We start from the raw sequence: 288,358 nt of genomic DNA, 5'->3' as shown, positions 1-288,358 counted from the left end.
CTAAGAACTTACACCAGTTGATGACTAGATGTCCGCCACAAATCTTGTAATCGGACAATATTAGATATAAGTGAAGAAAAGTCTGGAACCGTTTGTCAGACGGAGGTATAAGATGTGGGTTCTCTAGCAAACAAATACTCCAAGCAAATTTCAGTAGAGACATTCAGAACAAACGAACACGAATCCCCGGAAAAGAACCACCGTGGTTTAACAGCTGTCTTAAAAAAAAAACTGCTACGTAAACAAGGAGAGTTTCATCACACGTTCAAAAGAAGTTAAAACTTAGCTGACAAAAGCTGTACGTTGTGAAAATGAGCATTACAGAAGAAATGAGAGAAGCATTCTGTGGCACTGAAAATGAAATTTTGCCAATCGACCTGACTAAAGTCCCTAAGAGGTTTTGGTACTACGTGAAATGAGTAAGCGGATCGAAATAATCCATTCAGTCACTCAGTGATCACGCTGACACCGAAAAGGAAAATGACAGTGAGAAGGTGGAAATAATAAATTCGGTCTTTCGAAAGTGTTTCACCGCGAAAGATCGTAATGTGGTCACTTACTTCACTCATCGTACAAGCATCGGAATGGCACATATTGAAATAAGTAATCGAGGAATAGAAAAACAACTACAATTGCTTAGCAGTGGGAAGGTATGAGAACCAGATGAGATAGTTGTAGGATCCTACAGAGATCATGCGAAAGAACTTTCTCTCCTTCTAGCAGCAGTTTATCGTAAGGTCACTGGAGCATCGAAGGGTACCTAGCGACTGGAGAAAAGCGCACGTCATCCCCGTTTTCAAGAAGGTTCGTAGGACACGTAATTGTAGACTCATATCGCTGACGAGGACGACGGTTCAATCCCGTCTCCGGCCATCCTGATTTAGGTTTTCCGTGATTTCCCTAAATCGTTTCAGGCAAATGCCGGGATGGTTCCTTTGAAAGGGCACGGCCGATTTCCTTCCCAATCCTTCCCTAACCCGAGCTTGCGCTCCGTCTCTAATAACCTCGTTGTCGACGGGACGTTAAACACTAACCACTACACATATCGCTGATGCCAATTTGTTGTAGTATTATGGGATATGTTTTGTGCTCACATATTATTAAGTTTCTGGAGAAGGAAAATCTCATCTATAAAAACCAAAATGTATTGCGCAAACAGAAATATTGTGAAGTTCACCTGTCTTTGCAGAATGAGATTTTCACTCTGCAACGGAGTGTGCGCTGATATGTAGCTTCTTGGCAGATTAAAACTGTGTGCCGGACCGTGACTCGAATTCAGGACCTTTTCCTTTCGCAGGCAAGCGCTCTACCAACTGAGCTACCCAAGCACGACTCACGGCCCCTCCTCACAGCTTTACTTCTACCAGTACCTCGTATCCTACCTTCGAGAATTTACAGAAGCTCTCCTGCGAACCTTGCAGAACTAGCACTCCTGAAAGAAAGGATATTGCGAAGACATGGCTTTGTCACAGCCTGGGGGATATTTCCATTCAGTTGGTAGAGCACTCGCCCGCGAAAGGCAAAGGTCCCGAGTTCGAGTCTCGGTCCGGCACACAGTTTTACTCTGCCAAGAAGTTTCAGCTCTCTTTGTTCGTCCATGACATTCACAATGCCGTAGACATCGCCGCTCAAGTCGGTGACGTGTTCCTTAACTACACGAAGGCATTTGACACTGCCGTTAATTAAGAAAAAAATGGAACTTGCCCTATAACGGACCTGATTTCCGAATGTACTGACTTTTTTGCAGATAGAACTCAACCGTCGCTCTTAAAGCAACAAAATCGACGGATATGAAGTTAATTTGATGAGTAGACCAAGGAAGTATCGTTACTGTTTACAGGTAATAAATGATATAGTAGAAAGCATCAGATGCTCTTTAAGACTGTTCGCAGATGTAGTTGTTTGTAAGAAAGTATCAACATCAGAAGACAGTATCGACTTACAGAACGACCTGCGGAGGATTGATGAATGGTGCAGGCTCTGGCAGTTGGCCCTGAACATAAATAAATGTAACATATTGCGCATACGTAAGAGAAGATATCCACTAATGTATAGCTACACCGCTGATGACAAATTGCTGGAAACACTACCTGCTATAAAATATCCAGGAGTAACCAATTGGCCGGCCGGTGTGGCCGTGCGGTTCTAGGCGTTTCTGTATGCAACCGCGTGACCGCTACAGTCGCAGGTTCGAATCCTGCCTCAGGCATGGATGTGTGTGATGTCCTTAGGTTAGTTACGTTTAAGTAGTTCTAAGTTCTAGGCGACTGATGACCTGAGAAGTTAAGCCGCATAGTGCTCAGAGCCATTTGAACCAACCAAAGTAACCAACTGGTGCCACCTTAAGTGGAATGGCCACACAAAACAAATACAGTAGAGCGTCGATTATTGGAACGTCGATCAACCGAACGACCGCTTAACCGAACTGTGTACTCGCTCGCCCCTGTTACTCTCCCACCCTACCGTCCATCATCCCACTCACTCCCAAACCACGTTTCCCACAGTAGTCGCAGGACTGGGCCACCGCTGGCGGAACATTGCGTCTAATGGGGCCTTCACAAGGCGCTGCTGACGGGCCAAGCCGCCAGTCGCTGTGTTTCAACAATCAGCACACTTCTGTCAGCTTGGCACTGGCAGTAGAAGTAGCGGCAGTATCAAAGCTGTTCACAGCAACAGCAGCGCCAGCTTAGAGTTGAGACGTGCCGCTCCGCGCAGTTTGAAGGATTGCGCACCCCCAAGAAGAGCTTCTCACTGTGCAAACAACCTTCTGTTCTCTGTTACGATCACTTGTGTGTTGCAGCGTGAAGAAGTGAACTTGACGATACAAAATGCTTAAACGTAAACGTGTTCTCCTTTCTATGAGGGACATGTACGAGATTATTAAAAGGTTAGAAGAAGGAGAATCTGCAACCACTTTATCCAATTTTAATTTTGTATACTGTGTGTATTGTTCATGCAAAATGCGTATGTAATGTGTATATATTTTTGTTTAATAAACTGTGCCACATACTATATATTCCTACTGAAGTTGCCTTTGTATGTTACTTCGTAATACTAAAAGAGATGCCAGTTTCTATGAATAAATTTACTGTACAGTACTTCTTTTTGGCAAATAAACATGTACAGTTCGATTATCCGAACAAACCAGTTTTACAAACACCCATGTCCCCCAATTACTTCGGACAATCGACGCTCTACTGTAATAAGAAATGTAGATGCCAGACTGAGATTCATAGGACGAATATTAAGTAAATGTAAGTCACCCAAGGACCACTTGGTCGACTGATTTTTGGGTACTGTCCATGATTCTGGGACCCTTCCCAGATAAGACTAATAGAAGAGACAGAGAGAGAAGAGCATGCGATCGTGTAGATAGCGCGAGAGCATTACAGAGAAGCTGAACAAACTCCAGTAACAGACACTATAATAAAGGCGTTGTGCGTCACGAAGAGGTTTGCTATTGAAATTCCAAGAGTGTACGTTCCCGGAAGAGTCGGACAGCATGTTACTTCATTCACATACATCTCGAGAGAGGACCATGACGAGAAAAATTCGGGAAATTAGATTTAATACAGAGGTTTCTAACAATCATTGTCTCCCTACCATTCGTGAATGGATCAGGGAAAGGAGGGGTGGGTGTCAGTTAGTTGTACCAGAGATACTCTCCGCCACATTCCGTCAGGTGACTCGTGGAGTATTGATATGGTTGTACATCTTTTGAGGTAATTGGTGTATAAACACATCCAATTAGAATATTGACCTGCCTTTGGCCCTTGGCTTCAAATTACTTCACTGTGATAGCATTAGTATAGTCCATACAAGGAAAGAAGAGCTTCGACACTTAAAAATGTGTGCATGACGAGGCTGCTTTATACGTGCAACGAAACCAATCACGTAAAAGGGCGTCCATTAACTACGTAAGCTCAAAATGGGGGGAGGGGACCGGCAAACTATCACCAAAACTCATTTAACGGGAAAAGGCAATGAAAATCTCACGTCAATTTGTTTAATTCGGGGAATATACACTACTGGCCATTAAAATTGCTATACCACGAAGATGACGTGCTACGGACGCGAAATTTAACCGACAGGAAGAAGATGCTGTGATACGCAAATGATTAGCTTTTCAGAGCATTCAAACAAGGTTGGCGCCGGTGGCGACACCTACAACGTGCTGACATGAGGAAAAAGTTTCCAACCGATTTCTCATACACAAACAGCAGTTGACCGTCGTTGCGTGGTGAAATGTTGTTGTGATGCCTCGTGTAAGAAGGAGAAATGCGTACCATCACGTTTCCGACTTTGATAAAGGTCGGTTTGTAGCCTATCGCGATTGCGGTTTATCGTGTCGTGACACTGCTGTGGTCGAGATCCAATGACTGTTAGCAGAATATGGAATCGGTGGGTTCAGGAGGGTAATACGGAACGCGATGCTGGATCCCAACGGCCTTGTATCACTAGCAGTAGAGATGACAGGCATCTTATCCGCATGGCTGTAACGCATCGTGCAGCCAAGTCTCGATCCCTGAGTCAACAGATGGGCACGTTTGCAAGACAACAGTTCGACGACGTTTGCAACAGCATGCAGTATCAGCTCGGAGACCATGGCTGCGGTTACCCTTAACGCTGCATCACAGACAGGAGCGCCCGCGATGGTGTACTCAACGACGAACCTGGGTGCACAAATGGCAGAACGTCATTTTTTCGGATGAATCCAGGTTCTGTTTACAGTATCATGATGGTCGCATCCGTGTTTGGCGACATCGCGGTGAACGCAAATTGGAAGCGTGTATTCGTCATCGCCATACTGGCATATCACCCGGCGTGATGGTATGGGGTGCCATTGGTTACACATCTCGGTCACCTCTTGTTCGCATTGACGGCACTTTGAACAGTGAACGTTACATTTCAGATGTGTTACGACCCGTGACTCTACCCTTCATTCGATCCCTGCGAAACCCTACATTTCAGCAGGATAATGCACTACCGCATGTTTCAGGTCCTGTACGGGCCTTTCTGGATACAGAAAATGTTCGACTGCTGCCCTGGCCAGCACATTCTCCAGATCTCTCACCAATTGAAAATGTCTGGTCAATGGTGGCCGAGTAACTAGCTCGTCACAATACGCCAGTCACTACTGTTGATGAACTGTGGTATCGTGCTGAAGCTGCATGGGCAGTTGTACCTATACACGCCATCCAAGCTATGTTGGACTCAATGCCCAGGCGTATCAAGGCCGTTAATACGGCCAGAGGTGGTTGTTCTGGGTACTGATTTCTCAGGATCTGTGCACCCAAGTTGCATGAAAATGTAATCACATGTCAGTTCTAGTATAACATATTGGCCCAATGAATACCCATTTATCGTCTGCATTTCTTCTTGGTGTAGAAATTTTAATGGCCAGTAGTGTACGTTAATATAACTGACGAAATTAAAGTGCCAGCCAGTCTTTGCAAGCTCTCTGAACTGAACTGAATGCTTTACAGGTGTGCATGCTCGTGATTCCCCGATCTAAAGCAAGTACGGCACACGAGTGAGGTTTCATTCGGAAAGTTCTGTGCCACTCCAGTTGAAATCACTGCGTGTTAGCCAGTGAGACAGTCGTGGTGCTCTGCAACGCATATAAGGCCGGTGTTACTGTATTCAGCACGAACTTGTATGAACAGTTTTACAGTCGTACCGGTATGTTAATCAGCATGCCGACAAGTTGAGCCACACGTACGAGTAACAATTTAATTCCTTGCGGAAGGAAGCTAAGCTGAAGTTCACGGGCGATAAATATAAATCAGGACATTGAAAAGCTACGTAATCTAACGTTTAAAGGAAGGTGCAAACAATGTTACCTTTCAGCTGCACTGTAAGTAAAGCTTCAGTAACATTCGGTGTATACAATGTACCAATAAAAGGTAAATTTTTGTAGGAATTCGTCAAATCAGTTCAGGGTTAGGATGTTTAAAATAGTGTTTCTAATCACGTGATAAAAACATTATTCAATACACTTTCTAAATAAAACGTGGTTTTATTAAAGGGTTTTAATCAATGTTAGATAAGAATATTCATTTTTACGTATTTCTACCCAACTACGAGGTCAACCTCACAGGAAGGGGAAAGGGGATCCTACCATGATTCACCAAATCTCGCCCAGGAGGAAGCGTCCCCTAACACCACGCTCTATAGACGATTATTGCTTTTAGTCACGTAGCTTCAGCACGGCCAGCAGCCTTTCACGCTTCATCATTGAAAGATGGCAACAGCCAACGGCACTTCCAGCTCTCAGAGTCCTCCTTTCGGTGTACGAAGTACAGACATTGTTAAGAATTTTGCGGCCATAAACAACCCGCCACCACTGGCATCCTGCCTATCATTTTAAGGTCAGTTACTTGTGAATCCGCTTTTTCATCTTAAAATGATGCTTAGAATTTTTTGAACAAAATGATAGTCAAAAGAATTAAATTGAACATCGGGAAGTTATTTAAAAGACAACGATCTTTCAGTGTGCGACCACACCCACGTTTTCGCTGTTTTCACACGTCAAATGTTGCCATTAGACACCCATTCGAGAAAGATACACTATATAGCTGTTTCTCGAGTTGGCAGTCCAGTTGGAAGACATGCTTTTCCATCGTCTTATGTTTTCCTTAGTACATCTTTGGATTTCGAGCAATTCTATATTTTTCTACTCTGTCTTTCTGGAAAGTTATTATGCATAAGTGTTTTCGGACTGATGTGAAGTTCTAGAGTTTCCAGGAATATACTCTGGGTTCAGTATGGGGCAATCACTGCTTAAGATGATTCCATGAGAGTAGCCAAGCCCGAAAAGTGGATCCTTGAGGTAACTGAACAACGAGAAAAAAGGAAAGGAAGAGAGAGGATGAGGAACATTGTAATATTCTTTTATAATGAAAAGTTTAAGATTACGTTGAATGAAGGTGTGAAATGTGGAATGAATACTGAACTCGAATTATCATGTAGCGTGTTGTAGTTGCAAGTGCTTACCCTGTGTTGCTTCTAGCAAAATTTTACACGAATTGATTGGGCAATGCATCTCTCAATACCAATAAAGAAATACAATCACTGCAAAATACATTCAGCCCCTTAAGCACTGAATCATCTGGTCATGTTGAAAACAACTTTAATCCCTGTGCACATTAACAAATAAATTAAATTGTCTTACCTCTAGGGCAGCAACAGAGTAATGCGAAATATTCTGGTCTCTCATAAAATAAAATATGAATGCAGTGTGCAGTGCTGGCCACGATACTTAAAATGCACATGAAACTCTATGGCCGATAAATGAGAACATTTAAGAAAACCCAATTTCTTTAAAAAATATGACTTGGACAGGGATGCGGTACTGATTATGGTGAATTATTAACACTGAGTTTTTTTGCGAAATTATATTGCAAGTTAAGTTTGTCTTCTCAAAAAAATCCGACAGTCGAAGTTAAATTACTCACAATTGATTCACAATGAGATTTAGACAGCAAGCACTATCTAACTTCACTAATTCTTCATAAGCGTGCCGGCCCTGGATAGAATCCGCCCGGCGGATTAACGACGAGGACCGGTATTCCGGACAGCCTGGATGCGTTTTTAGGCAGTTTTCCACATCCCGCTAGGTGAATACTGGGCTGGTCCCCACATTCCGCCTCAGTTACATGACTCTCAGACATTTGAAAATGTTCGCACTATTTCATGGCTTCACTAGATGCAGACAGCTAGGGTACACTAATTCCGTCCCAGAGGGTTCGAGGTGGCGACAAGAGGGCATCCGGCCACCCTATGCAACTAACACTGTCAAATCAGTAGTAAAACGGCCCTGTTGAAGCGGGACAAAGGCCGAAAGGAAAGGAAAGGACTAATCCAACATAAATGCAAATCATGAAATTACATATAGCTTTGTTAACAAATCTTAGAAGTGAAATATCTAACTAGCCTTTTTATCAAAATAGTTTACATACATTCTGGGGTTACTCAACAATTCAAATTATCAGCCATCTCATTTATACTAACGTGCTGGCAAAAACAGAAATCATAATTATTTAAAATACTTACCTTGCTTGCATGAAAACTTCTGCTTCAATATACAACAATATTGACATACCTACATTAATCTGACTCTTGGTAGCTTCACACAGCACTTCCCAAAAACTGCCTACTCCATCGTCTTTCCCTCATAGACAGCTACCTACAACTGTGCGCCTAGCACTCTTTTACTGCAACACTATAATGATCTCAGACCAATAGCAGTATCTCTGGGTCTGCCGTCTTGTACAAATGTGCCCAGTATTCTCCTCTCACAACCCTCCAGCGGGGTTTAACAAATTTTACACTTATTTGGAAGTACCTTCTACAACAAATGTGTGGTAAATTTATCTAACGGTATAACATCATTAAACTCGAAAGTACTGATAGTGGTCAGGTGCACTCCTCTGAATCTGGTCATATTATGAGTAAATTGTGTCATGAACAACGTTGCTCACAAATAAATGATGTAAAGGAAAATCAGTATACAATCCTAAACGTCAAGATAATGGTATAGCATTGGGCAAGGGAAAGGGAGAGTTGGTTTGTTGGTTGGTTTGGGGAAGGAGACCAGACAGCGTGGTCATCGGTCTCATCGGATTAGGGAAGGATGGGGAAGGAAGTCGGCCGTGCCCTTTCAGAGGAACCGTCCCGGCATTTGCCTGGAGTGATTTAGGGAAATCACGGAGAACCTAAATCAGGATGGCCGGACGCGGGATTGAACCGTCGTCCTCCCGAATGCGAGTCCAGTGTCTAACCACTGCGCCACCTCGCTCGGTGGAAAAGGGAGAGTCATGGTTGAAGCTTATGAGCTTATTGGTGTGACTGTGTCATACAGTCCGTTTCTTTTTGTTTTATGCAGGTTCATCAACTTAGTAGTGACAAACGTGGATTGCATTCAGTAACCCATACATCTGAACTCCATATAATTTTCCTCAGTCATGTGAAGAGATACAATTGGAAGTTGGTAACAGATTACCAACAACCATAGTTTGAGATTATCAAAATGTCAGTAATATTATGACCAGCATCATCACTTCTCTTCATAGTGGGGATTCGTCTGAGATGCAAAGACATTTATAGTCACCTATGTTGAAGTTTGAATACCAGTAATAAATTGCTCCAATACCATGAACAGAGGTGGAAGACTGGATAATGAAAGGTACAAAAAAGTAGCAAAGGTAAGGTAGTGGAACATGACCATTTCTACCTATGTCAACGTCGGGTAATCTATCTGATCAGAAAACGTTCAGTATCCTAATGAAATTACAGACTGGACGAAGCAGCAATGCTTTACATCAAAATGAATACACAAAAATGAAAGTGAACTCTGAATAAGACAACATCAATAAGTGTAGCATCAGGCTGCCAATTAGACATAGAATAACCAAACATTACACAGAACATCACTGGTACATAACTTTATACTGTGGCTCTCAGACGCGTTGTATATGCAATATTGGAACATAATTGCGTAAGAAAACCTAACAGGAAAGTCAAGAATTGAATGGCACCAATTGGCCTTGTACTCGCAATACACGCAAATCATAACAACTAAAACAACTGTACAGAAAATATCAATCAGAGGCTCCAAGCGGCCTTTTTACATACATAAATGCTGACCTTAATAGCTATAAAATGATTGGAGCTTGAAGTGATCTACTTTTACATGAAGTAAGTACTGACCTGAGTAACTAAAAGGTGACAAAAATCTTCTGTGAGGCTCGCAGTGGAAACGGAAATCATAATTATTTAAAATCTTTACGTTGCTTGCATGAAGACTTCTGCTTCCATATTCAACAATATTGACATACCTGCATTAATGTAATTCTTGGTGGCTTCACACAACACACTCCAAAAACTGCATACTCCATCGTCTTTCCCTCCCAGACAGCTACCTACAATAGTGGGCCCAGAGCTCTCTTACTCCAACACTGTAATAACCTCAGACCAGAAGCAATATTTCAGGGTCTGCGGTCTTATACAAATACGCCCCAATGTACTCCTTTCAACATGTAAACCAAAAAGATTATGCAGGTGGTATTTATTAGGTACACTCGAAGTGTCCCTTAGTTCAAATATGACTTTGAATTGAATTTTTTGAGAATTAAATTTTCTGACAGGTTTATTTTATGCTTAAAAATCTATTTCAGCTAGAAGTTGGTAATTTTTTGAAACTTTTCGGGGTATTGTTCGGAGTGAAACAGATAACAGACACTAATGTACACCAACAGGAAGAATTTGCATAATGATGAGTTATAGAAAAGTAGACATGTTGATGCGTACGTAACGTTTCAAGCATCTAAGTAAGATAGTAAGTGCATAGGTTCCAAGTATTCAAGGGCAAATAGTAATTTACTGATCTACACAAAAAATTGTAATAAAGTCAATATGGGAAGAAATTTGATTAATTGTACATCAAAATGTTCAGCAAGAAGCACTCCTATCGTCCTACAATTTTCTTACTATTAAGAGCTCACGGGTTTTAGTTAGAGCCGCGTAAACTTTATGAAAATTTTTAGTAGTTTTCCAGGCGTTCACAAGCAATTTACCTTAACATATATTCTAATCAGAATTTAATATTTCGTCAATATTCACTTCTGATTGCAGACAAATTTATTTTCCTAGTACTAAGAGTGTATTGTTTCCGTTAATAAGTGAGACTAATTACGGTATCCACATGATGAAATCTACCCTCTGATGCGACAACCAACTATCCTACGGAAAATAAAGAGCAAAAGAATACAATGGGTGGACCATGTAGCCCGTATGCCAGATAGAAGACAGGCGAAGATGGCACTAGCGGGGAAACCAAACACCAAACCCCCATTGGACGACCAAGGCAGCGCTGGATGGACGACCTGGCGAAGGACCTAGCAGACACCTGGAGGAAGGAATGGAGGCAGTTTGTGGAAGCAGCGCGTGGTCTGCACGGCCTGTGATCGCTGAATATCTATCTATCTATATTAACGCTTGGTCGTGCTAATCAAGAACGGATGTTCTCCTTTTCCTTACGTACTTCTGTCTCCGGATATAGCATGTAATTCGTCACCAGACACGTAGAATGGTCCCTTTTACCCAAACGAATAAGAGCACATCTACGCAATCTGATCAGCAGTTTTCTGTGCGCAGTGTCTGCCTGTCCCATGAGTGGGCACTAGAATTTTCCCACCATCAAGAAATCCGTGTCACAGATTGTCGTAGAGCCATCTAAGGATCTGGTTAAGCTCTCCACTCAATTGCAAGCCAGAGGACCACAATGAACAGAGCATTATGGCACTTAACTTCTGGGGTCATAGTCGGCCAGTGTGGGCGAGCGGTTCTAGGCGCTTCAGTCAGGAACCGCGCTGCTGCTACGGTCGCAGGTTCGAATCCTGCCTCTGGTATGGATGTGTGTGATGTCCTTAGGTTAGTTAGGTTTAAGTAGTTCTAAATTCTAGGGGACTAATGACCACAGCAGTTGAGTGCCATAGTGCTCAGAGCCATTTGAACCATTTTTTGTTAAGTCCCATAGTGCTTAGAGCCATTTGAACCATTTTTTTCTGAGGTCATGAGTCCCCTAGAACTTAAAACTACTTAAACCTAACTAACCTAAGGACATCACACACATCCATGCCCGAGGGAGGATTCGAACCTGCGACCGTAGCGGTAGCGCGGTTCCAGACTGAAGCGCCTAGAACCGCTCGGCCACTACAGCCGGCAGCGATGTCTCGTTGTAATCCATAACGACGAATGAGAGAGCCTAGAGAAGGCATCTCACTCCTATGTAAAGCCAAGTATGAAAGTGTTCTACCCCAGTAGGTGACAGCTGAAGCAGTCAACATCAAAGTGTAGGACTAAAGAGTTATCCAAGTCTCAGATGGAAATATACTTTTGTAAATGTTGAACATTGTACTTCGAGAGAAGAGTCGTAATTGTGTGTATCAAAAATTGCTATAAAAGCCTGTGACAGTTGTGAACTATCACTCACTCGTTAGAGAAGAGTCGTAATTGTGTGCATCAAATGATGCTTTAAAAACCAATGACAGTTGTGAACTATCATGCACTCGTGGGGGTAAGGATTGTATCAAGTTAAGTAAATCTTTTTATCATTCATGTTATAAAGTGAACTAATATTTCACTGTTGCAGTCCAGTGATCCATCTCCCAGAACAATCAAAGAACCCAGAGTTATGACCAGACGACTGTAGTTTCGTCTGGTAATAACAGGTTCTATGAACTCTACTGTAAATCTTGAGCCGAGCTTCTACCCTGTCATTGAGTATTAGTTTTTCTCACCAAATGAGTCAGTTTTCTAAAAAGGAACCGAGGATGACCTGTGAACCCAGACAAGAGATATCATTTGTGTCAACAGGCGCTTCGATGTACGACTGCGATCATCCAGTGTATTCGGTAGTTTCGGGTTGATCATCCTCCACAGTTTTACACTAGCACATTGTCTCAGAGCACGTAGTAAAATTTGCATACTAAGCCTTCTTGTGCAGCTTGCTATGGAACACGTCCTAATTTGACACGACTACTTCGAGAATTTAAATAAATCCCCATACGTAGCTTTTCTGGCTGTTCCTAAGCTTGTGGACTCACATTTCGCTGTACCTTGGCTGTAAGGATCAGAGAGAGTTTGAACATCATTTAGAGGCTTGACTCGTCTTTAGATTTACAACTTAAACTCCTCATCCACATTCGGGTATCGGTTTTTCGTAGTTATCCAAAAACCACTCCAGGAATGCTGGGACGATTCGTTAACCAAAGCGTGGTCGCTTCTTCTCATACCTAATAGAGTTTTTGATAAATCTATAATGACGTCGAAGTCAAAGGAAGGTTGAATTCTAAGTTTTGCCTCTTCCTTCTTTTGACTGTAACGTGGATATGACAGTGTTTGTTTACGAAACTATGCATTGTTCTAACAGCTCTCGGCGTAGCTACGTGTCGTGATGAGGCAAGATCTCGCTAATGCCTCCCTTTAGCAGCTTCACTTTAACTCCTCCCAAAAAGGTATACAGGAACGGTCTAATATACCAATGTATGGCCATCGTCCTAGTCTCTACACTAGCGTGATTGTGGCGATCTGTCCATTTGCAACACTGAAAGTACACACCATTCTTATCCCATCACATGCTCTGTGCACTTCGCATCGAATGACGCGCGAACTACTTCATCTCTGGGTCAAGTTAGTATCTTCACCATTTACAATGCTGAATGTCGATATTGACCTGCTAGTGTAAAACATTTATAGCTTTTGTTGTCTGAGTCCCAAATGCTAAGCCTTCTGTGGATAGCGTGGCATCTACCATTCAAATCTTTCCGGCGTGAGCAGGTTCCTGTAACATCTCAGAAAAAACCACAGATTCAATCCCACAAGTACTCTTAAATGTGCTGGTAAGTACAAAGGGCTTTCTGTCTCAAACTATGAATGCGTTATCAACAGTACCAGTTGGACGCTTGATAGTAATGTTTGGAGGAGTTAATAACAATCTTGCTCAAGCTTTGTTATGCAGATAGTAAGGTGTATAGTTAACGATTCCTTTGTTATCTGTGAACGTCCATGAGTTCATGGATTTTGTACAGATGTTGTAAGCGATGAGTTTTAAGTTGGCCAACTGCAGGATTCAGAATCTATGGGGCCTCACCTTTCTTTGGGATGTGGACATAAATTAAAAGTTTCCAACAGTCTTATGTCACTTTGATTTCTTGTTTTGTATGTCGGATGCTTTCCCTCCGTCTTCTGGATTTTTTTTTCCTTTTTTAGCATTGACAAGTACTATACTGACATTTTTTGGGAATTTTGTTTCTCCAAAATTTTTGTGCTTTTTCATGATTTTTCGTTGGCTGTGCCATTGCGTCTGATTGAATTGATATTTTTGCACATTTAAGCTAAAAAAATTCCGTATCCCACTTACGAGATTCCCATCTGAAGCAGTTCCAGTATCTGCGATGTTGTCTTCCGTTAATCTGGTTTATTGTAGTACTGGGATTATCGCGCTCTCTTTCTTTCAAGTTGCAGTTAGTTGCTGTAACTTGCCGTTTTTTGTATGTAACTGAACTTTAATTACTGTAAAAAGGCTTTTCTTTTGGACTCGAGGGCTTCCAAGATCCTCCGATTCACGTGGTTGTGACTCCTGAATCGTTTGTTACGACCAATTACGCTGCTTACGCTAACGGTGATTTTCCTTTACGATTACCACCTAGAACTGCATTTCTTTTTTATTTCCAACATCTCATTGACGAAAACTAACAACTTTTTATGTCTCAAGAAAATCAGATCAGTGAAATACAAAGCAATGCAGGCAACTTTACGAAACAATGTTGGCCGTCAAACAGTGTCACACTGAACTGCAACAATACAGAATAAACGAGAAACTGAGGGGCAGTGAAAGCCACACTGATTTGATTTCTCGAATCATTCCACGCTAATGAAGCTAACAGTAGGACAAAGCCGACACCTACCTATTCCTTGTCCATTGTTACTAATATATGAGCTACGTTACTATTATTATTGTTGCCTGCTATGGACCATATTAATATTTTATGATTTAACTTCTGATTTTATCTGTGGAAATGGGACTTGAAACCCTTCTTCAAGAATTTCGTGGGTCTGCTCAAACCATTTCCATGGCGGAGATTCTTTTCTGACTGAAATCTTCAGAAATTCTCGTGCATAGTCTATTTTCATTCAAGCGAACCAGATGCCAGTGCAATACCATTTTTGGTTCTCTCACTGTTACAAACTGTCGATAACTTCCGCAAATGCACAGTCTCCGGCCAAATTATTAGTCGCATTGTACATTTTTAATGTTATTTGTAATAATTACTTGTTGAGTACTATTATTAATAGGATTAATCGGAAAAATTTATGACAGTTATTCAGGGCACTTTTTACAGTGTTAAATTTTGTGTCTATTGTTGCTACGTGACATTGGATTGTTGACTTATTGTAGGTATGAATGTGCAGAGTACAGCGTACAGGAAAGGACCTGTTCAGTGGCGTGTAACTGGTGTAATACTTTGTTCGATTTGATTATAAATTTCGTAATATCGACATCACAACTGATTATTTAACAGCCAGATATTACTAATTGCGACCTTTAAAAATGGGTAATAGATAGGCCAATTCAGCACGCAAAAGAGCTGAATAGGAAAATGTATTCCAATAGGGAAATTTCACGAAGGTTGGAAATGTCAGAAGCTAGCGTGAGGCGCATAAAGAAGACAGGTTAAGAAGTGAGCCCCAGAAGGAAGAATAAATGTGGAAGAAAACAAATTTGCACCCCAAGTTACAAAGATTTCTCAAAAGAATTTGACTAGAAAACAGTTTTGCAACAACAAAACAGATAAAATGTCAACTGGCAGAGGCTAACGTGAATGCATCTGAACGCAATTTGTAGAAAGTTGAAGGATATTGATTTCAAGACCTGTCGAACCGCTGGAAAACCAAAGTTAACTGCCACAATGAAAGCAAAGCCTCTGAAGTGGGCTAAACAGTGGTGTGATAAGGGTGTGGACATCTGGAGATTGGTAATTTAAGTTTAAAATTATTATTTACGATATGATATAACCTATGTACATTTATTCATAGTATATTAACTATGATTATTGATTTTTACAAGTATGCTTCAGCAATGAAAGTATATTTGAAATTTTAACTAACAAATCTCAGCAAGTGCGCCGTCGAACACGAGAAAAATTTTATTCCGACTGCATTATTCGGACCGTAAAACACGCAACTAAGGTGATGATTTGGTCTGTCATCTTGGCGAGGGTCCGACTTTATATGGTTAATGACCCAACACTGCCGGACGGTGTAGCCGTGCTGTTCTAGACGCTTCAGTCTGGAACCGCGTGACCGCTACGTCGCAGGTTCGAATTCTGCCTCGGGCATGGATATGTGTGATGTCCTTAGCTTAGTTAGGTTTAAATAGTTCTAAGTTCTAGAGGACTGATGACCACAGATGTTAAGTCCCATAGAGCTCAGGGCCATTTGAACCATTTGAGACAACACTAGTGCACGGAAGTCCTGCAAAAACGGTTACTACCACAGCTCAGAGAATGGTTTCCGAATGGGGAACCATTTATTTTTATACAGGATAGAGCTCACACAGCCAGGGCAGTTAAATCCTTTCTGAAGAAACAAAATATATCTGTTACACTGGCCAGGTAAAAGTCCCGATATGAACCTCATAGAAAATGTATGGGAACTAATGAAGAGCAAGATAGCAAAAGAAGTCATCACTATAAAATCACAGCTCTTAGACAAGATCATCTATGTGTGGTATCATCATCCACAAATGCAGGACACAGTACAGTCCTGCATCGACAGCATGCCACATTGTATTAAGGTTCTCATAGCTGCAAAAGGTGGCTCAACAAGATATTAAAGCTAGTATTTTCACTTTCACAATTTTTTAATTTTGTAGAAATTATTGAAAATAACATTTTCAACAAATACCATGTTTTACTTATTTGTTACATGACCTTAGTTATGAAGCAGATTGTACGTAACCATTTTATCACATTTTTGTATTTAAAAAAAATTCGTTAGACATAACTCAAAATTTGCTTAAAAACTGTAGTGCATCTACTAAATTGGCCAGCGATTGGACCATCCATTCGGAGGATGAGTTTGGTACCTCAACGTGAAACATCTCTGTACTGCTATCACCAAGTTTCACTTCGCAACCTCGAGAACACAAAATGATTTCTGCTGCTGAGTGGCCATTTTGCAACACATAACGGTAACCAAGCGAATAGAAGACAACCAACATCTAGCGGCAACGAATATAAGCTAGACGATGTATTCGTTCCTCCAAAAACCGAGCTTTGGCGAGGTGGTTGATATTTTTTACAACATAGTATTTTATAACATGTGTTTAATTTTTAAAACACTATAACGACGCAGGGAATATAAAAAGACGTTTCTTACAAAAGATTGAGAGAAAACAATGTGAAAGCCGGAAGAGCCTATCGACTGTGTTAGCTCCCTCTGAAGGTCGTAAATCCGACGGCTACACCACGTTGAAATCATGGGTCACGAAGACCACATTTGGAAAGCCCATGACACCGCTCTCCATTCACAAGTGGAGCCGGCAGAAAGTCGAGTAAGGCAACACAGAAAGGGACAGACAGAGCAGCTACGGAAAAAGTAACGGAATCACTGACTTCCCTGAACGTAGGTAGAAATAGGTGGAAGAAACAGCATTTCCCCCTGCAGACCCGTGTTCGCAGTCGTACTACAACTGTCGCACTGCTGAGTGAAATACTGATAATGGTGAATCGACACTTGGTTGTTATATCGCGCAAATTGTTCTATCAAAGATATTCATATACATAGATATTCTATCCAAGTCATCATCCTGTACCCTCCTAAAATCGCTCAAAGACGACTCTTTCCCGTGCACTACGGTGTCATCGGCAAGCAGTCACGAAATGCTGCTCATCCTACCCGTAAAATCTTTTACGTATGTAGAGAACAAGAGCGATCCTCCCACAGTTCCAGAAGATATGTTTATCTCGGACGAACATTCGCCGTCTAAGATAACGTGCTTAATTCTATTACTTAAAAAGCCTTCGGGACCTTCATATTATCTGGGAATCTATTCCGTATGCTCTGATCTTCGATAACAGTCTGCAATGTGATACTGTGTCAAACGCTTTCAGGAAATGTGAGAATATGGAAGCTGACTGTCGCCGTTCATCTAAGTTTTGTAGGATATCATGCGAGTAAAGGGCAGTTTGTGTGTCGTACGAGCGTTGATTTCTAAACCCGTGTCGATTTTTGGATAGACGCTTTCTTTCCAGAAAATTTATTGTTTTCGAACTTAGTATACGCTACAGAATTCTGAAAGAAACAGAAGTTAAAAATATTGGTCTCTAATTTTGCGGACCCGTTCTTTTACTCTTCATACGGGAGTCACTTGCGGTTTTTTTAATTCATTTATTTATTTATTTATTTTTTAGTCGCTTGGGACTTCGTGCTAGGAGAGTGATTCGCGATAAAAGCAAGTTAAGTATCAGGCCAGTGCAGAAGGGTACACTCTGTAATACCGAATTTGTAGTCCATCATTTATCCAATATATCGCCCACTATAAGAGATAACCCTGTATCTACATTTATTACTTATTATCTGAACTTTGTGTTTCTCCGTTCGTCGTTTTCCCGACTGCCCGTCGCTCTTGCCTGACTTCAAATCCTGCAACGTCCACCCTATAGCGTATATTTCCGAATGAAGTCATTGTGTCATTGCTGTTACTTTTGTTCGGTTTGGTTGAGATTTGATTTAAATAAGCCAACTGATACAGTGAAAGCTTGGGATGTGGCATAACATAAAACTATGTAGTTTATTTCTTTTAAAAAATTTTAAACTATTAGTGCATCACTAAGTTCATGTGTAATCACCACTATTTGGTTTCTTTGTTATTTTATTTTTATTTTTGGCAAATTGTTTTAGTTTTTCTTCCTTACATCATACAACAAATAATTGAGGGTCAGAAGAATAAATCTCAGTAGTACTGTTTGACACTATTGTTTGATTCGAGTGGTAGAACTGTCATTAATGAAGTTTGTTGAACATGCCGGCAAAACGCTGACTCTTTTCGCCGATTACATGGTTTTTAAGGCTCTCATCAAGAGCGTGTCCAGGATCTGAGCGTCGGGAACCGGGGGCATTTCATATTAGTACATAAACTATGAGTGCCTTGCCAAGCTACTTTAGTAAAAAGGCAAATTTCAGACAAGAGCTGGCTGTTGTGTGAGAGAGCTACATATTGCGGAAAGATTTCCTCTTAGAATTGCGAGAGCAGACGTTCCAGAACCAAACGAGAAAGACAGGGTGTATCAAAAAAAATTATCCGATTTCGATTGTCTATGTTTCCGAAACTAGTAAACATATACATATATGGAATTTTGTCTTTCGATGAATGGGAAACTCAAAAAGTTATTCTCATACTTTTTCGTAGGTGTTCAATACGGTCCCCTTGAGATGCACAACATACGTCAATGCGGTGTTCAAATTGTCCCCACACTGCAACTAGCATGTCTTGAGTTACAGATTCCATAGCTGCTGTTGTGCGATGTCTCAGTTCATTCATTGTTGTTGGTAACGCAGGTACATAAAGAGTCTTTTATAAACCCCACAAGAAATATTCCCATACAGTCGGATCTGATGACATTGAAGGCTAGTAATGTAGGGCTGAATCATTTGGTCCAGTGCGACCGATCCACCGTACAGTAATGATTTGATTTAAAAATTTCCACACCTCCAGATGCCAGTGCGTCGGTGCCCCATCCTGTTGGTAAATCAAGTCGTTCGAATCAGTCTCCATTTGTGGGAAAACCAAGTTCTCAGGCATATCAAGCGTACATCCTGTAGCAGTGTTCTCGGCAAAGAAAAATGGACCATACCCCTTTTTCCCATTAAACTACACAAAACACATTAAATTTGCGAGAATCTCTCATGTTGTACAACTTCATGCGGTTGTTTCATACCCCATATTCTGACGTTATGATGGTTCACCTTTCCATTTAAATTGAATGTTGTCGCGTCACTAAACACTAAGCGTAGAATAAAACTGTCATCTTCCATCTTACCAAGAAGGAAATTACAGAACTCCACATGATGTTGTTTGTCACCTTCCCGCAGAGTTTGCAGTAGCTCAGTTTTATATGGTTTTTTGTGCAAACGTCGACGCAACACACGCCAGAGAATCGGGGGCATGTTGAGCTGTCGAGCTTCACGGCGAACGGATTTCTGCGGACTCCTTGTGAAACTATGGCAGATGCGTTCGACATCTGTGTCAGACACTCGGGGACAGCCCGGCGATTTGCCTTTACACAAACAATCTGTTTCTCGGAATTGTACATGCCATCGTCGAATAGTCTGTCCTGTAGGTCGATCTACAACTTACCTAGTGCGAAACTCATGCTGAACAGTTGTTACTGACCCGCACTGTGCAAAACGTAGAACCCAAAACGCTTTCTGTTGTACCGACACAATTTTGACCAGAAGTGAAGTGGGCGCACACTGCTGCTATCTAGCGGGAACCATGTAAACCTCGAGAGTTTGCTCTTTCCTATAGCGTGTTGTTCACACACGTATCTCAAGTAACATAACAGTTATGCTTTTTTTCGGTTGATTCTTTTTGATACACACACTACATTACTTCGTCCCTGATGAATTTGAGTCACCATGACGGTGAAACAAGGGATAATTTCGTACTTGCCTGGATACGTACTGCTAGTCCTGTCGCCGGCTATTCGAGAATCGGTAGGAAAAGGGAGGGATGCCAATCGTCAATAACTGACGATCATTATTGCCTCTGTCTCATCACACTGTCCGATGGATTGCGAAGGACAGACGTGGATGTATGCACCTGTGCCACCCCTCCTCCTCTCACCCACCTCCCTCCCAGATCTCAAATTCTAGTGTTCTAAATTTTTTCTGTAGGCCTTACAACTTTTCGAGGTGGTTACAACCAGTTTGTAGCGATCCCTGCTGTGATGAATGCCAAGGTCTGCAAAAGACCTGTGACATTTCAGACTAAGTGATCCAGGTAATAGTAATAATTAATGTACATAGGCACTGCTTCTTTTCTATCGCCAAACGATGTACTTATGTTACCTAATATACTATAATCATTTTGTCAGTGCACCAGAAATCATATTAAGCTAGTTTACTGCTGTTTCATTCGCCCTTCATTTACATTGTCGGAACTGTTTTCTGGACGCGATGGGAAATATTCTGTTGGCTATGTCTGTTTAACATTCGACGTCACTCGACTTCCCGCAAGCATCAAGCAAACACAAGGGACTACGATAAGCTGACAAATACGGCCTACAGAAGTCGGGGTGAAAAGTCCAGTGTTATTTGTCCCGCAACACGGCAGCAGTTGTCTCAGCAAGTACAATAATCTATTTTGTCAATGTGAAGCAATATGATGTGGATAGATTTGACAGTGTCTAGCAAGAAAATTAGGATTGTGTCATTATATTCGCATTTTGAAGGGACAGATCAAGATAAGATGGATAGTTTTTATGACGCACTCAGTGATGTAGTTGTTAGAGTAAAGGACAAGGACAGTGTTCTACTCATGGGTGATTTTAATGCCAGGATTGGAAATCGAACAGAAGGGTATGAAAAGGTTATGGGTAAATTTGGAGAGGATATGGAGGCCACTACTGGTGCAAGCCCGCTGTAGACAATAACAACCTTAATAAATTTATGAGTAGCCGTTCGGAGCAGCCGAAAGTGACATGAGGAATTAAATTAATTTTAGGAAAAGTAGATTCTACGATGAGATACATCCGAAGAACCTTAAAGATATGTAATCGATCTACGAAAGAAGTGGCTTACAATGTATTTCTTCGGTCGAATTTTGAGTATTGTTCATCAGTCTGGGAGCCTTACCAAGCAAGATCCACAGAAGAGATAGAGAAGATCCAACGAGGAGCGACACGTTTCATCACGGAATCGATTACACTGTTCAAGTCCTTCGAAGATGCTCAACACACTTTGAAGACAGTTACTACAAGAGACATGTTGTGTATCACGGACAGGGTTCCTGTTACATCCAAGAGCGTACATTCGAAGAGGAATCGGACAACGTATTACTTCCTTCCACATATGTCTTCCACAAAATGACTACGACCAGGAAATCAAAGAAATTACAGCTCAGGCGTAAGTTTCTAGTCATTATTCCCCTGCAACATTCGCAAATGGAACAGAGAAGGGGGAGAATGTTAGTGGTACAAGAGGTACCCACCACCATACACCGTAAGTGAGCTTTAAGATTACACGCGAAGATGTACCAGTAAAATATCTCCCGTGTCTTTTTTGGTCATTACGTACTACAGAATATTCCACACAGTTTGGCATTTCAAAACTGATGTTGCACAGTAGATTACACGATGAAAATTACAACGCAGAAATTTAACAAACGCAAGGATGGCTGACATAGTGGTTAGTGTATCTGGGATTGTAAAACAGTTAAGATCCTTAGAAGCCAGAAGGCTATCTGGGGCAGACGGTATACCCGTAAGATTATATGTTGACTATGCTACAAATATAGCGCCATTCTTATCCACCATCTATCAGAGATCATTGGAACGGTGGAAAGTTCGACGGGACTGGGAGAAGGCCCAGGTCACAGCAGTCTATAAAAGGGGTAGGAAATCGGATGCACATAATTACCGGCCAATTTCACTGACGTCGATTTGTTGTAGAATCATGGAACATATTTTGTGTTCAGACATAATGACCTTTCTAAACTCTGAGACCCTCATCTGCAGAAACCAGCACCGTTTTAGGAAACAGCGGTCATGCGAGACACAGCTGGCCCTCTTTGTGGATGATATTCAACAGGCTCTAGATACTGGCTTCCAGGTTGATGGAATATTTCTCGACTTTCGAAAGGCGTTCGACTCAGTTCCGCACTGTCGCTTGCTCCAAAAAGTGCGAGCTTACGGTCTGTCCGATGACATATGCGGTTGGATAGAAAGTTTTCTAACAGACAGAGAACAGTATGTCGTCCTGAACGGGGTACCTTCAACAGAAACAAGATTAATTTCAGGTGTGCCTCAGGGCAGCGTAACAGGTCCACTGCTTTTTACGATTTACAAAACGATCTGGTCGATGGTTTTGACAGGGGCATTAGACTGTTTACCGATGTTGCTGTAGTCTACAGGTAAGTAGTATCACACGACAGTTGTGAACAAATCAATGAGGATTTGCAGAAAATAAATGCGTGGTGTAATATCTGGCAGTTATCTCTCAATATTAGTAAGTGGAACCTAATGCGTATAACATGGCGAAAATCTCCATTAATGTACGAGTACAAAATAAATGCTCAGTCTTTGGAAGGGGTAACATCCGTCAAGTATCTGGTCGTGACTGTTCGAAATGATATCAAATGGAATGATCAGATTACACAAGTAGCGGGCAAGGCGAACTCTAGATTGCGCTTTATTGGTAGAATCCTGAAGCGATGCAGTCCTTCAACAAAGGAAATTGCTTACAATACGTTAGTTCGCCCAGTCTTACAAGGGAAAGGCCTCAGACACGGCCAACCGATTCGGCTCAAATTTTGCAGGTCGCTTGTGAACAACCTAAAACGAAGGAATCTAAGGTATTCTGGGTCAACACCCCCGCAATTTTGAGAAAATCACCCCTAAAGTTTATGACGAGCAATCGATTCAAAATTGGAGGGATCGATGGATAATTGTAAATAGAGCATTTTTCATCATCAGGTATGGGGTCCGCAAACGCAAACTTTTCCATAAATTGAGGAAAGAAACTTTTACAACTGCCCCTTGTGTATCCACATGGTAAACGCCGACAGCGGCGGTGGCGCAACGGCCAAGGTAAATGCCGGCACGGTAGCTCAGCGTGTTCGGTCAGAGAGCTGATTGGCCTCTGAAATAAAAAAACTGAGTGGGAGGATCAACAAAACGAACTTTAACGGATGTCATGTGACGTCCGCAACGACCAAACCCAACGAACAAAATGAAGAGAAAAAAAAGGTAACAGGCTAGGTATCGGAAAACCCGGGTTCAAATCTCGAAGAAACCTCGCGGATGTTATTCTTTACGTTTGTATTTTTCCATATCTCAATTGATAGGGATAGGAGGGTTAATAAGGTAAGGTAGGCAAACTAATTCCCCAAACGCCGTGTGTTAGTAAAGTATTAAACTTTTAAGCCTTGTCACATGAAAACAACTCCGAATAAGTACGGCGAATTCCTCACGAGGGATCACAGATGACAACCGCGCGACGCTTGTTTACAACGAGGCACGGGACGGAATACACGCGGGGAGATTTATGTTGTCCCAGTTGCCTCTTCGTCATATCATAGTCGTGAACCTGGAAGAGTGAAGGCGTCCAGCACGAGCCTTATAGAATTCAATCGGAAAGAGTTGTTTTCCGTCATTAGGCTGCCGCGAACCTCGTGGATACATGTAGTGATTTTTCCATCGTTAATGCACCGAATGAAATACGTTTTGTGAGTGAATACTGTGTTCTTCCGTAAGTAACATATGACGAGTACTGTATGTAGTTTATAGTAATTAGCTCGTCTCTTTATGCCGTAGTAACTAGTTATTTTTGTTGTGTCATATCTTTCAGGTACATAATCTGAATAATGGAGGATGTACACCCTTCGACTAGCGCTGTAATATATATTTGGGAGTCTGTCGCAGACGTTGGCAAGCGGGAAGTTACCGACGCTGTGTTTTGGTTTGTAAAAGTGTTGCAAGACAGATGCATTATCAGTGCTCTACCGGAAGCAGCCAGTTCTGTTTGTCGGCGCTCCAGATTGATAGGAGCGGCTAACGATTTTTGGAGCTGACGAACGAAATGACTTTTGATGATACTGAAGTACTACTATACCATGAAGACGAAGCAGAAGGTGATTCAGTGAAAGATATCCCGACTAGTAAATCGCAAAGTCGTCATAACACTTTGGAAAGCTCCACGTTACTGGGAATATGTGCTTCATCTGTTCCCGATGAGTATTACGAACCGGTTACTAAACCATTGGACTACGACGCTATACCCATTGAAGTAAAAGTAAAGGCGATAGCGCTAGCCAGGAGTCATTCAAATTGGAACTGCAAAAGAATGGAGCAACAGCAGCCCTGAAAAGGAAGAAGGATTTGAAATTGTGGGAAAGTGATATCGTTAAATGAGGGACAAGATACGACAAATACCAGGCGATAAATAAGTGGACATACGACAGATTTGTCGAATCTCTTTGTCGTAACAAGAATGTAACAACGAGAATACTTCAGGAGTGGGCTGCAAGTGCAGCGCTTCAGTATACGGCCAACAAGGATTTTACGTTTGCTGCATCATTATCTTGGGCTAGAAATTTCAAATCGGAGTATAAAATTCGTCAACGGCTCGTCACTAAATATGTCTCTCATAAGGAGGTACAAAATATAGTAGATATACAGAAAGTGGCAGCTCTTTTCAGCACGCAAACGGCGTCACTTATGACCGGTTTTAATCGTGATTATGTGATCAACATCGATCGAACAGGATGCGAGTACCTGGTGAACATTCGACGCAATTTATCGCATAATGGAGAAAAACGAACGCTTGTCGCAGTTGGTAGTAAAAACAAACTAACACATTCGTCCACGGCGCAATATGCCATCACAGCCTCTGGAAAAGTGTTGCCTAAGGTTTTCCTGTGTTTACAAGAAACGAATGTTACATTTGGTTCAAATGGCTCTGAGCACTATGAGGCTTTACTTCTGAGGTCATCAGTCCCCTAGAACTTAGAACTACTCAATCCTAACTAACCTAAGGACATCACACACATCCATGCCCGAGGCAGGATTCGAACCTGCGAGCGTAGTGGACGCGCAGTTCCAGACTGTAGCGCCTAGAATCGCTCGGCCACCCTGGCCGGCTGTTACATTTGGTCCTCGGGTTATAGAAGAGGTTAATCGTTTAACAGACTCGTTGAAAAATGTTTACATTACCTGCTCCAAATCCGGGAAACTGACGAGTGCGGTTTACAGAACATTTCTTGAGAATGTTTTAAAAGCTTATGTTTCTGATACCAAGTTTTGTCTAATATTGGATTCCTGGAGTGGACAAATTAATACTACTATATATGACACAATTTTTGTAGATGGCGAGGGTCAGCCGACGTGCACAGTAAAAGTAATACCGTCAAACTGCACACCTGTATGCCAACCGCGTGATGTTTATTTCTATCGCCAGGTTAAAAATTTTATTTCCGGGCTTCAGAATTGCAGTGTGCTTCTGGAAACCCAGCGGGAATTGCACAACCGCACGGATGCAATAACTATTCACAGCATAATTCATAACCAACTTTCAGCACCGATTTTTCAGGCAATGGTATCGTATGCGTGGTACGCATAAAAATTAATTCCCGAAAGAGACATATTTTTTAATGTAAATCAAGTTTTTTTGCCGCCGACTCTTCGGAAGGAACAGTATAGCTGTCGAAAGATTGCATTCATTAGATGTTCTTGGTGCCGTGAGTATATTTGTTTCGAATGTTTATATGATAAGTACCATCCATCTAGTCGTTCGAAGAAAAGTGAGGATACGTAACGGTGACTGGAAGAGCTATTGTAAAGTGACCTGGAGTATCATTTTAGTTGTTTACTATCCCAAGAGGTTTGAGAAATTTATTTGCCTACCTTATTATTATCATTCCTTATTGACTTACTTACCTTATTAACCCTCCTACCCCAATCAATTGAGATACGGAAAAATACAAACGAAAAGAAAAACACCCAGTAGGTTTCTTCGAGATTCGAACCCGGGTTCTCTGATTCCTAGGCAGTTACCTAGACCGTTACGCTATTTTTTAGGAGTGTGGGTGTTTGGGCCCTGTTCACACTTCATGATGTGTCCACAATCGCACAGCACCGGCTCGTCTGATAATCCATTTACAATGTTTCTTCCGGTTCTTGCAACTCCGAAATAAAGTGTGTTTAAAGATATCTGCATGTTCCACTTTCCTGTATGTCCTGGTGGGAGTTCTTCCCTTGGTATATATAAATCTGGAGTTTTCTTGTCACATTACTACTGTGTTTTTATACGGTTTATTAATGAGATTTCCTGTTGTGTTGAGCAAAGTCAGCGACGGGTTCGGTGGTATCCAAAAAGGAGTGGAGTGTAATGTAGACGGTTTAGTTTCTTCCTTTTCTCGCTGCCACTTCGCATCTACTCCTAGAATGAGTGACACCAGTTAGGCAGGACAGCGTGTTGGTCTCATACAGCTTGTGATTATGTGACATGATTCACTGACTGTTATGTCCACTTGTTTGGCATTGCTGCAGTTAAACCACACGGGGCACGTATACTCCGCAGCTGAGTAGCACAATGCTAAATCTGAAGTCCTTCCTGTCGTGGGTTACGCACCCCATGCAGTGTATGCTAGTTAATGCGTAATGTTGTTTTTATCAGCTACTTTATGTCTCGTGTTCAAGCAAATGTTTCCTGTAAGAGAGAGCTCTGCCTAATGGCACACGCAAGCATTCTGGGGTTGCGTAATGCTCTAACTGCCGGTACTCTCTTATTTGAAAAATTCATTTATAAAAATTAATTCCTTACTATCACTCTCTGGATAACTTTATTTACTAATGGAAAAGACTGCAAACCGGAAAGTTCTAAGCTTTATCGTCGTAAATTTTGCATGGAGGAGATGGGGAGTGGAAATCGAGCAACGGCGAGGTTTATAATTAAAACTGGATTTACGACCATCTGTATTCAAGTGACAATGAATGAACGACAAAAGACTAAATGCAGATCGGAAGAGAAGCGTCTTCATCCCATGTACTATAAACGAAGCCTGTGTGACACTTCTTCTGAGCAAAGACCGTTCATTTTGCAACACTGGACCGCTCTGCGGTCTCGCTGATGAGACTTTTCACTGAACTTAATGGATGACGTGACATTTCGCGAGCCGGCCTTGTCATTGGTGATGTCATCCAGAGCATATAGCGTGTTCCGACAGCCACCAAAAGCGGAGCCGCCCGGTTGCTTTAGCGGATCTGGGTATTCATACGCGACGAACATTTACCACGCGAGGCGGGTATGAACTGTTATGGGCCATATCATGTTTGAGTTCACAGGCCAGCATTTGTTCTTCAGATTGTTTCCTACTGGCGCCAGTGTATACGGTAACAGTGTTATCCACCGGTCCTAGTGAACTGTTTGTCGATGTAAAGCACAAATATTGGTCTTGGATTTCGAAACTGTAATGTGGTACAGTTCATTCATCTTCTATAAAAGTCCAATAATTTCATTTTCACAGTGATTTCATCAGAGTTAAAATCACTCTGCACCAACTGCTGTAGCTGAAGTAAAATAATTGTGCCTGGTATTAATTAATTGAATATTTACTCAAACATTGTAGCAGCAAATTTGGTTACACTGACTTGCAAGAGGTTTGTTTCCTAGGCAAAGACAGTTTGTAACATAGCGTATTTCAGTTTTTTACAACCCGTGGCCGAGATAGCTAAATCACGCTTGTGCGCTGACACTAGTAGCCAATACGAGCCCACACGGTGGAAGAAATTTTCTTCATCAGCGTTTAGCCAGCAGGGTTGGGGGAAGGGGAGGGGTGGAGTGGATAAGTTTCGCGTAAGGTTCGCGAAAATCAGACTATGCGTTCAATGCTAAACTTCTCCATCGTGTCTAATACAGAGACGAGAGATGGCATCTAACATTATTGGTGATGCGTGCGTCTAATGGGGCCATCACACTCACTGCCCCATAACGCTGTTCGTGAGGCTGTGTACCGATACCAAGTTGCACATATCCTTTCTCTCTCGTCAGTACCATAATGAACATCGTCGCCATCAACAACAACACAAACGTAGCCGGAGATCTATAGACGTTCATCAGAAACTCCCCACTATAAATTATAGCCATACTTACACAAAGGCGACCCAAGAGGACGGCCAGGAATGTTTAGCACAAGGTAATGGACCACAAGAAGAAGAAGAAAGTTGTAAGTTCTTTAAGCACATAAATATGGAAAATAGGGAATTATCATTCGATATCTAACAATGTAAATCGATCGTCATCCAAACGAGTGCAGTCTTGTACTGTCATGATAAAATAACGCTCTGAATCAAGTTCGGACCGTCGCCATTCACAGGCAATTTCATTAGTGAACAAAAAAGCTAATCTGAACAGCGTTTGGTTACACATAATTATACTGGAGGTGGTATGTCTTTGCTTTGCCTCGACATCAGAAACGGTACAAGAAACTACTATTAAATGTGGAATCCTATGAACGAGGAACTTTGATTTTTGGTTGCCATATTCTGTCAGTACTGTCCTATATCGTTCAATTATGGAACGACGGACATGTGATTTTTTATAAGTCTCCGTAAGGGCTCTCATTTCTTTATCCTATTCTTTTGATACTTACGCGAGATACAAGTGGTGGTTGCAAAACTATCGCACAATTTTCTGCGGATACCAGAGTACGACACAGCTTTTCTTCCGAACATTCGCGTTTAGTTCCGTGAACATGTCTGTTACAACTTCATATGTGCTACACTGAAAATTTATCGATCCCAGCAGCGAGTCTGTGAATTTGTTCGATGTCTGTTATCATTATTATTACTTACCCTTCTGTTTTCTGTTTCATCTTATCATTTTTCACTTACAAAATAATTCGAAACTATCCAGTCACACGAGTAGTCTTGCATTGTCCGTATCATGCTACATTAGGGACAGGGAGAAAGATCAGCGTATCAGAGCTAAAGCGGCACTGTGTAGTACGTCGAAATTCATTCCGAAGCACGTTACATGTAATTGTGGGCAAAACCTGACGAAACCTCTTACACAGAAGAACTATATAACATAGCCCGGTCACATAACCGGAAAGATTTTGTTGAAATTCATCGGTGCACTTAATTTTGAGTCGCCTTTCTAAGACGGGTTCCTGAACAATGCTCCCAAAGAAGCATGTAGTGGAGCCTTAACTAAGTAGTTTACGAAAATTAATCGGTGGGCGTACAATTTGAAGGACAGTGTTGTAACCCGACGTGGGTCCAACATACTTACTTAGAAGTCCACGCTGAGATCAGAGATGACGAGATGTCATCCATTTCTCGGTACACGAGCGGCTGTGTACAGGAGTGAAACAGCGACAGAGTCAAGCCGAGATTTTTCAGATCTCTTTGGTTGGAGACAGTACAGACCAACTCGGATGTTAGGCTAAGGCAGTAGATATGATGATGATTGGGAAACGGGACTATGGGTTGGATTATAGGTCCGCTTTTTATTGCTTCTTCTCGTGTTTGCAATGATCATGCAGAAGAGCACAGACAGTATGGTTCAAATGGCTCTGAGCACTATGGGACTCAACTGCTGTGGTCATTAGTCCACTAGAACTTAGAACTACTTAAACCTAACTAACCTAAGGACATCACACACATCCATGCCCGAGGCAGGATTCGAACCTGCGACCGTAGCAGTCGCACGGTTCCGGACTGCGCGCCTAGAACCGCGAGACCACCGCGGCCGGCCACAGACAGTAGTTCATAACTACAGAAAGTGTAAAACATAGATGAAGTTTACTAGATTCTTCTATAAAGTACCAGAAAAAAGGCCACCTCTGCCTATAGCTGTATTGAGATTCGAGCATACACAGTAATGTTTGGTACTACAGAAGTGGAAATGATAGATTCTATTGTTCTAATTCAGTGGCCGTCAAACTTTTTTGCTCAGGAGCCAATACTGATACTGTGGAACGGCATCTCGGGCAGCATTATGTTCTATCTTATTATTAATTGATGACCTACATAAATTATAGTATGTTACGAGCCCACAATAGAACAGACATGGTAAGGGCGCGATAAATTGTCCGCTAGTCACCGAGCACTGATCGGTAAATGTCGGCACCATTCGGAACACTTCGGCTTGTTTTCTGTTACTGATTGCTGCTATCTCAGCGACCCTGACGGAGTGTTCTTGCGTTGTGTGAACACATCGACTCCCTTCTCAACCACTGCTTCCCTTTCACGTCCCTTGACTCTTACAAATGCAGCCTGGTTTCTGTAGAAGTTTTAAATAGTCTTTCGCTCCCAGTATTTTACCCAAGCTGCCAACAGAATTTCAAAGAGAGTATTCCAGTCAACACTGTCAAAAGCATTCTCTAAGCTAGAAACGTAGGCTTGCCTTTCCTTAACCTACCTTCTAAGATAAGAAGTAGGATCAGTATTGCGTCATGTGTTGCAACATTACGGAATCCAAACTGATGCCCCCACCCTGACGTCGGCTTCTACCAGTTTTTCTTTTCCATTCGTCTGTAAAGAATTCGTGTTAGTATTCTGCAACCTTGACTTATTAAACTAAGAGTTCGGGTATTTTAACAGCTGTTAACGCCTGCTTTCTTTGGGATTGGAATTATTATATTCTTCTTGAAGTCTGAGGGTGTTTCGCCTGTCTCATACATCTTGCTCACCCGATGGAATACTTTTGTCATGACTGGTTCCCCCAAGGCTATCAGTAGTTCTAATGGAATGTTGTTTACTCCCGGGGCCTTGTTTCCCTTTGGTCTTTCAGTGCTCTGTCAAATTCTTCACGCAGTATCATATCTCCCGTTTCATCTTCATCTATGTCTTCTTCTATTTCCATAATATTGCCCTCAAGTACATCGCCCTATGTGTAGATCGTCTATATACTCTTTCCACCTTTCTGCTTTCCCTTCTTTGCTTAGGACGGGTTTTCCATCCGAGCTCTTGATATTCATACAGATGGCTCTCTTTTCTCCAACGGTCTCTTTAATTTTCCTGTAGGCAGTATCTATATTACCTCAAGTGATACATGCTTCTACATCCTTGCATTTGTCCCTGCTTAGCCATTTTGCACTTCCCGTCGACCTCATTTTGAGATGTTTGTATTCCTTTTCGACAGCTTCATTTACTGCATGTTTACATTTTCTCCATTCATCAATTAAATTCAATATCTCTTCTATCACCCAAGGATTTCTACTAGCCCTCTTCTTTTTACCTCTTGATCCTCTGCTGCCTTCACTATTTCATCTGTCAAAGCTACCCACTCTTCTTCTACTCCCTATAATCTCTGGTTCTTTCAGTTTATCCAGGTCCCATCTGCTTGAATTCCTGCCTTTTCGCAGTTTCTTCAGTTTCAATCTACAGTTCATAACCAATAGATTGTGATCAGAGTCCACATCTGCCTCTGGAAATGTCTTACAATTTAAAACCTGGTTCCTAAATCTCTATCTTACCATTAAGTAATCTATCAGAAACTTTCCAATGTCTCCAGGCCTGTTCAATGTATACAACCTTCTTTCATAATTCTTATACCAAATGTTAGCTATGATTAAGTTATGCCCTGTGCAAAATTCTACCAGGCGGCTCCCCATTTGATTCCTTATCCCCAGTCAATATTCACCTACTTCTTTTCCTTCTCTTCCTTTTCCTACAATCGCATTACAGTCCCAATGACTACTAAATTTTCGTCTTCCTTAACTATGTCAATAATAACTTTTATCGCATCATACATTTCTTCAATCGCTTCATCATCTGCGGAGCTAGCTGGAATATAAGCTTGTACTACTGTGGTAGTCGTGTAGACGTGGGCTTCGTGTCTATCTTGGCTACAATAATGCATTCACTGTGCTGTTCATAGTAGCTTATCCATATTCCTATTGTTTTATTCATTATTAAACCCACTCCTGCATTACCGTTATTTGATTTTGTATTTATAATGGTGAGCAGAAGTCTTGTTCCTTCTGTCACCTAACTTCACTAATTCCCACTATATCTAACTTTAACCTTTCCATTTCTCTTTTAAATTTTCTAAGCTACCTGCCCGATTAAGACATCTGACATTCCACTCTCCGATCCGCAGAGTGTCAGTTTTGTTTCTCCTGATGAGGACGTCCTCCTGAGTAGTCCCCACCCGGAGATCCGAATGGGGGACTATTTTACCTCCGGAATATTTTACCCAAGAGGACGCCATCACCATTTAATCATACAGTAAAGTTGCATGCCCTAGGGAAAAATTACGGCTGTAGTTTCCTCTAGCTTTCAGCCGTGCGCAGTACCAGCACAGCAAGGCCGTTTTGGTTGATGTTACAGGGATTGATCAGTCAATCATCCAGACTGTTGCCCCTGCAACTACAGAAAAGGCCCCTCTTCAGGAACCACACGTTTGTCTGGCATCTCAACAGAGACCCTCCGCTGTGGTTGCACCTACGGTACGGCTATCTGTATCGCTGAGGCACGCAAGCCTCCCCACCAACGTCAAGGTCCATGGTTCGTGGGGGGCGGGGGAGGAGGGCTGGGGGGGGGGGGGGGGAGAAGGTTCAAGGCTTACAGCTAATATTCGATAAATAAATACCTTGTTCACTGATGTCCTTCAGTACGACGGCATCGTTCTTCGTGATAATGTTGTAATGACTGAGGCATGACGGGTTCCCAAGAAAAAGTAAAATCATCAGGTACGAATATTAGCTGTAATTCTTGTAAAATTTATGTTATTATTTATTTACCAATTTTTTGCTTGGGTTCATTAAACGATAGCGCCAGCAACTTGGAATAAATATAAAGCATAGATTCTAAAAGGTAACCCGCATAAGAACTTACGATTATGTTACAGAATCCACATAGATTAACTTATAGCTAGAGAGCCTTGATATGATGCCGATTGCAGCCGGAACGAGAATTCATCAAATTTTTTTTAACAAACGCCAGAAGACCGAACTGTTGCAGAACTGTGTTTTTTATCATTGACTAGAAGATGAACAGTACCGACGGAGCGTAACATGAGACTTACTATTATGGCCCATCAGCATTAGGGTCATTAGAGGTTGCCAAGCCTTTGACGCTAGCAGAGATATTAATTAATTTTGAATATAATTTAATCCGTTGTTTTGTGTGTGTTGTGAGGGCGACAGAGAGATATCAATTAGACAATACTTAACTGAAGCCTCGGTATAGAGAAGCTGTCCCTAATTCTTGTTGGTCGTAAGTGAAATTAATTCAGAGTTACAGTCTCCTCCAAGATGATGTTTTCGGTCGTAAGGGAGCTAAACTTCAACGGTGCTTCACGCAGGAATACACAAAAGAGGCGCTAAAGGAGCAGTTCTGGCCCTTAGAAGAAGTCAGTGTCTGCCAACCTAACTCGAGTCAGCAACCTACCCAAAACTACTCTAAAGAGCGCAGTTAAGTTGGCTATGGTGAGCGGAGTCCTCTGTAAAGTCGCCCGTTTACTTTGAAACCCGAGGTGTCAAATAACTCCGAAGGCAAGAGCTGTGCTTCACTGGGATCCGGTTTCTTCTGCCGTCAAGACGCGTTTCCGAAGTTGGTACAGTCCGTCTCCAGAACACATAGTCCTGCCGTTAAGGCGCCATGTTGAGTAAGTGTAACTGAGTGCTACAGGCGTCAGACAGACTGGTAACAGATTGCCGGTTAGTAGGAGAAACATTCAATGATCTCAAAATCTTAAACATGGCTGCGGAACAGCAACTGCGTAAATCTGAAGAGGCTGAAAAACCAGCCAACCAGTTGCAAATAGATGTTTATTAGTCCCTGTGGTCTTGCGGTAGCGTTCTCGCTTTTCCGTGCGCGGTGTCCCGGATTCGATTCCCGGCGGGGTCAGGGATTTTCCCTGCCTCGAGATGAGTGGATGTTGTTGTGTCGTCTTCATCATTATCACTTACCCCCATTACGGTAGGAGGAAGGCAATGGTGAACCACCTGCGCTAGGACTGCCTAGTAGGCGTTGCGGGTCTCCCCCATCGTCCCCTACGCTCCTCGAAGTATGGGACCTCATCATAATCATCAGTCCTTGCTATTGTTTGGCTGATTTTTCAACTTATTCAGTCAATGATCTTGTCGCTCGCTAGTTGCGAGATTCTGATCATCAGGAATTATGATGCAGCTCATAATTACGATTGCTTTCCGACCACCGACGACTCATACTGACGCTGACGTAACTGCGACTTTTTACGGTCACGTGCCATCATTAGTGTCTCTCTCTCTCTCGTCCTTTATTTCTTCACTAACTAACCCAGCATTTCCCGGGTATTCTTTTTGCCAATTTTCTATCAGAAACGAAAACAAACAAAAAATGTATTTGTAGTGAAGTACCAAAAAGATTCATTTCCGTGTATTCGTGAAAACACATTTGAAATTATGAAACAGTCGTACAAATAAATATGCGTAAAGTACAGATGTGTAAGTACAATATCCAATTAAGAAACATGATCCTGGGCAGTTTCTGTACGCTTGGCGCAGCTGCTTCGCGTGTCTGCCACGCGATTTTGTAGACGCCTCTTCGTAGTTGTGTAGACGGGTATAGTTTTCCTCTACCGCGGTTTGCGCCTCGCGGTTGAAAGCTGTCAAAAGCGCTGCCAGGTGTCAAGGATTTCCTTAATTTAATTTGACTGTAGGAGTGACTTAGTAGTAAAGAATACATTACTGGCCATTAAAATTGCTACACCTAGAAGAAATACAGATGATAAACGGGTATTCAGTGGACAAATATATTATACTAGAACTGACATGTGATTACATTTTCACGCAATTTGGGTCCATAGATCCTGAGAAATCTGTACTCAGAACAATCACCTCTGGCCGTAATAACGGCCTTGATACGCCTGGACATTGAGCCAAATAGAGCTTGGAAGGCGTGTACAGTTACAGCTGCCCATGCAGCTTCAACACGATACCACAGATCATCAAGAGTAGTGACTGGCGTATTGTGACGAGCCAGTTGGTCGGCCAACATTGACCAGACGTTTTCAATTGGTGAGAGATCTGGAGAATGTGCTGGCCAGGCAGCAGTCGAACATTTTCTGTATCCAGAAAGGCCCGTACAGGACCTGCAACATGCAGTCGTGCATTATCCTGCTGAAATGTAGGGTTTCGCACGGATCGAATGAAGGGTAGAGTCACGGGTCGTAACACATCTGAAATTTAACGTCCACTGTTCAAAGTGCCGTCAATGCGAACAAGAGGTGACCGAGACGTGTAACCAATGGCACCCCATACCATCACGCCGGGTGATACGCCAGTATGGCGATGACGAATACACGCTTACAATGTGCGTTCACCGCGATGTCGCCAAACACGGATGCGACCATAATGATGCTGTAAACAGAACCTGGATTCATCCGAAAAAATGACGTTTTGCCATTTGTGCAACCAGGTTCATCGTTGAGTACACCATCGCAGGTGCTCCTGACTGTAATGCAGCGTCAAGGGCAACCGCAGCCATGGTCTCCGAGCTGATAGTCCACGCTGCTGCAAACGTCGTAGAACTGTTCGTGCAGATGGTTGTCGTCTTGCAGACGTCCCCATCTGCTGACTCAGGGATCGAGACGTGGCTGCGCGATCCGTTGCAGCCATGCAGATAAGATGCTTGTCATCTCGACTGCTAGTGATACAGTGCCGTTGGTATGCAGCACGGCGTTCCGGATTACTCTCCTAAACCCACCGATTCCACATTCTGCTAACAGTCATTGGATCTCGACCAACGCGAGCAGCAACGTCGCATTACGATAAACTGAAATCGCAATAGGCTACAATCCGACCTTTATCAAAGTCGGAAACGTGATGGCACTCATTTCTCCTCCTTACAAGAGACATCAAAACAACGTTTCACCAGGTAACGCCGATCAACTGATGTTTCTGTATGAAAAATCGGTTGGAAACTTTCCTCACGTCTGCATGTTGTAGGTGTCGCCACCGACGCCAACCTTGTGTGAATGCTCTGAAAATCTAATCATTTTCTTCCTGCCAGTTAAATTTGGCGTCAGTAGCACGTCTTCTTCGAGGTGTACCAATTTTAATGGCCAGTTGTTGTTGTTGTAGTCTTCAGTCCTGAGACTGGTTTGATGTAGCTCTCCATGCTACTCTATCCTGTGCAAGCTTCTTCATCTCCCAGAACCCACTGCAACCCACATCCTTCTGAATCTGCTTAGTGTAGTCATCTCTTGGTCTCCCTCTATGATTTTTACCCTCTACGCTGCCCTCCAATACTAAATTGGTGATCCCTTGATGCCTCAGAACATGTCCTACCAACCGATCCCTTCTTCTGGTCAAGTTGTGCCACAAACGTCTCTTCTCCCCGATCCTATTCAATACTTTCTCATTAGTTATGTGATCTACCCATCTAATCTTCAGCATTCTTCTGTACCACCACATTTTCTTCTACAAACTATTTATCGTCCATGTTTCACTTCCATACATGGCTACACTCCATACAAATACTTTCAGAAAAGACTTCCTGACACTTAAATCTATACTCGAAGTTAACTAATTTCTCTTCTTCAGAAACGCTTTCCTTGCCATTGCCAGTCTACATTTTATATCCTCTCTACTTCGACCATCATCAGTTATTTTGCTCCCCAAATAGCAAAATTCCTTTACTACTTTAAGTGTCTCATTTCCTAATCTAATTCCCTCAGCATCACCCGACTTAATTCGACTACATTCCATTATCCTCGTTTTGCTTTTGTTGATGATCATCTTATATCCTGCTTTCAAGACACTATCCATTCCGTTCAACTGCTCTTCCAAGTCCTTTGCTGTCTCTGACAGAATTACGATGTCATCGGCGAACCTCAAAGTTTTTATTTCTTCTCCATTGATTTTAATACCTACTCCAAATTTTTCTTTTGTTTCCTTTACTGCTTGCTCAGTATACAGATTGAATAACATCGGGGAGAGACTACAACCCTGTCTCACTCCCTTCCCAACCACTGCTTCCCTTTCATGTCCCTCGACTCTTATAACTGCCATCTGGTTTCTGTACAAACTGTAAATAGCCTTTCGCTCCCTATATTTGACCCCTGCCACCTTCAGAATTTGAAAGAGAGTATTCCAGTCAACATTGTCAAAAGCTTTCTCTAAGTCTACAAACGCTAGAAACGTAGGTTTGCCCTTCCTTCATCTAGCTTCTAAGATAAGTCGAAGGGCCAGTATTGACTCACGTGTTCCAACATTTCTACGGAATCCAAACTGATCTTCCCCGAGGTCGGCTTCTACTAGTTTTTCCATTCGTATGTAAAGAATTCGCGTTAGTATTTTGCAGCTGTGACTTATTAAACTGATAGTTCGGTAATTTTCACATCTGTCAACACCTGCTTTCTTTGGGATTGGAATTATTATATTCTTCTTGAAGTCTGAGGGTATTTCGCCTGTCTCATACATCTTGCTCACCAGATGGTAGAGTTTTGTCAAGACTGGCTCTCCCAAGGCCGTCAGTAGTTCCAATGGAATGTTGTCTACTTCGAGGGCCTTGTTTCTACTCAGGTCTTTCAGTGCTCTGTCAAACTCTACACGCAGTATCGTATCTCCCATGTTGTCTTCATCTACATCCTCTTCCATTTCCATAATATTGTCCTCAAGTACATCGCCCTTGTATAGACCCAATATATACTCCTTCCACCTTTCTGCTTTCCCTACTTTGCTTAGAACTGGGTTTCCATCTGAGCTCTCGATGTTCATACAAGTCGTTCTCTTATCTCCAAATGTCTCTTTAATTTTCCTGTAGGCAGTATCTATCTTACCCCTGGTGAGATAAACCTCTACATCCTTACATTTGTCCTCTAGTCATCCGTGCTTAGCCATTTTGCACTTCCTGTCGATCACATTTTTGAGACGTCTGTATTCCTTTTTGCCTCCTTCATTTACTGCATTTTTATATTTTCTCCTTTCATCAATTAAATTCAGTATTTCTTCCGTTACCCAAGGATTTCTACTAGCCCTCGTCTTTTTACCTACTTGATTCTCTGCTGCCTTCACTACTTCATCCCTCAAAGCTACCCATTCTTCTTCTATTGTATTTCTTTGCCCAATTCCTGTCAAATGTTCCCTTATGCTCTCCCTGAAACTCTGTACAATCTCTGGTTCTTGCAGTTTATCCAGGTCTCATGTTCTTAAATTCCCACCTTTTTGCAGTTTCTTCAGTTTTAATCTACAGGTCATAACCAATAGATTGTGGTCAGAGTCCACATCTGCCCCTGTAAATGTCTTACGATTTAAAACCTGGTTCCTAAATCTCTGTCTTACCATTATATAATCTATCTGATACCTTTTAGTATCTCCAGGCTTCTTCCATGTATACAGCCTTCTTTTATGATTCTTGAACTAAGTGTTACCTATGATTAAGTTGTGCTCTGTGCAAAATTCTACCAGGAGGCTTCCTCTTTCATTTCTTTGCCCCAGTCCATATTCACCTACTACGTTTCCTTCTCTCCCTTTTCCTACTACCGAATTCCAGTCACCCATGACTATTAAATTTTCATATCCCTTCACTATCTGAATAATTTCTTTTATGTGATCATACATTTCTTCAATTTCTTCATCATCTGCAGAGCTAGTTGGCATATAAACTTGTACTACTGTAGTAGTAGTGTAAATTTATTAAGACATCATGCATGTTGCGGAATTTTTCACACAGCCCAGTGTTTATGACATCATATCTCTCAACTGTGTGTCGTACAATAAACAATGATGTATCTCTGTAGATACTAAAAGAAAAAAAAATACTTTCAGCGGCATATGTGGAAGATGTCTGCGAAAGATATTGTGAATAGAGTTAATAGCAAAGAAGCAACAAATTGAACGTCAAGGACGATACGGCAGTTTTTCACGCATCTCAGTGTTTATGACGACATTCCTCCTGATCTGTGTGGGGCGCCATGATATGCTTCTGTAGTTACATTTAGCGGCGTATGTGTGCACTGCGAAATTTATTGCGAATACAGTTAGTGGCACGAAACTAATACATTTAAACTTCAGGCATGATGGGGCAGTTTTTCGTGCATCTCATTGTCTATGACGTAACATCCTCTGAACAACGTAGGAAGGTGGTTCTTACCCCCACAGCGATCATTGCCTGAAAGTAAAGGATATGTGTACCAAGTTTGGTTGAAATCGGTCCAGTGGTTTAGGAGCAGATGTGGAACATACATACACACACCATCACACACACACACACACACACACACACACACACACACACACACACACACACACACACACACACACGCACACACACACACACATACACATACATTTTTATAATATGTGTGGATTTTGTCTCCTATAATTACTTATGTATCTGGTTTTTCTGACCGATCGAGTGTTATCTACTGGTCCTGTAACAACTTTCTGGTAGCCAGGCACTTTTGCCTTTTTCCAGTGCCTTTTTACCCTATGCAGTCTGTGAGTTTGTTTTTTAACACGTTTGTGAGTCTTTATGAGAATATGCATAATATGCATATGACTCTGTGGTCGACTCCTACTTAAGCAGATCTGTGCTACACTTTCTGTCCTTCGTCTATTCCCTGTTATTGTGATGAGTGTGATGATTCACGCCTGCAGTAGGCGATGTATTTGATGCCCTAAATACGGTCAGGGGTATGACTAGGAAAGTGGGTTCTCGTTTCCAAGCCACACAAGAAGACTGAACAAAGTGTTTCCAGAAAACCACAAATTTTCTTCACGTTCACTGTGACTCTACCATTCATCATCATCTTAGTTTTAAAGTGGAAAATGAATTGTTCCAACACTTTTTGACATAATTACAGCTGATTCACTGAATTACCAGAAATGAATTATTTATGGAGATTGAAAAAATAGTCGCTACACGTCTTGTCGTCGAGTCAACAGGCTTTGAGAGAGTTCCTGAGGAATGAAACGCCTGTTGGTTTCTACCTGACTCCGAAGTTCAGCTATATTGGTTCATGGGTGAGGTAAGTGTCACGAGGGAGACTCCGAACGACTATATCCCAAACATGATCAGTGAGAGATTTGTCAATTCAAATGGTTCAAATGGCTCTGAGCACTATGCGCCCCAACTTCTGAGGTTATTAGTCGCCTAGAACTTAGAACTAATTAAACCTAACTAACCTAAGGACATCACACACATCCATGCCCGAGGCAGGATTCGAACCTGCGACCGTAGCGGTCGCTCGGTTCCAGACTGTAGCGCCCAGAACCGCACGGCCACTCCGGCCGGCTATTTGTCAGTTAAACGCGGAAAGAAAAATGCACCTTCTGCCACCCAGTTACACAATAATTCTTGAACCTCACTTGAAACATGTTGTAGAGCACTGTTTGATTGGAAAACGACTTCGTGAATGCATTGAAGGAACGCATTCCTTGAGACAGCAGTACCGGTTGGCAGTTAACGCAACCCAAGGTTTGCATAGTTAGTTCGCACTCCAGACGTTCGTGAGGTATGGCGCTAGAGAATAATTTCAGGTACATAATATTTTAACTTATTTCAATACACACTCTCGTGAACGCATTTCAGGTTTTAATTTTTATTTTCAGATGACTGGTTTCGATCTTCTAAGAGGTCATCCTACAAGTCTCACATTCCTTGATGACCTTGGGATCCATTGGCGTGGAGCAGTTTCATCATTGCAGGCGCATAGAACACTGCACACAATGTACTTCGGTTACTACGAGGGCTATTCGGAAAGTAAGGAACGATAGGTTGCGAAATGGAAACCATAGTGAATATCAAAACCTTTATTTGCAACAGTTAGCTACAACTTCTAGCTACTTATCTCCATAGTCGCCGATCCGACCAAGGCGTTTGTAGTAGCGTTGTACTAACCTTCCAATACCCTCATTATAGAAGGCAGCCGCCAGTGCTATCCGCCAATTCTCTACGCTAGCCCACAGCCCGTTGTCTGTGCCAAAATGTTGTCTTCATAGCCAACGGTTCATGTGAGCAGAGATGAAACTCAGAGGGAGACAATTATGGGCTGTATTGTGGGTAATCAAACATTTCCAATTGAAAACGATGCAGAAGCATCTTCATTGTCCCTGCAAAATGCGGCTGAAAGTTCTCTTGAAGAAGAAAGCGCACAACAGTTATGTAATGTTGACTGCATAGCTTCAGGCCCTCATACTTGGCGGGAGACACTATTGTTCTAGGTATCGTTATGTGCTCCCTGTGTGATCAGAACTAAAGAGAACGACGTAATGCGATCAACGGGCATACTAGAGACACTGCCCAACACACCTGTGCAAAACTTCAGAGGATTTTCACTGTGGTTTCCATTTCGCGACCGATCGTTTCTTACTTTCCGAATAACCCTCGTAGTTTGAAAATTCCCTGATGCCTCAGGACTTGTTCTATCAATTAATACCTCCTTTTAGCGAAATTGTACCAAAAATTTTCAAGTCATAACCTCCTCATTTTTATTCGATCTACTCGTACACTCCACTCATCTATTCTGCGTTACCCAGGGTTTTCTAACAGATTTTGTCTTTTTTCTCATTTGATCCTCAGCTGTCCTTCCCTATTTCATTACCCAAAGGGCAGAAAGGTCAGCATCGGTCGTAATATCATCTGCGTTTTACTACAGATCTAGATTTCATATAACAGCACAGCTATCATCAGTGCGTTACAGGTAGTCATCTATACTCAGCATAGTTATGACTAGAGTTGGGATAAATGTGTATTAAATATATGTCCATATAATATGGGTTTAAAAATACAAAACATGGAAAAAATATGGAGACAAAAAATTACTATTTTCAAATAAACTACACTTTGTTATACCAAAAACAAACGATTTTATGCTTCTTCAGTCTCACTTTCATTATTAGTTTTGTTATAATACACAGTCACATTCTTTTTAAATTTTCAAAATTAAAATTACTGCTGTTTGAATAGAGCAACGCTTTGTACTGATTGAAAGATTTTTCAACGTCGCAGGACGTGATTGGAGCAAACTTATATTTTCACAGTTCTGGACGTGAGTATGGGACGTCATGTTTGTCATCTATTCTTTCGTACAGCACACAGTTAATTTTTTTCAGTAGTTAAAACCTTTATTTTTCTCAAGTACATAGTTCAATTTTTGTTTTTCCAAGCCAGCAAGGGGTCCTTCTGCTTCGCTATTTTCATTTTTATGCCTTTGATAATCTTTCCATTGTGTTTCAATGATGTTAAAGTATTTTCTAGTGCCTTAATCTGACACGATAAAAAACAATAATTGCTTTTGGTATACATTAATGACTCTGTAAAGCATCATTTTCAAAAAGTTCTTTTGCATTCAAAATACAAGCAGACTCATCTTCAAACTGAAAAATGATTGTTTTAATGTCACGGAAATGCTCAAGATAGTATTCAATTCCTTCTAACCATGTACCCCAACGTGTCAATACTGGTTCTGGTGGAAAAATAATATCGGGATACATCTCTTTAAATTTTGATATCCTAGTGGGAAATTTTTTCACGTTGTATAGTGAACTACCAACATGTTTGTAATTTATCCTTATTCATTCAGCTAATCTATTTATTCCGTGTACCAAGCACGTTACATGGATCATTTTAGGATACAAAACATTCAGGACATGTGCAGCTTTAACAATATAAGGAGCAGCATCGGTAACTAACAAGAAAACTTGGTAGCGTTTTACGGCATTATGTCATAAAACATTCATAGCATCATTAAAGAGCTTTGCTGATATTTGGTATTTACATTTAGGAAGTTCTTCACACGCCAATAGAAAAGGTTTGCTCGATTTATATTCAGTTAGTCGTCCAATTACTACGTTGCCAATGCACCTCCATTAGGCGTCCGTAGCCTCGCCGATTGCGACCCATATAGGACCACACTGAATATCGTCTCGAATCTACGTCAAACAATCCTCGTAAAAGCTGCTGACATTGTTTCTTCTAAGTGTAGATTGGTCAGAAATGTGTTTGCCTGAACACTTCTCAAGAAAGCTTTTAAACACTGGGCTATTTAATTTCCATAAAGGTATATCTGCACAAATCATGGTACAACATAAATCTTTCTACAAGATAGAACTTTGGGAGCCACTGGCTGTCATATCAGAAAAAATGTTGCTGGAATTTTGTCCTTTCTTGTAATATTTATCTTATGTTTTGTGGTTCATATGTGCCGTGATATTAGAAACCGTTGCTCAGTCGACACGTATTTTTCACAAGAATTACGAAACAGTACTTTACCATCTGTACTCAAAGACAGCTTTAGGAAATCTTCAATATATTTTTGCAGTTCGAAACACAACTGTTGCTTATCCTTCGGCATTTTTGTGTATACGTAAAAAACCACACGCGCACAGACTGAGATACGCAACTTCTGTACTTGAAAGAACGTAGACGCGTAACTAACACAATGACGCTTAGCGGCAAACCTCGATGTTATCAACAGTGAATGACACGGATGTCAAGTTATACATATGGCATGTGGAGATGCGCGTCAGACGTTGCGCGCTGAACGAAGTACTCGAGTGCTACAATGAGGAAACTTTTAATGCTGCAGTCTTATCGTTCATATCGCTGGCTTCAACTAGCCCGCTTGATTGTAAGGCCTAATTGTTTTGCGTTCCACGTGAAAGACGATCGAGTGAAGAAACAGAAAACGTGGTGGAAGAGAAATCATGTAACATAACTACGATGAAGACGGTATATAAGGTACCTTCTTGCAGCGGTGTACCGTAGGTCTCTAGAAGAGCGTAGCGTTCCAAAGGATTGGATAAGGGCACAGGCCATCCCCGTTTTCAAGAAGGAACGTCGAACAGATGTGCAGAACTAGAGACCTATATCTCTAACGTCGATCAGTTGTAGAATTTTGGAACACGTATTATGTTCGAGTATAATGACTTTTCTGGAGACTAGAAATCTACTCTGTAGGAATCAGAATGGGTTTCGAAAAAGACAGTCGTGTGAAACCCAGCTCGCGCTATTCGTCCACGAGACTCAGAGGGCCTTAGACACGGGTTCACAGGTAGATGCCGTGTTTCTTGACTTCCGCAAGGCGTTCGATACAGTTCCCCGCAGTCGTTTAATGAACAAAGTAAGAGCATATGGACTATCAGACCAATTGTGTGATTGGATTGAAGAGTTCCTAGATGACAGAACGCAGCATGTCATTCTCAATGGAGAGAAGTCTTCCGAAGTAAGAATGATTTCAGGTGTGCCGCAGGGGAGTGTCATAGGACCGTTGCTATTCACAGTATACATAAATGACCTTGTGGATGACATCGGGAGTTCGCTGAGGCTTTTTGCGGATAATGCTGTGGTGTATCGAGAGGTTGTAACAATGGAAAATTGTACTGAAATGCAGGAGGATCTGCAGCGAATTGACGCATGGTGCAGGGAATGGCAATTGAATCTCAATGTAGACAAGTGTAATGTGCTGCGAATACATAGAAAGATAGATCCCTTACCATTTAGCTACAAATAGCAGGTCAGCAACTGGAAGCAGTTAATTCCATAAATTATCTGGGAGCACGCATTAGGAGTGATTTAAAATGGAATGATCATATAAAGTTGATCGTCGGTAAAGCAGATGCCAGACTGAGATTCATTGGAAGAATCCTAAGGAAGTGCAATCCGAAAACAAAGGATGTTGGTTACAGTACGCTTGTTCGCCCACTGCTTGAATACAGCTCAGCAGTGTGGGATCCGTACCAGATAGGGTTGATAGAAGAGATAGAGAAGATCCAATGGAGAGCAGCGCGCTGCGTTACAGGATCATTTAATAATCGCGAAAGCGTTACGGAGATGATAGATAAACTCCAGTGGAAGACTCTGCAGGAGAGACGCTCAGTAGCTCGGTACGGGCTTTTGTTAAAGTTTCGAGAACATACCTTCACCGAAGAGTCAAGCAGTATATTGCTCCCTCCTACGTATATCTCGCGAAGAGACCATGAGGATAAAATCAGAGAGATTAGAGCCCACACAGAAGCATACCGACAATCCTTCTTTCCACGAACACAATACGAGACTGCAATAGAAGGGAGAACCGATAGAGGTACTCAGGGTACCCTCCGCCACACACCGTCAGGTGGCTTGCGGAGTCTGGATGTAGATGTAGATGTAGATCTGTAAACTTTTCAGTGAGCCCTTGCACCCTAATTTCGACTCGTACATTTCACGGATGTTAAAGGTACCGACAACCGAAAGAAACTGTTTTTTAGCTGCCTAAATTTAATACTATGTTCACTACTACAAACAAGTACCACATTTGATAATAGCGTGTTTATAAATGTGCTTTCACGAAAGCTTATAACTTTGGTGAGACATTTTCACTACAGGGGATGACTGATGGGGTATGTTGGCAACAGTGGACAACATGTAAGAATTGCAGGCTATCTGACAGACTGGGCTGCATCAAATGGTGGGATTTATGTTTTCGGCTCGTCCATTCCGAGGCCAGAAGTCGCGCTTTGAGTTCTCATTTAATGAGATTTTTGATGCTGTTACGCTTTAAAAAGATCAGTTTTATCTTAACGTAGAGTTGAAAATATGTGGATTTGTGCAATTTTGATACAAAAATACGGACTAAACTTTGGAGTATTGAAAAATATGGATAAACTTTGAAATATAGAAAATACGGGAAATGAAAGTTACATTTTCATGTCATGATTTACGTAGAAAACTAGAAAAAGAATGAAAATTACTTAAAACGAAAACATGTATTTACACATTAATCCGGACCCTAGTTACGACACATATTGCAATATAACTTTTGTCTGTACAAGCATCAGTCAAACTCTCAAAGCTGCTCGTTTGTCTTCTGTCGTATTCCTTTCGCCTGTTTCGGTGAATCTTTGCCTAATGCTCCGTCTGAAACTGTCATCGACCTCTGATACTTTCAATTTATCCAGATCCCACCTCCTTAATTTCCTAACCTTTTGCTATTTCTTCGTTTTTATATACAGTATATAACCAATAAATTATGATTACAGTCCACATCTACCCCTGAAAATGTCTTACAGTTCAAAATCCGTTTTTGAAACCCCTTTCTTACCATTACATAATCAGTCTGAAACCTTCCAGTGTCCCCATGTTTCTTCCACGTATACAACCTTCTTTTATGATTCTTACACCAATGATTAAATTATGATTTGTCAAAATTCTACAAGATGGATGCCTCTTTATTCCATTCCCCCAATCCATTTTCTGCTACTGCTCCTCTTACTCTTTTTATTGGTGCTACCAAAATCTAGTCACCTGCCAAAACTAAATTTTGTGTCACGCTTATCTGTGTGAATAATTTCCTTTAAGTCATAGTACTTTTCTTTTAAGCTCTTCATAATTTCCATTGTTTTCTTTCACATAAACGTGAACACTTCGGTGTGTCAATCTGGGCTACAAAATGCGTTCATTATGCCGTTCAGAGTAGCTTACTTGCATTTGTATTTTCTTATTTCTTATTAGCCTTACTCCTGCATTGCCCTCATTTGATTTTCTGTTCAAAACATTGTACTCACTCGACCAGACGTCCTGTTCTTCTTCACACCGCACTTCACTAATTTCCATTATGTGTAAATTCAACTTATTGATTTCCCTTTTAAAATATCCTGCCTACTTAGCCGATTATGGGCTCTAACATTCCACGCTACGACCTGTAGAATTCCGTTATTCTGATGACGATATCCTCCGGAGTAGCCCCACTCAGAGATCCGAAAGGGGGACTAGCATACCTCTTGAATATTTTATGCAAGAGGAGCATTTAACCGTATAATAGAGCTTTATGCCCCCGATAAAATTGACTTTACCTTGACTTCAGCTGTTCGGAGTTCCAGCACAAAAAGGCTATGTTCGCTAATGTCACAAACCCAGATCAGTCAATCATTCTGATCGCTGGCTTTCCAACTATTGGAGAAGCGGGCTCGAGCTGCCCCTCTTCAGTAATCATCAGTTGGTCTGACGTCTCCACGGATCGCCTTCCATTGTGGCTGAGTGTACCTTACGGCTGTCTTTATCCTTGGGCCACCGGGTCCACCCCCAAACCGGCAACGTTCATGGTTTAGAGAGGGACGGAGAGGCACGATGTAATAGTTGCAAATACTTGGTTAAGAAATGTGTAAGAAGTTTCCATACGTAGTAGAGACCTGGAGACCCCAAGATACTTCAGATAGTTCAAAATGGTTCAAACGGCTCTGAGCACTGTGGGACTTAACTGCGGAGGTCATCAGTCCCCTAGAACTTAGAACTACTTAAACCTAACTAACCTAAGGACATCATACACATCCATGCCCGAGGCAGGATTCGAACCTGCGACCGTAGCTGTCGCGCGGTTCCAGACTGAAGCGCCTAGAACCGCTCGGTCACAACGGCCGGCTATAAAGGTAGTACTGAGTTTGGAACTGTAATACGCATAGCTCAGCAGCTGTGAACTTTGGCCATAATTTATTGGCAATAACTGCAAATAAAAACTGAAGAAACTGCGCAACGGTAGGAAACTAAAGAAATGGGTAAGTTGAAGCAACCAGAGACTGTAGAGAGTTTCAAAGAGAGCCGTAGGCAACGACTAAGTCAAGCAGGACAATGGATTACAATAAACGAATAGCAGCTGAATAGATAGCTTTGAGAGATTAAGTGGTGAAAAGAGCAGTTAAAAAACTAGGCAAAAAGACAAGGTCCAGCAGAAATCCTTGGGTAACATTGTATATATTAAAACTGGTCGACGAAAGGAGAAAATATTAAAATAGAGCAAATGAAGAATGCGAAATGGAATAAAAATGGCTTAAAGATGAGATTGACAAGAAGTGTAAGGTGTCTAAGAAAAACAATCCCCAGGTTGGATATGTGTACCCTAAAAGCCTGCGTGGAGTGTTATCTTTGTGTAAATAAGCGAAGTTTTTAGTTTTATTTATGTGTAAATACGCGGAAGTCTTTTAAAACGTTCGCGAATCTTGTAACTGAGACGGGACTTGGGTAGCAGCCGGTATTCACCTGGTGCGATTTGGGAAACCACCTAAAAACCACGCTTAAGCTGGCAGGCACACTGACCTTCATTATTAGTCCGCCGGGTGAATTCGACCGGGGACCAGAGCACTCCCTATCCTGGAGGCGGCACTTTAACGTGAACGGCTATCCAGGTGTGTATATGAAGAACAAAAACATGGTGCCAACGCTAAAAAAATTAAGAGGAAATAAATGAAGATTAGTTTTGTGATACGATATCGAAGGAAAATTTCACAAAGCACTGATATTCAAGAACGTCAAAATGTGTAACTGACGACATTCTTCAGAATTTTTACGATTCTTTGGAAAATGGGAACTGTTCAGAATGATATGCAGGATATACAGTACAGGCTAAATCTCTTCAAATGTCAAAAAGTTACTACCTCCCCCACTCTCTCTCCTCCACTGTCCCTCTTCCCCACCATTCATTTAGGTCAGTGGGGTCATGTATAAACTTCGGGATGAGATGAATTAATTTATTAACTATGGTCTACGACCCAAAAAAAATGACATCATACACTTTGACAGCATAGTGGTTGTGTTAAAAAAGACGGAGCGTTACCTTATCCGTTCAGTTACTATATATAATGACATCATGACTGTGCAATGCCATTTTCTGCAACGTATGACCACCTTCAATTGACTGTTTTTGATCAGTCTGTTACAATTTTAGGGCTATTTGTTACAATGTTCTTTCAGTATTCCAAGTAACCACTTTTCAATATCGTCATCCAAAGACACACGTAAGTAAAGGCCTTTAAATCAATTACTGCAATGAATTATTTCAACAAATTACACCGAAATCCTTCGTTTAAACTGTCGATATCCTACTGTGGTCTGGGGAATTTATACTTAATATCGATACTCACACTATTACTGTGTTACAATACTTCATGGCTCACTCATTAATGTATAAAAATGTATTCACTGCACAGCCTATAATGCAAATACGACACATTGAATACTTAATAATTACCACAGCGTATTACTTAAACAAATACAACTTATAGTGTTTGCCTACCGACTTAAGCGCACGTCATATTTAGGTATACTGCAGAAAACTACTTACACAGCTCAAAATTTCCCAGAGTTTCTGTAATGTGAGGTACGGGATACACATAGTTATGTTACTGTTTTGCTATTTAAGTAGCAATAAGCACAGCAAAATTTATAATTCCTCATTCCATATGATGACTTGTTTCGTACAATGATGACAGCAGTTCTCCGTGCACAATTAACGGTGACTCTATCATACTACCATTCAACTGCAGGGTGATAAATTCCTCCATAAAAGGTTGTAAGTGCTGGGGGACTCTATACTGTTTCGATATGCAAACGTTCCCCTGATAATATCACGCTGACTACATGAGCCTGTGACAAAAAGCGGAGCACTACGTTGGATCGTGCATTCATCCAGCTGACAAGACTATACACTCAAGCGCCAAAGAAACTGGTATAGGCATGCGTATTGATATACAGAGATATGTTAACAGGTAGAATACTGTGCTGCGGTCGGCAATGCCTATAGAAGAGAACAAATGTTTGGCTTAGTTGTTTGATCGGTTACTGCTGCTACAATGGCAGGTTATCAAGATTTAAGTGAGTTTGAACGTGGTGTTGTAGTCGGCGCACGAGCGGTGGGATATAGCATCACCGAGTTGGCGATGAAGTGGGGATTGTCAAGTACGACCATTTCACGAATGTACCGTGAACAACAGGAATCCGGTAAAACACCAAATCTCCGACATCGCTGGAAAACATCATCGATCTGGGCTTTCGGAGCCGAAGGACCACCCGTGTACCCTTGATGACAGCACGACACAAAGCTATCGTCTCGCCTGGGCCTGTCAACACCGACATTGGACTGTTGACGACTGGAAACATGTTGCCTGGTCGGAGAGTCTCGTGTCAAATTGGATCGAGTGGATAGATGTCTACGGGTATGGAGGCAATCTCATGAATCCATGGACCCTGCGTGTCAGTAGGGGACCTTTTCAAGCTGGTGGAGGCTATGTAATGGTGTGGAACGTGTGCAGTTGAAGTGGTGTGGGACCCCTGATACGTCTAGACACTACTCTGACAGGTGTAACACACGTAAGCATCCTGTCTGTTAACTTGCACCATGTCCATTGTGCTTTCCGACGGACTTGGGCAATTCCAGTAGGACAATGTGATACATCACAAGTCCATAATTGCTACAGAGTGGCTCCAGGAGCACTCTTCTGGGCTTAAACACTTCCGCTGACCACCAAACTCGTCAGACATGAACGTTATTGAGCATATCTGAGGTGCCTTGCAACGTGCTGTTCAGAAGAGATCTCCATCCCTATGTCAGTTCCCTCCAGCACTACTTCGGATCCATGCCACGTCGTGTTGTGGAATTTCTGCGTGCTCGCGGGGGCCCTACCCGATATTAGGCGGGTGTACTAGTTTCTTTGGCTCTTCAGTGTATTTCAAACAGTACCGTCTGTACCTCGAGAAACAATTAAAACCGGGAATTGCGGCCGGCGCCTTCAATTTTGCATCACAGTGTAGGAAGCACTTGAGCATGAACATTTCGCCTCCAAGCTGATATTCAGCGAAGAGCCAACATTCGATTTATGTGAAAAGGTTGACCTCCAAAATGTGAGACTGCAGGCACTGAAACTCCTGACATTGTGGCGCATGGACGAGGTTCACCGAAGGTTGTTTTCTATGCAATGTCGCAGACGAAGCTGTAAGTGCCGTTTTTCTTCTGTGATAAGACTGTGACGAGTATCTCTTGCCTTCATATGTTGCAGTTGTCCTTGCTTCTACAACACACTGGCGATTACGGGAATTTCGTCTTCCAACAAGACGAGCCAACCTCTTGTTGAGTAATTGATGTTCGTCGCTATATAAACGCCAAACTTCCGTATATCTGCATTTGGCGTAGTGGTGAAGAACACGTGGCACTCTTCCCTAGAGCCCTAGGTCACCTGACCTTATGCCTTGTGAATTTTTCCTTAGCGGGTACACTATCCCACTGACTTAGACAACAGGCTCACAGCAGGTCGCAGGTTCCATGTCCCTTATTATGTTGCCGCCTGTGAGACGGGTCGAGCAGCTATACTTCAATAAATAGCAACAATAGAAATTATTCAGATAGTGAAGGGAGACGAAAATTTAATAGTCATGGGTGATTGTAATTCGATAGTAGGAAAAGAAAGAGAAGGAAACGTAGTAGGTGAATATGGAATGGGGGTAAGAAATGAAAGAGGAAGCCGCCTGATAGAATTTTTCACAGAGCATAACTTAATCATAGCTAACACTTGGTTCAAGAATCATGAAAGAAGGTTGTGTACATGGAAGAAGCCTGGAGGTACTGGAAGGTGTCAAATAGATTATATAATGGTAAGACAGAGATTTAGGAACCATGATTTAAATAGTAAGACATTTCCAGGGTCAGATATGGACTCTGATCACAATCTATTGATTATAAATTGTAGATTAAAACTGAAAAAACTGAAAAAAGGTGGGAATTTAAGGAGATGGGACCTGGATAAACTGACAGAACCAGATGTTGTAGAGAGTTTCAGGAAGAGCATTAGTGAACGATTGACAGGAATGGGGGAAAGAAATACAGTAGAAGAAGAATGGGTAGCTTTGAGGGATGAATAGTGAAGGCTGCAGAGGATCTAGCAGATAAAAAGACGAGAGCTAGTAGAAATCCTTGGGTAACAGAAGATATATTTAATTTAATTGATGAAAGGAGAAAATATAAAAATGCAGTAAATGAAGCAGTCACAACCGTCTGAGATCGACAGGAAGTGCAAAATTGCTAAGCAGGAATGGCTAGAGGATGGCTAGAGGTCAACTGGTAGGATGTAGAGGCATATCTCACTAGGTGTAAGATAGGTACTGCCTACAGGAAAATTAAAGAGACCTTTGGAGAAAATAGAACCACTTGTATGAATATCAAGAGCTCAGATGGAAACTCAGTTCTAAGCATAGAATGGAAAGCACAAAAGTGGAAGGAGTATATAGAGGGTCCATACAAGGGCGATGTACTTGAGAACAATATTATGGGAATGGAAGAGCATGTAGATGAAGATAAAATGAGAGATATGATACTGCGTGAAGAGTCCGATAGAGCACTGAAACACCTAAGTCGAAACAAGGCTCCGGGAGTAGACGACATTCCATTAGAACTACTGATGCCTTGGGAGAGCCATCCCTGACAAAACTCTACCATCTGGTGAGCAAGATGTATGAGACACGTGAAATACCCTCAGACTTCAAGAAGAATATAATAATTTCAATCCCAAAGAAAGCAGGGGTTAACAGATGTGTAAATCATCGAACTATCAGTTTAATAATTCAGCTGCAAAATACTAACGCGAATTCTTTTCAGACGAATAGAAAAACTGGTAGAAGCCGACCTCGGGGAATATCAATATGGATCCCGTAGAAATGTTGGAACACGTGAAGCAATACTGACCCTACGACTTATCTTGGAAGATAGATTAAGGAAAGGTAAACCTAGTTTCTAGCATTTGTATAATTGCAGAAGGCTTTTGACAATGGTGACTGGAATACTCTCTTTCCAATTCTGAAGGTGGCAGGGGTAAAATACAGGGAGCGAAAGGCTGTTTACAATTTGTACAGAAACCAGATGGCAGTTATAGGAGTCGAGGGACATGAAAGGGAAGCAGTGGTTGGGAAGGGAGTGAGACAGGATTGTAGTCTCTCCCCGATGTTATTCAATATGTATATTGAGCAAGCAGTAAAGGAAACAAAAGAAAAATTCGAAGTAGGTATTAAAATCCATGGAGAAGAAATAAAAACTTTGAGGTTTGCGGATAACATTGTAATTCTGTCAGAGACAGCAAAGGACTTGAAGGGCAGTTGAACGGAATGGACAGTGTCTTGAAAGGAGGATATAAGATGAACATCAACAAAAGCAAAACGAGGATAATGGAATGTAGTCGAATTAAGTCGGATGATGCTGAGGAAATTAGATTAGGAAATGAGACACTTAAAGTAGTAAAGGAATTTTGCTATTTGGGGAGCAAAATAACTGATGATGGTCGGAGTAGAGAGGATATAAAATGTAGACTGGCAATGGCAAGGAAAGCGTTTTTGAAGAAGAGAAATTTGTTAACATCGAGTATAGATTTAAGTGTTAGGAAGTCGTTTCTGAAAGTATTTGTATGGAATGTAGTCATGTATGGAAGTGAAACATGGACGAAAAACAGTTTGGAGAAGAAGAGAATAGAAGCTTTCGAAATGTGGTGCTACAGAAGAGTGCTGAAGATTAGATTGGTAGATCATGTAACTAATGACGCGGTACTAAATAGAATTGGGGAGAAGAGGAGTTTGTGGCACAACTTGACTAGAAGAAGGGATCGGTTGGTAGGACATGTTCTGAGGCATCAAGGGATCACCAATGTAGTATTGGAGGGTAGCGTGGAGGGTAAACATCTTAGAGGGAGACCAAGAGATGAATACACTAAACAGATTCAGAAGGATGTAGGTTGCAGTAGGTACTGGGAAATGAAATAGCTTGCACAGGATGGAGTAGCGCTGGGTACCCGCGTGGTCTAGGGCGTCCTGTCACCGATCACGCTGCTCTCCCAGTCTGAGGTTCGAGACTTTCCTTGGGCATGGGTGTGTGTTGTCATTGGCGTAAGTTAGTTTAAGTTAGATTAAGTAGTATATAAGCCTAGCGACCGATGACCTCAGCAGTTTAGTCCCATAGGACCTTACCACAAAAATTTTCTCGTAAGTTTAAACTGTAGTCTAAATATAATGTAGACTACAGTTGAAAATATTAGTAAGTCAATGGTTTACGGGCAGTGTTTACGTACCAAGAACACTGAAACAGCTCAGAGAACGCATCAACGTTGCCGAGGCGACCACTGACAAGATGTTGCTACATAAGGTACGGAACGAACTAGATAACTACTTGGACGTGTGTCGTGTGATCACAGGGGCACTCGTCGGACTTTTATACAGTGTAAAATACTGGTTTGGTGAGTTTACTGTTCTATTCACTCATCAGTCGTATTTCTATCCAGGTCGGATTAAAGAAGACAGCGAAGCAACTCGGAAGCGTGCTGCTAGATTTGTTACCGATATGTTCGACCAACACGCGAGTATTACGGAAATGCTCCCTGCACTCAAGTGAAAATCTCTGGAGGGAAGACGCTGTTGTGTATAATGATTCGCTTTACCATGATACTTTTGCCTGGTAATATAAGCTCAGTCACTATGTAACCATAGAGGATTTGACGATGGCATAATGGAATGTCGAAACCGGTTGCCTCTGGAATAAATCAGAGATGAAAATACAGTGTTGGTTTATTTATTGCTGGTTATATAACTAAAAATTCTGTCTAAATCATCTTGTGCCCTCCTGCAGCCAGTCAACGAAATCTTCCTGGAGGCTTACCAGCAATCTGCTTCCGGTAAACCACTCGCGACGGAAACAGGAAGAAGGGGAGATGACCGAGGTACACTAAGTACCCTCCGCCAAATACAGTAACGTGGCTAGAGGAGTATCAATAACGATGCCGGTAAAAACCAGTCAAGAAGTCAATCCCGGAAGAGCCAATCAGTTGGCTGCTGCTGGGTTGCTTGCTCCTAGTAATATATCAGTGTTGCGCGTGTTGTGAAGTTAAAAGAGGATTTTGCATTTTGTTGTCAAATTTTTTATCGTTGCACAATTGACACGTAGCTGTCTTTGAACTTCGGTCCAACCGTACAAAATTCATTGGGAACTGATCTTCACAGTTAAGTTTTCGTGCACAAGCTTTTGTACTGTATTCCTAGATACGTCTAAGGAAGCCTCTATTTCACTGTAAGTCAAATCTGTTTAAATCATGTTGCGCACAGAGGCTGAGAGATTTTGAACAAGAACCGGTTTTGGTCGACCTTCACGAAATTCATAGCTCACAAGCACTACCATGGCGGAATTCTGTGAACCAGTTGTAAAGATCCTTTTCCGAAGATGACTGATTACTAAAAGCTGTACCAAGCGATTCGAGGCCTTGATGCTGAGTTAGTGCTTCGAGAAAATCGTAAATAAGCAATGAACGAAAACATTTGCACGAAATAACGATTTTTCAGAACATTTCTTTAAACACTCGCTGTAAATAAACTACTTGGCTTATTTCTAACAATAAATGGAAAACTTTAACAGACAACCTTGTTGGTAGGGAAACCACAGCTATGAGTAATCATCTTGGGTACTAATAAACCTATTCAGCTGCATTTAGTCCTTTATTTTCATGGCACTAAAAGCCAGGTTCAAATGGCTCTTAGCACTATGGGACTTAACTTCTGAGGTCATCAGTCCCCTAGAACTTAGAACTACTTAAACCTAACTAGCCTACGGACATCACACATATCCATGCCCGAGGCAGGATTCGAAACTGCGACCGTAGCGATTGCGCGGTTCCAGACTGAAGCGCCTAGAACCGCTCGGCCACTCCGGCCGGCAAAAGCCAGGTGAACACGTGCGTAACAACAAATCAAGAAGGAATAACCTCCCTAAGGCACCACTAATATGATAATTTTCTAAAATTATTTTAAGATTTTGAAAAATTAAAAAAAAATGGTTAAAACTTTTGCATGTGAATACTAAAATATGTGTACCCACATAACCAAAACATTAGAGCTAAACACCTGGGGATTTTGTACCCAATACTTGTCCGTCAGAACAAAGCAACGCCTAAAAGGCGGGGTGTCACTGAATAAAACATTCGGATTCCAATCAAATATAGTGGATGAGTCGTAAACATATTATACCACAGTGATCCACTGGTAAGATGAAAATATATGAAAAACGACAAAGACTCAGTTTGTGGCTAGCATGAAAAACCGAGAAGTGGTTGCAACAAAATGGAGGGTGTTCTACGTGAACCAAACCCGCAAAGTAAATAGCCATGTAGAACTTGAAAACCGAACTTATTGCTTCCTCACTCTATACGCTGTCGAGAACGAGGGATGCGGCCGCATGCTGTCTCTTACAGTCGGCAGAAAGGTGAACAGATTGCCTATAGATATACCGCATTTTAGCAGTCTTTTGTTCTGACGGGTAACGAATGCTGCGTACAAAGTTAGCGCTAACGTTTTAATTATATCAATACAAATATTTTAATACTCTCAACTAAAACTTTTTTAAAAATATTTCTAAACCTTGAAATAACTTTCGAAAATTGTCGTATCGGTGGATGTTTCAGGGTGATCATTCCTTCTTCATTTATTGTTACGTATATGTTCACCTGAAGATGTGCCTTTTAGTGCCATGAAATCTGTAGTAATCTAAAAAATAAAGGACTGCTTACAGCTGAAACGGTTTATCAGTACGCAAGACGAAAAATTTTAAAACCACCCAAACGTCATCATATCTCGATAGTATCATCTAGCGGTCGTTTGTAAATACTTAAAATGCAATCCCATACCCTCTTTGCGCGATACTTCTCTCCATAGGATCTCCTTACTGATTTACGTGTGTTCGTGCTATCGTAGAACAGTATGTTGAGCTATTAATCGTTATTTTAATCGCTATTGTTTGCTGCATCAACGTCAGGAAAACAATATCTATATTAGGCCTTACTAAAACAACTGCATTGTCCTTATTGCAGGTTGGCTGTGTAATGGATTCCAGGGGCAACAAATTTGGTTCTCAGTATTTTATAAAATTATTGAGCGGATTTCAAATTTTAAAATGCTTTGATGACCTACTCATTGAGCCGTATAATCAATCTTATGTTCAAGTTTAACACAATAAGTACCACAATCAGAAACTGTGTGTGAGTCTTGCAGCAGCATAACTAATGACGCGCTAATTAGCCAGACTGTATTCATCCCGTATTTGAAAAGGATAGCACTTAATGTTTTCCATAAAATTTTGAGTATAATTTCAAACTTTCGCGAATCTTTTTCTCACTTGCATCTACCACTTACTGATAAGAAAAGTTTAATCACTGACTACAGTTTCGCTGTCTACATTATGTTTTATTCAAAAAATTCCGGAATCTAGTCTGCAAATTTTTCTACGCTTGCCGTTTACTTATTGTTTATGGTCTCCTTCGAAACACATTCGTCTTTTATTTCCGTCTTACCCTTTTTAAACCATACTTAATACCTCGAATACGGCTTAAGCACTCACCACCGTAGGCTGGATGCATCATTTGGTGTCTCTCTGTTAACGGTTTTCTTGAGGTTCTTGCATAATTCAATGCAGGTACGTTACTCCTCTTAACTCTGCCATCTCGAAATACGCAAACTGTGCGACACAACGTCCTACTTAATACAGCTCTGAATAATAATTAACAAACAGACAACAATGAAACTCCCGGCTGTTACACATTAAACACGGGCGTACGCAGGGATGCCAACCGTATTTCTCCCACCACACCTTTGACGCGAAATTACGAATGTTCTGGAATTTTTTGAACAGTCAAACTTCAGTATCAGTCAGGACGTTTAAATTTATTACTCCTTTATCACTAACTCTATTCGCAACACATTTTGCAGACGGTACCCACATATACCAATGTACCAAACAGCACCACTGAACGACGCGTAGTGCACTAGATTCGACGTCATAGATATTTATATGCGTGGATTATCTTTTGTTTAAAACGGAGAGCAAATTTTCCAGTATTTGATAATAGAACAATTATCAACTTTAAAAAGGAAATTGTTCAAATGGCTCTGAGCACTATGGGACTTAACTGCTGAGGTCATTAATCTCCCTAGAACTGAGAACTAATTAAACCTAACTAACCTAAGGACAACACACATATCCATGCGCGAGGCAGGCTTCGAACCTGCGACCGTAGCGTCGCGCGGTTCCAGACTGTAGCGCCTAGAACCGCTCGGCCACTTCGACAGGCTATCAACTTCAAACTTCAAACCTATTCTAAAGTTTTTATCGCTAGCACGCTTAGCGTCAAATTTTTAAAACAGCAACTCCTTTGTAAAGCATTCAAATGTTTGAAGCTGGTTTGTACATAGGAGAGCTTTATACATGGGAGTCAAGAGTCTTTAAAGAATCGGGGTTGGGGACTAGCCGGTTGTTGAGGATTGTGAATGACAGACTTACACGGCGCAGTCTCTTGCGGTGGACGAAAGCTCACCCGCAATGTATACACATTTAGCAACTGTTTGTAGTATCTTCGTAGTTGACCTTAATCTGTGGCAGATGCCAACTAGGCGTTGGCTCTACGCCTTAACGCATAGTAAACATGGAAAGCAGAGTCCAGTGCAGGATAGCGTACTACTTATTCTTGGCTATTGATTTCATCATGGGCCAATCGCCACTTCGAAAGAGTTAAGCAACGCTCGACAGGCAGGGACGTGAAAGACAACATCGCATCTTAGCGTTTGCCTATTACCTTTCGCAGAGCAAGACCGCGCCGAATTTTGATGACTGCAGTCTACTCTCCGTACCTCTACTGCTTATTACTTAAAAGTCAACAAAACAATTTTGTGAAGAGACTGCATTTTGATCACGTTATTTTTGCGCACTTTTATTTAGGAACTGAAGATTACATGTTACCTGTTTGCTACTTCGCTCTTTTTTGAATAAGGATTTTCCGTACGAATGTAACCTTTCTTTTCTTTTTGGAATTGGAGACAGGAAATGAATTTGTTATTGTAGCAAAGCTGACGAAGAAGGACCGGTGTGTTATACGGGGTGAAACACCTAAAACTTACACCACAAATGGACTGGAAGTCAGGGTCTTGTTAGCCAATCAGCAGATTGTAATAATACATAGAAAGTGTAGCTTTTGTGCAAACTTTTAATATTTTCCACAATGAAATATTGTCTCAAAATATGGTAGAAAACCCAAAGAGATTTTGGTCGTATGTAAAGTGGCAAAAAAAAGTCAATACCGTCATTGCGCGATAGCGATGGAAATGTTACCGATGATGGTGCCACTAAAACGAAGTTACTAAGTACAGAATGAGATTTTCACTCTGCAGCGGAGTGTGCGCTGATATGAAACTTCCTGGCAGATTAAAACTGTGTGCCCGACCGAGACTCGAACTCGGGACCTTTGCCTTTCGCGGGCAAGTGCTCTACCAACTGAGCTACCGAAGCACGACTCACGTCCGGTACTCACAGCTTTACTTCTGCCAGTATCCGTCTCCTACCTTCCAAACTTTACAGAAGCTCTTCTGCGAACCGGACGTGAGTCGTGCTTCGGTAGCTCAGTTGGTAGAGCACTTGCCCGCGAAAGGCAAAGGTCCCGAGTTCGAGTCTCGGTCGGGCACACAGTTTTAATCTGCCAGGAAGTTTCTTACTAAGTACAGTTTTCCGTAATTCCTTTGCGAAAGAAGACGAAGTAAATATTCCAGAATTCGAAACCAGAACAGCTGTTAGCATGAGTGACATAAAAGTAGATATCTTGGATATTGCGAAACAACTCAAATCACTTAAGAAAGGCAAGTATTCCGGTCCAGACGATATACCAATCAGGTTCTTTTCAGAGTATGCAGACGAAATAGTGCCTTTCTTAGCAATCATATACAACCGCACACTTAGGAAAGATCTGTTCCTAAAGACTGGACAGTAGCACAGGTCACACCAGTATTCAAGAAAGGAAATAGGAGTAACCCATTGAGTTACAGACCCATTTCACTGACCTCAATTTGCAACAGGATTTTGGAGCATATACTCTACTCATCATTATGAATCACCTTGAAGAAAATGACTTATTGATACATAACCAACACGAATTCCGAAAACATCGTTCTTGTGCAACACAGCGACTATTAATCAAATTGCGTGAATATGAAGTATCGTCTCAGTTGCGTGACTGGATTCGTGATTTCGTCTCAGAGAGGTTACAGTTCGTAGTGATAGGCGGTGAATCATCGAGTAGTGATTCAACAAGGTAGCGTCATAGGCCCTCTGCTGTTCCTGATTTACATAAATGATCTAGGTGATAATCTGAGCAGCCCCCTTAGATTGTTTGCAGATGACGCTGTAATTTACCGTCGAGTAAAATCATCAGACGATCAATTCCAATCACAAAATGATCTGGAGAGAATTTCTGTGTGGTGCGAAAAGTGGCAATTGGCATTAAACAAAGAAAAGTGCGAGGTCATCCACATAGGTGCTAAAAGAAATCCGATAAATTTTGGGTATACGATAAATCGCACAAATCTAAAGGCTGTCAATTCGACTAAATACCTAGGAATTACAATTACGAGCAACTTAAATTGGAAAGACCACATAGAACATTTAGAAGATGCGACAAACACACTAAAGAGACAGCCTACATTACATTTGTCCGTCCTCTGCTGGAATACTGCTGCGCGGTGTGGGATCCTTACCAGGTAGGATTGACGGAGGACATCGAAAAAGCGCAAAGAAGGACAGATCGTTTCGTGTTATCGCGTAACAGGGGTGAGAGTGTCACTGATATGATACGCGAGTTGGGGTGGCAGTCACTGAAACCAAGGCGGTTTTCTTTGCGGCGAGATCTATTTACGAAATTTCAATCACCAACTTCCTCTTCCAAATGCGTAAATATTTTGTTGACACCCACCTACGTAGGGAGAAATGATCATCATAATAAAATAGGAGAGATCAGAGCTCGAACGGAAAGATTTAAGTGTTCCTTTTTCCCCACATGCCATTCGAGAGTGGAATGGTAGAGAAGTACAGGGTTATTACAAATGATTGAAGCGATTTCCCAGCTCTACAATAACTTTATTATTTGACATATTTTCACAATGCTTTGCACACACATACAAAAACTAAAAAAGGTTTCTAGGCATTCACAAATGTTTGATATGTGCCCCTTTAGTGATTCGGCAGACATCAAGCCGATAATCAAGTTCCTCCCACACTCGGCGCAGCATGTCCTCATCAATGAGTTTGAAAGCATCGTTGATGCGAGCTCGCAGTTCTGGCACGTATCTTGGTAGAGGAGGTTTAAACACTGAATCTTTCACATAACCCCACAGAAAGAAATTGCATGGGGTTAAGTCAGGAGAGCGTGGAGGCCATGACATGAGTTGCTGATGATGATCTCCACCGACCGATCCATCGATTTTCCAATCTCCTGTTTAAGAAATGCCGAACATCATGATGGAAGTGTGGTGGAACACCATCCTGTTCAAAGATGAAGTCGGCCTCCAGTTGTGTCATGAGCCAATTTTCCAGCATGTCCAGATACACGTGTCCTGTAACGTTTTTTTCGCAGAAGAAAAAGGGGCCGTAAACTTTAAACCGTGAGATTGCACAAAACACTTTCGGTGAATTGCGAATTTGCTGCACGAATCCGTGAGGATTCTCTACCGCCCAGATTCGCACATTGTGTCTGTTCACTTCACCATTAAGAAAAAAATGTTGCTTCATCACTGAAAACAAGTTTTGCACTGAACGCATCCTCTTCCATGAGCTGTTGCAACCGCTCCGAAAATTCAAAGCGTTTGACTTTGCCATCGGGTGTCAGGGCTTGTAGCAATTGTAAACGGTAAGGCTTCTGCTTTAGCCTTTTCCGTAAGATTTTCCAAACCGTCGGCTGTGGTACGTTTGGCTCCCTGCTTGCTTTATTCTTCGACTTCCGCGGGCTACGCGTGAAACTTGCCCGCACGCGTTCAACCGTTTCTTCGCTCACTGTAGGCCGATCCGTTGACTTCCCCTTACAGAGGAATCCAGAAGCTTTAAACTGCGCATACCATCGCCGAATGCAGTTAGCAGTTGGTGGATCTTTGTTGAACTTCGTCCTGAAGTGTTGTTGCACTGTTATGACTGACTGATGTGAGTGCATTTCAAGCACGACATACGCTTTCTCGGCTCCTGTCGCCATTTTGTCTCACTGCACTCTCGAGCGCTCTGGCGGCAGAAACCTGAAGTGCGGCTTCAGCCGAACAAAACTTTATGAGTTTTTCTACGTATCTGTAGTGTGTCGTGACCATATGTCAATGAATGGACCTACAGTGAATTTATGAAATCGCTTCAATCATTTGTAATAGCCCTGTAGTATGAAAATGGTCCGATGAACCCTCTGCCAGGCACTTGTGTGAATTGCAGAGTAACCATGTAGATATTAGATGTAGATGCCTTTAAATGGAACAATGGCTATTGCCATTAACAAACTGAAGTGCGGTAAATTAGAATGTCAGTGGTGTCTGTTGCACGATTCTTGAGCCTGTTGCTTACGACACACTGACGCTTGGACAATACCACTGGCAGCACACAGTAAAGAATAATACAGCTGCGTGTACTATCTACATGGATTCTGACCAGTAACGTGACAATTAACTGTCACAGGCGGTGCTCAAAACGCGCACCGGCAGCGACAATACACTCCTTCTAGTCTGGTATGGAACGAGTACTGCACACGTGCTAGCATATCAGCGAAGATGTCCCAGCAGCCTGCACCAATATGTCGTTAAATATTATCGGGCGTTGCTACCCTTGTAGACAGTGTCTTTTAGATTTCCTCAAAGAAAAAAAAGTCTGCAGGTGTCAAATCCGGGGAACGGGCTGACCAAGGTAAAGATCCTGTGCGCCTAGTCTAACGATTTGAAAACAATTCGTGAAGTATGCTGTAGTGCTTCGTGCACTATGGGGCGGGCAGCCATCATGCTGGTAGCATAGATTCCTCCTAGTCTGCTGAGGAACGTCTTCTAGCGTCCGTGGAAGACGGCCTGTTTTTTTATATATTTTTTATTTTTTGGCATTTTGTTCGTTGTTGATCATTGTGTTTGGTCGTTGCGGACGTCATATGACATCTGTTTAAGTTCGTTTGTTGATCCTTCCACTCAGTTTTTTTTTTTCTTAATACCCATGTACGGAAGTTAACACGGGTCTCATAATCGCTTCCATGGAGATCTTGACGAAGAGAGACGTGATAGGGATGTAACCTATGCCTATGGAAAATGCGTTGGACACTTGTCTGACTCATGCCATTTCCTCATGCGACTGCCCGGCAGCCAGCGTGCGGTTCAACAGCAACAGCACCAAGAACATTGATTTCACTCTCTTTTTTGGTCACTTGTTTCCTTCTCTTACCTTGTCGACGTGTTATACTACCATTTGTCGACGTGTTACACTACAATTTTCACGTAACTGGTTGAAGTGGTTGATAAATAATTGCTGAGGTGGTTGACGTCTATTGGGATATCTTGTCACATACACAAGTACGAACTGCATTTGTTCCTACACTCTCCATAAACCAGAAGCATTTCGGCTTTTTTGCGTTGGTAAATGCCATCGCCCACTCACGAGCTACTGCTTGACTGTCACACACGAACTAACTAGCAAGTCGCATTGCACTCAAGGGACACATAAACACACTGTAAGCAAACATCACAACATCATATCTGGCAACTACGCAGGTTGAATGGCATGAACAAGTGTCCGTGTGGAAGCTTTTCAAAATACGATATCTCGTAAACGATTCGCACTAGAATCCTTCAACAAATGCCACTGACATTCTAATTTACTCTACTTCAAGTTGGTTAATGTCAAAACGCAAAAAATGGTTCAAACGTCTCTGAGCACTATGGGACTTAACATCTGAGGTCATCAGTCCCCTAGAACTTAGAACTACTTAAACCTAACTGACCTAAGGCCATCACACACATCCATGCCCGAGGCAGGATTCGAACCTACGACAGTAACAGTCGCGTGGTTCCAGATTAAAGCGCCTGGAACCGCTCGGCCGCACCAGCCGGCGTCAAAACGCATTATTGCAATTAAAAAGTGTATGTTTTCACAAAAAATAGACTATATGCCATTAAAATCTGTTGATTGGGTAACAATACGAGCTCTTAAACTATCAATCCATTCTGTGAAAACCACACATCAATAGCACTTTCCATTTCCTCAATATTTGCGGTGTAAGTTTTAGGTGATTCACTCTGTACATGAAGGAAAACTTGCATCCGGACCTAAGTTGGCTAACAAGCAAATTGCTGCAACTATCAACAAATTGCTGCACTATCTGAAGACCCAAAGAAACTGGTACACCTGCCTAATATCGTGTAGAGTACCCGCGAGCACGCAGAAGTGCTGCAACACGACGTGGCATTTACTCGACTAATATCTGAAGTTGTGCTGGAGGGAACCGACACCATGAATTCTGCAAAACCGTAAGAGTACGAGGGGATGGAGAGCTCTTCTGAAAAGCACGTTGCAAGGCATCCCAGATATGCTCAATAATGTTCATGTCTGGGGAGTTTGGTGGCCAACGGAAGTGTTTAAACTCAGAAGAGGTTTCCTGGAGTCACTCTGTAGCAATTCTGGACGTGTGGGGTGTCGCATTGTCTTGTGGAATTGCCCATGTCCGTCGGAATCCACGATGGACATGAATGGATGCAGGTGATCAGTCAGGATGCTTACGTATGTTACACCTATCAGAGTCATATCTAGATGTATCATGGGTCCCATATCACTCCACCTGTACACGCCCATTCTGTAATGGGCGTGTTCTCCACCAGCTTGAATAGTCCCCTGGTCAATGGATTCATGCGATTGTCTCCATAGCCGTATACGTCCTTCCACTCGATACAATTTGAAACTATACTCGTCTGACAAGGCATGTTTCCAGTCATCAACACTCCAAAGTCAGGGTTGACGGGCCCAGGCGAGACGTAAAGCTTTGTGTCGTGTCGTCATCAAGAGTACACGAGTTGACATTTAGCTCCGAGAGTCCATATCGATGATCTTTCGTTGAATGGTTCGCACACTGACACTTGTTGACGGTCCGACATTGAAATCTGCAGAAATTTGTGGAAGGGTTGCACTTCCGTCACTGGTCCCGTTCTTGCAGAATCTTCTTTGCAGCCCCAGCGACGTCGGAGATTTGATGTTTTACCGGCTTGCTGATGTTCACGGTACACTCGTGAAATGGTCGTACGGGAAAACCCCCACTTGACCGTTATCTCGGGGATGCTGATTCCCATCGCTCGTGCGTCGAATATAACACCACGTTTAGATTCACTTAAATCTTGATAACCTGCCATTGTTGAAGCAGTAGCCGATCTAACGACTGCGTCAAACACTTGTAGTCTTATACAGGGTTGCTGACCGCAGCACCGTATTCTGCTTGTTTACATGTCTCTGTATCTGAATACGCATGCCAATGCCAGTTTTTTCGACGCTTGAGTGTAGGAAACAAATTCTATTGTCTCTACATTTGCACTTGCCACTGCAATAAGGGATAAATACGCAGTGAATACGGTGGTCCACATCTTTAGCTGAGCGGTCATCGCGTCTAACTGCTAAGCAGATGGCCTGTGTTCGATTTCTGGCCAGTCGGAGACTTTCTCCGTTCGAGGAATGGGCGTGCTGTTGTCCTCATCTCCATTTCATCATCATCGACAACCAAGTCTCCCAGTGTGGCGCCAACTGAAAAGACTTGCGAGTCGGCGGCCGAACTTCCCTGTTGGGAACTACCGCTCATCAGTACCATACGGTCATTTCATTTCATTGCATAGGGAATAGTAACACATGAGGGGACACCGATTAACATTCAAACCATAGAAAATAATTTCTGCCTGATTATGTATTGTTTGCGCCTTCTCTTATAGCAGTGGGCACAACAATGGCTTATGTGAAGTTTCCACAACAGTTTATAAGATGAAAACACATACACTAGCAAGAGTGACATTTAACTGAACACTGCACTATTTGCAAAACGGTAAAAAGTCACTGCCTCACCTAGTCATCGCCTCACATCACTCTCACCGTCACTATCGTTCGCCTCTACACAGAGAGTTTTACTTTCGGTATTTGCTGTCTATACACGTTTTGTAACCCCCACTAAGCAGAGCTCTTTGGAGATCAGTTTTTGCCCGTCACAAATCGGGATAAAAGGGGAGTGATAGACGATGAACACTTCCTTACCAAAAAAAAAAGTATTTTTAGTCCAACTTGCCAGGCTGATGGTATCTTGTAAGAGCCTACTGCCAAAGTTACAGTGAATACTGCCACGGTCTGTGAGGCTCACAGAGCGGGAGCGCAATCCTCTCTGTTAGGAGCTTCATACTGTAAGAAGGCAGCAGTTTCTCCAGTATTTGCAATTGGCAGAAATCAAAGAGACTGGTACAGCAACTGTGATGCCATCTGATCTATATCTACATCTACATTTATACTTCGCAAGCCACCCAACGGTGTGTAGCGGAGGGCACTTTACGTGCCACTGTCATTACCTCCCTTTCCTGTTCCAGTCGCGTATGGTTCGCAGGAAGAACGACTGCGGGAAAGCTTCCGTGCGCTCTCGAATCTTTCTAATTTTACATTCGTGATCTTCTCGGGAGGTATAAGTAGGGAGAAGCAATATATTCGATACCTCTTCCATAAACGAACCCTCTCGAAACCTGGACAGCAAGCTACACCGCGATACAGAGCGCCTCTCTTACAGAGTCTGCCACTTGAATTTGCTAAACATCTCAGTAACGCTATCACGCTTACCAAATAAACCTGTGACGAAACGCACCACTCTTCTTTGGATCTTCTCTATCTCCTCTGTGAATCCGACCTGGTACGGATCCCACACTGATGAGCAATATTCAAGTATAGGTCGAACGAGTGTTTTGTAAGCCACCACCTTTGTCGATGGACTACATTTTCTAAGGACTCTCCCAACGAATCTCAACCTGGTTCCCGCCTTACCAACAATTAATTTTATATGATCATTCCACTTCAAATCGTTCCGTAGGATTACTCCCAGATATTTTACAGAAGTAACTGCTACCAGTGTTTGTTCCGCTGTCATATAATCATGCAATAAAGGATCCTTCTTTCTATGTATTCGCAATACATTACATTTGTCTATGTTAAGGGTGAGTTGCCACTCGCTGCACCAAGTGCCTATCCGCTTCAGATCTTCCTGCATTTCGCTGCAATTTTCTAATGCTGAAACTTCTCTGGATACAACAGCAGCCTGGTGGGAACGACTTTAACGGCCACGATTCTGCAGTGTGGAACGCAACGCAAAAGTACCAAACCTGCTTTACTTAGCACCTTCATGTATCCGCTAAAAATGTCGTGATTGGCTCTTCTTTAGGAAGATGTCGGAAGGGAGAACAGTTCCGAAATTTGTAACTATGGATATTGAATACTAGGAAGTGATATCAGACAAAAGGAAAGTACTAGTTAGGGTGGACATGAGAAACATCAGAATGCTAAGATAGTATGAGAAACTAGAAAATCTGAAGGTAGCAAAACAAAAGATCTGATGGTAGTCAACTAGATGTCGTGGCCAGAAGAGGAGGAATTTTGGAATAGGGACTATAGAATTATTTATACCTGGTCTGACAACAATAGCCGGCCGCGGTGGTCTAGCGGTTCAGGCGCTCAGTCCGGAATTGCGCGACTGCTACGGTCGCAGGTTCGAATCCTGCCTCGCGCATGGATGTGTGTGATGTCCTTAGGTTAGTTAGGTTTAAGCAGTTCTAAGTTCTGGGGGACTGATGACCACAGATGTTAAGTCCCATAGTGCTCAGAGCCATTTGAACCATTTTTGAACTGACAACAATAGAGCAAGCCTAGAAATGACAATAGATAAATTTTAACAATAGAATACTGGATTATCTGTAACAAATAGAATGAATGTTGATCATGAAATTGAATGGTTCTCCGATAGATAACATACGTGCCAAGCACAATTGCTGATGACAGTGAAACTGAACAAATCTGTGATAGTATTAACGAATATACAACGGATTGAAAACAGAAGCCAACCAATTGCAAAACAAATACTTATTAAACCTTGACCACGATTTCACAGTTTTAAAACTGTCCTCTTCAAAAGGTACTGTATGTAGAATCACATTGTCTTTATCCAATGTGGGAGTCGTTGACTCTGTCTAGTATATGTGCGTGTCATCGAGTTAATAGAATGACGATAACTAGTTTAGACAAGAAGAGAATAGAAGCTTTCGAAATGTGGTGCTACAGAAGAATGCTGAAAATTAGGTATTGAATAGAATTGGGGAGAAGAGAAGTTTGTGGCACAACTTGACAAGAAGAAGGGACCGGTTGGTAGGACATGTTCTGAGGCATCAAGGAATTACAAATTTAGCATTGGAGGGCAGCGTGGAGGGTAAAAATCGTAGAAGGAGACCTAGAGGTGAATACACTAAGCAGATTCAGAAGGATGTAGGTTGCAGTAAGTACTGGGAGATGAAGAAGCTTGAACAGGATAGAGTAGCATGGAGAGCTGCATCAAACCAGTCTCAGGACTGAAGACAACAACAACAACATCGACTTAATCGCCATACATGATTTAAAAATAGGTTCAAAATGGTTCAAATGGCTCTGAGCACTGTGGGACTTAATTACTGTGGTCATCAGTCCGCTAGAACTTAGAACTACTTAAACCTAACTAACCTAAGGACATCACACACATCCATGCCCGAGGCAGGATTCGAACCTCCGACCGTAGCAGTCGCGCGGTTCCGGACTGCGCGCCTAGAACCGCTAGACCACCGCGGCCGGCTAAAAATAGGAACTCTCCACTGTAGAGCTTCGTCTTAAAACTTTTTACAATATCGCACACTTGACGAGGGATCCAACAACGCGTGGTGTGCCACTTGACAGATTTGTATGTACCTCCTGTGGAAGACAGTTTTAAAGCTGTCGAAACCAAGTTCAAGGTTTAATAAAGCTGCATTTTGCAACTGGTTGGCTCTTATTTACAATCTACTGTAGCTGTTGCCAGCACAGTTTGCTGAACCGCAGCCATTTTCAAAATACAAGGGTTGGAACTTTAATAGTGGCGACTATTTATTTACGGCTCGTACAAAATAGATACGTGTTTCAACGTTTTACTGACCTTCAAAGCAGTCACCAGAATGGTGTATAACCAGTTGCCAGCGATGTGGAAGTCGTAAGACACTCTTAGCAGTTCTCTTGACAGTTCCAGCACGAATTTGTAGCACTTCTGAAGCGAATGCCGTGAATTCGGTTTAGATATCGAGTTGAACTTACGAGGGCTTAAGTCAGGGGAGTGCAGTAGGTGATATAGCACATAGCAGCCCCATCAGTCAAACAAATCAGTAACAGCTTGCACTGTACGTGCTTGAGCATTGTCCTGCAAATTGATGGTCAGTTCCTGCTGAAAGTGTCGTTTCTTCTATCTCTTTGGAACACAATGCTAAAGCTCGTACAGTGCAAGCTGTTACTTATTTGTTTGACTGATGGGGCTGCTAAGTGCTATACCACATACTGCACTCCCCTAACTTAAGCTCTCGTCAGTTCAACTCGATTTCTAAACTGAAGGAAACATTTCACGGCATTCGCTTCAGAACTGCTACACATTCGTCGGGCAATAGACAGCGCCGCTCGAACTGTCAACACAACTGGCACAGCTAAGAGTGTCCTACGACTTCCATATCGCTGGCAACGGGTTATACACAATGCTGGTGACTACTTTGAAATTACGTCATGTGGGATGACAATTTAATCATACTGGTATACTGGAATACAATTGTTGCTGAAGTTAGGAAACAGAAAATAACAGTTTGACCTAGCCAAGTGAAACAAAAGAGGGGAAGTGGGTTAGATTAATGGAATTCAGAGCTGGAAACGAGATGGTAGTTGACGTGCATGCTTTTCGAACACACCAGGAAACGAAGTATATGTAGAAGAAGCTAGTGGAACAAGAAAGACATCTGACTGACTTTCTATTGCTAAAACAAAAATTCATAAACCAAGCTAAGGCCTACAACAATTATATTATAGGCCCTTTGTTTTTTTTATCTGTATAAACGATTTGGGAGACAATCTGTGCGGCCGTCTTCGGTTGTTTGCAGATGACGCTGTCGATTATCGACTAATAAAGTCATCAGAAGATCAAAACAAACTGCAAAACGATTTAGAAAAAATATCTGAATGGTGCGAAAAGTGGCAGTTGACACTAAATAACGAAAAGTAGGAGGTCATCCACATGAGTGCTAAAAGGAACTCGTTAAACTTCGGCTACACGATAAATCAGTCTAATCTGAAAGCCTTAAATTCAACTAAATACCCAGGTATTGCGATTACGAACAACTTAAATTGGAAGGAACACGTATAAAATGTGTGGAAGGCTAACCAAAGACTGCGGTTTATTGGCAGGACACTTAGAAAATGTAACAGACCTACTAAGGAGACTGCCTACACTACGCTTGTCCGTCCTCTTTTAGAATACTGCTGCGCAGTGTGGGATCCTCAGCGGATATGACTGACGGAGTACATCGAAAAAAGTTCAAAGAAAGGCAGCACGTTTTGTATTATCGCGAAATATGGGAGAGATTGTCACAGAAATGATACGGGATATGGGCTGGAAATCATTAAAAGAAAGGCGTTTTTCGTTGCGAAATTTCAATCACCAACTTTTTCCTCCGAATGTGAAAATATTTTGTTGACACCTACCTACATAGGGAGGAACGGTCACCACGATAAAATAAGGGAAATCAGAGCTCGTACGGAAAGATAGGGGTGTTCATTCTTTTCGCGCGCTATACGACATTGGAATAATAAAGAACTGTTGAGGTGGTTCGATGAACCCTCTGCCAGGCACATACATGTGATTTGCAGAGTACACATATAGATGTAGACGTAGATATCCAGGTGTTGACCAAAGAGGGCAAAATGTGGAAATGCAGTAGTGTATGTGAAAGTGTCGTCGTTGAGGAACTGAAGAAGTGTACAGGATGACTTGGGCAGAATTTCTGTTTGATGTGATCAATAGTAGCTTGTTCCAAGTAAAGGAAAATGCAGACGTCTAGGAAAATCAATCGTTTAATGTTCGAATACAGTACTGGTAGTGTGTTCCTTGACACAGTTACATTAATTAAATATTTAGGCGTAAGGTTGTAAAGCGATATGAAATGGAACGAGCATGTAAGGTAATGGAAAGCTGACTGGTCGACTTCGGTTTATTGCGAGAATTCTAGGAAAGTGTAGCTCATTTTGAATAGTGACCTCGTATTTAGCTCTAGAGTGACCTATTCTTGTGAACCGCTCGAGTGTTTGCGATTCCCACCAAATCTGATTGAAGGAAGACGTCGTAGCAAATCGACAGCGTGCTGCTAGACTTGTTGCCCGTAGGTTTGATCAACAGGCGAGTAGTAACGGAAATACTGCGTCAACTCATCCGAGAATCCATGGAATGAAGATGACGTTCTTTTCACAAGATACTATTGAGAAATTTTATAGAACCGGCATTAGCGGATGAATGCAGAACGATTCTACCACAGTCTAACATAACAGTCACGACACTTCATCTCTATTCTCTTGCTTACCGCGCCAGCGGCGCCTCAAGCTGCCAGTAACTTGAACTGTGAGTTCGGCGCGATCGTTAAAGCGAATAGTGGTTGTTTATTTGGACTTCTACAATGGCTTTTACAAGCGGGAGCGTTTGTAGCGCAATAAATTGCAACAATATGAAGAAGACACCACAGCTGTCTTTTTTTTTTTAGGTTTCCTAAGGGTCCTGAGAGGTATATACCGTCATGATACTGAACTGTATCGTCAGCATTCACTGGGAAACTACATGTGTATTAATGACTAATCTTTCGTTTTAGGAGCAGCCTTCCTCCTCAATGAAACCTTTCTGCACCACCAACACACTGTACACACCTCTTCCTACCTCCTTCAACGCTCCGATAATCCCATCCCGATAGCGCGTGGTGGAGTAGCCATTGGTCACCACCGCCAGATCCCTGTTCGGCTCCAATCTCTCCTTCCTGACCCCACAGAACACCTGATCCTTAGTCTCTTCTTCCCTGGCCTTACCATCACCTGCGCCACCATCTATGTCCCCCCCCCCCAATGCCCCTATTTCTTTTGACTTCCTCTCCCACATTGACCGTACCTTCTCCTCCTACGTGATCGCCCCCGACCTCAACATCCATAGTCGTTCGGCCGCCCAGTTACGGTGGTGGCATTGGTTCCTCTCCTCCCTCCAAGGAGACCTCGTTCCCAGTCCCCAGCACACTTGCCCTGAATCCAACTCCACTCCCGATGTCATCCTCTCCTCCCCTAACCTCCTTGGCCGCATAGCGGTGTATGTGCTGGACCCCATTGGTAGTGACCATCTCCCTGTCCTCCATACCATTTCAGATGGTCGTCGCCCCCGTCCCGACCCTTGTAATGACCTTCCCCCGAAATACGTCCATGATTATTCCTGTGCCGACTGGAATGCCTACCTGGATACCCTCTCTACCCAGGTCGATAGCCACCCCCCTCACCTACCACCACCCTGATGACATTACCCATGCCACCTCCTTTCTCCTTCCCTCCATCTACCCCTCCTACCAACTCCCACTTCCTGCGTTTGTTCCTATGGGCACCATCTCTCGTTTCTCTCCAGCGCCTATCGTATCCATCTCCCCTCCCCCACGCGGATCCTGTACGACCTTATCCCACTCCCCCACCTCCTCCTTTTCCTCGAACGAATACGGATCCTCTGCACCTCCCGTAAACTGGATCCCCCTAACCCACTCGTCTCTCTATTCCTCTCCCCCCCCCCCCCCCGTCCGCTGCTTTGCCTGTATTTCCACGTCCCACCTGCTCTCCATCTCTCCACTCTCTTTACCCTCTCCCAAGGTGGTTTCCGGCAGCTCCCCCTCCCTGATGATACCCTCCTTCCCTCCATATACCCCTCCTACCAACTCCCACTTCCTGCGTTTGTTCCTATGGGCACCATCTCTCGTTTCTCTCCCGCTTTCCTCCCTCCTCCCTATCTCCCCCCGTCCTCCCCCGGCTTCCCCTACCCCCATACCTTCCTTCCTCCCACCATCTCCTCTGCCATTGGCATCTCTGCTCTCCCCTCTCCCTCCTACGCCACCTTCTTCCCCTCCTGGCAGGTCCCCAGACTCGCACACGTTAAGTGGACATTCATGTACCGAAGGTCATTGCCATCAGTTTTTCGTGTGTGTGCCGTCGTGTTTACGATTTAGTGTTTTTCGCCGCCCACACTCCTTCATTCACGAGTACCGTCTAAAGCATCGGTGTTTGTGCACAGTCCCGACAGTTTTTCTTGTTTTTCGTCGAGTGTGAACGGCTTTGTGGTTTTTAATTATTGTATCTACTGTTTTAACCGCCATTTTGTTACTTTTATATCTTCATTGGTTTTCTCTTTTATTGTACTGCTTGTGGTTGAAGAGCGGAGTAACATATTCCGCTGCCAGCCCACCTTGTATGAGGTGCAAAATAACAATAAAGGGAAAAAAATTTAGGAGCAGAAAATTGCTAGTTAATAGCAGACGAGAAGACCTTATGGAAAAAGACACAGTTTATTTGTATAACAGTATTAGGTTCTATTCGCTAGATTTCGAACAAAACCAGTTCATGAATGCAGACAATAATAATCTCGTGTGGAATGCAGTACCTACACTGTTTGACATCCCAAATAAGACACCTCAAGTGACGATGAAGAGGAAACTGCCACAAAGATTCGACCATCCATCTAAAGCTGTAAAACAGTCCTATGACACAGAAGCAACCAGTTCAACTCTGCATGTATCAGTGGTAGATTAGTGTGAATCTTAGACTGTTAGAATGTTAGACTGTGATTCTACTACCGCCTGCGTACATTTCACGTAAGAATTGGGAAGACAAGTGAAATTAGAGATCGTAGGGAAGCAGATGGGCAGTCGCTTTTCCCTCGTTGCATTTGCGAGGGAAACACGAAAATGAACAGAAGTGGTACATCTCTTCGCCACACACCGTGTTGTGGTTGCAGAGTGTTATGTAGATGTAAATGCCAAGAATGGATGGAGGACAAAAGACGTGAGATGGGCACAAAATTCCAACGAGGTAACGTAGATACTACACAGAAACAAACACAAAAAATATTTTGGGAAGCACAGAACAAGGAGCATGGGGATTAGGAACGAAAAACGTGGATAATGAAACCAGAAAAAAAATAGATCAATTGAAAATGAGGTCACTGTGCAGGTTGATGATAGAGAAGACTCATTTTTTTCTCTGAATTCCACTAGGCTTTCACAAGAAATTGAGATAAACAATTGTCCTCAAGTATTAACGAAATGCTAATAGAACTGATAAGAATTTTTAAGATAAATAGAATCAGCTACGAGTCACTTTACCACCGTGGGCAATAACAGAGAGCTGTTTTAGGAAAACAGGAGTTGAAAAAAATTGAAACATCAAAAACACAAGACATTGCCGTGCCTACTTAGGTGAAGGAAACCCGCTGGTATTCAGAGCATGTTCCAGTCATCTCGGAATGGATAAATACTGGTCATGTACGATTTTTAAGGAATCTTATACCATTCTTCCCTCAAGATAGTTCAGGTAACGATAATCGGTGTGGATAGCGATCACGCACCCTTCTCTCCAAGTACATCACAAAGGATCAGCAATATTGGGATGTGGTGACAGGGAGAAGCGACAATTCATCCTACTGCTCTCAAATCACTCCTGCGTGAACAGGGACGCTGTCGTCTTCGAACAGAGCATCCCAACTAGGGAACAAACATTGTGCTTTGGGATGGACCTTATCAGCCAAAATGGTCACATAAACTTTGGTAGCAATACGACTTTACAGTGTAACCATGGGCTCCATGATACAGCTTCCCAAATCATCACAAAATCCCCGCCATATTTCTCTCTTGGAAATTGTCTGAAACAAGACTCATCTGACCAAATGGCTTTCTTCCATTGCACTATGGTCCAGGTTTTATGGCTTCGGCACCACGTTTTCCTGTTGGAACTCCATCTCGGCCTGCAGCTCCCTTTTGATGGAACCGCCTTCGTGTTTATTTGTGCTGACAAGGTTAGCCCGTGCGACATTCAGTTCTGTACTAACGTACCACGACTGAGACTTGCAACAGACTGAGGACATTGCACGAGTACCGTTCGTGGTCACATTCAACAACGCAGCCTGCAGTCTTAGATAGCGTCTACATTTATGTCCAAACACGAATTTCCCGTGGTCTTCCCGTATTTTTGTCCAACCCCCGCAGATGTAAATCTCAGGAAAAATATATAGAGGATAGAAGACATGAGATGGATACAGAATTTCCAGGCAACCTAGATGCTGCACAGAAACAAACAAATAAAATATTTTGAGGAGCACAGAACAAGGATCACTACTACTCCGACCACTACTACTACTACGTGATCAGGCGCAGTGGATCGCACGCATCTATAAGTTTCCTCCTCCACTGTATTCTGTCCATTGCGGCTATCCGCCATTTGTTCACATCTATTGACACTTGGTTTAAATCTTCATTGAGTCCATCCCTCCAACGCTTCTTGGGTTTCCCTGGGGTCTCTTTTCTGTAGATGTGAAATCCAGGAGCTTCCGAGGCCATCTGTGTTCCTCCGTCTGGGCCACATGGCTGGCCCACTGCATTCGTTTGGGTTTGACAGTTCCTGCTATGTTGGGCTGCTGGTATAGTTCCTCAAGCTATTGGTTGTATCTGATCCTCCATTTCCCTGTATCTGCATCCATAACCGGACCGAAGATCTTCCGAAGCACTTTTCTCTCAAAAATGAGGAGCTTATGGAAGTCCTGTTTCCCGATACTCCATGTCTCACAGCCACATAGAACAACAGGCTGGATCAGGGTTTTGTACAGTCGAATCTTTAACTGTTGAAATGTCCCCTTAGAAAAATTTATGAATGACTGTGCTGATAAACCTCTTACATTATTTGATTTTCAAACAGCTAAGCAGAACTGAACGTACTCAGACATTTAACTCTTTACCTATTCTAATCAACACTAAACTGACACACAATATTTTGGGCCCAACGCAATCCCTACAAAAGAATGGCCCTGACTAACAATAACCTTTCATGAATCACTTACCTCACAAAAATCTTCGTTGCTCGAACAACTGCAATACAGCGAGCGCCAATACTGTCAGCTAAATAAAAGATTCTAACTACTGAAGGCACTAACTACTGATGGGCATAGTCAGCAAATGAAAGATTTTGATAGAGAATAAACAATGTATTTACCTTAATAATGTTCAAAAGTCATGACATCCAGTCTTACAAATTTACTCTCTCTGATGGACACACGTCCAGATCATTCCACCACTGCTGGCGTCTCACCTCCAACCGCGCAATGCTACGCACTGTTAACAGCCAACTGCCCAATACTGCAATAACGAATATTCCAACAATGCAAACCAGCCGCAGACTGCACACAGCACAGTCAGTGATTTTCATATAGAGCGCTACATGGCGTTACCAACATAAAAACCTAAACAGCCTACTTACACTGTCTGGAGAGATATCTAGACCGAAGCAATTGTGCTAGTCTGTGGTAAGATCGGTTTCCTGCTTGTATTCTGGCATTGATCTCTGCTTTACATGACGAGTTCTCAATGAAAAGTGCTTGTAGGTATTTGAATTCTTGCACTCTTTTGCAGGACTGGTCCCCAACCTGCAGTGATTGTAGATATCAGCAGTCTGATAATGACCACGTGTCTGTCTTGACTTCTTTTATGTTTCGCCCACATTTGCTGGCAGCCTCCTTTAGTGTTTTGGTCATTTGCTCCAACTCCTCTTCCGACCTAGAGAGTAAACAGATGTCGTCTGCATAAGCTAAGTATGCCAGTCTCTTTCCTTCGATTTAAATCCTTTCATTCTCTTGGAAGGTCTCTCGTACGATCTTCTCGAGGGAAAAGCTGAACAGGATAGGGGACTACCCATCTCCGTGCCTGAGTCCTTTCACAATTTCAAACTCCTCAGTTACGCTATTTCCCATCTTCACCTTTGCACGTGTTTTGTTCAGACAGATGTTTATCAAATCAAGGATCACAGTGATTACAAACGAAAAAAGTGAATGGGTAATGAAAGCAGGGAATTGTGCGAGGAGATGTAGACAGTAATGAGTGCAAATTTATAGTTGTCCATAAAAAACAAGAAATAGGTGAACTGAGAATGGGCTAGCTGTACAGGATGATGATGATGATGGGAGAGATTCAATTCTTTCTCTGAATTCCAAAAGCTTTCACATGAACTCTGTAGGTAAATGTTCAAGTGTTGATGAAATACCAGCGGATTTCTTAAGAGCTTTCAATAGAAATAGGTGCAGTTGAAAAACAATTTTCTCACTGTGGATAATAACAGTAAGCAAATTTGTGAAAACCGAAGAAATATACTTTGTAATCGTAGATTTGGGCACTGCTATTGGTTCTGAGCACTATGGGACTTAACATCTATGATCACCAGTCCCCTAGAACTTAGAACTACTTAAACCTAACTAACCTAAGGACAACACACAACACCGAGCCATCACGAGGCAAAGAAAATCCCTGACCCCGCCGGGAATCGAACACGGGAACCCGGCCTTGGGAAGCGAGAACGTAACCGCACGACCACGAGATGCGGGCGAGACTGCTATTGATCGTGAAGAATGGAATAAAGCTTTTTCCATACTGAATTAGTGTGGTATCACCTATAGCAGTGTTTTTCAACCTTTTTGAATAGGCGACCCCGTTACAATTAAAAATATTCCGGTGACCCCCCAGAACCATAAAAAGTATCTCAGCCATTTCAAAGGCAACATATTTAATTTTCTTTCTATTGATACTACTGCTGATCGAGAAATCAAGAGCAATGTGAAAAGAAGTCGCAGTGCTCTGTGGGCAGAGATATAATTATATTCTTTGCCATAGTAGAGGCGTGAGGGTGAGATGGTTGGTTGGTTTGAGGATTAAAGGGACCAAACTGCATAGGTCATCGGTCCATTCTTTCATAAACACACAGAGCACAGTGAAACCATCCATTTGTCATTCGAAGCACATTATAAAAATTCCAAGGGAAGAAAATCCCCAAGGTCAATAATAAAGAAACATTGAAAACGGAGCACAGCAACAAAAACAACATAGAGAAGAAAGGCAGAAAGAATTAAAACTGTACAGCAGAGGATCGTGGCTGGCTGATCGCGAAAATAATAGGATGAACCAGCCACTCTGCAACACGTTAAAACTCCAGCCTAAAAGATTAGGATGGAGTCGAATTACAACACAAAACTAATTAAAAGATACAGCACAAAAGAGGGTTATGTAAGAAAATTAAATGGACCTATAAAAGCCGCTTGCGCGAATAAAACGTAAAACCCGATCTGCCATAGAGACATTGTCACCTAAAAGAAATGATAAATCACCCTGGAGATTAAAAGCACGCCTGAGAGTGGTTAAAAGAGGACATTCCAACAACAGATGCGCCACCGTCATGGTTGCACCACAGCGACAATGAGGGGGGTCCTCTCAACGCAGCAGATGACCATGCGTCAGCCAAGAGTGACCAATGCGGAGCCTACAGAGAACAACAGAATCCCTGCGAGAGGCCCGCATGGAGGAACCCCACACAGTCGTGGTCTCCTTTACATGCCGCAGCTTATTGCGTGCAGACAGAGTGCGCCTTTCGCCTCCCCACATCCCAAAGACTCGACGGTGCAAAACCTTTCGGAGATCAGTTGCCGGTAGGCCGATCTCCAGCGTCTGTTTGTGGGTAGCTTCTTTGGCTAACTCGTCTGCGAGTTCATTTCCCTCGATTCCAACATGTCCCGGGGTCCATATGAACACCACCGAACGACCACGCTGTTCAAGAGCGTGAATGGACTTCTGGATGGCACCAACAATGGGATGGCGTGGGTAGCACTGGTCAAGAGCCTGCAGACTACTGAGTGAGTCACTGCAAATGACGAAGGACTCTCCAGTGCTGGTACGAATACGCTCAAGGGCACGAAAAATGGCTGTCAGTTCTGCAGTGTAAACACTGCAGCCTTCCGGCAAGGAGCGCTGGTCGACATAGTCCGCATGAGCATAAGTGTACTCGACACGGCCATCAACCATCGAGCCATCGGTATAGATAACCTCCGAGGTATGGTATGCGCCTAGGAGAGCAAGGAATTGGCGGCGCAAGATTGCAGGAGGAACTGAATCCTTTGGCCATCGGGAAAGTTCCAGCCGAAGCTGCGGCCGACAAATACACCAAGGTGGTGTATGTGGGCTGACCTGGTAAGCAGACGGAAGAGGCAAACACTCGAGTTCACGATGGAGCGACTGAACACGGATCCCAATTGTATGGCCTGATCGCGGACGCTGGTGTGGGATATGGACTGCCGCATTAGCGAAAGGGAGACGGTAGTTAGGGTGACGGGGCGAACAACGGACGTGGGCAGCATATTTCGCTAACAGTTGTTGACGCCGAATACGAAGTGGAGGAACCCCAGCCTCAGCAAGGAGGCTATGAACAGGGCTGGTGCGGAATGCTCCTGTCAGCTGTCGAACCCCACAATGGTGAATGGGGTCCAGCAGTTGCAACGCTGAGTGCGACACTGAGCCATACGCCACACTCCCATAATCGAGTCAGGACAGCACGAGGGCTTTGTAGAGCTGCAGCAGCATATTATGATCTGCACCCCAAGTTGTGTTGCTGAGGCAGCGGAGGGCATTCAGTTGCTGCCAGCACTGACACTTGAGCTGACGAATATGTGGAAGCCATATAAGCCGGGCATCAAACAGCAATCCCAGAAAATAGTAAGTGTCAACAACCCTGAGCATGGCATCCTGTAGATAGAGCTCAGGGTGGGGATGGGCAGTTCGACGTCGACAAAAATGCATAACACAAGTCTTTGCAGCAGAAAATTGAAACCCAAGGGCTAGGGCCCATGCCTGCGCCTTGCGTATGGCTCCCTGCAACCAACGTTCTGCAACACCAATGGTGGAGGAGCTGAAAAAGATGCAGAAATCGTCAGCATATAACGTGGGTGAGACAGACGACCCTACTGCTGCTGCAAGGCCAGTAATGGCCACAAGGAAAAGGGGCACGCTCCATACAGGGCCCTGTGGAACACCGTTCTCCAGGATATGAAGTGAACTATGGGATGTGCCAATTAAAACGCGGAATGTCCGAACAGATAAAAAATTCTGAATAAAAATAGGGAAGGAGCCCCGGAGACCCCACCCGTGCAACGTGGCGAGAATATGGTGCCGCCACGTCGTGTCATATGCTCTGGAGAGGTCGAAAAAGACGGAGACGAGGTGTTGGCGCCGGGAAAAAGCAGCGCAGATTGCAGACTCAAGGAAGACCAAAGTACCGGCGGTGGAACGGCCCTGATGGAAACCGCTCTGGCACGGAGCCAGATGACCTTGAGACTCGAGCAGCCAACACAGCCGTCGACTCACCATAGGTTCCAGTAGCTTGCACAGAGTGTTTGTCAAGCTGATGGGCCGATAGCTATCCACATTAAGCGGCTCCTTACCAGGCTTCAGCACCGGAACGATGGTACTCTCTCGCCACTGTGACGGAAAGACACCATCACCCCATACGCGGTTGAAGATGGCAAGAACACCCCGCTGACAGTCCGGGGACAGGTGTTTGAGCATCTGATTGTGGATGCCATCTGGCCCAGGGGCTGTATCGGGGCACTGTGCCAGGGCGCTTTGGAGTTCCAACAAACTAAACGGGGTGTTATACGCCTCAGGGTGGCGAGAAGCAAAAGAAAGCCGTTTGCATTCCTCCCGGCGTTTTAACGCTCGAAACGCGGGCAGGTAATTCCCTGATGCAGAGGCCCGAACATAGTGCTGTGCGAAATGCTCGGCGATTGCATGGGCATCGGTGGATAGCGCCCCGTTGATGGTAAGCCCTGGGACACCTGTAGAGTGCTGCAATCCCAAGATGCGCCAAATCTTCATCGACACCTGGGAGAGTGAAGTACGGGAACCAATGGTGGATACATACCTCTCCCAGCACTCCTGTTTCCGCCTCTTGATGAGCCTCCGTGCCTGAGCATGGAGACGTTTGAAGAAAATGAGGTTCTCGAAAGACGGGAGTCACTTATGTCGCTGAAAAGCCCGCCGACGTTCTTTAATGGCTTCAGCGACGTCCAGAGGCCACCAAGGCACTTACTTTCACCGGCGACGCCCTAACGAAAGAGGAATGGTACATTCCGCAGCGGAAACAATCGCTGCAGTCAGTGTCTCAACCGCCACATTGATGGTACCGTGGGGGATAGAGTCAACAGTGACTTCTCCGGCTGAGTAGCTGGAGAAGGCTGTCGCCTCTCTGGCTGATAGGTGGGGTCTGACGTCCCCGATTGTTCGGGGCGCACTGCTCCCAGACTGGGTGTTTTGGGAGCAGTGGAAGAGAGAGTGGCCCCCATCTGTGGCGGGGCAGGCGTAACGTGACTGTTCGGTGGGCTGACTGTGAAAGGAGTCTTTGCAGCAACTGGTGGCGGCAGTGTTACAGCAGCATAACGCCTCAACATAGGTGAAGGTTGAGCCGTTCTAATTTCTTCCTGGCCTCTTAGTAAGTTAAACGGTCCAGGGTCTTAATTTCTTGTATCTTCCGCTCTCGTTGGTAGCCTGCACAGTCTGGCGAGCAGGGCGAATGATGCTACCCACAGTTAACGCAGGTGGGAGGTGGTGCACACGGAGCATTGGGATGTGAAGGTCGTCCGCAATCTCGACAAGTGGGGCTGTCAGTGCATCTGGAGGACATGTGTCCGAATTTCCAGCACTCGAAGCATCGCATAGGGGGCGGGACATAGGGCTTGACATCGCACCGGTAGATCATGACCACCTTCTCGGGCAAGCAGTCGCCTTCAAAGGCCAGGATGAAAGCACCGGTAGCGATCCTATTATCCTTGGGTCCCCTAAAGACACGACGAATGAAGTGTACAACTCGTCATGCCAGGTTCTCCCGTAGCTTGTCATCAGACTGTAGCAGAAGACCTTTATGAAAGATAATCCCCTGGACAAAATTTAGTGACTTATGGGGAGTGACGTTGATGGGGATGTCACCAAGGTTCTCACAGATGAGTAATGCTCTTGACTGTGCAGCTGAAGCCGCTTGTATCAAAATGGCCCCGCTCCGCATTTTGGAAAGAGACGCCACTTCCCCAAACTTATCTTCAAGATTGGTCACAAAGAACAGAGGCTTAGTCCCCAAAAATGAATCCCCTTCAGTTCTGCTGTATACAAGGTATCGTGGCGAATACGGCTCCTGTCTGTCTGCAGCCCTACATTCCTCCCATGGTCTGGCTAGGGAAGGGAACGATTTGGGGTTATATGCCACAGCATTACAGTCTACTTTACCGCGCTTAGAGACGTTGGTGGTCGTGCGACCACCAGATTGAGACTTTACCCGCTTCATTGCGGGGTATCCGCCCCGATGCCACCCACTCCGACCAGGGGCTCTCCCCACGGGCGCCACCCAGCCACAGCAAAGGCCACCTGGCAGGATGGCCGCTGCCGGGAGTCCTGATGCCCCAGAGAGACGGGCATCTACTCCTTGGCTTACGTGGGGAGGTGTCAGCTCAGGCATCGGCAGTACGATCCCTGTGTTGTCAGGGGGCTACAACCAAGAGGGTACATGACGACCCCACCACAACCGGCTGGCTACCGTGCTGGATTTCGGGTGCCAAGGGAAGTCCATAGATATCGTGGGTGCAGATAGTGACGCACTAATGATGTAACTTACACAATCCAAAATAAGGGATGGAAGGTGTAGTTACGACGCCAAGACGATAAAGAGTGCCAAGGTCTGAGGGCACAGAGGACTGATGGTGCACCACGCAAGGTGTCCTTCCCCAAAAGGCTCGTACTTCTGTTGAATTTGGAAAAATGGAGGTCAGACCCCAATGGGGACCATCACATTAAAGGCCGAAACAGTTGAGACTTCTTTTAGTCGCCTCTTACGACAGGCAGGAATACCGTGGGCCTAGTCTTACCCCCGAACCCGCAGGGGGAGGGGGGGGGGGTGAGAAGGAGTCAGTTGTCTGAGAACGCCAGCAAGTACGGATATGGTTATTGTCTTCGCGCTTCGCTCTGAGCTAGCATAAAACGGACAAGTTTGTAAAGATCTGTGCAGCCCTCCACGTCTGGTACAAGATGTAGTGACGGAAGCGAATCAAAACTGAAGAAATAAATAGACTTTATGACGACAGTTATCTGAAGTATGATTTTACTGTCATGAACAATAAATTTCAATGTGTAATTTGCGGCGAAGTATTTTCACGTGGGAGTATGAAACCATCAACGCTTCTACTCCACCTCTTAACTAAACATTCCACAGAAGCTGATAAACCACTGGATTTCTTCGAAAGAAAACTGAAAACACTTAACCAGCAGCAAATTACTATGATTCAGGTAACAAAACAGTAATGTTATTTGTTGATTTAAAATAGTATTAATGTTTCCGATTTTTTATTCGTTTTTCTGATTTAACAATATTTTTATCTGATTTGAGATATCCAGTGTCAACAAGAAAGCGTTACTATCTAGCTACCGAGTCACTGAAGTGGGGAAGCCACATACAGATGCAGAGAATCTTATTTTGCCAGCAGCCCTGGATATGATTGAAATTATGTCAGCTAAGCAAAAGGGAAACAAGCTAAAAACCATACTACTTTCTGATAATACCACTGAACGCAGAATAAACGATATGGCTGGTGAAATTCGAGAACAGTTAGTCGAAAAATTAAAGAAGAGCCTACATTTGGTTTTTCAGTTTGATGAATCTATTGATGTTTCAGATTGTGATAAATTTATAGCATTTGTGAGGTTTGAGACAGATGAAAGCCTCATGGAAGTCATTTTATTTTGCAAAGCATTCTCATGCGAACACTACTGGCAGTGTTTGTATGACATGTTTTTAGTAAGCACTCACAACTACTAGGTTGATTGGACAAAATGTATCGCCATTTGTAGTGATGGTGCTAAAGCTTTGACTGGCAGCAAAAGTGGGCTCGAAATTAAAATCAATAATGCCTATTTGTTCGTGGACACACTGCTTTCTTCATCGACAAGCTCTGGAAGTCACGATTTTAACTTCTGATTTAAATGACGTGCTTAAAGAGGCAGTCAAAGTTGTAAACTCTATTAAAGGTAAAGCGTTGAAAACTCGACTGTTTAGGATCATTCGTGAAGACATGGGTTAGCTCCATCAAAATCTCTTTTATCACGCAAGAGGCCAGGTCGCCTTCCAAGGGAAAGGTATTAACACGAGATCTGGAAATAAAAGGTGAATTGTTAATGTTCTCACAAGATTCTAAATCTGCATATACGAATTGCTTTTGTGACCCTATTTGGCAATTAGAATTAGCATTCATCACTCATCTTTTGAACTATCTAAATATTTTAAACAGCAGTCTCCAAGGGAAAGAAGAAAACATTATAACAGATAAGGATAAAATCAAAGGATTCCTCCAAAAACTTAGTTTGTGGACAATGTTTTTACAAAAGATGGTGTTTGAGTCTTTCCCTTGTATTCAGACGATTGGGAAATTGCAGTGGACCAGTCGGTGGTCACATTTCTTGTATGATACAGACCTTGCATAATTTGGAAGAGAAATTGCTTAGTTACTTTCCAGAGCTGAACTCTGGCGCTGACAACGGCCATAAATGGATACTAAATCCTTTTTTATGTACTGATGTCAGTACAAATGGCTGATCTGAGTACGATGACGAAAGAAACACTAATAGATTTAGCAGCTGATGGGATGTTAAAAATGGAATTTATTTCGCAAAAGATTGAGGTCTTCTGGATGAAGAGAAAAGAAGAGTATCTGCAGCTAGCAATTAGCGTTGTCTTTAATGGCGAACATAAAAACTAAGAAAAGAAATATACTTCAACTAGAAAATAATTTGTCACTTTGTGTTTCAAAAATAGAACCACCATTTGACAAAATATATTAAACAGGCACAGCCTTCTCATTGAAACCGTTGCATTTTTATTGTAGTCTAGGACCTATAACCCGTATTTACTTTCATCTGGCTGAGTGGCACCTGTGGCAGATATCGCTGGTGTCACCCTACGAATAAAAACTGTTCAAAACAACTAGACTTTAATAAGTGTAAAGTATCCTTCTTAATAACACGAATGAGAGACATTAGTCATCAAGCATCAAATTGCAGTTGTTCTGACAAAGCGCTGTACATCTGCGTATAGTCGCTGGATCATACCATTATTGTTATTGACTTTATTCTTGACGGTATTGATTATGCTGCATGAGAAAGAAATTACAATGAAATAACAGAAAACACGTAGGAAAAAAAGAGTGTAATGTTTTACATTAGTGTTATCCTTATTAGGGTGAACAAAGTACATTAGATGCTCCAACAAAGACAACGCCGCCGACAATGCAGTATTCAGCTGTACTATTAGCGACACTCCTTGCGCTGAAATTATTGTAACCCATACTTCCACTCGGGTCTCCTCAGCTATGTTGCCAAAGTCTCTGCGACAGTGATGCAAGCAAGACTCAAGTTACTTCATGGCATTGAAATACCTCTACATGAATTCCATTTTACACTCCTGGAAATTGAAATAAGAACACCGTGAATTCATTGTCCCAGGAAGGGGAAACTTTATTGACACATTTCTGGGGTCAGATACATCACATGATCACACTGACAGAACCACAGGCATATAGACACAGGCAACAGAGCATGCACAATGTCGGCACTAGTACAGTGTATATCCACCTTTCGCAGCAATGCAGGCTGCTATTCTCCCATGGAGACGATCGTAGAGATGCTGGATGTAGTCCTGTGGAACGGCTTGCCATGCCATTTCCACCTGACGCCTCAGTTGGACCAGCGTTCGTGCTGGACGTGCAGACCGCGTGAGACGACGCTTCATCCAGTCCCAAACATGCTCAATGGGGGACAGATCCGGAGATCTTGCTGGCCAGGGTAGTTGACTTACACCTTCTAGAGCACGTTGGGTGGCACGGGATACATGCGGACGTGCATTGTCCTGTTGGAACAGCAAGTTCCCTTGCTGGTCTAGGAATGGTAGAATGATGGGTTCGATGACGGTTTGGATGTACCGTGCACTATTCAGTGTCTCCTCGACGATCACCAGAGGTGTATGGCCAGTGTAAGAGACCGCTCCCACCACCATGATGCCGGGTGTTGGCCCAGTGTGCCTCAGTTGTATGCAGTCCTGATTGTGGCGGTCACCTGCACGGCGCCAAACACGCATACGACCATCATTGGCACCAAGGCAGAAGCGACTCTCATCGCTGAAGACGACACGTCTCCATTCGTCCCTCCATTCACGCCTGTCGCGACACCACTGGAGGCGGGCAGCACGATGTTGGGGCGTGAGCGGAAGACGGCCTAACGGTGTGCGGGACCGTAGCCCAGCTTCATGGAGACGGTTGCGAATGGTCCTCGCCGATACCCCAGGAGCAACAGTGTCCCTAATTTGCTGGGAAGTGGCGGTGCGGTCCCCTACGGCACTGCGTAGGATCCTACGGTCTTGGCGTGCATCCGTGCGTCGCTGCGGTCTGGTCCCAGGTCGACGGGCACGTGCACCTTCCGCCGACCACTGGCGACAACATCGATGTACTGTGGAGACCTCACGCCCCACGTGTTGAGCAATTCGGCGGTACGTCCACCCGGCCTCCCGCATGCCCACTATACGCCCTCGCTCAAAGTCCGTCAGCTGCACATACGGTTCACGTACACGCTGTCGCGGCATGCTACCAGTGTTAAAGACTGCGATGGAGCTCCGTATGCCACGGCAAACTGGCTGACACTGACGGCGGCGGTGCACAAATTCTGCGCATCTAGCGCCATTCGACGGCCAACACCGCGGTTCCTGGTGTGTCCGCTGTGCCGTGCGTGTGATCATTGCTTGTACAGCCCTCTTGCAGTGTCCGGAGCAAGTATGGTGGGTGTGACACACTGGTGTCAATGTGTTCTTTTTTCCATTTCCAGGAGTGTAGATATGTTGTCATTAACCAACACAAATTCAATAAAGCTGCGCATTAAGCAATACGTAGGGAAATGTTTCATTCAGCTAGCCGTCTTCTGTGTTTATGAATCGTTTTGAGGAGAGGGTAGAAACAAATGTCTTTAGACGACTTATTGTAAAAAAGAATGTACATTTTATAAACTGTTTTAGTATTTGTTGGCAATGGAATACATTATCCTTTATTTACGTGAATTCCAACAGGAAAATATGTTTTGCACAACGTGTGTTTCGCAATGCAGGTAAGACTCAGAAATGAATAATCCTTATTAAGTGATTTCCCACTGTATAGTAAATTTGTAAACAAGATCTTTTTTCGATTTTCTCACAGTTACTTATAGGATCTTCTTCCTCTAGATATTGATCGGTTCCTGAAAACAGTTTTCCAGTTTTGTGTTTATTTATCATTAACATGGTGTATTTATTATAAAACGATCTACATGAAGCTCAATTCAGAATTAATGTTAAATAAGGTTTTACGAAATTTTAATAAAAAATATCCCTCATTTTCCATAGGCCTTTTTTTTGTATTACAGAAGCCCTAGCTTTTAGATTTTCATTTACTTTCATTCAGCTTGAAAATAAGCTTTTTAATTAATTGCAACAAAATGTGGTATATATTATTACAAATGATGATACTAGTTTTTTGTAAGATTTTTCAACTCTTTTATAAAGCACTGTAAAATAAAACAATGATTCACTTCATGGCAATCACCACAATATTTACAGGGTGTTTCAAAAATGACCGGTACATTTGAAACGGCAGTAAAAACTAAACGAGCAGCGATAGAAATAAACCGTTTGTTGCAATATGCTTGGGACAACAGTACATTTTCAGGCGGACAAACTTTCGAAATTACAGTAGTTACAATTTTCAACAACAGAGGGCGCTGCAAGTGATGTGAAAGATATAGGAGACAACGCAGTCTGTGGGTGCACCATTCTGTACGTCATCTTTCTGCTGTAAGCGTGTGCTGTTCACAACGTGCAAGTGTGCTGTGGACAACATGGTTTATTCCTTAGAACAGAGGATTTTTCTGGTATTGGAATTCCACCGCCTAGAACACAGTGTTGTTGCAACAAGACGAAGTTTTCAACAGAGGTTTAATGTAACCAAAGGACCGAAAATCGATACAACAAAGGATCTGTTTGAAAAATTTCAACGGACTGGGAATATGATGGATGAACATGCTGGAAAGGTAGGACGACCGCGTACGGCAACCACAGAGGGCAACGCGCAGCTAGTGCAGCAGATGATCCAACAGCGGCCTTGGGTTTCCGTTCGCCGTGTTGCAGCTGCGGTCCAAATGACGCCAACGTCCACGTATCGTCTCATGTGCCAGAGTTTACACCTCTATCCATACAAAATTCAAACGCGGCAACCCCTCAGCGCCACTACCATTTCTGCACGAGAGACATTCGCTAACGATATAGTGCACAAGGTTGACGACGGCGATATGCATGTGGGCAGCATTTGGTTTACTGACAAAGCTTATTTTTACCTGGACAGCTTCGCCAATAAACAGAACTGGCGCATATGGGGAACCGAAAAGCCCCATGCTGCAGTCTCATCGTCCCTGCATCCTCAAAAAGTACTGGTCTGGGCCGCCATTTCTTCCAAAGGAATCATTGGCCCATTATTCAGATCCGAAACGATTACTGCATCACGCTATCTGTACATTCTTCGTGAATTTGTGGCGGTACAAACTGCCTTAGACGACACTGCGAACACCTCGTGGTTTATGCAAGATGGTGCCTGGCCACATCGCACGGCCGACGTCTTTAATTTCTCGAATGAATATTTCGCTGATCGTGTGATTGCTTTGGGCTATCCGAAACATACAGGAGGCGTCGTGGATTGGCCTCCCTATTCGCCAGACATGAACCCCTTTGACTTCTTTCTGTGGGGACACTTGAAAGACCAGGTGTACCGCCAGAATCCAGAAACAATTGAACAGCTGAAGCAGTACATCTCATCTGCATGTGAAGCCATTCCGCCAGACACATTGTCAAAGGTTTCGGGTAATTTCATTCAGAGACTATGGCATATTATTGCTACTCATGGTGGATATGTGGAAAATATCGTACTATAGAGTTTCCCAGACCGCAGCGCCATCTGTTGTTGACAATTGTAACTACTGTAATTTCGAAAGTTTGTCTGCCTGAAAATATACCTATGTTCCAAGCATATTGCAACAAACGGTGTATTTCTATCACTGCTCGTTTAGTTTGTATTGCCGTTTCAAATATACCGATCATTTTGGAAACACTCTGTATTAACTACTCAAAAGAAATGATATGATAACCATGTGTCCCTCAACGACTATTTTGTGGGAATCCCGATGAAGCCACAGAACTAGGAAAACAGAAACAATGTCAACATGCAGTGCGTGAATTAAAGTCTGAACTGAGCTGAGGCATCCAGATCCCCTTGGTAGAAATTGCTGTACCTCATGCCTTGTTTCTCTGCTGCTTATCCTAGCGATCTATTGTTTGGTTTAAAGCTTGTTACTGAAATGCTTTCTAGTAACTTGGGGCCAAATGTTGCAAGTGAGCTGTGCACGTGCTGTTGCAGCCATTTTGAATCACATTTGAATGTGAGCATCTTTTAAATGCGCTTTCATAAATTGTTCTCATTCTGTGTGATATTTTTATGATACCGGATGATTGGCACGTTAACTAAGTTGTCAGTAATACACAAGACGGTGCCAGTACCCTGCCATTCCAGCCCAGAAGTTGATGTGGTCCTTTCCCTCTCCCTGCAAACCTCTCAGAGGTAAATACTATCTGTACAAGACTTAGTGACCCTCGCCGCCCTAGTTCCATTCTGCAGAAGTGGGAAGAGATCGCTAGATATCGTGTTGCTTCTCACTGCTGCAAGTGTTTGCGTAATTGCAGTGAAAAGAGTTTATTTTCCCTTCCATTTTCTTTTGTTGCTTGGGGTATAATTTATACATAAATAGTTAACAAATGAACAAATACATATTACATTTGTGTTTGTTGTTGTGATTGGCATATATGTGCTTCCAAAGAAAAAATAGTGTTTTGTATGATTCAATAAAATTGTGAATCACACCATTACAACATTTTAATATTCGCTGAATTCCTCTGTAGTTTCACAATAACCTTGGCTTCTCTTCACGATATTATTCTTCCAGACAGCTAAATAATTAATATAATGGAAATAATTAATATAGACACAAACACATTGTAAATGACAATGTACTGATTTTTAAATCTACATCTGCATACATACTCCTCAAGCAATCACGTGGTGTGTAGTGGAGAGTATTTTGTGTATTATTCTCTGCTGTCACTTTTAACTATACTGTTCCAGTCGCGAATATCGTATCAGAAGAACGATTGTTGGTGAGCCTATGTCTCAAACCACATCCCTCTGGCTTTGCCATCATGGTATCTTCGTAAGATATACCCATGGCAAAGCAGTATATCGGTTGACAGATCTAGCAGTTTACGCTCTCGGAATTTTAACAGTAAACTAAACTGTGATGCTCAATGTCTGTCTTGTAGCATGTGCCTCTGTAGTTGGACGTGTGTCTCTGAGACACCTTCACACTTACTTAATGAATCTGTGACGAACCACACAGTTGGTTCTTTGATCTTCTATATTTACTCCTTTAATCGTATCTGGTAGGGGTCCCAAATTGATTAGCAGTACTGGTACTACAATATCGGTTGAATGAGTGGTTTATGTGCCAAATCCTTCATGTGTGGACTAGACCTTCTGAAGATTTTTCAAATGAATCTCTGTCTGGCATCTACCCTTCCTACCATTAGTTTTATGGGGTCCTTCCACATTAAATTACTGTGTACTTTTTCTACACTCAGATATTGATTGAATGTGATTCCATCCAGTGATTGTTCAATTGTTCAGCAACTGTGTTATCATACAGAGAAGGGTCTTTTCACCTTTTTTGCACAATATGCTACAATAGTCCGTGTTGAAGGTTAACTGCCAGTCCCTGTACCAAATGTTGAACCCCTGCAGCAGATTCTATGTTAACCACAAGGTTCTGACTAATGTAGATGGCAAGATAACAATCTTATCCACAATTATCCCTGCATCTAAGGCACAAACGGCAAGAATCTTCAACAAATTCCATTTTGAAGCATTTACAAAAATATTTATGTACCAGAAAGTCGAGTGAAATGTAAGACTGTGCGGAACATTTGGTTCCCTATAATGTTTTTTCGTGTCAAGGAAAGAGAACAGACAAGAAAAGAAATATATTCTTCTTGTGCATGAAATATGTGTTTATATTCTCGTAATTTCAGAGGAGTAAGCTGCAGTTTAACACAGATTCGAACATATTTCTTCATCACGAAGTTGTACCTTATGTCACTGAATCTGGTAGATTCGCCTGTTTTTACATTATTTCATGATCACTCATGTCTTTTGATAATTTATTAATGCTTTGAACGTAAAAATGTAATAACTAATTCACTACATAACTAGAAAAATAATTAAAAATGAACTTTGATTTTATGGCTGCTTTCTCGCCACTTGGGCCACTACTGCAGCAGCAGTAGTCAGATGGTAACAATTTCCACAGCAGTGAGTGTAGCGACTTTATACGTTAGACTGTGGTATGATTTAAATCACGTGTTTAAAATGCATGCTAGGAGTAAACAACTTATAAAATAATGTCTATGTATTTCCTTAGATTTCTAATTATTGTCTAACCCCAGCACTGATAAGAAACTTTCCACATTCGCATGCAAACACCGAAGAATAATACACCATTTCAACTTGAGACAGAGACTTTCAATGCACAAATAAAATGTTAACAATATCTTTAGTCACAGACAAATGTAAGACTGGAGAGCAAGGCCCGATTCCACTTGTCTTTTCCGACTCATGATGTCATATTTCGAGTAAAGAGGAGAGTTTATACGCATTACATAGACAATAACAGATAAGATTTAATAACAGGCCGATTACACTCTTTATTATGGCGACTACACTACAGACCACTATGGTCGAAAATTAATATAAAAAACACACAAAGTATTTTAGTCAGCTAATAAAATTAAATTAACAGGACAACCATAGAAGTGATAAGTTTTGGGTGGAGACAACCTAAAAAAGGTTAATAAAGCCAAAATCATTCCCCAGCAATTAAAAAATGGAAAAATAGCGCAACTTGGATTTCTCTAGAAAAGACCAAATGAAAATATAGAGAAGGCACAAAATTGGAATCATATATTTCGATTAACCTATGAAGATTAAGTAACGAGAGCGATACCAGACACCTCACCTCACACAGGCAAAATAACCAAAAAATCGAAAAATAGCACACACAAGTTCCTCAGAAACGAAAAAACTAACAAAAGTTGCAAAAACACCCACTTGGAAACTAATATTTTTCTTGTGCTCAAACGAAGACAGTGGTACCACATTAACACCCCCCCACCCCCAACCCAACAAAGAAAATAACCACATAACTATAAACTGCACACAGGAAAGCCTCTACAATGAATCGAACATAAAAATTTTCACTTCATTGCTCAAAAAAATTTAGCGATATGATATACATGAACAAAACACGATATAATCAGAAAATAACACATAAAAGTGCCTCCAGAATAAACCGAAAGAAAAAATATTTTGTTTGACCTAAACAGCTGAAACCACATGGATGCTAGATACACATCCACAAAATAAAGACTTTATCGAGAACAACCTACACAAATTCCTCCAGAATAAACGAAAAGAAAAATGTTAAAAGATGGAATCGCACTGAAAGCGAAAATTAACATGTCAAAAATGGAAAACAAAAAGTAACCAACAGTTATCAAAGACTCGAACCCACTTAACTAAACATTACTACATACTAAATCACAGAAACAAACATTCACCACAAGAGAGAGATGACAGTAACAACATTACGACTCTTATAAGCACAATCGATTTCATATATGCAGCACAGCAACAACGTCACATTAGAAAAAAAAAACAGCCAAATGCTTGTAGAAATCAAAATTACAGATAATGTTCCTGCTTGTTTCACTCACAACCACATGAGCTGTGAAGTAAGGTTCCTGGCTAAACTCACACTCAACAAACTTGCCATATTACAAAAGAGCAAATAATTGGAAGAAGCGACATAATAATTACAGTGACTAATCATTTCACTCACAATAATTTAACTCATGGTTTCAGGTTACTACCTAATCTTATTATTGGAAATAATGCTAAATGCAGAGAGAAACAGCAAAATACTTGCGAGGAAAAAAAATATCATTGCTATTAAGTCCTCTATCGACAATTTAATCTGTCTCTCATGTGCCATGGAAACCACATTCTAATGTATCGACATGTTGGGAATAAATGGCATAGTTTATGAACATCATTGATTACACTATTAATTTAAGCAACCACAGATAATATTTAACACCAGGTCGCTTATATTCTCTCCAATGTAAACTAAGGATGTCACAGAGGACATCATGGATCACTTCAGATGAGTGGAATGTATCATGCACTTGATCCAAAGCATATTGTAAATCTTAAAAGTCCATCTTAAAAATACTGTTTATTATGACATCTGAACTAATAAAAATACCCTTTCCTATAAAAACAAGAAGTAAAGGAAAATGAGAAGTGAAAATAAATCTATCTGTCGATAATTAGGAAACAAAATGGCACTCTCAATATTCATACTCACGAATTTATAATAGACTAGAAAACAATTTTGAGTCATTTATTTTGTTAGCAAAATGAGAGATACTTCCACAGCCAACTTTGTTAAAGAAAAATGTATACTGTACTTCTATTAACTGTATGTAATATTAGTTTCAGTCTGTTTTTCAACTAAGTTAATGGCAAAAAGTGAATTGCTGATGTTGTTTAGATAAAATATTATATGCTTGTTTATAGATGAAAATATGTCTCAATAATGTGATTGTTTTTACAGCTTTATACAGCTTGGTAGAAAGGTTATGTGTGTGTGTGTGTGTGTGTGTGTGTGTGTGTGTGTGTGTGTGTGTGTGTGTGTGTGTGTGTGTGTGTGTGTGTTTTGTGTGTTATTTACAGTTTAAAAAAATGTAATTTGACTGTTTCTTGTAGATGCAAATGTGTTTCATCTAAATAAAGCTACTATAAATTATTTGTGTTAAAAAGTTAAGACAAAATAAAAAATTGTCTCAGTAAACCAACATTCTTTGTTTCAGGATTAGCTTAAACTTCTTACACGATTTACAAATATTTTAGCAATATTTAATAAGAATCATGGCAAAATATGGAAGTTGCTGGATTGTGCATTGTGATGATGGTAAGTGAAGTGATACATTTTGGTCCTTGGCCTAAACTGTCTGCTTTATTCAATCAAACTGTATGACTTCTAAGAAACATAGCATTAGCCCGCAGTTTATATCACAGCAACAAATTCTGTAAAATATACTTCTTTTTACTCAAAACATATCATGGTTGTAGATAACATTAATCAAAAATCTATTACAGACTTTAGTTTGTTCTTGTGATACAATGTTTTAGTGTGTAGGTGTATTCAAGATTTGGCAGTGATGATGAAACATGACAGATTATTCTTTAGTTAAGTTGAAAACCGGTCAATGCTACAGAATTGCATTTCCACACAGTCAAGGAACACTTCACACTTTGTTTTTGATTATGATCTTACAACAGTAAAGCACTAGTTGGTATATTATCCATTTCATTACATAGCAGTGACCTGTACACCAACAACAGCTTAACTACTACACATGGCAATGTGAGGAAGCCACATTAGATACATTTGACATCACTTTTCTAATGCAAGTTTCATTGAAATTTAAACGACAAGTAAGGATTCAAAAGCCATATGCTTTTGGGAGTGTACAAGTAAAGCTTGCACTCAATCTCTGACATACAGTTACTAACTCCCATTTTAAAAACGTTGAATAGGTAGTACATTGTTTTACCAAGGAAAGATGTAAAAAAAATACTCAGCTGAGTAGTTTGCTGTCTGAAAATACTATGACTTAATAAAATTCTCTCAAGAAGATACTTTACCAAGTCATGTAAACAGTAAATGGGCTGTGAAAATTCGTAGTTTCATATCTTGTTTCAGTGTTCTCTGTAATCTTTAGTAAAATGTTGACAATACGATTCTTAATATTTCTAATACGAATTTTGTTGACGATTTGATAATAGACTGTTGTTTTCTTTGACTAATTTTTAAAAATTATTGTGTCTTCCGAAATATATCACCAAAGCAGAAATACAGCAAAACTTCAATACCATGGCAAATTATTACAAATAAATTACTTAAAACAAACCACTAGCCTCTGCTGCTAGAAAATGGTGTCATCTTGAAAAGACATGAACAATAACATTGACTGTATTATGCTGCTGCAATGCAGTGACCACATAAACAACTATATGGTGAAAATAATGCTGTTCATCAATGTAGCTCTATTGAATCAAGTGGTCTGCTTCTCAGTTCTAATAGACTGGGAAATTATGCTCTCATTTGAAAATGTATGGTACATTAAGTACAGTTCACACTGTACGTCAGGACACCAACACGTCACAGTACTGTCACGTAAGATGTATTCACACTGTTGGTCACATCACTGCATTTCAAGTCAGTTCAAGTGACGTGATCTTAACTCACATTACTGTCCTCAACTGTTATTTTTGCGGAAACTGCGATCTTTGCAAGATTATTTTCAACTGTTCTTATGCATGAAGTATATATACACAATGCAGTAACTTATTTTATACATGGATGCTGAAGTTCAGATTTGTAAATAAATGTCATTTAGTAGACTGAAATCGTTTGCAGCTTGCAGGGATAGCTTGTCTATTAGAGAAGGGAGACAGAAGTGCAAAACAACACAAATAAAGTGTCTGGATCCGCAAAACTGTCATGACATGGCGCAGAAAGAAAATTTCACATACTATGCAAGGAGGTTGAGGAACAGGAATCTGCACTTTTATTTTGGAAAGTCAAAGTATCAGTTTTATCGTTTATTACATCAAATTACACCCATAATTACTAAAGGGGACACAGTGTTGTGAGCTGCCATTACATCACTTACAAATTTAGTTTCTTTAAGGTTGAATTTAGTTGCTAGTCCACTGCAAATTTCTGTGGAATAATATCTCCCTCAATATGTTTCCTTTCACGATGTAAAAGTTTTCTATATGTGTTGCATTTGTCTCTTAATAGTTCAAGTACCCACTCTGTGCTGGGATTAGTTAGTGAAACCACATAAATAATGACCATTGAGGCTTACAAAACTGATTCACACACAATTCAGAGAGTTACTTAACAATAAAGAGGCCTGCCACAAATACATACTTAAACAATCATATTGCAGTGTCTTAAGGTTTCTTTACATTTCTTGATGTAACACTACAAATGCCTGGCAACATATGAATAACTTCCACTCATTTAGTCATCTGATTCTACCCACAGTAATGTTTTCACTTCAAGTTGTAGTCATGTTGCAATACATTTCATTGTAAAATACTAAATATGGTAGCAGTATCTATGAAATTCGCTTTATAAATGTAGTAGATGCCAGTAATTTAGTACACTCGTGTCGTAAAATCCAGACTGCTTCAATCAGTCTGTCGTTATGTATTATAAATTTTAAGAAGTAACGAAACAAAACAATTTATAGCTGATAACTGATGACAAACAACCCAATTCAAACATGAAAACATCAACAAAACGAAACATGGAAATTTGTGCATGGCTGTCAAAACCTTTCTCCAGAGAAACCGTGATGTGACATGATGTGATGGGATAGTCAGTTTGGATGCCAACATTTGAAATACATTTCAGAATGGTTCAAATGGCTCCAAGCACTATGGGACTTGACAGCTGTGGTCATCAGTCCCCTAGAACTTAGAACTACTTAAACCTAACTAACCTAAGGACATCACACACATCCATGGCAGAGGCAGGATTCGAACCTGCGACCGTAGCAGTCACATGGAACCGGACTGCGCGCCTAGAACCGCGAGACAACCGCTGCCGGCTTTCAGAATGTTTTGAGGGGATGGTACATGATGTGACATGAAGATCAATGTGAATTATTTATTGGGTTTAATATTACTGTTGATATATTCAAAACATTACATACCAACACTGTTAAACTAATTATAGAGGCATATCACGCTGATTCAGCTTGTTCATTTTTGCAGGGTAATAAAACTCTGTTACATATTTTATTCTATAATTAGGAGCCACTGGGACAAACAAATGCCGAGATTTCTACTTCAAAACTCAATGTTTAATAAAAGCAACATGTGAATAGCCTATGTGTGTCGTTAATGTTGTGTTTGGATCACATACTGTCTTCTGCATCTTTTTCTTTCAAGCAAGTATTTGAAACAATTTCGTTTTATAAACTGAACCACCTAATTCTTGCTGCAATCTGAATTTATTCACATTTCCATACACATTTTGTTTTTTACATTCAGGTGTCTTCAGTAGGTTTAATATTGAATAATACAATATTTTCGATTAGAAAATGGTTCATGGCAGTACGTTGACATTTTATTCCTGTAAACATTATGGCATGAACTGTTTTCTAATCTATAAGCATCACATAGGAAAACTAATCTGCATTACTCCATACTGAATCCCATGAATGTACCTTAATGCAAAAGGTGTTGTATGTCTGGAAACAGAAACAAATATATATTTCAGCAAAAAAGAACTTTCGATTTATAAATCGAATATTCATATACATATTGCAGCACATATGACCACTCAAAAAAAATGTTATTAAAGTAATGTGGCAACCACATCAGATTCACATCTTTGATTACTTTGGGGCTTCCTTAAGATTTATATGCAGCCTTATCTTTCCCATTTAGTTTATTTGTCCATATGATAGTTGATATTATTCCATTTGATAGTGGATATGACATCTTACAACAAAGAGATCAACAATTATAAAGTTCATAATTTTTCCTTCAGCATATTATTATGGTTAGTGTGCATGGGTGATTTTTGTCACTGGGACAAAACGTTTTCCATCACTGTCATGTCACATCCTCAGAGTGAAGTGAACTCATGAAGGAAGGCAGTCACTAAATTTTATTTGAAATCCAATGTCATTTGTCGAAATGGATTTTTTCAAACCCATGACACATAAAATAAAATATCATAAAAAAGGAATAGTTGGTATACCCCCCTTAGGAGTGACAGGCTAATAAATAGAAAGTTTTACACGATGTATCATAAACTACGACAACATCCAAAGAACTATTTTTTTGATGAGGGGTGGAAAGTGGCGATGAACTACTTTGCATTTTACCTGTATTAATTTACCAAAATACGAACATGATTTCGTCTGTCCCAGCTGAAAACAAGATGTCCCAAGTACTTGCAAATATTATTCGACTGAGTTCCTCCCACATATTAGGCTTTAATATTTATGCATGTTTAATCTCTCAATTTTTTGTCAAAGTGTGCTGATTTCTTTTCCACTTCTCTTATAAGAATATCGTGATCAATATCGTCTTTGCGCACAGCAGTGTTGCAAAGTAGTTGCTGCCATTTATGTATGTCACTGTGTCGATAATTGGAAAGGAAATGGGCGACAGAGAATGCATGGAGAGTGGCAATTTTGTCACTCATAGGCGTGCAGATGTCAACACCTAGCGCTGCAGTAACAGTTTTGGCAGGCAAGGCTTGTTCACAGGTTGGCTTTCGACCACAGATATTAGTACTACGGTCAGGGTGGGTTCGAGTACATTTTTCCAGACAAGCAACACATCATTCGACACTCTCCACTTTGCAGTCTTACGTTTCAACTAGTGTCAGTTTTTGCTGCTAACTGTGATGCAAATCTTGGCCTTGGGCACCCCTCTAAGCTTGTTGCACCAATTGTTATATGTTGATGTTGTTGTGGTCTTCAGTCCTGAGACTGCTTTGATGCAGCTCTCTATGATACCCTATCCTGTGCAAGTTTCTTCATCTCCCAGTACCTACTGCAACCTACATCCTTCTCAATCTGCTTAGTGTATTCATCTCTTGGTCTCTCTCTACGATTTTTACCCTTCACCTTGCCCACCAATGCTAAATTTGTGATCCCTTGATGCCTCAGAACATACATGTACTACCAACTGGTCCATTCTTCTCATCAAGTTGTGCCACAAACTCCTCTTCTCCCCAATTCTATTCAATACCTCCTCATTAGTTATGTGATCTACCCATCTAATCTTCAGCATTCTTCTGTAGCACCACATTTCGAAAGCTTCTATTCTCTTCCTGTCCTAACCATTTATCGTCCATACTTCACTTCTATACATGGCTACACTCCATACAAATACTTTCAGAAACGACTTCCTGACACTTAAATCTATACTCGATGTTAACAAATTTCTCTTCTTCAGAAACGCTTTCCTTGCCATTGCCAGTCTACATTCTATATCCTCTCTACTTCGACCATCATCAGTTATTTTGCTCCCATTTCCTGTATAGAAATCTTACAGTTGTTTTGCTTCTGGCGACCATTTCAACCACCCCTTACTGATAGGTTTCTGACGAACGATCTGAATGTTATGTACAATATTTTTTTCTATGTGCGTATTTATAGTCAAGAGTTGAAGAATGGACTAAAAAATGCTGTGAAACTATTTGTTCATTTTGATTAAGTACACCCAACACACGCTTAAAAAAAGATTTATTTGTCATCTAGTTGTTGCTTAATCTTTTTACTTAGAATGTTTATTTTAGCTTGTGATTGGCATATGTGTTCGAGTTGAGGTAGATACTTTCTCAGTGACGAGTGAGTTACATAATATTTAATAAATAAATTTTTACTTTGTGTATGATGTTAGTAATTACGCTTTGCTATATCTTAAATGCGACATTTTTAGATTTACAGGCATATTTTTGGATCTTTCTAAGGCGTTTGATATAGCCGTCCAAGGGATACTATTAAATAAATTAGAACCATTAGGAATTCTTATTTTTAATGCCAATGACTGGTTTCGATCATACCTAACAGATAGGGTACAAAGAGTAGAGATAACACATATTTCAAGTAGATCTAAACCTTTAGTAAAACATTTATCAGAAGCAAAATACATTAATATAGGTGTTCCACAAGGTAGCATATTAGGACCAATACTGTACCTGATATACATCAATGACGTTCCCAGTAGTGTTACTCATGGTACAAAAATCCACTTCGCTGATGATAGCAACATTAGAGTCACTGCGAAAAAAAAGAGAAGTCCTTGCCGAGAATTCAAATGAAACTGTCGAGGAAGTTTATGATTGGTTAATAAGCAATAAAGTGGCATTAAACATAAAGAAAATTAATGTCTTTAATTTCAGTTAGAAGAGGAAAAATGACAATGTTAAATTAAATGACGATGGCACCTCTATAGACTGTAACAAATGCAAAATTTCTAGGAGTGAATATTGATTCTCAGTTGAAGTAGTGTGAACACACCAAGGTACTTGCAAACAGAATGTCATCAGCATGTTATGCCCTTAGAATCCTGACATCAGTGTGTAACATGCAGTCTCTTTTAGTTACATGTTATTCATATGCATACTTAATTCTTAGCTATGGCATACTTTTTTAGGGAACAAGTTCACAAAATATGAACGCAAATTTTCAATCTCCAGAAAAGAGCTATAAGAATAACAACCAAAAATACTAGTTATGTTGTTTTCAGAACACTGGGGATTTTAACTGCTCCATGTGAATACATTTACCAGTCACTTGTACACATCAAAAATAACATTGGTAATTATTGCACAAACAGCTCTGACCATGACCATGCAACAAGAGATAGACTCAACTTACATTTACCAAGAAAAAATAAACATAAAACTCAAAACAGCTTTTTCTACCAAGGAATAAAACTGTACAATAAATTACCAAAAGAGATTAAAGAATTTGCAAAATTACAATTATTTAATAAGGCAGCTAAAAACTACATGTTATGCAATACATTTTATACACTGAAGGATACTTAGCTAAAGCAGAGTAGTGGTTTGATAAAAAACGCTATACAAATAAATAATAATAATTAATGGTTATAAAATATTCAACATTCCACACAGCACTTTAACTTTATGTTTTTTTCCCTTCTTTTTTTTCCTTTCTAGAAATACTTACCCCAAGCTATGCACATGTGTGTATGTATAAAAGAAACAAAGTACGTTAACAGCTGCAGGCTTATGGATTTTATATGTTAAAACGGAGGTATAAAACGATAAAATAATAAATTACAAGTTTCCATATTATAAACTATACATTAGCAGGAATCTAATACTGCCAATTGCCTGAACACTAATTCCCATACTGGTGTAAGATGTATTAAGTTACAAAGTGGCAATAACAAATATTACAAGTAAAGTATTACATCTAAGTTACAATGTTACATTAAAGAATTGATTAAGAGAGTGAAAAGCTTTTTCCAGAAGATATTCCTTCAATTTACTCTTAAATTTTGGCATCTAACTGGTAAGATTTTTGATGTCAGATGGTAGTGCATTAAACACCCTTATGCTTTAGTAGTATTCTCCCTTTTGTATGCGACTCAAGTTTTTTCTATCAACATGAGATACATGTTTTGTTCTTGTATCATAGTCATGATAAGATGTATTGGTTTTGTACATGTGTAGGTTCTTAGCTGAAAAGCACATAAGGGATAATATATATGGTGAAGTCATTGTTAATATTTTGTGTGTTTTAAAAAGATTTCTGCATGAATGATTCCTGTTAACTCCACTTATAATTGGAATTGCTCTTTTCTGAGTTACAAATACTTTATTTGCCATTGGTTGGTTACCCCAGAATATTAAGCCATAGGATAACAATGAATGGAAATAGCCAAAATAAGCAGCCTTAACAGGATCACTATTAGCAGTTGTTGCTATTTTACATAGAGCATAAGTTGTTGAACTAAGTCTTTTTCTCAAATCCAAAATATAGCAAGACCAATTTAATTTATTGTCAATGTGGAGGCCTAAAAATGTTGTTAAATAAACTTGATGTATATCTTGATCATTACAGCTTATACTTATGTCATCCTGAACTTTGTGAGACCCATGGAAATGTATGAAATGTTTTTTTAGGTTTAAAGTTAGGTCATTGCATCTGAACCACTTACTGAGGTCATGGAACACCAAGTTGGCAGATGATGCAATATCATTTTCAAATGTATTTTCAATTACAATGGATGTATCATCTGTGAAAAGAGTAAATTTGATGGTAGCCTTAGAACAGTGAGGAAGGTCATTTATAAAAATAAGAAAGAGCAAAGGACCAAGCTCCAAACCTTGTGGCACGCCTACACTAACTGTTCCTCAGCCAGATGAATCTATTGAGCCATCCTCATGATTCAGTAACACCGTCTGCTTTCTGTCAGTCAGGTACGATCTGAGCCACATTCCCACTGTGTCAGTTAAACCATAATAGGCTGCCTTTGAAAGGAGGATTTCACAGCTCACACAGTCAAAGGCTTCGGTAAAGTTGCTAAAATACCAACTGAATCCAATTTATTGTTTAGTGCTTCTAGAACATTATTAGTAAAGGAGAATATGGCATCATCATTTGACAGGACTGATTGGAAACCAAATTGACATTGACTAAGAGCCTTATGGAAATTCAGGTATTCTACAATTCTCCTATGCATCAGTTTCTCGAGGGCTTTAGAGAAGCATGTTAAAAAGGGATATACGGCGGTAGTTAGAAGCATCAGTTTTCTCCCCCTTCTTGAACAGTGGTGAACTTCATTCTATCAGGGAAAATACTTTGTCGAAGGGATTCATTAAATATATGGCAACGTAATACACAAATGGCATTATGACAATGTTTAAATACCTTAGTGGAGATATTATCAAAGCCAGATCACATTTTGGTTTTCATTTTAGTGGTGATTCTTTTCACTTCAATGAGTGTAACTGGAGCTATGAGCATTTAATTTTGCACAGACCAGATCTTTTCAGAAGGTCCATAGCCTCGTTGACTGAACCCCATTTCTCAGAAGCTGTTAGAAAGTGCTCATGTAGGACTGTTGCAACTGCATTCGTTTCTTTAATTAAATTGCCGCACTGTCTTGTTTCTGTGCTGGATACACTCTCCATTTTTTTCGCAGCTCCCTTTTGATGATTTCCCAGATGGTTTTTGTAGTGTGACTGATAGTGAGATATGAGTGAACAATGTGGCATTACATTATTTAATAAGTTATTTGTAAAAAACTGTTTCTTTTGTATACGGGGGTAAATCGAATGATTTTGTCTTACTAGAAGTCTGTAAATATATGTCTATACGAATAAGCTTATTTTAAATTGATCTAAATTTGCAAATACTTTGATATGTCTTATATCCTTGTAAAAAGAGATCTACGGACGAATAAAGCTACTATTACCACTACTACAGTATACCGCTACTCTTAATTTAATAATCGCGCTGTGCCGCGGTATGTGCCCTTATTTCTTTTGATTGTTGAAAAAGTTGCCTGTGTCGCACAATGTGCGAATTACAGAACACCAAAATGTGCACATATCTCTTTAGGTTATTTAAAAAGATTTTACATGCAAATTGATAAATTATTGCAGCGCTCTACCGTTTTCTTTTAAAAGTACGTAATAAGGACAAAGGCATAGATCTGATGGTATCAGTATCAAATATATTAAAGAAACGTTGCCGGTTTTAAATGTTCGCGGTGTTGTGGACAAAGATTTCCCATTAAGGTCGCAGAAGATACAAAGTTTCACGCAGTGCGGTGCGCAAAGTTTAGTAACACAATATGTACTGCATTAGTAGTACAATGGAAACATGCAGTACTAGATGTAATCGATATTAAGCATGCGTCATTAAGGAGTGACATTTTGTGAGCTAAATTTGAAACTGAGAAAAATAGCAAACACGATAGTGAATTCGTATTTGTGAAGCGCCTCCACAAAATCTCGTAATAAACGAGACACAGTATATCTCAAAGATGGCTGCATGTCTTATCATGACTTGAATCTGGAAAATGTATTTACTTTTCAGTCATACACGTATCATGTTGAAAGTGGATGGGTGGTTGCTATCGCAAGATGAAATATTTTTGCGGCTAGTCTAACAAGTGCGATGGCGGACGAGGATGCCGAACGACATGCCTTAGATGTTTGCCAGTCAATGATTGACATTTCTGCTAATCGCTTAGAAGGATTGAGAACACAATGTGCAACGAGTGCAGAACTTACACAGCAAGAAATCAGAACGTTAGAGGTGAGCTAACTGTGATCTGTTGTTTTGTTGCTATGAAAATGCATGTCTGTCGCAAATAGGCTAGAAAATTACGTTCAAAGTTTAGTAGGTGGTAGCTTTCCTTAATTTGTGTTTTCTCTGCATACACTCGAAAATATTTCATTTTTTGTCATTCATAGGGAAAACTGATAAAGCTCTTTTCAAAACAACTGGTCACGAAAGCAAAACTTGGAGATTCACTCCCACCTGAGATAAGACATCTGCCATCTCTAAGACAGTGGTTATTGGTTGTAGGTCTCAGCCCTGAATCCATAAAGGTATGTTCACAAGCTCAATTGTATATTAACTGTGTGTTTATTGACCCAGTATTTTTTGATTAATGGTAAGTGTGTATATTTGTGTTCTCACAAAAAGTTTTGTGCCACCAACTCATATCCGTTTTCATGTTTCCATTTGCGCATTACAAAATACGACCTTTAATGCATACCAGTAACGTTATTCCTACACAATTAACAACCATAAAATGTTTGATCTTACATAGGTTGCCAGCATTAGCATGTCTGTGCTGGTAGTATATAAACAGCTCATGTAGGCATACAGTATATTTTAGTAACCAGCCTAGTGGACTTTATGACTGGAAACTATTGGTTTTGCTTTGGGGAGGCAGATTTATGCTTTAGCTGTCATCCATCTTAGTGAGTTGATACGGGATTAATTACTATTGTGTTGTCTTGGTTGTAGTGTAAATTTACATGGTATGTTCAGAAAGGTTTCTGTTAGTGTTCTGTAACCACAAGGCACCTAAATATTGCTCAGACAGTAGATAGCAACATCACATTGACTGAATCATTAATTACTGCTTTATCAACTCTACTAAATTCTCAACTTTCAGTCTAGACAGGGCTACACTACAGGTCAGTGTGTAAACACATCTAAGATTTGGTTATTGTGTTTGCCAACTCGTGACCAGATTGACAGCTTCCTGCCTGTCCTAGAACTTGATCTATCATCACAACTTATATTTGATAAACTAATGTAGATGCAAAATAAATGCTGACAGTTTTTGTGTCCTGAATGTTTAGGCACATACAGTGTTGCACACCCTATCATCCATGGGTTACGGAATGAATCTCCCATCTGGTATCAAAAGTTTCAGTTGACCCATCACCTATGGATAAAAGATATCACGTAGTGGTTAAGTGACAACCTAATTAATTATTACAAATTCACTGAAGTGACTTCATTATTAAAGTGTGGTATGAAATGCTGTGATACAGCTGATGAATAATGATTTGCTGGTGTGGTATGAAATGCTATGGTATGGCAGATGATGAATGATTTGCTTGTTGGAGGCTTATGCTTTTAGATGTAGCTTATATCCTTCTGAGTTACTTTTTGATGTCTACCTGTCATATTCTGTAAATGAAGTTTCGGATCTATTTTTCATACTCGTGAGTATGTAGAAAGAACTGTACTTGTTAAATGTCATGCATTTTCACAACATACTTCAGGATCAGAGTTTCGACGACATAAATTGCCAAAACATAATGGATTAAGTAATGCCACTTTTTGTGATTGAAAAGAAGTATTGGTGTAGAGAGCTAAACATATACCAAATTATTGATTTAACAGCTTGTGCTCTTTATAATACCGACAGAATCTGTATTGCTATGTAATCAATGCTTGGGGTGCAATTCTTTAACTTACAAGGAGACAGAATGAATGGCCAGTGCTTACATTCATTAGGTGAATTCCAATTACTGCTAATTGTAACAATAAAATGAACGGAAAAATATTCTTCTTTGCTTTTGGACCCGTGATGTTGATTGGTTGGGAAGATCGAAGGGAGGGCCGGGTTACTCAGACCCAAGTTTGAGAGGGACCCACTTGTGAAGACTGGAGGAGGAGACAAACTTGAAGGTGCAGATATTAGAAAGAAAAGCTGATACAACTAATGGGATACAGTAATTGTTTTGCTTTGGAAAGTAAAGTGACAGTACTGTTTTGTCCTCCCCCACCCCCCACCCCCAGCCTCTTCTCCTCTCTCTTATAGTTTAAAGATTTGTGGACGTGTTCACATTTAATAAATTGGATAAATAGTATTTCTATGAAATGTACAAAGAGAGGAGGTGTAGTGGACTAAGGTGTAATAATGGCCTTCGTTCTCCTCTTTTCCTCCAATCCTCCCCCTCCCCCCCCCCCCCCCCCAAATCCTCAAATCTTGGTTGTGGTCTTTAGCATATTTCTAAGTTAGGTTGATATGTGCCGGTTTTGTTGGTTGTTGCTAGTTGGTAGTACTGGAGCCACTGAGTACACGCAGTAGTTCAAATTCCTGCCTCACTTTCCAAGTTTAGCTTTCTGTTGTTTCCCTGTAATTAAGGCAAATGATGGGATGGGCCTTCTTAAGTCAGAGTTTGTGTCCATCTTTAATGACCTTTGCAAAAACTGACATAATGTCTTATGGGATAAACAGCAATCAGTGATTTTATAATGTTAGTTAAAATCCGTCTTGATTGCATTATTATTATTATTATTTTATTTTTTTATTCATATGATCTGTTTCGGTTCATTCAGAACCATCTTCAGATCTGATTTTCTGGATTGGGATGGGTTACTCCTGTAACTGAAAAATCAGATCTGAAGATGATTCTGAATGAACCGAAACCGGTCATATGGATAAAAAAAATTGCAATCAAGATGGATTTTAAGTAACATTATTTAATGACCTTGTTGTCAAAGGAGTATTAAGCCGCAGTCTTCATTTCTTTGTTCTTATGATTTGGGATGCATGATTTTCTTAGGAGTCTCATGTCTTGCAATGATTCAGGAAAATATATTATCATACCCTAAAACTACTATTCTGCTTGACCGCTCTGCTCGCCAGTGTGCTGTTGATATGTTTAAGTGCAACTTTCAAGTTTTCCTTGGGCACTGTTCGTAGATTAACTCAGATCTCCTTGCTGTCCCTTGAGTGCTAATCCAGAGTGTAGTTGAGCTACCTCTTAAATGCCTGTGTGCTGTTGATGAGTTTGTCTGCAGTGGATTTGCCAGCCAGTTTCTCAGTGCTGAGTTGAGTTGTGTTAAGGCACTTTGTCAGTTGTGATCTCATTTTGCTGTTTTTCACTTTCCTTTGTGTTTTGTTCATCATGAGTGGCATCACATTGTTTTTCTCATCAGCTATTTTATGGGTGGTTAGGTATCTACATACATATTCTGCAAGACACTGTATGGTGTGTGGTGGAGAGTACCCTGTACCATTTCTTTTCATTTTCTTTTCAGTTCCACTTGCAAATAGAATGAGTGAAAGAAAGGACCCTGTGTGCCTCCATATGAGCCATAATTTTTCTTATTTTCGTGATCCCTATGCAAAATGCATGTTGGCGGCATTAAAATCATTCTGCAGTCATCTTCAAGTGCCGGATCTCTAAATTGCCTTCCCTCAAGGGATCTCTGTAATACTTGCATGTTGTTCAGATCTACCATTAATGAATCTAGCAGCCTGCCTTGGAACTATTTTGAAGGCTTCCTTTAATCTGACCTGTTGCAGATCCCAAACACTTGGGCAGTGCTCAAAATGGGTCGCACTAGGCTCCTATACATGGTTTCTTTTACAGATGAACTACATTTTCCGAAAATCCTTTCAATAAACCAAAGTGGACCATACTCCTTTCCTACTACCATTCTTTAATACTCATTCCATCTCATATTTCTAAGCAACATTACACCTACAGATTTGATCTGTGTGACTGTGTCATGAGGCACACTAATAATGCTGCAGTCAAAAATTATGGGAATATTTTACCTAGTTAAGTACATTAACTTAAATTCCTCCTTATTTAGAGGTTAATGCCATTCATCACACCAACTGGAACTTTTGTCACAGTAATTAATGGAAATACTCGTGAACAGCAACAGTGAGGGTGACTTGTTTGATGCCAATGTAATAATAACTCCTCCACAGATTCTGAAAGCAACTGTCTTAAGCCATCTATTCCAGCATATGTAACCGTACAGTCTTGTGTTTTAACAAGAGAAGAAATTGGTAGATCATCCAAATCTAAAGAATTAAGAAGTGATACTGAAACACTGAGAAAGCACATTTAGTGTCAGATTTGATTGGAAAATGGTTTTCTTTCACATGATCACACAATTGATCATTTGTCTTCGGGACAAGTGTCAACTAGGGAATGTACAAAGCAGCCTGTCACGCTTCATGTTATTTTTGACAGAAAACACTGTGCTGACAAATACCGAATGGAGGTTTTGAAGTGCTGTGATGTCTATTATGTTAGTGCATTACATGAAAGTAAAATTACAACAAACACTATTTCAGAGAAACAAAAACAATAAATGGAAATCTATTGTCATTGAACTATTCAAAAGTTATATTTAAATGTTCATACAACATGATTTCCAGTGCTTTGAAGATCTGATTTTCAATTTCACATACAGCATTTCCGTAAACTGTTCAGGCCCCCTACACAGCTTGTCCTTTGTGGCTGTCTATGGATAAATTGGTGTACCAGAAAACACACAGGAAAAGATCAAAGGTTTGGATTATGTACACCTGATTTTAGAAATTATATTGCAATTCTGCAATATTACTAACAGCATTACAGAGAGCTAGTTCATGCATTTCTGATTGACAAGAAGGTATTGGAAATTCAGGAAACATATTACCAAGTGAGGGCTGTTCTGTAGATCAGGGTTTCCCTAACTATGTTCCATGATACACTGATGGTCTGCGGGAAGTAAGTGCTCTGTGAAACATTATTAACAACATGGCATCTTTACTGACATTTTTGGTTATGATTTAAAATTGAAGTAATCATTGAATAAGAAAGCTTTTCTCATTTTTTAAAAATTTTATTAGCCTTCAAAACAAGGTGTTCCATCAAAATACCAGGATTCTCAAAGTGCTCTCTGAGAGAGAGAGAGAGAGAGAGGGGGGGGGGGGGGGAAATGGGAACCCCTGCTTTAGATATACTGTATGTGGTGGCAGTCTGTCATGGACCTCCAGCGATTCAGCACTTGATTAGTTTAGTGAAAGATAAGTCTTGAAGCTAACAAAGAAGGCTCTTGGTACAATATGTTGTTGTTGTGGTCTTCAGTCCTGAAACTGGTTTGATGCAGCTCTCCATGCTACTCTATCCTGTGCAAGCTTCTTCATCTCCCAGTACCTACTGCAACCTACATCCTTCTGAATCTGCTTAGTGTACTCATCTCTCGGTCTCCCTCTAAGATTTTTACCCTCCACACTGCCCTCCAATGCTAAATTTGTGATCACTTGATGCCTCAAAACATGTCCTACCAACCGATCCCTTCTTCTAGTCAAGTTGTGCCACAAACTTCTCTTCTCCCCAATCCTATTCAATACCTCCTCATTAGTTACGTGATCTATCCACCTTATCTTCAATATTCTTCTGTAGCACCACATTTCGAAAGCTTCTATTCTCTTCTTGTCCAAACTAGTTATCGTCCATGTTTCACTTCCATACATGGCTACACTCCAAACAAATATTTTCAGAAATGACTTCCTGACACTTAAATCTATATTCGATGTTAACAAATTTCTCTTCTTCAGAAACGCTTTCCTTGCCATTGCCAGTCTACATTTTATATCCTCTCTACTTCGACCATCATCAGTTATTTTACTTCCTAAATAGCAAAACTCCTTTACTACTTTAAGTTTCTCATTTCCTAATCTAATTCCCTCAGCATCACCCGATTTAATTTGACTACATTCCATTATCCTCGTTTTGCTTTTGTTGATGTTCATCTTATATCCTCCTTTCAAGACACTATCCATTCCGTTCAACTGCTCTTCCAAGTCCTTTGCCGTCTCTGACAGAATTACAATGTCATCGGCGAACCTCAAAGTTTTTATTTTTTCTCCATGGATTTTAATGCCTACTCCGAACTTTTCCTTTGTTTCCTATACTGCTTGCTCAATGTACAGACTGAATAGCATCGGGGAAAGGCTACAACCCTGTCTCTCTCCCTTCCCAACCACCGCTTCCCTTTCATGTCCCTCGATTCTTATAACTGCCATCCGGTTCCTGTACAAATTGTAAATAGCCTTTCGCTCCCTGTATTTTACCCCTGCCACCTTTAGAATTTGAAAAAGAGTATTCCAGTCAACATTGTCAAAAGCTTTCTCTAAGTCTACAAATGCTAGAAACGTAGGTTTGCCTTTTCTTAATCTTTCTTCTAAGATAAGTCGTAAGGTCAGTATTGCCTCACGTGTTCCAACATTTCGACGGAATCCAAACTGATCCTCCCCGAGGTCCGCATCTACCAGTTTTTCCATTCGTCTGTAAAGAATTCGCGTTAGTATTTTGCAGCTGTGACTTATTAAACTGATAGTTCGGTAATTTTCACATCTGTCAGCACCTGCTTTCTTTGGGATTGGAATTATTATATTCTTCTTGAAGTCTGAGGGTATTTGGCCTGTCTCATACATCTTGCTCACCAGCTGGTAGAGTTTTGTCATGACTGGCTCTCCCAAGGCCGTCAGTAGTTCTAATGGAATGTTGTCTACTCCGGGGGCCTTGTTCCGACTCAGGTCTTTCAGTGCTCTGTCAAACTCTTCACGCAATATCGTATCACCCATTTCGTCTTCATCTACATCCTCTTCCATTTCCATAATATTGTCCTCAAGTACATCACCCTTGTATAAACCTTCTATATACTCCTTCCACCTTTCTGCCTTCCCTTCTTTGCTTAGAACTGGGTTGCCATCTGAGCTCTTGATATTCATACACGTGGTTCTCTTATCTCCAAAGGTCTCTTTAATTTTCCTGTAGGCAGTATCTATCTTACCCCTAGTGAGATAAGCCTCTACATCCTTACATTTATCCTCTAGCCATCCCTGTTTAGCCATTTTGCACTTCCTCTCGATCTCATTTTTGAGACGTTTGTATTCCTTTTTGCCTGATTCATTTACTGCATTTTTATATTTTCTCCTTTCATCAATTAAATTCAATAATTCTTCTGTTACCCAAGGATTTCTAGCAGCCCTCGTCTTTTTACCTACTTTATCCTCTGCTGCCTTCACTACTTCATCCCTCAGAGCTACCCATTCTTCTTCTACTGTATTTCTTTCCCCTATTCCTGTCAATTGTTCCCTTATGCTCTCCCTGAAACTCTGTACAACCTCTGGTTCTTTCAGTTTATCAAGGTCCCATCTCCTTAATTTCCCACATTTTTGCAGTTTCTTCTGTTTTAATCTACAGGTCATAACCAATAGATTGTGGTCAGAGTCCACATCTGCCCCTGGAAATGTCTTACAACTTAAAACCTGGTTCCTAAATCTCTGTCTTACCATTATATAATCTATCTGATACCTTTTAGTATCTCCAGGGTTCTTCCTCGTATACAACCTTCTTTCATGATTCTTAAACCGAGTGTTACCTATGACTAAGTTGTGCTCTGTACAAAATTCTACTAGGCGGCTTCCTCTTTCATTTCTTAGCCCCAATCCATATAGAGAGATTCAAAAGTTTATAATGTGGTTCACAATGAACACCAATACATGAAAATGTATACCATCTACAGATTTTGTTCACCACACAAAGTGTCAAGATCTTTCTTGACTGTGAAGGTACCATAATGAAAATCTGTATTATTGATGACATCCAACCTTCACACACAACAAAATAGTGCAATCTACACAGCAACAGAAAATAGCTGTGAAGGAACACTGAAACACTGATTTGTATTGAAAGCAACACATGACTATTGGCATGGGTTACCAAAAACGTGTGAGGAACTACTGAAGGAAAAGTAATCTTTAAATCCCTACACATTTGTAACAGCTGTTAATTTGCAGACAGCCCTAAGTCACAAACTTGATTTTTTCAACTATAATAATGATTCAGGGGCGAATCTTTGAGCAGCAAGAGAGAACAATGCAAAAAGCACTCTAGAAATATTCAGGACAGGGTGAGGTAGGCCGCTCAGGTAGTCCCAGCACAGTAGTAGTCAAGGTGTAGGCTACTTAGCACAGCTAGATGCATTAGGCGATAATCATACAGTGCACAGCTCAGCATGTATCGAGCCTGTCTGTAGCAGCCAAAAAGTAAAGGTATGTTTTCCAGTGGGAAAGGTGGCAACAGTTCTTGCTGTGCATACAAGGAGGATGTATCTTGAGGTTTGGATCTCTGGAACTTTGTCGTTTGGTGTCACAAGAAAGATATCAAACCTAGTGGGAAAGTAGGTTAGGATTGCAAGTCAAGAGACACACTGTGAAACAAGATGTGAAACACAAAAGTTAAAAAACTGAAAAATCGCATTAATACAAGAAACAGTTCACATGAAACATGAAAATAGTGTAAAATTGTGGAAATGCACTGAATGAGGAATGGAATTAATGAAAGAAACAACAGAAGCCAAGTATGAGAGGGAATGCAAGAGGAAGACAAAACAGACTATGGTTAACACTGGAAAAAGGTTAAGCTACATGTAGAGGGATAAAAGATTTTAGTAATAAACAGGGAGGAGACAAAACCATAAGCAGTTAGCAACATGGGTAGGTCTAAGCGTATGTTGGGAATTGAAGCAGTGTCATTAGTATCTTAGTGATGATGCGAGCTACTTCATTTGTCGTATGACACGATATATTTCGCTGTTGTTAAGCAGTGAACATCTCGGAAGAATTGCTTGTGTTTATTACACTACTAACTGACAAATCTGGCATTCCTCAGGTATTCATTTTGTCAGTTTCCTATTAGAAACAAAACAAAAAAACTGTTTTTGTAGTGTAATATCCCAGACAGTTTCTGTACACTGGGTGCAGCTGCTTTGCATGTCTACAATGTGATTTTATAAACATTTCATTGCCAATGCCTCTTCATAGCTCTATAGACAATTGTTTTCACCTACAACTGTTTGCACTTCGCAGTTTGAAAGGTGTCAAAAGGGCTACCAGGTGTCAAGAATTTCCTTAAGTTGACTCGACTACAGAAATGTCTCTCTAATAAATAATAAACGTTTTAAGACTTTATGCACAATGTAGTAGTTTTTCACCCATCTCATTGTTTATGATGTCATGTCTCTTGAACTATGATAGGTTGGTGGTTCTTACCCTAACAGTGATTGTTGCACAACAGTAAGGGATATATGTACAAGTTTGGTGGAATTTGGTCCAGAGGCTTAGGATGAGATGTGCAAAAAACACACACACACTCCATTTTTGTAATATGTATGGATTTGTAGAGTTGTTGTTTTTTAAAAGCAAATAAATATTACCCTGCAAGAGGATTGGTTCTCTGTTTATTTTGGCATGGCTTATGACTTCGGAAAGCGCTGTTTGTGTGTTAAGTTTGTAGTGGTAATGCGAATGGAAGACAGCGAAATTGGTGAAGTGACTTTAGAGAAAAGGCAAAGCTTTTCCAGATAATCAGTGTGTGACCATTTGATGTGAGGTCATTACTGTTAAGTGCTAATTGTTACTTTGTTGTTTATTACCCTTGTCTTGACATAAGATTTATAGTACATCATTTCCTCATGTATGATGTTATTTTGTAAGCCTACTTGCATAGGCTTTTGACATGTCAAGGTGCTAATGTAATGATACATAAAAGTATTTTCACAATACTAATGACATTAAGTAGACTTAGTTGGTTTTGGCAACACATTAAATGAAGTACTTCAGTTACATAAATTTTAAATTTATGCAGTGCTTTTATGATGATTGAATTGTCTTGGCAGGCTGTTTGCGAGAAAGTGGTATCCTTAGAAGCATTAAGAGAGAGATCAGAAAGGGAGATAAGGATGTTGGTTCTCGACAGAAATGCATGCAATTTGTCATATGAAGAGAGGACTGCAAGGGAGGAAGAAGTCAGAAGGCTCAATCGTGCTCTGCAGAACCTTAGAAAATACACTGGTATGTATAAATACCCATTATAATACGTACAGCACCTTACAAAGATACATTCTTAGCCTAAAAGAACAAGAACAGATTTTTTTTTGCTCTCTCTCTCTCTCTCTCTCTCTCTCTCTCTCTCTCTCTCTCTCTCTCTCTCTCTGTGTGTGTGTGTGTGTGTGTGTGTGTGTGTGTGTGTGTGTGTGTGTGTAAATTTGTTTACCCTCATTTATACTAATTAGAGCCCATTTGATTCACATTTTAATGTCGGCTAGTTTCTTGCAAGTTGTGTGTTCGACACTGTCATCATTTGATAAAAGCTTGCAATCTGATGAAGGCTTTGTGTCAAAACATGTAATGTAATTGCCTTTGAGCAAGTTAAAGGCGTGGTCTATAAAGAAACTGGAATTAAGAATAGACAAACAGTAGTGGAATTGTGTATACGTTTGTACCCATTATTGTTTGTTGTCAATCATTGTACTAGTTCTCATATTGCTCTGTTCTGCTTGTACATATTGTTTCTGTTCTTTGATCAGATTATTGCCTTTCTACTGACTAATTTTTACTTAGATTTTTTTTTTTTTTTTTTTTGTATTACGAGAATTGTGCTTATAAATATTTACATGTATTTTAATGCAGAGGCACTAATGTGTGGCAAAGGAGTGGTGGGAGAAGAGATGACCTTGTACTGGGATTCATGGGACAGACACCAGGTACTAAAAGGCAGCAGTAACTCATCACCAAGACCTCCCAGAACTAGAGCATCACGTTCTTCAGTTCCTTCTGAGGATTTCTTGCAACAGAGTGGGTCAGGTGGCAGCAGTACACTCACTGGTTCAGGATCTGTGTCATCGCTGCCTCGCTATACACCACCCAGCACTCCGCCTGTAAGCAAGAGTCGCTGTGAGTAACAATAACATCTGTCGTTTAATCTTGGAATATATAGTTTTTGTATGTTTTAGATATTTAATTTTCAAAGTACTATAGACATTGGCTGTATAATGGCTCACCTGAAAAGAAAAATGATTACTTCTGGTAGCACTTAAGCATAGCCAGTAGAACAAATAGTAAGATTACTTGCCTAACTCAGAGCTTCTGCCACAAGATGTTGGTTGCTATGCACTATACACTATAAAACACATTTACCAATCACAGCAAATGTACAGAATGAAATGTAAAATGTTTGCCTTTAATGAGCTTAACTTATTATGCATGCAGTTGTCAGCTAGCATTAGTAGTTTCTGGACCAATTTTGATATTTTTTTTAGAATATTAGCACAGTTTTGATTCATATCTTGCAGGTTAAAAACTGGCATTTCATGTAATGAACACTCAGTGTAGGAAAGTTATCCCTTACAGGGACCGATGACCTCAGCAGTTTGGTCCTATAAGAACTTACCACAAAAAGTTATCACTTACATTGTGGATCTACATGCTATTATATTTAAAAAGTCAATTTTCGTAGGTCAAATGTCCAAACATTGATAAAATATCACCTGATCAGCTACTGAAGTAGTTTTTTCATGCAACAACGCTTTAGATGTGGATAAGCATAGTGTGGATGATAAATAGTTTAGACAAGAAGAGAATGGAAACTTTCAAAATGTGGTGTTACAGAAGATTGCTGAAGATTAGATGGGTAGATCACATAACTAATGAGGAGGTACTGAATAGAACTGAGGAGAAAAGAAATTTGTGGCACAACTTGACTAGAAGAAGGGATCGGTAGGTAGGACATGTCTTCAGGCATCAGGGGATTACAAATTTAGCATTGGAGGGCAGTGTGGAGGATAAAAATCGTAGAGGGAGACCAAGAGATGGATACACGAAACAGATTCAGAAGGATGTTGGTTGGTGTAGGTACTGGGAGATGAAGCAGCTTGCACAGGATAATGGCATGGAGAGCATCAAACCAGTCTCTGGACTGAAGAAGAAGAAGAAGATGACCGCAACAACAACAACAACAACAACAGGCTCATTGCATATGCATTCTGATTTATATGTGAGCCATTTGTTTCTAGAAGCAGAGCCAGGATCTGTAATAGATGTAAGTTATCAGAGTAGAATGTCAAATGAAGTTTCACTTAATGAGCGCAAAAGATTGGAAAATTTGATAAATCCTCTTGCTTGAGGAACTGAATAAAATAAACATTCCTTTGTTGGGTTGTTTGTAAAAGCTCTTTGGCCTATTATTTTCTGAGTTTGATTCAACATTTGTGGGAATATTTTGAGTATATGACGTAGTTTGTCTGCTAATTCTTCTAGAGAAATTTTTTCCTTGGAGACTGGCCTTGGTTATTATCAACAAATCTTTTTTGATATTATACTCTGAAAGAAAAAGGTGTTTTAGCAACAGAATTGCTCTCATCATTTTAAAAATTTCCTTGTTTTTAGGATTTCTAAAGAAATGTTAAACAGTGTTTTCTCCGTAGCCAGATCTGTGTGTCTATTTATTTTCTTGTTGTGTTCCAGTACACATCTTCCACTTTAAAAAACTGTCTTTCCTCTCTAAATCTTCAATTTCTTTCAGTTGCTACATAGACGTATGGTGTAATTAATTATCTTTTTGAAATGTTGCTGGATTATGAGGATAGTGCAAACAATGTTCTGCAGCAACATTTTGATGATTTTCCTACTCATCCCCTTTGCCTTGAGATGAGTTGGAAACTTATTGAAATGAGACTTCAAGATTACAAAGTAACATGACTGTTAACCCAGGATAATTTCATTTGTGGGACTCCCTGAGAAACCCTACATTTTCATGCACTTCATTTCTGTTGTGAAGGCGATTGCCTTCTTTGTGTATCTGTTTTGTATCAATTTGTATATTATTTTCATCTTCATCACACTTACTTTGACTTATTACAGAGCCCACTATGTTGCATCCACCCTCCAAAGGTATTTAAATTCTCTCTGTGTCACTTTTAAACTGTTTACCAAATTCATTTAATTATTGTGCTGGTATTCTGAGAGAATCTCTGTTTTCTTTCTTTTTTTCCTTCAGTCACGTCACCTTTCTCCCTAGTCATATGCTAAAATATCTTTTTAAGTTATTAAATTTAGTCCTCAATCTATGTTTTGAAATGTTGTATCCACCTTCAAACATAGTCTATTGTGTGTGGTGCACACGGGGCCCCAAACTATTGCAGCCCATTCTTCCTTCCCAGGTTGCATTCCTTTCTCGTGCTTATTCTCTTCTGTCCCCTCCTTCCTCTCTCTCGGTGTTCTTACTTATGTCAACCTGGCTATCTATCTGGCTTCTTGTATTCCTTCCAGTTTTCTTCCAGTTGCCTTTCTTTTTTCACCTTTCCTTTTTGGCATTTTTAGTCCCCCTTTGGGATTTGATCTCTGCTCCTAAATTTTCTTTCTGTGGCATGAGCCATTTGGGGAAGAACTCCCTAACATCTATGCAGGGATTCCTCTCTCCCCTTCTCCCTCTCTTCCTTCCCTGCTGCAGTGCCCCCCTCCTTGCGCTGCTAGGTCACCAGTATGTGCAGCCAGTCTTTGGGGCTGTTGTATACTCATATGGCTGAGCCCTGTAACAACGCAGGGATCACACTTCCAGCATCTGAGCTATTGCCTCGCAGTGCGTGCCTAGGAGTGGCTTGTCATTCTGGAGCATTGGAACTCCTGGCAAAGGCCACTATGCCCAGAAGCTCCTTGCTGCTCACAGGGAGAGCCCTTGATGGGTGGCATCAGGGTGATGCTTTGAGTATGTAATGCATTAAGCTTCAAAAAAACTTGCAGTCTCCGTGGTTGTCAATGGGTCATTTAATGTTGCTTATGGTCCTGTGGCCTACCCTTCCCTGGCTACAACCTGTGAGGAGGTTCTTGCTCACTGGCTTAGAGTGAAGCACTTTCCCTCCTGCCTGTTTGCTCTAGAACTGATGGGGACACTTTCACCACCATCGCCAGGCCATTATTTTTTGTGGAAAATGTTGATAAGTTTGGCGAAGTGGAGTCTCTCAGTAAGATGCGGACAGGGTCGCTGTTGATCAAAACTACTTCTGCCTCTGAATCTGGAGCCGTTCATGCTTGTGACCGTGCATCATGGTGTCTGTTACTGCTCACCAGTCTTTCAATATGATTCAGGGAGTCATTTTTCGTAGGAACCTCACCTGTCAAACTGATGATGAACTCTGGGGCCAGTCTTGAAAGACGGGGTATTAAGTTTGTTTGGCATGTTCAGAAAGGTTGTAAGGACAATCGTATTGATACCAGCCCCTTGATTCTGGCACTTGAGGGGGGGGGGGGGGAGGTGTTGTTACCTTCTTGGAGAAAGTCAAGGTTATATGTTATCAGTGTAACGTGAAGCCTAACATCCCACGAGGCATGGGGTGTTTTGCTGTTTGCATTTTGGGCACATTTTCCTGCTGTACGGAGGGCCCTCTACATGGTGAATGTAGGCACCCACACCATGAGGCTCATCAGAAATATGATCTCCTTCATCCTTTGTCGATGATGTATGACTTTGTCTTTATGTCCTTCACCACTTTTCCCTCCTCCTTAACTCATCCTTGCCCTCTCTCTTCTCTCACTCTCTTGTGGTCCCCACACCCTACCATCTGGGTGCCCAATCTCCAACAGAAAAAGTGAAAAGTGTCCCCCTTGTTCAGCAGCACCCACTGGTGATGGGATTCCCTCCCAGAGACCCCACTCCCCTCTTCCTCCAGGCATCTCCCAGAATGGAGGCGTGCTGCCGCAACTCGGCCACAGGGCACACAGCACACAGTCAATGCACCTCAAGGATCCCTGCTCTCTTTCAGTTCTATATCGTATGGAATATCTCTCTCTCTCTCTCTCTCTCTCTCTCTCTCTCTCTCTCTCTCTCTCTCTCTCTCTCTCTGTGTGTGTGTGTGTGTGTGTGTGTGTGTGTGTGTGTGTGTGTGTGTGTGTGTGTGTGAAAGGGGGGGGGTTTGCCCTGCACTCCTTGACCTGTTAAAGAGAACAAGAAGAAATGTAAGTTCCAGGACAAAGCTAATCTGGTGGCCCCAGAGGTGGCATCTCTCTGCAACCTGAGTGACCTCTTATTTATGGGTGTCACTACGTTCTCATTTATGGCGGATGTTGACTTAGCAGCACGATTGGCTCCAGCTTATTTGGATCCCCGCTCCATGCTTCTTCAGTAGAACTGTAAAGGATGCTACTGTCACTTACCAGACCTGCAGTCCCTTATTTTCTTTTACTTGTCCAGCTTGTCATTCTCCAAGAATCTCAACTTACTGATAGTCACTCTCTAACTCTTCGATGGTTCTGTGCTTTGTGTCTGAACCATGTGGGTCCTTTAAGAGCTTCCAGTGATGTTTGCATGCTGGTACTTGCGGACATTGTTAGTACATGGAACCCCCTTAATACCACATTGGAAGCAGTTGCCAACCAGGTCCACTTTGACTTTGCGGTGATGGTTTGCTGTCTCTACCTCCTGCCTTACAGGCTACCTACACCCGCTGCTCTGACTCCCACTGTGAGCAACTCCCCCGTCCATTCCTCCTCCTTGGGTATTTTAATGCGTGTCACCATTTATGGGGCAGTGCTTTCCTCATGGACCAATTGTTTTGTGGACCACAACCTGTGCTTTCTTAAGGGGGGTAGGATGTCAAACGGGCCAACTTTGAGGAGGAGAGGCACCACAGGACATTTTAATTTGCACTGTCTATACTATTACAAATAAATTCATAAAACTTTGTCAGCATGACCAGGAAGGATTCAGGATTCACACTCATAGCAGTGGAAGTTCAAAAACACGAAACATAATATTTTTTTAATGTGAAATTTCATGATTTTTTTCACTTACTGTTGGCTGCATTAGTTGCTATAGGTACACTTTTCTTCATAAGTAAGAGAGATTGTTCAATGAATTTTGCACAGCTTACAAACCATACTTACAGGTGTATGAAACTGTAGAATTTATGTAATCTATCGAAAAATGAATGGGCTGTTATGTTTTAAACTTCGTGTTTAGAGAAAACTCGAATTTTATAGTTAATTATCTCAATTTTTACCACAGTTTTTAACAGATTTGGGAAATTCCAGAGTCTCATACACCTGTAAGTATGGTTTGCATGCTGTGCAAAATTCACCGAAGAATCTTACTTATGAAGAAAAGTATACCTACAGCAACAAAGGCAGCCAATACCAAGTGGAAAAATGATGAAATTTCACATGTGAAAAGAATTTGTTTTGTTATGTTTTTGAACTTTCTCTGCTATGAGTGTGAATCCTGAATCCTTCCTGGTCATACTGACAGTTTAATAAATTTATTTGTAAAAGTATAGACAGTGAAAATTAAAAGGTCCTGTGGTGCCTCTCCTGCTCCAGGTTGGCTTGTTTCACATCCTACCGTCCTTAATGATGGCTCCGCTACTCATTTTTGTGCTTCCTGTGGCACTTTATCTGCCATTAATTTTTCACTCACTTCCCCTCCCCATCTTCCTTCATTACACTAGTCGCTGCACAATGACTTCTGCAATAGTGACCACTTCCCATTAATTCTCTTGTTCATGATCTGTCCGAAAATATAATTTGTGCCGTTGGCATTGCCATTCTCCTCTTGACAGTCCCTGTTCACCGCCAACCAGTTCCTTGGTGGAGCATGGCCATTGCGACTGTCGTCTATAATTGCCTTCACTCCTTGCAACTACTGAAGCAGCACTCTTCCTCTGCTGGCTTTAATACTTTTAAACGTCTTTGTGCCAAAACCCGTTACTTGATCTGTTGGGAACACTTTATCTCCTCTCCAGGTTCTTATGTCCCTTCATCACAGGTGGGGGCTACATTGTGCACCCTCCAAGATTATCAGTGGCAGTGTTCTGTTTAAACATTAATGTGACTGTGTATTATATTTCATGTTGTTTGCTTACACTGAAGTGTAAGACTTAGATGCTGCACTTGCTTTTCATCCAGATATAGCAGTGACGCTGTTAGTCATCTGTGACAGGTAGTTAGCATAGCATGCTCTCATACATCAGAGGGATTGGGAGGGGGCGTGACTTTTGATTTCAGGAAGATTCTGGTATGCACAATGTTGTTGGCTATAAAACTGCTTGGGCACTCAGACTTAGTATTCAGAGCTCCCCTACGTACTTCTGTGCATTCCTGTTATGGGAATGTATTTTTTATATACTTCAGTTTTCAATGTTTGTTTACCCTGATTATTCTGGATGTTAATGTAAGAAATGTATCAGCAATTTTTATAACACGTCATCTACAATAACTGTCTTGGTTTGTTGTTATGACAAGATTTAACAATTGAACACTGCTGAGAGCTGTGTGTTCTAGTCTTAGGGGCCTTTTGAGTTTATATATTCAGTGTGATGCGTACAGCCAGAATATGCACTACATGTCCAGCTTGTTATTGACATAAAAGCTTCTGTAGGCCTGATCCTGTTAGGTTTGCATTGGAATGCAGTATGTGCCATAATGAAGTAATCTGCTGTTTCGTTCTTATTTCTAGTGTGGTTTGTCAATTTCGGGACTAAGCAAATTAAATGTTTTTTAAAAATACCTTTCGGTCATCCTCTATTTTATTCTATGTTCGGGTTTTTAAAGTTCTGACAAGTGACATTTACATGGTGGTATATGTTTATGCTTGGTTGCGCCATGTACCCATCGCTACCAAATATCAGTAAGTTCCTTTATATTTTCCTAGCAATCAAAGGATGCTGTTTCGAAATTTTGTATTTCTTCTGTAGGCCAATCAGACGATGCCCAAATAATGATGAAGCATATCCTTGGCAAATAATCAAAAAAATTAAAACTGCAATGAAGACAGCATGTTTCTTTGTACCTGACTTTCTTTTTGGGTCTGGAAAGCCTTTGTTAGCATTGGTGCTGGTTTTGGAGGCCTCGACATGCTTTACACGAACCATGTTCTCCCTCCTCCCCCACTTTTTCGGGTTTTTTGTTTAGTCTTTTGTCCCATTTTTTTCCCCATTTTCTTGTGTGTTCTTCCTGTGATGTTGTCCCTCTTATGTTGTGATTGTGGTATGATGTGAGGACTTGGAAGGGTCGGTGGCAGTGCTAGTGTCCTGACATGTGTAGCATCTGTGGAAAGTTCCTGCTCGTCTCCCCCCTCCCCCCCCCCCCCTCCCCCAAATCATGTTATTTACTCTTCCTGCTGCCTTGATGTTCCTTTGACCTCCCTGTTTAGTCCTCTCTTCTAACCAACTAACCATCCATCCATCCATCCATCAAACCTGGTCTGTTAGAGCATAGGCACAGGTACTTTCAAGTCCCTTTCCATTTATTCCTGTCTTTCATGTTCTCATTATTTTTTGTTAGGTGAACGACCATTGTCTGATGTGTGTCTAAATCCTTAGTGGCTCAAAAATTTCCCCAGTTTATTTCTGTTATCATCTTATTTATGATTATTTTGTACTCTTATGTACTCCAAAGAATTTCTAAATTTTGAGAAGTGCACATTTCCCGATTCATGCAGTGTCTTCAAATTGACAACCACAACTATTGTGATTCTGTTTCAGGTTTTTCTTACTCCCAGAACGTGCAAGGGGAGAGGGCGGGGGCACACTGCATGAGTCTTCCCGCTTTTCAATCTGTTCTTTACAGTTAAATAAATAACTTGCTAAGACATAGGTAGTAGTGAAAGCCCACAGTACTTATTTAGGTCAGTTCTGTTTCCTGTCTTTCGGAGTGTGTTTATTAGCATGCATTACTAGTTTCCGTGTCTTGTAGACTATCTGTCACATTGAGATCGTATCACATATCTTCTTTAGTCACCTATAATTACTTCCTCAAAATTGAGTCTCTTTTTGTAATGATTCTTTGATTTCTTCCCAGCACTTTACCAATCTCTTTTGTGAGTTTTCTTGGCGACTGTTCTCACTTTTTATGAGAAGTTTGTCAATTTTTATTTCTTTTCAGATTTGTATTGGTGTGGTTGAGAACCAGTACTTTATTTGATATAATATTCATAGAACATTCATAAGAAGAGACTGTTCTATTGGTAGTTCCTATTTATGTTGCAATGGAATGTAAGTAATATAAGAAGTAAAGGTAACAGTTTATGAGGTGCTTTTTATTTAAGTAGATGTGATGCCCAGGTGGCATGACAATTGATGGAGCGGTAGATAAGTCCCTGAAGTCTGTCATGGAATCCTCAGGCATCTTTAACGGCACATGTTGTGCCTTAGCTTGTTTGCTGGAACCGGTATCGGAGGTGTAGAAAGTTGGTTTAAACTAACTCTGATGGAAATCGTATTCGAGCTGCCATTGATGACAACCATAATGCCTTGTGTTTTGTACTAAGATGGTATGTTTACATATCCAAAGGTCAGCAAAATGAAAGAGCAACGAGCATGATGATGCCCTCTGTATGACCAACTGAAGTTGACAAATGGTGCCTATAATTGTTGAATGATGCCCCCGTAAGGTCATGAGTCACACCTTGGGTTGTGTCAGGGAATAGGGTAGGACTAGGAGTGGATAGGGAAGATGGGACGTTGTCGGACACTCTGTCTGATCCATCGGCTGAGGCCTTTCCGGCAGTAGGTCCTCTACCTTCGGCATAGCCTTCAGCTTCCCACGGACATGCAAGCATCTCCACTCGCACGGACAGTGCTTCGCCAAGGTGGTGTCCCCCAAGAGAGGTGCAAACTGCATGCTCTAATTGATAGTGATACAGAGAACTAATCAAGAATAAGTGATCCATCTGTGAAGAAAGGTAGAGCTGCAGTGTAGACGAAGGACAAACTTCAGATTGCCAGGTGAAGCAGTTGATGATTGATAGTAGATGGTGGTAAAGGTCCAACAGTGTCTGTGTGCGCATATTAAAATAAGGGGTTATGCTGATTGGAAGTGACGCAGTGCAGTGACATGGTGTTTGATTTTATTACATTGAGAGGCCACACTCTCATGCACAAAGTGTGGGACAAATCATGTAGCAATGAAATTGCTTGTTAATGAAGGTTCACTCTCACAAATGGGCGTGCACTTAAAGTTTCTACATCAGAATATAGTTTTATGCCGAATGAGGTCACTAGATATGATGTGGCTGTGATTGAGATGGATGTGCCATGGAGTCTTGCACTTCCCAATCTTGTTGCTGAAGCAAGGCAAGTGCTTTGTTGTCAAGTTCCATTGTAATTGTGCAGGGAACAGCATCTGTCAATACATTGCCTTTTATATAAGTGCTCAACTGTCGCAGTTGTTTTGGTGGTGCCTTATCTGACCTTCCTGACATTGAGGAAGGACGAAGAAAGAAGATTGGAGGCACTAGAGATGTGGATATGGAGAAGAATGGAAAAAGTGAAATGGGAAGATTGAGTAAGGAACGAAGAAGTATCAAGAAGAGTTAGAGAAGAAAGAAACATGCTGAAAGTCATTAGAAAGAGAAAACGTAACTGGATTGGACATTGTTTTAGGAGGGACTGTTTATTGAAGCAAGGAATAGAAGGGATGGTGTAGGGAGAAAGGGGAAGAGGAAAAAGAAGACATCATATGCTGGACAGTATCAAAGGAGACAAATATTCAGAAATGAAAAAACTGGCTATGGACAGACAAAAGTGGTAGAGGCTTAACCCATGACAAGACCTGCCATAAAGCAGAATACCATACTACTACTATTTGACCTCTGACTAAAAGCCTAGATCAATAATTATTGATCTGTTATCAGGGTAAGCTATCACCTTTCCAAAGAAATATCTGGTTCTTAGCATAGGGTTAGGCTTGTTTTCTCATTTGTCTCTGTCCGAACACTTCGGCTGAGATGAGCAATTTTGTGGAAGGAGGCCAGGTGAATAAAGCAGATTTGTTCTTCTGTGCAAACTGTTGGTGCACTATTACCAGTGCTTAGTGCTAATGAACTGAGAAGTCTCGTACAGCCTCAAACATGAATGCCAGGAGCCAAACAGAAATCCACCAGCTTGTACATCTGCGCTGTGTCTTCATTCTTTTTGGATATTTATATTCTCAAACATATCTCTCTGGAAACAAGAGTCCATGATTTATTGTCAGGGAGACTTCTTGATTGCTGCACATTTATGGTATTCCACTCTTTCATAGTGAGCACGTGATCATTTATGTGGGTTTGGGAAATGTGGCAGTTTTCCACTGCAGAACATTTAAGAATGGGATTTTTGTGGAACATTCACTAGTTCATTTTCTTTTTCTACTGTATTGTAGTTTGGCATTCCAGGTACCACAAAACTTTGTAAAGAAATGCCATACTGTTTCCATTGTCATTTACTTTCCTTATTTGTGAAGAGCAATGACATCATCATGACTATCCCTTTGATGACCCATCGATCTGTGGAGTGTAGAAGGCACTTGGTAGGGTGATGGATGGATTGACAGGCCATTGCACTGGTGGTTTAGAGAAATATTTCATTCACTGTAAATACACATCACATTGTTAGCATTGTCGGCCAAACACACCTTACTCTAGCAAACCTGGCCAGCATCACTTCAAAGGCAGCTGGTTTCCGCCCCAGTGAAGAGATGCGTGCACAGGGCCCCTGTGATGCTGGTATCAGGCCCAGCAGCAGCCAGCGGCCTGTGAGTAGCCTGTGGCCTTGAGGTCACGGCATCCTCCTACTGTTGCTGTGATGGTGTTCCATTGTGGAATGCTGCACCCAGTGACTCTGACTCTTCATGTGTCCACTGCAGTGGTGGGCAGTACGTGATTGGCTCGACCGGGTCGCAAACTCGTGGCTGCAGCTGGCTGTGCTCAGTTGTCTCAGGGTCTAGAGTGGACCTGCTGCTCTGGTGGAGGTGCTGCTGGAGTCAAGATGAATCTACCTCAAAATTCACACCTATTTGTACAGCTCTGAGGTGCATTATTACCCGACTCCCAGTCACATAACTCACAATATGGGCATTGACCTGTCACGATGATATCATCTCGCCTACTCTGGCTTTTACTACTGTGTGGTGCAAATTTCAGCAAGCGTGGCTGGTCTGTCTTGCAAACATTTTGAGTATGTGTTATTCTAACTAACATGCTGCCTAATTATGCATACCAGCATGCTGTTGCTCCTGCAATAGTCGTGATGGGTCGCGATTGCTTCACTACAGGTTCCTGCAAGTTGCACTAAAAACTAGGTATCGAAAGGAAATAAATTACCTCATTCCACGGGGAACCCTGGCCGTTCAAGTCTTGGTCAGAATCAGACTTGTACTATGACTATTTGCAACCTTGATCTGTAGTATAAATGCAAACTTTCAAGATTATACTTGACTGGCAATTTTAAACACTTTACACTTATGACATTACATTTTGTGGCTGTTTCCCATCCTCCTTCAACACTCTATTGTCATTCTCAGAGAATCCAGTCCACAGAAACTGGACTACCTGTGGATTGGTTTTCTAAATGGCTTGTCATCCCAGATAAAAGCTGTGCAGAGCAGACTGTCACTATTCCACTGGGAATTGACACTCAGGGTCATTGTTGCCCAGCATCGACTATCCTAATAACAGTTCAGCCTTTTGAATTAGTTACTCTACAGTGGTTCACTCTCCTATGTGGCTATCATTTGACTTAGTTAATGAACTGGGTTTAGTTCCCATTTATCATTCAAGAAGGTAGGGTATTGTTTAGGCAACATCTCTTAAGGGAACGTCCGGCCATTACAGCTTTGGATGTGTGTTGTTGAAAGAGTAGCTCCCATCATTACAGCTGATAAATGAAACACTGGCCTATTGTCACACATGGTTCCATTAACGACCCACTGCCTCTTAACTTGTGAGCTTATCTTGTTCGTACTAGCTTACCATGCTATTATGTCCTCATACACAGAGTACACGCAAAGTAGACCCACTCGCTGGAAGTACGTCTGTAGTTCCATCAGCTCCTTTTGCCATGAGTGACCCATTGCCTTGCACCCTGATCAAATACATGGCACAGGTGCTTCCTCCTATCTGGTTGTAGTGAATGGGACATATAGTGACCATCCTGCTTTGGCATTGCTGGCAGATTGCCATACCAGCCTCTTTTACTTGCACAAACTTCCCCACTGTTTCTAGCCTTACTGGATAGGTGTGCACTATGTTACATTTAAACAATGTCTACTTCGTAGCCACTGGTATATTCACTGACACATACAACCTTGCAATGCCGTTTTTCACATCCACGGTTGCTCATGGCAGTAGGAAGGCAGGTTCTGGCTGCTGGGCTCTTCTACCACCTGTAGCTCAGGCAGTAAATCTCTCAGCACCTTGTTCCGATGATAAGACTAGACTCAATTGCCCGTAAGGTACCTGATGAACAGCTTCCAACAAGTTCGCCATGACCCCTCTTGATTCCCACATAATATCTCCTAGTGACTGCAACAGTCTCATCAGTGTTATTCTTGCATCTAATACTTGTATCAATGCTTTCACCTCCTCTAAATCCTGGTTTAGCGTGCTAGCTGATGCTCTGGCGCAATCCATTATCTCTCTAGTTAGTTAACTGTTGAAATGTGTGTTGTTCAACATGGCTCTCCACACACAATCCTTGTGGATTGCTTTATACAGTCGCCCTCTTCCCTTGTGCCACTTCTCTTGTGGCTTACGCTGTCCTATTCAGCTTGCTAATGTTGGTTTCATCCTCTGTCCCAAATATTGTCTTTAGCATTGTCTTCAGGATTGTCCTACAGGATCTGTCTGTCCCCAATTTACCCTTCGTAACTCATGTGGCACTGCTTGTATCCTATTCATATCCTACTACTTCTTGCATCTGCTCTATCACTCACACTTATGCTGCGGGCAACTTCTTGTGTTCTGATGCCTCCCTGAGTGCAATCTTCCTTATCTAGTTCAACAGTTTCCACACAGCAAATACCAACTTAAGTATCATCCCCTCCCCGCCTTCCCCCCCTTCCCCTCCCAGGCAGAGCAGTACAGTGCCGTCAAAACTAGCATTCTTCTATCCTTAGCTTCTCCGAGTGGCAACCTAAGGACAGGAACCATCACCACCACCACCACGCCCCCTCCCTCCACTGCCTCCCCCCTCTGGAACCAGCTGACTCTGAACAGCACTTTTCACCAAATAAAGATAATCCATACCCCAACATACACACATGATCCTACCCAAAATTATTTTAATAATCTACGCAACACACTAAATAAAATAATCAAAATCACAAGAATTTTACTCCCTGTCCGGGTCCAGAGGTTAGAATAGGCCTAAGGTATTCCTGTCTGTCATTAGGAGTCTTACACTTTTTGGCACTATAAGTTCTGGTCCCATTTTATGGTTTGACCTGCTACTTTCCACATTCTACAAAAGTGTGGACCATATGAGGAAGGACACCTTACGTAGTGCACGAGTTACCCATAGTGCTCTTAGATTTGATCTGCTGGACCTCTTGTCGCACAGCTTTGCATCTCCACCTGCAATTCAACTATTTGGGCAAGGACACTTTCTGTGGCATGTCATCTTCTTCCATTCTCTCCTGTCCTCTTTCACCCCAATGACAATATTGGATTTCTCTGTGCTCATATCCAGCACAGTAGCCAGTCTGTTGTGGTGGGGCCGTCGTGTACCCATTTGGTGGTGGCCCCCTGACAACACTGCTGATCCCTGACCTGTAAACTTCCCACATATGCCAAGGACTCCTTGCAACAGCCATCATGCCAGGTGGCCTTTGCTGTGGCTGGTTGGGGCCCGTGGGGAGAGCACCTGATTGGAGTGGATGGCATCAGGGTGGATGACCTGCAATGAAGTGGACTCTCATCTTTAGCTGGAGACTGAACGGCCCCACCAGTCTCTAAGAAAGGAAAGGTTGATTTCAATGCTGACTGGTATGACCCTAAATCCCCTCTTTAGCAGCACCTTGGGAGGACTGTAGGGCCTCAGAGCGACGGGATTCATATTCGGCACGTTATTTAGTGTGCAGCAGAACTGATGGGCACTCCTTTCTGGTAACAAAGCTTCTGTTTTTTGTTGATCACCTGAAAGCCAAGTCGGGGGATGTGACAGTGCTGCCCAAAATGTGCAATGGGTTGGTTTTGATTCAGGTGGCATCCCCAACCCAGTCCCAGGTGTTAACGCCTGTGACAAGTTGGGTGATATTCCTCTTTCGGTCACTCCCCACAAAAGCCTCACTACGGTCCAGGGAATTATTTTTCATCATGACCTCCTGTTACAGTCCGATGATCAGCTACGTGCTAGTTTAAAACGGTGGGGTGTTCATTTCATCCGGCACATTAACAGGGGACCCAAAGACAATAGAGTTGTCACTGGTGCCTTCATCTTGGCCTTTAAGGGTGATTCATTACCTGGAAAGGTCTAGGTGATAGTGTAACGATGTGGTGTCAAACCCTATGTCCCTCCCCTGAAAGACTGAACCCTGTTCCCATACTCCCTTCTTATGCTGCCGCCATGATGGCGTTGCCATTGATGACGTGCACCATCTAAGGTGACTCCAGTGGCCCCTTGGGGCTGCCAGTCTTCCTCCTCCCTCCAGTTGGCTGAGGGCACATCTTCTTCTGTTGCTCCCAAAGCTTCTACTTTGGGTGCGTCGGTCCTCTCCCCGTGCCAGACAAGCAAATGGCCTCCTTTGGCTCCTCTTATGCGGAAGGGGACTCTACCTTCCATGGTTTCTCCCTCAGTGGTCCAGTGGACATCAGCCAGTAGTTGAAAGAGCCATTGGCTGCTGGTCGGAAGGTTTCAAGGTTCTCCTCTGTCCCTGAAACTACTTTCGAGAAGACCTCCCAGCCAGCACCTAAGGAGCAGTGAGAGGGCAAAACTTCCAAATAGTAATTCACTACGAAACTGGATCCACAGTCAGATTATTAAACATCTCTCATCCGACTACAAGTGACATCTCCTCATCTTCTTCAACCAGATCTGGTGCGATGACGTTTTTCCATTACAATGGCGGGAGAGCACCATCGTTCCGGTGCTCAAACCCGGTGGAAACCTGCTTGATGTGGATAGCTATTGGCCCATCAGCCTCACAAATGTTCTTTGTAAGCTGCGTCGGTGGTTGGGTTGGGTCCTGGCGTCACATGCATTATTGGCTCCATGCCAGGGTGCTTACCCCTAGGGTCGCTCTACCACTGATAATCTTGTGTCCCTCGAGTCTGCCATCTGAAGAGATTTTTCCAGATGCCAACACCTGGTTGCCGTCTTTTTTGATTTATGAAAAGCTTATAACACGACCTGGCAACATCACATCCTTGTCACATTATATGAGTGGGGCCCGCTCCCAATTTTTATCCAAAATTTCTGGTTGCTCCACACTTTCCGTGTCCAAGTTGGTGCCTCCCCATAGTCCCCCCCCCCCCCCCCCCCCCCCCATATGCAGGAGAATGGGGTTCTGCAGGGCTCTGTATTGAGTGTATCTCTATTTTTAATGGCCATTACGGTCTAGCAGCAGCTGTAGGGCCATCGGCTTCTTCTTCTCTATATGCAGACGACTTCTGCAATTTGTATTGCTCCTCCAGTAATCGTGTTTCTGAGCGGCACCTACAGGGAGCCATTCGCAAGGTGCAGTCATGGGCTCTAGCCTATGGCTTCCAGTTTTCAGTCGCAAAGTCGTTTGTCATGCACTTCTGTCAGTGTTGTACTGTTCACCCAGAACCAGAACTTTACCTTAATGACGATCCACTGTGGCGTTCAGCTAGCGATGGGTGTGTTTAGGACGAGTCCGGTGACCAGTGCCCTTTTGGAAGCTGGAGTCCCTCCTTTGAAGATTTGGCATGCACAACTCCTTGCCAGTTACGTTGCACACATTTGTGTTCTCCTGAGCATCCGAATTACCGTCTCCTTTTCTGAACCCATGGTGGTTAATCTGCATTGGCAGCCCAGGTCAGGGCTTACATTCACAGTTCATATCTGACCCCTCCTGTGTGAACTGGAGGCCTTTCCTTTACCACCTCCCTTTCGGCTCCATCCGCGTATGCCTCCATGGTGTATAGCTAGGCCGCGGCTACATCTGGACCTTTCGCACAGCCCTAGGAACTCGGTTCCTCCTGCTGCTTTTCGCTTCTGTAACTTCCTCTCAATTCTTGCCATGTCCTGGGGCTCTGAATTGGTTTATACAGACAGCTCATTGGCTGATGGTCATCTTGGCTTCGCCTACGTTCTCAGGGGGCATGTCGAACAGCATTCCTTGCCAGACGGCTGCAGTGTTTTCACTGTAGAGCTGGTGGCCATATCTCGTGCTCTTGAGCACATCTGCTCTTGCCCTGATGACTCGTTTCTTGCCTGTACTGACTTCTTGAATAGCCTCCAAGCTATTGACCAGCACTACCCTTGCCATCCCTTGGTAGTGACCATCCAGGAGTGCATCTATGCCCTGGTATGGTCAGTTGTTCAGTGGTGTTTGTCTGTACCCCAGGATACGTCAGAATCCCAGGCAATGAACTTGCAGACAGGCTGGCAAAGCAGGATACACGGAAACCGCTTCTGGAGATGGGCATGTCTGAACCTGACCTGTGTTCCGTATTATGCCGCAAGGTTTTTCGGCTTTTTGAGATGGAATTGCATAACGGTACGCATAACAAACTGCATATTATTAAGGAGACTATGAATGTGTGGAAGTCTTCCATGTGGGCCTCTTGCAGGGACACTGTGGTTCTCTGCCGGCTCTGCATTGGCCATACGTGGCTCACACATGGTTACTTCCTCCGTTACGAGGACCCACCTCGGTGTCGCTGTGGCTGCCCTATGACAGTTGTTCACATGGTCCTGAACTGCCCACTTTTAGTGGTGGACTTTTAACCTTTCCAGCACCCTACCTTCAGTGTTGGTTGATAATGGCTCAACAGCAGATTTAGTTTTATGTCTTATTCGTGTGGAGGGGGGTTTCATCATACCTTCTAAGGGTGGATGTTTGGCCTTCTCTGGGGCCTCCACCCTCCCTCCAGTTTAACTCTGTCACCCTTTCTTTACATTTGCTTGTTGTGATGTTAGTCTTTTGCCTTCATGTGTTGCCTTGCCTTTTGGGGTGGAAACTTTGTCTTGCAGTGTGGCTGGCTCATCCTCTTTTATTATTGTGGTGTAAGTTTCCCTGTTGTTTTGTTTGTTCCATTCATTTTCTTTTAGGTGTGGTTTTATCCTGGGCCTTGTTCGCGCCAGGAGAAAGGGACTGATGACCCTGTAGTTCGGTCCCTTTACATCTCAAACAAACCAATCCACCAACCAACTTGTCCCTTTTCAAGTACACAAGCTCGTTGTAAGTAGTGTTCCAAAAATGAGCAGCATAGAGACAGAAGTGCTGACACTTTCTGCAGGACCTGACCATCATTTTGCAGGACAGTGCTCAAGCATTCACAGTGCAAGCTGTTACTGATTCGTGTGACTGATGGGGCTGCTAAGTGCTATACCACCTACTGCACTCCCCTGACTTAAGTTCTCTTAAGTTCAACTCGATTTCTAAACTGAAGGAAACACTTCACGGCATTCGCTTCAGAACTGCTACAAATTTGTTGGGCAATAGACCGCGCCGCTCGAACTGTCAACACAACTGGCACTGTTAAGAGTATCCTGTAACTTCCACATAGCTGAAAACAGGTTATACGCAATGCTGATGACTACTTCGAGGGTCAGTAAAACTTTGAAACACAGATCTATTTTGTATGAGCTGTAAATAAATAGTTGCCACTATTAAAGTTCCAACCCTCATGTATGCACTTATCACAAAAGACGAGTTTGTGCCCCAACCCATATGGCGGGAATTAACATAATAGCTAAGCATCTTTCCGATCATCCAATGAACCTGCTATGATCTTTCATTTGAATGAGGATGACATGGACTAGTTCTTAATTTTTTTACTCTCAATAACCAGCACAATTCCTTCATCAGGTTTGGTATGAAGTGTACCCTTGGATCCATAATTATTCTCTCTGGCACTCCAAACTTCAGCAACCATATTTTAACCAATCTTGTTCGACGGTGCCCGCTGGTCAAGCATTGTCACCATCTTAATGTAACAAAAAAATAGTCTATTATAGTCAGAATAAAATCATTCCCTGCTGGAGTTTAGTTGAATGACCCTAACAAATCCACCCCAATAAAATGATAATTTGTGAGGCCCAGGAAACACTGTTAACTCTTTGCTTAATCCTGGTATTGGAAAGCACCGCACTGCCTGTATCAGTTTCATATTAGTCTTAAAGCCATCCTTACTAATTCTATGACCACAGTAATTTACTTCTTCCAACACAAAATGACGTTTTCAGTACTCAGTTTTAAATGAGCTGCCCATAACCTCCTGAATACTTAGTCGGTGCTTGCGTTCCTGAAAATTTCTTGGGAAGGGGGTGGGGGACAGTTGTTATCCACATGCACCAAACACTGATGAGATTTGAATCCTTTGAGCACTCTATCCAACAAATACTGAAATATCGCTGGTGCATACTTTAAACCAAACAGCTGTCTTCTATATTGATGATGTCTCCAAGGTACTGAAAGTAGGGACTTCACTCCATCCTCTGGAGCCACCTCTAATTGAAGGTACATGCCCCTCAAGACCATCTTTATAAATAAATAAAAACGCCACTGTCCAAGATTATAGTTTCTCTGAAGTTTGGAATGGGGTAAGCTTCTATCATAGTCTTACTGTCCAAATGGTGGTAGCTGTAGCAGTCAGTAGTTCCTCAAACTGCCGAGACTACTTCGGTTCAGTTAAAATCTCCCCCCAAGAGCTACTATTCTCTTCTATTGTGCTGTCTGCCAACAGTGGATTGATGGTAAACTTTTCCAAAATTAGCTACAGAGACCATGGTATTCAGTATGGCCCTCAGTTCTCTGGCACTTCGTTTCTCATCGGAATTCTGTGTTGCATTGAAAAAGGCACAGGCAACTGTCCTCATAGAAGACACGAGTCTTGAAGTACTGGCAACAGTTCTTACATCTGTACCTACTCTGTCCCCCTCAAATGCTTCATCTCCTCATGCAGTGCGGTCTTGGTGGCGTCTTCTGCCCTTTTGTAGCCTACGTCTTCTGTGCAACAGTCTTCATCTTCCAGAATTTCTGGTGTTCCCATCAATATTCCCACCAACAGCTTAACCTCCTTGGTGCCAAAATTTTGCACACTGATGGGTAATACCTTGCCTCTGTCCCTTTCCTGTACATGTAAAAGTTTCCTGTACCCAAACAATACCTAGTCTTACTCAACAACATACTACACCCGATACCTCACTATCCTCAAACACTTCCACTGTACACAATGTATCAACTGTTAAGTCAGGCTCCACATTCATCCACAGTGACTTCTGGTGCCATTCGACACACAATCACGTGATTTAAGTCTTTGCGTCACTGTTCTTGGTTTAACTGGATTGGCTTACATAACAGATGGTCCTAGCAACAGATCAACATTGATGACCGCTTTTCTAGTCTGAATCCCCTGTCACTAAGTTCCACCATGCATCATCGAAGGTCAGTTGCGGCATGATGCTGTTGCAGCAAGACTAAACCTAGGATCATGCTTGAGCCCTCACTTATGCGAGGCACAGCTTCCACACTCTGCCTAAACTTAGTTGCCTCTAATTGAAATTTTACAGTTATCAACCACAGAGACCATGTATTATTATCTCCCACCTCACGCAAATTATAATGTAGTGGGCCTCATTGCCTGTTACCCATTAAATCCTTTGAGCCCAATGACACATGCCCTTGTGCCAACTGTTACCCTCACTGACATATTCTGCCTCTGCATTCATACTCACTGCATTTGCTTTTACCGGGAACATCCTTTGGCATGTCTGGGGTTCGCTTTTTAGTTTAATGGTTGCTTCTTATCACAGGTCATCCTTACTATTATTCCTATAATACTGCTGCTGATACAAGCCACCTCTGCTGTTATTCCTGCAAAACTGTTGATAATTCATACCACCAACACTACTACTCCATGGCTGGCGGCACTGCCTCTGCACATGCTCCGTCTGCTCACAACTAAAACGTCTTATATTTACTTCTTACATGTTTCTCCGATCTCTTTCCCATGGTATGCCATCAGGCTCCTCGAATTCTATTGCTAGCCTAAATGCAGCATGGGGGAACTTCAGGCACCCAGTGCACACTCTCGTAGACATTACTGCTGCTAAACTCCTCAAGAAAACATCTCGTGTGTGCACATTAAGTTTACTTATTTACTTCATTAGGCCTTACAGAAATTACACTTGACTACTTATGGTAAAACCATGCACTCTCCTATTTCCTTTATCTCTGTACCAAACCTTACCTGGTGTAGTGACATCGTTCTGCCACTATGGCCACTACTGCTGCACACTGGAAGTTTCACCAAGCACGGCTTGTCCATCTCACAATCCCTTTTTCGTATATGTTGTTGTAAAATTATGTAGCAGCACTATAGGTAATTAATGTCAAACTATGATGCTACCGGTAGTTCGTCTTGTTTAATCTGTTGCCATTAACATACAACAAAGGATGCCTGGTAAGGACTTAACAGCAGAAAGTTCAGAGTGCAACAAAATCGAACAAGGAAGCTACATTTTTGATAAAAGTATTTAGCGGAGATGATGATATATTATGAATGTGAAGTGTGTGATCTCTCTCATCGTATGTCCACGTAAATCTGAGCACAGAAGTGCCAGATGAGTTGACATGCTGAGCATCTTCTACATCGTAAGATATAGAATGACAAGGTCGCTGTATGGCAGAGCAATGGGCAGCTGTAATTCTGTTACCAATAGCAGTATTTATTTTACATGTCACACGTTAAATATACTTTCGTGCATTGCTATTTTCATTCCATTGAGAAGTCACTATTTCATAGCTTTTTGGATAAAAGTAGTGGTATTTTAAATTGTCAATTTAATATGATAGTGACAAAGGATTAAATTTTGCAGATCAGTTCTATTGCCGATGGAGTTTACCTTGTGTCCATGTTCTTCAGCCAGAAGTATTCACCATAATTTGTCCCACTCTGATTATAGCCAGAATCTTGTTGTCTGTAGCAGGTGAACGTGTGAAGTTTCCAACAACACCACCACCACGCAAAAAGCACCAGACTGGACTCCTGCCTGAAGCGTATCCTCTAACCAAGTCAAAGAGCCATGAGTCTCAGCTGGCAAATCGGGTGGATGGAGGAGACAGCAGTGGTGCAAGGTAACTTGCATTATTACCTACAGAAATTGCCTGATTATGTTGTTAGTTCAGGAATGGTGAATGGTATACTTATAAAATGAACTGTCACTCTCCAGATGGTTGTATAGTAGTAATACTTATTACTGTGCATAGTCACATATTTTTATTCAGGTTTAAATACCGCACTGGTTACCAAAGTGAAATAAGTGTTGTAACACTGACTCTTATTTCCAAATATGAAAAAGGATCTGTAACTGCAGGGTACCTGTATTATTATGACTCAAAATAACTGGAAATTTATCATTAAAATGACCTGAAAATATTAATAAAATGATGTAAAAATGATACAAACTATGTGCAAAGTTAGTTATAAAATGAATGAGTAATGAAAACTTTATAGGAGGCTGGAACTGTAATTATTATAATTATTTGAAAATCACATATTTTTTAAGGGAAGTCATTATTTAAAGTGGAACAAAATTATATAATTGTCTTACACCTTTTGCAGTGTGTGACATTATTGTGTTATGGGTAACACATTGATACTATGTTTATGGGCAATATGTTAATCAAAATTTAATTTGTAATAGTGGAAACAAAGTGGTATATGAGTGATAAAGTGTTATTGATTTGCATAAGTAAATTGCTATTTGCCTTTTTTTGAACTCACAAAATTGCCAGACCTGTTGTTTCTACATGTTACATCATTTGATGAGATAAAAATATTGACATTTAACTGTGGTGATGTCATGTGGAATTTTCATATTCTTTACAGCAATGAGCATATTCCAGGAACAGGTGGTAGGCTTATGCGCCGGGGTCGGTTGCCAACAGAGCCAGGACCCAACTGCAGTAGTGATCTAATTGGCCAAGAAAACACCTCGCCCCAGCTTGGCAGCCCCTCAAGAGCTCCGCCTAGTCCAGCATTGCCTGATGACCCCTCCAATAAGGGTATTTTTCATCATTTTAATATCATACACTAAATTTCAGGTTGCAAAATAAACAAATAATTGCTGTGCGTAGAAGATAATTGTTCACTAAGTGTTTAGTTTATGATTTATGACCGTACTGATAACTTTACTCATTTTATAGAATTATGAGAGTAGAAAACAGAATAGACAGACAATATTCATTAACTGCTTATAACAGAGGCTTTATTATCCCATGGCTTTCTCACCTTGAATTGATAATTATCATAACTGTTGAGAGTTATAAGCATATTGTGTTCCACAACCAGTTTTTGTAATAGGTTATGTTTTACTTTTGTAAATATCATAATTTCACATTTGTGAAACATTTGAGTTACAGATGGGATACCAAACAGTGCAAAATGTCCTGCCTACAAGCATCTAAGTTAGCCAATTTGCCATAAACACCAGTTTTTCTTGTCATTGCCATTACAGTGCTTGTTAAATCTTCTTGATCTGGACAGACATCAAGCGTGCGTGTGATAATGAGTACACTTATTTTTTTTTTTTTTTTCGTTCAACTCATTACCCATTATCTTCTTTTCATTCTTCTTGCCCCCATGCTTCAAATTTTTGTTTTTACTTTTTGTTTCATCGATCTGCAACACTACTGTTGTATCGGGAACTGAAGAGTGGATTGTTTTTTAATTGCTTTTTTACAGTTTATCTGAATTATTGTCTTTTTGTAAATTTCTTGTAGTTTTGTATTTGTTGTGTGTAGATCATTTTAATGTTTTGACTTGGTTTGTCAACTTTCCTTTGTCTCCATTGTTGAGTTTCCTTTTATTATTTACAGCTTATCAGCTGTTCTGTTCTGTTCCATTCATGAAGATACAACATAATGTTCCAAGAGCTGAAAGAAATAAGTTGTAGGTTATCAACATTTTTGTATTGGAGTTTTTGGGGTACTGTCTTGTTGTTGGCTCCTATTCATGTTTCATACAAAACTACACACCTCCACTTTCAATCATACACCTTTGTTGGCAGCTTTATATGCGTCATGTTTTTGTATCATATTTTATTATATCAAATGATTGAAAATCCAGGATGAAATAATGACAGTATTCTAAAAGTATATTGCTACTCACCATGTAAAGGAGATGTTGAGCTGCAGACAGGCACAAGAAAAAGACTGTCGAGCAAGTAAGACTTAGACAACACATGCACACACACAAACGCAAACTCAACTTGCACACACAGCTGCAGTCTCTGGCTGCTGAGGCCAGACTGTGAGCAGCTGTGCTTGATGGGAGAAGCAATCTAGGACGTGGGGTAAGGAGAAGGCTGTGGCAGGGTGGGGGAGGGATAGCAGGGTAGGGGACGCGTGAGGGCTGAGATAGAGGGAGGGTAGAGCAGTTAACTACAGTTAGGAGGTTAGACAGAGAATGGGGGCAATGGAAAAGAAGTAAAATGACTGTGGGTGTGTTGGTGGAATAGAGGGCTGTGGAGTACTGGAATGGGGTTAGGTGGGTGTAGGATGATGACTAACAAAGGATGAGGCTTGGAAGATTACAGGAACGTGGGATATCCTGCGTAGAGTTCCCATGTGCGCAATTCAAAAAAGCTGGTGTTGGTAGGAAGGATCGAGATGGCACAGGTTGTGAAGAATTCATTAAAATGAGAAATGTTGTGTTGGGCAGCATGCTCAGCTATTAGGTGGTACAGCTGTTTGTTGGCCACAGCTCGTTGGTTGTCATGCCCATGTAGAATGCAGTACAGTGGTTGCAGTTTAGCTCGTAGATAACATGATTGGTTTCACAGTTAGCCCTACCTCTGAGGGATAGGTGATGCTTGTGACCAGACTGGTGGTGGTGGTGGTGGTGGTAGGATGTATGGAACAGGTCTTGTGTGTAGATCTGTTGCATGGATATGACCCATGAGGCAAGAGGTTGGGAGCAGGGGTTGTGTAGGGATGGATGAGGATATTGCGTAGGTTTGGTGGATGGCAGAATACCACTGTAGAAGGGTTGGGAAGGATAGTGGGTAGGACATTCCTCATTCCAAGGCACAACAAGGGGTAGCCAAAAGTCTGACTGAGAATGTGATTTATTTGATCCAGTCCTAGGTGGTACTGTGCCACAAAGGTAATGTTCCCACAAGCAGTACTTAACTGTCCCCTAACCCTACCCTGCAATCCCCCCCCCCCCCCCCCCCCTCCCGCTGCTCCTAAGCTTCCTCCTTACCGCCACCATCCGAATTGCTTCTCCCATCATGTGCTGCTGCTCGCAGTCTGGCCTTGGCAACCAGAGACTGTGGCCATGTGCCTGGAAGTTTCGTTAGAGCGAGCACATGCACACACGTTTGTTTGTTTGTGTGTGCGTGCGTGCGTGCGTGCGTACGCACGTGTGATATAATTCTGACAAACCCCATTTGGCCAAAAGCTTACTTCTTTGATAATCCTTTCATTGTGCCTGTTTGCGACTCAGCATCTCTGCTATATGGTGAGTAGCAGTCTGTCCTTTCTGTAATATTGTCATACTTTATTGAATTTTTTCATAGATGCTTATCAGTAGCAGAACCCACATTTTAATTACTCTCCTCAGACTGTGTTTTATTAGTTGATTGTTTGACTTGTTTTTCTTTCTCCCCTCAGCAACACTTCAAGTTCCAAAGTCTCCAAGGACACCCACAGTTTCACGTGGAATGGGTCACATGATTGCACATCGCTTCACAAAAGCATTTAAAGTGATGACAACTTGTGATTACTGTGACAAGCAGATGTTCTTAGGCACAGGTAAGTAGTTACGCCTCTCGGGCAAAAAAATTTATAAATTTGTGGGAAACGGGGTAAGAGAAGAGTTAAAAAATTTTATTTTTATTCTGTCGTAAGTGAACTGCAGTTTAGGAGCATTAAGTTTTACAATCGTGAAGTGCAAAGAAAGAATCAAAAGAAAGAGTGGGTGCATAAAAAGGTGTTAGGGGTGAGAATGAAACCAAGTTTTTTGCTACAACCAGTACACACGACAATGGAATAATGTCTCTGCTTCAGAGTATGTAAAAGATGTAATAGACATGGATCACAGCTCATAAAGTTGTGCCAATAAAAATGAATAGTTCTGGTGTAATATTTTCTTACACAGCAGTACACTTAAGATCAGGAAAAAACCAAATAATTTTTTTGTCATTATTAGCAATTTGTTAATTTTGTCCCCTTGTGTATTGGCAACCCACATAACACCAGAAATTACATTATGATTACAGCATCTATGATCCACACAGTAGTATAGGGGAAAAAGCAATGTGTGATGGGATACCTAATAAAAGTTCACCATATCGAAAGTTACTACAAGCACTTTCTTATAGATGTGGCATTTATGTATCAAATAAGAAAAGTGCAATAACACATAAACAGGTTTCTTTAACTTACCAGCATATGTAATGCATTAAAATACTCAATGTTACTCTTGAACTGGAAACAGTGCGGTAGAGTGGTAGATGTTTTAAAATAATATTCGATTCATTTCTGTTGAGTACAACTAATTTTGAACTTTGTCACCCATACCACTGTTCTTTCTGTACCACATTATTGGATGAACCTAGACAGAGGCAATTTCAGAGGGATTTCAGCTAAGCATAATAATAAAATATCAAAATGGGATAGTAACAGCAACAGAAAAAATTTATAGATCATGAAATAGGGTCGGACATTGCAGAATAGGCAAAAATTAGCATTTCAAGAGTACTGTAAAGTGCAACGATGTTAAACAGTAGTTTCTGTACGCAGTCTTGAAAATGGCTTCCTAAAAATATTGCGCTGAAGGAAATTAAAATGAGAAAATTATAAAAAAAAATTGTGAAGCAATAATATGGAAAGCATATGTAGCTGCTCACCACGGACAGTCAGGCCTCCTCTCTCCCTCTCTCCCTCTCTCCCTCTCTCCCTCTCTCCCTCTCTCCCTCTCTCCCTCTCTCCCTCTCTCCCTCTCTCCCTCTCTCCCTCTCTCCCTCTCTCCCTCTCTCCCTCTCTCCCTCTCTCCCTCTCTCCCTCTCTCCCTCTCTCCCTCTCTCCCTCTCTCCCTCTCTCCCTCTCTCCCTCTCTCCCTCTCTCCCTCTCTCCCTCTCTCCCTCTCTCCCTCTCTCCCTCTCTCCCTCTCTCCCTCTCTCCCTCTCTCCCTCTCTCCCTCTCTCCCTCTCTCCCTCTCTCCCTCTCTCCCTCTCTCCCTCTCTCCCTCTCTCCCTCTCTCCCTCTCTCCCTCTCTCCCTCTCTCCCTCTCTCCCTCTCTCCCTCTCTCCCTCTCTCCCTCTCTCCCTCTCTCCCTCTCTCCCTCTCTCCCTCTCTCCCTCTCTCCCTCTCTCCCTCTCTCCCTCTCTCCCTCTCTCCCTCTCTCCCTCTCTCCCTCTCTCCCTCTCTCCCTCTCTCCCTCTCTCCCTCTCTCCCTCTCACACTAGATCGCGTGTTTGAAAATTTAATACTCATGGGTGACGAATTCGGTAGTAGGAAAAGGGAGAGAAGGAAACTTAGTAGGTGGATATGGACTGGGGCAAAGATATGAAAGAGGAAGCCTTACAATAGGTAACACTTCGTTCAAGAGTCATAAAAGAAGGCTGTATACATGGAAGAAGACTGGAGATATTGACAGGTTTCAGATAGATTATATAATGGTAAGACAGATTTAGGAACCAGGTTTTAAATTGTAAGACATTTCCGGGGGCAGATATGGACTCTGACCACAATCTATCGGTTTTTGACATGTAGATTAAAACTGAAGAAACTGCAAAAAGGTGGGAATTTAAGGAGATGGGACCTGGATAAACTGAAAGAACCAGAGGTTGTACAGAGTTTCAGGGAGAGCATAAGGGAGCAATTGACAGGAATGGGGGAAAGAAATACAGTAGAAGAATAATGGGTAGCTCTGAGGGATGAAGTAGTGAAGGCAGCAGAGGATCAAGTAGGTAAAAAGACGAGGGCTGCTAGAAATCCTTGGGTAACAGAAGATACATTGAATTTAAATGATGAAAGGAGAAAATATAAAAATGCAGTAAATGAAGCAGGCAAAGAGGAATACAGACGTCTCAAAAATGAGATCGACTGGAAGTGCAAAATGGCTAAGAAGGGATGGCTAGAGGACAAGTGTAAGGATGTAGAGGCTTACCTCACTAGGGGTAAGAAAGATACTGCCTACAGGAAAATTAAAGAGACCTTTGGAGAAAAGAGAACCACTTGTATGAATATCAAGAGCTCAGATGGAAACCCAGTTCTAAGCGAAGAAGGGAAAGCAGAAAGGTGGATAGAGTATATAGAAGGTCTATACAAGGGTGATGTACTTCAGAACAATATTATGGAAATGGAAAAGGACGTAGATGAAGACGAAATGGGAGATACGATACTGCGTTTAGAGTTTGACAGAGCACTGAAAGACCTGAGTCGAAACAAGGCCCCCGGAGTAGACAACATTCCATTGGAACTACTGATGGCCGTGGGAGAGCCAGTCCTCACAAAATTCTACCATCTGGTGAGCAAGATGTATGAGACAGGCGAAATACCCTCAGACTTCAAGAAGAATATAATAATTCCAATGCCAAAGAAAGAAGGTGTTGACAGATGTGAAAATTACCGAACTAACAGTTTAATAAGTCACAGCTGCAAAATACTAACACGAATTCTTTACAGACGAATGGAAAAACTAGTAGAAGCCGACATCAGGGAAGATCAGTTTGGATTCTGTAGAAATGTTGGAACACGTTAGTCAATACTGACCCTACGACTTATCTTAGAAGCTAGATTAAGGAAAGGCAAACCTATGTTTCTAGCATTTGTAGACTTAGAGAAAGCTTTTGACAAAGTTGACTGGAATACTCTCAAATTCTAAAGGTGGCAGGGGTAAAATACAGGGAGCGAAAGGCTATTTACAATTTCTACAGAAACCAGATGGCAGTTATAGGAGTCGAGGGACATGAAAGGGAAGCAGTGGTTGGGAAGGGAGTGAGACAGGGCTGTGGTCTCTCCCCAATGTTATTCAATCTGTATATTGAGCAAGCAGTAAAGGAAACAAAAGAAAAATTCGGAATAGGTATTAAAATCCATGGAGGTAAGTCTTGGAATCTTTGTTTTTAATATATTTTTCCCATGTGGAAGTTTCTTTCTGTTATATTAAAGTGTAACACGCGCAAAAAAGATAAACAGTATATGTGAAAGCTTAGCTTCTCTTGCAGCTTGAGACCAATATTATATGTGAAAGCTTTGCTTTTTTTTGTAACAGCACTTGTTGTTGTTGTTGTTGTTGTGGTCTTCAGTTCTGAGACTGGTTTGATGCAGCTCTCCATGCTACTCAATCCTGTGCCAGCTTCTTCATCTCCCAGAACCCACTGCAACCCACATCCTTCTGAATCTGCTTAGTGTAGTCATCTCTTGGTCTCCCTCTACGATTTTTACCCTCCACGCTGCCCTCCAATACTAAATTGGTGATCCCTTGATGCCTCAGAACATGTCCTACCAACCGATCCCTTCTTCTGGTCAAGTTGTGCTACAAACTCCTCTTCTCCCCAATCCTATTCAATACTTCCTCATTAGTTATGTGATCTACCCATCTAATCTTCAGCATTCTTCTGTAGCACCACATTTCGAAAGCTTCTATTCTCTTCTTTTTTAAACTATTTATCATCCATGTTTCACTTCCATACATGGCTACATTCCATACAAATACTTTCAGAAATGACTTCCTGACACTTAAATCTATACTAGATGTTTACAAATTTCTCTTCTTCAGAAACGCTTTCCTTGCCATTGCCAGTCTACGTTTTATATCCTCTCTACTTCGACCATCATCAGTTACTTTACTTTCTAAATAGCAAAACTCCTTTACTACTTTAAGTGTCTAATTCCCTAATCTAATTCCCTCAGCATCACCCAACTTAATTCGACTACATTCCATTATCCTCGTTTTGCTTTTGTTGATGTTCATCTTATATCCTCCTTTCAAGACACTATCCATTCCATTCAACTGCTCTTCCAAGTCCTTTGCTGTCTCTGACAGAATTACGATGTCATCGGCGAACCTCAAAGTTTTTATTTCTTCTCCATGGATTTTAATACCTATTCCGAATTTTTCTTTTGTTTCCTTTACTGCTTGCTCAATATACAGATTGAATAACATTGGGGAGAGACCACAGCCCTGTCTCACTCCCTTCCCAACCACTGCTTCCCTTTCATGTCCCTCGACTCCTATAACTGCCATCTGGTTTCTGTAGAAATTGTAAATAGCCTTTCGCTCCCTGTATTTTACCCCTGCCACCTTTAGAATTTGAGAGTATTCCAGTCAACTTTGTCAAAAGCTTTCTCTAAGTCTACAAATGCTAGAAACATAGGTTTGCCTTTCCTTAATCTAGCTTCTAAGATAAGTCGTAGGGTCAGTATTGACTAACGTGTTCCAACATTTCTACAGAATCCAAACTGATCTTCCCTGATGTCGGCTTCTACTAGTTTTTCCATTCGTCTGTAAAGAATTCGTGTTAGTATTTTGCAGCTGTGACTTATTAAACTGTTAGTTCGGTAATTTTCACATCTGTCAACACCTTCTTTCTTTGGCATTGGAATTATTATATTCTTCTTGAAGTCTGAGGGTATTTCGCCTGTCTCATACATCTTGCTCACCAGATGGTAGAATTTTGTGAGGACTGGCTCTCCCACGGCCATCAGTAGTTCCAATGGAATGTTGTCTACTCCGGGGGCCTTGTTTCGACTCAGGTCTTTCAGTGCTCTGTCAAACTCTAAACGCAGTATCGTATCTCCCATTTCGTCTTCATCTACGTCCTTTTCCATTTCCATAATATTGTTCTGAAGTACATCACCCTTGTATAGACCTTCTATATACTCTATCCACCTTTCTGCTTTCCCTTCTTCGCTTAGAACTGGGTTTCCATCTGAGCTCTTGATATTCATACAAGTGGTTCTCTTTTCTCCAAAGGTCTCTTTAATTTTCCTGTAGGCAGTATCTTTCTTACCCCTAGTGAGGTAAGCCTCTACATCCTTACACTTGTCCTCTAGCCATCCCTTCTTAGCCATTTTGCACTTCCAGTCGATCTCATTTTTGAGACGTCTGTATTCCTCTTTGCCTGCTTCATTTACTGCATTTTTATATTTTCTCCTTTCATCATTTAAATTCAATGTATCTTCTGTTACCCAAGGATTTCTAGCAGCCCTCGTCTTTTTACCTACTTGATCCTCTGCTGCCTTCACTACTTCATCCCTCAGAGCTACCCATTATTCTTCTACTGTATTTCTTTCCCCCATTCCTGTCAATTGCTCCCTTATGCTCTCCCTGAAACTCTGTACAACCTCTGGTTCTTTCAGTTTATCCAGGTCCCATCTCCTTAAATTCCCACCTTTTTGCAGTTTCTTCAGTTTTAATCTACATGTCAAAAACCGATAGATTGTGGTCAGAGTCCATATCTGCCCCCGGAAATGTCTTACAATTTAAAACCTGGTTCCTAAATCTGTCTTACCATTATATAATCTATCTGAAACCTGTCAATATCTCCAGTCTTCTTCCATGTATACAGCCTTCTTTTATGACTCTTGAACGAAGTGTTACCTATTGTAAGGCTTCCTCTTTCATATCTTTGCCCCAGTCCATATCCACCTACTAAGTTTCCTTCTCTCCCTTTTCCTACTACCGAATTCGTCACCCATGAGTATTAAATTTTCATCTCCCTTCACTATCTGAGTAATTTCTTTTATATGATCATACATTTCTTCAATTTCTTCATCATCTGCAGAGCTAGTTGACATATAAACGTGTACTACTGTAATAGGTGTGGGCTTCGTATCTATCTTTGCCACAATAATGCGTTCACTATGCTGTTTGTAGTAGCTTACCCGCATTCCTATTTTCCTATTCATTATTAAACCTAATCCTGCATTACCCCTATTTGATTTTGTGTTTATAACCCTGTAGTCACCTGACCAGAAGTCTTGTTCCTCCTGCCACCGGACCGAGCGAGGTGGCGCAGTGGTTAGTGCACTGGACTCGCATTCGGGAGGACGATGGTTCAATCCCATCTCCGGCCATCCTGATTTAGGTTTTCCGTGATTTCCCTAAATCGCATCAGACAAATGCCGGGATGGTTCCTTTGAAAGGGCACGGCCGATTTCCTTGCCCATCCTTCCCTCACCCGAGCTTGCGCTCCGTCTCTGATGACCTAGTTGTCGACGGGACATTAAACACTAACCTCCTCCTCCTCTCTCCTGCCACCGAACTTCACTAATTCCCACTATATCTAACTTTAACCTATCCATTTCCCTTTTTAAATTTTCTAACCTACCTGCCCAATTAAGGGATCTGACATTCCACGCTCCGATCCGTAGAACGCCAGTTTTCTTTCTCCTGATAACGGCATCCTCTTGAGTAGTCCCCGCTCGGAGATCCGAATGGGGTACTGTTTTACCTCCAGAATATTTTACCCAAGAGGACGCCATCATCATTTAATCATACAGTAAAGCTGCTTGCCTTCGGGAAAAATTACAGCCGTAGTTTCCCCTTGCTTTCAGCTGTTCGCAGTACCAGCAACACTATGAATATTAATTTAAACTATTAACTTTCCCTGTTTGTGTGTTCGTGCTACTTAACAGTGATGTTGCTGTTGGCGTCCTATGCTCTGAATATCCGATGTCTTCGGCTGGCGAGATCACATGACATAAGCTACGAACGGCTTACAAAAGCCCATCGAAATCTCGATTTCATTGATTCGTAAAGTAACATGCGGTGTTTGGTGGAATTCCAATGTATACTTTCGTAATACGAATATTTGCAGCGTACTTCTGGCTGCACTTGAAAGATATTTCCAAAACTTGTCTTTTTCCCCCGAGTTACTTTTTCTAAAGTGCCGGAAAATTGTACATCCTTATATAAAACCATAACCATTCAAAGGATTGATAAGGGAAAATATACTGTCACCTGGGAGAAAGTGTGTTTTTAGCTGGGAAATCCGCGAATTTTTTTTCCTTGTCCACGTATACACCCTGAATGTACACTCCAAATAAAAAATATTTGGTTCTTCATTTTTGTCTTAAAAAATTAAATTGTTATGCTTTCTTAATTGAAGCAATCTTTATTAACGATCTTTCATAAAGTATCAATAATCAAGAATTTATATTTGAAATTAAAACTTATTTCGCATGCAATATGTAATTGGAAACAAAATGATGTGCATTATTCATAAAAAATGATGAATTTTACCATTACTAAATGTAGGTATTTCAAGTTGAAGGGGGGAAAAAAGAAAGAAAATGACAAGGCGAGACTTGAACCAGCAACCCATGAACTGCACAAGATTATCAATCAGCTGTACTATTGATTACGCTATACATCCAGTGCATGTTTGTATCTCAACTGTATCAAATACAGTCCCTCAGAAAACTTCAAAGCCATTTTTTTTCTTTTTTTTCCTGTAAATTTATGAAAAACATTGAAAACAACTTATTTGTCAGTACTTTTAACTGTGAACCACATGTTTCACCACAGAGCAGGAAGCAGCTTCAGCCATTTTCATACTGTGTATTAACAGCGTGACAGAGCACAGCTGTACAGAGACTGCGATTGTTCATGGTTTTTGAAATAAAAGCTATATAACTAAATCGTGATTAAGAAACACATTGATGGCTGTTAATATAACAGAATATCTTAGTTTCATTTACTGTGACATAGTAATAAGATACGTAATACATAAGTGGAACTTACTTCCAAGATTGTAACACCAGTGTACGTGTACTGTGGCTTCTGATTAGTTCTTGCTTTTGTGGTTGTTTACATCATGTTTATTCCTATTATGATGACCAGAGTATAACAACAAAATGTAACAATACATAATCATGTGAGAACATTTACACAAGTTACTGCAAGACATAACTGCATAGCTCATTGCTTGAAACTACTTTATCAACCATAAGCCTCATCACTGATGTTACTTATCCAAATGAGTCACTTTTAGTGATCATAAAAATCCATAATTAACAAGAGGTATGTAATCTAAAAGTGACAGGACATCAGCGACTTTCTTCTTTTCAAAGAGTCCATGTCCATCATATGTTCAAAAGGTAAGAACTGGGCATTGCCTCCCATACTTCCTGAAAATTACTTTGTTCCAGATGTCATTACAGAATGTCTCTCTAAGGAATCCAGGTGATTAGTATTCAGAAGTTATTTTCCACTTGCATGCCTTCCTTAGGTTGACAGCCAGACAATCAGCAGTCTTTTTTTCTGAAGACAATAGCTTCTTTCAACTGTCTTATTGAAATAAATGCTCCTTTTCATGCTACAGACAGGAAATGGATTGTTTTTGGCAGATTTCTGGATGATATTAGACCACTCTTCTGGACTGTACACTTCTTGTACTTGTCAGTACATGTAATTTTAGACTGTTGCTTAATCTCCATTAGACGGCAACATTGTGAGACTGCTAATGAGAAAGTTATGCTCAGTGACTAGAAATTGTCCAAACTATACCGGGAGTATCAAAAAGAATCATCAGATTTAAAGAAATCGTAACTAATATGTTGTTTGAGATATGTGTGTGAACAACATAATTTTGGAAAGAGCAAACTCCTGAGTTTTCCATGGTACCTGCTAGATAGCGGCAGTGTGCGCCCACTTCAGTTCTAGTAAAAATAGTGTCGGGACAACAAAGTGTTTTTGTTCTATATTTTGCACAGTTTGGGTCAGTAAAAACTGTTAAACAAGATTTTTGTACTTGGTATGGTGTGGATCCTCCTACAGTACAGAGCATTTGATGATGGCATGAACAATCCAAGACACATGTTGTTTGTGTAAAGGCAAATCACTGGGCTGTCCCCGAGTGTCTGACACAGACGTTGAACCCATCCGCCATAGTTTCACAAGGAGTCCGTGGAAATCAGTTTGTCGTGGAGCTCAAGAGCTCAACATGCCCCGACGCTGTGGCGTGTGTTGCGTCGACGTTTACACATGAAACCATATAAAATTGAGCTGCTGCAAGCTCTTCGGGAAGGTGACAAACAACATTATGTGGAGTTCTGTAATTTCGTTCTTTGCAAGATGGAGGATGACTGTTTTCTTCCTCACTTAGTGTTTAGTGACGAGGCAACATTCCATTTAAATGGGAAGATGAACTGTCATAATGTGAGAATATGGAGTGCGGAACAACCACATGAAGTTTTACAACATGAGAGGGACTCTCCAAAATGTAATGTGTTTTATACAGTTTCCCGGAAAAAGGTGTATGATCCATTTTTATTTGCTGAGAATTCTGTTCCAGGAAGCACATCTCTCTATAGGCTTGAGAACTTTGTTTTCCCACAGTTGGAGACTGATTTGAACGACTTCATTTTTGAACAGGATGGGGCACTGCCACACTGGCATATGGAATTTTTAAACCAAAGGATTACTGAACGGTGGATCTTTCTCTCTGGACAATCTTTCAGCCTGACATTACTGGCCTCAAAGGTCACCTAACCTTACTGTGTGTGATTATTTCTTGTGGGGATTTATAAAAGACTCTATTTTTGTGCCTCCATTACTAACAACAATGAATGAATTGAGACAGCGTGTAACAGCAGCTATGGAAGCCGTAACTCGGGACATGCTTGCTGCAATGTTGAAACAATTTGAATACTACATTGATATAAGCATTACATCTCGAGGGAGCACCATATTGAACACCTATGAAAAGGAACTTTGAGTTTCCCATTCATCAAAAAACAAAATTCATTGTATATGTTTATTAGTTTCAGAAAAAAGAAAAATAGACATTCCAGATTGGATGATTCTTTTTTATACACTCTTTATTATATACTGTCAGTGTCTGTTGACCAGTGGTGCAGCTGAAATGTATACTCTGGAACTAACCCTTCCAGTCTTAACACACTGAGTTCACTCAGTGAGTCTACTCAAACCCACCTGATACCAGGTACAATCACCATGGAACATTTTGATAATCGCAGTATTACCCCAGGTGGTTAATACACTTCCAGGATTACTGGGGCAACTGATCTTTCAGATTCTGGGGTGGCCGGGTTAAAATGCATTGTGATTCAACAAAGGAAGTCAGATTCCTCTGGCAAACTTAAAACTAAAACAAATACATTTTTTGTAACAAAGTAAACTTCATAAATAGGATGATATATTAAAAGAACAAAAAATTCAAATTTTGGCAATTCAAGAAACACGAATGACAGACAATAACCCCATGGATTTCGGTAATTATTGTCTTTTTAAAAGTAAAACTGAAAAAAGAATACTTACTAATACACCACATCTGGGAGTAGCTTTTGCAGAGTCACAAAATATTTTAAATTCAATAATGGAGGTAAAACCCATTAATAATAGATTGACACTTTCTCTTAAATCTGCAGATAAAACATATACTTTAATTAATGCCCATATGCCAGTCAGCGAGCATAACCATAAAAAACCTGAAGTTAATGAAGCTTGGAAAACGTTAGAAAGCATTGTCTCGAAAATTGTCTCAAACCATGTTTAAATTTTAATGGTTGATTTTAATGCTCATTTAGGTAAGGGAAAACATATAAGAAATCAGTGCGTGGATTTCCTGCACAGAAATAGACAAACTAAAATGGCCAAAGACTTCTTGAAAAGTGCAAAAATTGTAACTTTGAAATCGTGTCAACATATTTTAATAAGAACCTCTCTCACCAATAAACTTGGTAGGTTCCCAATACATTTGTTGGGGAATTTCAAATCAATCATGTAGCAATTTTATACTCTAACTCCAAAGATAGGAAAGGGCCTAATATTGATTCTGACCATTATTTAATGCAAATAAAAATCAAACTTCAGCGCCAAAAACTCTTAAAAATAAAAATAAAATGTTATAGCAAAATTTGACATTCCTAAAATAACCCCTCTCCCGTAGGGCTCGACACCCTTTCGCGGGTTCATGCTTGTCTACCATGGGGCCCCAGCCTTTGTAGCATCTTTTCCCTTCAGTGCTGCATGTCTGTCCTCATGCTGTTCGTCTTCCCCTCCTTTGGGGAATAGGTCTAGTGTGTTATTGGGTATGTTCCGCATTGTCTGTTGCTGACATAAGAACAGTCTCAACACTGTTTTTCATTCCCTTTTCCTTCCTTTGTTTCCTTTCTCCTATCCTTCCTCCACTTTGGCTCCTCTTTCTCGTCTTCCTTGGTGCGCGCTCCTGAAGGCTGGCCCACGCGTCTGCCCTGTAGCGAGTGACCAGTTAATGCATAATTCCCAGCCCCGGGTCGACAGGTAGGGTTTGCATGTACCCCCTGGTACAGGCCAGGCCCAGGGAGGGGTGATTGCCTGAGATGCTACCTTCCCAAATCGCCGATTAATCCCTCTGGTCAGGTGTTTGGGAGGTGTGACCAATCACTTAAGCCGGGTGCGACCCTTGTGGATGGGGCCCCCAGCTGGAAAGAGTGCACCACCGGAGACACTGGCAATCGGGGAGAATTTTCTTTCAATGAGCCAATCATTTCCACAATCAGTATCTACAAAACGTAATTGGAATGAGGCTAACTAATTCAAAGACCTTTCCAGCTGTTCCATGGTTCCTCGTGGTTTCATGTACTGAAGATGGTCAGTCCTTCTAAACGGTAAATCCGTTTATTGTTCAGAAAGGGGTTTTGCAATTGCTAGCCCTGCGAAATCCTGCTCTCGCTTGCAGAATGGCAGTTTGCTTTTGGAGACTACTTTCGATTCTCAAGCACAACAACTGCTTGCCGCCTCACTTCTCCACGGTTATCCTGTTTGTGACGAGGTCAATAGAACTCTGATTTCTTCCCTTGGTGTTATTTGCACTAGGCTGGTCAGTGGTTTGACAGAGGCCAAAATCCGATGCTACCCCTCTGATCAGTGTGTCATTGCCATCCATCAGGTAATGAAACATGTCGATTCCTCCTTAGCGCCCACACACCCTCTTTTTCTCACCTTTGATAGAGTGCTACTTCTGTCAGAGATCAAAACAGGCTATGAAATTATCTCCGTTCGCCCATACATTCTGAACCTGATGCATTGCTACCATTGTCACACTAGAATGTCTTATCAACAGCGAGCCAAATGTGTAACCTGTAGCAGGGATGCACATGAGGGCAATTGCCTGCCTCCTTCTCCCTGCTGTATCAACCGCAATGGCAGCATGGCCTCCTTCAGAGATTGTCTCGTGTATCTTGATGAGTGGGCTGTCCAGGTGATCCGGATGAAGGAAAAAGTGCCATATCTGGTTGCTCGTAAGTTATTGGCTAGCCGCAAACCCTGCTTTCTACTATCTTGGCACTTAATAGTTCTATTCTTGCTATATCTCACTCCATGAAGGACATGGCCACTCATACATGTGACCCCAAATTCAGCTCTGAGCTTGTGAAATCTCCCAGTGTCAAGGTAGTATGTTGCCATCCCCTCATCCGGCTGTGCAACAAGCCATCAAACTCTCACCTCAATGGGCGAAGCCAATGTCTAGAAAACCAGCAGGCTGGAAAGGCCAGGAGTAGTACTCCCGTGAAGGCTTCCTATGTCTCTCCAGCCAACAAACATCAGAGTCTTCCTCTGCTAACTGGAAAGGCTTGCAGAAGTCCACCAAAGGCAAAAAGTCACTGTTTTTCTATGTTGGACTCCACAGATCAACAGCACAAGAAAGCCGATGCTTCTGTGGACCTCATGGAGCAGGATCCTCTGTGCCCTGTAGCTGCGAGTTTTCACAGGCTGGCCCCCGGCAGCCGCTGAGGTGACACCCCTTCGTTTTTTCATCATCATCTCTCTCCTGCGATGGAAAGTTGGCAGCCTTTGATATCACAAAGAGGATTTACAGCTGCTTTTATCATTTCAGCATCCTCTTGTACTCCGCCTTCAGGAAACAAAATTGTGTCCTCATGACCACTTTGAATTTTCACATTTCTTCCTAATCTGTTTTGACCTTTTCCCTGCGGTTGGCATTCCATCTCATTGGGTAGTCATGCTGCTCATATGGGATGATGATCATAGTGGCCCTATTTCCCCGATTACCTGTTTTCAAGCCATTGCAGTTTACCTTCTCCTTCCTCACATGACCTTTGTCCTTTGTACCACTTATAACTTTCTGTAATTCAATGTCGCCAGGGCAGACTTCCTCCAGCTTATTGGGCAGCTACCTCACCCATTTCTGATGCTCAGTGCACCACCCTCTTAGGGGTTCTCCCATAACCTGTTGGACAGGTGCCCTCTTGGCTGGCCTTCTTAATTAACTTAACCTCTTCTGCCTTAACACAGGAGCACCCACATTCCTTTCAGACTCCTCTCACACTTATTCCCATTTGGACCTATCCTTCTGCACTGCCCAGCTTGCCCATCATCTCGAGTGATCTGGTCTTTCTGACACCCACTCGAGCGACCATTTCCTATGTGCTATCTATTTGCTGGCTCGTACCCCACCTGCATGCACACCCAAATGGCAGCTTACTAAGGCTGACTGGTGGAGGCATGCCGCAATGCAATTTGTGCTCGGAGATGTGCTCTCCGCATTTTTAACCATCATCCTATTGCATTTATTATAAACAGATGCATGCACTGTGTTGTTGTGTTCTTCGGGATTGCAGAAAAGCTAGCTGGGACATTCACTAGTTCTTATAACAGTTCCACCCCTTCCTTCCTGTTTCGTGTGGGCCAACCTCCAACAGCTCTCTGGGACCACGATCCATTCCCCAATTTCCAGCATGACAGTAGCAGATGATGTCATCATGGACGCTATTGCTATTTCCAACACCTTGGGCACCATTTTGCAGAAATTTTGAGCTCTTCCCACTATCACCCTGCATTCTTCCATCAGAAAAGAGCAGCAGAGTGCTAAAATGCCGCCTTTATAATGAGGGAGCTAGATCATGCTCTCAGTTCACCCCGATCCTCTGCCTCAGGGCCAGTCACTGTCCACATTCAGTGTGAAGTCACAGTCATACCCATACCCATATCTAAGCCTGGTAAGGATAAATACCTTCCTTCTAGCTAATGCCACATCTCTCTCACCAGGTGTGTTTGCAAGGTGGTGGAATATATGATTCATGCCTGTCTAGTATGGGGGCTCGAATCTCACATTTTACTAACCACTGCACAGTGTGGATTTGAAGGACGCCATTCTGCAGTTGACAATCTTGTCACTTTGTCGGCCCATGTCATGCATGGTTTTCTGCAGAAATCCCAGACTGTGGCCATGTATTTTGATTTGGAAAGGCCTACTACACATGCTGGAGAATTGGTGCCGCCTGCCCCATTCCCTTGAGGAATTTTTAAAAGCCAGTTTTCAAGGTGCATGAGGGTTCTGCCTTGTCAGACACCTTTATCCAGGGAAATTGTGTGCCTAAGGATTACGTCCTGAGCATCATTGTCTTTGCTATCACCATTAACCCTATAATGTACTGTCTTCTGCTGGCCATTACCAGCTTCCTTTTCGTTGACAATTTTGCCATTTATTGCAGTTCTTCATGGACCTGTCCCATTGTGCAGCAGCCTCAGCGATGTCTCGATTGTCTTCACTCACGGAGCATCGATAATGGCTTTCGTTTTTCCACTGACAAAACTGTTTCTATGATTTTCTGGCGGTGCAGTTGGTTTCTCCCATTATCTTGGGCTTGATGCTCCTCCGTTTGTTTAAACTATGAAATTCATATGGCGCATGTTCAGTAGGAAACTCGATTGGTCCTCCCATGTGTCGTACCTAGTAGCCCACTGTACGTGGTCCCTCAGTGTCCTACCTGCCCTCAGTGGTGCTTCCTGGGATGCATATTGAACCATCCTCCTCCATTTGTACTGGTTTCTTGTCCGTTCAAAACTAGACTATGGGTGCTTTGTTTATGCGTCTGCACGTCCCTCTTAAACCGTCTCAACACTATCCACCATCGTGGCATCCGTTTGGCCACTGGCCTTTTTTTACACTAGTCTGACTGAGAGTTCTGTATGTTGAAGCTGCTGAACTAAGATTGTCCTACCGCTGCGACTTTATCCTCAGCAGGTATGCATGCCGTTTGTCTGCCATGCATGGCCACCCTTCCTATGCCTCCTTCTTTGATGACTACTTTGGTCAACAGTTTGGGGCATATCTCTCTTCTTCGTTACCTTCTGGACTCCTCTTTCCGCACCTGCTCCAGCAGCTTAACTTCATATCGCCTGAAACTTTCCCGGTGGGTGTGAACCCTTCAGCACCTTGACTTTGTGCAGCAGCTTGTGTTCACCTTGGCCTTCATTCACTTCCTAAGGGCACTACTCCACCCTTGCTCTGTTGCTCTGTTTCATTAACTTTTGCCTTGATCTTCGCAATAGTTATTGTTCTTGAGGAAAAAGCCTTGTTTCACAAAGTGCCTAGCATCAGGTGCACGTTGGCTTATCGATTATTCATATGACTTTGAAACGTGTCGCTGTCGGTTTTTGAATATTGTTGAAAACATTCTAAGTTGATTAGTGAATGCGTGCATAGTGTACGTGTTGTCTCTGGCAGCGGAATCCTCGTCACATCTAGAAATAAACTTTCCTGCAGACAAAAGGGGCTATACGAGCTGAGCAGAGTATAGCCGGATGAAAGAAAGCCAACCACGGCCTGATTATGTGGTTGATTGGGTTTGCGAATGATGAGCGTTGTTGTGATTACCAGTGAAATCCATAGATTCAGACTACCAGAGTGCGAATAAACGATTAACAAGAATAATAGGTAAGAAAAATTACATATTATCTTCACAGTGTATCCAAGATAATGAAATTTTGACGGAAAATGTTTGGGCAGATGGCTGTACTAGTAAGGGACAGTTTTAGTCTCCGGCTAGCAGCCGATTTAAGGTCTATTCTGGAAGTAGCGCGAAAAACGCGTTGTACGAACATGTAAAAATGTCTAACCGGTGAATAATCACAGGATAACTAAACTGGTGATTCTGGCAAATTTAGTGAAGTTAACTGGTGAATAAGCTTTGACATTAGCAGGAATAAATACAGAATTAGTGATGACAAGACTGTTAGAACTAGGAAGGAGAAGAAACGGGGACAGCACTTAAATTATGGAAGAATATGACGATTCCAAATTCATATAAAAATTTCGCACTGCTACTTTTCGATCTCGTGCTTGAGAAACTGGAGCGTATGAATGAAGTGTAAAACTATTTCCTAATGTAAAGCTTTTTGCTTGTAGTAGACCTAATAGGCATTTGATATTGGTACTTTGTGAATTATATTCTGCTGTGTTATAAAATGACCATTTGTGATCAGGAACAGTCTCATTTATTTGGCTTGTGTTACAATTGCTACAGTATTACAAAAAATCAGCTCTCTGATGATGAGCCATTTGGAAGAATTCAGAGCCCAGAAGATCACACATTTATGTCATTGTTAAAAAATTTACTGGCACATTTGTGTGATCTATCTTAGAATGTAATACCCACATAAAAGACCAACATTATATGTGAAAGCTAAGCTTCTCTTGCAGCATATTGGCCTTAGAGACCAATATTATATGTGAAAGCTTTGCTTTACTTGTAGCAACATTATATATATTAATTTAAACCATTACTTTTCCTATTTGTGTGTTCGCACTACTTAACAGTGATGTTGCTATTGGATGACTACACCATTGTTTTTGTTAAACGTACTAAGTACAATAGATCTGCAAATTTACACACATCTGAGTCATGGGGAATGTACCAGGATCACTAAGAACATCTTGATTTTCCTGTAACTTGTCAAATGTGACTATAATCTTGGAAGGAGAACATGGGTAATTCTTATGGGCAGTCATTTTATCTGTCATTTCTGGTTAGGTTTCTGTGACAGGCAGCCACTGGCATTTGCCCCGAAGCATTATCCTGACATCTGTTGAGTGAATGAGAATGTTTCCTGGTGTATTATATTCTGCCACTCACAGGTAGCACTTACCATTGTGTTCCCATGAGTCACTCACTTACGAAAAAGTACTACTACCCAGTACTCAATTTCATGAGATGGAATGTTTAGTGCTGCCAGTGGCACAGGTAAAAGTAAAAGAGAAGATACTATCCCAGCTTTCAGAACTGTTAATTCCATTCTTGGGGGAGGAGAGAGGTATAAGTTGGGGAAGTCTGAAAAGGAGGGGCAAGATGAGAGGGATCTGTTTGAGCATTATAATTGAAATAGATAGATATAGACGACGACGATGACGATGATGATGGCAATAAATACAAAGACACATTTTGAAAGAAGGCTTTAGAGTCCCGTTTCCAGAGAACCAAAACAGAAAACCAGAACGAAGTGGATAGAATTTTGGAAACAGCAGCATTCTGATGGAGTGAAAAATTATTGGACAAACAAGTTTTTAAATCAGAAGTACTTGTTTATATGGTCCATAGGATGCTCAAATTGAGCATGCAAGAATAATAATATTGCTGTAGATAAAACAAAGTGCTAAACAAGGATCTATTTGCATGGCTAAGCAAAGGAAAAGACTACGAGCCAGATTGATTTCTTCCAGTTAAATGAAGTCGCTGTTGAAACATAGGCCAACAATAGCAAATTTCATTTCACAGAAAGCACACTAGCAATCTCACTTACAGTAATGAAATCTGTCGTGAACCCAAAGCACTTGCTCTTACACTATGAAGGTAGATATGTCATTTTTGAATTAATACATAAAATTTTATGAAATTTCTGAAACAGTTGAAGTAGGAAACACTTGCTCAATTTTCGTGGTTTTCTGAGGGATTTCTTGAATAGATTTTATGAATAATTTATTTTGGGTCAGGTCTTGGTCCAGAAAAATAAGTTATCGTCCTAGCAAAATGAATACTATGAACATGGCTTAGAGGGATGTTAATGTATTCTGTTACTACACAGCTCTAAGTAAAGCAACTAGCCGTGTGAAGGGGATGAAGGTTTCTCGTTTTATCAGGTGAAATGTTCATTGGTTATGGTGCTGATTTCCCATTCAGGTGGTGAGGAGTTCAAATTCATGTAGCCTTCTAAATTTAGGTTTGCCATAGTTTCTCTTAATTGCTCAAGGTGAGTGACAGAATGCTGGTTTCAAAATCCATGATCAGTCCTGTCTCAGCCTTATTCAGTCAGGAGATCCTTCTGTCACCTAAGATGCAAAAGGCTAATGTTAATTGAGAATGTGGACTGTATTTCATAATTGGTTTTGATTCGTGCAATTCATCATTAAAATGCAGTCAAGTTCTCATTTTCGTCAGAATTTAAAGCAAAGTACAGTAGTCAATGCAGAATTTGGGGTGTGTTTAAACTTTTCACAATATGTAGTTGATGACATTGCTTTTTAGAGCTTGCTGAAATTTTAGAAACTATTTGTATTGTAAATAAAACACATCTTTTCTTGCTGCACTGTATTTTATTTCTCCCAGACCCGCTCTGTCTCCCCCCCCCCCCCCCCCCCCCTCTCTCTCTCTTTACAAAAGTGGTTACTTACAGTTCTTCACGTTTTTTGTTGGCATCTGCGTTTCCTCTCATATGGTCACATACTGGAGATCACATTACAGCTTTGTTTACGAAATGTTAGCATGAACTGATGATGCCTTAAAGTGAAAAACGCAAAACACACCTGGGAGAAATAAAATACTGTTCAGCAGGAAAAGGCTGTTTTTACTTACAAAACAAATATTTCTGATCTCGCTGTCGAGGATGGCCTCGCAAACAAACTCATTTAAAGAGTAGTTTGACAGGACATTGAAACAAAATACCATTTAGTCTGATTTCTGTTGCTTTCATTGTTACATGAAAATTCATTTTGTTACAGGTCTGAAATGCAAGGAGTGCAAATATAAATGTCACAGGGAATGTGAAAGCAAAGTGCCCCCAAGTTGTGGCTTACCTAGGGAATTCCTTGATGAATTTCGTCGGCAGTTGCAGCCAGATGCAGGTAGGCACTAAATGCTTAGCTTCTTGTGTAGACATGTTCTTTTGTTTGCAAGAACTGACACTGTGGTAAATTTGGTAAGAAGGGAATCTGTTGAACATTGAATTGTGGTTGGGTTTGTTTTCATTTGATCTACGAAAGTAAAGTGGTTTGATAAACCTGGTAAATTTCCATGAAAGAATGGAACACTTTAGTTGTGCCTTGACAGTTAGTAAGCTTGATTATTCCAAGGATTGTATAAAGGATTTCAACAATGTACAGGGTACAGTTCATTGTTGACAGCCTTCTGAATTGGTCAGCATGTCATCTAAGATTGAAAATGAGGAAAACACTTTTATTTGAAGGGATCCTACTGCACACATCAAAACAGAATTGGATTAAGTTCACACGGGTGCTGGGTCATCCCTGAAGACAATTTACTTTTGGATTAAAGGGGTTAAATGTGGTTGGACAAGCACGTAACATTGGGTGGACAAGGACCTAAGATGAAACACACTCTGGCCATCCTATTGAGGTCACCACAAATGAAACCATTGACAAGATCTGGTAATACAAGACTTCAGAATGAAAATTAATGAGATTGCTTGCACTGTAGGTGTCTTCAACTGGGCAAGTGCATAATGCCCTGCACAGAGAATTGGTCAGGAAGAAGCTTTGTGCGAGGTAGGTGCCGTGATAGCTCACAGGCGACCGAAAGCGCATCTGGCACAACATTTCAGCACAATGTCTGGTGTTGTTTAGTCGCTGTCTGCGAGACTTTTTTGCCAATTTGTGACTGTTGATGAAACCTTGACCCATCATTACACGCTAGAGTGAGAATGGGATGGACAGAGGCTGGTGAAAGTGCACTGAAAAAGAGGGAGACCATTTTTTCAGCTGATGAGGTGGTGGCCACTGTTTTTCAGGATTCCCAAGGAATAATTCTCACAGATTACTTGGAAAAGGTGGATCCATAACTGGAACCTTTCACGCTTCGTTGTTGGATCGTTTGAAACTTCTGTTTGCTGAAGAAGACCAAGGTTGCCATGCAAAAAGCTATTCTTTCACTAGGATTATGAACCATCCCACACAACAGTAATAACAGTGGCAAAAGTGCACGAATTGGACTTTGTATTGGTTCCTCATCCATCGTATTCACCAGACTTAGCCACAAGTGACTTTCTCCTGTTTCCAAAATTGAAACTTCAGCTTGCTGAGAAGAAATATATTCATCAAATGAGGAATTGGCAGTTGCTGTCAGCGAGTATTTTGCAGTATGTGACAGAATCTATTTTCCCAAGGGGATGAAAAAGCTGGAGGATCATTGGACCCAGTGTATATCTCTCAAAGGAGACTGTGTCAAGAAGTAAGGCGAGTTGTTTACGAAACAGTCGTTCTTTGAGGCATTTTTCACCTGACTTATCAAATCACTCATATAGTGTATCAAGAAGACAAATCGTGTGAAAAGGAATAATTTACTAAACTAATGTTTCACAAAAGAAATTAGGCTGTTCTCATAGAAAATGTTTGCATGAGATTTGAGTGTGATCTTTTTCCCACCTTTGACCTTTATCTTCAGCAAAATGTAAAATTTCAAGAAAATCAGTCAACTGAGCTGCACTGAACAAGTAATTTTCTGCATCTGTGTTCTTGTGTTCTGTCACAAAACATCATTTACGAGATGTGAGACACAAGAATTGAAGCTGATGCTGCAAATATGCTTACTAAATGTATCTCTTTATTGGCGGTCAGCTTAAAGTAGGGGCCCATTTGAGTCTCTACACATTGTAACGACACTGTTACGTGGGGAAGACAGTGAAATTTTGCTGGGGCTAAACTTTTCAACATCGAAAAGAGATTATTTGATTTAAACAAAACAAAAAAAAATCAAAAAATTGTTGTTATTCTTGTGTTTCATAGGCATCAAGAAACGTGTGATCATGGGGGTGTTTCTTACTGATCACATTGGCCTCCATCACTCAAATAATTACTTTGAGACAAATGCAAATGTTTACTGCTAGAACAGTTTCAAAAACATTACACTTTAGTAATTAGTTCTGCAGTGACACACATATAGTTAAGTTGATTTCTTATACATATCTAGTTCGGTGTAACTCAGAGTAATCTGCTTCCTGCTGCTGCTGTAGTCGTTGACTCGGTCCATTTCATCTGCTAACTGGATCCAGTTACGTGAATTCCATGAAATAATTCAGGTACCAAGTTATTTTATAGTGGTTTATTTATGACAAGCTGTACTGTTTCTTCTTAGTGGGAACCCATTCGACATAACAGGCTACATAGTCACAACAGTGTACTAAAACAATTAGATTATTGCACAGATGTGCGGCACAGTGGTTGTGCCTCAAAACTGTTTGCAGCTGTCCATTCTTGAGCCTTGTGCTCCTCCTATTTATGTGTTTAACAATCAAGTCAACAAAACTACAGTGCAAATTTATCAAATTAATGATTAAAAGTTTGACATTTTTATGAGTAACTATACACAAAACCTTGGTTATTTCATGCTGAAACTGGTGTATACAATAAAAAAAGACTTTTACATAGGATATACATCGTATTATATAAAGTACTGAAAGATAACAATGCTATCATAAATTTTCTTAATTGTGGCATTCATTTGTGAATGCAAAATATTGTGAATATATATTGGACAAGTGTGACCTCCTAGTAACCAAATGGAATAATACATTTTATGAGATTTAATGTATGAATCAAAATCTCGTATTAGATACCATTGGAATTACGGAACTTTCAAAAAAGGAATGTAAAACAAGAGTTCTTTTATTTCAACATGATAGTGTTGTTTCCTTCCTCTGCTGAATATGTTTTACATGTTGTTTACCAAGCATATGTGACAAAGTGCAGGGAAAAAGTCTGTAGAAAAGTGCTCATCCAGTGCCACGAAATTGACTGATTCATCTGAAACAGATCACTACACGTGGACACAGTTAATGGTTGATCAACAGTCCTCTTATTAATGCAAACAGTCCAATTTTTTTTGTCAGGACAATATAAACTGATAGCTGTGAGGTTCTAACTGTTGAAATTTGTATGTTGTCATACAGTATTCACATCTAACCAGTCTCCAAGCTCCGGGCGACCAAGTCAGTCTTCTCCAAGTCATCACCCATCGGTGCTGTTGACGTCGTTTGGATGGAGAGACCGTAAACGTTCACATCCACAGCCTTCTGTTAATGTTCAAGCATTTCCGGTGAGCAGCAATTAGCTCATATTTTGTATTGCATCTTCTACCTACTTTATTTCTGTGAAAAATACTGTAACTGAAATTCTGGTCATAATAATACAGAAAACCTGGCTAAAAATGGCAACAATAGAAAATACCTTTTGGCATATGCACCAAACATTTAAAAGAATAGTTGTTGCCGTAATATTAAGATATTTACTCATAATAATACAGCAAAATCGGGAAAACAAATTTGTGTACACATATATTATAAAATTTTAAGAAGGCTGAAAGAAGTGTGCTGCTGTTACAGGGTCCTGACTCAAGTTCAAACACATCTTCTTGTAACAGCTCGACGCCATCAAGTCCGGCACTTGTCATGACAGCCCATACCCCTCATGCTGCTTCTAAACAACAATTTCATTTTCCAGGTGAGTGTTAAAGGTGAATCACAATTATTTGTTTGTATATTGCATTTAAAATTAGTTGGAACTTGCAGTTCTGTACAGAGTGATTGGAGGGAAACATAGTTGCCAGCATGTGCTGAACATATCAGCAGGTGACTATAATACCAAGCCTACTCGGCACTGAACGTGGCAGCCTCACTTGACTGTGGGAACAGAAAGTCACACAAGCTGGCTGAGCTGCAGTGTTTCTCAAATGATTTTAAAGAAACTATTCAATAATAAACTCTTGATTCTCACACATCTTACAGCATAATTTGTCAGCTTCACAATGAACTTCCTGTGATTTCGTTAATGATGTCAGTTTTGTGATCTTTCAATATTAGTTAAACTACTGTGAGAAATACTAAGTTTGCATTGAAACAAAGGAGTTGCTGTGAATTTGCGTTTCGTGCATGTTAGACCATACCGTCTACCTTCTTCCTAAAATTCACAACCCCAATCATCCCAGCCGCCCTATTGTAGCTGGTTACCAAGCCCCCACAGAACGTATCTCTGCCTATGTAGATCAACACCTTCAACCCATTACATGCAGTCTCCCATCCTTCATCAAAAACACCAACCACTTTCTCGAACGCCTGGAATCCTTACCCAATCTGTTACCCCCAGAAACCATCCTTGTTACCATTGATGCCACTTCCTTATACACAAATATCCCGCACGTCCAGGGCCTCGCTGCGATGGAGCGCTTCCTTTCACGCCAATCACCTGCCTACCTACCTAAAACATCTTTCCTCATTCCTCATCCCTATGAAATCCTCAAACCACCTTCCATACCCTCTGGCACCTACCCTTGTAACCGCCCCCGGTGTAAAACCTATCCCATGCACCCTCCCACCACCACCTACTCCAGTCCTGTAACCCGGAAGGTGTACACGATCAAAGGCAGAGCCACGTGTGAAAGCACCCACGCGATTTACCAACTGACCTGCCTACACTGTGATGCTTTCTATGTGGGAATGACCAGCAACAAACTGTCGATTCGCATGAATGGACACAGGCAGACAGTGTTTCTTGGTAATGAGGATCATCCTGTGGCTAAACATGCCTTGGTGCACGGCCAGCACATCTTGGCACAGTGTTACACCGTCAGAGTTACCTGGATACTTACCACTAACACCAACCTGTCAGAACTCCGGAGATGGGAACTTGCCCTTCAGTATATCCTCTCTTCTCGATGTCCGCCAGGCCTCAACCTCCGCTGATTTCAAGTAGCTGCTCATACCTCAACTGTCTTTCAACAACTTCTTTGCCTCTGTACTTCCGCCTCGACTGACGTCCTTACCCTCTCCCTTAAAACCCACATCCTTTCATCTTTCCCTCTCCTTCCCTCTTTCCTGATGAAGCAACCACCGGTTGCGAAAGCTTGGATTTTGTGTGTATGTTTGTGTTCGTTTGTTTGTCTATTGACCTGCCAGTGCTTTTGTTTGGTAAGTCACATCATCTTTGTTTTTAGATATATTTTTCCCATGTGGAGTGTTTTCCCTCTGTTATATTTAGACCATATTTTGCTGCATGTAAAATGTAGATAACATATTGAACAATTTTTTTAAACTTGGAAGGACATTACCCTATGCGCCCAGTGTCCAATCTCAAGAAAATGAAATACCTATAATCCTCTGTCACGGAATTGCACACCAGCAAAAATGCCAGAATGAAATATTCACAAATCGCTCACATCTCATAAACAGCTTGAGATATTAAAACAAGATTTTGGGAATTGATAGCACACAAAAAGGAGAATATTTTTCCATATGATTAATATGCAAAACTTTCCATATATATCATGACATTCAAGCAACTACAATTTTTTGTTTTGGTGAAATAATGTAATTTTTAAGGTCCATCAATAGCCGGCAAATGAGCTTGAGGGTCTTGTAAAAACTAAAACTGAAGCATTCATGGGCTTTTGCGTAAACTTTTAACCTGTCTTGCCCTTAGTTGCCAGTTTAATAATATACTGTCACAGCAGTGTTTTGTAATTTCAACTGCATTGGAATATTAGTGATATGAATGTTTGTAAACTCTGTTGTGTTTTGGCAAAAGTAGCATATTTTAACAAGGCAATGAGAACTCGTTGTGGTCCTTCAGGATTCCATGTTTCCTCAACTACGTTCCTGATATGGCTGACAACTCGAATCCTGTCCTGTGGTGTATCATTTTGCAGTTGCTGCTTTTGTCTGCCTTTCAACATCACTGAGTGCAAACTTATTGTTTCTTGCCACATTACTTTCACCTAGGCCCATTTATTCTGTAAGATTTAATTTAGCTTGATGCAGAAGAATCCTGATTAAACTATGTCCTTTAGCATCAGTCAGTTTGTCAACCTTTTAGTTTGGAGTTTTGGGCTTGTACAGCACTAAAAGTTCCATTAACTTTGCCTTATGCAAGGTAGGTTCAGCTATATCCAGTGGAACTTTTTTTTTTGTAGCCAGAGTGAAATATCTACTTTCCTCCACTGCATTGTTGTTGCTTTAAAAGTCATATAGAGTGGTAAGGCACATTGTCCATTATTATTGTCAAATTTGGAGGGATATTTGGCAGCAGAATATTATCTTCAGTCAGTGAATGTGTTGCTGAATGATCTCATTTATGGTGAATTTGTGTTCAGACATGCTGCACTGTTGTTATTAATGCAACAAAACATTTGTTTACAATACCTGATGACTGCAGAACTCTTTAATGCCAGAAAATACCAGTTTACAGCAAGAGCTGACAAATGTAGATGCATCTGGTGTGTGATACCACTTGGTACTCTTTATCCACAGTATGGCAACTGGGTAGCTTTACAAACCGAAGTGCTGATGGTATGGCAGAGAAAGCTGGCTCGCCATTGGTTTTTACCTGGGCAATGGCATCACGTGCCCTCCGGTAACCAAACGTCAAAAGTCGCAACTAATTTTAAATCCACCATAAGAATAATCCTCTTAAATTTTGGAAAATACATGAAGAATAACAACAGTAGAATGAAAGGATGGATTGCTGCTTGTAGCACATTGAGGAGGCATTGAGTTGCAGACAGGCACAATGAAAAGACTGCTAAACACTTAAGCTTTTGGGCACTCATTCATTCACACACACACACACACACACACACACACACACACACACACACACACACATCGTATACACATGGCCACTGTTGCTGGCAATGAAGAAAACTGTAATCTGCAACCCAAAAACTGATACCTGCCAAAAAATGCACCAGCACTTTGGCTTTGAACTGCAGAGATTACCTGGTGGAGGGACTCTGCCAGCTTTCAGGTACATACACCTATGAACACGGCTACAGTGACCACATTCCAGAAATCCAGCTCAATTTAGAGTACCACATGGCACTAACCTATCCACAAGCCATCTAGAGGAATCCCAAAACACTCATCTGGTTCAGATTCATTGGTAACACCTTCCAGAACCTCCATTCCAGCAGAACCTCAACACCTTCTCCATCTCAAACCAGCAAGCCTCAGTGTTTACCTCTACCTCAGGGATGGTTACAGCAGTACCACCATCCTCATGAGCCCACTAACCATTAACAATAACTCCACTTTGACAGTTGCCACCCATTCAATACCAAGAAGTTTCTTCATACAACCTAGGCATTAGGTACCTGTGATTGTCACATTGTAATGACAAACAGCCCCCCCAAATATGCCAAAGGTCTCGCTGAGATCTTCACAGTTGAAAATTACCCTCCCAATCTCGTTCAGAAACAATCTCCCTTACTTCGGCTCACCAGTCATCTACCACACCCCACATAACCACTATCTGGCCACAAGTTAATTCCTCTCATGACTCAGAACCACCAAGAATTGGGAGCAACTGAATGGCATTCTCTGCCAGGATTTCGAATACCTCTTGTTATGCCCTGGAGTAGTGAGTATCATACTCACTATCCTCCACACCACTCCCATAGTAGCATTTCGCCAACTGTCCAACCTATGCAATATCCTTGTCTGTTTAGTCTGCACCATGCTCCAATCCCTTTGCTTCTTGGCTCATGTCCGTGCAATAGACCTAGATGCATGACATGTCATATACACCCTCTGGCTACCACCTGCTCCAGTCTTGCCAAAGGCATTTTCTGTCCATCGAAGGGAGGGCTACCATTGAAAGCAGGCATGTGATCCACAAACCAAGGTGCAACAATTGTGCTGCTTTGTACATGGGCATGGTAACTAACTGTCCGTCCGCATGAATGGCTGCCGCCAGACCAGGCAGCAGGACCACTCTGATGCTGAACACAGTGCCCAACACAGTTTACTTCACTTCACCGACTGCTTCACAGCCTGCACCATCTGGATCCTTGCTACCAACACCATCTTTTCTGAATTGTGCAGCTGTGAACTCTTCCTGTGTCATATCCTTCATTCTCTTAACCCCACTGGCCTCAACTTTCGTTACGCCATGTTCGTTGCCTACTCATTACCACTTTCCCTGCTCCATCTCCAGTACTGCACTCACTTACTATTCAACGAACGGACCTACAATCTTCACCCCTTCTCTACCTCTCTTGTCCCCTTTCTCTCTTTTCTACTCCCCAGCACAGCCTCCTGACCCTGCACATAGCAGCACAGTCCTGTTGCCAACACATCATTATATGCTCTCTGAAGCAGGAGATCATATTCTCCAGTCCCCACCCCCATCCAGCATTCCTTTCCCCTGCTCACCCCCTGCTGCCTCTAACCTCCCGCCATAGGTTGCAGAATGTATTGATGTCAGACATGGATGCAGTCAGAAGTCATCCACTGTAGACAGAGATAGAGGTCCCAGGCGCGTGTGTATGTGCTCGCACATATTTTTGGAGGAGTTTGTTTAGCAGTCTTTTCATTGTTGCTGTCTGCGACTCAATGCCAACTCTATGTGGTGAATAAGAATCTAAACTTCTCATAATATTGTTTAAGGAAAACTTGGGTTAAATCTGCATTCCCTATTTCAATCTCCCCTCCTCTTCCCTCCCCCTCCCCATTATTCTTCTCTCCTCTTCCCTCTCTCCAAATTACTCTCCTCTCTCTCCGCCTCCAGTTACTCTTCTCTCATCCTCTCCCCCTCCGATTGCTATCCTCCCCTCTCCCCTCTCCCCTCCCCTCTCCCCAGACCCCACCTGTCTGCTCCTTCCCCACTCCCTCTTCTCACCACCACCACCACCACCACCACCACCACCACCACCACCTTCCTCCTGCCCACTCCCCCACTGCCTCTTTTTTTATATGAGAGGAGTCGTACATTCAGAGTTTGTTCCAGAGGGTTAGACAGCTAACCATGCTTTCTGCATAGATGTTTTGAAAAGATTATGCATCAATTTATGGTAGAAGACGCATGATTTTTGGCAGTCGGGTGAATGGGTTTTCCACGTTGATAAAGCCCTGGCTCACAGGGCCCGGAGTGCGCTCCGGTTTTTGACCTTGCCCCCTTATGACTTTTATTTCTCCAAACAAAAAGAATCACTATCCATGACTAGTTCTTAATTTCTAATAAGTGTATTCCTGATTGTACAGTCTTTCTGTCTAATATAACTTACACTTCATTCAATTATTTGACCTTGTGTTGTCAGCTAAATTTTTTATCTTTCAATATGGGTGTCAGTTTCTCTATCCCTGGCTATCTTCGTATTCATGAAATGGGTTGTTTCAATAAAAAAATAAATTGTGGTTGAAGGTTTATTTATGGATATTGTGGTGCATTGCATGTTTCTGTTACTGTATAAATGTTCTTGTTAGTGATATCAACTAAACACTGTGAACATCGTTAAGCAACGGTCCTGCTGTGTAACTCTTAACTGACCACTCGTATAACATTTCCAGATTAATTTTGGAAAGTAGAGAATTAGTCAGCTGATCATTTGACTGATAACTTTTGAGCTATCTCTTCTTTAATATGTACAGCATGCTGAGATTCCAAATTAAATACTTGAGTGTGCACATCCAATAAGACATCAAGAATTGTGTGTGTGTGTGTGTGTGTGTGTGTGTGTGTGTGTGTGTGTGTGTGTGTGTGTGTGTGGGTGCGCGCGCTGCCATCCAGTAACAGAATTCAAGTTAATTTGCACTTGCTGTATTTCGCATGATTATTTTTATGCGAGATCCTTGTAATGCATACAATAAAATACTACTGTCAAAAGACACTATTCTTCACAAGTCTTATTTGATTTCTGCATTTCAACATAATTTAAACTATGTTTACAATACGAGAAGGAAAGTTGCTACTCACCATATAGCGGAGATGCTGAGCTGCAATTGGCACAATAAAAAGATTCACACAATCATAGCTTTTGGCCATTAAGGCCTTTGTCAGCAGTACACACACACACACACACACACACACACACACACACACACACACACACACAAAGTGCAACTTGCACACACATCAACAGTCTCAGATAGCTGAAACTACCATCCTTTATTTTCCATTGTTTGATTAAACTATTTTTATACATTTTACATATGTGAACTTCAATTTGTGTAATTCTGCCACGTAAAATCCCCAACACCTTTCTTCAAAATCATCTATGGGATGTTTTGATAGCTTCAGGAAATAACTGTCCATCTCCTGCAACAGGGTGGTCAAGCAATTTATTTCCTCTTCGTGAGATGTTAAGAATGTCAGAACACTGCCCATTTGTAAAGTTCAATTATGTTGCAGTTTCGTGAAAAATTGAGCTCACAATATTCAGATATGATAGACAGGCAATTATCCTAAGTATTGTTCACCGATGTTGTTTATCCTTCTGTCTATGAACAAATTCTATTGACTCACACTTGAACTCATTCCATTGGAGGTGTATATCATATAATTGATAATGTATGTCCACTGATGCTAAATTTTTGCTGGCTGAAACAAAATTTCTGGCCATATTCTGCAGTTACCAAACAGTTTAGCTTTCTGGAACTTATTCTGTAACACAATATTTAAAACGGTGTTGAAAAACAGGTCATACTTAAAATGCAGCTGTCATCATTTGCATATCAATGTGTTTATTTCTCAGATATATTTTGTTTTGTTTTGGTGTATCATTCATGGTGTTGTTGTTTTCTAAAGCCTGAGACCAGGTGCAGTTTATAAGGATTTCAGTGTGGATCGTTTGTTCTAAAAATTGTTTACAGGTTAATGGATGCCCTTGTATAAATTAATGAATTCTTATGCTGTCCAACTAGCCTGTAACTGTCTACAGTTTCACAGGTTTTCTTGATTTTTTTGTGTGCTATTTAGTATCCCCCTTTTCTCCTGTTAAAAGTTGAAATATTTTTAATTGCTGTGAATATGAGCAAAGCCTTCTTTTCAAATTTTTAACTTGAATTGATGAATAATGTTTCCATTTCTTTCTGTTGTGAGCTGTTACGTATTCATATCCAGGAAGTTACTAATTTGCCCTTCCACATTTGATTCAATGTTTTTGTGCACGCAGATGTGAATTCGCAGCCTGAGAAGGGTGTCACCTTAGAGACACATCCATTGGCTCCTTCTGCATCAACTCCAGTTAGTAGTAGTTCTGTCATTACAAATACTTCAGTAAAGACAACAGAGACTGTGGAGAGTGATGACCTTGCAGACACATCAAAGTCAAATGACAGTGAGCGTACTGTGTCTGGTAGTGACAGTGAACGTACACCTGTGCGGGTTGACTCTCAGGATAGTCAAGTGTCTGATGGGGAAGCAGTTGAACGAACCTGGCCCAGACAAAACAGTGTAAGTAACATTTATTATGACTTTCTGCTATACTAAAAATTAAAAATATAAAAGTTCTAAATTACATTTAGTATTATTAAAACAGTTCACTAATAAGTTTAAGTAAATAAATTTTTTTCAAGGTTCGGTAATAAATTATTGAGGAAACAATGAAGATTAAGGTGTTTGACACACAAAATGACACAAACAGTGATATAGCCACCACTACATTGAAAATCACACCTGAATCTTCTAATAGAACTACTACTTACTTCCAAAGTGTTTTTGAGGAAGCTATGTGATTAAGAAAGGTGATAATTTGTCATATTAATTCTTAATTACACTGGAGTGAATGTAAGCAGACAGAATAAACTTGTGTAGCTGCGTACAAGCATTTACATGGAAGAGACCACGAGATAATGAGCATAGCATGCCTACTGTATCAACACTGTGTTATTTTTTCTGTAACATTTTTTTTTTCCCCCCGCTACATTGGTTTTACTTGACACAACACTATTCATAGCTGAAAAGCAAAACTTTGGTATCCAGATAGGATAAGTTTGCATGACAAGCTTGTTGATTATGATGAAGCAAGCAAAATAGTATTACACAAGAAGAATGTAGGCCTAAATGTATGAAACACAAGGAGGTAGTGCACTGAACTGCTTACCATTATTGCGAAGCTTAGTGCGTGTCACCGATTGAGGTGGCACAGTGGTTAGCACACTGGACTCGCATTCAGGATGACGGTTCAATCCCTTCTCTGGCCATCCTGATTTAGGTTTTCCGTAATTTCCCTAAATTGCTTCAGGGAAATGCCGGGATGGTTCCTTTGAAAGGGCATGGCTGATTTCCTTCCCCATCCTTCCCTCACCCGAGCTTGCGCTCCGTCTCTAATGACCTCGTTGTCAACGGGACGTTAAGCACTAATCTCCTCCTCATCAGTGCATGTCATTTTACAGTTTTTGCTGATTTCTTGTTACAATTGAGGAGGAAATTTAAATGCAGAACACTTGGAGCAACATAACCTGAATAAATGTTTGCATTTACTCTCAGGCTGTTAGCAGCTGGGGACATTTACATTTAAATTGTTTCCCATTTGAATGCTTGCTGTATCTCGGATAGTTCGTGATGCCTACAGTGGAGTATGCAAAGCACTTCTAGGATTTTATTAAAGTGCAAACAGTAAAAGCCTGAAATAACAAATGCACTTATAACGAAAATTTACATTGCTTCCTGCAAAACTCCCATAAGAACAATGTTATGCTCTTAACGAACCCTGCATTAAGAAAGAGTCCACCTGTAAGGAAAACACTAGAAACATTTTGCAAATTTAAATCTAGTTTTCATGTAATTCTTAAAATGTTACAGTGGGTTTCTGATTTCTTTCCATTTCACTTCACAAGGGTCAAATTTTTTGTTATGTGATACAGTAAATTGTGATTAATTCAACCGGTCAACATGTACCTAGATCTTATTCAATAACACGACTTCCCTTCTAGTAATACAAGCATATGCCTTGAAAGAACCCCAGATCAATTTCCATGCAACTAAGGTCACCTGACGTGAGGTCACAGTAACTGAGTCCACGAAGTGCAAAAACAAAATTTAAAAGCTTACAGTCCAGCAAAAAGTGACGACCATCGCTGATGTTGATGACTATCTTAACTTTAATATTCAAACCTGGGGAAGAAATTAGATTTAGAGCCGTCTACATATGCAGCATATTCAAAAATACGGAAGTGTTCTCAAATGCCAAAGATAATGGTTCCTGTGGATTCAAAATGGAGGAACATTCATGTGTCTACAGTCAGCGATGTGGAAAATATTCTACTAATATAGTTTCAAGGACAGAGAAGTGGAAGCATTCTCATAAGCGAAAAAACGGTGCTAGACAAGGTCTGTGAAATAGCTTTGTAGATTGACATAGAAAATTTCAGTGCATTGAACTGCTGGTTGAATCATTTTAAAAAACGTAACAATCTGTTTATACAGAGTGTAAATGGAGTGAGTGAAGCTCTGGCCATAAAAATCATAAACTATTACAAGAACGTTATACTGCCACAATTCATAGAGGGCATATAATTGACTTCTGCAAAATCATATTCTGTGGAGGGAGGAAAGTACCACAGAGGGTGGGGGGGGGGGGGGGGGAGGTAAAGAATGGTTGATTATGCCTTAGTGTGTAAATAGTGATTGAAGTGAAAAGTTGCCTTCACTTTTAATTCCCAGGTGCTTATGAGTACAACTGCACACCCTGGAGATGTCAGAAATCTTATGTCTTCTTCAGATATTCAGATGAGAAGCTGTATTTCCACCTACAGTGAACATAGGCCAGAAGAATGATAGTCCTTCACATATGTTTAATCAGCATAATGGACTTTGTTTACTTTCAAGGAAAAATTATTGTGCTGCCACATTTTAATAAAAATAAATATGAAACCTGTGCTTATTCACTATGTTACTGCCTGATGCAAGCATCTATGAATTTATTGTCTTTCTCACATCCCCAGTTGAACCTTTCAGTGTTTCAGCAATATTCCATCATTATTATTATTTCTTTCTGTTTGGCATTTGTGGTGTGGATCTCTTGGATCTAAGAACCATGTTTGTGTCTATATTCTACTGTCAGAAACATTACATTCTCTTCAGACCACTCCATTACTCACGTAACTTGTGCCAATAATAAAAGTTCACTCACAGAACCACAGACTATGCTGTCTATGCTGCTGGTGCCAAAGTGATGAAGGTGTGAACTTACTCTGGTGGTTCATTGAAAAACTGACAACCAGTGGAACACAAGTGAGCTCATGTGAACTGAACCAAACTGAATGATGTTCTCTTGTATTTGGCTACTGTTTATATGAGAGGGAATTCTCATTCGCTGATGTTTGTTCACTCTGGTGTAAAGCAGTCATTACAGTTTCATGTCACAAGTTGACAAGGAATGAGACACATTTTCATTATTACAGTTTTTATGATTTTGGAATCCAACCAACCCATTCATAAAGTTTGCGTTGACAGATGTAGTTGCTGTTTACTTGGTGTCTGTTGCTCTTTATGTTGTGCATTGCTATATAGGAAATGTGGCTAATGTATCAAAATTACTGTAAGTTGAAAGCAAACTTATCTATTTCAAAATCTAGACTAAATAAATTTTAAATAAAGGTGGCATGCCACGTCCTGTTAAACTCAAGGTTGCTGAAACAACTATCATTTATTTAGTGTGTGTGTGTGTGTGTGTGTGTGTGTTTGTGTGTGTGTGTGTGTGTGTGTGTGTGTGTGTGTGTAAGACAGGTATTCCATCTTGTTGTCAGTCAGTTCAAGCATTGTTTAATATGAAAGGAAAAACTGATGTTAACAAATAGGAGTAAGTGTAACTGTCAGTATCTTTTATTGAAGTCATTTATGTAGGATCAATTCAGCTTGTGATCAAGTGATGGAAAGAAATTTCAAGTGTCGTAAGATATCATTTTGAAGTAAAAATAAAACTTTCTCATATAGATAACCTACAGCATGAAATAACAATTTAGTACTAGTATTTCTCTAAATTTGTTGTGCCACCACAAACTTGTTTTTCTGTGAAGGTCATCAGTGTTAAATGTACATGTTTATTACTCCAGTATTAAGTCTGAGGATGCAACTTCTCCTCCATAAGCAAGTCTATCCATCTCCCTTTCTTCATTATTTGTTGTAGTTACTAATATTAATTTTTCTGTGCTGGCAGTAACTTAGCTTGTTTTTCTCCACAGTTGTGCCTATGGACATCAGAGGTGGTGTTGGGTTACCATGCATAGAGCCCTCTCTCATTATTTATGTTTTTGTCATTGTATTCTTCTTCACTCAATGTCACAGTCGCAGATGTTCTCTGTAATGAACAGGCCTTACAGCAGAAAGAAAACTGGGAATTTACAATTTAGTGTCCCCCTTATTTTATTTTTGCAGTCATTCCAACTGTTTTTGTAAGTTGGAAATATCCAGTGTAGTCCATTGATTCCCTGCAAGAGGATAAGTTTGTTTTTTCAATATCTGAATTAACTATCTGCAAACATTACAAAAGAACAAGTGTGATCCATTTCTTCTGAATTAAGAGACAACAAGAACCTTCATCAGCTTGGAACAAGAACTAACTTAACATAATGCACATCTGTGTATTGGAGCAGGTTACTCAACAGTGTTGCTAAACTTCCACCAGGACCTGAAGGTGAATTTCTGAACCGAGTATGATGTATGTAGTTCAATTGGTTTTTAGCTGGTACAGTTGTGGAATAACTATATTTAGTTAAAACAAAACTACTAAAGGGCAGGTTTTTTTATATAGGATTTCAATAGATATGCACTGACATAGAAATGGAGCCTGATTGGTATGGATAAGGAATGGTTATATGAAGAGAGTTTCAAAATGAAAGAGCAGAGCAAACCAAATTTTGGTTGTTCTGAATATTTGTTACATAAGGGCTCATTAATGCAGGATTGGAGGATGTCCACAAATCTAGATGGTGTCCATGTGAGTTAACTTGATGGTTGAGAAGAACAGAGTTGGTCAGATGCGATGCGCTGAGCTATCTGCTCAGTTTGAAGGCACGAGTGAGAAAAAGAGAGAGAGAGAGAGAGAGAGAGAGAGAGAGAGAGAGAGAGAGAGAGGCTGTTGTCTGCTCGGTTGCTGAAGTCCAAGAGTGTGTCCAGATTTGACTCCAAATTCCTTGAATGGCCAGCAACCACCCGTGACTTGTTTCTCACGCAACCCATTGGTTAACCTACAGATGCATTGTCTCCTGACACTACGCTTCTTCACATACATCGGCTTTGCGAAAACTTGCGCTTAACTCTTAGTTAAACAGCATACAAAGAAAATTCAGAACAAAATTTTGTACCAAATTACTAAAATTTATCTGTCTCTAGCCATCCTGTATAATCCTTTCCCCTTCCTTGAAGTACAAGGTACACGTTCAGTGGGGCATTGACCCTTGTTGGGCCTCAGACTTGAGAGGGGTATGTTGTTATTGTATTTCTTTATTGTTGCCAGGATGGGACATCGTTATATTTATGTATACCAAACACCCAAACTGTAAGAAAATACTAAACATTCACATTAATCTTCTTTAAGTGAGGCACTTCAAATTGAAACTTTTTTCTTCAGTTTTTTTTTTTTTGTATAAGTTTACTGGCAGACTTAATAATGATGTAGAATTCAGATTACTAACTAGTGGGTTTCCACCACGAAAACAGACTAGTTGTAAGTGACCTCAGAGACATTGATAAAATAAGCGTCTATGCATACTAATAATTCCTTAATTTAAAAAAAAAATGTACACATTATTCCTACTAACAAAATTCCTGTCTGTTAGATATTATGGTTTTCATTAAGAGAAAATGTGCAACTTCCTATAAACACTACTATCCACACTGCACTAATCATCCTCAAGGTAAGTCACTTCATAGCGGATTTCTCGGAGATCTAAAATAAGCACAGTTATGCAGAATTGTGGAAATGGAAGAAACTGTTGTTTGTATCAGTAGAATTTCAAGGAGTTAGTCTGTAGCAACACCAGTCCATATTTAGGTAGGTAAGTGCTTTGCACACAACTGATACGTTAAGATATTAACATTAATTACAATAATACTTGTTGTGTAACACTGGAACTGTTTTATATAAACCTTCAAACTTAGATTTTCTATAACCACATTAACAGTAAAAGTGTCAAAAAAAGTAGCAGTAAACACAATGAGCCTTGTCATATCCCCTTACTATGAAATTTTAACTAGTTCATGAATAAATGAAGTTTATGCCTGTGGCTACATTTCAAGGGGTTATTGATTGACAATGTCTATTGACCTTGCTGTCTACTGGCTGCACCTTCTAAGTTCATCAAGACCTACTTTTATCTAACCCATTAACAGAATTTCCTTGGCAGCATAGTATTCACATCATTATGAATTGCTGATTAATTACAGAAATGCTCCTTACTAATTAATAGAGGCGCCTCTTTGTGTTATAAATTTTTGCCAGGTTTGGTCACTTTTAAAAAAGCTGTTTTGGTATGTTTTCACTATTCTTATATCTTTTATCAATAATTTTGCTAAATTTTATTTTCAGCAATAAAAGCGAAAGCAAAAATTGAACGCAAATTCACAATGAATCATATTTTATTTTTACGTAAATTCAAAAAGCGTGAAAATTATGCATCTGGTGAAAACGGCATATATCGAAGCATGAGTGTTTGTAAACATTTATCTTACCACTTTAATAAGTAGGGCCTAGCCTATGTACAGAATCTGCAAATCAATCTGAGAAAGACAGGGAAACCATGACCTCCATTTACTGGGAGTTGGAGCTTTTCTGCTGCCAGACATTATATTACAGGATGTTGAAAATGTTTATCAACTTTACTGACTGGAATCGACAAAGCATGCACTGCAGCTTCCACAAAATGCCCATACTCTTATTTCAGAGAAAGTAGGATAGTTCTCTGCAAGAACTAGCAATTAAATCCCTAAACACTGTGTATGGTTCAAAATGTTCCTTTAAAATCTCTCGTAGAATAGGAATTTACTCAATTAGTTGAGAGATTTCAACAATGAGTCACCTTTCAGTATGTTTCTTGGATCAAACAATTTACTGACCCTGTATGAAGTGGTTCAGTTTTATCAGGCTTCTCTACCTCCAGTTTAGAACAGAGATGGTAAATGTACTTTGATTTGCTTCGGCAGTGTATTAACTTATCTTAGGCTGTCTTGGGAGGGGAAGGGGGCAGGGTGAGGGAAGGGATGCATCCTGTAGTAATTTAAAGCTCTTTCAAAGCTCACTAAACTTCAATCGTAGAACACAAATTCTCTCTAATGGCGGTAGCAAACTGTAATATTTTGAGCAATGCTCAATAAGAAAAATAGCAATGTACTGATTTTTGTACTATATTAGGGGTCAACTTTTTAAAATAGTCCACACTCTTCTCTTAAACAGTTTCAACAAATTCTACTGTTTCATCCAGACATTCTACAAGGTACTTGATGATTTTAAACTGAAGTTCCACCTAGTGATGACGGGACTTGTGAAAAGTGTAGCTTTTGTGGGTTCACCTTCATATTTCAGATTTAAGAATTGAATGTATGCATGCTATTTATTTCGGATATTAAAGATAGATGGCTTTTGCGTGCTCAACACAATGGTTCAAATCATTGACTCCTGTGGTTCTCACACTGCCTGCCAAATTTAATTTATGGACCCAGCACTGCATGTGTTCTAACGGTGCTGGAACCAAAAGGACCAAACCGCTTAGGTCATTTGTCCCTAGACTTACATACTACTTAAACTAACTTATTCTAAGAAACACACACACACACACACACACACACACACACACACACACACACAATGGAGGACTCCAACTTCCGATGGGAGGGGCTGTGCAGTCCGTGACATGGTGCCTCAAACTGCGAGGCTAGCAGGAGAGTAATAGGAGGTAGAATAGATTGCAGCATGAAAACTAAACTGAAAGAATGCTATGACTGCCTCAGACTCTGTGGTCACTAATCCACAACTCGTAAGCCAGGAGTTCCTGGAGGAGCAGTTAAACCTCTATGAAACTACAACCATTTTGTTAGAGAAACAATGTGGCTGTTGCAGTAAAGTCTTGGAAGTACAAAATAAATGTCACATCTGTCAAATTACAACTGTTTAACAGGTCAGTAATGAAACTTTTCGTAAAGACAGTGTCGCAGAATAATCACTGTAATCTTGAAGTACTCATACAAAGATCTCTCTACCCAAGATATGAAATAAATTAACCATCTATCTTAACCTTACCGCATTTATATTCCTGTCCACACATTTACCATCTCTAAAAATTATAATTAAGATCAGTTGCAGAAAATTCCCTTGAATATTTTTCATTTAAAATTATTATCATAACTTGGAAATTAACTTACCACATTTGACTATTGGCTCAAGTAATGCACAACAACAATGCACACTACATGACACTAGATTGTATGACGACTCCCTAGCAGGAGACTCACTATTAGCCCTCACAGGTCTCTAAATGATTCACTACCAGTCACCTCTGCAGCTCCTCCTATTTATGGCCTTGTAGCAGGAATTTTGTGCCCTTGAAATGAATAGACAAAAGGTTCAAATGGACTTACCAGACAGACACATGGAAGGCAGCAGTAGCAGTGGATGTGGGTGGCTGTGGGGCTGCTGGCACAGGACACTCGCATGGAGGCAACACTGATCTGGTGATGGCTGGCGGCTTTGCAGTGTTAGACCCAAGAATTGAAACCAGGACCCTTGTGCAGGACAGTACAACTACAAGGGTATTATGGGCCAGATATCACAAAACTATCACAGAGAAAAGTGCAAATGCGGACGCAGTCCAGGCTACACAGTCATCACGCTGCATCACCCACGGTGCAGTAACAGTGGCAACATGGCACTCAAACTCCTCACTGACCTCAAGGCATTAAATGTGAAACAAATTTATAATTGCTTCCCTTCAGACTGAAAAGTCGAGTTTGATAGAAGTCTGGCCTTCGATAATTTAAGATTACAACTGGCTGAAGAGGATATTTCTGTGTCTTAAAGCTCTGATGCTGTTGTTGTGGTCTTCAGTCCTGAGACTGGTTTGAAGCAGCTCTACATGCTACTCTATCCTGTGCAAGCTTCTTCATCTCCCAGTACCTACTGCAACCTACATCCTTCTGAATCTGCGCAGTGAATTATTTCTTGGGCTCCCTGTACGATTTTTACCCTCCACGCTGCCCTCCAATACTAAATTGGTGATCCCTTGATGCCTCAGAACATGTCCTACCAACTGATCCCTTCTTCTGGTCAAGTTGTGCCACAAACTTCTCCACAATTCTATTCAATACTTTCTCATTAGTTATGTGATCTACCCATCTAATCTTCAGCAGTCTTCTGTAGCACCACATTTCGAAAGCTTCTATTCTCTTCTTGTCCAAACTATTTATCGTTCACGTTTCACTTCCATACAAATACTTTCAGAAACGACTTCCTGACACTTAAATCTATATTTGATGTTAACAAATTTCTCTTCTTCAGAAACACTTGCCTTGCCACTGCCAGTCTACATTTTATATCCTCTCTACTTTGACCATCATCAGTTATTTTGCTCCCCAAACAGCAAAACTGATTTACTACTTTAAGTGTCTCATTTCCTAATCTAATACCCTCAGCATCACCAGACTTAATCTGACTACATTTCATTATCATCATTTTGCTTTTGTTGATGATCATCTTATATACTACTCTCAAGACACTGTCCATTCCATTCAACTGCTCTTCCAAGTCCTTTGCTGTCTGACAGAATTACGATGTCATCGGCGAACCTCGAAGTTTTTATTTCTTCTCTATGGATTTTAATACCTACTCCGAATTTTTCTTTTGTTTCCTTTACTGCTTGCTCAATATACAGATTGAATAACATTGGGGAGAGACCACAGCCCTGTCTCACTCCCTTCCCAACCACTGCTTCCCTTTCATGTCCCTCGACTCCTATAACTGCCATCTGGTTTCTGTACAAATTGTAAATAGCCTTTCGCTCCCTGTGTTTTACTCCTGCCACCTTTAGAATTTGAAAGAGATTATTCCAGTCAACATTGTCAAAAGCTTTCTCTAAGTCTACAAATGCTAGAAACATAGGTTTGCCTTTCCTTAATCTAGCTTCTAAGATAAGTCGTAGGGTCAGTATTGACTAACGTGTTCCAACATTTCTACAGAATCCAAACTGATCTTCCCCGAGGTCAGCTTCTACCAGTTTTTCCAGTTGTCTGTAAAGTATTCGCGTTAGTATTTTGCAGCTGTGACTTATTAAACTGATAGTTCAGTAATTTTCACATCTGTCAACACCTGCTTTCTTTGGCATTGGAATTATTATATTCTTCTTGAAGTCTGAGGGTATTTCGCCTGTCTCATTCATCTTGCTCACCAGATGGTAGAGTTTTGTCAGGACTGGCTCACCCAGTGCCGTCAGTAGTTCCAAAGGAATGTTGTCTACTCCCGGGGCCTTGTATCGACTCAGGTCTTTCAGTGCTCTGTCAAGCTCTTCACGCAGTATAGTATCTCCCATTTCATCTTCATCTACATCCTCTTCCATTTCCATAATATTGTCCTGAAGTACATCGCCCTTGTATAGACCTTCTATGTACTCCATCCACCTTTCTGCTTTCTCTTCTTCGCTTAGAACTGGGTTTCCATCTGAGCTCTTGATATTCATACAAGTGGTTCTCTTTTCTCCAAAGGTCTCTTTAATTTTCCTGTAGGCAGTATCTTTCTTACCCCTAGTGAGATAAGCCTCTACATCCTTACACTTGTCCTCTAGCCATCCCTGCTTAGCCATTTTGCACCTCCTGTTGATCTCGTTTTTGAGACGTTTGTATTCCTTTTTGCCTGCTTTATTTACTGCATTTTTATATTTTCTCCTTTCATCAATTAAATTCAATGTTTCTTCTGTTACCCAAGGATTTTCATTAGCCCTCGTCTTTTTACCTACTTGATCCTCTGCAGCCTTCACTACTACATCCCTCAAAGCTACCCGTTCTTCTTCTACTCTATTTTTTTCCCCCATTCCTGTCAATTGTTCCCTTATGCTCTCCCTGAAACTCTGTACAACCTCTGGTTCTTTCAGTTTATCCAGGTCCCATCTCCTTAAATTCCCACCATTTTGCAGTTGCTTCCGTTTTAATCTACAGGTCATAACCAATAGATTGTGGTCAGAGTCCACATCTGCCCCTGAAAATGTCTTACAATTTAAAACCTGGTTCCTAAATCTCTGTCTAACCATTATATAATCTATCTGATACCTTTTAGTATCTCCAGGGTTCTTCCATGTATACAGCCTTCTTTTATAATTCTTGTACCAAGTGTTAGCTATGATTAAGTTGTGCTCTGTGCAAAATTCTACCAGGCGGCTTCCTCTTTCATTTCTTAGCCCCAATCCATATTCACGTACTACATTTCCTTCTCTCCCTTTTCGTACTACTGAATTCCAGTGTTTCTGTTCACTTCTATTGGAGTGGTTTTATTTCTGTCACTTGACTTCAGATTTTCCATAAGTCAACTCAAAAAGCTCTCTGGGTGAATGCTGTAAGAAGGAACGATTATAAATGGGCAAGATATAGCCAAATATGTTCTCAGCCTTTTGGAGAAGAGTACAGAGATCGAACATTAGTTTTGTGAGCCTGTATAAGGCAAAATGCATGGTTATGAATAAGCATTTAACACCAGAAAAATATCTAAAAAGTCTTTCCTCGCACTGTTATTCATGATTGGATTGTAATATTTTCTATTTAAAATGACTGTTGCACCCACATGACAAATTATGAATGTGGATAGTAGTCTGGTAATGTTTTAGGGCATTTAATGTGGCAGCAGCAGCTTCAAAGCAACATACAGCCTAAGTCTGTAGTGTCATCTCCTCTTATCAAAATACAAGGTTGCCCATTTACTTACAAAGATGAAAGCTGAAACAGAGACTTGTTCCCAATATTTTAAAGAAAATAATAGTGGAAAGTTGTAATCAACTGGTTGTTGTTAATGAAGAAAATTCCACAAATACCACATTGTGGTTGAGTTGCATATGCACCCCTAGTGTGGCCAAATATGCCTGGAAGATAGCCAAGAAAGTTCAACTATTTGATTGACATTATTTCACTAGGCTACGTTTTCAATTATTTTATTGGCTCTACTTGTTTTGTCATTCTAAAGTGCATCCATAGAAATACACACACACACACACACACACACACACACACACACACACACACACACACACACGTGTACATGCGTTTTGTTTGAATGGTTGTAGCAATTTTGCAGTCTCATTATGGAGACATGGAAACCTGAAGAAAAGAGGAAAGTAATGTAGACATTCTGGACAGTCTTAGCATTAAAGGAATTGTCTTTAAAATGGGAATTGCTTTGCAGGTCAGCCAGTTAAACAATTAAAATGAGAGTGTGTAATGTTACCACCTAGCAAATACATACATAGGAAAAAATGAGATTTTATTATGCTAAGTGTAATAAAAATAACTCTGCTATGATGATTTTCTCCAGATAATTATGCATCGTAAAACTTATTTGAATGCTTATGTTCTTGAACATCTTTGTTACTTCATCTAATATTGTCCCTATATATGGTATCACTGCATATCTAGACTGCTCATTTAAATGTTCTTTATCTGTTGTGGTGTGGAACTGTGAGGTTTTGCTTGTGTTTCCATATGTGTAATTTCCTAACCACTTTAAGTATTGTCCAACTGTTTCAAGAAGAAACTGAGAACTGTCACACAGGGGAATCTCTGGTGCTGAACCATTACATTTCTGTTCAAACAATGTTGGAAAAAAAGGTGTGCAATGTTCACTGGCTAATCATAAACATAATTCACAAACTTTCAGAGATATCAAAGGTTTCAGCCTAGTTGGCTATGAAATTGTTCATAGTGGAACAAAAATAGTGCCAAGAGGAAGAAGCAGGCAAAAAGTTCAAACTTTGCCAACTAGATCTTGATGAAGTGTTGCAACATGTAACCACTGTGGTTGAATGTTTAGCCTGGTATTATGTCAGGATGTCATTCAAATGCTTTGTGGAATACATCCAAGGGAGTTTGTTTGGTATATGACTAAGCATCAGCATAGTCTTCACAACAGACAGCTATTTTGTGATATCAGATTGTGTCTCATCCTTTGTATATTCATCCAACTTGCCATAAACGGGAACAGTTCTTCAATAGCCAAGGTGGGGAGTTCTTCCATCTAGTCATCCATCAGTAGAGGTAATATCTCTTTGTAGCATAATAGTGGATAATGATCAAATCTGAAACACACTCTTGGCTTTAAGAATATTCTTTCATGCTAATAACAAGATTGTTGTGATCACTTCTTCACTAACTGAAAGCAGTTGATTTACATCAATATGTTCAAAATAGGGGATGAACATTCATAATTTCATAAAGAAAAAGAAGGAAAAAACAGGTGAAACTTCTTCTATAAAAAATTACATAGGTATAGAATGTTCATTAGTTATTGTGTGCAGGCTGCCTGTGATGATGATGTTTTTCTCACTGTGTACTAATATACACAGTACAAATGTTATGAACTATTTAAGTCTCAAAAGTATCCTCTATGGTACGAATCAACACACCAGGAGGAAGAACCCAGAGGATAAAACAAATTTGTTAGGAATGCTACTTTTACGAGACCTGGAAATATATAATGCATACAAACTACTGTTTGTTCTCACCACATTAAAAATGGAAGATCTGGTTCCAGACCTCCCATTATTCTCGATCAAGTGGTACCTAGATGGTACAGAACAAAGGAGGAGGATAGTATTTTGTCATCAGCTGTATATTTAGAAACTTTGTTTTGTGATTTCCATCTAACATAATACAGTATCATAAAAGAAACTTTTTTTTCCATTTCAGCTTTCAATGAGGGAGTGGGATATCCCATTTGATGAATTGAAGATGGGTGAGCCAATTGGTACTGGAAGGTTTGGAACTGTGTACCGTGGGAACTGGCATGGTGACGTGGCCATTAAGGTTCTCAACACACACCACCTGGATGATGAGAAGACACTTGAGGCCTTCAAGCTTGAGGTGATCTTCTTCTCTGGCCTCCATGGACTGTTCATCCAGCTAGAGCAGGGAGCATTATGACGCTAAAAGGCTCGTGCAAATTACTGCTTCACCAGGTTAGCCGTTCACTGAGAAACTGTCCACAAAACTGAAAGCTGCATTACAGCTGATGTAACTGTCTTTAAGATTAAGTATCATTGTGACAGATGTATGAAAAAGGAAATTTTATAACTAGTTGAGACAGAATTTGAAGTTTCCATTCTAACATCTGATTGCACACAAAATGAACAGAACATAAGTGCAAAACATTATCACAAATCTGCATGTCATGGGCTCAGGTGTGGAACTTACCACGAATTACTTTTCCAGTTACCTATATATCGCTGGTTGCTGTTTTGAAATATCTTGTTGTATTGGCTGCTCATGAGATAAAAGCAAAACATTTAGTTGCACATTTGATATTGTGAATCCTTAAGGTTTGATTCATGGAGATGGTAATAAAGAAGATACATTTATCATGATGGCTTTTTGGATCCAAGTAGTAGTTTCATAATCTTCTGGAAGACCGTTGGCAAAATGCATTGGATTGTAATGTAATTGAACTTTTTTATAAATTTCAGGTAGGTAAAATGAGATTTCAGTCACTTGCTGTTAGAAACACTTGAAAGAAGAAAAAACTGTTAAACACTTATGTGTGTATCTTTGCACATTTAGTCTGAATAACACTTCCTGAGGGTGAAGTGTTGACCAACCATTCTGTCTCCTTGTAGGTTTACAATTTTGTGTGTTAAAATTTCCTTTCAGAAATTCAGCAGATAACATTATAATATTAAGTTACTTTTTCATCAAAACTTAGTTTATGCAGAAACTGTACTCTCTCTTTTCTAACGTTGTAGATCTTAGTTTTGTCGCTGTTTACGGGCTTAAATTTTAGCAGTCCAAAGCAGCAGCAAGCCACTAAAACAGCAAGCCACAGAAACTCATTAGACCAACATACTTTTTGTAGCTAGCAACTATATGTGATGTAATACTGATCTGTGTCACAGTGTTGTATATACGAGGTATATTCGAAACAAATTCCAGAACTTTGTCCACAAAATTTTTCTGTGTACATCTTTTACTTATTGTGCATGGTCTCCTTCGAAATACTCTCCTCCACAATTGATACACCGATCCAACTCCATTTCTACTTCCGAAAGAAGTCATGGTACTCCTTTTACTTGATTGCACGAACCACTGTCTGCAATTTTTCTTTTATCTTGTCTATTGTTGCGTGTCTTCATCATTTTAATGGGGGTGTAAAAAGTCCAATGGTCCAGGTATGGAGAATGCAGAGGATGAGACAGCATAGTGATTCTGTTTTTTGTGCAATAGTCACACACCAACAGGGATGAATGTGCATATGCATTATCGTGATGCAAGAGTCATGTATTACCTCACCACATTTCAGGCCATCTCCTCCTAACATTTTCACGCAGATGTCGCAACATGTTCCAATAGTACCTTTGATTAACAGTTTGTCTCTGTGGCACGAATTCAGGATGAAATAATCCTTTAAAGTCAAAGAAAACTGTCTGCATGGCTTTGACATTTGACCTGACCAGACGAGCCCCCTTTTTTTTTTTTCTTGGAGAACCTTTCCAGACCCATTGTGGAGAGTGAACATTGGCCTCAACAACATAACCATAGACCCACATCTCATCACCAGTTATGATTCTCTTAGGGAACATTTCATTCTCATTTATGTGATTCAGAAGCTCTTCACATATTCCAAGATGAAGGTCCTTGTGATCTTGACTCGTGAGCCATGGGACAAACTTCCAAAATTAAAAAGGAAAGCAGAAGAAACTATTAGATTCTTCTGAAAAAGGAATGAAATATCACAAACTTCTAATACAATTTTACATATGTACACTATGTGATCAAAAGAATTCGGACACCTGGCTGAAAATACTTAAAAGTTTGTTGTGCCTTCCATCAGTAATGACGGAATTCATTATGGTGTTGGCCCACCCATAGCCTTGATGACAGCTTCCACTCTCGTAGGCATACATTCAAGTCAGGTGCTGGGAGGTTTCTTGCAAAAATAGCAGCTCATTCTTCATGGAGTGCTTCACTGAGGAGAGGTATCAAAATAGGTCAGTGAGGCCTGGCACAAAGGCAGTGTTCCAAAACATCCCAAAAGTTTTCTATAGGATTCGGGTCAGAACTCTGTGCGTGCCAGTCCATTACAGGGATGTTATTGTCATGTCATGTCAGTACAGGCCGTGTATTATGAACAGGTACTCGATTGAGTTGAAAGGTGCAGTCGCCATCCTCGAATTGCTCTTCAACAGTGGGAAGCAAGAAGGTGCTTAAAACATCAATGAAGGCCTGTGCTATGATAGTGCCATGCAGAACAAGCCCCTACTTGAAAAACACGACTGCACCATAACACCACCACCTCCGAATTTTACTGTTGCCTCTACACACACTGGCAGATGTTCATCAAGCATTTGCCATACTCACACCCTGGCATCAGATTGCCATATTGTGTACCATGATTTACCATTCCACACAATATTTTTCCACTGTTTAATCATCCAATGTGTACACTTCTTACACCAAGTGAGGCGTCATTTGGCATTTACCAGCATTATGTGTCGCTTATGAGCAACTGCTCGACCATGAAATCCAAGTTTTCTCACCTTCCACCTGTCATAGTACTTGCAGTGGATCCTGATGCGGTTTGGAATTCCTGTGTGATGGTTTGTATAGATGTCTGCTGTTACACATTACGACCCTCTTCAACTGTCAGTGCTCTCTGTCAGTCAACAGATGAGGTCAGCCTGTATGCTTTTGTGTGAGTGAATAAGCATCAGCAAAATGCTAGTTGCTAAAGTGTTCATCTTCACAATAATCTGATCCCAAATTGACTCTTAAAATGTTAAGAAAGTACTGAGCTAAGATTTTCTCTTAAGTTTTTGGTCCTAGATAAGAATTTTCTTGTGGAGACACACTTTTTGCTTCAGTGCTTTAGTTTTTTTATCTATTGCATCAAAGAATCCACATTTGTTTCCATTTGTTCTTCCTAGTGGTGTGTGTGTGTGTGTGTGTGTGTGTGTGTGTGTGTGTGCGCGTGCGCGCTTGCTCACAAATTCACAGACTGCTATCAGTTTTGGTTTAGATCAATATTCAGTACTTATTATTGTGCTTTGCACTTTCTTCTTCGTTTTGAGTAATTCAGAGTTGCTATAGTTAATGTTATCTTCACTACCTATTGTGGCTACAGCCCTTGTGAAAACTTACTGTGTTATCTTCCACCCCCCTCTTCCAATGTGACATTAACAATTACCAAGATATTTACGATGAGTGTCACCTGTGAAATTATATTTTCAATCAGATAATGTGCAAGTATTTAGTTTTGTGTGTATATTTATGAAATCAAACCTGAAGCTTTCAATTAGAGAGAAAAAAAAAGTCAGAAAGAGACTGCCTGCTATTTGAACATAGTGTGGTTAATGTGAAAGTTAAATTGAGAAGTGCAAGTCATTGTACGTAATTATCTACTTTCCTGGGTCGGGGGAATCCAAAGAATAGTAATGTGCAGTGGATTAAAGTGGAACAAAAAATTGCCCTCGCAGTGTTTCTGCAGCATTAATTTCGATGAGTGTGTTTTTTTAAGTCTGATAAATGTTGTGACAATCAAGTTAATCTGTCATTCACCTATTCTGTTTTAAGAATTCGGATCTTTAGTACAATATTCTGTGATGTTAGAGATGGTTGGTGTACAGTCACAGAACCCCCAGGTAATGGTAGGTTAATTGTGGTTAGAGCAGCATTTGTTATGAGCTTGACAACAGTGTATTCATTCTGTACTGATTTTCACTTTGAGCAACTTTTTATGCACTTTCTAAGCAAATTTTGGAAGTAAACCCATTTAAAGAGTCATAATTAAGTACAGGTCAGAAATAAATCTGAATAATCTGGCACAAAATAGGATAAAAATCACCATAGACACAATTTCCATTGATCTCTAACTTACTTGACCAGAGACTTATGGTTGTGACTTGTATATTATATTTTTCTCTTCAAGCCAGATAACTGTAAATACTACAGCAATTTGTTTCTTTATTTTTATGTTACCATGACATTAACATTCTAATAAAACACCTAAGGAGTGTAATATTAAAGAGGCTGTATACTGTTGCAGATGTATGAATGTAAATGGGCTGTTTACCAACAACAGCAACACTCCCATATTTTAGCTCATGAAGAAGTTTATTTTAAAATTTAACTTTTCTCAAATCATTGACTATTCAGTCTTACTGCTTTTGTTTTCTCCATTTGTATTCCACTAGTGAATCTTTTCCACAACTATAAAATGTTAGTCAGCGGTACCAAATTTACATCTCCCTTCTAAAAGGTGCCATTTTTAAGCATGGGTTCTTGGGAGATACTTAAGAACATGCATGATGCCATATAATGTTAAGCATGTTATGTGTAAAAACTAATTGATGTTTTAAAGCTGTATTTTATACCTAGATGTGTTAAATATATCAACTTGTATAGTGTTTAAAAGTAGTACCATGCTCATTGCTTACCATCTTTTGTTATTTTTTAGAAAACAAAAATAATATTGTATAGTTTTGTGGACATTTTAAAACCAGTTGTATTTAGCTGCAGTGTCAGAATCTTGTATAATTCTTTGTTTATTTAAGTACAGAAATTGGGTGTATTGTGCAATTTGGTTGTTATGCATTGCTTGTGTGATTACATGGATGGGTGGTCATGCATGCAACACACACACACACACACACACACACACACACACACACACACACACACACACACACTGAGCCTTTGTGTTCTTTCATTTTGTGTGCTTTACTGTTGCTTAAATGATTATTCGTTCCCTTATTATGTTGTTTCTAGCAACATTCTGTGGACATATTATGAAAATAAACGAAAAACTAATTACGTAAAAATTATGTGCCACTATTAAGTGGAAAAATAACCATGTGCATTAATTATTTGTAAGAAGGGCTCAATGAAAGACATGCCATTCTATTTCATAAAAAATGTGTGTTGATGTTACTGAACAGTCAGCTATCAGAATACATTTTTAGTGGCTAACCTGAGAGTAGCAGTTAGATTCGCTTCACTAACTGAACATGTAGTATTTATATATAGTCAGTTTACATATTGTGATGCAGCACAGAATTTATGCTTGTCTCATCTTTGTAAGAGAGCATGCTTTAAAAGTCTTTTGCTATAGCTTTACTACTCACCGGGTGAAAAGTAAGTATAGCATTTCTGTGTAACAGCTTGCAAATTTCATTGCAGTTGGTGTCTCTGTATTAGGATTAGACATAGTTAAATAGACTTCATGTAGAAAGAATAACATGGCATGTTGTCCTCACATTGGTGGAGCACTGCCGTCTTCACACTTCTTTTTATTTTGATGAGTTTCTTCCTTGGTAATTATAATTGATGGAAATGAGTGAGACATTTAGTTGGAAGGGTAAAGTAAACATGTTTGGAAGTATCTGGAATGCATAATGATTTTTGGTATCAAATGGGATGCTTGTTCTCGCTTTGAGAAATGGGGATATGCAGGGGATATTAAACAGCATGAGCAACTAACCTCTGGTGACCCCTTTATTTAATTTTTTATTTGATCATTAAGAAAAAAATGTAACTCTGTCTACCATTATGATTAACCCGTAAAGAAATAAAACTGAGTACACCAAGGAACCTGAAGCACATGGATATTCATATTAGATGCTGATGAGTGGCCTAATTCCCCATCAAATAAATATTCTCCACTACCACCTTTCAAGCAGTGGTATCAGACAGTAATACTTTATCGTCATTATCCTACTGTTCTGTCATTAAATAGAAGTTCTTAATTAAACCTATAAATGAATTGTTAAACTGTGTAAATAGCTAGTTGCAAACACAAATGTACAAGGGAGTACCCGAAAGGAACTGAACTTACTTTTTGTCGTGCAGAGCTTTTGTAGTAATGTTTTTTGCTGCTAGGAGGCTATAGAATAAACATTCCAGAGTCAGAAAACTGATTGGCATTGCTGAACCAGCCCAGTAGTGGTTTCCGCATAGTTTATAGTGTGATTGTCATTTTTGTAATGGCTGATTTTCATGAACAGCAAGTGGCAATGAAATACTGCTTTCTGTTTGGGACAAGTGTAACATAAACTCTTGAAATGTTAAAAACGGCATACAAGGATGATGCTGTGTGGAAAACTAAAGTGTTTGAATGGTTTTTGCATTTCAAAAATGATGAAAAATCAGTTGATGACAAATCTCATTCTGGTTGTCCATCCACAGCCCGAACATACGAAAATGTTGAAAATATTTGTGCAATGATCCATTGAAGAAATTGTGGAGCTGTTGGGATTGACTTGGAGTTCAATGCAATGAGTTGTCCATTCAGAGTTTGTTTTCAGGATCAGACAGTTAACTAGGCTTTCTTCTTAAAAATGTCGAAAACAGTGTGCAGCAGAATTGGCCTGATTTGTGGCAGTCAGGTGACAATACTGTCTGTGAGACCATACTTGACCAAAAATGGTATGATCCCAAATTCTCATCCCTGATACTCACCCATCCTTCCCATAGGTATTTTTTTTTTTTTTTTTAGACTGAAAGATGTGAAAAGCAAGTTTTTGCTGATGTTGCTGAGGTGAGAAAGAAAATGATAGAGGCTGTCAGGCATCACAAAAGATGAAGTTAAACAATGTTTTACAAAATGGAATAAAATATTACACGTATTAGTGCAAGCTCAGGAGGTTGAAGGTGTGTGCTGAAAATGTGAACAAATCAATTAAAAGGCTTGATATCTTTTGGGTACCCACTCGTATATGATGGCATGAATTAGGCATTTATTTATGTTATAGGCTAAATACAAAATGATTCAGCATCGTCTTCTAAATTGCATTGTTTTCTCTCACCATTTTTTACAAAAAAGCCCTGACCTCAGTCTTTCTGGTTTTGCTTTAGTGTTTCTTCACTTGTGTTTTTGGTTCTGACTACTTTTGATAGCACATTTTTTCAAGTTTTTCTCAGTGTTTGTCACATCTACATTCACTCATATTTCAGGAAGCCACTGACTATTCTGCGGCAAAATCTAATTCTAATTGCACTAGAATTCTCATTCAGTATTCTCTCTCTCTCTCTCTCTCTCTCTCTCTCTCTCTCTCTCTCTCTCTAAGCCTAGGTGAAAAATATCTTGAATGATTCATTTTGTTCTATAGTGAAATCTCATTATAATGGTATTAGCACACATTTGTTTGGATATAACAACAACTTGGTGCTTGCCAATGATGAATTAAGTGAGGTAGGCAAAAGAGCACAAAAATATGGAAATGTACAGTAAACTGGTATCGCAGCATATGTGTAGCTAGCATGTACAATTTTCCTTCCTAGTAGGGTTCAATGCTTCTGAAGTCCATGACATTCAGTCATGCCCACTAGTGAGCACCTCTAGGAGCTCCATCATTGTAAGGTGAATACATGTTTGGCATACCTAGGATTCCTGAAGTTGGGATATATGAGTGCCGACTTTTGCAACCACTGTACAGAATGGCAGTGAAACATTGTATGTCACAGGGAATGGGGATCTTTGCTTTACCATCCAGATCATCATCTATTAAAATAAAAATCAGTCTCGTAGTATGCTGTGCGCAAATTGGATGGATGACTGTTGAGGCAAAACAGTTGTTACCAGGCAGCCTCAATTGTATTAGGTCAATCCAGGTAATGTGTAGCTTTATGTGGATTGACCTATATTTCTTTAACTATTTGAGGGACAGCATCACTATAGTATGGGTGATCCATTGATCAACATTTACTCAACCAACCAAAAGATTTTTGGCGGATAGTCCTGTCTGAACTAAGAGTCTTAAGAAAGCAGTGGATAGTAAGAACATTAACTTTTTCACAGAATCCTTTGTGAAAAAAAAGACAGAGAGGAGCTTTAACATTTAAATCCATAGAAAGACTTAGAAATTGTCCATCAATCAAAGAAACATTTACTTTTGTGCAAGGTATGCAAGATACAAGATGCAAAAATGGTGTTAACTGCCCTATTTAACTGAGCTTCATAAGGTAACTTCAGTCTAGATGGTTGCTGTTTGTGGAAATCTCATGAGATAGGCTTTCAGGAACTGAAGGTGAATGAGAACGTGGAGTAAAAAGTCCAGGAATTTCAATTATTGTTGTAAATATTTAAAATATTAAGAAGAGAGTAAATGGTGATGTTGATAAAGCAGCTGTATTTGTAATGATGTGTAATTCACAAATGTTGCCAGAACACTTTAAGACTAGTTTTCTAGTGGAACAATGGCTATGTGCCCACCCCACTGTTCATGTAAACTGCTCTGGAAATCAGTCTTGTTATACTGAAATGTATCAGGTTATTAAGTCACTAGTATTTGCACCATGTTTTGTTGCAGTGACCTTACCACAGACTAATAATGAAAGCTGGAACAAACATTTGTTGCTGGAAGTTCTGCAAATATTCACTTGCCCCAAAGTGTGTCAAAAAAGACAAATAATGTAAAATTAGCAAATTGCATCAGACCAACACAGAGAGCGAGAGAGAGCGAGAGAGAATTTTACACCAAAAATAAGGCGTAAACTGTCAGACCAAACAAAATACATTATCTGATTCATCAGAAGAGGAGACCTCCTGCCCCTTCTCAGCAATGTAATAGGTGGATTTAGGTCACATATGGAGGAACTGAGACTTTTTAACACACAAGAAATATTTTGCATTTGTCTTTTCTGTTAATGTTTGTCCTCGACCGAAAGCAGGTCCTCAGTGAACAGAGTAAGTGGGAGAATGGTTCATCTTCATTCAGGATTTATGTCATCCCTTCTCTTCATCACTAACTTGCAAAAAGTTGCTGTCATAGTGCATTTGCCAAATAGGATTATTATATGTGTCCTCAGTTTGCCATCACACAATGCCTTTCATTGAAGAAGCATTGTCTGATACTTTAAACCATTCCAAACCTGTTCATCTTGTACAAAGACTTAAGTTCACCAACTTGATGTGGCACTCTGCAAACAGTCTGCCCTAGTGATCATCTGTCTTATTATCATAGAATGTTTTTGAACGTAAGGTAGAGGACGCCACTCAACACTGCTGTGGGTTTGATAACCTCCTTTGATCTCGTGACATGCTCTCTATATCTTGCATACAATTGCTAGTGGAAAGTGGGTGAAGATCTGCACTTCTTTATCAATTCTTGCACTTCTTTCTCAATTCTTGATCCCAGTAAAACTGCAAAACGAAGCAAAATGCATGAGATAGTTGCCTAGGGTTGTGCTCAAGAGGAAAAAATGATCATCTACAACAAATTTGCTTCATTGCAGAATTGCAGTGGTGTCAGGGAATGGGTAGATCACATTATCTATTCACCACCCTCTTAAAGCAGCCATCTAATAATTGTCAGGTCAACCATAAAGGCACTGTGTTCTCTGGTGTTGGGATGAGTGGGGCTCTGCATTGACTCAAGAACTTACCTGTGAGAACTTCGCAGCTTTTTAGGAGCCAAGGGTTAAATGTCAAAGAGCTATAAAGGAGAGCAAGAAGAAATTGTGACAACAGTTCCTGAATTTATTAACATTTCTTCTAAACCCTCTCAAGTATGGAAGGTCATCATGTGGTTATCGGGGAGAGGTGCTACAAGAGAAGTTAATTCTTTAATGAGGAGTGGGATTTTCATGAGCAGCATTGAAGAGATTGCCCAGATCTTAGGGAAGCACTCTGCTCAAATTACTGCCAGCTAGTTTCTTGCTTTTCAGTTTTACTATGGGAATTTGTTTCACAGTTATAAAGTTTGACTTTTTTTTTTTTTTTTTTTTTTTTTTTTTTTTTTTTTTTTTTTTTTTGCCATGTGTGAACCATATTTGTGCTTGTCTGCAGGATTTGACACAATGTTAGGTCACAACAATATCCATTACAGCATATGCCAGCACCTCTGAAAATTCTAAGGATATCTTACTGTTAAGTTTAGTAAGGGTGGCAGTATTGGAGACATTACAATTTCCCTGCTATGGGAGGAAGCTATTTTAATTCTCATCGTCAGGCTTGGGAAGGACAAAACATGCCACATGACAAATCATATGCTGCCCTCATTAACTGTGCCTGAAAGATGCCGTCATGATTGATCAACTGCTACCTGGTCTGGAACTTCAGTCCAGACAGCTTCTTAATTAATTTCATTGTGGGTTCATATCACTCAGCTGCTGAAAACCCTAATCTGCTTTAGGTGGTTACATAACTGTTATTCTTATGCAGGCATTATCGAATAGGTGAAGGAGGTAAAGTGCACTGCCCTTGTCACCACTGTCTCTTCTGTTAATTGTGTGTGGTAAGGCGTGTAGACTGAACAACAGTGCTTAATAATAGGTTAATACTAATATTGTAGAAGCTGAGTAATATACGTCCGTTTCAGAGCTTTATTGCTCCATACAGGAATTTCAATTATTGCTTTGCATTGCATTTGCTTATATGGATAGTGAGCATTACATATGACTCTGATTATACGCCCCAGAGTTCATTCCATATGCAATATCATACTGATACCAGGTCTGTGTAAAACAGAGTAGTCTGCAGTCTCTGAGAGCTCAGATGTTTTCTCGTCAGTACACCTGATACTATTGTTTGATCTGACAATGTGTCTAGGTTGAGGATGCGAGGAAGTTCACAATTCATTGCAATATCTTTTCATATATTGACTAAGATGTTTAAAAAAATATATCAATTAATAGCTATATTACAACAACATAGGAAAAGATAGATTGCTACTCCCATCTGCACAGTTAAGAAAAGATGGTGATGGAGAGGAGGATTGAGATGTTCCGGGTAGTGAAGCAGCCATTGAAATCAAGCATATTATGTTCCGGTGGACAGCTGGTTGGTAGTCCTACCAATATAAAAAGCTATGCAATGATAGTGGCAGAACTGGTAAATGATACGGCTGTTTTCACAAGCAGCCTGGCCTCTGATGCCCTGTCACAGGTTTGTCCTACATCATCATGTTTGAAAGCAGTCGTATGATATACCAGCTCTGCTGCTACCATTGTACAGCTTTTTGTATTGGGTTTACCTCCAACTAGCTGTCCACTAGGATGAACGGCTACTGCCAAACTATTGCCAAGAGCAAACTAGACCACCATGTGGCACAATATGCAGCTGAACATAATCTGCTTGATTTCAATGGCTGCTTCACTACTTGAGCCATCTCCACCAGCTTTTCTGAAGTGTGTAGATGGGAGTTATCCTTACAACACATTCTCCACTCCCACAATTATCCTGTCATCACCCTATGGTAATAAGGTAACATATTGTTCTCACACCCTCTATCCAACAGTTTCCACCCCTTATGTCCTATAAGCTCCTCACTATTCTAGTCTCCCACCCTGTTGACTTGCAGCTTTCTGCCAATGCATCCACCCATCTTTCCCAACTCTTCTCCTTTTTTGCTCCTTTTTTTCTGCCACCTCCCTGCCCCAAACTTCCTGACACTGTGCCTTTTGGAGCCTAGTCTGTGCACACTCCACTCTCCCCACCCATAAACTACTGTCCCTGGCCGTGTTGATATTCGTACCTGAAGTTTCCATTGTTTGAACCATATTATGTATATTTCAGAACAAGAAATGGATGGGATGAGATGATCAATGGAAGGTCCTCCTCCTGTGGTTGGTTTTCTTTTTTTAATAGTGCTTTCAGCAAACAAGTGAGCAGTTATGTCAACAGTATGGTGATGTTAGACTTAATCAAAAAGGTTAATTTTCAGTTTTAATAACATAAATGTAAGGCCATTTTTTATTATGTGGTGGAACAGTAGTGTAAAAAATTTTTCGTTTATTCATAAAGATTAACTCCAGTGCCATTATAATACCCAGTTCTCACTGCAGCTGCCTGTCTACCACTCCAGTTGTTGATACTTACTGGGAATATAATAAACTAACAGTAGGATCAATTGAACACCAATATCTTTACTCTATGACAACTCTAGCGAAGGGATTGTACAGGGAAAAAACATATCCTACGCTGTGAATAAAGCTTTAATTTCGCAAGAAGGAAACTTGAACATGTGTGCAGTAGGGAAAGTGGACTTCAGTCTCTTGACCGTTGTGAACTTGCAATTACTCTTTAAGTTTTTTGCTGTCTCGACAGCCAGAGACAGTGATTGTGTGTGTGTGTGTGTGTGTGTGTGTGTGTGTGTGTGTGTAATTAAGGAGGAGGCCATTTGGCCAAAAGCTTACGGGATCTTGCCAAGAAGTGTCTTCCAATAGCCTGTCACATAACTACCTTTTTAAAAAATTTTGTATATCAAAAATCACCTCACTGTCTTCATTATCAGACTGGTCATCCACAAAGCACAGTCACCGAACTTTTTTTTTTTTTTTTTTTTTAATTGCCTTTTTCATCTAAGTCTGTCATTAAATTTTGAACCTACTGCCTGCCGCAACTTTTATCACTTCTGGAAGGGGTTCCTGAGTTCTGGATCAGCTGATTCCAATAAAAGTCTGTCAGCTTCGAGCCACAAGTGTTTCGTGTCTGGTCAGTGCCAACATAATCTAACAATACAATGTGTGTGTGCACTGTAGCCATTACAAAGCTATAGTTATGGTACTCTGTGCCAATGTAGTAATCACATGTATACAACTGAAACTGCTTGGGGGAGGTACAGCATGTTCCATTCTGCCACTTGCCCCACAGCTGTCAGTGTAGTGGGCTTTGGTAGGCACTGCTTGCTCCTCACATCCCCATGAAAATTTGTTCAGGTTGCCATGAACAAATTATGGTTGCAAAACTCAGTTCCCTTTGACTGTAAGTTGACTGTCTCTTTATGTCATGTTATTTACAGGGTGTTCCATTTATCTTGACCACTCTAAATAACTGTTTGTCCTGATGCAAATTACAAAATGTTTCAAGCAAATGTCCTTTAGCCATTAGTGGGACATCAGTCAGCAGGATTGCCTTCATTGTAGCTTTGTTTTTTACAAAAATATGAACAGCAGTATGACTTTCTTTAAATCACACACTGTATTTTTTATTTGGTAATTCATTTCCTCTCCTGAAGACCTGTTCAAAAATGTATCACATTGTACCGTTCACTAAAACACAACATTATTAATTACGTAATGCAACATTGACTTTGAGCCCAGGATCACAAACTCATCCACGTGCTGGAGTTGTCAGGAAACAAATGACAACCGAGTAAAAACATAACACAAAATTGACTTTGACCCTCTTGTACCATTGCCCAGGAGTAGAACACTCGAAGTGGTGACCCTGGACAATGATGCACAGGTGCACTCGTTGAATGAAAGAATTATTTACTGCTTCCAGTGTTGCCTGCTGAAGAGAATTACAAGCAAGCACAATGTGTTCCTGCATGTCCTCTGGAGCCGTTGGACTATAGCTATAGACAGTCTTTAATGCATCTCCAAAGAAAAAAGTCCAGAGAATTTAAATCAGGAGACCTAGCAGGCCAAGTAACTTCCACATTGACCAATCCACCTGGCAGGATACCTTAGATTGAGAACATACCACGAGGCATTATGTGCTGGACATCCATCATGTTGATACCACATAAGCATTCTGGTTCTTATCAGCACTTCAGAGGAGGAGGAATTCATGTGAGGAAGTTGACATATACTATGCTATTTAGACTACCTTTGTTGAAATAAGGGCCAATAATTGTAGTACCAAGCAACCCACACCAGACGTTAACTCTCCATTGGCGCGAGTGTTCCACTTGCCTGAGCAATTGTGTGTTGTCGCTGGACCAATAATGCATGTTCCTTGTATTTACCTGTCCTGTGTGTGAGGAGGAACATTCATCAGTAAATAGAACACTGGTGAAGTAGTTTGGGTTTGTGAGAATATGCTGCTGTACCCACTGACGGAACTGTACACGATTCTGGAAATCATTCCAATGCAATTCTTGATGTAGGTGTACATGGTAAGGATGGAACCGGTGATGTGTAGGAATATTACACTCCTGGAAATTGAAATAAGAACACCGTGAATTCATTGTCCCAGGAAGGGGAAACTTTGACACTTTCCTGGGGTCAGATACATCACATGATCACACTGACAGAACCACAGGCACATAGACACAGGCAACAGAGCATGCACAATGTCGGCACTAGTACAGTGTATATCCACCTTTCGCAGCAATGCAGGCTGCTATTCTCCCATGGAGACGATAGTAGAGATGCTGGATGTAGTCCTGTGGAACGGCTTGCCATGCCATTTCCACCTGGCGCCTCAGTTGGACCAGCGTTCGTGCTGGACGTGCAGACCGCGTGAGACGATGCTTCATCCAGTCCCAAACATGCTCAATGGGGGACAGATCTGGAGATCTTGCTGGCCAGGGTAGTTGACTTACACCTTCTAGAGCACGTTGGGTGGCACGGGATACATGCGGACGTGCATTGTCCTGTTGGAACAGCAAGTTCCCTTGCCGGTCTAGGAATGGTAGAACGATGGGTTCGATGACGGTTTGGATGTATCGTGCACTATTCAGTGTCCCCTCGACGATCACCAGAGGTCTACGGCCAGTGTAGGAGATCGCTCCCCACACCATGATGCCGGGTGTTGGCCCTGTGTGCCTCGGTCGTATGCAGTCCTGATTGTGGCGCTCACGTGCACGGCGCCAAACACGCATACGACCATCATTGGCACCAAGGCAGAAGCAACTCTCATCGCTGAAGACGACACGTCTCCATTCGTCCCTCCATTCACTCCTGTCGCGACACCACTGGAGGCGGGCTGCACGATGTTGGGGCGTGAGCGGAAGACGGCCTAACGGTGTGCGGGACCGTAGCCCAGCTTCATGGAGACTGTTGCGAATGGTCCTCGCCGATACCCCAGGAGCAACAGTGTCCCTAATTTGCTGGGAAGTGGCGGTGCGGTCCCCTACGGCACTGCGTAGGATCCTATGGTCTTGGCGTGCGTCGCTGCGGTCCGGTCCCAGGTCGACGGGCACGTGCACCTTCCGCCGACCACTGGCGACAACATTGATGTGCTGTGGAGACCTCACGCCCCACGTGTTGAGCAATTCGGCGGTACGTCCACCCGGCCTCCCGCATGCCCACTACACGCCCTCGCTCAAAGTCGGTCAGCTGCACATACGGTTCACGTCCACGCTGTCGCGGCATGCTACCAGTGTTAAAGACTGCGATGGAGCTCCGTATGCCACGGCAAACTGGCTGACACTGACGGCGGCGGTGCACAAATGCTGCGCAGCTAGCGCCATTCAAGGGCCAACACCGCGGTTCCTGGTGAGTCCGCTGTGCCGTGCATGTGATCATTGCTTGTACAGCCCTCTCGCAGTGTCCGGAGCAAGTATGGTGGGTCTAACACACCGGTGTCAATGTGTTCTTTTTTCCATTTCCAGGAGTGTATATACAGTGGTTTTAGGAATTCCAATCTCGTGTCAAACTCGTGTGTGCTCAGATGTGGATTCATAGCAATGGAAGTGATAACAGTAACTTCAGCAGCTTCATCTGTGTGAATGCTAAGACGAGTGCGTTGTCGTGGGTTGAAACTTCCCGTTTCCTGAAGCATCACAACGAGACGAGAAAACATCCATCGAGAAGGTTGCTTCTTGTCAGGATATCGCTCTCTGTATAGTTTTGCTGCCTGTGTAGCATTCCACCTACCTTCAACAACAACAAAAGAAACGCTATGTCGAAGCAGTTTGGAGGAAGGACAGCCTTTACTGTATGCCTCCTCTACACAACAGTATTTAAAAGGACTAAGCTACTGTGCTAAATGTACCCGTACATAAGAAAGTAGTTTTGCAATTACTTTTCTGCTAACTTACATTCCCCACAGATGAGTAGCAATTCTACCTTCTCTTCATTGGTGTACATTCGACTCGCACAACTCTTCAGCTGACTTATGTCAGCATCAGCACCTGCATGTGTTCCATTACCCCGAGTACCTGCATTAAGTGCCGGGAGCGTCAACATCAGTGTTGTGTTATGTAATTAATAATGTTGTGTTTCAGTGAATAGTACACTGTGATATATTTTTAATAGCTCTTTAGCAGAGGAAATGAATTACCGAATAAAAAATAAAGGGTGCCATTTAAAAAAGTCATGCCGTTGTTGATATCTTTGTAGAAAACAAATCTACAACGAAGGCAATCATGCTGATTGATGTCTCCCTGAGGGCTAAAAAACATTTGCTTGATACATTTTGTAATTTGCACCTGGACAAACAGTTATTTAGGGTGGTCAAGACAAATGGGACACCCTTTATATCTCCTATTTTGTGTATTACTAACACCAGTGGTTTCTTTATTTCAGCAATTTCTTGCATTACCAAGATGTATTTTAGCTTCTTTGAGAAGTTTTTTCATTGCTAGATTTTCATAGGCTCTTCCCCCTTTTCTCATGTTTTACATTTTAGTTCCGAAGGAAACATATTAAAATTTTTCACATTTTCATTGTGATACAGTAAATGAGATTCATGATTTGCCTTATGTTAAGACTGAATCATCGCCTTCTATCCAGTGTATTATTGTGAAATAAATAAATAAAAATGTAAACAGATCTATGTTTCATAAATTGAAATCTTGATGAGACATAAATCGTTCGTAGACCTCGATGTTTTCGGACTTCACAGTCCATACTCAAGAAAAGTATGTTGGGAAAAGGTGTAAATAATTGATATAAGTTGGAAGAGAAGAGAATTATGGAGACTGCTGTGTTAGGAGATAGAGGCAGGACAAATCTCTCTGTGAATACTGTTAATTCTCTTCCTCTCTTGCATCTTGGGTGGCTGCCAGACCTTTGTGTGTTATCCTTTCTGGTGAAACATTTACCCCCTTTCATTAAATCTGCAGTTGTTAGGACTTTTGATTGAAATTTGATTCTTTTCAGGACAACAGTTGTATTAGCTAGAAACATTAAATTCTGGGTTGGCAATTCTGTGTAAGGTTGGAAGGAAAGTCCCCCCCCCTCTCTCTCTCTCTCTCTCTCTCTCTCTCTCTCTCTCTCTCTCTCTCTCTATTTTAAATGCAATTCTACAGGGTGATTCAGGAGAAATGTCTCTCAATTTTTTGGGGTAATTCTACATGTGACAATAAACCAAAAAAGTCCTATGAACATATGTCCGATTTTCGATCATTCTGGATGTGGAGTGGGTTGAAGACTACACACATCCATGAATGATTATTAAGACAAGTGTGAATATTATTTACTGAAATACTATGTAGATTCTGTGGTTGACAGAATATTAATGGGACAAAAGATTGATCCCTAGTACAAGAGGTGTTCAAAAAGTCCCCCAACTGTCTCAGTGCACATATAATTTGTTGGAGGATGTGTTGTGTTACATAGCCATCATCATTTTCGAGGGCTTCAATGCAGGCAGCAGCATCGGTGATGTAAGCATACCCCTTTACCCACCACCATAAACAGAAGTCTGATAGGATGTGGTCGGGTGATCAGGTAGGTCAGTTAATGGGCACACCACAGCCACTCCAGCATTGAGGAAATGTTATTCAGATGGTGCTGGGGTACAGTGAATCAGTGTTCCATCAAGTTGCAGGTACATTTGCTACTTTTGCTCTAATGTCACATCATCCAAAAGTACAGGTAGGTTTTCTGTCAGGAAATGTGCATGTGCTGCAGCGGTCTTGTGATTTGGCAGGAACACGGGCCCAATCAACAGGTCATCAATTACACCACACTGGACATCGCCAAGAACCTATCTTGGAATCTTGTTTCCCTAATAGTGTCATGTGAGTTCTCCATCACCCTTGTATGAGAATTGTTGGCATTCATAATACCATGCATGTAAATGTGGCCTTATCTGCAAATAAAGTGTATTTGCATGATGTGTCTGTGTACATTCAACCATTCACAAAATTGTTGTCTGCTTAGTGAGTTACCTGGATGCAGATGTTGCACGGACTTCACATGGAATGGGTACAAGCCCTCGGAATGTAATGTATGCTACACATGCATTTGTGGAATATTGAGCTGATGGCTGATGTGCCGTATACTGTTGGCGAGACTGTGTTGTACCATTGCAATAATATCATCAATTTCCTCAGATGACTGGACAGCCCCAGTTTCTGATGTTACATGTACACTGATTAGTGTTTTTTCACAGCCTCAGGGGCACTGCCATTACAGGTACCCATTCACAAACAACACGTTTGTATATTCTGCGTAGACGAATGAGTGCTGCATAGAGGAATGAGTGAGGCATGTTTGTATTCACAGATACAATGGGCTTGCTCAATTAAACAACACTCAAGCATGTCATGCGCACAGCCTCAAGACTGCACACTGATCTAACCCACCATTGCATACTGGGTACGTTTGTAGCTGTTGCATCGGTGCAACATAACAGTGCTGCCATATGTTGGAGAACCCCCACACCTCTTGTAGAATGGATCAGCCCCATCTGTCCCACCACTATTCCGTTCATCACAGCGACTATACAGCATTTTGGTAAGTAATATTCACGTGTGTCTTCATATCCATTCATGGACATGCGTATTTTTCAACCCACTCCATAATGATTGAAAATTGGACATGCTTTCATAGGACTATTTTGGTTTTCTTTCAAATATAGAATAACCACACAAATTACATGACATTAGTCCTGACTCACATGATGTAAGTTCATTTCTACTTGTTAATATAAATAATTTAAACAATTTTTTAACTTTTGTCTTTCCAAAGACGTCATTCTTCTCGCAAAGATAGATGACCCAAGACAGCTCACTCTCATTTGCAATATTCCCCTCCTAGGTTGTAGCCAAAGCAGATTCTTCTGTCTCATATGTAGTATGTTCCTGCTGACAAAGAAAGAGGCTGTGGAGACAGTTGGTTATATTCTCTGATGTTTTATTGTTTATTTGTTACTGTGTATTCTCCATTTTTGCATAATCATTTTAACATCGTCAAAGATTGTAGAGATTATGAATGAATTTATGCTGGTAACGTGTTTAATTTGAGCAGTGTGTGCGTGCGTACGCGTGCGTGCGTGCGTGCGTGCGTGCGTGTGCATGCGCCAGCTATGTAAAAACATTTCACAGCCTTTGATGTTCTAGAAATATAGAATTCGAGATATAGTTCATACAAATCTGTTCTCTGGTAGTGGTTTAATTTTAATATTTCTTGTGTTTGCTGTTATATATTCATGTTAATACTGGTGTCTGTACTTCAGATTGAATATTTATAACCAGTTAATATTCTGAGCAAGCCAAGTTGGGGTGTGATGTGTGTATAGCAGTACTCTTAGGGTTGGAATGAGAGATAAGAATTGTATGAGGAAAAATTTCTCTCTCGAAAATTCTCATAGTAAAATATGTCTTCTTCATCTCCTCCTCCTCCTCCTCTTCCATCGTCATTTCCTTCTTCTTCTTCTTCTTCTTCTTCTTCTTCTTCTTCTTCAAGATATGACCCAGAAACTACTGTGAAAGTTAAAATGAGTACAGGGTGTACATAAAGTCTGGAACACTTTCAATTGTTTAGTGCACAAGTACCAAACATTGTACAAACATCATACATATATAATTTTGAAGAGAAACTCTGAAATTGTTTTTCATGTATACCGCCACAGCGTAGTTTGGTAATTGGCCGATTGTCAGTGCTACTCGCAAACATCTCTTCTGTGCTACAGAAGGTGACAGCATGTTTCATGAAATGGCCTTCCCGATCACTAGATCTCACTCCGTGAGTTTTTTTTTTTTGTGGGAACACATTAAAGATCTGGTGTATGTACTGCCTCTACCACGTGATGTAGCAGAGGTCCAGGAAGAGAACATGGGAAGTGACTGCCACTGTTGATGATGCCATGCTGGGGCGGGTATGGCAAAGAATTCGATTACAGTATTGATGTCTGCTGGGTCACTCATGTTTCGCATATCGAATGTTGGTAAAAAAAACTTGGAATTTCTCTTCTTAATGCAATATATATGACATCTGTACAGTGTTCAGTTCTTGTGCAATAAATAATTGAAAGTGTTCCCAGACTTTATGTACACCCTGTATTTTTGAATCGTAACTGCATTTGTACGGTTGGCGAACTGATGAACCCACGACCAGCAAACTGGGTATAGTTAACGTACTGGATTTAACATATTTCTGCATCTACATCTATAGGACTACTCTGGCAGGGAATCCATTGAACCACCTTCAAGCTCTATGTCCACCGTTCCACTCTTGAACAACACACATGGAAAACAAAACACTTAAATCTTTCCTTAGGTCTGAGATTTCTCTTTTTTTTTATGATAGTAATCATTTATCCTTATGTATGTGGATGGCAACAAAGTGTTTTCGCATTTAAAGGAAAAAGAAGGTGATCGAAATTTTACGAGAAGATTCTGCTACAATGAAAAATACCTTTGTTTTTGTGATTGCCACCAGCAGTCACATATGGTATCTTTGGCATTCTCTCTTCTATTGCATGATAATACAAAACGAGCTGCCCCTCTTGGAACTGTTTCTGTGCCCTTCTTCAATTGTGTCTGATGTGGATCCCCCACTGTGCAGCAAAGTTAAGAATGGTCAAAGGAATACCAGGGCCATAACTGGAGGTCTTCTTTGATACATGTTTGATGTGCAGCAGTTTCCTACTAAGGGGATGGTATATAATGGTGGTCATGTAAGATGTAACACATCTTTTATTTCATGAACTGTTCCAGATATCAAAACGAGGTTTTCTGCAATTGATCGTATGCTGAGGAGCACATAACGTTTTGTGTGGATAATGCTCTGAACTCTAGTATGTTTTTTTTTATTGAACCATATACTTTTCATAACTGCGTTCAGTAGCTCCTATAAAGACAATTACAGGTACATAGCTCTTGTTAATATTGACGTTGAAAATTTCATAAGTGTGTCAGAGGTATATACTAAAACTGAAAGGCAACACAACCAGACTTGGTTGTTGCAGTGTAAACACCACAAAGCAGAGTTCTCGTGCCAGGCTTTGTCATTATATGAAGCAAGACAGGCCCACTCCATTCAGAGAAAATGTCATTTCCTATATGACGACATATGATTCTTGTGTGTGGAACTACAGCGGTTGCTAGCTCCTGGTGGATCAAATGGGGCTTGGGAAAATTATTTCTAGTGTGTGGTTGTTTCCAGGGTTTTGTGGAATCTTAAATTTGGAGTAAAAAGAAAATACTTGATCCTTTTTGCCTGGAGATTCTTGAATTCTTCTTAAAAGTAAAATCCCTTGTGTCAGACATATTTCTAAAAGTACTACTCGAAATTGTAGTTGTACAGAATACACTGTAAATGAGCTGAAAATTTTTTATTCAGAATGACTTGCAACATGTTACCTGCAAAAATAAATACATTTGTTAATGAAATGTGCTACAATTGTTTACTATTGACTGCCAGGCACATTTGCAATTACCATTTGAGAGGTACATGAACAGATCAAAATACATTGCGTGACATGCCATTGCATGTTGTGATTCAGTGGCACATTTGTCTCGCGTAGTTGAGACTTCATGACAGATTGCATCTCTCAGAGCTCCCAATAGAAATCAAGAGAAGTCAAATCATGGGATCTGGCTAGCTATTGTACTGCAGCATTCCATCCTGTACAATGGTCAGGAAATTTTAGCTTTCAGTATTTGTGTTGCTACATGGGAAGAGAGAGCTGGGCTGCTATCATGTTAGAACCATATGCATTGTTGCATATCCAGTGGTAACTCTTCTAGAACAACAGGTAGAATGTTTGTAAGCAATTGTGCATATGTATTTCCGTTTAACACCTGTGGAATGAAAGCAGGTCCTACAATGGAATTTTCTATGACCCCACACCATACATTTATGCTTCATGGTAGTTAGTGATGTACCTGATGAAGTCAGTGTGGATTTTCAGATGCCAAGTAGTGCAAGTCCCATAAATTTACATTGCAGTGTTTTCTAAACATTGCTTCATCAGTAAAGAGCACTCATTGGATAAGCATAGTGTTGGCTGCCAGGCACTGCAGGGGACCAACAACTTCTATATGACATTCAAAATCACATCCTCTGAGTGAGTGCTGATGTGACACATGATACAGTTGGAATTCATGTCAGTGCAAGATACGAATGACATTCACCTGGCTGATTGTACATTCCTTGGCAATACATCTCTTGCCACTATGGGGACTGATAAGCATCGTAGCCAGAACAACTTCTTCATGTGATCTGCCAGTTGCAGTGTTTGTCATTGACGTATGATGTTGAAACTGCCTGTCTGCAGTAATAACCTAATAAGAATTAGTGGAAGTGCTGGTACAATGGACAGTGACAGTCAAGATAGACATCATTATTCTGCAGTACCATTTTGACAGCATTTCTGTGACATTGACCTTATAAAAACAGCATGTCAGTTTCTCCTCATTGGTGTACACGTCTGCATGCAAAGAATATTGAAGCAAAATGATCTATTGATATGACACAATTCCTGCTAGTTTTGCAGCAAACAGTCTAAGGACTCGATATAATGGCGTAGCTTGGCACGAGCATGTTTACAATGGAATAGCATATTCCAGCTGACTTGCCCCTCAATTTTAGAATATTTCATGGATTGTTTTACAGATACTTTCAACCTCAAAATTACCAAATATTATGTCACTGGAAATTTAGTGAATTTATTGTTAGGAAATTGTAACACCAAAAGGAATGGAAAGATCAGTGTTGGGCCACACAAAGAAAGATGGAAAGAAAGCAGCTGATATCAGACAGACAACAAAGGTCATTGACGTAATGGAAAGAGTTAACTCTTTGGAAAGGCAGCAAGCTGGTCACCTTGAGCCCAATTTACCAAAAAAGACCAAGGGGAAGATCAGCAGACAGATGAGACAGAGACTTGAAAAAGACGCACGGATTGAATTGGCAATGGGAAACTCAAGATCGACAGAAATGAACAAACTTGTAGGGATCCTATGTAGCACACAGACTCGGAGAGGCCATATCACCAAGTGGTCGAATTGAAACTGAAACTCTCATTCTGGATTATCATCATCTTCGTCATCATCACCACTGTACTTATCTTTTCAAGAAATTCAGCTTCCGTAAAAAAAAGTGTTTTCTTCTGTTTAAAAAACTTTGCTTCATTCAGTATTTCGATCAATACAGGAGTTAAGACTCCTTATCTTGTAACAAATGTAAGTGGCCTTGTCATTTGCCAGAAACCTAACTTTGATATCTGGAACTGTTCACAAAGTAAAAGGGATGTTACATATTAAGTGACTCTGTAATTCCAAACTGTATACCAAACCAGACTTCCAATTTGGCTATAAACAGTGCTTGATTCCTGCATCTTTTGTCTCAAACTGTGACTGCCTGCATCCACCCTCCCACATTCCTGTAGAGGCTTCCTCAATGCTCCAGACACTTGTCTAAGCTGTAGAGTATACGCCAGAAACTGCCGTGTGATCATTTGGTTAAATCCTGAATGAATAGCAGTGAAGTGCATGCTGGAATGTTTTATCAGTAACAGTGGATATGCAGAACTGAGTATAAACTGAGATCTTACTGTACTGAATGGATTTTAAATTATAAAATAGTGGGCAAGATGACTACAAGGATTATGATGTGGTACAAACAAATTTGAGTTTGTACTGAAACTGTCATTTACAGTTTCATTCTTTTTGGTGATAGTTGTTCATGCTGTGCTATCAGAGGAGAGCCTTCGCAAGGTTAATAGTCATGACTGATTGATGGAAACTAGTGTGTTTCCTAGTGAGGTGGCACAGTGTAAACCACTGGGCTCTCATTTGGAAGAGCTGGGTTTGAATTTAGTCTGATCATACATATATAAATTGTGCGTGGTTTCTCTAAATAATTTAAGGCAAATCTCGGGCTAAATCCTGTGAAAAGGACACTGCTAATTTTCTTCTAAGGCCAAGCATGCACTCTGTATTTAATGAGTTCATTGTTCATATGATATTAATCCATAATCTTCCTTGCATCCTTTTTTATCTTCGTAAAAAGAGGAGCTATGATTGATTTAACTTTGTTGTTTGAATCCAGTGGGGAATTTAAAAGATTACAATAACTGTTAATTTTAAGAGTTCACAGTAGTATTGTGTGTAAGAAATTTGTTTTAAGTAATACGCTTCAAGTGACAGAAATTTCTCATGAAAAAACAAATGTCTTTGATAGGTTGCAACATTCCGGAAGACAAGGCATGAAAACCTGGTTCTTTTTATGGGTGCTTGTATGAAGCCACCACGACTTGCTATAGTGACAAGTATGTGTAAAGGAATGACGCTGTATACACACATACATTTGCGTAAAGACAAGTTTAATATGAACAAAACCACTATTGTTGCTCAGCAGATATCTCAGGTAATTAAAATTATTGTTTCATTAGGTTAAGATACGTGTTCTGAATGTGTGTCATCTGTGAGGAATAAAATTCCCTGTTTTTATATGCTGCTTCATGCTTATAATTATTTGAATGCTGAAAACCATTTTGACTCTTTAATAAATATTGACAAAAAGGGTGTAGAGGAAGACTGTTAACTGAGACTACCAAGAAAGATTTGATGAATGAGAGTAGACGTAAACATAAATAGCACTAAGTGGTTATCATGGAATGTACTATATGCTGCTGTTACTTGTTGTTTAAGATGTTCATAAAACTATTTGTGTTGGGTTATGAATTCAACTTAGTGTTGAGGTTCATTGTAGCAATGTTCAAATATACTACTACTAGTTGTACATATTTCAGCGTGAATGATTCATGCTACAGAAGACACTATAAATGCAAAAGTTATTTAAATATACTTCTCTTCTACAAGGTCATGATCTCGACCTCATGTAATTGATCAACTACAGTCCGATTCATGAACCATGGCATTTCCCATAGGTTGAGGCACATACGGGAATTGCATTATTGCTGGTTCTAAGTGACAGGTGCAGCACACACGTACACATACTTTGCACTGAAGAAAGCATGTATCGTGCCAAGTATGTCTCTTGGTTGTGTATGTAACATTTATTGCTTACCACTAGAATGAGCAGTGACAATTTGCAACAGATTGAATGAAAATTCACTAAATAGCTTGCTGCAGTCACGTTTAATGTTCACATTGACTAAGACATTCGCAGTAGAGCTCACAGAACACTACTGAAAACTTAATGGCAGTCGGAGAATGTGAGACATAAGTGCACAGAACATAAACTCAATGGCCATTGTTAGTGTCACCAACTATAGGCGTGTGGTAACAACTTTTGGTTCTTCTTCTTTCCAGTTTTTCCAGTACTCCTTTATCTTCTTGCCATGTTCTATTTTCCTTTCTTCTGCCTATGTGCAGATTAAGTTCTTCCACCTAGTGATAGCCTTCTAAATTTAGTATTTTATTCTTGAAAAGGTTTCTTTCTGTTACTTCTTATTCTTTATTGTTTCTTTTTAGTTCTTTCATCATTTCTGTAATCCATTTTGTAGTGTGTGTATTTTTTCTAGAAATACCAGAACATTAGTTTCTGTAGTCTGCTATAGTTCACTTGGTAGAGGTGTCCATAGAAGGTTAATCTTAATCTTTGCTTTGCCACAGCATCTAATATTTTCCCTGTATTTCTGTATTTCTGCAGCGAGCTACCTTAATTTAAGTATTATCTGTATTTTTCTTACTTGTCACTTCTTCTTCTGCGTGTTTTTGCTTTTAGGAAGCTTTAATAGTCGAGTGCTATTAAGTGTTCCATAGATCTCGTGTTTGTTTTGAATACAGTCAGAGAGAGTCCCTTTAGTCAGCCATAGTGCCAGTAGTGTCAGTGTCGTCCTAACCGCCGTCTGCTTCACGTCTGCTGTGCAGCGAGCTACCTTAATTTAAGTATTATCTGTATTTTTCTTACTTGTCACTTCTTCTTCTGCGTGTTTTTGCTTTTAGGAAGCTTTAATAGTAGAGTGCTATTAAGTGTTCCATAGATCTCGTGTGTGTTTCGAATACAGTCAGAGAGTCCCTTTAGTCAGTCATAGTGCTCGTAGTGCTAGTGTTTGTTTTCAATACCGTCCAGAGACAGGTAGTGCTATTTTCCTTGTTTCTACAAGAAGTGGTTAGCAATCACAGTTTAGTCAATAATCAACCGCCTTTAGTGAATTAGCAGTCTAGTTAAAAGCTGATTAACACTCTATAGTAAATTGATTTCTTAGGATGGCTAGGATGTGTGGCTGCTGTGTACGGACGCAGGAGGAGCTGGCCACTCTTCGCGAACAGCTGAGCGTGTTGATGGCCGCGGTCAGCCGTCTTCAGGCTGCTGCCTCGGAGTGTAGCGGCAGTGGGGAGTCTGGTGCGTCGCATGGTGCACCCCAGGTGTTAGATGCTTCACCCACTGTCCCTGCTGTCGAGACATCTTCGCGGGTACCGGGCGCGGTTGGGCCACCCTCTCCCCAAGGGGAGTGGCGGGTTCAGCGGCGTTCGCGGCGCACGAGGCGGACGGTCAATGTGGAGGCTGGCCGTGTGGCATCGCCCGCTCTGCCTGTGAGTGGACATGTGGCTGCTCCTTCAGCAAGGTCCGAGCAGGCACACGGGGGGAGGGGTTTATTAGTTATTGGGAGCTCCAACGTTAGGCGGGTGATGGAGCCCCTTAGGGAAATAGCGGAAAGGTCGGGGAAGAAGGCCAGTGTTCACTCTCTCTGCTTGCCGGGGGGTCTCATCCGAGATGTGGAGGAGGCCCTACCGGCGGCGATAGAGAGCACTGGGTGCACCCGACTGCAAATTGTTGCTCATGTCGGCACCAATGACTCTTGCCGTCTGGGTTCAGAGGTCATCCTCAGTTCGTACAGGCGGTTGGCGGAGTTGGTGAAGGTGGAAAGCCTCGCTCGCGGGGTGGAATCAGAGCTAACTATTTGTAGTATCGTTCCGAGAACCGATCGCGGTCCTCTGGTTTGGAGCCGAGTGGAAGGCTTAAACCAGAGGCTCAGACGATTCTGCGGAGAGCTGGGGTGCAAATTTCTCGACCTCCGCTATCGGGTGGAGAAATGTAGGGTCCCCCTGAATAGGTCAGGCGTGCACTACACGCCGGAAGCGGCTACGAGGGTAGCGGAGTACGTGTGGAGTGCACATGGGGTTTTTTTAGGTTAGAGAATTCCCTCCCTAGGCCCGACAAGACGCCTCCTGAGACGCGGCAAGGCAGGAGTAGGCAAAATGCAACAAGGAATAACAATATTAATGTGCTAATAGTAAACTGCAGAAGCGTCTATAGAAAGGTCCCAGAACTGCTCTCATTAATAAACGGTCACAACGCCCATATAGTACTAGGAACAGAAAGTTGGCTGAAACCAGACGTAAACAGTAATGAAATCCTAAACTCTGATTGGAATGTATACCGCAGAGATAGGCTGGACAGTGAAGGGGGAGGCGTGTTTATAGCGATAAGAAGTGCAATAGTATCGAAGGAAATTGACGGAGATTCGAATTGTGAAATGATTTGGGTGAAGGTCACGGTTAAAGCAGGCTCAGACATGGTAATTGGATGTCTCTATAGGCCCCCGGGCTCAGCAGCTGTTGTGGCTCAGCACCTGAAGAATAATTTGGAAAATATTTCGAGTAGATTTCCCCACCATGTTATAGTTCTGGGTGGAGGTTTTAATTTGCCGGATATAGACTGGGAGACTCAAACGTTCATAACGGGTGGCAGGGACAAAGAATCCAGTGAAATATTTTTAAGTGCTTTATCTGAAAACTACCTTGAGCAGTTAAACAGAAAACCGACTCGTGGCGATAATATATTAGACCTTCTGGTGACAAACAGACCCGAACTATTTGAATCAGTTAATGCAGAACAGGGAATCAGCGATCATAAAGCGGTTACTGCGTCGATGATTTCAGCCGTAAATAGAAATATTAAAAAAGGTAGGAAGATTTTTCTGTTTAGCAAAAGTGACAAAAAGCAGATTACAGAGTACCTGACGGCTCAACACAAAAGTTTTGTCTCAAGTGCAGATAGTGTTGAGGATCAGTGGACAAAGTTCAAAACCATGGTACAATATGCGTTAGATGAGTATGTGCCAAGCAAGATCGTAAGAGATGGAAAAGAGCCACCGTGGTACAACAACCGAGTTAGAAAACTGCTGCGGAAGCAAAGGGAACTTCACAGCAAACATAAACATAGCCAAAGCCTTGCAGACAAACAAAAATTACGCGAAGCGAAATGTAGTGTGAGGAGGGCTATGCGAGAGGCTTTCAATGAATTCGAAAGTAACGTTCTATGTACTGACTTGGCAGAAAATCCTAAGAAATTTTGGTCCTATGTCAAAGCGGTAGGTGGATCAAAACAAAATGTCCAGACACTCTGTGACCAAAATGGTACTGAAACAGAGGATGACAGACTAAAGGCCGAATTACTAAATGTCTTCTTCCAAAGCTGTTTCACAGAGGAAGACTGCACTGTGCTTCCTTCTCTAGATTGTCGCACAGTTGACAAAATGGTAGATATCGAAGTAGACGACAGAGGGATAGAGAAACAATTAAAATCGCTCAAAAGAGGAAAGGCCGCTGGTCCTGATGGGATACCAGTTCGATTTTACAGAGTACGCGAAGGAACTTGCCCCCCCTTCTTGCAGCGGTGTACCGTAGGTCTCTAGAAGAGCGAAGCATTCCAAAGGATTGGAAAAGGGCACAGGTCATCCCCGTTCTCAAGAAGGGACGTCGAACAGATGTGCAGAACTATAGACCTATATCTCTAACGTCTATCAGTTGTAGAATTTTGGAACACGTATTATGTTCGAGTATAATGTCTTTTCTGGAGACTAGAAATCTACTCTGTAGGAATCAGCATGGGTTTCGAAAAAGACGATCGTGTGAAACCCAGCTCACGCTATTCGTCCACGAGACTCAGAGGGCCTTAGACACGGGTTCACAGGTAGATGCCGTGTTTCTTGACTTCCGCAAGGCGTTTGACACAGTTCCCCATAGTCGTTTAATGAACAAAGTAAGAGCATACGGACTATCAGATCAATTGTGTGATTGGATTGAGGAGTTCCTAGATAACAGAACGCAGCACGTCATTCTCAATGGAGAGAAGTCTTCCGAAGTAAGAGTGATTTCAGGTGTGCCGCAGGGGAGTGTCATAGGACTGTTGCTATTCACAATATACATAAATGACCTGGTGGATGACATCGGAAGTTCACTGAGGCTTTTTGCAGATGATGCTGTGGTGTATCGAGAGGTTGCAACAATGGAAAATTGTACTGAAATGCAGGAGGATCTGCAGCGAATTGACGCATGGTGCATGGAATGGCAATTGAATCTCAATGTAGCGAAGTGTAATGTGATGCGAATACATAGAAAGATAGGTCCCTTATCATTTAGCTACAAAATAGCAGGTCAGCAACTGGAAGCAGTTAATTCCATAAATTATCTGGGAGTACGCATTAGGAGTGATTTAAAATGGAATGATCATATAAAGTTGATCGTCGGTAAAGCAGATGCCAGACTGAGATTCATTGGAAGAATCCTAAGGAAATGCAATCCGACAACAAAGGAAGTAGGTTACAGTACGCTTGTTCGCCCAATGCTTGAATACTGCTCAGCAGTGTGGGATCCGCACCAGGTAGGGTTGATAGAAGAGATAGAGAAGATCCAACGGAGAGCAGCTCGCTTCGTTACAGGATCATTTAGTAATTGCGAAAGCGTTACGGAGATGATAGATAAACTCCAGTGGAAGACTCTGCAGGAGAGACGCTCAGTAGCTCGGTACGGGCTTTTGTTGAAGTTTCGAGAACATACCTTCACCGAAGAGTCAAGCAGTATGTTGCTCCCTCCTACGTATATCTCGCGAAGAGACCATGAGGATAAAATCAGAGAGATTAGAGCCCACACAGAAGCATACCGACAATCCTTCTTTCCACGTACAATACGAGACTGGAATAGAAGGGAGAACCGATAGAGGTACTCAGGGTACCCTCCGCCACACACCGTCAGGTGGCTTGCGGAGTACGGATGTAGATGTAGATGTAGATGTAGATGTATATGTGCTTGTTTCCTCTCATTTTCCAACCATCTTTATTTTGTATTGTACCGATTATTTTGATGATAATCTGTTTTTGTAGTACCTCTATTCTGTCGAATTTATAGTTAATTGTTAATCATTCACATATATATCAACACCACTGTGGTAAACTGTTTAGTTTTGTTTTCTAGATATGTATTTCTTGTTATCAGTATTTTTTGTCAGACCAAATGCCCTTTCCATTTTATTAACTCTTACATCTACTGCAAATTTTTGTAGTCCTTTCTGCCACATAATTCCTCAAAGATATCTGTATTTGTCATTAATTTGTTTGTTCAGCTGAAATTTTACTAGTTCTGTTCACTGTTTCTTTTCCAGAAGATTTATTTGAATGACTACTTAAATCAGTGTGTCTTACATTATTGTAAAATTGTGTGCAAAAGCCAGTCAGTTTGCTTTAATTAAATTTGTTTGCATCCCAAAATTATTGATTTAGTTTTGTGATATTTTTGGCATGCAGTTGCTGTTCTTTCCTACTGCTACTACTACTACTACTACTACTACTGCTACTACTGCTACTACTTGTATCGCCACTCCATTAAGGCAGTACTTCCCTATGAGTGTCTTGTTTCACCATTATCAATGACAAATACTTATTCTACATTTGCTTCTACATTTGCTTCTACAACAGTTATCACTTTATACGTTCATTAGCATATTATGCCACATATATTGTCTATTTCCTATTATCCTCTATCGTACTAGGATAAGAATTTTATAGGAAGTCCTCATTTTTCCTGTAATGCAGCAAACAAAATTTTTTGTTTATAGTTCAGTATGTTGCAAGAGCTGAAAACATGGGGCTTCTGTTCTAGCAATGAATGCTTGTGTGCAGTATAATGACAGTTACTCTGTTCCTCATGAAATGTCACTTCTTCCAGATTTGTCTTTTGGAAGTCCTTCTGATAGTAGCCTCAAAGCCATCCTGCCCCTCACAGTCTATTGCTTACCATAAACTCATCACAGACCATTGCTTAAATATCTTGAACATTCAGTATATTCACCAACAAAAGCATACCAGAACATTGAGTCAAGAAGATAGCAAAAACATTAAACCTAAGACATTGCATGCGACAAAGCTAAAAATGTGAAATTATGAAATATGTACCCATAACCCCTCTGCCACACAACACAAAAACAAAATACAAAAAAAGACCAAAGTCAAAGGTGAATACTTTGGGACCAAAGGTATTGATCTTGGAGTTGTTAACTGCTTTCAACCATGCTTGAATATCCTGTTTTCAGAATGTAGGTGGCAGACAGCATGCTGAAGTCAAAGACAGTGTCAATGCCTGTCTGACACAGAAAGTATTATGACAGTAGGATGTGCATGTTTAGGTGGCTGTTGAGGATAGTTTGTAGGCACTCAACTGCTACCATGGATGCACTAGCTGTTGTGGTGCAGATTCCACCTGAATTTTGTTTGATGTTGTGTGAATATGTTACTGTATGGACATCACTTTGTCTGACATGCAGTCTGTCATGCCTAACTCAGATCACAATTACAATTTGGGTAACTGCACGGTCACATATACTTTGCAGTATGTTGGCCAAAATATCTGTGGTACCAGTGTACCCTGAGGGCATTGTTCCTGTTGGCCATTGTCTCATGGCTGTGACATCAGATTGAACTGGGTCTGGGGTTGACTATCAGTGCCCCGTCATTACTGCTACATACACAGCTATGTTGCCACCACGTAGGATTTCCTCGGGAGCACTTGACAAGTGTTGTTGCGTAGTGGCTACTCAATCTGAAGGTGTCACCTTGGGGGAACTTGGCAGGAATCAGACAGGTTCAGCTGGCAGTGTGTCAATGCTGCTATGGCAACTGTTTGGGAGATTTGTACTTAAAATAGAAATTGAATTGTTGGTGACCTGAAGCAGTTTGTTGGGCAATTTATCGCTGTATACTGTGAATACTGTTTGTACTTAATGTCAGTAGTTCTTGCTGCCATATGAGTAGCAACAAATCATCAGACACTGTGGAGGTGTATACTAAATTAAGTAGATAGCTCCAGAACTCTGATGGGATTTTCTCGTCACATTTTTTATGGTATATAACTTGTCTGATCCTGAGATTGGTGGATTTTGTACAGTGAGAAATCAACTCGTTTTTTATTCTGTTGTAATGTTTGAAACTAATGCTGTTGTTTGGTGGTCCAAATTACTGATCACTGAAGAAAATTATTTGGGATTATCAGTAACTTGTAGATGGAATACATTTTCCATTACTGTGAGCCGAGTTTGCAGTTGGGTGGGCCTAAACAGCGATGTTCGTAATTGCAAAGGCAGTGCAGATAAGCTACTGTGTCCGGCGGGCGAGTATGGCTAAACTGTTCGCCGGTACTGCTAAAGTTTCTTAGCCCGATATAATCACACTTTCAGTTTATCTCGGAAATTCATTACATATTGCTGTGGCATGCAAGAATTTCCATGAACGACAGAGTTTTCAATTTGATGTTAAAATCATCTTCCACTTTTGTAAGCATGTTTATTGCACTGTGGTGTGGAGCTGACCATGTGGCCTGCTTCTGTGGAGTTGTTGCAGAATTAGTGCTGCCTTTGTTTAGCTGCTCTTGGTTCAATTCAAAGTTGACAAAAGGGCCAGTTCCAAAACCTATATTTTGTCGTGGAATTTGTCGATGTTGTCGATGATGGTGTGGTATAGCTTGTCATTCTTATTCATTGTCTCAGTATGTATTTAACTGTTTGTGAAGGATACTGAACAGAATAAAAGTTCTTAATCAGGGTTGGATAGGTAAACCGTATAAATTAAGATTGTATCCTGAAAGAATTCAGATACAGGTGAGGTATGAGTGGCGGCAACTTGAAATTAGCGGAGATTGAGGCCTGGTGGATAACGAGAAGAGAGGATATATTGAAGGGCAAGTTCCCATCTCCGGAGTTCGGATAGGTTGGTGTTGGTGGGAAGTATCCAGATAACCGGACGGTGTAACACTATGCCATGATGAGCTGGCCGTGCACCAAGGCATGTTTAGCCACAGGGTGATCCTCATTACCAACAAATACTGTCTGCCTGTGTCCATTCGTGTGAATGGACAGTTTGTTACTGATCATTCCCACATAGAAAGCGTCACAGTGTCTGCTAGTGTCTGTAGATGGATGGATGGATGGATGGATGGATGGTGTGTGTGTGTGGGGTGGTGTGTGTGTGTGTGTGTGTGTGTGTGTGTGGGGTGGTGTGTGTGTGTGTGTGTGTGTGTGTGTGTGTGTGTGTGGGGTGGTGTGTGTGTGTGTGTGTGTGTGTGGGGTGGTGTGTGTGTGTGTGTGTGTGTGTGGGGTGGTGTGTGTGTGTGTGTGTGTGTGTGTGTGTGTGTGTGTGTGTGTGTGTGTGCGCGCGAGTATATGCCTATCCTTTTTTCCCCCTAAGGTAAGTCTTTCCACTCCCGGGATTGGAATGACTCTTTACCCTCTCCCTTAAAACCCACATCCTTTCATCTTTCCCTCTCCTTCCCTCTTTCCTGACGAAGCAACCGCCGGTTGCGAAAGCTCGAATCTTGTGTGTATGTTTGTGTTTGTTTGTGTGTGTTTGTGTGTGTATCGACCTGCCAGCGCTTTTGTTTGGTAAGTCACATCATCTTTGTTATATATATACACTCCTGGAAATTGAAATAAGAACACCGTGAATTCATTGTCCCAGGAAGGGGAAACTTTATTGACACTTTCCTGGGGTCAGATACATCACATGATCACACTGACAGAACCACAGGCACATAGACACAGGCAACAGACCATGCACAATGTCGGCACTAGTACAGTGTATATCCACCTTTCGCAGCAATGCAGGCTGCTATTCTCCCATGGAGACGATCGTAGAGATGCTGGATGTAGTCCTGTGGAACGGCTTGCCATGCCATTTCCACCTGGCGCCTCAGTTGGACCAGCGTTCGTGCTGGACGTGCAGACCGCGTGAGACGACGCTTCATCCAGTCCCAAACATGCTCAATGGGGGACAGATTCGGAGATCTTGCTGGCCAGGGTAGTTGACTTACACCTTCTAGAGCACGTTGGGTGGCACGGGATACATGCAGACGTGCATTGTCCTGTTGGAACAGCAAGTTCCCTTGCCGGTCTACGAATGGTAGAACGATGGGTTCGATGACGGTTTGGATGTACCGTGCACTATTCAGTGTCCCCTCGACGATCACCAGAGGTGTACGGCCAGTGTAGGAGATCTCTCACCACACCATGATGCCGTGTGTTGGCCCTGTGTGCCTCGGTCGTATACAGTCCTGATTGTGGCGCTCACCTGCTCGGCGCCAAACACGCATACGACCATCATTGGTACCAAGGCAGAAGCGACTCTCATCGCTGAAGACGACACGTCTCCATTCGTCCCTCCATTCACGCCTGTCGCGACACCACTGGAGGCGGGCTGCACGATGTTGGGGCATGAGCGGAAGACGGCCTAATGGTGTGCGGGACCGTAGCCCAGCTTCATGGAGACGGTTGCGAATGGTCCTTGCCGATACCCGAGGAGCAACAGTGTCCCTAATTTGCTGGGAAGTGGCGGTGCGGTCCCCTACGGCACTGCGTAGGATCCTACGGTCTTGGCGTGCATCCGTGCGTCGCTGCGGTCTGGTCCCAGGTCGACGGGCACGTGCACCTTCCGCCGACCACTGGCGACAACATCGATGTACTGTGGAGACCTCGCGCCCCACGTGTTGAGCAATTCGGCGGTACGTCCACCCGGCCTCCCGCATGCCCACTATACGCCCTCGCTCAAAGTCCGTCAACTGCACATACGGTTCACGTCCACGCTGTCGCGGCATGCTACCAGTGTTAAAGACTGCGATGGAGCTCCGTATGCCACGGCAAACTGGCTGACACTGACGGCGGCGGTGCACAAATGCTGCGCATCTAGCGCCATTCGACGGCCAACACCGCAGTTCCTGGTGAGTCCGCTGTGCCGTGCGTGTGATCATTGCTTGTACAGCCCTCTCGCAGTGTCCGGAGCAAGTATGGTGGGTCTGACACACCGGTGTCAATGTGTTCTTTTTTCCATTTCCAGGAGTGCATATATCTCCCATTTTTTAAAGTTCCTGATTGCTGCCTATTTTTGTATTCTCTAATGTTGCCCTAGTCTGAACATACCTATATTATATTTTCACTTTAATTATTTCCATTCCCTTGCCTGAATGAACTGTTCAGTAAGTGCCATAAATGTGTTGCTATTCTGATGTATTAAATGTTATCTGTATTTTTTGTCTTTATCATCATCCTCATAACTAAAGAGTCTTAAATTTGTAGAGAATGTGATTGTAAAATTTATCATTTAGTTGATGCAATACTTTGTGTTCAGCTAATTTAAGGGGGAAGTTTTGTTACATATAAGAGTGAAAGTCATAGCACTAACATACCTTGGAAATAAATGTATTGAATAAATAAATAATTTAGTGTGTATCCAAATTAACAATAGTATTGAGAGAACTGCTGTGAATAAGAGTATAAATTTCTGCAGTGTATTTAAGATAGAATATTGAAATTTCATGGTTGAAAGTTCTCGGAGCATTTATTTATCTGCTTATTTCTCTCAGGGAATGGGATACCTTCATGCAAGAGGCATCATTCACAAAGATCTGAAGAGCAAGAATATATTCTTAGAAAATGGGAAGGTTGTGATCACTGACTTTGGCTTGTTCAGTGTTACAAAGCTGTGCTATGGAAATAGGTAATGTACTCACTATTTTGTTACCTTACGTTATTATGCAGTTCTGTTGTTGTGTTTTCCAAATAATGTAATGACCAGTGAAGTATCTGGTACCAGTAACATAAGAGGCAATGTCTTAAACCCTCTAGCTGGGATTCCGAATGGCTGTTCGTGGGCGGTGAATGTCTCCACTGAAGGCAATGAGACCATGTAATCATCTGTTGCAGTCTGAGTGTGTTTCTCTTCTGTCTGTTGATTATGGGCAACATTACCATCTCAGTTAAGCATGTAAATATCTCAGACGACATGCCAGTTTGTTACTGGTTGGGAAGTGAGCAGGTGGGAAGAAATCGCTAACTACTTTCTCCTAGTGGAAAGAAAAGTGTTAAGTGTAAAGTGTTAAATGAAAATATATTAAAAACAAAGATTCCAAGAGTTACCAAGCGGGAAAGCGCCGGGAGAGAGGCACAATAAATAAAACACACACACACACACACACACACACACACACACACACACACACATAACCATCCGCACATACACAGACACAAGCAGACATTTGTAAAGGCAAAGAGTTCGGGCAGAGATGTCAGTCTAGGCGGAAGTACAGCTCCACTCCCCTCAACACCTCAAAATCCTAGTCAACACAATCTGGAACCACAACACCCCAATTCAGTAGTTAACCTTTCCTCCAAACCTCCCTCCCAATCCGAAACCTCTGTCCTATCCAAAGGCCTCACCTTCAGCCCACTCCCAGGTTCAACCAAACTGCCCTTGTCAAAGATTTACTGTCCTACACTCGTAGTCTCTGCTGTAAATATCACTTTGCCACGAAGAAAAATAATCCTGATCCCTCTCCTAATGATCCAACTCCCCAAGACACTATCCAAATTGAACCCTGCCTGGAACAGTTCCGTCCTCCATCACAGCAGGACCCACCTCCTCTTCCTCAAAATCACCCTCTCCAAACCTTCCAGGAATTTCTCACTTCCAGCCTTGCCTCTCAATCTTTCTTGTAAAACCTTAATCCTACTCCCAACATCACCACAGCCGAAGCCCAGGCTATCCGTGATCTGAAGGCTGACCGATCCATCATCATTCTTCCGGCTGACAAGGGTTCCATGACCGTGGTACTTGATTGTCAGGAGTATGTGGCTGTGGGACTGCGTCAGCTTTCAGACAACTCTACATACAAAGTTTGCCAAAGTAATCCCATTCCTGATGTCCAGGCGGAGCTTCAAGGAATCCTCAGAACCTTAGGCCCCCTATAAAACCTTTCACCTGACTCCATCAAACTCCTGACCCCACCAACACCTCGCACTCCTACCTTCTACCTACTTCCTAAATTCACAAACCCAAACATCCCGGCCGCCCCATTGTAGCTGGTTACCAAGCCCCCCACAGAATGTATCTCTGCCTACTTAGATCAACACCTTCAACCCATTACATGCAGTCTCCCATCCTTCATCAAAGACACCAACCACATTCTCGAACGCCTAGAATCCTCACCCAATCTGTTACCCCCTGAAACCATCCTCGTAACCATTGATGCCACTTTCTTTCACGACGATCACCTGCCACCCTACCTAAAACCTCTTTCCTCATTACCTTAGCCAGCTTCATCCTAACTCAAAACTTCTTCACTTTCAAAGGCCAGACATACCAATAAAGGGAACAGCCATGGGTACCAGGATGGCCCCCTCATACACCAACCTATTTATGGGTCACTTGGAGGAAGCCTTCTTGGTTACTCAGGCCTGCCAACCCAAAGTTTGGTACAGATTTATTGATGACATCTTCATGATCTGGACTCACAGTGAAGAACAACTCCAGAATTTCCTCTCCAACCTCAACTCCTTTGGTTCCATCAGATTCACTTGGTCCTACTCCAAATCCCATGCCACTTTCCTCGACGTTGACCTCCATCTGTCCAATGGCCAGCTTCACACATCCGTCCACATCAAACCCACCAACAAGCAACAGTACCTCCATTATGACAGCTGCCACCCATTCCATATCAAACGGTCCCTTCCCTACAGCCTAGGCCTTTGTGGCAAACGAATCTGCTACAGTCCTGAATCCCTGAACGATTACACCAACAACCTGAAAACAGCTTTCGCATCCCGCGACTACCCTCCCGACCTGGTACAGAAGCAAATAACTAGAGCCACTTCCTCATCCCCTCAAACCCAGAACCTCTCACAGAAGAACCCTAAAAGTGCCCCACTTGTGACAGGATACTTCCCGGGACTGGATCAGACTCTGAATGTGGCTCTCCAGCAGGGATACGACTACCTAAAATCCTGCCCCAAAATGAGATCCATCCTTCATGAAATCCTCCCCACTCCACAAAGAGTGTCTTTACGCCGTCCACCTAACCTTCGTAACCTCTTGGTTCATCCCTATGAAATCCCCAAACCACCTTCCCTACCCTCTGGCCCCTACCCTTGTAACCGCCACCGGTGTAAAACCTGTCCTATGCACCCTCCCACCACCACCTACTCCAGTACTGTAACCCAGAAGGTGTACACGATCAAAGGCAGAGCCACGTGTGAAAGCACCCACGTGATTTACCAACTGACCTGCCTACACTGTGACGCTTTCTATGTGGGAATAACCAGCAACAAACTGTCCATTCGCATGAATGGACACAGGCAGACAGTGTTTGTTGGTAATGAGGATCACCCTGTGGCTAAACATGCCTTGGTGCACGGCCAGCACATCTTGGCACAGTGTTACACCGTCCGGGTTATCTGGATACTTCCCTCCAACACCAACCTATCCAAACTCCGGAGATGGGAACTCGCCCTTCAGTATATCCTCTCTTCTCGATATCCGCCAGGCCTCAACCTCCGCTAATTTCAAGTTGCCACCGCTCATACCTCACCTGTCTTTCAACAACTTCTTTGCCTCTGTACTTCAGCCTCGACTGACATATCTGCCCAAACTCTTTGCCTTTACAAATGTCTGCTTGTGTCTGTGTATGTGCGGATGGATATGTGTGTGTGTGCGAGTGTACACCTTTCCTTTTTTCCCCCTAAGGTAAGTCTTTCCACTCCCGGGATTGGAATGACTCCTTACCCTCTCCCTTAAAACCCACATACTTTAGTCTTTCCCTCTCCTTCCCTCTTTCCTGAAGAAGCAACCGTCGGCTGCGAAAGCTAGAAATTCTGTGTGTGTGTTTGTGTGTGTGTGTGTTTTTTTAATTGTGCCTGTCTGCCGGCACTTTCCCACTTGGTAAGTCTTGGAATCTTTGTTTTTAATATATTTTTCCCATTTGGAAGTTTCTTTCTATTTTATTTACATCAGTGTTAAGTGAAAATGTATAGAAGGCTACTAAATACTTTAGAATATAATGCATTTCTTCTTTATCAAGCCACTGAGAAGGCAATGGAAGATGTTCTTATTTATTCAAGGCTGTGTCTCATAATAAAACTGCTGGAATGTAAAGGGAATAAACTGGACTGCAGGACTTTGTTTTGAAGATTGCATTAAACTATGTCACATTGAAAGCTCATTTTAAGAGATCATGTGTGTTTTACACATGGTATGGATCTACTGTTATTTATCTCTGAAAATGTCTTCATAAATAGTTCTAGTGGTAGAGCAGTTTAAATAAAATGCTACACCCTATAACTAGTTTGTCTTCAGAGAAAAAAAAAGGTACTGAGAGAAATTACTTTTTCATCTTCTGTGCATTTTTATTCTGCTGTGTAATTACTTTCAAGTGATGATTTTATTAATTCTCTTAACATTTAAATTATTGTTTATAGCTGGAATCTTGGCAAGCAATGTCTGTGATAATGTAGACAGATGGTATATTTTTGCTTACATATGTCTAAAATGTCAGTGACATGTTAGTATAACTTAGTGCATGTCATGCTAGCTTATGAGACAATGAAGTGAGCCAGAATTCAAACGTTTGATTAGCGATCATCGGTCTAGTACACTGGCGAGCATTGAGGTTTTTAGGTGATGTTCATTGCTCCTGCAGGCAAATGTCGGGCTGTTTTACCATTTCTGCCTCACAGTTTACGCAAACATTGAAAATACAATAACACAAATAATGAAGTGTACACAATTCGGATGCCGTGTCATCCTCAGAGGAGTATGCGGATAGAGGGTGTGTGGGGTCAGCATACTGCTCTCCCGGTCATTATGATGGTATTCTTGCCTGAAGCCGATACTATTGTCGAGAAGCTTCTCAATTGGCATCACGAGGCTGAGTGCACCCTGAAAAATGGCAACAGCGCATGGCGGCCTGGATGGTCGCCCATCCAAGTGCCGACCACACCTGACAGCGCTTAACTTCAGTGATCTCTCGGGAACCGGTGTATCCACTGCGGCGAGCCGTTGCCCACTCTTATTCCTGGTAATGAAATATCCATTCAACTCCTATGACTACAGGAAAACTGCTACAAAGAAGGAAAAGATAGTCATGTCTGAAATAGAAGGAAAAGGTAGTAATATCTGAAATATCAAACTATTTTCCAGTCCATACAATAAAAAGTATGTCACCTCATTATTGATGTATTTGTGCTGTGAAAACTACTACTTTGCTTTTGGAGCAAATAATTTTAAGAACTAAAATCTTGTATAAAATGTTGTAAGTAAAGGGTTAAGTTAAATAATAGACATGGAGAAAGATGCCTTCATCATGCACAACCAAAATTGTCATTAACTATATAAAGTGAACTTTGTAGGAGAGGCTGCTCCAGCTCATGAGCACTGTGCTGAGGCGTGGAGTGCTCCTTCCTCCACAGATTGTCGCTCACTGTGAACAGTCAGGTGGGCTGGTGGCATGGCAACCCTCTTGATCTGCCTTATGCAGCTTGCACGATCACCAACATAGTGCTCTTAGCAGCTGCAGCATAGCGACATGCTACCTCGGGGAAATAGGAAGTTAAGAAAATAAAAAAGAAGCATCTGTTTTTAAAAGAAATTGCACACACTTACTGGGTGTCTAAAATTAATTTACTCTTTTTTCCATCGCAACAATGGATTTGCCAGGTGCTAGTGTTCAGTGTTAATGTGGAGGGATGGCCTTCATTGTTGCAACCTGAAGAAAAAATTTTTCTTTGATTTTTATTCTTTCATTGCCGAAAAAATTGCTCTCAGTAATACATAGATCCAAATGTGCACAGATCTGTGCAGTGTTTCTGTGGAGCTTGGGAAATGTTTTTTGCTGCAATGAATGAAACCATTGTGATAATTTCAGAATTTTGTAGTGTATACCTTTCATGATAGTTGAATTTTGCAAACTGATAATTTCCATGTAGTGGAGTGATAATGACAACTCATTCAGTTAAATCGAGAAAGCAGTGCTGAACAATTTAATTTCCATTTCAGAGATGATGATCTCTCAGATTATTAGCTGCAGGTAAACCTTTCGGAATGTGAGGTCGTGGTCCATGAAACTCTGTCGTTTCGGACGAGCACCTCTGAGTATGTCCTGCATGAAACGTCAGGAACAGAAGAGTTTCTTGGACCATGACCTCACATCCCAAAAGGTTTACCAGCAGCTATGTCATCCGATTGGGAAAGCCTTCATTCTGTCTCAGATTCTTGTTTTAAAGACATGATGAGCTGCTTTATCTTGGCTTGATAATCACTGAAACTGATACCTTCAGCCAGATGTGAAGAGTGTTAGAATTCCGTATCCCATTTCCATGAACACTGTGATTTGGTCATGCACGTCAAGTATTAGTTGCTCTTTGCTGTGCAGTGACAGATTTAAATTATTCTGTTGTATAGTTGTGTTGGCTAAGAACACTAGATATGTTGTCCATTATAAATCTTTCAGACAACACATTTCTTCCCCTTTCATTTTGAGAGAGATATTTGCTCACAAATGGCAAAGAAAACATCAAGAACTCTGTGCCCAGCTAAATCGACAACCTGTGCTGTGGTAAGGTATGATCCCATACTCCACTTGCATGTCTTTCAAGAATCCTTTGAATTGGCAGTTATTTGAACCATGATGCCACACACAATTTACACACTTGACCATAATTTTCATTACACCACCTAGCTCCACTTTTTCAGCACACAATGCCTCTTGGCGAATGAAACAGTGAACAGTCAATGTGTCTTTCCCAAATTCGTTCTTGAGGTTAGTTTTCAAACAAGAAACAATACCTTGATGACAGTTGATCATTTGTGGTGCACCGTGTATGGCTACAGAACGAAGCTTTTACTAAGGCAAATTCATATGGTCCACTGATTCACAAACAGCTTCAGAAATGTCACGTCCTGTTGGATGTAATCAGGCAGTACCACATCCAAGAGTTTCTCCGTTACTTGCAGTTCCGTATCTACACAATGCACAAATACTTAAAGTACAGCACAGTTACGTATATCTGTGTTGTCATCAAGTGCTTGCAAAAATACAACAAAGTTCTTGGCTTTTTTCCTGAGCTGTGTTTCTGACTTCGTTATGACATCCAGGATTGGACAAGACACTCTTTGCTTCAGTTGGCTGCAGCTCCATTGGAAACAAACATTGTATTACTGCTTCCAGACATCATTTTGGAGAGATCTTATAGAAAACAGCTTGCCACTTATTGCTATCACGTGAACAACTTCGTAGGTTTCTCGACCTGCTACCTCAGTTCCGTTTTCTACCATGTCATTCACCTGAATAGTATGAATGCTTTACATCATATGTTAAGTATTTCTGTAACATCTGTCTTGAGAATTCTTTTTTAGACTTAGGTCTCCTGGTATGTTGTTCTTAAGCTTGGCTGCTAGTTCTCTGCGTGCTTCACCTTCTGTCTGCTCATAATGCACTGTGTAAAGACATGTAAAATGATGCTGTATGTTGTATTTCTTCTTCTTTTCTTTTAGTGTTCAACCATGAGATTGATTTGCAGCAGAGCTCTATTCCTTTCTGTCTGCCTTCCTCTTCATTTCCACGTATCTCTTACATCCAACATCATTCATAATCTGTTACATGTATATCTTTGGTCGCCCCCGCCGATTCCTTTCCTCAATAGCTTCTTCTGCTATTGTTCCAATGATGTTGTTTGTGTCGTAGGATGTGCCCTACAAGTTTCTCTCTTCTTGTTTGGATGTGCCTCCACAGAGATCTGGTTTCCTACTCTTCTAAGCACCTCATTTCATATCAGCGCACACTGTGCTGCAGAGAGAAAATCTCATTCTGGAAACATTCCCCAGGCTGTGGCTAAGCCATGTCTCCGCAATATCCTTTCTTTCAGGAGTGCTAGTTCAGCTAGGTTCGCAGGAGAGCTTCTTTAAAGTTTGGAAGGTAGGAGAGGAGGTACTGGCGGAATTGAAGCTGTGAGGATGGGGCGTGGGTTGTGCTTGGGTAGCTCAGTTGGTAGAGCACTTGTCCGTGAAAGGCAAAGGTCCCGAGTTGGAGTCTCGGTCCGGCACACAGTTTTAATCTGCCAGAAGGTTTCGTATCAGCACACACTCCGCTGCAGAGTGAAAATCTCATTCTGGAATCTCTTCATTTGTTACTTTGTCTCTCCAGCTGATCTCTTTTTAGCAGAATTACAAATGTATCCTCCAATTGAGGGACTGGACTTCTGTGGCTGACCATAGCTGCCATTGAACACTGATTGTTGCATCAGCTGCGGCTTAATGCAGTCAGGGATCAGAGTATTTCCTTTCCCTCACCATGTGGGCTCCAAGTCACAGCAGTGATTGCTCCAGTGGGGCTGCTCCTCTCCGGGACGCTGTTGAAGCAACCTTTTGGAAGAGGTAGCATAAATATACACGGTGTACAACTTTGCTTCCGCTGTTTGCCGATAGGTGGCGGCACCGGTAAGTAGCGGTCAAAAGAAACAGATCACAAATGTCAGGCAATTAGCTCGGGCCTCGGTCAACGTAACCTCATTCAAACATTAGTCGATTTGTTTCTGCATCATAAAGCTGTTCTTGATTGAAAATGTCAGTTTACGAGTCTAATTCTCGTCATTTGCAGGAGGTGTTACTGTTTTGTTTTAGTATGAAGGAAACAGCGGCTGAGTCTCATTGAATGCCCTCAAGTATGTTTGGTAAGGATGCTATTAGTGAAAAAACGAGTTGTGAGTGGTTTCAACACTTCAAGAACGGTGATTTTAATGTCATAGACCGGCATAGTGGTGGAAGAGAGAATGTTTTTCAATATGCAGAATTGGAGACATTGCTGAGTGAAGACTTGCATCAAACTCGGGAAGAATTGGCATGATTAGTGGGAATAACACAGCAAGCCATTTCAAAACTTCTCAAGGCTATGGGCATGATTCAGAAAGAAGGAACTTGGGTCCCATGTGTGCTGAAACCAAGAGACGTTGAACGGCATGTATGTTTTGTGAACAGTTGCTTCAGAGGCAAAAGCAGAAGGGATATCTACATCGCATCGTGACCGAGGATGAAAAATGAGTTCATTATGATAACCCTAAACACAAAAAATCATGGGGATATCCTAGCCATGCATCCACGTTGATGGCCAAACCGAATATTCACGGCTCCAAGATCACGTTCTGCATTTGGTGAGACCAGCTCGGCGTCATGTACTATGAGATGTTAAAACCAAGTGAAACAAACACAGGTGCTCGTTATCGAATGCAATTAATGCATATGAGCAAAGCATTAAAAGATAAACGGCCGCAATACATCAAGAGGCACAATAAAGTGATTTTTCAGTACGATAATGCTTGACCCCATGTTGCAAAAGAGGTCAAAACATACTTGGAAATGTTAAAATGGGAAGTCCTACCCCACCAGCCGTATTCTCCAGACATTGCTCCCTCTGACTATCACCTGTTTAGGTCAATGGGGCTTGGCCTGGCTGACTGACACTCCCAATCTCGTGAAGAAATCACAAATTGCATCGATTCGTGGATCACTTGAAAAGATGAACCATTTTTTCGATGCAGGCTTCATACACTACCCAAAAGATGGGAGAAGGTAGTGGCCAGTGATGGAAAATACTTTGAATGATATATGTGTAACCAATTTGTTTAATTAAAGCCTCAAATATTGGGGTAAAATGATGGAAGCAAAGGTGTACACCTCTTACGTACCCATTGAGAGTCATGGGGTCGAAGGAAGACAAAAGGAGAAAATAATTACTGATCGAGAAGGAAGGGAAGAAGAAGCCAAATATGGGACATGAGAAAGAGAAAGGAGAGAAACAGACAGTGGGTGTGATTTTGCAAGTGGAAAATTAAATAGAAAGGAATAGAGTTCAATGGTGGCAGGCAATATTGATATATTGTGCTTAGATTTGGATATAAGGGTGTAGGATTAAGTAGTTCAAGTAGGATGTGTTGAGTATATGGCAAAATGGAAGCTAACACACAAAGAATTTGAGTAAATAAGGAGGATATTTAGACAAGAACAGAAGTCTTAAATTATATAAGAGTTGTCAAGCTATGGATTACCTTCTTAGCACCTATTAAATACTTGCTAATAAAATGGAGACTGCAACATGCGGGACTTTGTTTGCATTTTGTAAGTGTAGGTGGAACATTTCATTGTGTGTGTATTTACAGAGCATGATTTTTGCTGCCAGCTCTTGCAAAAAGAGGTGTGTTGGGGGGGGGAATGAGAGTATACTGTATGGTAAGACTATTGAAAACTTCAATATTGACAGTGTAGCTGGCATCGTATTGAATAAACAGGATTATTGATGAACTAAACATCATTTTAATGCATCACATCACTTAATCATAATTGTGGAAGTAAAGGCAATTGAACAAAAGTGTGTCAAATGAAGAGTAGCTCTTTTGGCAGCCCCACTATAAAGTGTAGTCAACTCTTAAAAATGAAAATAATAATAATAATAATAATAATAATAATAATAATAATAATAATAATAATAATAATAATGTGTTTGAAGAATGTGAAGATACCTGCAAGATTATAATCTGCTTTGTAACGATCAATTTTTTTCTCCTCACATGACATTAAAGTTTCATCAACAGTAGTGTAGATAAGTCTTACCACTGCTTGAATGTGTAGGCAATCCTGTGTAAAGTTTTCTTATGCCTAAAGCATATTATTGTAATTGAAGGAAATTTGTGAAAACTACAGCTTTTAGTTAAAATTTAAAAGAAGTCTGCATTGATACTGTGTGTTTTTTGAGCAGAACAGATTTGTCCTACGCCCTAGAAACTACTCAGATATAAAGCATGTATGGTTGTATGAGAACTAAGTGTATTTTTTATCTACAGAACTTGTTTTATCCTGTTTTACTGTTTTGTTCTTGTATTGTTGTATCTCTCTCATCAACTCTTTTGTTCTGCCGTTGGTGTGAGCCATTTCCTTGCTGCTGTCTTGAAAGCTTTGGGGTACAGCTTAAAACCGCAAGGATGCTGTAGATTAGAGCCGGGTGGAGAGTCTCAACCCCTCACTCACAAATTCATTTTCTTCTGTGATCAACATCATTAAATTACAAAGGAAGATACTCTTGCCTCCCCTTTCTATAGTTTTCAATAAATTAGTGATATTACTGCCAACTCAAGTGAGATTTGTTTGGTTGAGTAACATTGTTCCCCTGAGGGAAATTTTAATTCTTAATTATTTTGTGCCAAAATTTTTTAGAAATTTTTGATCGTGTGAAAACAAGTATTTGAATTTCAGAAATATACTACTTCAGGCAGAAATATGTTTGATGCAAGAAAAGTGTAGTGGACCACTCGACGTTAACATGGAAACAGGACAACTGGCATAGCATTACTGTTGACAGCTGTGGCGCCACTGCTCAGATGGCACTGATGCTCACACTTGCCCTCTGGCATACAAGCTGGCACTGGGTCCATTTGAAGCTCTTCCTGAAGTGTGTGGGTGTGATCAATAGTGTGTCACCTTTTACAAAAGTTGTGATTAGTAAGGGATCTGTGGACTTTATTAGGTGAGAGCCTGGGTTTTCAACTATAGAACATTTATAACATGCTCCTAAGGCAAAACAAACAGGATTATTAGTAGCTAATGACAGATAAATGACTGGCAGTGCAAACGTTAGCAAATGCAGGATGAATGTCTCCTGCACCACCAATGTTTGCAGCCTTTCCACCATTGAATGAACAGCATGAAGATCGGGGTGCTCACCATCAACAGTTGCACTTATAGTTCTTTGCTTGTCAAGCTGCTGATACAAAAAAGACAAAAGACCATATTCTTATCATGGAATTCTGAACTTTATCACCTAATACAAAAACCACAGCCATTAACAAATCTGACAGGATTTGAGTTGCCTAAAATTTTTTCTTGATTGCAAGAACATATCTTGATGAAGAGAAACATTATTGCAGCCAGGTTAGAATTTTGCCAACAAGGAAAGGTCCCCAATCAATCGTATGCATACAAGGCTGTTAACCTACATGGTTTAAGTAGGAAATGCAATTTTAAATATTTGTGCATGCAGAATCGTGCACTCTCTGTAAGCAGAAATGTCGTACTGCATCTTACACCTGACACTGAACTGAGAAGCCACACATGGTAGAAACCAGACCTGTCGGTAATGAAAATAATGTGGATAGTTCAATCCCTTGAGTCTGCCTATGGTTTGTTTATGATGCAAGATGATGTCACAATAGTCAGCTCTTCAGTACCGGTTATCCAGTACAGTAGAGCCACTACCTGCTTATAAACAGTTATGCCAACATGTGTGGCTGTGTCAGCAGCAGAGCCATTCTCCATGTGTAAAAATTGTGTCAGTTGACACATACACAACATGTGCTGACATTGGCGCACAACATGCCGTGGATTGGAATAAAAGGGCACTTTTAAGAGATTTGTTTTAGCAGTTGTAATGCAGATATGTCCCAATCTGTTGAAGTGCACCAAGTGTGTAATAAAGACTACAGAAGTGCCGACTTCTGAGGATGAAATGTAGCAAATGTACTTAGATGTGTTCACAGGCAGGTACTCTGTGACATTACATCTGGACACTGTTGCTTCTGCATCCTTGCTATATCAATCTTCTAAACGTTATTTTAGGGGTGCCTCCTTTGCAGGCAGACAAGACAAACCTGTGGTCCTGTGGACATCATTAGATACCCTTGCTAGGAGACCTTCCAGTTTTACTTACAAAAAGTTACTTTTCCAGTAAATTTTCTGATGGTGGCTGATGCCAAAGTGGACAATATTTTGGAGTCGGACCTTTTTCATGCTTTTAGAATCAATATTCACGAAACAGCAAAAGGAATAAAATGCACCCTGTGCAAGTGTTCTATCAGGTAGACTTGGCTCAATGGACTAGATTGGAGCAAGTGGTAGATTTTGTTGTGGCCAATGCTCACATGGAAATGATGCCTGACACTGCATATAACATGCACGGGGTCTTCTAATAATTGGCAGGGCTATCCAGACTGAAGTCTGCAACATGTCAGAGTGACTTCATGGCTGCCCATCACCTCACTCTCTTGCATGTTTTTAATCCATTACCAATGCATTTCTTCACTGAGGCCAGTGTCTTCAAGGTGGGCACACTGCTGTGGGCACAGAAATTCTAGCACCACCCAACCTGGATTCGCAGGGTCATCACAGGCATCTAGAGCTAACATTGTATAAGAGAGCCCTCAACTACCCGGCAAACAGATGTTGCTGCGGTCACACTGCCGTGAGCTCTTATCAGTTAATTAAAGAACCAGCTTAAGAAAACAGTTTAGGCCATTCAAATTTCCAAAATTTATTTGCATTATTTTCTGTAGAATATGTATGCATACAGTTTGAAAATTCATTTGAAAAGCTCACAGTTCTAAATGAATGCCATCGCTGAAACGAAGGTGGAATGTCATTCATGTGAAATTAGGTTTCACAATTTAAATGAAACTGTGGTGAAGGAAAAGGGGCTAGCTTGTATTGGACCCCGTACTGAAGTTTTGGTTGTAGTGACAGACTAATGTGTGGCCTAGCACTAATTATAGGGTAGGTTGGGAGGTGATACTTTAGGTTGCGAGTTGTTGAAGCCAACGAATGTAAATGCTAAATAAAGGTTGTGATAACAGATCGACTTGTTGCATTACTTAATGTTTATGTTTGTGCCATATGTAATGCAGTTTGCCATCTTATGAACCTTTCATCATCAAAATTAAAATTGGAAGATTAGTTCAGAGAACATATATTAGATCATGAACATAATTTAGGTATTTTCATGCATATTAAGTAAACTACTTAAAATGCAAGGAATTGTGTGTACAGTGTGGCTTTTACCTTAAAAGGAAATGTTAAAGTGCAATGTAGAAGAAAATATTCATGTATTTTGCAGTTTGTTTTGAGAAGGTAGCTTTGTTTCAAAACCTGTATTTGGGTATTTGTAAAGTAATTCAGATTCTTCTAATCCAAACATCTCTATTACATTCTCTGTGCCTGCAGTATACTGTATTGTTGAATATTCTACCTCCTGAGAAATTTGTTTTGTTTGCAGTCTTGTATTCTGTATTGATGCCTTGTACATGCAGAGCTTGTATACTTATGTCACTGTAATTTTCAAATATTAAATGCTAATCGTTTCACGATGTTAATTTAAGCATTCGATACCACCATCATCAAAATAGTGGACATAAATGACTCTTCGACTGCAACATGCATGCATGTTGTTGTTGTTGTCATTGTTGTTGTGGTCTTCAGTCCTGAGACTGGTTTGAAGCAGCTCTCTGTGCTACTCTATCCTGTGCAAGCTTCATCATCTCCCAGTACGTACTGCAACCTACATCTTTTATAATGTGCTTAGTGTATTCATCTCTTGGTCTCCCTCTACGATTTTTACCTCCACACTGCCCTCCAAAACTAAACTGGTGAGCCCTTGATGCCTCAGAACATGCCCTACCAACCGATCCCTTCTTCTAGTCAAGTTGTGCCACAAATGTCTCTTCTCCCCAATTGTATTCAGTACCTCCTCATTAGTTATGTGATCGACCTGTCTAATCTTCAGCATTCTTCTGTAGCACCACATTTCAAAAGCTTCTATTCTCTTCGTGTCCAAACTATTCATCATCCATGTTTCACTTCCACACATGGCTACACTCCATACAAATACTTTCAGAAACGACTTCCTGACACTTACATCAATACTTGATGTTAACAAATTTCTCTTCTTCAGAAATGCTTTCCTTGCCACTGTCAGTCTACATTTTATATCCTCTCTACTTCGACCATCATCAGTTATTTTGATCCCTAAATATCGAAACTCCTTGACTACTTCAAGTGTCTTATTTCGTAATCTACTTCTCTTCGCATCACCCACTCAATTCCATATCCCACTCATTCCATATCCTCATTTTGCTTTTGTTGATGTTCATCTTATATCCTCCTCTCAAGACACTGTCCATTCCGTTCAACTGTTCTTCAAAGTCCGTTGCTGTCTCTGACAGAATTACAATGTCGTCGGCGAACCTCAAAGTTTTTATTTCTTCTCAATGGCTTTTAATACCTACTCCGTATTTTTCTTTGATCCTTTACTGCTTGCTCAATATATAGATTGAATATCATTGGGCAGAGGCTACAACCCTGTCTCACCCTTCCCAACCACTGCTTCCCTTTCATGTTCCTCAACTCTTATAACTGCCATCTGGTTTCTGTAGAAATTGTAAATAGCCTTTCGCTCCCTGTATTTTACCCCTGCCACCTTCAGAATTTGAAAGAGAGTATTCCAGTCAACATTGTCAAAAGCTTTCTCTAAGTCTACAAATGCTAGAAATGTAGCTTTGTCTTTCCTTAATTTATCTTCTAAGATAAGTCATAGGGTCAGTATTGCCTCACGTGTTCAACCTTTCTACGTAATCCAAACTGATCTTCCCCGAGGTCGGCTTCTACCAGATTTTCCATTCATCTGTAAAGAATTTGCGTTAGTATTTTGCAGCTGTGACTTATTAAACTGATAGTTTGGTAATTTTCACTTCTATCAGCACCTGCTTTCTTTGGGATTGAAATTATTATATTCTTCTTGAAGTGTGAGGGTATTTCGCCTGTCTCGTACACAGGGTGTATACGGCCCGGGAGGTCCGGGAAAAACCCGGGAATTTTTTCATCTGGGAAAAACTCTGAAATTTTTTAGTATTCCGGGATTTTTAATTGTTTTATATTACAGTTAAATTTTTTTAGGTTTGACGTGTAAGATCTTATACGCTGACAAAGAACTTTAGCCCACTACTACTGAATAATACTGCAGCGATGAAACATAAATCAGAGAATAACACCAAAATAAAAGTTTAATTGCATAGAAAATGGGTAATGTACACAATGGACAGACCAGTTTGCCGACACCAAAAAGTGTCAAAAGCTTTAGGTCGAAGATTATGCAGTACGTCCGTAACAACTAACGTGCATTCAATGTGCATGACGTCACAATTGTTTACATTTCAAACAAAAAAATGTCCAAATGTGTGTGAAATCTAATGGGACTTAACTGTTAAGGCCATCAGTCCCCAAGCTTACACACTACTTAACCTAAATTATCCTAAGGACAGACTCATACACCCATGCTTGAGGGAAGACTCGAACCTCCTCCGGGACCAGCCGCACAGTCCATGACTGTAGCGCCTTACACCGCTTGGCTAATCCCACGCGGCTTACATTTCTAACAGATCACTGAAAAATATTCCGAATAGTGCCTTGTGAAGTGTTACTTTCAAAGTAAATTCCCATGCAAGATGATTTATGTTACGTTTGAGAATGTGCAGTGGATTTCTTAAATCACAGGGCATTATAATTCTCATTCAAATTGTAACACTTGAGGATCAGCCATTTGAAAAATTTCGGGCCCAGATGATGTCGTGTATGCCACAATTTAAAATTTTACCGGCATCTTTGTACTTGATATGACTTAATGTGTAACACGCGTTAAAAAAGACTGAACTTCATGTTAGTTTTAATATTGAATGTTGTTGTTTCATAGATAAAAAAATTATGCAATTGATGGCAAAAAGTATAATTGACCTTCAAAAAAAGTGCATAATGTGTTACTGAGCAATGTCACATGTCTCTTCATGCCAGAACACTTGGACTTTTCTATAGTATAGAAAAGACGAAGTGTTCTGGCATGCAGAGCAATACCAGTTTGCTTCTTTCCTACTTTTTTTTTTGCCGGTGAATTCTCTCTTCGTCTCGGAACAGCTCTAACCTCTGCTACTACTTCTTTCTAACTAATCCTATAAATGGACAACAGAAGGCAGCATCAATCAAGCGACAGGTAGCGGGACATCCGTGCCTTGCTGTCGTACGATATTAGCCATTTTAGAGCGCAGCTACTATATTCCCCTTTCTAAAATTTGCTATCAGTAAGGACAAGTATGTGTTTTACCTCTACCATTCCTCAATTTTTCTGATTTTATTATTGTTTTTATTTAAGTACAAAAGCTTGTGGCTTAATTGTTATTAAAGAACTTTAACAACTTGCTTTAGTTTTAGAATAAGAGATTTTTTTCCGTAAAATATTTTGCGCATTTTTACAGTCTTCTCTTTTCGGATTTTCATGTTGCTAAATTTTACACCTGTTCTTTATTTTAATACTTAATTTCTTAAATTAGGTTAATTTTTCAAATGTTTCTTAATCACAAAAGTTATTGTTTGAAATGTATATTTAAACATCTATGGGAGATAGCAGTTTAAAATTAATAACGCTATCATATTCATTTGTTTTAAAAACATTTTATTAAAGAAACATCTTAATTATTATTATGCAATACAACCAATAATTTAGAAGGAAGTGCCATGTTTAACAACAAATACTGTAATTTAGGAATTGACTTTGGAGAATAGTTCGCTTGGAGCCGTGTGCGAGAGCATTAATTCGTTCTGTAATAGATTCTCACTCTGTCTGAGCGTTTTCAATGGTTCCCCCTACTTTTGCCTTCTTCTCTTTAAGCTGTCTTTATTTCTGCTTCAGCAATCTTCCTTTTAGTCAGATGATCCTTTATCCTGGATGACTCGTCGTTTCGATTTTTGAGGTCTTCAGCATATCAATCTCGTGAGTTTCTTACAGAGTGTATTAGAGTCTTTGTTATAGGCACTCCTTGGACTCCGCTGTGTGTCTTGACTGTGTCATACACCGGTCCTCTGCTCACTACACATTGTTCCCTCATATCCTCGAAGAGGCACTCTTTGTTACCGAGATTCCTCACTCTGCAGCTGCTTGACCGTGTGACAAAGTGAGCGCGATTTCCATTGGCTTTTGCAGCTCATGGCACGTTGCACCCTGGTTCTTGAGACATTTCATCCAGGACTCATCAAGCTGTTGCTGCTTTTTATTGAATGTTTCGAATTTTGTTTCGCAGTTCTTCTTAACAACAGAAGCGTATTGCACTTCTGCTTTATTGGCACATCCACCGTCCATCCAATTGCTCTCCACCAAAATCTGTTGAAAACAATGAAATCCTTTGGGAGCAGCTTCCCTCCTGCATGCTATTGTGGGATCAAAGCAGCTTACAGCTTTTGTCAAGCTTAAGTGTAGGGGAGATTTCTCCATCAACTTTGACACGAGCTTGATCATTCCTCTTCTACATTTGTTCTGGAACTTAGTGATTTCAAAGGCTGTGAGAGACCTCACTTTCTGAACTCATTCTTGACGGTGGACCCAATCTTGGCATGGTTCACACCCAAAAGATTGGGTTCTTTGTCCAAAATAACTGACGGCGAGATCTTTGTAGGCTGGACAAATCGTTTCATCGTTGTCTCCATTATCTCTGTCAAAGCAGAGTGGAGGAACAGTGCTAGCAGCCAGTCGAATTGGAAATCCGTTAGGATTGCAAAAGGCAATTTTCGGACTGAGTCGCATGTCCTTGAGGTGATCCTCCACTACTTTATAGCTGGCACATTTTGGTTTGTTTTTTTTTCTTCCAGTTTTCCAACAAATACTCACAGAAATGGAAGCGTTACTAGAGCTCGCTCAGCAACTTCCACATTCTCCAGCCATCGGATAGCGCAAAACTTTAAGGGAAACAGTTCTGATTCTGTTGTCGAACTATACAGAGCTCTTCTGGCAGGGACATCTTTAAAAAGATTGTACAAGGCACATAAAAACTGAATTATCATCTACTGTGTTTCCTAATTTGTGGACTTGAAGGCGCCGTGAACAACATGAAGCCCACACGTTGCTGTTTCCAGTAAAACGGTGTCTACTCCTTCAGATTCTTTAAAAAAAAAAAATTTTAAGTTCCCTTAAAAGCATGAAGTTGACGTTCGGGCCGTCCATCGACACTTGTAAAAGTTTTTTCATTGTTTCGCCCGGAATTTTTTTCTTGAAGGACTCGAGTAGTTTAGCTGTCGTCGAACTGCCTAGAAAAGCGGATGCGTAGTAACGGGTGCACACTAAATTTTTTTAATGTCCCAATAATGCACTACAATGTCCATCTGGATTGTTTTGCACACCTTGTTAAAGGATTCGTGAAAACAAACAACAATCCTTGATGCGTTTATGTGGTCAGATTTAATTTCAGGCTCAAAGGAGTGAGCTAGTCCATATTGCGCGATATAACCAATTTTGTCCTTTTGTAAACGCATGTTCTTGGACACTTCACTGTCAGGGGAACATTGCGGGGAAAAGCACCACGTTGTTCACAGAACTACGCAGTGACTTGCGTGAAACGATGCACTCCAACCACCACAGTATTTCCGCCTTTGTTACTTCATACTTCATTCTTCAATTCCTCTTAGTTTATCCCTGGGTTTTAACATTGCAGTGACATCCTTCTGCGGGTACACAGCAATTCCAGTGGCCAACGCCACTGTTGTTGACCCAGCTGAATCTGCAGATGTGGTATTGGAAGTAGAATCTGTCTGCTGGGTTGAAGTGGTCGCTGCCGGTCGGATGTAGACATACAAACTTGGTGTGCTCCTCATGGCAGCTGCTTTCGCAACGTGCTTCTTGGATTTTGTCATGTGACTTGTAAGAGCCAATCTTCCCATAGTACGGATGGTAATGAGGATCCCTGGACAAAATCCACATTTAGCACTGTAAAGGTCTGTGGGTACTTCCACCAACCAATCCTTGAATGCTCGATCTGAAAGCCAGCTATCTTGAAAACCAATCGACATGGCGCAGTTGTAGTGATTGTTGGTGGGCAGCCTTTATTGGAGAAAGAGGAACGATGGATGTAAATAAGGCTGCGCCTCATTATTACGCATAATGAAATGACACAATGAGTGTTACCTACCTTGTCAGTTTATAAAACTTTGCCCCGCACGTGTGCAGAACTGAATTCAGCAGGTGAGCCGAGCACACTGACTATTGACAGACTGTGTGATTTGAAAAGCGAGAGAGGCAAGTGTGACAACACTGTCTCTGTCAAGTGACAATCAGCATTAATTATGATATTATTAGTAGTGCTGCGTTTGCTGACCCTTTAAGAAACTATGAATGACAAGACTTATCAACCAGTCTTACTCCAATAATCTGTTGCAAGTTTCTAGCTAATTTTACATGTACAGTACAGCACCTCAATTATAAAGACGAAAGATAATAAGGCCAGTGCACTCATCGACCAAAGTTCTGAAGGCTTCGCCACCTTTTCGTTCTAGCTTATTCGTTATCATGAGGCTCCTCTCTCTCTCTCTCTCTCTCTCTCTCTCTCTCTCTCTCTCTCTCTCTCTCTCTCTCTCTCTCTCTCTCTCTCTCGGCTGCTATTGGTTACTTACTCTCGTCTTCCATCTACGATTTCTAAGTTATGAAGTCTGCCAGTTACGAACGACTTGGCCTCCCAGTTACTTTACAGCTGAGGCGCTCTACTGTATGTAAAATTTCCGAAGTGCTTTAGCACTTGGTAGACCTTCTGTTGTACATATACCAATTTTAATTGAAAGTCTAGATTCTGTACCAGCATACATGTAGAGTAATGATTTACCCGCTTAATTTTAAAATATGGTTTTACTTGACATATTGATAATGTCGCTTTTTATGTATCCCTCCATACCTAGAAACGTAATAAACACTGTTCAGTTGTTATTGTTTTCTTCACGTTATGTTTTCTTGCTGTTTTTTGACGTATTTGCAAGCCCCCCTCTCCACATTTTTCTGCTAATCCAAGTCTGCAGTAAACACTCTGGATGATAGTTCAGTTTTTACATGCCTTGTAAAACCTATTTAAGGATTTTCATTCCAAAGTAGCTCTGTATATTTGGACCATGGAATCGAAACGGTTACCCTTGACAATTTGCGTGATTCGATGGCTGGAGAACTTAGATGTTGCGGAGTGCGCTCTAGTAACTGCTTCTGTATTTGTGAATGTTTTTTGCAAAGATAGAGCACAAAAACAACCCAAAACATGCTAGCTACACAGTAGTCTATGATCATCTGAAGAACATGCTACTCGGCTCAATAAACTCGTATTTCAAGACTCATGCTCCAGACTACTTCTTTAATTATTGACCAACTTCGCAATGTTTTTGTTTACCACTCATCTGCCAGCTAGTATTTTCCTGTAATACTCTCTCGATGTTCCCCCCCCCCCCCCCCCTTATATATACCAAGCTATATTTTTTGGCATTGGATGTATAAATGGCAATTGTTTTATTTGTATTTAATCACGGTAACAGCGGGCTGTATTATTATGGTGTTTCATGGTATTGGGATTTTGTGCAGGCATGTAACGATGTTAGCTGCTGACAGTGATGGCTTGTCTTTTGTGTGATCGATTGCTGGCTTGGTCACCTCTCCTCACCTCACCTCACCATACCATCTCAGCTTGCAGCGATGTCTCTTCCCACTCCATCCAGTCACTGGATTGCTTTGCATTGACCAGCTGATGCCATGGTGACTGCTCCTATTCTGTCCATCCTTCATTGCCACTCCAGTCCCAGTCAGGCAGAACACAGAATGCTCTCAAAGATCCCTAGACCTTGCTGTGAGTGCTCGCAGCCTTACATCAGTGGGTGTTTAAATGTTGTACAGTGTATTCGGAGTTTCGAATAAAAACAGTGTCAAAGTTGTTGCATCACTCTGCTGTAAAACATGACACCGACTACAGCTAAGTATAAACTTCACTTTGTAAAGGTTCTCCTAAATTGCTGCAGCCATGATCATGACATAAAAACTAAATGAATTGTGTTATTGGAAAACGGCTTATGGAAAGGTTAGGGGTTTTATACTTGCGAGCACTTAAGGAAATGAAATCCAGCAAAAAAACAACGCATTTTGGAAAGATCTTTGATTCTCATTGGCATTTGAACTGCATGTTTGCATAAAAGTATATGTGTGAAATACATCAAATACAGCAGTTTAGTTTCTGAAGCATTCTTAGGTTCCTGCCTAATTATGCCCTCAGAGAAAAAAGAGCAAAACATTGTTAATGCCCAATATTATATGTGAAAGTTCAGCTTTTCGTGAAGATATAGTGTACTTACATTACTTTAACCCATTAACCTTTCGTCTTTGTATGGTCGTGCTACTTAACAATGATGCTGCTAGTGGTTGAGTACATAACATGTCTTATGCACTGAATGAGGCCCATGAGAAAGGTAGGCTGCGGCGCGTACATCACGAAGAACAGCCTGAGCTCGCTCATTCCCTTAGCTCAGCGAGCAAAATGCATTTATAAATCTGTTAACTCACGACCGGGTGCATGCATACTAATAATAATTGCATCTTGTACTGGAGTCCGTTATTATGAAGTCTTACTAATTACTATTCGATCTACAAAATTTAAAAATCAATGCTCGATAGAAATGGTATAACCGCTCGTTTATAGTATTTAGTCTCTTCTCTGTAACAGTTCTCCTTTCATAGATGATGTGGTGCCTTACGCAACTGATAATCATTTTGGCATGATTTTAATTGCCAAACTAGAGCCTGTTAGTAGGCCTACGGACTTCCTATCATTGTAGGACTAATAACAGTGTATTCCAATAGACGGTGCAATTCTCGTTTGTACATACACATTTAATTAAGAGTTAACCGGTGTGGAAACGCACTTTGCTGAGTTGTGCGAGCCCTGTTGAGCGAGCCCGGCCTACCTTTGTAACGTACGTGCCGCGGCCTGTCTTTCTTGTAGGCCCCGTGCTCTGAATAACTGCCGTCATTCGCTAGCGAGATAACGTGACATGAGCTATGACTGGCTGACAAAAGTGCATCGCTCAATGCAATCTCTATTTTAGAGCTTCGGAAGGTACCATGCTGTAACTCGTGGAATTTGTGTATATACTTTCGCAATACGAAAATAAACTCTGTCCATATTGTCTCACATGAAACACCTTTCCAAACTCACATGTCCCCCCCCCCACCCCCCCCCCCACCCCCCTCCCCTCCCTGTAGACGCCCTGCATACATTTTGCTCACCAGATGGTAGAGTATTGTCAGGACTGATTCTCCCAAGGCTGTCAGTAGTTCTAATGGAACATTGTCTACTCCCGGGGCCTTGGTTCGACTCAGGTCTTTCAGTGCTCTGTCAAACTTCACGCAGTATCATATCTGCCATTGCGTCTTCATCTACTTCTACTTCTACTTCTACTTCCTCTTCCATTTCCATAATATTGTCCTCAAGTACATCACCCTTGTATAGACCCTCTATATACCCCTTCCACCTCTCTGCTTTCCCTTCTTTGCTTAGAACTGTGTTTCCATCTGAGCTCTTGATATTCATACATGCATAACCGTAACAATAAGTAGTTATTCTCATTACAAGACATACGTTGACTTCATGAACTTAACATCAAGCTGTCACCTTTTACACTGGAGGTATGAACTAGAAAACACTGTCACAACTTTTGGTGTTTTATTAAGAACATGATGCATTTATGCTTTTTTTTTTCTCTCTTGAATGAGGTGAAATGCATATTCCACACAATCCAAGAAAACCATTTTCAATGTTTTAGCACCAGCATACATTCTTTTTTCCATCGTTTTCATACATATCACTTCATTTAAGAGGCACATTTGCATATGCATGTTTGGAAACACAAACATGCATTTCAGCTCGTTCAAGAGAAAAAATAAACCCTGTATTAAGACAAATTATACCTGATGAGCCACAGGATCTGAAATGCATCATGTACTTAATAAAACACGAAAATTTGTGACTTAAGGCGTTTAGTTCATACCTCAACGTGTATTGAATACAGTCACGTTTAAAGCTGCAAAATATGGATAAAATTAAAGTGTCATCTTTTAGCCTAGCCTAGACTTTCTACTATTCTACATATCTGTCTGTCAAAACCTGTAACCAAAAAATAGTATTGACTCAAAACTCAAGTCCGTATTTGCACACACGACACATACCAGAGACTAATTACTTCAGAGTAAGTATTCAAGATGCAAATACAATAATATGATGAGACTGTCTTAATCCACAATCTTGATAAAACAGTTGTGTAAGTAAGTCCGTGGTTGAATTGTTATTGAGAAATAAAACAATTTAATCTGCTACAGTTGTGTTGTGGAATAGTACATCTTGATTGTATGTAACTACCACTACTGCTACGAAACATCACCGAATACTGAGCATGAGTAACTGACCACTGTGGACTTGCAAAAGATCACAGTATAGCATGACAATGGTTACATCTATCGAACTGCTCAATAGGTAAAGGTCCCATATATGATATTGGCCCCTTGTGAGGTCATCTATGTCCACCAATGGCGTCAACTTCACCTCTTCCAGCCTGGTCAGCAGATGCCAGTTACTCAAACCCCCATTGGACACTCTGGTCCTGGTATTATTAGTGCACCTCCCACTGAGCGTCATATTGCTGTAGCTTTTCACACACACGCGTATGGACTTCGGTTTGCCACATTCCCGGGTGACGTCTTCTGTGGACCATGCACCAACTATGTTCTTCCCTCCAATGATCACTTGAGGAAGGTAAGGGGGGTGTAACATCATCACATGTTGATGCCGTGGAAACAGAATAACTGGCACAATATTTCTTTCAATGTATGTGGTGCCATCACTCAGATGCCGTGTATCCTCAGGCTTGCCCTCTGATAGGATCACACCAGCCATCGGCATAAAAGTCGGCACAGGTCTTGCCATTTGTATATGGCAGGCATAATTGCCTTGGTGATGGGTTTATTCTAGTGCACTCCAGTTGTAATAGATGAAACTCTGATATGGCATATATATCTTTTTGTGAATACACTGAGCTGTTTAGCTGTTTTCTGTATGCAGATAAAAGCTTCTGAACACACATAAGCTATGAATAATTTAACATCTATGCCATAGAGGACAGCCACTACGGGAGGAACGTAAATATGTTGAAGGAGTTAATATTATTGGCAAGCAAACAATAAGGAGCTGAGTGGGCATGTGGGGGCAGAGTATTATTGTTGATGATCTGATGTTTGAGTTTGAGGAACGTGACTGGCCATCCAAAGAAAACTGTAGTCTTATCTGATAATAATAGTTCATCTAAACACAAAGAAATGTAATTGAGGTCTGAGTACCTGAGTGAGAATCTCAGCTATGTTGTAAGTGAGAAATTCACTCATAAATCATTTTGTCTGGCATTATGCTGGAAGAAAAAGTTTATTGAACTTTTGAATGTTTGTTGCTATTCAGATGAGAATACAGAGATTGTTCAGAAACCCCCTGTTGATGACAAGAAAGGATCTACTTGTAACTATATGGAAGACTTTGAGAGAAGCTGGAAATGGCCTTGCAAAGAAGAGCCTTTGGGTAATGAATGGGATATAATCATTAAAATAGAACTTTCTACAGTTTGGAGTAACAGGTGATTCTTCAATGTACCAGAATTAAATTATTTTCCTTAAGTCAGATGTTAATAACTGGTTGAAAGGAATTACCTTGGTCTGTGTAATAATTATTCCATTTCTTATTAGAACTCTTTGTTATTGTACCAAATTTTGAAAAGTGACAACAGTTGTTCTTTCTGTGCTTGATATTTGCAATTCTTCATGTTGATTTCTATTTCTTACTCTGAAAAAAAAATTTTTGTTACACTGTTGCACAGTATTTCCTTTGAATATTTATTCAGCAGTACTTGGGCTTTGGATTTCCACATTAGAACTTTTAACACACAAACACAGTATTCACAATGTGGATTATAATTACCCTAAGTTTGAGTGAAATTATTCCACAAATTTAAGATTGGATGTATCAAAATGTAGAAACGTTTACAATTTGTAAATGTAGCAGGCCATTTATCCATTCTTTAGAAACATGTATGTTACCATTTCTCAATTAACTCACATTTAAATAACCAACACAAAAATGAAATATGAAGGGTTTATTGGGTATGTATTGATTATATCTGATGAAACCTTGCCTTTGATACTGCAAAATTTTGAATTTCATTTGTGTCTGGGTGCAACATCTGATTAAGTTCACTTGAGAAGACAATGTGATGGTGTATTTCACATTATGGTGATAAGTACCAAAGTCAAGAAGAATTACTAACAAGTGTTGAAACTAACCTTGTTTGGAATTCCAAGAATTGGTGACGGCAAAAAATAGGTATGTGAAGGTAAATTATTTTTGTTTCAGGAAAGGTGATGGCTTGAGCATCCCTCCAGGATGGTTGTGCTATTTGGCTCCTGAAATTGTCCGGAGTCTGCGGGCAAGACAAAAGCCTGATGAAGAAGAACTGCCTTTCACCAAGGCTTCAGATGTCTATGCTTTTGGGTACAGTATTTTATTGTAAAATGTTGCCACACACAACAAAAATGGAGAAATATATAGTTATAATACTGACGCTGAAGTTGGTGTGCGTGTGCGTGTGTGTGCGTGCGTGTGTGTGCGTGTGTGTGTGTGTGTATGTGTGTGTGTGTGTTTTTACCTCTGGTAAAGGACTTATTCCAAATGCTTAACATTCTCTGGCATATTTTTATGTGGCTGTGTACTACTCAACATCTCTCCAGTGACTACTTATTTTCTGTCTTATAGTTCTCATTCTTGTAATTAAATGGATCTGAATGGATTACATCAAAATATCATTTTTCTAATTCCTTATTTCTGGTAATTAATTATTAGTGAAAGGAACGTAGATGCAGCATCGCAATACATGAAATCCTGAGAATGAAACAAAGGCGAACGTTTGAGAAACAGTTCAGTATCATGTGAAATTCCAAAACCAGGTTAGAAGCCTCTGGAAGAATAATGCTTCGTATGTGGTCAAATCTCAATAAGCAAGATCCAGTTTGTGTAACCACAAATTGATTTTGTAGAGGAAGAAATTTGATGTAGAAGGGAGCAAAAACAATTAATATATAAAACATTATCGGACTTCTTGCCATGTCAGTTCAGGTTTTAACCTGCAGTGATGCAGTAGAAAGTCCAAGAATGTTTTATACAACAGTGCTGTCATAAAAGACTTCACTCTTAAGAACATTTAATGTTTAACATCTTGTTAGTGATGGTCTTCAGAGGGAGAATAATTGAAGGATACGTTAGAAATAACTGAGAGGGGGATTACTTATCCACTGCTTGTTCTCCAACTCATTTTAATGCTTCACCATTTATTACAACCATCCTACTTTTTCCCTTCGTTTCCCCAGTCTTCTTATGTCTGGCTCCATGTTCTGTTCTCATCACTGCCTCAAATTTTTGTGTGCTCCTCTCCTAAACCATCATCCAGGTGGCTTGTTTCTGCTTACGCTTTTCTCTTATGTTACATCATATCCATTGTGTCATTATACAAATGTCAGAGGGTTTTGAATTTTGGTGCTTGGATACGATTATCTCTCTTCATTTCCAAATTTTCCTGTCCTGAAAACTTGATATATCATTACACATTAGATTTCGCCCATCACCTAAAAAAAAGCAGTTCTTTGGTTTAAAACATTGAGTCTTCAGATTTTATTACACCTGTGATTGTTCTACAACCTCTTGTTGTCTTCACAAATTTTCTGCTTTCTGTCTTCTTCTGCAATGTTGACAAAATGTTAATGTATAGCATGCCACAATTTTACACTTTGATTTTCGACACCTTGGGTTGATGTAATTGAGAAACGTTATATATATTAGAAGTTGCATTGTATTACTGTTTCTTTCCTTTATTCTTAGGAGATGTTTGAGAGAAGTAATGAGACTGACAACACTGCAAGTGTTCTGGCAATGCTGTGTTCTTCTGCTTGTGTAGACTGGTGTGTTAATCCCTTCCAGATGATCAGAGTTTCAGTTCCATATAGGCATCATGTGCATGTGCCTTCAGGAGTTCAGCATTCGCTTGCTGAGTTAGGCTTGGCAGCTCTGGCATTCCTGAACTGGGACTGGCAAGTGCAGTCAGTCCTCTGTCACATTGAGCTATGGGCATGCTTCAGCGACCACCATGTGGCGTGGCGGTGGAATGTCGTGTGTCTCAGGGAATGGGGATCTTGGCTTGACTGCCTTGATCACAAGGATGGAATAAAGCTCTATAAAAAAACCTCATCCTCAAGGTATGATATGCTCTGTTGAGATACATTGCTGTAGAGGTGGAACAGCTGTTAGCAGGCAACCACTGGGGAACCTGTCGCACTTCAGTTGTATATGACTTACCTAGGTAAGCGGAGCTCAGTCTAGGTGGACTTCTATTTCCCTAGCTGCTCGTGGAACCGAGATGAATCCTTCGAAGTTTGCTCTTCCACTTCCCAAAGAAATGAGTGGGCTGTTGGTAGGTACTAACACCCAATCAAATAAGAGAGCTTGTGTAGCCATACCTCCAGACTCAGGAGTCACACAGAACTTTTCCATGCATAGTAACAGAATGCATGCTGCCACTCAGAATGTTTTCAATTGTGAAATGGTAAGAGGGCAGTGCAGGTTCACTTAAATCCATCAAATGTCTGCGTAATGCCGTGCTATTGGTCGAAACTGCTAGTTCCCAACAAGCAACAAATCTTCAGAAAGCTGAATGTCTTGGAGAATATGCCGTAGAAACAGAGCTCCACAACACCTTGAACTATAGCAAAGGTGTTGTGACATGTGGAGATCTTGGCAACATCTCAAGGAGAAATTGATGGTTGACTGGGCTCAGGAGGGGATTGTTGATGTGCATTTTTTGGATCACATAAAATCTGACTTCTTTATCCTAATCTTCTATAGCACAGAACTCTGAGCCCATCAAGGCTCGTCGTCTCAGCATACAACCGTATGTCCTTAACCGAGTGCGCTATTTTAAGTGCCAGTGTTTTGGGCATGCCACCTTAGGATGTGAATGAAGCCACTTGTGACAAATGTGACAAGGCCATCTATGATGGAATTGACTGCTCCTCCCCTCCAAAGTGTGTTAATTGCTGTGGGGATCACTCTGTCTGGAGTAGGGATTGCACTGCCTTCCTTGAAGAGCGGAAGATACACAAGATTAAAAATTTGAAACACATCCCATATTGAGTGGTCAAGATGATCTACAAGGCCATGCAGCCTCCAACATTCTCTACCTCTTTTGCTTCCGCCCTTAAAAAGCATATTTCTATGGCCAACGCTTTTACACAAATGTAATTGCTAGTGTCGGCATTAGTACCTGCATTTGTCAGTGTACTTATCAAACTGCAATTGTTTCTGAGCCCCTAGCCCTTCCAAAAACTTCAGAGAAAGCCACTGTTACTACTATTACGGAACTCACAGTAACTCCAAAGGAAGTGTCCAGTAATAAATCCAGTGCTGCCTCTACCGCTGTTGTGGTAGTTCCTGCAAAGTCGTCCTAGGCCAAGACAGCAAATGGGAAGCCTCCGCCATGGGCAAAAACAGACAGTAGCCCATCAGACCATGTTGAGGTCTTTCTACTGGGTGGCCCTGTTGCTTCTGCTTCAGAGCCAATGGACTGTGAAGTCTTCCTGGGGCAACTTTCTTGCCCCAAAGTTAAAACGCCAACTGTTGTGAGCTCCTCACCCCTGCGGAAAGACAGCGTGAAAGTTCAACTGCCTTGATAAATGGCTCCCATACTACTGTGGAATATGAATGGGTTCAGGATTCATGTGGAGAAACTAAAACTCCTAGTGCACACATACACAACCCCTCTGCTCATGTTTACAGGAAACACATTTCAAAGCTTCTGATGCCTCTGTGCTAGAGGGCTATACCCTCCATCATAAGGATGACCTGACGGGGTAACAAGCCAAGAGAGGTGTTGCTGTGTTTTCAATAACTCGTGCCACTCATATGCTCTCCCATTAGTTACTGACCTACAAGCAGTAGCCATCGCAGTTCATGGGAATCCAACTATCACTATCTGCTTCCTGTACTAACCTCTGCAGGATGCAATAGACTCTGAGGCTCTCACGGGCCTAATTGAACAACTCCCATGCCCGTTTCTCCTACTGGGTGATTTCAATGCCCATAATGTCTTATGGGGTCACACTATACTTGCCCCGGGGTCGAGTGTTGGAAAACCTCACAATGTCTTGGGAGCTGTACATTCTTAACACACGCAGTCCCACACATTTCTCAGCTACTACTAGGTCATCATCTTCCATCGACCTCTCTTTCAGCTCTCCAACTGTTGTAGACTCAGCAGAGGGGGAAGCAACTAATGACCTTCATTCATTCCAGTGACCACTTCCCACTGTGGATCCACCTAATGGGTAGAGGACTGCTGGAACAGATGCCACTACAATGGATGATCAGCAGGGCTAATGGTCACTGTTCGGCCAATTGACTGTGTTAGAACTCTGTGACAGTGCCCAGGAATGGGTGGCCCACATCACGCATGTGATCTGTCATGCAGCTGACCTATCGGCACCAGTCTTTCGGTTCTCTTAGGAGGCGACATGTACCTTGGAGGAATGGCTCTTTGATGGTTAAAATGTTGCCCGATAGCAGATAACCTCGTGCTCTTTCAAGTCACGACAGCCAAAGCTCGATGCGTCATTAAGGAGAGCAAAAAACAGTCATGGCATGTGTTCATGGACTCCATCGATCATTCCACTTCTTCTACAAAAGCTTGGGAGGCCATCCAGAGGATTTCTGGTAAACACAGTTGTTTATCGATAGCAGCAGTGCTGAAACAGGGTGACTCCAAACAACACCCAGAGACATTGGCCAGAGCTTTTTGCGCAAACTACTGCCAGTGCAAGCCAGGATGTGGCACTTCATTGCTACCGTGTGTCCGTAGAGAAGAAAAAGTTGGACTTCTGGCCCAACAGTTCTCAGGCTTACAACTCCCTTTTCTCCATGTGGGAGCTTGAATTGGCACTGACTGAAACTCGTGACACTGCACTCGGACACGACCAAATCCGTTACTGCATGTTTCGACATTTGCCCGTGGCATCAAAGGAAATTCTCCACAAATGTTTTAATCTAATATGCCTCATGGAGGGACGCAGTTCTCATACCTATACTCAAACCAGGAAAGGAGCACACATGTTCCAGTAGTTATTGGAATATTGCCTTAATGGTCTGTGTAGGAAAGACCATGGAGCAAATGATTAACCGTCGTCTGGTCTGGCTGTTAGAGACCAGGCAACTCCTTATCCGCTCTGTGTGGATTCTGAAGATTTGGGTCCACTGTCGACAACCTGACATTGCTAGAGGCGGCTACTCAGCAGGCTTTCCTACATAAGCATCACTGTATCGCTATATTCTTCAATATAGCTGATGCATACGATACTACTTGGAGACACCATATTCTCACACAGCTGCTTCAGTGAGGCTTTCATGGCTATCTCCTCATCTTTATATAGTCTTTCCTGTCTTGGCAGTTTTTTAGGACCCAAGTTGGTGCCTCACTATCAGATTGTTTTGAGCAGGAGAATGGTGTCCCACAGATCAGTGTTTTAAGTGTTACCCACTTTGCCACAAGCATAAAAAGTATCACATCTATGGTAAGGAGTCCTGTACAGTGCTCCTTATTTGTGGACAATTTTTCTGTTTTCTGTTCCTCCTCCAATGTTGCAACAGTGAGCAGTCAGTTGCAACTTACAGTGCGGAGGTTAGAGGAGTGGGCTGCAGAGATGAGTTTTCAGTTTTCTGCAGGTAAGAGTGTGTGTGTGTGTGTGTGTGTGTGTGTGTGTTTCATTTTAATTGTTCTTGTTATATTTTGAATTTGCTTGTCATGCATATGGGGGTATGTATGTATTGAACATGGGACCTAGAAAGACGGAGAGGCTTCATTCCCGCTGTGGCCCTCAGTGGTGCACAACCACACAACAGGCTACAGCAATCAACTCACCTCACCGCTGCCCCACACCGAACCCAGTGTTATTGTGCAGTTTGGCCCCTAATGTGTAGTGCCTGTGGCCTACAGGTCGTTGTGCATTACATTTTATTGGATTGCGTTTTATTTTCCAATCAGCCGACTGCAGCAAATTTGCTGATGAATCTGCCCTCTATTTTAAGTGATAATCAAATAAGCATGGTTAAAGTTTTACAGTTTTATGAATTGTCCAACATTTTTAATAAGATTTTAGGACGGTGTTTTTAATTTGTCAAATAGGTGACTGGCTCGCCCAAGTTTTTCTGGTAAGTGATTAGCTAGTCACATTTCTCTCTGCTTTTCTTTTAGCTCTTCTGTATTTTGTTTTCTCTGTGTTTTCCTTTCATGTTTAGTTACTTTCCCTCCTAATTCATTTGGGTGCATGTGAGATAGTGGTCATTTCAAATTTATGAGTGAAGTTATGTTTTTGTTGTGTGTTATGAAAATGGAACAGTGGAATTCAGAGCAATGTTATGCCATCAGGTTTTATGTTAAACTTGGGGAATCTGCAAGAGTAACCTTTTGAAAAGTTGAAATAGGCCTATAGGGAATGGTCCTTATCAAGACCAAAACTTTTTCACTGGCATAAATCATTTTTGGAAGGCTGAGAAGTTGTTGAAGATAAACCTCACTCAGTGAGACCTTTAACTTCAAAAACCAACAAAAAATTTGTTTATCCAGGGCACACTTTCAACCATGTTACAAAAATGTCCTTGAAAAGCTCAGAAAAAGGGTGACTCAAGTAAGACCAGACATTGCAGACAAATGGGTGTTGCATCATGACAATGCCCCATGTCAAATAGCCACTTCCATCATGTTGTTCCATAACACCCCTATTGACTTGATATTAGTCATTGTGACTTTTTTCCTTCTTCTGAGACTGAAAAAGTCTTAAATAGGCATCATTTTGAGAACTTGGAAAACATTTGAAAGAACGTGACTTATATGTTAAAGACACTACCAGTTGACTAGTTGAGAAGCCTTTCAGCACTACTGCCAAGACTGGGAATGGCTACTTTGCCAGTGTATTATCTACTGAAGCCAACTACTCTGAAGGTGACAATACTATTACTGACACAAATCACAGCTGGTCCTTGGGCTCACTCAGTCCAGCCTTCCACACTTTTGTCATCTGATCTTCATCTCCCAGACCAGTATCTGCATGTCTCCTATGGTATTATCCTTCCATCTCATTCTCGGCCATCACAGTGGTCTCTTTCCTTCAGCTTCTCAATCCTTTACAGCCTTTATTACTGTGTTCTCCCCTCTCCTCCTCACATGTCCGTACCATCTCAGTCTATTAATTTTCACACTCACTACGGCACCAGGCAGTGTGTATAATTGTCTGAGTTCTGTTTTTCCTTAATCTCCACTGTTCATTGCTTTTTCACTGGGCCGCATATTTTTCTCAGTATTTTATTTTCAAAATTGATGAGTTTTTTCCTCTGTTTCCTTTGTCAGGGTCTGTGTCTAACTTGCATAGCACACTATTGGCTTGCTGATGGTCTGATATATTCTTTGTTTTGCTTGTTTAGATAGTAACTTTGATCTTATGATGTTGTGCATAGCTCCTAGACATCTTCCCCCAGCTTGAGTTCTTGTTACTATCTCTTGTTCTATAAGGTTTTGTTGATTGATGCTGACACCGATGTATGTGAATCTCTGTCTTCTGTATTGTTAGATTTCCGATTTTTAGATGGTTTGGTCCTAAATGAGCTCTTCTTATTACTACCATGAACTTTGATTTACTTTCATGTACACTTAGACTTACTTTCTTTGCTTTTTCCATTTGCACAGTCCCCATTTGCTCCAGGGTTTCCATGTTCGTTCCTAATAGGACAATATCATCAGCAAAAGCCAGGACATTTATCTTTTTTCCTATGTTGACTCCTGCACTCTCACATGTTACTCTCCTCAGGGTGTTGTTGAGGGCCAAATTGAACAGGGTTGGTGATATATAATCTCCTTGTCTCACTCCTGTTTTTCCTTCAAATGCTTCAGAGAACCCACCACCACCCCGCCCCCTCTTGTACTTTCACTCTACACTTTTGATTCCATCCCATGCTTTTTAGTTAGCTTTATCAGTCAGGTATCCCATACTCTGCCATTATCATCCACATTTCCTCTCTTACTATGCTGTCATATGCTGCGTAAACCTGTAAACAGGCAAAAGGTATCATAATTGTGCTCCCAGTTCTTACTTAATATTTTTCTTAGTGTGAATATTTGGTCGATTGTTGATTTACCTTTCCTGAGCCCTGCTTGTGCTGTGTCTAATATGTCCTCACTGTATGGGTTGAGCCTGTTGAGTATAAGTCTTCATATTACTTTATAGTATGTGCGTTGGAGAGATATCCTCTGTAGTTTTGTGTCAGCGTTTTGTCTCCTTTCTTGTATATGGAACATACAGCAACAATTTTCCATTCCTCTGGCATTACTTCTTTTCTACACACCTGTTTTATCAGTTCGGCTAACCATTTGTGTATCTTCTCAATCCCTTCTTTGATAAGCTCTGCTGAATGCCAGGGGCTTTCCCATTTTTTAGTCTTTTTATTGCTCCCATCACCTCCATCAGACTAATGGTTGTACATTCTGGTTGTTTTCTGCCTTTTTTCATTGTTGTAGGTATCTACCGGGTTGTTCAGCAGTCCTTTGAACTATTTCCTCCAGTTCTCTAAATTTCCTTCATTTGTAGTGATCAAGTTTTCCATTCTTGTCCTTCATTATCACAGACTTAGATCTGTACTCTTTTCTATAGTTATTTATTGTTCTGTAAAACTATTTACTATTGTTCTGGTTATAGTCCTCCTCGGCCTTCTGTGTCTGTTTATATGTGAATGCTCTTTTCTCTTGCCTTATTATACTTTTCATTTCTCTCATGGCTTTCCTGTATGTTGTTTGGTTTTATGGTTGTTATTGTTCATCATTGCCTGCCTGGCTCTCTTCCTATCCTGTACTGCTTTTCTACACGTTTCATTGAACCGTGATTTGCACTTTTTATTGCTGTTACTACTACTACTACTACTACTACTATTATTATTATTATTATTATTATTATTATTATTATTATTATCATCATCCATCATCATCACCTAGTAGTTCATGTGCTGTCTCCCTTATAACTGTTGTCATATTCTTCCATTTTGTGTTGATATATTCACCTTCTTTTCTATTGTTGTCATTCTCTAATTCAGTAAATCTATTTTTAAGCTTAATTTTAAACTGTTTATTCACCACCTCCTCTTTTACCCTACTCACTTCTACTCTTTGGGTTCTTTTATCACTGTTGTTCTTACTTGGTGGTGTTGGTAGTAATTGTTTCATCTTTATTAGCACAAGAGAATGGTCTGACCCTATCTCAGCCCCTCCCATTGTCCTTACATTTGTTATTGCCTTTTTATTTTTTTCTGTATCGAAACATGTCCTTTCTAAAAAACTGACAGTCAGTATTATTATTTGAAAAAAATAAAAATTTTGTTAACAAAAAAATCACTCTCATTACTTTTCTTGCACATTTTCATTGGATCTTCCATTTTATTATCCTACATTCTGTGCTCCCTCCCTGTACATCCTAGTGTGCAAAACTTAAGGATGAATGTAACTTTTGTATTATGTGTGACTGCCAAATAACATAGCTCAATGCAACTTGGACCATACATAGAAAGAACTGCTTCACACAAGCACAGAAGGTAACTGAAAGACAATAATTGAACTGAGGCCACCACGACTTTGATGGATGGTCCTCTGGACATTACAAAAGGTGAGACAAAGTTCTTAGTAGGATGTGTGATCACCATTGATGGCAATGCATGCTCCGAAACGTTCTGTCATACTGGCTACAAGGATGGTTAGGAGTTAATGGGGTACGGCATTCTATTCCTCCATCAGCATGGTTGACAAATACTGGATAGTCTTTGCAGTGCCTCTCCCCAACGCATCCCACATTTACTCGATGACATTGAAGTCGGAGGAATGGGCTGGCCAGCCAGTCCATTTGCCGAATATCCTCTCTTTCCAAGAGCTGCTCCACTGGTGCTGTTTTATGCCGTCCCCCATTGTCATCCATAAAAATGAAGTCAGGGGCAAATGCACTCTTGAAAAGGTGCACGTGGGGAAGGAGTACAGTGTCACAATGACGTTGACTGATGAGAGTACTGTGTTCAAAGAATTGCAGCTCACTACGCCCATGCAGCATTACACCTCGCCACACCGTAACACATGGAGTGTTAGACATTGCTGGATAAACCCTCATATGGCGAGAGGTGGGAACATGCAATGCACTCAAGAAAATTGTCAAACATAATGGTTTTGGTGGTGCAGTTGCAATCGTTTGGAAAGGCATAATGTTGCATGGGCATACAGAAGTTTTGGATACAGTGCTCTCACCAATGAACTTCATTGTGACACTGTACTCCTTCTCAGTGTGCATGTTAATCAGGGGTGCATTTGACCCTGATGGATGGCAGTGCACGACTGCTTCAAACAGTGCAAGTAGAGCAGCTCTTGGAATAGGAGGATATTTAGCGAATAATTCATCAAGCACATGTGGGATGTGTTGGGAAGATGTATTGCAGTATGCCCACATGCACCATGTATCATCTAGCAGTGTTAACTGCACTGGTGGAGATACGGAACACATAGCAGAGCCTACATTGCTGTCTATGGTGATATAATAAGAACCATGTCCAGCCTTTTTTATAGTCCAGGGGACTATCATAATTCGGGGACTTCAGTCTAATTATTGTCTTTGAATAAAAGTATCATGTCTGTGCAACTTGTGTATTTTTCTGAAATTAATTTCTCTGCTATACTGAAGTAGCTCTTTGTATGTGTGGTCTAAGTTTAATCGAGTTACGGTACTTGGCAGGTTTGCAAACCAGTATATACATGGAAAAGACGCATCGTGGAGTTGCAGATTGAAACATAAAAATCTTTTATTAGTACTCTGTCCACTTCATATGGTCAAAGCACACTACTTCCTACAAATTATCATAATACTGGAACCTTATGGAAGACGACAACAGAATATGTCGTAACGGTTCTTCTTCTTCAATTCCCTTGTGTTTGAAGCATCAAGATAACCTTGCTTCATCATAATATAATGAAAATAAACTCAAAATATGCACACACCCAAAAAATATCACAATATATAAGCGTTTGTGAGGATAGGACCATCTTCAGATTATTGGTCATTAATGTTTGATTCACTGCAAAATGGATGTGCACAATTCATGATTGTTGCATGTTAAGGAGTTTTGAGTACAGAGTCGTCATTTGCTATACTTGATTATTAGCAATGATGGGGCCGGGTAAGGGCATCATTTTCTCTTGTGTAAAATGAGTTGTATTTAAAGAGATTAGGAAGGTCAGTAATATTGATTTGCACATTTCAAACATGAAGGGAAAGTTGTTTCAGTTCACCACGGAGTTGTAGTAGCAGCAGGACCAACAAAAGACTATGAAAACTGAATCAATTGTGCAGCACCATCGCATTGTTTGAAGTGTACTTAGAAACTGTTTCTTTTACCACAGTCTGCCGTACATAAGACTTATGTGGTGTAGAAAATAGTGAGTTTGACTCGTGGGACTATATTATTCATCAACAAATCGGGCAATGCTTTGCAGGTGCTAGATATGTGTGGCAATTGGATATACATCCTAAACTCTTCCCTGCTTCTCTCTGTCTATCTCCTCTTCCCTTCTCTGTCCATCTCCCCCACCCCCTCTCTATGTCAATTTCTTCCCCCACCCCAACATTCAAGCAAAACCTTGATTAGTAATTGAAATCATTCAAATTCAATGAGTAAATCGGTTGGGTTCACTAATATGTGGTGTATGAGAGACCTCTCCAGCTGCTGCAGTTAGTAGCTGTGAGGATAGAGCTTAATTAACAATATTTCACTTACAAGGGAGTTGTACAAATTTCATCTTACTGATTTGATTCATATTGACAGGGTGTGTAGGGCACAACTAGCATTTTAACATATGCAAACAGGAAAATGCAACACTCAACTGTTTTTTAGAAAAATTTAGTTCGAAAATTTTAGGTATGTTTGTAGATTGTGTGATAAATCATGTAATTGTGTGATGAGCAAAAACCATTTGTGAATGTAAACCAAGTTTGTTTTGCATTAGACATGTTGAAAGAACAACACACATGCAAAAATTAGGTGTTTATTACATGTGTTGTACATCACAGTAATAGTTGTTTTCCAAGTTTATAAATCAATATTATCCTGATCTGTTCAGTGCTCCATAGTTTCAACACTATACATGTCACAAATGTACATACAGTAATATGAGCCGGCCGGAGTGGCCGAGCGGTCCTAGACGCTACAGTCTAGAACCACGCGGCCGCTACAGTCGCAGGTTCGAATCCTGACTTGGGCATGGAAGTGTATGGTGTCCTTAGGTTAGTTAGGTTTAAGTAGTTCTAAGTTCTATGGGACTGATGACTTCAGATGTTAAGTCCCATAGTGCTCATAGCCATTTGAATGAGCCAGTAATATGAATAAAATGAGTGTATTGATTTGATTGAAAATTTTTGTGTGTCATCTATTTATTTCCAGGTTTCCTAAAAAAGATATCTAAGATAAAATCACCCTTCTTTTCAGGAAAAACATTATGAAAGTAATAAATCTGTTGTTAGAATTAAATGTGAATGAAGGGGAGGAAAAAGAAACAGAAGTACTGGCAGCACGATTTAATCCAGAGACCTTGCACTTACGAAAAAAGTGCTTACTCACTTGGTTGTGGACTGCTAGGATGTTACTGACCATAGAAAGTAGACAAGCATGTCAAAATTTTTTGAAGACTGTTTTCTTGAAAATGATTGAGATTTGTGTGTTCTTGTTTACCTGTGTCCAAGTCTTAGTTGTGCCCTACACACCCTGTCATATGGATCTAACCACAGGTGAGGGGGTGGATTTGGGGGGGCGGCGGGGGCAGCTGAGTTCGTAGGTTTCTCTTCTCAGTTTTAATCTGTGAATGGGTGGACTTACGAAGATTTTGACAATTCAGATTCCACATTAGAATTCTAATTATAAGCTGACATTCCTGTTTTCTGTAATACTGACAGCAAGGAAGAAAGCAAAACAGCACATTGTTCTATATTAAATTTTTGTTTAAAATTATATATAATGGGAAAGAATATATGTGGATGAAACAATTTGTCTAATGGTTTACATGCCTTCCTGTCAAAATTATGAGGTATTAGTTACTATTATTGTGACTCAAATTGTGTGTGCCATTATTTTTGAGTTTGCTGATTGCATCATACCTAACACACACATTTTTCAATACAACTGCTCAGAAGAAGAAATATTGAATGGTCACTTCCAATACATCTTACAAGCAGTTGTTTGTTGGGAGGAAAATAATTTCATATTACAAGTTATTTATTAGTATTTGGTCTTCAGATGACTGCCGCTATTTCAGCTAGCCATAATTAAAATTTGTGCATTATATTGATGTACAAAAAATAGTAATTTCTCCTCTTAAGTACTTGTAAAGTAATTTAGTAGAGAATTCAGCTGTAAGTATTTGATTTGCAGCTAGGGTGGTATTTTTTGTTGTTCTGTTATGTGAATAATTACACATTACTTGTTTCTGTTCACAGGACGGTATGGTATGAACTGCTATGTGGTGAATGGCCGTTCAAGGCACAGCCTCCTGAAGCCATTATTTGGCAAGTGGGAAAAGGAATGAAGCAGTCACTAGCAAATTTGCAGGCCTCCAGAGATGTCAAAGTATGTGCAGAGGAAAGTCTTCATCATTTGAGTGAAATGATGTAAATAGGTTACATAGATTATAACTTAAGTCATGGAAGATCAGATGTAACGAAGAGGGAAATGTTAAATGGGATAGCATGGTTGCATTGTGAAATGCAAAATTCCTTTCTTAATTGGTATTCACACTCTTGCTGTAGCAAATGTGTCCATATTAATATCATGTCTTCACCGACAGTTGGCTACCACGTGGAGGCTGTACTCTTGTCAGAATCACACAAAGATTTGTAGACAGTGTGTAAATGGAAAAAAGTTGCAGAATTGGTTGCAGGAGAACATTATAATATTGATTTATTCCTGGTTATTCTTCAGTAAATAAAGAAACTGATAGTTCCACAACTGCAAAGCAGAAATCTGTAAGAAAAACAGTAACTGATTATTACTGTTAATCAGTATTTGAAAGATATACTATGGATGTATAAAAAAGGTCTACACACTGAGCGACGGCAGGAGGAAACATGAGCTTTCGAAGCCAGTGGCTCCTTCTCGCAGAAGGGTTGAAGGGAAGGGAAGAGGGATCCTGGAAAATGACTGGTGAGGTTCAGGAAATTGGAAGATTAGAGAAAAATTTCCCATAACCTCAAATTAAGGGAGACTAATTGGACAGGATACTTCTGATCCTGTCCGAGAAAAATCTCCACTTACCCAGGCTCCTGAGCAACTTCTCCCCAACTCTTCATATTTCTTAAATCTCACCAGTCTGTTTCCTCATACCTTTCCCTTTCCTTTCAGCCCTTTTGTGAGAGGGGGCCATTTACACTGTAAACTCATTTTTCCACATCTTGAAAGCATTTTCTCCTGCTGTCGCTTAGCGAGAGGATTTTTTATCAATCCACGTTACTCAGTAACTAATGAGTTATTAGTACTCAAAAAACTAGTTAATTATCCAATTTTAAACTACGAATTTTTCAGAAAAGAAATGATACCAGTGTTTCACTGATGCTATATGGTGTAACTAGAAACAAACAACTCGGACCAGAATTCTTAAAGTTGAGTTTATGCTAAATAAAAATTACTGTGTTGAAAAGGTATCTTGCAAATCAGCCTGGAGAAAAGACATCCAACAAAGAAAGAGAAAAAGGGAAAATAATGAATTGAGTTCGCAGTTTCTTTTTCTGAATGGCACTTGTGGACTCAACAAGTGTTGAAAGGCAGTTATTGCCTTCTTATTCAAAGTGACATTTCTGTGTTTTCAAAAATCATACTCTTTTTATTTTGGACGTTCTACTTTATGAACAATGGTGCTGGAAGGACACAACAAACATAAAAACATACTAGCATTTAAATTGTGTGTGTATTCCTTCATACACAGAAAAATTTTGTTAGAACATTATTATAAAGCTTCAAGAATTTGAGTTTCATAAAAATTCAGAACAGCATAGAGGGCAAATTACACTTCAGAATTTCATATTTGAATTCCTTTTTTATAATCCACATTGTGTCTGCTTGTGTCCTTTCATCATAGAGAGTCCTCAATTATTATCTATTACATCTTGCATGGTCCTCTTTTCAGTAGATCTGACAATTTGCAAGAGGTCTTCCAATAAAACTTTCTTGATAATACACTCATATTTATATCAAAGTTATTAGTCACAGAATGCAAGGTGGTCAAGAGTTTCTTCCATAATAGACAAATCAAAAAAAGTTTTGTGTCACCTCAGTTCCTAGAGTTCCAGAACCTGTAGAGAAAATTGGAATAGAGATGAACGTAAAAGTCATTTCCTCTATTTTTATTGCTCATTAAAACTACACATTTCATGTTGTACCACCATACAGTGAGACCTTCAGAGGTGGTGGTCCAGATTGCTGTACACACCAGTACAGCTGATACCCAGTAGCACATCCTCTTGCATTTATGCATGCCTGTATTCATTGTGGCATACTATCCACAAGTTTATCGAGGCACTGTTGTTCCAGATTGTCCCACTCATCAACGGTGATACTGCGTATATCCCTCAGAGTGGGTGGTGGGTCACGTCATCCATAAACATCCCATTTCAGTCTGTCCCAGGGATGTTCAATAGGGTTCATGTCTGGAGAACATGCTGGCAACTCTAGTCGAGTGATGTCGTTATCCTGAAGGAAGTCGTTCACAAGATGTGCACGATGGGGGCGCGAGTTGTCGTCCGTGAAGGTGAATGCCTTGCCAATATGCTGCCAGTTTGATTGCACTATCAGTCGGAGCAAGGCATTCACGTATCGTACAGCCATTACGGCGCTTTCCATGACCACCAGCGGCGTACATCGGCCCCACATAATGCCACCCCAAAACAGCAGGGAACCTCCACTTTGCTACACTTGCTGGACAGTGTGTCTAAGGCGTTCAGCGTGACTGCGTTGCCTCCAAACTTGTCTCTGAGGATTGTCTGGTTGAAGGCGTATGCGAAACTCATCAGTGGAGAGAACGTGATGTGAATCCTGAGCGATCCATTTGTCATGTTGTTGGGCCCATCTGAACTGCGCTGTATGGTGTCATGGTTGCATAGATGGACCTCAGCGTGGACATTGGGAGTGAAGTTGCACATCGTGCAGCCTATTGCGTACAGTTTGAGTCATAACACGACATCCTTTGGGTGCACGAAAAGCATTATTCAAAATGGTGGCATTTCTGTCAGGGTTCCTCCGAGCCCTAATCCGTAGGTAGTGATTACCCACTGCAGTAGTAGCCCTTGGGTGGCCCGAGTGAGGCATGTCATAGGCAGCTCCTGTCTCTCTGAATCTCCTCCATGTCCAAACAACATTGCTTTGGTTCACTCTGAGATGCCTGAACACTTCCATTGTTCAGAACCCTCCTTGGAACAAAGTAACAATGTGGACGCAATCAAACAGCGGTATTGACCGTCTAGGCATGGTTGAACTACTGACAATATAAGCTGTGTACCTCGTTTCTGGTGGAATGACTGGAACTGATTGGCTGTTGGACCCCCTCCATCTAACAGGTCTGCTCATGCATGGTTGTTTACATCTTTTTGCGAGTTTATTGACATCTCTGAACAGTCAAAGGGATTGTGTCTGTGATAGAATATACACACTCAACTTCTATCTTATAGAGTTCTGGGAACGAGGGTGATGCAAAACTTTTTTGTGATGTGTGTATCTATGTTTTCTTTAATAGCTACTAAGCTGTTGTTATAGACACATTTAATGTAATTCCGTTTTCTATATCTAACTTGTATCCCATATTTGGCAACACGCTCGTCCAGGTAATCTATTCACCAATATATTCATTGTAGTTTGTGTCACTGGCACCAGCTTCATTGTAAGGTGGCTCCATTTTGTGAACGTATTATAAAAACACCTTATTTCCTCAAGAGAGGACTTTTGTGAAATTGTACTTGGCTGATGTGAAGTGTACCTAAAATAAATAAAAATAAGGCGCCCACTTGAGACAACCGAAAAATACTGCTCTGTTGTAAATCTGTGACAAGTCTAAAGGTATTAAGATTAATATACTTTAAGCAGAAGAATGTTCTCATGTTGTTCATGAAACAACACACAGGTGTGTTTTTTAAGTAAGGTCTGTTTTGTTGTAGACACTAGTAGTTCGCACACATACTGCAACAAGCATCTGTGTCGTGTACCAGTATGCCTTGGGAACAACTGTGCTCAGTTTCAGCTCAGTAGTTTATACGGTTCTGTTCTGTGCATTCAAAATGTTTAAGACTGTAAACTCACCCGCCACGTACGAAGTTTGCTCAGTGATACAGTTTGTGTCAGCAAGTAACCTGTCTGCTGCAGAAATTCATAGACAGATTTGTGAAGTGTACAGTGATACTGTTATGAGTGAAAGCAAAGTGCGTGAGTGAGTACAAGAATTGAAAGATGACCGTGACAATGTCCACAATGTGAACTGCTCCGGTCCCTTCTCTTTGATTACAGACGATTTGGTGGCTTCAGTTGAAGCAACGATTTGGGAGAACAAGCACTTCACAATAACAGATGTCTCAAACGAATTTCCTGACGTGTCGAGATAAGTGATTTACAACATTGTTTCTGAACACCTAAAGTTTAGGAAACTGTGCTCCCGTTGGGTCCTGAAACTCCTAACAGAGGACCACAAAAACCAAAGATTTGAGTGTGCGATGAAGCTCTTAAACCGTTAACATGAAGGAGGTGACAGCTTCTTGAGTCAGATCCTAACTCGAGACGAAACATGGGTTTCGCATATCACGTCCAAATCAAAGCAGCAAAATGTGGAATGGAGACACACACACACACACACACACCCTTTCCTGTAAAGTTGATGGCCAAACAGACTCTGTCCCGGTGCAAAATCATGGTATCTGTGTTTTGGGATAGGCATAGTGTTTCTTTAGTCAACTTCATGCAACGAGGAACCACTAACCATGCAGAAGCCTACTGTCCAACCCTGAGAAAGCTACACAGAGCATTTTAAAATAAAAGACACGGCATGCTGACAAAGGGAATTGCCCTTCTTCATGACAATGCAAGACCTCACACTGCAGGTCAGACCTGCGATTTATTGGACAGTTTTGGCTGGGAAGTTTTAAACCACCCACCCTACAGTCCTGATCTTGCACCAAACGATTACCATCTGTTTAACCACCTCAAACAACACCTCAGTGGCAACCGTTACAATAATTGGTTGTGAGGTATGATATTTGTTTGAACAAATTTGGTAACTATGTTGAAAAATAGAGAAGTATGTACTTTCTGAAAATAAATCTACTTTTTTTAAATAACCTTTCGTTGTGTACTATGTTTAAAACAGACCTTACTTAAAAAATACACCTTGTATATTGACAATTAGAAAAACAAGCAGATATTTACTCGTATCGTTAAGGAAAATATATACCGTAACGAGGCTCAACAAAAATCTGCTTAGACCCATCTGATGAAGCACGACAGTGGAACAACTGCAGAATTTTCTTAATCAGGGATATCACTACAATACAAACACACTAAAAGGTCCCTCTTCCTTGCTACTGCCACCTCCCCCCACCCTTACCCATTAATATATTGTTTTACTAAAATGTATGAAACATTAGGTTACAAAAATCTTCATAAGTTTCATACATGTTAAGTTTCACGACTTCAGTGTGCGCACATGCATGCTTTCTCATTGTGAATAAGTCACATCATTTGCTAATTTCGTACTTAAGTTTTTACACTTAATTCTGAGGCAGACATGAGCTGTCATGTTAAATTTTCCTTCCTGTAAGCATTTAACCTCCACGGGAAAAACTGAACTTTCAGGCTGACATTTTTGTACAACTAATCTTTAAAAACAATTCTTATATAGGAATGTCATTTCGAAAGTTCAGTTTTTAGATACAAAACTTTGTAATTTACTGACATCCATAACACACCACTACCACCTAAGAAAAATATTAACAGTATTCATACAGATTGTTGTAGTTAATTGTAGCAGTAGTGTTGGGCAATCTCATGCTAATTGTGTTATTACACTGCAGTCATTTGTTTCATTTTATTTACATGCCCCCATTACTCTGTGTACTATAGTTGTGAGAACTGCAGCTGACAGGTAAAGACTAGAAAAAACAACATGAGTTCCCTTTCAGATTAAAACCAGGTACCACAGGCTCAAAAAAACTTGGATCCTTGCCTTTTCCAGTCAGACTCTTGCCAAATGAACCTACAAGGCATGTCTCATAATCGAACAAAAAGCTTTACTCTGTCGGTACCACACTTCTACTTTGCAAATTCAGTTGGTTTCACTACAGCATACACTCTGCTGCAGAGTGAAACATTTGTTGGAAACTAGAGATTTCGTTAACATTATTATGGCTGAACAATTTTATTAGTGTTTTTACTAATAAAGTAATTACAAAATAAGCTATTTAATGTTAACAATAAAATAAAAGCTGCTTTAATAGAAACAGTCACATAAACTTGGTAGTGAAAAAAACTGGAGAAAAATTTAAGTAAATAGAAGATGCCTTTGCATGAGGAAAGGAGATAAAAATCGTTCAGAAATAAACAAGGAAGTTATAACTTGGAAAGGAAATGGAAGAGAGAACCAGTAATACACACACACACACACACACACACACACACACACACACACACACACACACACACACACACACACACAATTAATTTCCAATAAAGAAAACCTATTTTGTTGGCGTCAGTGTTGCAAGAATACACTTCATATCTTATAACTGGAATCACGACAGATATACAGCCTGACTATATGCATTATACCTGATGTCTAGGGTCTTTTGCATAGGTATCAATTGTCTCTAATTTGTGAAGTTTTTGTGCTGAGGATCTTTTGTAATCTTACTATATTTTTACAATTTTTTGTAGATGGGATAATAATATTTAAAATTGTTTTTGATAATTGTGCAGGACATCCTGATGCTTTGTTGGTCCTTCCGACCTTCGGACAGACCAGATTTCACTTTGCTCCTCAAGACACTGGAAAAGCTGCCAAAGAAGCGCCTAGCACGCAGTCCGTCACATCCTATCCACCTGTCACGCTCCGCGGAATCTGTGTTCTGATGCTATCTATTTATTGCAGTAGCCCTGTATTAGCTTTTCTGCATACAAGATTATCATCACAGCAGACTGAATGCATGTGCTCAGAAAGTTACCGTATCATCGTGTGTACAGTACTTCTCTCTTTGTTAATATTATTAGGAATGTGGGACGGGTTGTTATAATTGTGTTGATTATTAAAATATTAACTTGTTTTTTACTTCATAATACAAAAAGCCATTGATAACGGAGACTATATACTCAATAATTTGTCTTTTTCAGCAGCCTTGCCATAATGTTATCTGTTTGTAAATTCTCACGGTGAAACCTCATTTTTACATTTCCTTTGTAATGCGGGTCTAGTTGTGTATTTTTAACTTAAAAAGTCAAGTAGCTACCATGTAAGAATGAGATTGTTTACAAAGGAATGCAAGTAACTGTAATGAATGCTTGGCGCTTATGACTTTAATCTGAAAGTTCTTTCTTCAGTCGTTTTAATTACAGACCTACTATTAAAGGTTTTTCTGATCAGCTTACTTAGATCCACCAACAAAAGTCTCTCTTCTCTTTCCATTCAGTAGATCACTTTCTGGCTTCATCTATATTTCACATCACATTTAGCATTAGTATAGACTTGTCAATACATAAAACTAAATTCAGGATTGCTGGAATACAGATTATGTGCTGTAAACAAAATATTGAGTTATTCCCCATAAAGTGGTATAATTAGTTACATAAAAGCCATCTGGTATGTCAACCATCCCAGATTTTGTTAAAATTTTGTGTACATGTTTGCTAAATGTCCATAGAAAGATAAATATATGTCAATTCCACAGATTCCGATACTTCATAAAAATGAGTATCAAAATGTCATGGCGACATTTCAGAAATTTTGACTAAGTTTGGAGTTCTGTAAATCACTGAATAATTCTAATGATAAGTTTTGTTATTTGATTCTATATTTTTACTCCAATTAGTCAAGAAATTTTGTTAATACAAAATTTCTCCTAATTAGCTTCATCTTTTCATATGATTGGTGTCTGAATCTCCCCTTTTACAGCAATGTTGTGTGTTCCTAAAACATGCAAATTTCATCACCATTAGATTTTTAGTTTTTGAGACTTTAGGGGCCGAAATTGATCAAAAAAAGTTATTTTCATATCTTCGTGTCTCATAAAGAAGCACTTTGTAAACTAGCTGTTAGGCTACATAACATGGAAAATTTTTTGCAGAAAACGTAGGACTCCTATTGGTACTTGAAGCAATGACAGAGAATCAAATGACACAAAACTTACAGTATGTGCACAATGCAAACTGTTGAACCTTTTGGACACGTTTTTCAGCTTTACAACAATCGTTCTTTGAAACACAGCACATCAAACCAGGCTGAAATATTTGAAATGTCATGACATTGTCTTCCTTCACTTAAATGATCACTACTCAGACTATTAAAATTTGTGAATTAGATAAGCACTTATTTTACTTTGGTAATTTAGCATACCTGCACACACAATTTGAGTAGTATCTGAGATACTTAGTGGGGATCCCTATTCCACTTGATATGGAATCAATGCCATGTAAAATGTGAAAATCATGTTGTACATTCAACTCGCATACCAAGCATTTCACTCTCATGCACAGCTGGTTCAAGCAATTTACCCCTTTAATGAGAATAAGACTTGTTTGTGAAAGTGAGAACAACTAAATTGGTACTTGTAAACACACCGGGTTCTTTTAGTTGTCATTATTTTGGAATTGTCTCACTACATAGACGAAAAACAAATTCACTTACATACGCAGTCACGCAAAGACAGATACTTCCAGCACTCTGCTCTTCATAAATCCTACATAGCCTCTTCAACCTTTTAATGTAATTAAAATGACTTATTTGTTGACCTCCATTATGTGCCATTATTGTGTTGCCACAGCGGCTGCCACCTACTACTTAGCTAACGCTCAGTGAGCTACCTACATAGACAGTATTCAGTCAGCAATATTTAAACAGCCTGTGGGCAGAGCTTAGTGATCTGGTTGATAAGTGGTGATTGTTCTGAACATTAGCTGTAAGTGAAATATTTTGGTCTGCCATATTGGCAACAGCAAAAAATTTGTGCATTGTATTCTGAGGTCCGATTGGAGGAACTCTGTTCTAAAGTGTAAAAGTCAACAACAAAAATAATTTTTATCAGACTATAGCATATGAGCTTGATATTGTAATATAGGGTTTGACTTAGAATGTTTTTGTTAGCCTTTATCGATGGTGTATGTAATATGTATTTTTCAAGAAAGCAGAGATATGTTTTGCTCGTTGGCATAATATACTACTTTGTGTTCTCTGTTAAAAAAATAACAATGCCGGGGCACCTCAGTACTTTCTCTTCTGTTTCTGAGAGAACTAAATATGAAACAAAAAGTGGAAAAGTGAGGTTTCACTTGTAGGCTAGATATGAAATTTTAACTTTTGTCATTATTTGTGTATGCCGGAGTTAATTATTTAGAGAAATGTAACTTAGTTATTGTTGGAAGATGGGTGCATCATTTCTTTTGTTGTGGTAATTTGTAACAGCTGATACTCAACGCCATTTAATTCTGAACATAATACGTAGTTCTGATTGTTTCGTTGCTACAGTTTGAATTGTATCTGGTAAGATGCAGATCACCTAGTATATAATATTATTAGTGTGCCATCTCAGTGGCTCAGACATTTTGTGAACATACAAAACCACATCTCCTTTCTCTTTGCAAATAGTTTCTTTTCTGATTGACTTAAATAATAACAAAAAGTTCACTGGGTATGTAAAATGTTTTTCATGAAGTGTGTGTGTGTGTGTGTGTGTGTGTGTGTGTGTGTGTGTGTGTGTGTGTGTGTGAGAGAGAGAGAGAGAGAGAGAGAGAGAGAGAGAGAGAGAGAGAGAGATATTCAATATCTGTCAGTCTGATTAAGAAAATGGAACAACAATGGCATTAGTTATTAGAACTAACTTACAATAATTTTGTCTTTACGTGTCCATAGGTGAGTTATTTGAAAATTTTAAGAGTCATTTAAGTGACATACAAGACATATTGGTGTCAACCTACGACATAAAATTTGGATTTTTTTCCCTTCAGTACCTCTACAAAACTTTTCATTAAATCTCCCAGTTGGGATTGTTTGGTTTGATATATTGTCAGTTCACCTCTGAATGCTAGATGTGTTCCATATCATGTTTGCAATTGTTGTTAGTGAATATAATTTGTTATTTTCTGTAACCACAGATTACTGTTCGTTGTTGTGGAACAAATTCTGTGGTATGAACATTTTATTATGAAAAGAGATACAAGGTATTAAAGCACCTAAAAGTTTTTTTATTTTTAAACGGTATTTGATTGGTGTAAAGTATCACCTATGGAATTAATCTCATTGAGTGTCTATTGCACTATTATCAGTAGCATTTGAGAAAATAGGACCAACCCAAATACAGCAGCAATTTTTTTAATAATTTAGTAACTGTTTGTGTAACAGGCTCCAGCTATGAAAAATACTCATTTACAGTTCGGGAGGTGCCCTGTTACCGGTTAGGAGCTAAAGCTAATTTCTTACTTTGGTTTGTCAGTCATGTGCTATCTGAGCCTGAGATTCCACAATTTTAATGTCTTCCTCTGTGTACTAAATGTGAATTCTTTTTTGATTATTCTGCAAATTTTTGTGTCAGTGCCTTCAAAATTTTGTAACTTTTTCCATTATTTTTGTCTTATAATAGCATGAACTTATTGTTCTTTGCTAATAGAGGTAATTTTGCTGGTTGTTTAATTTCATGACATATTGATATTGGTAATTGTAAGTTGCAACAAACTGAAATGATGCACCTTTCTTTAAAATATGAAGATTGTTGTAACTGTTATAGTGCAAGTGATTTTGTTCAGTCAGTAAGAGATAAGTTGCCACAGAGTTGTAAAGATAGTTTCAGACTGTCATCATTATTTAGTTATCAGCTGCTTGCTTGCAATTTTACTCAATGCTCAAGTAAAGACGATGGGAATAGCTTCCCTTTAATAATATAAATAATAATAATAATAATAAAATTATAATAATAAAAATAATAAAAATGATCTGCATACTTCTCCTTCACACAAAGATATGTTTAGACTAACTTTCTTAATTCTTCAGCATCAGTGATAGATCGTCAAACATACATGAAATGGCCATTTTTCTCTAATCAGTATTATAACTATGAGCAACTTATGTAAAAAGGATGCACTTATTATTATTGTTATTAGTGATCTTCAGTCTTTTATTGATGGTCTGTGGAAAGACTTTGCATATGATAAAAATAAGACTGAACTGCAGAGCTGCACGTATACATAGGACAAAGATGCCTTTGATCATCACTCTTAAACATGATGGTTACCGTTATATTTGTTGTTAATTGATTTTAATGTTGCTGCAGAACTTATAAAAATGTTCTGTTACTAGTGACATTGTTTATAAACTAATAATGGTAATTCATTTGTAGAAATGTAATCGCCATTAGCATGGTGCTAATTCCCCCGTGGGGAAATAAAAGCTGGAGGTAATTTTCTTGTTTACATTAATAAAATGAAGCTGTAACAAGAGCCTACTAATTGAAAATTGTGTGATAAACTATTTGAAAACTAATGTGGAATTTTATAGATTAATTGCCGATTTTCTAATATCATTTGGTACATTGCCTGAAATTTGCATGCTAACCCAAAGGCATCTTTGTTCTTTCAATATTACAAGTGGAATTATGTTTAATATTAATTTGGTTTACACTCTTGCTGATGCTTCTGTATACTTTTCCAAACATTCCAAAAACTTGAGCATTACCTGATGTAAACAAGTGTGTTTGTTTTTACATTTCTGAGTGCTGTTTCAAGGTATATATATAATATATGTACCTTGAATAGGAATAGAAAATAGTTTTGACATATACAGTGGTAAAAGTTATCCCTTTTGTATACAGACTGAGACTTAGTAAATAGTCAGCTGCTGATATGATATTTTATTCTCCTTTGTCTGTGATTTATTTGTGTTTTTGTTAATATTTTAGTTGGATCAGTGATATTAATGACGTGTTTGTCATGTTGTATTAATGGTCTCTGTACACTCTATTTATTGATACATTGTACATATGAACTCTTGTTGCTGATAATACAGACAAGTTGGCCGTATTAAAGTGTGCCTTTATTCTGAAAGTGTGGTTATTGGAATGAGTGGTTTATGTTAAAAGTAATGATATCTTATAAAAAACAAAATCTTACCCTTTCTTCCTCCTGCCATGCAAAATTCTGAAATCCTTTCAGGCTGTAGCACCCTGAGATTGTCATCATATCTGCACGAGTTGTGCTTGCGTGAGTGTGTGTCTCTTTGTGCCTTTTCTACTGCAGGGCTTTGTCTGAAATCTTTACTATTTTAGCAGTGTTTTCATTGTGCCTGTCTGCTACTCAATGCCTCCAATAAATGGTGAGTAGTCCTCTATCCTTTCTGTATTGTTGTTGTTCAGTCCTGGACTTTCTAATTTTTAATATAGTCATTTGTAACATGATCATCACTATTTTCATTTATATGTTGTTATTTTATTTTATTCGTGCACTCCTTTTGCTGCATCTATGCATGTTACAATGTTTTGTAATATTTCTCCATTATTCTCTGAGATTGGATTCATTTTCTGCACCGTCGGAAATTATTTGCCATATGTTTGTCGTAATATAAATTTCACATCAAATTTCAGTGATATCATTTGCGTAAGAACAGAAGAAAATTCAAAATTTGTAACCTGTGTGGTATTTTGTTGTAAACACGGTAACATTATGTAAACAATTTAAAGCTATAGTTAACTTTTATGAAAAGAGTCACTCTCACACTCTAATTTGATTCTGAAAGATTCATTTTTTTCTGTATGGTTACCTTAAATTGTGACTGTAATGTTGTGTTAAGCCATGATATGTAATGAATAATGTTTAGTTATTTATATTAAACATCATTACTTAGCATTTCTGGGGATGTTACCTTGGTATTGTTTTCCTTGTGAAGTATAAAAAATTATTTTAAACTTAACTTTCTTGGTGTCCAGTATGTCATTCTTGAGCATTATGCTTCTTTGATACTAATTTGAATCATAGTTTGCAGTTTACTTTATTTGTGATAATTAGCAGTTGTGAATCCTTTGGAATTGCTGTTGTGCTTTGTTATAGCTGACCATCATTTATGACCCACAAGGCAACAGTGGTGTCTTATCTCTTGATTGACTAGCTTGGGTGTATTGCTTGTCTAGCTTGTGTGTATCACTATGACCTTTGACATTGATATAGGCATTGCAGGTTTGATCAATGATGTTGAGTGCACTGCTTTGCTTCAAATAGAATACCTTTTTTCCTGATAAAGTGTTGAGGTCTGAATTATTTTGCTAGAAAATATTTTTCATTCTGAAAAAGTTCCCGTTCATAGAGCAATGGTATACATTTATATTAATGTAAAACAGATTTGAAGTGAAATGGGGTTTTCAGATTGCATGACTTCTCTGTGAAATGTGAGGCCAAAAGTCTCTGGGACACCCCATCGACTGTATCCTGCGTGGTGTCAGAGTAGTGTAGACGCATTGCATCATCATATAGACATTTATTTTTCTCAAACTATGTTTTAACATAGAAATAGGTAAAGTGACATTGTATGGTTATTGCCAGAATTTAATGGAAATTGTATGTATCCAAGGGAAGCATTAAATTCAATCATTTTGCTAATAAGAGCACAAATAAAGAAAATACGAACTGCCAAACTCATGAAACGTGCAGTATAAATCAGTTAAAAAATCTTTGCATCACATGTATGGAAGATAGTGACACAATTACCAGAGAGCTGACATTATTTGAGTTTCAAGACTGTGCTTATGCTCTTCCCCTGTGGTGTAAATCCTTATTTTTTTATAATTACAAGAAATAACATGCCATATATATATATATATATATATATATATATATATATATATATATATATATATATATATATATATATATATATATATATATATATAAGCATTACTTTATTAACAGTTTTCTCAATCCAGTGTGACTGAGTACAGTGTGCTGATAAAATCAATCATTAACCATGTTTCATTTTTGAAGTATTTGTTTATGGAATACAGTGTTACAAAGTACATTTCTTAAATGATTCAATAAGGACTTTCTGGATACTATCCACCACCAGCCTAAAACCAAGGTGCATTCCCCCATTGTTACTTGCCTCAATTGGTTTGCTCAATAGTATCTCCAAGTCTAGGAGCCTCTGAAATATATCACTTTCAAGTATAGCTGCAGGTTAGGAGGAGAGCAGCCTCACAATTTTTCAGAGAATTTCATTCAATAAAAACTAACTACATGTTGATTTAAACTGGAATGGACTTGCCGCATACCGCAGTAGATAACAGGTTATAATGCGTAGGGTAGCCGCGCGGTCTAAGGTGCCTTGCCGCGGTTTGCGCTGCTTCCCTCGTCGGAGGTTCAAGTCCTCTCTGACAGGTGTGCGTGTTGTCCTTAGCTTAAGTTAGGTTAATTAGAGTATAAGCTTAGGGATCAATGACCTCAGCAGTTTGGTCCCATAAGATCTTACCTCAAATTTCCAAATAACATGTGATAATAGCAATAACAATAATGTATTATTGCCAGCGAGTGCAACAGTAGGCAGCAGCTTCTGATACAAATGTGTTGTGATCATCTTCCTGTACAATTTCAAACAAATAGAAATGATTTACAGGTATTAGAAGTACAGAGTAATGGCCACACAGTGAATAAACCCCCTTGTGAAAATCCAGTGACTCAAGATAGATAACAAGCTGAGTTATTAGCACACGGGTAAGTTAGCAATAAAGCACAGTCCTCTGTTTTGCACTTAATCTGTCTCTCATGTTAACATGCAGATAGGATTGCTAGTATATTCTGTCTCCTTCATTCAATATTTGTAATTTTCTGGCCTTCCTGCTGTCCGAGCAAAATAAAGCACCGACTGGTTCTGTTTTGGAGACGAGTTGTGACGGATGCATTTCTCTAAACATCTCAACATTAATTCACAAGCCTTTTAGGTATCATTGCCGTCTGTGTTATAACTTCAAGTTGAACAAATATATTTCAAGGATGACACAATACACGAAAGTCGCCGATCAAGTAAACAGAGTAAGACTTGTCACTTTAACAGTCAAATCATAACTGAGCCCGAGCCTAGCGGCCGTTGGCTGGCTGGCCGCTTATGTGGCGCTGCTGCTGCTGCTGCTGCATGGCTGGCAGACAGCGCCGCATATAGAGGACGCGCGTAACTGCGCGGCGGCACTTTTGAAAGATTGGCGAGTCACAACACTGTGCATAGTTACCAATTTCTGTGTGATTTGATCTAAAGTATGAAGACTTGGACAATCTTTTCCTCTCTTCACAACAAACTTGCCAAACACTTCGCCTCTGTTCAGCAGCACTGTATAGTCAGCAATGATCATATTTCTACAAATCATTGTGTCTAATGACACCCACAGAAATTGAACATTACAATTTCACCTGGCTATACTGAAAATTATAAATGTTCAGGAATTTTTTTTCAGTAAGAATTTCTTAACCACACTCACACCACCACAGGTGTTGTTTAACTGTTATTCTTCTCCTTAGCTCAACACCCAGTGTCTACTAGTCCTTGAGGAATTCCTTCAGTACTTTTTCACACTGCAGTCCATACTCACAATTACATGCAAAATGACTTGCATTAGCAGTCATGTTACAAATTTACTACATACCACAAAAAAATTTAAGTCCTTACAATAAACAACCAAGGTTCACTACATTTTTCAATTCAACATTATAAATTTTAATTTAAGAGTGTGGAAACTGTAGGCCTACTGGATATCCAAATGCTCTCAGAACCAAATCAAATTAAGTGATTTCCAAAATCCAATTATGTTTAATGTCATTGAAATGTATTATTAAATTTTATCAGGTTTCTCTATATTTTTCTATTTAATAAAGTTATATGTACACAGACATTTCCATACTACACTATTATCAGAAATCATTAGTACAAAATGTACATTACATAGGTGAACACATCAGCATTCTGAAAAATTGCTTATAAACTTCTAAATGATTAACACTGTGTTTAGAATTTTCAAATAATGTTGTTGGACTCTTCCTATATTAAGGCAACCCTGATGCCATGGCTTATCATTTTTACTAGTATTTTGAAATATAATGACTCGAAAACTGTAATAGATAATGGAATGAAACTAGATCATTAGTATACTGCAACCTCTATGTGAAAAAAATTTAAAAACCGTGGCATGTGTAGTGAAGAGAATATTATTTTTTTTTTTTTACATACTGAATTATGTGTAATTTTCATTTTAACAATAATGTCATGTAGAAGAATGTGTAATCAGATGAATGATGAACACCAACTTCACTTATTCATCACTTGCACACGCAAAAGCACAGAGTGAACTGCCACTGGCCAGAACACATACAGTATATATGCAGCTACAGAACATTCCAGTACAATGATTCTTGACATTTGTGGATGCTTCTGAAATGTACTCAAACTGAATATAGAAATTAAAGTTGTACAATCCAGATGAGTTTTGAACTCACAACCCTTTATGCAGCAGTTTAGTATCATAACCACTACACCATGGTGCTACTTGCCTCCTTCTGCGACATTGCTCCCTCTTTAAGAGAGCAGCATCTCGGTGTTACGTCGTCCGAGTCCAGGAACGAGTCATCGGTCCTGCTTACTCTGACCCCCAATGACTGATGCTCGCCCTGGCGGTGATATTCTTAGAACTTCTTTTGCCGCTACACTCTTCATCACCTTTCCACAAGTTGCCTGTCACTGGAGCTTCAAATTTACCCTGGGTGGCAGGTTCCTTGTAGGACTTCATTCGAAGGACGTGGACCGTATCTCTGATCTTTCAGCGTCTTGCATCGGGGTCGAAATCACCAATTTCATAAGTAACATCAGACAATTGTCTTACAACCTTATAAGGTCCAAAGTAGTGTCTGAGGAGCTTCTCAGAGAGGCCAACCTTCCGAACAGGAGTGAAGACCCAGACGAGGTCATCAGGCTGGTAGACAACAGGGCGATGACTTGCGTCATTATCCTTCAGCGATCGTTTTCTTGAGCCTGCAGCGTATGGAGTCGAGCTAACTGCCGAGCTTCCTCAGTTCTGGTTAATACCTGGCCAATGTAGTAGTCATCCACGTCATCAGGAAGTGACAGAAACATATTGTCGTTGTCTCCTCACACCCATCTACCAGGAAAAATAGTGTAAATCCTGTGGTGTCTTATTTGGCGGTGTTGTAGGCAAACATTACAAAAGGTAGCACCTCATCCCAGTTGCTCTGCTCAACATTGACGAACATTGAGAGCATGTCTGCCAAGGTCAAATTAAGGCGTTCAGTAAGCCCGTTAGTTTGCGGATGGTAGGCAGTCACCACATGATGAGTAATGTTGCACCAACAGTTTCTCTGTCACAAGATTCGATTGAAAAACTTTCCCTTGATCCGTAATTAATTACCTCGGTGCACTGTGTTTTAATCCAATGTCTTCCACGATGAATTTGGCTACCTAAGATGCATCAGGTGTTTTCGCGGATTTTGTAATGGCTTAGCATGTCAGATAATCAGTGCAAACAATAATCCATCTATTGCAACTAGCAGACGGAAACTGTCAGAGGAGGTCACTCTCAACACAACATGTTGCAAAGGCGTTTCAGCTGGTGGAATTGGTATGAGTCGGCCAGGTGGTTTCTGAGGAACTACCTTTCTCCTCTGGCACTCTCAACAGTGCGACACATAGTGACACATTCCTAAATAAACCTGGACAGAAAAATCTCTTGCAGATTCTATCACATGTCTTAATAAATCCTAAATGTCCAGCCTCAGGTGTGTCATGGAATTTCTGTAGAACATCTAAGTGCATGTGTTTAGGAATCACTGGTAGCCACCTCTTTCCAAACGGAACAATTTTTTTCTTGCAAATTAATCCATCAACCTTAAATTGTCCTTTCACATCCTCTGACCGATTTAAGGCAAGCATAATTTGAGATCTTGGTGTCCTCCTCCTGCTCAGCATAGAGATCCTGAAGTGCAGTGAGACAGTCACTATCTTCATTGAAATCTTGATGGTCTTGCACAGGGTATCTTGAGAGACAGTTGGCATCTTGGTGTTTTCTTCCACTTTTTTTACACTATGGTGAAGTAATAATCTTGAAGACATAGTGCCCACCTGGTGAGTGGTCCTGTTGGATCCTTAAGACCTGTCAGCTAACAAAATGAATGATGGTCTGTAACAACTGTGAATGGCCTTCCACAGAGATGCTGCCGAACTTTGCACATGACCCAGATCACAGCAAGACATTATCTTTCTGTAGTTCAGTAGTTTCTCTCGGCCAGAAGCATAGGCTATAACCTTCTCTTTTCCATCCGAAATTTGCACCAGACTAGCACCAGTACCATCCCCAATGGAATGTGTGTGTAGTTCTGTAGGTGCTGTCTCATCATATGGACCAAGCACAGGATCAGTCGTCGGGGCTTTTTTCAGCACATCAAAAAATCTTGTTGAGCACCACCACAGATAAATTTAGCATCAGCTTTTAACAACTTTTGGTGTGGCCTGGCATTGATACAAAAGTATTTGATAAAACAATGGTTATAAGGACATAATCTGAGGAAGCTTTTCACATTTCTAAAACTTTTAGGAATAGGAAATTCTGTCATAGATGTCACTTTTTTTGGGTCTGGCTGCACACCTTCCTTGGAAACAAGGTGTCCAACTATTCCTTTTTTTTTTGTTTTGTTTTTTTCTCCAAAGACATACTTTCTTGGATTAAGCTTCAGTCCACCTTGCTGGGGACACTTGAGAACGGCTCTCAGTCTTTTTATATGTTCATCAAATGTCCCTGAGAACACTATAATGTCATCTAAATAACAAATACACATGGTACACTTCAGGTAAGGCAGAAGATTATCTATCATCTGTTCCAAAGTTGCTGCTGCATTATACAAACCAAATGGCATTACCTTAAACTCATACAGGCCCTCAGGGGTGATGAATGCAGTTTTCTCATGATCAGCCTCATCTACGTCTATTTGCCAGTATCCCGGGTACATATCCATTGCTGAGAAAAACTTAGCCACCTGCGGACAATCTAATGTATCGTCAATTCGTGGAAAAGGGTAGATGTCCACTTTAGTTACCTTATTAAGCTTCCTGTAATCAACACAAAAGTGCCAGCTGCCATCCTTCATCATGATGAGGACCGCTGGTGACCACTATGGGCTCTGCAATGGCTGAATGATGTCATTCATCATCATTTTTCTCTACCTCGTTGTCAATTATTCGACATTCCATTGCTGACAAACGGTATGCTCTCTGGCTTATTGGTTGATGGTATCCAGTGCTAATCTGGTGCTTTACTGTTGATTTGTCTAATTTGCTCTTCACCTGTGGATTGAAGCATTCAGAGAACTCTTGAAGAATGGCAAGTTGCTTCTTCTGTTGTTCCTTAGTGAGATCTGGTGATAGTCACGCAAGATGATCTTGTCTCATAGCGGTAGAGCTAATTTCGCCCACAGACTTGGCATGGGAGCTTTCTATGACTCTCAGCTGTTCTTCAATTAATGGTTCAGCATTTGCTATGCACATGCATCTTGGAAGAATCTGCAGTTCTCAGCGACAGTTAACTATCCACAATTCACCAAATCCATTCTTAAACGAGATGACATAGGCTGGGATGACCAAGTTATTCTTCAGTAGTATAATTCTCTTTCATTCCACTACAAGATCCATGGGTTGATGCATGGCATGACACATGACAGTTACCTTTCTAGCACTGACTGCAGCAATGGACACTACATCCAGCACACAGTCTCCACACACTCGGATGTGCATCTTCCTGTCCACAGTATCTCATCTAGCATAATCTTCTAGTGACCACAATCTATAATTGCCTGAGAAGCTTTCAAAATGTCCTATCCGAGAATTACGTCACAACTACACTCTTGTAAGACAATGAATTCTATGGACTGTGTATGGCCACTTATACCCACATGAATGACACATCTTCCTGTAAGTTTTACATATTTCCCATTAGCCACCTTCAGCAGATATGCTTTATTGTCTACGAATACGGTTTTCTGCAACTGGCGACTGTACTTCTCCTAAATGACTGAATATGATGCTCCAGAGTCCACAAGAGCTTGGGCTGGTCGGCCATCCGTGAGGATATCGGCGTAGTTTTGTAGTGATCAACGGTGGAGGATTTTTCTCTTTGGCGGCCTCATCTCATAGGAAGGTCGCACCCTTTAGTTTTCCAGGTTGCGGTGGCTAGGTGATTGGCTGGAGCTTCTAAACAGTGATGGAGACCTCGGTCGGTGTGTTGGGGTGTGACCTCTCCAGCAGCTAGCTTGTGGCGATGGTGGTCTACGTCGTGCTGCACCCACATCTTCTTGTTCATCTTCGTCGTCCTGGAGTTACGTCGACTAAGATCAATCTGCTGTCTTCTGACGCCGTGGGCCTCATCAAATATCCGCCACCTATCTCAACAATAGTGCACCACATGTCATGGTCGTACATAGTGGAATCATACTGGTTGGTCATCCTGGGTCCTCCAGATGTCAGTCTTCCTTGGTGCCAAAACATATTCTGCATGCAGTACTGTAGGAACGTAACACTGCCTTGCTCTTTCTCACTGTTTTAAAGGGAAATGAAGGACGAGAGATTGGGTCAATGCCTGTTCCACTTCGTCCCTTGTGACCTCTTGAAACGTCTCAGTTTTTTGCTCGCCGTGCAATCCAAGTGCCTTCTGAACGTACTCCCTCACTATCTGACAAAGAACACTTGTGAAATCAATTGCTTCCTCCATCACAGACATCGAAACAACGTTTGGAAGCCATTCAAACTTCTTGCATATAATTCTTTTTTGATGCATTGTCTCCACATACTGACACCATTTTATGAAGTTGTTGCTGTCGATACCTCTTTCAGGAATAGAGCTTGATATATGTCCTCAGCAACACCCTTAATGAGATGTGCAACCTTATCTTTCTCCTTCATTCTAAGATCCACTATTTTACACAGCTCCAAGAGATCTTGAATGTAGGATGCTGTAGTTTCTCCTGGATGCTCTGCCCTGCACTTTAGTTTATCTTCAGCCTTGCACTTCTGTTGTGTGTCGCCGAAACACTTGCACAGTTCCACCTGGAATACTTCCCAGCTTGTGAACTTAGCCTCGTTGTTCTCATACCATTGCTTGTCAGTGTCCTCCGAGTAGAAAAATACGTTAGCCAAATATACAGTGTCATCCCATCTGTTAAATTTCGCTATATGCTCAAATACCTTCAGCCACTTGTTTGGATCTTGGCCATCGTCACCAGAGAACCTGGAAGGATGCCTCATGTGGTGGCACACAGTTGCTGTTATCGTAACTTCCTCTTCCACTTCTGTCTCCGATAGATTGCGATCTGTTGAATATGGCTTGAACTCGCATTTCTCGCCACATAAACAGCGGCTCTGATGTGGTCTGATGGGAGCCACTGTGTCATAGATAATCTGCCTTACCACAAGCTCCAATACCCAGCGTCTCCACTAGAATAATGTCACGTAGAAGCAGATGTAATTAGACGAATGACGAACACCAATTTCATTTACGAAGGTTTATGCAGCACGTGCACACAAAGAATTGGGGAAATTTCAGAACCAGCCATGGCAATGAAAGTAAGGAGGTGCCAGACTGGTCTGAGGTAATAAATTTAATCAAAGCCCAGAGTGCAGATTCAGCGGCTTTAAGAAAGGAACTAAGTGCGATTTTAGATACCAAACTAGAAGCTCAGAGTTTACAGTTAAATTATAAAATAAATGACCAGGGTTCTTCTTTGAGAAATAAGACGTGCAAAAACTTGATGCACAGAATGCTAATTTAAGTAGAGAAATAGTCACAGTGAATACTCGATTAAATAATAAATTCGATGTTCAGAATAAAATTGTAGGATTGTTAAGTGCTAAGGTAGATTCAGAAAGTATAGACTTTAGTAATTTATGTGAAGTTATGGAAAATTTGAAGACTGAATTTGACGCTTTAACTTCTAAAGTAGAAAATCTTAAAATATATGTAAAAGGTGAATTAACTAATTCCTTAAGTAGTCACGTAAATCAACTGTTCACTGACTTTAATCAGAGACAGAATGGTCAATTCCAAAATTGGACAAAACACTTAGACTCCGATACTGAAAATAAATGTAATAGTGTAGAAACTGAACTGAGTGAAAAACTAGGATCATTTCAAATGTGTATAACGTTACATTCGTAGCTGTAAAGCAGAGGTTACGTACCTTGGAAAAGAAAATGTTGAAACGCAGGACAAGTTAATACTGCAGATCTACGTAGCTGGAAATCGAGGGAAGAAGATTGGCTGTACATAACAAGTAAGTCAACCGATGTGAGAAAGGTGTGAATTTTGCAATCCAACTTCACATCACTTCTTATTGTCACACATCGTTAGACATGTCATCTTTGCAGTGAGTAGCAATCTGTCCTTTTCCTAATATTGTTGACATTCTAACCTGGACTTTCCATTGTTTAATTTTTATTTAAGACACACTTTATACACTTCTGTACTATTCACAATAATATAAAAAGCTGAGGTGCTAACAAAAATAGTATTTGGTCAAGCATTCCAAAATGCCACTATAGAAGCTTGCATTCGGATTTTTTGTTTTGTCATGTAAACATTTCTCCATGGGTTTAGAATCTGAAAACACTCTTTATACTGGATTTTGTACTATCATAACTGTTTCTGACCACCGTGAAGTGTTTTCTTTTGGGCAGAGGCCATGCTGTAGTTGTTCGACATTGGACATTCTGTGTAACAAAGTTGTCCAAATTGCTTTTCTCATCTCACTTGACATTTTCGCTGTTTTCCTGATAAATAGGCCATAATATTTTGTGAGGTTTTCTATTTCTGATCTGGTGAGTCTGCCTTGTCCACCAATTTTTCCATGTCATGTCCTTGTGGAGTTTCTTGGCCCCATTCTCTTCTGAACATGTCGTATACATTCCATTTTTTAAAAAATCTTTACTAGTGAGTGTATTGCCACACCATGTCTAGAAATTGACTTACTACAAAATAGAGGCTTCCCCCTTGCTTTTCATACCATCATTGAAACGTTCAAAGTTTTTGTCACATTTGTGTTCGTTTACCCTATTGGCACAATCTTGGTAGTGTTTTGTCCAACATTCATTGCACAACACCTTGCTTTTGTCTACAGACGTAACTGTGAGAACTCCATTCGATGATGTATGGTCTCTCTTCTACCAGGCACCATCCAATTCTGCAACACCACTAAACTGACAAGCATCTACAATTCCTTTTGCTGCCATTTTCATAGATGCTTCACTGACTTCTGTTAGGGGATTACGCAAGTGTTGATAAAATCTCTCAAATTCGACAAGTGGCAGTGAGAGATCGCTTACAGCACAGAATATCTCGGCTGCTTTTCTTCTCTTCCCAATACACCTCAAGACATAAGCATTGCAAATTTTCACATCACAATATTTTGTGCATGTTACGGATGCCATTGTACATTTTGTTACTTTACACACTTGACATTCCACTATAATTTTGCTGGATGGGCCTCGTTTCTTACTTATGCCCCACTAACCATTAGGGATTTTTCGTTAATACAGTATTTACATTTAGAAACAGACAAAAGCAATTCCGAAAGCTTGCACAAACTAATTAAAATGTAAATGTTTCATTTGTGGCAAAAATTTAGGCCAAACTTCAATTCGCTGTGGCGTAACAACTTCGTTTTCATAATTTCCAAGAATATGTGTTTAGCAGGCACGGCTCGTAATTAAAAGCTCCGAGGCGGAGCCGCCTCAAAATATACACTCCTGGAAATTGAAATAAGAACACAGTGAATTCATTGTCCCAGGAAGGGGAAACTTTATTGACACATTCCTGGGTTCAGATACATCACATGATCACACTGACAGAACCACAGGCACATAGACACAGGCAACAGAGCATGCACAATGTCGGCACTAGTACAGTGTATATCCACCTTTCGCAGCAATGCAGGCTGCTATTCTCCCATGGAGACCATCGTAGAGATGCTGGATGTAGTCCTGTGGAACGGCTTGCCATGCCATTTCCACCTGGCGCCTCAGTTGGACCAGTGTTCGTGCTGGACGTGCAGACCGCGTGAGACGACGCTTCATCCAGTCCCAAACATGCTCAATGGGGGACAGATCCGGAGATCTTGCTGGCCAGGGTAGTTGACTTACACCTTCTAGAGCACGTTGGGTGGCACGGGATACATGCGGACGTGCATTGTCCTGTTGGAACAGCAAGTTCCCTTGCCGGTCTACGAATGGTAGAACGATGGGTTCGATGACGGTTTGGATGTACCGTGCACTTTTCAATGTCCCCTTGACGATCACCAGAGGTGTACAGCCAGTGTAGGAGATCGCTCCCCACACCATGATGCCGGGTGTTGGCCCTGTGTGCCTCGGTCGTATGCAGTCCTGATTGTGGCACTCACCTGCACGGCGCCAAACACGCATACGACCATCATTGGCACCAAGGCAGAAGCGACTCTCATCGCTGAAGACGACACGTCTCCATTCGTCCCTCCATTCACGCCTATCGCGACACCACTGGAGGCGGGCTGCATGATGTTGGGGCGTGAGCGGAAGACGGCCTAACGGTGTGCGGGACCGTAGCCCACCTTCAAGGAGACGGTTGCGAATGGTCCTCGCCGATACCCCAGGAGCAACAGTGTCCTTAATTTGCTGGGAAGTGGTGGTGCGGTCCCCTACGGCACTGCGTAGGATCCTACAGTCTTGGCGTGCATCCGTGCGTCGCTGCGGTCTGGTCCCAGGTCGACGGGCACGTGCACCTTCCGCCGACCACTGGCGACAACATCGATGTACTGTGGAGACCTCACGCCCCACGTGTTGAGCAATTCGGCGGTACGTCCACCCGGCCTCCCGCATGCCCACTATACGCCCTCGCTCAAAGTCCGTCAACTGCACGTACGGTTCACGTCCACGCTGTCGCGGCATGCTACCAGTGTTAAAGACTGCGATGGAGCTCCGTATGCCACGGAAAACTGGCTGGCACTGACGGCGGCGGTGCACAAATGCTGCGCAGCTAGCGCTATTCGACGGCCAACACCGCGGTTCCTGGTGTGTCCGCTGTGCCGTGCGTGTGATCATTGCTTGTACAGCCCTCTCGCAGTGTCCGGAGCAAGTATGGTGGGTCTGACACACCGGTGTCAATGTGTTCTTTTTTCCATTTCCAGGAGTGTAGATTAAAATAAGTTTCTGAACTAAATGTTACAGATTTACATCATAAGGGGACATTCCGCATATTTCCCACATGGATTTAAATGATGCTGGTCAACGTTTTTGGAACTGTTGAGATGTGATGTCGTCCGGTATTTTTCGAACAGGTTGTAGTCCTCCGGCTGCGCCTTGAAATGCCGCATAGATCTATGTATCATAGCGGAGGTTTGGGGACGTGGCTTCTATTGAGTACAGCTCTTATGGCCGGTTCGTAGGTCTTTCAGCCGAAGCGTGTTCTACCAATCTCCGCGCAGTTTTCACTATACCAAAAGAGAATGAACAGAGTCTCTAAAACTTCGCTATCAAATCCCTGTCTCTGTTTATCTCTATTATGCTTTGATGCGTCATAAATCGAAGTTCACTAGTATTGTTTTGAAATCGTTTCAGATACTTGTTTTTGTTTTTCCATTGGCTATTCTAGCCACTGTTAGAATATGTTTGGAAATCTCTCACCAGAGTGCAGTAGAATGCGGTAATAAGTATAGCCAGCTATAATCCATTCAAAATACGACTAAACATGATGTAAACAAACACAAACGCGACGATTTGTCAGAAGCCGTAGTACAAGATCACTGGTGGAAGTAGGTCCTACTTATGTATTAGATATAGTAGTGGCCACTGAAGAATTCCACCTTCGGTAGCATCGAACGTATTACGGAATTTTGTCGATACTTCATATATTTCAGAAGATATTATATCAAATAAAACCTATAGATAAACAGAAAATGCATAGTAAGAGACTGATATCTTCCTGGAGAACATGATAGCAAGTAATTCTATGAGAGAGAGAGAGAGAGAGAGAGAGAGAGAGAGAGAGAGAGAAAGGGGGGTTGCTTTAACTATCTTTTTCGCGTGTCTGCATGAGTGTAAAGCGTAACACTAACTCCGAAAATCTCTCTCGCACACAAATGCACACGCGCCCACACACACAAATAGCACAATTCTTCACTCCTCATAGGTTATGTTCTGTCACTTTTACCTACAAGTCGTAAGCAGGGGGTGTTTCGGTGTTTTGCTTAAGATACGGTGGAGATCGGTCATGAACTACCACGTGACGACACCACCAACCTCAGCTAACAATTGCGCTCTAGCTGTTAACAAATGATTTGTGTGCTCCGCTTTGGTTTGAGTTGTGCTAGCTGGTTGTTTCCCTTTCTTACTTTGAAAAGAGTGCAGTGTGCAATCTTGCTGTCACAGGGTTTGAATATGACTCTCACAATACCAGATGGAATCAGCGATCTATATGTGCATTATTACATCGATTCTTCCTTCCCAAGAGCACGGAACCCTGACGTAGGCTGCCAGCCCTGTGAGGAGGAGGCGTGGTTGGTCCCCCCACTCTATTCTTCTCCTATCGACTGTCATAAATACTCGTTTGTTTCAAGTTCGCGGCCGACTGCCAGAAAAGTGTGCGCTACAACCCGAGTGCCAGTACGAGAAATAGTAGAGCATGTACATATTATTCGAATCTGGTTTTGGAAAGCAAATTTAATCAAATTACCAACATTTAAAATTAAAAGCATTGTACTCACCAAAAGCAGCAACTCCATGACTTTGGGACGATAGCTTCAAAATAATTAGTAAGAATGATAGTGTAAATAGATTCGTCGCTCCTTCTTGTTCGCAAATAAATGTCATATCAGATTGAAATGTTCAATTTCACACACAAATTACTTTTAACAGGATAGCACCCATAAGACACTCAGCTATTTTTCTTTCATGGTGTTTAGTAGGAACGTTTTAATTCTCTTGAGGACTGAAAAGCACCGCTTAGCTTCTGATGTCGAGGTAGGCGTCGCGATTAGCAGTCTCAAAAATTTTGACGGTCTCGTCAAATGTGTCGCAAAGTTCATCCTCTAGAATCAGCGAAAGAAACTGAACTGCTCCAGAATGTGCTCTCAATTTAGGCCTAGCATGGAAGACTTGAAGCTCACCCTTCAACTTTCTTTTTTCTGGAAATGTATGTGTGTCTTTAATTTCAAGGTATTTGTCCGGAAACTCTGTGATGAATGTGTCAAACTGATTTACATCCAATAAGTTGGCTGCTGTGAGGTATCCAGTGAACTGAAAATGTAATTTTATTTCGGAAAGGACGGATCGCACACTTCCAAAGCATCTGTTTTTTTTATGCTCATCAAGAATACGTGGTTTCTTGACAGGCATCGTTTCGTTATTTTCGAAACTAATCTCCCTAAAGCTTAAGGGTGGGGTCCATGTCATCTCTGATATTTTGCATTACTGCTTCAAAGTTCTGGTTGTCTTTCGTTCCTGTGGTCGGTTCGGTTATCTCCTTCTCAAAGTGATTAAAAAGAAGGTCTGCATGAAGCATTATTTTATAGAAAAATGATAGCCAGAAAATGAAATAGTTGTATTGCAGTGTTTGTTTGTAAGGACCAGCTTTTTCAATAATAGAAGATAGTTTTATGCTCTCACTTGCTTTAGACTCTCCCATAACAGTAATAAGAATTTTTTTATGTTTTCAAAAACATGTTTTACTACCCGTGATTGGTAATTCCATCTCGTCACAATCACGGGCAAGCTTTTTTTGAATAATGCTTTGCAAAACTTTTGATCTCTGTGGAGAGTTATAAAAGAAAGAAGAATTACCTGAAAGGTGCGCAAAAAGAGATGTGGGCTTTGCGAGTAACAGAGGCTGTCGTAGACATAAAGTTGAACTGATACACACAATGGATGTAATTTGCATTTGGGTGTGATGTTGTTGTTGTGGTCTTCAGTGCAGAGACTGGTTTATGCAGCTCTCCGTGCTACTCTATCCTGTGCAAGCTTCTTCATCTCCCAGTACCTGTTACAACCTACATCCTTCTGAAGCTGTTTAGTGTATTCATCTCTTGGTCTCCCTCTACGATGTTTACCCTCCACACTGCCCTCCAATACTAAGTTGGCGATCCCTTGATGCCTCAGAACATGTCCTACCAACCGATCCCTTCTTCTAGTCAAGTTGTCACAAATTTCTCCTATACCCAATTCTATTCAGTATCTCCTCATTAGTTATGTCATCTACCCTTCCTAGTCTTCAGCCCTCTTCTGTAGCACCACATTCGAAAGCTTCTATTCTCTTCGTCCATGTTGCACTTCATACATGGCAACACTCCATACAAATACTTTCAGAAACGACTTCCTGACACTTAAATCTATTCGATGAATACAAATTTCTCTTCTTCAGAAACGCTTTCCTTGGCATTGTTAGTCTACATTTTATATCCTCTCTACTTCGACCATCATCAGTTATTTTGCTCCCCAAATAGCAAAACTCCTTTGCTACTTTAAGCGTCTCATTTCCGAATATAATTCCCTAAGCATCACCCCATTTAATTCGACTACAATCCATTATCCTTGTCTTGCTTTTGTTGATGTTTATTTATATCCTCCTTTCAAGACCCCATCCATTCTGTTCAACTGCTCATCCAGGCCCTTTGCTGTCTCTAACAGAATTACAATGTCATCGGCGATCCTAAAAGTTTTTATTTCTTCTCCATGGACTTTAATACCTACTCCGAATTTTCCTTTTCTTTCCTTTACTGCTTCCTCAATATACAGATTAAATAACATCGGAGATAGGCTACAACTCTGTCTCACTCCCTTTCCTACCACTGCTTCCCTTTCATGCACCTCGACTCTTACAACAGCCATATAGTTTCTGTACAAACTGTAAATAGCTTTTCATTCCCTGTATTTGACCCCTGCCACCTTCAGTACCTGCATTTGGGTATTTGTCTTTAGTTAACGTCTGTACCCCATTCGACGTGCCACTCATAATGTTTGCACCATCCTAACTCCGAGCTATTAATTTTGCTCAGTCACCGCCAATCAATGGTTCAATTTCTTTCAGAATACTCTCAGCTACAGTATGAGCAGTCTGACTTTCTGGATTAACAAAGTTCCAAAATATTTCAACAGGTTTTCCCTCAACATAACGCTAAACAATAACCAATTGAAATTCGCAAGACACATCTGTGCTTTCATCCGCGATTACTGCAAGGCAATCGGCTCGTTTTATTTCCTTACGAACTTCATCATGGTACACCTCCAAAATACAATGCAGTAGTTCGTTCTGAAGTCTTAGAAATGCCTTTGAACACTGATGCTTGAATGAAATGAACTTGAAGATCTTTATCCAGTTCCGCGCTGAACTGAATTAGCTCGCGAAAACCCCCGTTATTTTGAGAGGCATCAAATTCACCATAGCCTCTGAGAGCCAATTCCAAAGCACTGCAGAACCGAATACAATTTACAATTAAGTTCAATATATATCTATTCTTCTCTACACATTTGTTGTGGCTGTCAATTGCGAACCTAACTTCTGCTGTGTATTGGTTTTGCCTAGAAATGAAAGACTAAGCACATTATTCACGTGTCGCTTTGACATTTCATGTACTTTCATTTGAGGCTATATATGCCCAAATCAGCAATTTCGGTGTTATACCAATGAACATCTCCCCCAAATAACACATAAGGAAAACAAAGAACAGCGTTGCTTTCTTCACAGCCACAAATCCATTTCTTCTTTTGGTAAATTTTTGGATTGATCTTAAGGCATCGATTTCTTTCTTTGCTGCTACAGATTCAGATTACAGAGTGGCCTACCTAGTGTTTATAACTGAGAGTCCTGTCTCTAAATGGCGTTTTTAATAATCATTTACTTTGTTCATGTGTGCTATTTTCACAGTCAACTGAATTTTCCCTTTCAGATAACACTGTTCAGACAGCTTTTAAATGTAAAATGGCATCCGACCATCTTTGAGGGATGATGGTGTAACATGCTTGGTTCAGAGTCTGCAGCGTCTGCTGTGGCTAAAAAGTCCCAGTTGAGAGTGGCAGTCCCTACCGCAGTTTGGACATGTGAAATTTGAGGGACTTCGAACAGAGGCAGCTCTGTCTCTTCGCTTTGTCCTCTTCCTGATTTGTTCCTGTGTGTGTTCGTCCTCTGAGAACTAGACGCCGTTGCGCACAGTTACTCGCCACTTGACACGGTCATCTGCAATGATTTCCCAGCGACTTGGATTGATTCTGGTCTTGGTCAGGTCTCTCTTGCAAATATCCTTGAAACGAAGATGCGGTCGTCCCACTGGCCTCACACTCTCTTTAAGTTCTCCGTACAGCAGTTGTTTCGGCATCCATTCAGGATCCATGCGCCTGACATGTCCTGGCCATCTTAGACGTCCATGACTCAGGAGTGCAAAGACGCCGGTTGTGCTTGCACGATGAAAGACTTCGGTGTTGGGTACTCTATCTTTCCAAGAGATCCGAAGGATCTTCCAGAGACAGCGGAGATGGAAGCTGTTGAATCGAAATTCACACTTAGAAAAAGTTGTCCATGTCTCACAGTTATAGAGAAGGGTG

The 288,358-nt window shown here is 40.8% G+C and overlaps 1 protein-coding gene across 2 annotated transcripts; it reads left to right on the top strand.

The window, feature by feature from the left end:
* The first annotated feature begins 103,631 nt into the window (after positions 1-103,631).
* LOC126336572 (kinase suppressor of Ras 2) lies at positions 103,632-270,616 on the top strand. Of its 2 annotated transcripts, none has more exons than XM_050000428.1 (17): positions 103,632-104,151; positions 104,310-104,447; positions 113,842-114,016; positions 114,635-114,898; positions 135,865-136,015; positions 136,770-136,945; positions 139,556-139,696; positions 158,638-158,760; positions 161,820-161,965; positions 162,252-162,369; positions 169,811-170,091; positions 183,511-183,684; positions 207,835-208,020; positions 219,246-219,379; positions 244,744-244,881; positions 257,988-258,117; positions 264,493-270,616. In XM_050000428.1, exons 1-17 carry the CDS (start codon positions 104,011-104,013, stop codon positions 264,643-264,645), a joined length of 2,769 nt encoding a protein of 922 aa, XP_049856385.1. In that variant the 5' UTR covers positions 103,632-104,010; the 3' UTR covers positions 264,646-270,616. The 2 variants fall into 2 exon arrangements, with proteins under 2 accessions (XP_049856385.1, XP_049856394.1); XM_050000437.1 differs by having other exon boundaries at positions 103,648-104,151; positions 135,868-136,015.
* The last annotated feature ends 17,742 nt before the right edge of the window (positions 270,617-288,358 follow it).

Source organism: Schistocerca gregaria, chromosome 1 (genome assembly GCF_023897955.1).
Source record: "Schistocerca gregaria isolate iqSchGreg1 chromosome 1, iqSchGreg1.2, whole genome shotgun sequence".
Classification (NCBI taxonomy): domain Eukaryota; kingdom Metazoa; phylum Arthropoda; class Insecta; order Orthoptera; family Acrididae; genus Schistocerca; species Schistocerca gregaria.
The sequence above is the reverse complement of the archived record's forward strand: the minus strand, read 5'-3'. Positions and strand labels throughout refer to the sequence as shown.

Excerpts from the sequence above, each read along its gene's own strand:
- LOC126336572 (XM_050000428.1), top strand. The coding sequence starts at position 104,011 with ATGGCGGACGAGGATGCCGAACGACATGCCTTAGATGTTTGCCAGTCA. Across the intron at positions 104,152-104,309 it reads AAGAAATCAGAACGTTAGAG|GGAAAACTGATAAAGCTCTT; the intron begins GTGAGCTAACTG and ends TGTCATTCATAG. Across the intron at positions 170,092-183,510 it reads CCTGGCCCAGACAAAACAGT|CTTTCAATGAGGGAGTGGGA; the intron begins GTAAGTAACATT and ends TTTCCATTTCAG.